Raw genomic sequence first — 248,966 nt, 5'->3', positions numbered from 1 at the left:
CTGCTGATTTATGTTTTTGCTAAAGGTACCTTTTGTATCTGCTGTGTATTATAGCAATAAAAGAATCATTTTGTTAGGAAAAGAATCAACTGGTATTCTTTCGTAATCCACCGATTCGATACAAACATCCTGTTTCTGAGTTCAGCATTGTATGTAAGAAGCCCTGCGCTTGGGTTAAACCTTTTCCATGTTCCCTGTTGGTAAAGGAAATGCCAGCTCCCTCTTGGAGTAGAGAAGGAAGGAGCTAACAGAAGTACTAGCTGTTAAAAACGTTTTTACTTTGCAACAGGCAGGATTTTCCGAAATGTCAGGTTGACCCGGGGAGCCAGAATCTTCTTTCGGACGGGGAGACTGTGGTACCAGTGAGTGTTGGTTGGGTGGTTCATCATAAGTAAGCTTCCGTGGGCCAGCTGGAGCCTGACCACCCCCAGCCTCCGGGAGGGGTGCTTCCCCCGGGAATCCTTATGCCGGAAGAAGAAGTCTCTGCAAGCCCCAAAGGAGACAGAGGCGATGGGGCTCCCAGGAGCCAGTTCTCTCTCATCATCTCTGTGCTCACCAATGTGGTCATGGCCGTCTTTGTACCTGCAGTGAGAAAACAAGCAGAGTTCACAGAACAGCCCTCTGTGGAAACATGCCCACACCCAGAGCCCTCAGTTTGCCTGCAGGGAAACAGTGCCACAAGCACAGGTTTCTGCAGGGGCTGGAGGGCTGTATCTGGTCCACAGATGAGGCAAGCCTTTCAGTTTGTTATCAGCCGTCTTTGATCACACGCTTTAAAACCAATAGGGAGGGGCTTCCCTGGTGGCGCAGTGGTTAAGAATCCGCCTGCCAATGCAGGGGACACGGGTTTGACCCCTGGTCCGGGAAGATCCCACATGCCACGGAGCAACTAAGCCCATGCGCCACAACTACTGAGCCTGCGCTCTAGAGCCCGCGAGCCACAACTACTGAGCCCGCATGCCACAACAATTGAAGCCCACATGCCTAGAGCCCGTGCTCCACAACAAGAGAAGCCACTGCAATGAGAAGTCTGCACACTACAACCAAGAGTAACCCCTGCTCCCCGCAACTAGAGAAAGCCCGTGCGCAGCAACAGACACAACACAGCCAAAAATAAAAACAAATTAAAAAACAAAACAAAACAAAAAAAACCAATAGGGAATTTCCTGGCAGTCCAATGGTTAGGACTCTGCGCTTCCACTGCAGGGGGCCCAGGTTTGATCCCTGGTCAGGAAACTAAGATCCCACAAGCCATGTGGCATGGCCAGGAAAAGACAAACAAACAAAAAAACCTCACCAATAGAGGCCAAACACGAGTCTTAGAGTTCTCCTGTAGGGTTTGTATGTGTAAACCTTCATTGCGTAAGACGGTTTCTTCCTACACTTAGAAGAAAAGCCGTATTCCTCGCCCAGTCTGGCCCCTGCCAGCCTCTGAGCTCATCCCATACCCCTCTTTCCCTCATTCACTGCCTTCCAGCGGGATTTCCACTCGAGACACCCCAAGCTCCCTCTGCTCTCCCTCCAGGTGCCTGTGTGGCTCACGCTCTCTCTCGGTTTAGTCACCAGCTCAAACGTCACCCCTCCGTGAACCCTCCTCTAACCATCTCCCCTTAAACCCAGAGCTCTCAACCAGGGTGACTCTGCCCCCCAGCGGGCACGAGGCGATGTCTGGAGACATTCTGGTTGCTCTGACCAAAGGGACCCCTGAAAAAAATGCACAGTCTAAAAGCTGAGAATTATGTTTCATTCCGTGGACAAAACTGAGGACTTAAGCCCAGGAGGCAGCCTCTCAGCTAGCTCTGGGGGACTGCTCCGAAGAGGTAAGGGAGGAACCGACAAAACATGGTTGTTAGAACATCAAAAGATTACTGATAATCAAAAGAAAACCAGACATCTCGAGCTAATGAATTTAGTGCTTTTCTGTGTATGGGACAGTCTGGGCTCACTGAAATCATTCCTTTGATATGCACCTCAGCTCTCTGGGGCCGGTATCCTGTTCTTTCCCATCCTGAGTCCCCTCAGGGGGCACCACTGGGGGTGGCTGCAGGGGCTGAGGGCTTGGCGATGGCTATGTCTCCATCCTGAGTTCCCTCAGGGCTACAGTGGCTTGATGGCCCAGCGTCCTTTGTTGGATGATCTGGCAGGCAACATTTTTCATTCACAGGGTGGCACTGGCATCTGGTGGGTGGAGGCTAGGGATGCCACCCAACGTCCTGCAGTGCACAGGTCGGCCCCAGAAAGAGGATTATCTGGCCCAAAGCGTCAAGAGTGCTGCTGCTGAGAAACCCAGACTCCTTCCTCCCAGCCGTTCTTAGATCAGCCTGTTTAATGTTCTACGAGACACTTATCAACGTCTGAAGTTATCCTGTTCACCTGTTCATCAGTTTGCAGCCTCTCACTCCCGCCATGGTGAGAGCTCCATAAAGACTAATTGCTTGTGTTCCACTACTACTCCCCTAACTACACTGAAGAATTATTTGTTGTACAAATGAGTAAAGTACGGTGGAATCCTAAACTCTTCTTTTTGGAAGAGACAGGAGATTTATAAAATTCAGTCCACTGTCCTCAAAAGCAAAAGGTAAAAACAGTTAGGGTGTCACCTGTTGACAAGCACGAAGTTGAAGGTCTGTCCAGTCACTAAAGAAACGCGATCCCGGATGCGCTCTAGGACAGGGACCCAGGGCTTTGGAGACAGAGTAAGGCCTGAAAAGGTGTAGGTCAGCCCAGCGTCACCGTATGTCGCCTGCTTCCTTGGGACATTGTGCCACTTCCCAAACACCTGGATCCTGGCCAGCGAACCTGTGCAGGGGAAACATGGCAGCGCCTCAGACCATCCACACTCACTCCCTGAGTATTCAGAAAAGGAAGTAAAACAGGAACAACATCTAATACCCCGACCGGGGACCCCCTCCTCAACAATCATTGTGGCTCGCCCAAAACGTTCATGTGAGGACAGTGATCCTTGTCCGACACTTGGAGAAACACAGCCCTAGTCCAAGTTTTTTATAAAAACACCCTAACTTAATTGCTCAGTAGGACCGTAATACAGAGGCTGAAATTGGAGCAAAATGAAGTTAGGCTACACGCTAACACGGTGATTTTGCCAACTGTGGGGACAAAGGGCGTGGGCATCGATGGAAGATGGTGCTAATGCAGCTCAGGATGGAGGCTGGGTCTCCCGTGGGCATTTCCACGTCTCCCCGTCCTCGTGCTCTGCCACCTTGCAGCGGTTCTCAGTGTGTGGTCCCCAGGTCAGCAGCATCAGTAGCACCCGGAAACTCTAGACACTAGACTGCAGGGGCAGGGCTAGCAATGGTGTTCTCACAAGCAACAAAGTCCTCCAGGTGACGCTGAGAACCTCGTGCGTAGGAATTACCTGGTAATTTACCATCTCTCCGCTCTCAGCGGACAGGAGATCCCTGTTACTAATTAAGTCTGTATCCCAAGCACCCAGCAGGTTGCTTGGCCCAGAGGTGCCCGGAATATGTGTTGAGTCAATTAACAAACTCATCCGTAATTAATGGCTCCTGGGTTCAGATTTCCCTAAACACGGACCACTAGTTTTATTATCCAACAAGCCTTCCACACACACCCCACCGTCCCCTGCTTACCTGTAAAATATTCCACTTCTTTCTCCAACTCTTGGAAAATCTCATCTGCTTCGGCTTTGCCAAACAGGACTGTGTAATCGCAGTCCAGGCCCTCGGCTACAATGTGCCTCCAGCTGAGGCCTGCCGAGTGGACTCCACTCCCCGGGGCTGCTCTCCTGGGCTTTTTCCCGCTGGTCCCCTCCTCTTCGGCCAACCCTGCTGGGCCTCCTCCGGTCTGCTCTTGCTCCCTCTTTCCCATAAGGCCCCTGACAGCCCCCTTCACCAGGAATCTGTCCATCTAGTCTCCACAAAGCAAACACCTGGTAGCCAGTGGCCAGCCCAAGAGAGAGAGATTGCCCAGGCTCTGTCCCAAATGCCAAAATCCACTCTGCAAAGTGGTCTCACAGTGGCATTCCTCCAGGTTTTAAGTTTCCATTTTAAAGTTTAACACCATGTCCTATAAAGGAAGTAAGAGGTTAAAGCTGGAAGGATCCCTCCCACACCTGAGTAGGTATTAGAATCAGCTGCCTAGCTTGCAAAACCCACGTGTGCCTGCCCTCCACCCGCAAACATCAGAATTTTTAAAGAAACATCCACCCCCCGGAATTCGCATGCCAATGGCAAACTTGGAAACTGCAACCCAAACCCTCACTTTACATATGGGGAAACTGACACACTGAGAGGGGGAGAGGTTTGCTCAAAGTCACCAAGAAAAGTATGTCTCTCTCTCCCTTCCACCCTGCAAAGGACAGGCTGGGGGGTGGGGGGTAGATAACTGGCCGGCCTCCCACCAAGTATTAAAACAGGCAAGTATTGCGATCCTTACAAGGGCATGATTCTGAATCTAAATGTAACAACGGTTAAACGTGGTCATACACCAGCACGCCGAATTCTGATAGAAAATAAGAATTGTAACACGTGCGGGGGCTGGGCGGTGCCGAGGGTTCTCTTTAAATTCTCAGCTCCCGCGAAGCTCCGCTTCTCCCAGACACTCTAGAAAGGGCCTACGGGAAGGAGGAAACACTTACCCCTCCACAGAACTGCTTCCGGGTAGATTTCAGCCGCGAAAATCCAGGCAAATCTGCAAAACAAAGCGGTGGGCGGCCTCCGGGCGCCACCTGTTGGCCCTCCGGGCGCGTTGCAAGCACCGCTGTATTTCTGGATAACGTTCTTTGTTCCGCAGCGGTGCAGGGTCCCCGGTGGTTTGGGAGCTGTTGTTCGGTATCATCTCTCCCTGGGGATTAATTTCGTTTCCTGACAGGGAGTTGGGCCAACCAGCATATTGTCGCAGATAGGAGCACGAATTCTGCAATCAGACCCTGTAACTTCCATTTCTGTCTCCTCAACTGTAGCTGTGTGGCTCCTACAGGTCACTTAACCCCTCTGGGCTTGAACTGCCTTCTCTGAACAGTGGGGACTACAAAACCTATGCCATGAGAACCATGAAGAGTAAATGAGAGGATGTGTGAGAAGGGCTTCTGTGCTTCAAACAAATGTCAGCTTTTATTATCACCAATTTTTTTTTTTTAAAGGAATTCCTTTATTTTTATTTTTTATTTATTTATTTATTTATTTACTTTTGGCTGTGTTGGGTCTTCGTTTCTGTGCGAGGGCTTTCTCTAGTTGCGGCAAGCGGGGGCCACTCTTCATCGCGGTGCGCGGGCCTCTCACTATCGTGGCCTCTCTTGTCGCGGAGCACAGGCTCCAGACGCGCAGGCTCAGTAGTTGTGGCTCACGGGCCTAGTTGCTCTGCGGCACGATCCTCCCAGACCAGGGCTCGAACCCGTGTCCCCTGCATTGGCAGGCAGACTCTCAACCACTGCGCCACCAGGGAAGCCCTATTATCACCAATTTTTATTTACTCTCTCTCGGCCAATGGAAGGAAAAGAGGTTGGGGGCTTTGTTTTGAATATTCTTAGCATCCAGCTCTGCAAATTTTGACAAAGGTAAACAGTTGTGTGACCACACCACAATCAAGATCTAGAATTCCATCATCACGTAAAATTCCCCCAAGTCTCCTAGTTATCAACTCGCCCCTTACCCCACCCCTGGCAACCACTGATGTGTTTTCTGTCCCTAGAGTTTTACCTTTTCCAGAATTTCTTGTAAATGAAATGATACAATATATAGGCTTTGTGTCTGGCTTCTTTCACTTAGCCTAACGCTTTTAAGATGTATCCATATTGTTCGTATCAGTTTATTCCTTTTTATTGCTGAGTAAGCTGCCCTTGTACTCATGCCCTACAATTTGTCCACCTCCTTGCCACTTGAGGGGCATTTGGGTTGTTTCCAGTTTGGGGAAAATACAAATAAGGTCACTATATCTATTCATGTACAAGCTCTCATGTGAATATAGATTCCAATTTCACTTGGGTAAATACGTAGGAGTGGGATCGCAGGGGCACATGGTAAGAGTATGTGTCACTTCATACAAAGCTGCCAAACTGTTTTTCAAAGTGGCTTTTATTTTCTTATTTTAAAAATAATTTTAAATTATGAGCATCTCTTCTTCTTACACATCAAGCTCCTTGTCCTAGGCGCTGGAACACAGCAGTAACAAGGATCAAGTCCCTGCCCTCACCTAGGTTACATGTTGGAGATGGAGACAGAAATAAACAAGGAGAGAATAAATAAGATTATTTTATTTTATTTTGGCCACACCAGAAGGCATGCGGGATCTTAATTCCCCGACCAGGGATCAAACCCGCTTGCCCTGCAGTGGAAGCGCAGAGTCTTAACCACTGGACCTCCAGGGAAGTCCCAATAAGATCATCTTAGATAGTACAGAAGCTATAAATAGAGTGACCTGCTAGAAAGTGGGGCAGGAGGAGAAGGCCCTTCAGAGGAAGGGTCTCGAGCTGAGACCTGAGGTTTTCCAGGCAGGGGGACAGTGCGTGCAAGGTGTAAAGACCACACAAGGGACAGCCGGGTATGCCTGGTGACTGTGCTGAGAACCAGGTTCATCATGTCACAGCAGCTGGGCTTCCGTGAGAGGGCGAAGCAGCCTTCCCAACTGGTAAGAAGCAGGGATTTTTTTTTTAAACCATTTTTAAAAGTTGAAGTATAGTTAATTTACAATGTTGTGTTAGTTTCAGGTGCACTGCAAAGTGATTCAGTTATACATATATACATATATTCTTTTTTCAGATTATTTTCCATCATAGGTTCCATTGAATATAGTTCCCTGTGCTATACAGTAGATCCTTGCTGTTTATCTATTTCATATATAGTACTGTGTATATGTTAATCCCAAACTCCTAATTTATCTCTGCCCCATCCTCTCTGGTAACCATAAATTTGTTTTCTATGTCTGTGAGTCTATTTCTGTTTTGTAACTACGTTTATTAGTATCATGTTTTTAGATTCCACATATAAGTGATATCATGATATTTGTCTTTCTCTGACTTGCTTCACTCAGTATGATAATCTCTAGGTCCATCCATGTTGCTGCAAATGGCATTATTTCGTTCTTTGTTACGGCTAATATTCCATTGTGTGTATATACCACATCTTCTTTATCCATTTATCTGTCAATGGACGTTTAGGTTGCTTCCATGTCTTGGCTATTGTAAATAGCGCTGCTATGAACATTGGGGTGCATATACCTTTTCGAATTAGAGTTTTTTCCCTATATATGCCCAGGAGTGGGATTGTTGGATCATATGATAACTCTATTTTTAGTTTGTTTAGGGAACCGCCATACTGTTCTCCATAGTGGCTGCGCCAATTTACATTCCCACCAACAGTGTAGGAGGGGTCCTTTTTCTCCACACCATCTCCAGCATTTACTACTTGTAGACACTTTAATGATGGCCATTCTGACTGGTGTGAGGTGATACCTCATTGTAGTTTTAATTTGCATTTCTCTAATAATTAGAGATGTTGAGCATCTTTTCATGTGCCTGTTGACCATCTGTATGTATGTAGAAGCAAGGATTTTATTCCAAACATATTTGGAAACTATAGGATTTTAACCTGGGGATTATTATGGTGTAATTTACATTTCAAAAAGATGATTAGGTAGGAAAAGAGAAGACCTGCTGGGATTGTAGTTAGTAGACAAGAGACTGAGAGCAGCATTTGAATTTGGGTTTTATTATGGAGATAGACCCAAGAGGACCTGTCCAAGGTTTGGATGTGGGGAGGGAGGGAGAGGAGAAGAATCCAGGTGTATGGGGATGTCTTTCAGAGGATGACTAGTTTGGAGTTTAACCTTTATGACCTCTGTTAAAGTCTCCCCCAAACCTTACAGGTTAGGCCTCTAGGCCTTAGTTTGTCGTCAGTAAAACAGCTTGTGAAAATTGGACAACTAAAAGCAAAACAATTACTATTTTAAAGCTAATTTCACTCCCACAAAAAACCCTACGGGGCGGGTACTTTTAAGTTCTTTCACCGGCTGAGAGGTGGAGGGACTTGCCCAAGGCAGAGGTATGATGGGTGAGAATAATGAATGAAAGAGTAAACCTCTGAGTGAACCGACCTAAGGAACCCGGCTCTCTCTCAAGACCTTTCTGAGCCCCACTTCGCCCCAGGGACCTTGCCCAGCGGCCCCTCCCACACATGCGCACTAGGCCCTCCGCTGCCCCCTCGCCCACACCCCCCCCCCCCGGTCGGAGCATGCGCGGGTTGCTTGGCGCCAATTACTGACCGCCGCAGCTGGCGCCAAAGTCGCGGGTCCCCAGGCAGCGCGCGTTCGTTCCCTCCTCGGCTCCAGGATGATTGGCCAGAAGACCCTCTACTCCTTCTTCACCCCGAGCCCCGCCAGGAAGCGACGTGCCTGCAGCTCCGAGCCGGCCGAGCAGTGGAACGGCGTGGCGGCGGTAGCTGAGAGCGGGGATGCGGCGGTAAGGCGCGGCGGGGACCGCTCATGGGGCCGGGGGTCAGGGGGAAGGGAGGGTGAGGAGGGCGAAGAGGGCGAAGAGGGCGCGGAGGGCGGCGGACCCCGCGCGACCGAGGGGTTGCAGGAACATGCGGCTGACTGGGTAAACTGGGGCCTCCACGTGTTCAAAACACCCGCCGTGGCGCCCCATCGGCGGCCATGCTGAGGGGTCAGCCAATGGAGGCGAACCTCGGGACCCACGGCGCCAATCAGAGGCGAGGGGGCCAGCCTACCCTCCAATCAGAGGAGGGAGGGGGTGGGTCCTGGAGGGGAGGGTTTTTGCCGCGAAAAGACCACGTGGGGACGCTAGTGGCGGGACCCGCGGGGCGGGGCCCTGGGTGCTGGGCCCCTTCTCCGCGAACCCCTAGCGAGACGCTGCGGGCCTTGCTCACAGACCTTTTTCCTGCCCTGTTTTGGTACCAAACTCGAAATTTGGGGCAGCGGCCTGTTAGTGCCGGACTGGGATCAGCCCTGGGTTTCCAGAGTCCGGTTTTGTACGGACCTGCCGAGCGGGGCTGAAACCCCAAGAATGGGTGTCCTCTACCCTGGGCTGTTGGGTTGGGGACGGAAGCTGCGGGCTCCCGGGAGAGGCCCGCTGCAGCTCGTGACCCGTTTCTGCGGGGACCACTTGCAGGCCAGCTCCGCCAAGAAGATCCGGGCCGGGCAGGAGGAGCCCGGCACGCCGCCCTCGTCGCCACTGAGCCCCGAGCAGTTGGTCCGTATCCAGAGGAACAAGGCCGCCGCGCTGCTCAGACTCGCAGCGCGCAATGTGCCTGTAGGTTTTGGTGAGAGTTGGAAGAAGCACCTCAGCGGGGAGTTCGGGAAACCATATTTTATTAAGGTAAAGTTGGAGACTGCGGGCACTTGTAAATATAGCAGGCCAAGCCCACGTTTATAGGATATTGCTTTCGTGAGCTCCTACTTTTCCCTCCTTCAACATACAGCCATGATGTTTTGAATCTGCCCAGTTTAAGGTTTTTAAAAGACTATGAGGTGATATCATAGCTTCTTTTAACCCGTTTGTTTAGTCTGCTCTCTAGGAAAGAGAGGCCTGGTAAAACCACAAACCCGACTGAATGAAACCTGCCCTTTAAAAAAAAGAGGGAGGGGTTGGCACCCGCAGGAAGTCAAGGCTGCCAGGCCAATCAACTTTGACCCAGCCCAAAGAAAGGGGAAGGGAATTAAAATGTCGGGAGGGGAACTGTTTTGATTTTTACGCAGAATTTGGATATAAAACTTGGCAAAGAGCTAGCTAAGAGCTCTTCCAGTAGCTTGCATTAGAAGCTTTCTCATTGAATTCGTATGCTTTCCAGTGAGAATCTGATTGTAAATCTAGTTTATCTTTCCATCAGCTTATGGGATTTGTTGCAGAAGAAAGAAAACATTACACTGTTTACCCACCCCCGCAGCAAGTCTTCACATGGACCCAAATGTGTGACATAAGAGATGTAAGTACAAGCTGTGGATGAATTTTACTAAAAGGGGAGTAGGACTCAAATGGTATTTTTAAATTAGGGACACTGGAGTTAAGCCACTGTCCATAATTCAGTAATAAATAAAATACTGAAACTGTGAGGTTTGGCGGGCTGTATTTTAGCCTATATGTACCCTGTTTAACTTTTACTGTGTGCCGTTCATATAGCAAAAGAAGAAAAGTACGTACGTAAACCGTGGGTCTGTATGCTCTCACTTGTATTTTATTTTATCCTTAAACCGACCCTATGCCCGTGAGAGGTAAAGTGTGGTGAGGAAACTGAGGCACGAAGCAGTTAAGTCTTTTTCAAGTGGTTGTCGGTGGTCCCACCTTGACTTGCAGCTCAGTGTTCTTTCTGTCTGACCACACCATCCTTTACGGTTGATGCTTTCAAACTCTTGACTTCTGGCCTGAACACATCTCCTGTTAACACATTCCTTTGCTTTGGTTCAATGTATACAATGGCTGCTCTCTGTCAGAAGCTTGTTTGTGGCGCCACGGTGCAAACTATGGAAGCTGAGGGTGAATACGGCCACCTCCTGCTTCCCAGCCTCACCTCCACCTTCCATTCTCCTCCTTTGGAGCTGGACAGGGCGGTGACCCTCTCCTCACTTCTGTCTTTTGAAAACCAACTAGGTGCATCTCTGGCACCTCCCGGAAGGAGGCCTGTCCCCCACTATATTTGTGATGTGGGTTTCCTTTGTGATGTGGGTTTTTAGTATCTGCTTGCATTGGAGGTGTTCCATTTTTTTGTTCTCCTTTTGCCTTACTGATTTTGTAAGCTGAGTGCAGGAATCCCGTGATTTAGTAAGTACCTGTTAAATCAAAGAGAAGTGAAATTGTTGAAGAAGCCATCGTGATAAGGCTGACACTCCTAATACTTAGCAGACTTCACAATTTTCATTTTAGAGCAAGCACTTCGAACGTACCTCCTTGTTTATAAAGTTAAAAAAAAACAAGTCCTATTAAATTCAGTACTAGTTTGCCCCTTGTTTGAAGTATGTCCTGTTTTGAGTACCAATGAGCAAAACTGTAAAGAAAGACTAAGAAAAGTGCATGAAACTTCTGAAGATCAGTTGGCCTGGTGGGGCTTCTTTGCCGATGAGCATGTGGAGGGTCGGGGATGTTACCTGGCTCCTCTGAGGTCCTTATCCAGGACCAGAACCGGAAAGCTTCCCCTCTCGGACAGGTTGCTTCATGATGGGGAATATGCCAGGGGCAGTGTGAATACCAACTGGAGGAATGGAGTGGCCCATGAAAGCTGCCTGATTTTGGGAACGTCTGAAGCTGGATTTTGAAGGATAAAGTGTATGTTGGCTACGGAAGGAGAGTCTTAAGAAGGAACACGGCACAAGTGTGGGAATGAAGAGAGGTGGGTGGGCGGGCACCCGATCAAAAGGCCTAGTAGTATTTTAACACCACTGACTGTGACAGTGACCTCATTCTCCTCTGGTTCCATCCCTTAAGAGGACACAGGCAGACCTTGTTTTACTGCGCTTTGCAGATCCTGCGATTTTTTCAAATTGAAGTTTTGTGGCAACCTTTCATTGTCAAATGATGGTTAGCATTTTTTAGCAATAAAGTACTTTCTAATTAAGATAATGTACTTTTTTTTGACATGCAATTGCACACTTAATAGATTACCATATCGTGTATGCACTAGAAAACCAAAAAATTGACGTCACTTTGTTTTATTGCGATGTTCGCTTAATGAGACAGTCTGGAGCTAAACCCACAGTATCTCCGCAGTGTACCGGTCCAGGGGAACAGGCTCCTTCATATGCTGCTGGTGGGACACTGGAGTTTCTTCAACTCGTGGAAAAGCAATTTGGCATATGTCGATGAAAATTTTAAATACACTTACACTGTGACCAACAACTCCACTCTTCTGAATCTATTCCATAGAAATGAAAGCAGCAGTATGTAAAGATACATGTAGTAGGATGTTTACTGCGTTATTTTTTTAAGAGAAAAAACTGGGAAACCAGCTGACTGCCCATCAACAACTGAGCTCTGTTGACTTAAAGGAGGCCCACAGTGTATGATGTGAGAAACACAAAAATGTAGGGTGATGAGTACAATGACCCTAATTATATATCAATAGGTGATTATAAATGGTTGAATCAGGACGGGGTAGGGATGACCCGGAGATCTTGATATGTTTCTGGATGGTCGTACTTGTGACAAGGGCGTATTTCCTTTTGTAATTTGAAAAATGAAGGGGATGAAAGCAAAGTTGACCCCCACCTTGTTTCAAACACATGGGTCAGAGAAGGGAGGGGGCACTGCGGCAGGTGACTGAGGGAAGGATAACTGGGTAATGCAAAGTGATGGTGCCAAGTCACCTGCTCCCTTCTGGGGGCTCTTAGTTGGGCCGGGAGGGGGTCCTGCCCTTGTCCTCGTAGTGCCCCTTTGTATAAGTTATCAGCCAGCCAGGTGTCCGTTCAGACTGCCTGTACTATAGTGTTTGATCCTCGCCATCTGGTGTTCACAGGTGAAGGTTGTCATCCTGGGACAGGATCCATATCACGGACCCAATCAAGCTCATGGGCTCTGCTTTAGTGTTCAAAGGCCCGTGCCACCCCCACCCAGGTACGCAGGCTTTACAGGTGGCTCAGCTCCAATCGTGATTACTTTCAAATTACAGGTGCACCTGTTTGTGGGACCGTCACTAGCCTTTGGAGCAGGATTTCTCAGTTTCTGCGCTACTGACATGTGGGGCTGGGTCTTTGTGGTCGGGGGGCTGCCGTGTGCGTGGTAGCATGTTTAGCAGCACCCCTGGCCTCGAGATGCCAGCAGCACGCCCCACCCCCATTTATGACAATGAAAAATGTCTTCAGACGTTTCCAGCAGTCCCTTGTGGGGCCCCATCACCCCTGGTTAAGAACCCCTGCTTTAGAGGATTTTACATATCATTTACAAATATAATGAATATTAAAGGTATAAACTAAATCCATCACTTGGGAGTGGGGTGGTAACTCCTGGGCTAATTTGCTTAGGTTTTCCAAAGTTCTCTTCCTTAAACCCAAGCACTGACCGAAGTAAAGGCGTTTGGCAGGTGTGCCTGTCTAAAGGAAGGGCAGTGTTTCCCATGAATCAGTGCAGTGCGTCCTGTTGTCCGCCCTGAGGGCTGGCTTTGCAGACTGTAACTTGCGTGTGCGCTGGAGGGTCCTGAACTTTCCGAATTGTGCTTAAGATTCTGTTTTTTTTGTTTGTTTTTCTTCTGGCTTGCTTTCAGTTTGGAAAACATTTATAAAGAACTGTCTACAGACATAGATGGTTTTGTTCATCCTGGTCATGGAGATTTATCCGGATGGGCCAGGCAAGGTAAACCAGCCACTGCTAGATGTGTTTTGGATGGATTTCAACTGTCTTTTCTGTCTGGCTTGCTTATATTTTTAAAAGATACCCGTGAAGAACCAGAGAGCTCTAATAAAATGGCTAAGTTTATGTAAGTCAAAGAATGTATCTCACCACCCCCTGATATCCAGGGAGAGGAGGTGGGCTGGAAGTTGAATCCATTGCCAGTGGCCAGTGATTTAATCAATCATGCTTATGTAATGAAGCCTCCATAAAACCCCCAAAGGATGACATTTGGAGAGCTTCTGGGTGGGTGCACGCATGGAGATTGGAGAGAGAGGCAAGCTGAGAGAGGGCATGGAAGCCACGTGCCCTTTCCCTCTATCTTGCCCTTTGCAACTCTTCATCTGACTTGACTGCATCCTTTAATATCCTTTGTAATAAACCAGTAATCTAGTGGGAAAAAAATGTATCTCGCTTTTATCCTGCAGCCAGTGTTTTTCATGTTTTAATCATAGCATGAAAGGGAAAAGTTGGTTCCTCGTCATTCATATTTTACGTTGAGCCACTCAACTTCGACCATTCAGAAGGTGGCCTCAAGTTTTCTCATTTCGACACACGGGTTATGTTGTGTGTGTTTAATACCTATCTGTGTGACTTCTTTCTCCTTTTTTAACAAACTACAATCAGGATAAGGAAAGAATATTTACTCTTTTCTTGCAGTGAGATTTTTGTTTCAGTGAAACGTCTTGGCCTCCTTGTGTTACTTTCCAGGGTTATTTCATATCAGTTAGGGTATATATATATATTTTTTTAGGGTATATTTTTTTAAACAATTCTTTCTGATGATGGATATAATGCACGGTCACTGTTGCAAACTCAGAAGTTCGGTCTTGAAAGTGCAGAGGTGAAAATGAATCTCGCACAGAGGCACCAGCTGGTCATGTCCTAATGCTTTCTCCACCACCTGATTTCAGGTGGCTGCACCAGCTTCCATCTTGGGGTGGTTTCGTCATGCTTTGAGCCCATTATTGGGTGTTTAGGCCAACTCGTTTCAGCCTCCCCCTTATTTTTTTTTTTTTAATTTTATTGAAGTATAGTTGATTTACAATGTTAATTTCTGCTGTGCAGCAAAGTGATTCTGTTATACGTATACATATTCGTTTTCATTATGGTTTATCACAGGATATTGAAGGGTTCCCTGTGCTGTACATCCTGTATGTAATAGTTTGCATCTGTTAACCCCAAACTTCCAGTCCATCCCTCCCTCATCCCCCCCGTGACAAGCACAAGTCCGTTCTCTGTTATCTGTGAGTCTGTTTCTGTTTCGTAGATATGTTCACTTGTGTCGAATTTTAGATTCCATGTTTCAGCCTCCCTTGAACCTGCTTCTTCGCTGTGTGCTCGCAGGTGTTCTCCTGCTCAACGCCGTCCTCACCGTCCGGGCGCATCAGGCCAATTCTCATAAAGAGAGAGGTTGGGAGCAGTTCACCGATGCTGTCGTGTCCTGGCTCAATCAGAACTCGAACGGCCTTGTCTTCCTGCTCTGGGGCTCTTACGCTCAGAAGAAAGGCAGTGCCATTGATAGGGTATGTTTTGGGGTTGGTTTTTTTTTTTTTTTTTTTTAACAGTTTTTTTTTAAACAGGTTAGAGAATTCTAGGAATCTCTTTATGTGGTCCTAGAAAATCCATGTCATAAAATGAAGCTTATTTTCCCTTAAAACTGTGATAATTAGGATTAGGTTTCCCATCGAAAATTGAACAGAATTCAGGGACTTCCCTGGCGGTCCAGGGGTTAAGACTCCGTGCTCCCAACACAGGGGCACAGGTTCCATCCCTGGTCAGGGAACTAAGATCCTGCATGCCACACAGCACAGCCAAAAAAAAAAGGAAACAAAATTGAACAGAACTCAGACGAAATGATTAGTTGTGTATGAGGAGAACAGCTGGCCAGCTTCTGCTTAGATGCAGTTGGTAACACTGGCATAAACTTGCTGCATACACAGAAAGATACACAGGTCCCCAGGTTCCATTCATGTTAACAACCGATGCAGTAAATGATGAGCGAGGTAAGTCTCTTGCTTTCAACAAGTTCGAGGGTATATGGAAAACATGAAGAGTTCCACTTAATCGCAAATTTAACCTCCCCCCATGAAAACACCATCAGCGATGATTATTAAACCTGGGCCCTGGTTGCTGGTCCCCGACACCAACCCAGCTCTTCAGTTTCTGCCCGCCCCACCGCATCCTTCCCCGACCCACCTGTGTATACTTGGTTGCTGAGATTAAAAACCGGAAGTCATCCTTGAATGCCCTCCCTCATCCCCTTAAACCCAGTCCTAAAACCATCCTAATTCTGCCTCCCCTCTGTGCTGAGCACTGGCATTTCCCTTTGGGGTGCCTGGGACCGCACTGGAGGTGATGCTGGTGTGAAGGAGACCGGCAAGGGGAGGAGGGGGCGTGGGGCTGGGAGGGAGGGAGGGGGACGGCAAGGAGGAGTACTTAGCTTGGGCCACTGGGAGGCACTGAATTGGGCGGTGAGGGTGGGGGGAGAAATCATAGCATACACACGTCATAAGTGAGGTAAAGGGATGAACCGAGGCGACATGGCACTAGTTTATGGTGTATCAGAGATGTGCAAACGGGTGTCAGGAGCAAGTCCAGCACTTTTCCCACAGCATCTCTCCTGACCTCTGCAAAGGCTGTTGGGGGTGGGAGGGATACGCTGTCCCCGCTTTGTACTGGGGCTCAGGGAGGCGAGGTCACCTGTCCACTTGCGGTGAATGGAGCTTCGGCGTCTGATCCGAGCAGCCCGCTCACCTGGGTGGGCCTGTGGGGAGGCCTGCCCAGCCCACGGGCGAGGGTGGCAGGGTTCCAGGCCAGCCATCAGCTCTAGAGACTTGACTCACATGTCAGTTATCGCCTCCATTTTCTCTCTAGTGGAGTTCTACCTTTATTTCGTAATTTAGGCCTTTTTTCCTTTTTTAAGGTAGTAGATTCACATGGTTAGAAAATAAAGGATATTAAGGTCTCCCCTCCTAGTCCCCATCCGTTCGATTCTTCTTGGCCTGGGGTAAGCACTGGGTTTTACCGTCTGACGTCTCCTTCCAGTGTCTTTATACACATGGCTGCAAACGGCAAGGGGGCGTGTAGGTCAGATGGAAGAGCTGCTTTCTCTATAAAGGTTCTGTGTGAATGAACAGGATGTTTTCAGGTGTTTTTCTTTTCGGGAAGGGAATAGTAGGAATAAAACCTGGCATGAATGAACTAACTGCTAAGATCTGATTATCTCGGTAGTGAAGTGTGTATGGGAGTGATTTCCAGTCTGTGTCTTAGGGAGGTTTGTGGTCAGAAGCGCCCTTACTCAGTATATCTGTAATCTTAATAATGGTTCAGTTTGAAAGTAAACAGTTGTTAAAGTAGCTTGACCATTAAAAACCAGACTTCCCTGGCGGTCCAGCGGTTGGGACTCCGCGCTTCCATTGCAGAGGGCCTGGGTTCGATCCCTGGTTGGGGAACTAGGATCCTGCATGCTGCATGGCGCAGCCAAAAAAAAAAAAACTGGTAGATTGACCATTAAAAACCGAGTTGCACATCTCTAACCCGGGGTGTCTCCTAAGCACTAGATCTATATATTCAGCTGCTTCCTTACTAGGGACCTGGAAGCACATCAAATGCAACATTTTCCAATTCTCCTTTCCTCATCCATCCCTCACTAAACTTGGGCCTCTGGATGCCCAAGGATAAAAAGGACCGCTGTCTACCCAGTTGCCCAACCAGAAATCACATATCATTCTTGACCCCTCCCTTTCTTTCCCTCCTCCACCCTTTGTATCTATCCCCACCTCCTGCAACCAGTCATACACAGCCTTTCTTCTCTCAGCACCCCCCCCACCTGCCCAACTTAGCCTCAGGTCAGCCCCATCTCATCTTGCCCAGAGCAGAGGGTTCAGATGCCTTCTCCTTGGAAGGCCTTGACCTGGGCTTATGAGCTGGGGTCTGGGCACGGCCCCGGCCTGCCTCTCACCCTCTGTGAACTCCAGGCCCCCTGAACCACCTGGACTTCTCCCCGCCCCCCACTCCCCTGCCTGCCTTTGAACATCCTTCCTCCATCCAGCATGTAGAGGTCTTTTCCTTCCCTGGAGGCTGGCTGACTGGTCCTTTATAATGCACACAGCTCACGTGTTCAGGGGCCTGCCCCACATGCTGTACCCTGTGCTGAGCACCCAGCCTGCATCCCTTCCCAGGATGCTCTGCGCGCATGACCCATCTTTTGTTCTTCACGGGATCTTCCTGAGCAGGCGCTGCTGTTAACTTCCAGTCCACAGGTGAAAAGTGATCTGCGGCCTAGGGAGGGTCAGCGACTTCTCTGGGGCTGCGCCACTGCTGAGTGGCAGGGCCAGGACCTGAAGGAACCCAGGTTCCATGCCCTGACCCATACTGCGCTGCCCGGCTTCACTGATGGCCCCTCCTCAGCCCAGCTCCTTGAAGGCAGGGGTATCTTGGAAGACAATTATTTGTTGGGTGATTTTTTTTTTTTTTTTTTTTTTTATTTATTTTTGGCTGCATTGGGTCTTCATTGCTGCGCGCGGGTTTTCTCTAGTTGTGGCTTGCGGGCTCTAGAGCACAGGCTCAATAGTTGTGGCGCTCGGGCTTAGCTGCTCCATGGCATGTGGGATCTTCCTGGACCAGGGCTCGAACCTGTGTCCTTTGCATTGGCAGGTAGATTCTTAACCACTGCGCCACCAGGGAAGCCCTGTTGGGTGATTTTTATTTAAATACAGGAAAGAATGAAGAAAACAAAAATGGTCCAGAATCTTCCTGCTAAGTTAACTACAGTTGACATTTTAAAAAATTTTAAGTATTCTATTTTGGTGGTGAGATAATGCAAACAGCATAGAAAGGTACAATCTTTCACCTAAAGGAACTACTATAAATAGTGTCTTGGGTCTTATCCCCCCTACCAAAGAATTTTTTTTTTATTTAATGCATTTATCACTTTTTCTTGCTTTTTTTTTTTCCACTTGACATATTTTAGAGGTCTCCCTGTGTCAGCATATGTAGCTTGATCTTGTTCTTCTAGTAGCTATGTGGTGTTGCGTTGCCAGAACTTTAGAAAAATATTTGTAATCTGTTGCATAACACTGGATTTATGGTAGGTTTTACCTGATAGGAGCCGTGCACCTCCTCATGCCTGCATCTTTATGGAGATGTGTGCATCGTGGCATCCTTTACCAAATACAGTCTCAGCAGTGGGAGACCTAGCAGTCCCACTCAGCAGTGGGACTGCTGGGTCATAGGACAAGGGCACCTACGAGTCCTATCGAGAGTGCCCAGTGGAGGGCAGAGACGGGTGCTCTGCATCCTTAGAGCCTAGCCCAGGTAGCGGCTCTACCAACCAGTGGAGGATGAACGCACGGACCTGTGTGGACGCTGCAAGTAAACCAACACCATGAGGAAAGCAGGCGAATTTAGAGCGGTCACAGGGGAGCGCCAGAGCTGACAGAAAGCGCCACAGCCAGAGTGGTTCTTTTTAGAAGTCCTGAGAGTGTCCCCACAATCTCACTCCCCGTCTCCTCCTCTTTCAGAAGCGGCACCACGTGCTGCAGACCGCTCATCCCTCGCCGTTTTCGGTGTACAGGGGGTTCTTCGGATGCAGGCATTTCTCTAAAACCAACGAGCTGCTGCAGAAGTCTGGCAAAGAGCCCATCAACTGGAAGGATCTGTGACCTTGGCCCTTGGGGGTCAGGGGTCTTTGAGTGGTTTTCTGGAAGCTGTGATTGAAGTATCTGTCATTTACGAAGTCAAAGTCAAAAAACAATTTCCCTCCTAATTCTTCAGCACCCTGCACGAGGGCACACATTTTCCGCGGAGCAGCAGTGAGCCAGGCAGCCTGGCAGCAGCTTTCCCCGGCCAGAAACCCCAAAATCACCCTGGGACCTCTGGCCTGGAATATGCTGTCTGTGGGTCAAGGTTCTTGGAAGGGAGATGAGGTCAAATAGTCTGGACTGTGTTCCCCTTTGTTATTACTTTCATGGTCAAAGCAGGGAGATAAGCACCTTTTTGGTACAGCCAGCTGCTACTTGTTTTTACCTGGTAGGTTAGACTTTAGGTTTTGTGGTGTTGGGTGTTTTTTATTTGGAAAGGCCCTCTTTCTTTACCCAGCCTGGCATTCCAGTCTTGGTCAGGTACACTGGCCCGTGATCTTTCACGGAGCCCTCAGGAAGCCTGAGGACGTTTTGTAAGTTCCCAGAAATTAGGGATCGAGTTCCTGACTGCAGTACTGGCGAAAATTGCTAAGGAACCATCCTTGGTGTGAACTTTCACGTCTGGAGGCTGGGGAAAGTGAACTGGGTCTACTCTAATGCAATTAGTTATGTAATTCTTTGGGTGTTTCTAGGAATAAGCTGTGGAGGTTGAACAGGAAGGAGGAGAAAGGTTTTTGTTGTTTTTTTTTAAGAGGAAAGAAATGCTTTTTTCCTAGCTGCACCCCGCGTTGGGTTTGAGCCAGCATATACTGCCAATGTTGTTTTTTCGTGTGGGGGTGGGGTAGGGGGTGGGGTTAGATTGAAATCACTTTGGGATTTTTTTTTTGCAACACTGGAGAATTTTGCTTTTTTTAAAAAGATACTTAACGCAGATGTGTATATATACATTTTTTTAAATCCTTTTTTTAAGAGGCAATCTTTATTAGGTGTGCACCTCCATTCCAGATCCCGTTAGAGCGCTGTTTTGCTGTTAGCTGGGTTAAAGGGTTAACCCTGCGAGAGTTTGGTAATAAAAGATTGTTGAAGTTTCGCTCGGTGCCTGGTCCTTCTGGGCCCTGGGCGGACGCCCTTTAGGCTACTCTTGGCTTGGGGCGGCCCGCGGTCGCCATGACAACCATTGTGGGCCGGAAGGGCCGCCTCCGTGCCGCCCTTCCTCCTTTCCCCCTCCCCCCGCCGCTCCGATGGAGCCGCCCACCCCTGCGCCCGGCCTCGGTAAGCCCTGGGCCGGGTTCACGGGAGGGGCGCGGGCAGGAGTCAGCGAGGGTGGGGCTCCGAGCTCGGCCCCAGCCGAGCCTGGCGCAGCACCCCGGGCGCTGTGGAGGGGGGAGGGGGGATGGGGGCTGAACGGGGTCGGGGTCTGCTGGGACCCTAAAGGAGCCACTTCGGACTGGAAAAAGCATTTCTCCACGGACCTTGGCATGCTCACCATGGCTGCGTGTCCTGCCAAGCCCTGCGACAGTGCGAGGGCAGCTTCCCCCACCCCTCCCTCAGCTAGTTTTCCAGACTCTTCTCTGGGCTTGAGGTGTGAGGCCAAGGCACTGGGAAGACCCCCTGATGGTGGCCCACTGACCTGGCAGCACTTGGCTCCAGTAGCTGGGGCGGAACATCCAGAGAAAAGGTCGGCGTCCCCTGCTGTCTGATGAAGGGAGCAAAAAGAATAAAGAAGTCTTGGGAACGCGGGTGCTTGGGTTTAAGTGGGCGAGAAGGACTGCATCCAGTGAGAACATCCAGTCTAAAGCGTTTCTTAGGAGGGCAGGGATTTGGAAACTTGCTTGAGAAGATTGCTTCCCCTCTGGGCCTGAGTTTTCTCACGTCTGAAAAGAAGTGTTTATGATCCCACATTGTGCAAAATCAGCACGAAGATGCATTTGCAGTTTTCCCTCTGGTAACTTTGGGGTCCTCCCCTAAGCGTTCCAACGGATTCCCTTCATCCAAAGAAGAAGTGAGAGCATAATGTTGATCAGTGAGGTTTTAACACCGATCTCCTAATGCAGTGCTGTGAGTAGGGAGGAAGCAGAAAGCTCTGAGGTACCACAAATAATTAAAAAGCAAACTAATTTTTTAAGAAATTATATTGAACCTTGGAAGTGTAGTGACACTTTAAACAGAACACAGAGCAGCATCTTAAATGGTCTATGACCACCCCTGCCCCCGAAAAAGAAATACAAATTCGGTCACTGATTTTTTAGAAACAAGGTTAATTTTGAGGAACTTTTACCTGTGTAGTTGTAACTTTTTTTCACATGTTTTCAGATTTGCTATGATTATAGCACTGGGTCACTGGGTATGCAAAGATGTTGTAAAAGGTGTTAAGTTCAGCTGAGTAAATGAAGATCTAATTGGCATCATTACAAGATTCATGAGTCAAGCAGCATCTCATCTAGCAGAGACATACTCTGAGGGGTTGTACAAAATGGAAGGCATTTGTAGAAAGGAGGGTGGGACAAGGAAATCATCGAAAAAATGAAAGTTCATTGGAGGAAAGTCAGTTCAAGTGACAGTGGCTTCTCATTGGGGTTTGTGATTGACACTTTGGGGTAATTGACCAGAGTCAGTTACCAGAGGGCATAAGAGCTCCCTCTCCAGGCCCTCCCAACTCCAGTTTTAGTTGAGGTTTCCTTTTATTAATTTTCAGTTACTGCCTTTTGATCAAGATATTTCTCCAAAAGCATCGCTGATCCAGAGACAGGCTTTCCAAATTCAGCCTTCGCTCCTCGGTGCCAGGAAAGACCTTTTCTGGGTGTCATGTCCCACACTGGAGGGAAAGTGCACGGACCAGAAACTGCCTGAGGCCACATTTGAGTAACAAGAGACAGTAGTAGGGAGAACTCGCAGGCATTTCTTATCCCAAATCTGTATTTTGTCAAGGTTGTAAGCGTTGGAAATCATCTCAAAGTGCTGAGCTAGCATCACCTCATTAAGCACATCATTTTCACTAAGGTTCAACAATCAGGAGGTAGAAAACTTAACAAGTATGCAGAACAGAATTTAAAACAACATAACAAAACCATCTTTACACAGAACCATAAAGATGGTTCTAAACCAAAACTTTCACATACAAAGATGTAGCCAGGAGGTGTGCATAAGGCTCCTGCATAAGTGACAGTATCTGTGGACCCGTTCATTGTTACAGAGGCATTAGCATCATTCAACCAAGGCTCATATACTGTATTATTATATATTGAAAGGCTGTCTAAATACATGGGTATGTCGGTAAGCCTACAAATGGCCTGATTACATTGGCTGCCCCACAGAGTTTCTTATATAGATACTCGAGAGACCTCATTTTCCCATCCCAGGGTTGGGTTAGATTGAAGCAAAGAACAAGGTTAGGTGGGCTTAGTACCCTCACTTTATAAAACAGGCCCTTGGAACACTTTAAACACACAGTGGCATTTGGGATTTCATTGAAATTACTTCTAGGGTGGAGCCAGGCCAGGTGGCAGTTGAATGAAGTCCAGCTGCAGGTGTTCAAGGGTCTCAGGGCTCCAGGAGCAAGAATAATTTTTCCAGGATTATGGACCTGGCAGATCAGAATTGTTGGTAGTCTGTTTTTGCAGTTTTGTAGACGTCTCCCCACCAATGGTGATTCATAATTTGAGTCATCTTAAATGTACTATGGTGGGTGAAGGAATGTAAACACAAAAAACAAAGGGATTTGCCAGGGTTCCAGGAAGAACCAGGCAGCCGTCTTGGGTTTCCAAGAGCCCTGACCATTTAGTTTACAGCCATTGTTTACCCACCTTAATTTCTCTGATTCAGGAGCAGACTGTTGCCATGTTACAAGGACATCAGGATGGCAGAAGTCTGGCAGTGAGGGATGATGTTTTGCGGAAGCAGAACGGATTGCATCCACACGTGTTACGATCTTTATAGATTCCGTCGCTGTTGCCTTTGCACGAGAGCCATCCAGGACATTTCCCTGATGCTCAGGTTCAGTCCTTTTAGTGTGAGTCTTAATTTTGATGACAGCAGTTTCAGAAAGTAAGAGAATAGCAGTAAGAAGATCGTTTACTTGTTGCCCATTTTCTATTGGGGTCCCAGAGGATGTCATACAACATTTTAAGATAATAACTAGAATTACAAGTGATAATCACTGTACCAGGTCCTATCAGATTTCTAGGAATTTCACACAATTTCTGGAACACTTACATACCTGTACAAACACAACATAAAAAAAGCTTAGTGGGGACTTCCCTGGTGGTCCAGCAGTTAAGACTCTGCACTCCCAATGCAGGGGGCACGGGTTTGATCCCTGGTCAGGGAACTAGATCCCACATGCCGCACCTAAGAGCCTGCATGCCACGACTAAGAGCCTGCATGCCGCAACTAAAGATCCCGCACGCCATGACGAAGATCCCACACACGGCAATGAAGATCCCGAATGCCGCAACTAAGAACTGGCCCAGCCAAATAAATAAATATTTTTTTAAAAAAAGGTTTAGTACTATTTCTTGTTTGACAATGCTTCTCATGTAATTTAACATATCAAATAAGCCTAATTAGTTTAACAAATATTTTGGTAAGTTCCAGGGGTCCTGTGGGAAAATCCCGAAGTTTCTTCCAGGTCAAAAAGACTTCATTTAGAATTTGATTTGGGGAAGCTTGTTAAAAATATGAAAAAAAAAAAAAAAAGGTTTAAAAACACTGCCTAGATAGGATCACAGGTCACTGTGAAACATTACTTAGTTATCTATTTAACCAAAGTGACAAAAATAATTTTAACAGGCAAATATAGAAGGTTATACAGCTGTTAGCAAAACTTTAGCTCTTTTAATATGAAGAAGACTCAGTTTTCCTAAGTAACCAAGGACCTGATGACAAAGAGCACAGGAGATGACTGTGATAAAACACAAAATCTTTGCTTTCTAGGCAGATTACTTTTAAAGAAAAAGCTTTTACAATCTTTTATCAGGAGCAGATCAACAATCCCAGAAAACTTGTTCTGTCAGCAGATGAAAGAAAATTAAGCTTTAGTTTTACATAATAAGCCTATTTCCAGAACCATTCTGGTAGCAATCCAAATTTTAACCCACTTGACTACAGAAGGTAAATTTGTCCTTCATAAGCAGAAGTTCTAGTTTCGACAAAATTACTCTCACTTCCCTTAACAGAAATGCATCTTCATTCTTCATGCCTTTTCTTACCCAAAACACATCCTTCTTTCCTTGCATACAGAGTTGTTTCCCTTATTATTTCTAGTAGTTTCAATAACATGTTAGAATTTTTAGCCCTGAGAAATCTTTAATTTCTAGTGAAAACTAAGAAGCAAGTAATCATGAACTGTCTTTAATATTAGCATTCTGTGGCTTGGCAAATTTATAAATACTTTTAATAGTTTATAGAAACATGCTTTTTGGTGTGGCTTAAAACATGTTTACTAATAGATCCACTTCGTTTCTCTGCAGTGGGAATTCAAAAGCAGATAAACCTATGATCAGTAATTAATATTCAATATTTTATCTTACTAGGGAATGATCCATATATTCAATAAGTTTCTATCATTTAATTTAACTTAGCAAAATTCTAAAGTTTCAGGTTGCCGGAAAGATCTGGGAAACTTATTTGAAAAGTTCACCTAAAAAACCTTTTATCTTACATTTATTTAATTTACTTGCCCTTAGCAGTTATGTTTAGATTACTTATGAAAATTTCATCATACCGAGTTATTTTTCTTGTTGACAAATTTGTAAGCCTAGGTAGAATAAAAGTATTATATTTAATGCTAAAAACTCTAAAGACATGCCTGTTTTATTTAAGCCAACAAATTTAAACTAGCTTTTATTTACTGAAGATTATCCCAGATCACATGAGGCATTTGGGTTAGTTTCTATTTTTCTGAGAATTTAGAATGCCCAATCTTTAAAAGTGCCTGACCTTCAAACCAACTAAATAGAGCTCTTTTACAAAATAATTTTAGCAATACCATCCAGAAGTAGAAAAATATCTCACATTTAATATCTATATCTATCTACCTATTTATCTCTCTATATATCTATCTAGATACCTTTATATACATGTATACAAATATATAAACATGCAAACAGATTTTATAAGTTTTCCTTCTTTTGTGCAGGACAGTTCTATATCTAATGTCCTGATCTATTACAATAGGGGAGGTTTGGGGATTGGCAAAAAGGATTGACAGACCCCTCCACTTATTGTTGGACTGTTTCTTTCTCTCTGGGTACACAGTTCATTTTGACTTAGGGGAGGAGCCTAAAAAAATTACATCAAGCTCTGAATATCAGCTTCCAATTTTCTGATCATAAAGTTATTGAATCCTTTCAAACATCTTGTCAAGTTTTAGCCAGGGCAAACAGTAAATACTACTGGCAGTGTGAACAACCCCATGAATTGTATTTGTAGTTTCCCCTTGGCTGTTAAAGGGAATAACACAGCAGTTTACCAGAAAATCCCTCAGCGTCCCGTCAACTTTGAGAGGGGCCCATATGGGGGTATTTAAGTTGATGTTGAAGAATTTGCATAAAGTTTTAAGGACAACCACTTTCCCACTGTCCCAGGTGATTACAATTGAGACATCAAGTTCTCTGCCAGTGTTTTTTCTTTTTAATATTTATTTATTTATATATTTATTTATTTATTTGGCTGCCTCGGATCTTAGTTGGGGTACTCGGGATCTTTGTTGCGCCATGCGGGATCTAGTTCCTGACCAGGGAAGTGAACCTGGGCCCCCTGCATTGGGAGCTCGGAGTCTTAACCACTGGACCACCAGGGAAGTTCCTGGGCCAGTGTTTTGATAATGAACTGCTAATAGGGTGAAAAGGGGGAGGCCTAGGTGTTGTTTTAGATACCTTTTGCATCTTTAATTTTTAAGATTATCCTTTTGCAATGAATCTTCCAATGAAACTATTTTGGAATCCTGAAGCATTTTGGTAGCTTCCGCATACCATTTAAAATAGGTATCCCATCTGTCTGTTCAACTTGGGATCCCTTTCTCTCTAGCGTATTTCTTTTCTTTTCTTTTCTTTTTTTTTTTTTAATCTAGCGTATTTCTTAAATGAACAATCTTGTCTGACTGGAACGTTCCCCAGGATGGCCATTGTAATTCTATGTAGTCTTTATTAAGACTTTGCCATTTTTGTAGATATCTACAGCGTCTGGGACCACAGTTCTTAGACAAAATAAGCAGGTGTGTGGGAAGGTGGTGAGCTCACCTCTTTGGATATAAAGGATCTGTTTCTTTTAGCTAAGTTTTTGGGTTTCTTGGAGCCTCACTAATAATCTGGGGAGTGGGGAAAGGGTTTAACCTCCAGGCCCCAAAGAATGAGGACTGTGGGTTGATTCCAAACAAATGAGTTGCAGCTGCTACCAGGAGTTCCCAAGGTGGAATCTGGGGGAGGATTGCAAATAAATGGGGAATTGTAGACTAAGCTGTTAGCAGTTCCCAAAGTGGAATCCAGAACGGAGTTTAAGGGCTGGGATTTTTCCATCTGGGAAATTGTAGTCTTAAAGGCTAGGGACTTAGCTTCAGGTAGAACTATCTGCCAGCTCAAGCTGACCTGCCCTGTAAAGGAAAGCCAATTGGGTTGGGAGCTTGGACGCAAAGAGGGTGGAGCCCAAACAGAGGGGAACTTGCCAATGGCCCTCGCAAACGGCAAGAAAGACTGAACTCAAACCATTTCTCATTGTCCCCGAATGTCATCAGGAATTTGCTTTGGATCCCCTCACTGCCACCAATCTGTTAGACAACAAATTTCAACTGAGTAAATTTGAAGATCTAATTGGCTTTATTAAATGATTCACAAATCTGGCAGCATCTCATCTAGCAAGCAGAGAGATACTTCAGTTGTACAAAACGGCAGGTTTTTATAGAAAGGAGGGTGGGACAAGGAAATCGTCAACAAGAGAAAAGTGAAAGTTCATTGGAGGAAAGTAAGAGTTCAGGTGATAACAGCTTCTCATTGGCTGAGCTGTGGCCATTTCCATTGGCTGGGCTTGTTACTGGGCCGGAAGAAAATCTTCCTCCTGCTGGAGTAGTAAAGTAGTTGTATTTGGGAGCGCTAGGTATGTCTCTTCTGGTTGGGATCTGTAATTGATGGCTTCCTGTTTGGGGTAATTGATGAGGAATGGGAGGGTGTGAGAGCTCCCTCTACAGGCCTTCCAATTTCAGTTGAGGTTTCCTCTTACTAATTTTCACAAAGACAGTCTTGGCTTTGTAGGGCAGGGATCAGCATACATTTTCTATAAAGGGTCAGATAGTAAATATTTTAGGCTTTGCAGTCATCCCGTCTCTGGGAAATACTCAACTCTTCATTGACACGTACAAATGTAAATGAATGGTGTGGCTGTGTTCCAATAAAACTTTATGGACACTGAAATTGGCATTTAATATGATTTGTGAGTGTCACAATCTTTTGATTTTTTTAATAAAGCATCTAACAAATGTAAAAACCACTCTTAGCCCGGGAGCCATAGGAAAACAGGCAACACGGGCCCAGATTTTGGCTCCCTGTACTCGTGCTTCCACTCAGATGGCAGCAGTGATGGGGCCCATCTGTTGCGTCCTCCCACTGCCTGGCCAGTTCCTCGTGGCTTGCTGTGGGAGCCCGTGAGAGCCCAGCCAACAAATGATTCCCTTCTCAGGCAAGGAGAGCAGTGTCTATCTGCTGAGGGCTTTTGGAAACACGAGACACTCAGTTATGCAAAATGTTGTTCCGGGAACCCCAAGTTATAAATTAATCGTGTGAAAGCTACTATCTTGTTTGTGACTTAAGTCCAGCGGGGCAAGGTCAGGGAATGTGAGTTTTTTTTTTAAACTTTAGCGTGTTGTGGGTATGTTTTCATTATTAGACAATACATTCTTTCCCTCTTAAAATTCCTCTTCGGCTTCAGTTTGCTCCTGGTATAAAAAGTCTTAAGAGTTTTGGATTGGAGAAGCAAACTTTTTGGTGTCTGTGTGTGTGACAGTGGCTTTTCATCCTTGTCAAAGCTTCAAGGCGTACAAGAAAGAACTGGTGGGGGCTCTGGGCTACTTGAAGGAGGGTCCTGGTAAATGACCTTGTTTGATCTCAGTGGGAACCAGTTTTTAAGTTTCTGCAGTATGTTTGGAAATGCAAATATTCATGAGAGGGGCATCCCGAGAGATCAATACATTGCTCCTCAATTGTGTACTTCCTGTGTCCTTGTGTCCCTCTCAGTTAGTGGTATTTGGGGTGATGAAGGGGGGATCTGGCTTCTAGAAAATGCTATGCCATAAACAGAGTGTCCAGGGAGAACAGAGCCACAGAAAGAGTTCTTTATCTGTGTGTGTGGAGCAGGAGGGGGAAATGTTTCTAGTCTTTTGAGAAAAAGGAATTTCATTAAAAAAATATATTAAGTGCCTGTTATGAGCAAGCCACCACGCTAGAGGTTCAGTGCACACCATTTCATTTAATTTTCTCAACCATATGGTGAAGTAATTAGATGAAGAAACAGGCTTGGCCATTTGCCCAAAGCCACAGGTAACAGAGCAAGGATTCAAACTCAAGTCAACCTGATTTCAAAGCCCAATAGCCTTACCACTCCTGACACTCTGCCCAGATCACAATTATTTGGAGTCATCGAGGAGGGATTTTCAATGGGGTGTTACAAAATTTCCCTGAGTCACAGATGGCTCTCCCCGGAGACATAGGAGACCATGTCTATATTTTGAGAGATGCTTCTTCCAAAGGATTGTATGAGCTACTCTAGAGTGAAGTAGGCTTGATAAATAATCTAAGCACCATCATCGGCTGAGTCCTCGAGCTGCATTATTTCATCCCCAGCTCCTATAAAACACGTGTGCTGCTCTCCCAGGCTCCTGCTGTGATACCCAGGCTCCAAGAGGACACGGCAGCAGGTGAGAAATATGCTTCCTGCTTACAAGTCCAATGAAGAAAATTCCGAGAAGTCCACTATTTGATAACTCTTCCTTCTTGGAAAACAAGCCCAGAAATGAAGTTGCTCTGGCATGGTGAAGGCTGCGCCTGCACAGTCACCACTGAAATCATTTTTGCATCAGTTCAGGGCCCTTACGGATTTTTCCACTTGCGAAGCAACTGAACTGCGGTCCCCTTAGCTTTTCTTGGAGCACAATGCAATGCCACCCCCCCCTTTAAAAAAAATTTTTATTGGAGTTTGGTTGCTTTACAATGTTGTAAAGCACAACCACTGCACAACAAAATGAATCCGCCATACACGTACAGATATCCCCTCCTTTTTGGGCTTCCCTACCATTTAGGTTACCACAGTGCATTAGGTAGAGTTCCCTGCTCTATACAGTATGTTCCCATCGGTTGTTGCAATGCCCTTTTGTGTGGCCTCTGCTTTCCCCGCTCTGGCTTGGACCTGGACGTGACCTTTATCCTACATGCCTCTGGCTCTCCCCGATCTGTAGAACGCTCTGTCACTGTGGCATAGGCTGGATTTCTGTCTTCCCCGCCAGCCCGAGCGAGAGCCAGCTGACCCTGGCTGGGAACGGAGCTGTTTTGTTTCTGTCTTTTCCCCCCACAAGTCCGGAAAAATAGGAAGCATTTCATCGAGTGGCGTCTTCCTTGAGAGGGTTTTACAAAATCTCTTCCGGGGAGAGAAGCCAGAAGAGTTTTTGATAATGATCACCTTAACCCATTCGAGCCTTCTCTGTGGGCTTGTTCCAGAAGCCATTTCTCAAACACTCAACAACCTGCACGGGGTTAATTTTCAGCATGTCACAGGAGGGCCAGAATGACTTTGTATTGCTGACGACAGCTTGGACTTTAGCTGCGCCGTGGCTTAGGTATCTAGGGATTTTGAAATAAAGCAAGTGATGGGACTAAAAGGAGGGAGGCAGAACTGCTCCCACTTCACCTGGGTTATGCCTCCTCTTCAGAGTCTTGAAAGTTAAGCGCTCTGGGGATATTTTTAAATGGCAGGGGCCAGTTAATCTAAAAGTGACATTTACAGTCACGGCAGTGAGCAGCTAGCTGGCTGAGATTCAGGTCCTCGGCTAACAGGGAACCCGGAAAACCTCAGCCTGAACGCACAATTGAGAGGACATGGGGAAAGAAAAGGTGAAGAGATAGTGGTAAGTGAGTTCCCCCCCCCTCCCTGGGGTCACTGACCATACAGCCAGCATCCATGTGAATAGGAATTTAACACATAGTGAGGGCAGCCCCTGGACAGAGGCTTGCATGCGGGCACAGAGGCGCGGCTGTTTGAGGGAAGCTGATGTAAAGGGCTCGAAATGTAATGTAGATGAAGGACCTTTTCTTTGCTTCTATAAATGGTTATGTTGCTGGGGATCCCAGTGCAAACTTTCATCAGCTTCACACACCAAAATAGTTTAGGCTTTAGTTTTACCTACAAGGCAACTCTGGGAGATTTTGGCCCCCAAAGCTTCTGTCTTCAAGAAGAGAATTCTGTTTCTTATAGATGTCCAATCTCTCAGACTGTTGCTCGTTTTTTTTAAAAACAGCAGACTCTGAGAGTAAAGCATTTCTGGTGGTCCTCTGTTGCTAGAAAGACACAATTTTCTTTCATTTTTAAAAAGCCTAGTACGAAGTAAAAGTCTTGAAACAGCACAAAGTAAAATGAGGCGTCTTCTTGAACCATCCTCTGTCTGTCCCTCCTCCGGGGAGGCACTATCCCCTTACCTTTTACAAGGCACAGTTTGGTATAAAGCTTCCCAGAACTTGTTTCCTTCAGACCTTTTGTTCTGGGCATTCACTGTGTGCATAATCATATCTCTCACGTCAATCATTACTGTTATTTTAACATAAACAGGCAGGACTGAGGGGGAGTTCCCGGGAAGCAGGTCTTTTAGTTTAAAAGCTGAAAGGTATAGACATTGTTTTAAATAATTTTTCCTTCTAACAGTGTCTTGGGGGATCTTTACAAGATGTGATTTCTTTGCTGACTTCTCCAGATTTTAAATGGAAAGACCCAGCCAATCCTAAGTCAGGTGATCAGAGGTGCAAACATCCCCAAATCGTGACGTTATTTGAAGAGCTCTTTTGAAGGCATTTTATATTAATGCAAAAGAGTTTTATTTGCTCCTGCTCTGGTGTCATGTAAACTCCCTCAGACTCTAATCACCTTCAGATCTGAGACAGAATTTAGAGTATGATGTTATATGAGATACCTGATCTTTTTTTAAAAAATAAATTTATTTATTTATTTATTTATGGCTGTGTTGGGTCTTTGTTGCTGCGCACAGGCCTTCTCTAGTTGCAGCAAGCGGGGGCTACTCTTCGTTGCGGTGCGCGGGCTTCTCATGGTGGTGGCTTCTCTTCTTGTGGAGCACGGGCTCTAGGCACACAGGCTTCAGTAGTTGTGGCACGTGGGCTCAGTAGTTGTGGCTCACAGGCTCTAGAGCGCAGGCTCAGTAGTTGTGGCACACGAGCTTAGTTGCTCCGCGGCATGTGGGATCTTCCCGAACCAGGGCTTGAACCTGTGGCTCCTGCATTGGCAGGTGGATTCTCAACCACTGCGCCACCAGGGAATTCTGAGATACTTGATCTTTATGGGGAAATAAACATTTTAATCTTTTGAAATGGAGTTTCCTCAAAGTCTTATCCCCGTAGAAACATTGGGATACCTTATTCTAAAGCTTCCTCCGCATTTTGACTCAGGGATCTTACTTCGGAGGAGTGTATCTGTTCCTTGGGGAAGCCTGGAAGCATGGTCAGAAATCTTGCATTTTATCTGAAAACTTCATGTACAGTTCACATTCTGTTCTAATAGATCTCTTTGTTATTATAACAGTAAGCTTATTACCATAGAGTAAGATGATTCTCCAGGAAGATAGTCTATGTTCCATTATTCTAGGGATCCAGGGCTGCTGGGTACAGCAAGGAAACTGAGGTATGGATTACTGAGTGGTTGGCATGTGCCAGGTGTTTACCCACAAGGACACTCCTGGTAAGGAGATATTATTTACTCCTTTTCACAGAGCAGGAAACCAAGGTTTGGAGAATTTGGGTGACAGGCTCAGGTCAGTCAGGTGACAAATGTCAGAGCCTCCACCCAGGTCACTCCCACATCAGAAGTCCCGCTGTCTGCCCCTCTGGGGTACCCAGCACACATTAGCCACCCCGACCTGTGCTGGGGCCCCAGGAAAACAAGCACACTCTTCGGGGGTTTTGTGCCAGTCCTTTTGGACTCACTAAAGCGCCACCTCTTCAAATCAAATTAAATCATGAGTGACAGTGATATTAGAGGGAAACCTTGAACACACCCTCCTTTCTATTTACAAGTAAATCAGTCACAGGCTCCAGTACTAACTAGAATAATCGGTTGTCGGAAACGCCTCTCTTAGCAGGCTTCCTCCACTCTGTTATAAGGAAAGCTGTGCTCTCTTATTTCCACACTCCCAATAAAGTGGGGCTTTCGGAGCCCTCCTGCTGTGGAATAACCGGTGCAACGTGGAAAAACTCCTCTGGTTCCAAGCAGTTCAGGAAACATTGGGCTGCCTGTGAGGAATCCAGACCCTTTCCAGCAGGACTTGTCAGAGCCTTTCCTGTGCTCACATGCAGTGGGACTCTCCAGGATGTGACTTTGGGATTTGGCAAGGATGGGGACTGTCTTTTGTACCGCACAGCCACCTCTTGAGAAGCATGGAACAATTTAATGCCTTCCTCCCTTCCTTTCAAGAATCCTGGGAGGCAGGATCGTGGAAGGATAAGATTCCAGCCTTGAACTCCTGAGCAGGGTTCAAAGGCTGTGTGTGTGCGTGTGTGTGTGTGTGTGTGTGTGTGTGAGTATACGGAGCTCAGGCTCCCAGGGCTCTGGATGGATTGGAACAAGGAGATCTGCTAACAGACGATTGCACTAACTCAGCTTTGGGTGGAGCTGGGTATAGGAGAAGGGATGGAGAAAACACACGTGCGCGTGCACACACACACAGACACGCACACACAGCAGCTGGACAGCCCAACTCAGGTCTCCGACCTGCCACTTGACGATGTGACCTTGGGCAACAGACTGCCCCCCTGCACCTCATCTCCATTTGCGAGGCAGGAGTACATCCTTCATAGAGTTTTTGCAGACCTTTAAAGGGATGATAAATGTAAACTATGCAGCATAATGCCTGGTAGGTAGTAAGTGTGCAACAAATATTAGCCTTTATTATTATTCAGCAATTTCATTGGTTTCTTGAGGAACTGCTATGTTCTTCCCCCTGTGTCTACACCGGATCTACCGAAGAGCCCTATTTCCAGAGTCATTTTTTCAGATGCCTGCTTGCTAGGAAAGGGGTGGGGAAAGATTAAATCTGGGTAGACTTGGGTTTCAGGCCCCGGCTACCCTCCCAGAATTGACTTTCAAGGCGGGGAGACAGGTATGCACGTTACAGTGACCTCACACACGACTGCACGCCGTGATGAGTGCCAGGAGGGCGAGGACCGGGAGCCGTGAGGGCGCAGAGCAGATGCTGGGCGTTCTGGGTGCGCTGTCTCCTGCAGTCCCTTATGTCACAGGGAGGGGGAGCAGGGTGCCCGTCCGGGTGGTTGCCCCGCGCCTCAACTTGACACTCACACCCTTGGGGCAGGAGGACTGTCCCGGGAGGCAGGAGGGCTGGGCCATCAGACACACTTGAGCCAGGTGCGGGCATCCATGCATCCAAGAGGTACTTACCGACCCTTCCGTGTGTGAGGCACTGCACTGGGGAGTGGAGAGCAAGACAAAGCCGGTCCTAGTCCTCAGGAAGCTTACATGCCACTGGGGCAGATGGATGAGAGTATGAGTGAAAATATGGTGTAATTTCAGCAGGTGATAATTGACATAAGAGAAGGGATGTGTCATAGAGAATAAGACAGACCCATAGGGGGTCAGGGCAAGTTTTGGGGAGTGGGGGGGGAACACTGGAGCCAAAGACAAAAAAAAAGGAGCAAGAGATAACCATGCCAGGAGGCGGAAGGAGGCAGGGAAGGGAAGAGCATTCTAGAACATGGGCCAATGCCTGCGGGACTGAAGGGGACCAGTGTGGCCAGATCACCAGGGCCACGTGGACCATGGGAAGCAGTGCAAATTCAGTTCAGCTGCTCACTGCCAGCATGACCTTGGGCGAGTTTTTTTTGTTTTTTGGCTTGGGTCTTCGTTGCTGTGCACAAGCTTTCTCTAGTTGCAGTGAGCGGGGGCTACTCTTCGTTGTGGTGTGCGGGCTTCTCATTGTGGTGGCTCCTCTTGTTGCAGAGCATGGGCTTCAGTAGCTGTGGTACACGGGCTCAGAAGTTGTGGCATGCAGGCTCAGTAGTTGTGGCATGCAGGCTCAGTAGTTGTGGCGCACGGGCTTAGTTGCTCCGCGGCATGTGGGATCTTCCTGGACCAGGGCTCGAACCTGTGGCTCCTGCATTGGCAGGCAGGTTCTTAACCACTGCGCTACTGAGGATGTCCCCTTGGGCGAGTTTAACTTCTCAAACCCTGGGTTTCTTCCTCAATAAAATCTGGCTTCTGGTGACACTGATCTCACAAGGCAGAGTGAGGTCATGATTAGAAAATGCTCAATACAAGGCATATATCCAGAAAAGATGAAAACTCTAATTCAAAAAGATCCGTGCACCCCAATGTTCAAAGCAGCACTATTTACAATAGCTAAGACATGGAAGCAACCTAAATGTTCACTGACAAAGGAATGGATAAAGATGTGGTACATTTAGGTTGGTTCCATGTCCTGGCTATTGTAAATAGTTAGCTAGTGGGAAGCAGCAGCATAGCACAGGGAGATCAGCTCCGTGCTTTGCGATGACCTAGAGGGATGGGATAGGGAGGGTGGGAGGGAGACGCAAGAGGGAGGAGATATGGGGACATGTGTATGCATATGGCTGATTCACTTTGGTGTACAACAGAAACTAACACAGTATTGTGAAGCAGTTATACTCCAATAAAGATCTATTAAAAAAAGATGTGGTACATATAAAAAGAATGAAATAATGCCATTTGCAGCAACACGGATGGACCTAGAGATTTTAAAACTAAGTGAAGTAAGTCAGACAAAGACAAATATCATATGATATCACTTATATGTGGAATCTAAAAGAATGATACAAATGAACTTATTTACAAAACAAATAGGCTCACAGACACAGAAAACATGGTTACCAAAGGGGAAGGGTGGGGGAGGGATAAATTAAGAGTTTGGGATATGTACTATATAGAGAATAAATAAAGAACAAGGACCTACTGTATAGCACAGGGAAATATATTCAATATCTTGTAATAACCTTTAATAGAAAAGAATCTGAAAAAGAATATATGTATAACTGATTATATAATTGACATCCTTATATAATTATATAATATATAATTGACATCCCTTCCCTTATGTCTGTATATATATATATAAACTGATTATATATAATCAGTTTATATATATATATATAACTGATTCACTTTGCTGTACACCGGAAACTAACATAACATTGTAAATCAACTACACTTCAATTACAAAAAAGAAAAGAAAAAAAAAAGAAAGAAAATGCTCAGTACAGAGCCTGACACATAGTTAGTATTAGTAAGTATTAACTACTGGTATTCAGGTTCTAACCAGCAGGCTGGGTGCCTTACATCTTGCTTTATGTGTTTTTAAACTTTTTAGTATAGAAAATTAACTTTTTTGAAAAACACATTCAGAGGTAGAGTGAATAGCACAACAAGCTGCTGCATATTCACCACCCACCTTCAATAACTATCGACTTTCTGCTCTTCTAGTTTCTCCTACTCACACATACACCTTTTCCCCTGTATTTTCCTCCCAAAGTTTTATTATGAACATTTTCAGACATACAACAACGTTGAAAGAATTTTACAGCAAGCACCCATAAACCCACCACTTAGATTCTGCCATTAACAATTTACTCAGGACTTCCCTGGTGGCGCAGTGGCTAAGAATCCGCCTGCCAGTGCAGGGGACACGGATTCGAGCCCTGGTCTGGGAAGATCCCACATGACGTGGAGCAACTAAGCCCGTGCGCCACAACTACTGAGCCTGCACTCTAGAGCCCGCGAGCCACAACTACTGAAGCCCACACACCTAGAGCCCGTGCTCCGCAACAAGAGGAGCCGCTGCAAAGAGAAGCCCGAGCACTGCAATGAAGAGTAGCCCCTGCTTGCGGCAACTAGAGAAAGCCCACGCACAGCAACGGAGATCCAACGCAGCCAAAAATAAAATAAATTAATTTTAAAATAATTTTTAAAAAACCCAATTTACCCTGTTTGCTTGGTCACATGTCTTTTTCCCTACATACACTTTTTACACATTTCTTTTTTTTTTCTTTTTGGCCGTACCATGCAGCATGCAGGATCTTAGTTCCCTGACCAGGGATCGAACCCGTGCCCCCTGCAGTGGAAGTGTGGAGTCTTAACCACTGGACCACCAGGGGAGTCCCTTACACATTTCTTATAAATTGCAAACATCAGTACCTTTCCCCCTGAATACTCATATCAGTAGCTCAAGTTCTGTTTTCTGGAGTATTTTCAAACAAATCTCAGAGCCAGATAAATACTTTATTACATATCTCTAAAAGAGATGAGGAGTTTTAAAATTTATTTATTTATTTATTTTTGGCTGCATTGGGTCTTCGTTGCTGTGCACGGGCTTTCTCTAGTTGTGGCGAGCGGGGACTACTCTTCGTTGTGGTGCGTGGGCTTCTCATTGTGGTGGCTTCTCTTGTTGCGGAGCTTGGGCTCTAGGCACGCGGGCTTCAGTAGTTGTGGCACGTGGGCTCTAGAGCGCAGGCTCAGTAGTTGTGGCGCACAGGCTTAGTTGCTCCATGGCATGTGGGATCTTTCCGGACCAGGACTTGAACTTGTGTCCCCTTCATTGGCAGGCGGATTCTTAACCACCGTGCCACCAGGGAAGCCCTATGAGGACTTTTTTAAAAAAGCCGTTGCCATGATTATCTACCTCCAGCACAATTATTTATTTATTTATTTAGGCTGCACTGGGTCTTAGCTGCAGCACACAGGATCTTTTTAGTTGTGGCATGAGGGATCTTTCAGTTGCAGCATGCGGGCTTCTTAGTTAGGGCATACGGACTCTTAGTTGCAGCATGCAAGTGGGATCTAGTTCCCTGACCAGGGATCAAAACCAGGCCCCCTGCATTGGGAGCGCGGAGTCTTACCCACTGGACCACCAGGGAAGGCCCATACCTCCAGCACAATTAATACTATTTCCTTAACCTAGTATCCAGCTCATGCTTAGTGTCCTCCAGTTGTCTCAAAGGTGTCTTTGAGGTTGTTCTGTTCAAATCGGGACCCACAAAACGTCCTGTTGTCTCTTTTAATCTATAATAATCACCAGCATTATTAAATGCCAGTTACTTATTGAAGAAATGGAGTCATTTGTCCTGTAGAATTCTCCCCATCCTGGATTTGGCTGATTAAGCATCCTCCAAGTGTCTTTTAGCACGTTCCTCTGTGCCTCCTTTTTTTTTTTTTTGGCCGCACTGTGCGGCTTGCAGGATTTCAGTTCCCCGACCAGGGACTGAGCCCAGGCCATGGTAGTGAAAGCCCAGAATCCAACCACTAGGCCACCAGGGAACTCATCCTCTGTCCCTCTTAATAAGTATTAAGTCTAGAGGTTTGAATCAACTCAGGTCCAAATCCAGTGCATTGTGTCATGTCACATGACTAGAACAGAATGTCTAGTCATCTCACTTTTTAAAAAAAATTTTTATTTTATTTATTTTTTCATACAGCAGGTTCTTATTAGTTATCTATTTTATACATATTAGTGTATATATATCAGTCTCAGTCTCCCAATTCATCCCCCCCCAGCTTTCCCCCCTTGGTGTCCATACGTTTGTTCTCTACATCTGCGTCTCTATTTCTGCCTTGCAAACCAGTTCATCTGTACCATTTTTCTAGATTCCACATATATGTGTTAATATACGATATTTGTTTTTCTCTTTCTGGCTTACTCCACTGTATATGATAGTCCCTAGGTCCATCCATGTCTCTACAAATGACCCAATTTCGTTCCTTTTTATGACTGAGTAATATTCCATTGTATAGATACACCACATCTTCTTTATCCATTCGTCTCTCGATGGGCATTTAGGTTGCTTCCATGACCTGGCTATTGTAAATAGTGCTGCAATGAACATTGGGGTGCATGTGTCTTTTTGAATTATGGTTTTCTCTGGGTATATGCCCAGTAGTGGGATTGCTGGGTCATATGGTAATTCTATTTTTAGTTTTTTAAGGAACCTCCATACTGTTCTCCATAGTAGCTGTATCAGTTTACATTCCCACCAACAGTGCAAGAGGATTCCCTTTTCTCCACACCCTCTCCATAGTCATCCCACTTTTAGTGATGTTGACTCATCAGAGAGTTTGGGGATGGCAGCCTGATCTCCATTGTGAATTCCCCATCAACCTTTCACCAGATGGTTTTACAAGCCACTGATGGTCAGAGCCTAAAACATTTTATTTCGTTGCTGATTGTGGATGGTGGTTTTCTACCTCTACCAATCCTTCTGCGTTTATTAGCTATAACTTACAACTTTCACCCACCGTTTGGTAACCTTGAAATATACAGGGTCTTTTCCTATAGGAAAGGCAGGATAAATGCTTGATTACACCCCTTCTTTTGTAAGTCAATTTCCAAAGTAATAAGTGGTGCCATGGCAACCTTCCAATATGTCAATGAGTTGGTTTTTGTGTTTGTTTTGAGTAACATTATGACCTCATGATTTTTGAAAATATATTTGATGTATTTCAATCCACTGCAGTTGTCATCTTTTTATGGCCCCAAATATCTTTTCTTTGGCAGGGAAGCCCATTCAGGTGGTGCCTTCTGTGTTTACATTTCTGCCCCAGCCCTGGAGTCAGCCATTTCTCCAAGGGGTCCTGGTTCCTTTTAGTAGGAAATATACTTAGAAATCATAATCTGGACACTGGGGAAGCCTGTGAACACTTTACATGCTCCCTGTGGTTTCTCTGTGCACAGTGGACTGGAGGGGCAGCCAGACGGGTTAGGAGGCTGGTGCAATGGTCCACATGAGAGGTAGCAGTGGCTTGAACTTGATCTTAGGTAAAGCACTTAGCACAAGGCTTGATACGTCATGGAAAGTGCAACCGATGTTAAATGCATAAATGAAACGTTCTTTCATGATTTGCCTTGTTTATGTATTAGTGAATTGAAACCTCACCAAAACTCTATGAGGAAGGTATTCTTACCATCCCCACTGAATCCGCAAGAAAACCAAGGCTCGGAGAGGTGAGGAAAGTTGCTCAAGGTCACACAGGAAAGTAAAGAATCTAGCACCTCCAGATCCTGTACTCCAACCAATACACTGTGCTGCCCATAGGGGTCTTAGTTTCAAACTCAGAAATGACCTAGATTAATTGTTGGCACAAAACCTGATCCATCAGTGAGGCCGACCTGCTTACACTTCATGAGATTGTAAACAGATTCCGGAGTGGGGGGGCGTCCCAAGGGCTGGGCCATCCCTCAGACCCTCTCCCTGCCCCTTGACATTTCTGTGTCGCTGTACCTTAGCAGGAAGTGGCCCTCGAGACTGCTACTGCTACTACTCTCCACACAACCTACAAGCTCTTCCAAGCGTTCTCATTATTCAGTCTTTGCAGGAGCCCTATGAGGTTGGCATGTTTCAAAACTGGGAAGTTGAGGTCCCAAGAGTCAAATACAAACCATTAAAGATTTTCCTGGTGATGGCACCAGGGCTTGAACCCCCAGATTCTCTGATTCTGTATCTACAGCCATTTTTGCTTTTTGGTCTGGACAGAGGAGAGGTTGCTTCTTTTTAGGGAGCAAATCATCCTTGGGACTCAGTCGATTCTGCTCCAACATTTGCAACCAGATTTCCAAAGCTGGCAGGAAGCTCTGGGGCAGCCTTGGAGGGGAGCCGCTATCCCCAGGGTGGTGTATGGCTCAAATGGGGAGGAGGAGGTCTCCTCCTGAGTTACACCACTGCCTTTCAGGCTGGATGCTGCAATGGCCCTGCCCTGGACTAGCCCGGGTGGAGACCCTCAGCCAACAGAGCCAGGGCAACAGGTGGAAGAGGTGCCCATCACATAACAGCTCGACATCAGGGGAAAGTGTTGCGTAAGATCCCTGGTCTCCAAGGCAGGGACCATCAGCACTGCTGCTACAGCAATCGCGGCAGCTCCTCCTGGTTGCCTGCTTCATTCATGCCAGCCTAAACAATCTACCTGTGTGAGTGCATTTAATCGCCCGGATGGGCTGCTTAGGCTGCGGAAACTAAGGCTCAGGTTAACCGCTCTGCTTGTAGGTGGCAGAGCCAAGATCCTACCCCAGGCGGCCAGACTGTAGCATGTGCTCTCGGCTCCCACGCTGTAGCTATCCCTCCATAGCTCCAAGAAGGAGCTTTGACTCCCTTAAGCATCTCATGGCCCTGCCTCAGTCTCCATCCCCGTCTGCTGCCCCACACCCACCTCACTGTTCTCTCAGCGCCAGGCCGACTGTGGGGTTCTTGGAGAGGTTCTGTCTCCTCCCGATTCCGGGCGTCTGTATCTCCTGCTCCATCTGTCTCCAACACTATTCCTCCTCCCTCCTGCCCTGGCACCTTCGCCTGGTGAAATCACACTCCCTCCGTCTCAGCAGAGATATTCCTGAGAAAGCTTTCCCTTGCAGACCCAGGCCGGGGCCTCTGTTACTGGCTCTTCAAGCACTTCTCCTTTGTGGCGATTCTCCTGGTTGTGCCCTTACATTCCTCCGTGATCTTACTTGCTTCCCCGTGAGACTGTAAACCCTGCGTGGGCAGGACCATTCCTGCGCTGTTTGGCCCGTATCTATGGCAGCCAGCACCATGCCTGGCAGGTACCCAGGAATTACCCGCCGGTGAATGAGTGATGGTTGAAGAACGCAAATTCCCGGCACAGAAAGAATAGAGGGGAAGGAGGGTAGAATTCCATCTGCGAAGGTGGCAGGGGACCAGGACCTCAGGCGTGTGGGACAGTTGACTTCGGCAGTTTCTACAGGGATGACTCAAGTGAGACAGGCTCGGAACATATGAGCCCTATAGGCCTTTGAGACAGCAGAGTAAGTTTTCCATTGGAGGTGGGGGACCCACTCCTCTTACATTTCTTCGAGGCAGGGGCCAATCTGGAACCGTTTGGGCTGGGTTTGACTGGGCCCCCGCACAGGTCAACCCCATCAAAAGCTTGGCTTGGGGCTTCCCTGGTGGCGCAGTGGTTGAGAATCTGCCTGCTAATGCAGGGGACACGGGTTCGAGCCCTGGTTTGGGAAGATCCCACATGCCGCGGAGCAACTAGGCCCGTGAGCCACAACTACTGAGCCTGTGCGTCTGGAGCCTGTGCTCCGCAACAAGAGAGGCCGCGATAGTGAGAGGCCCGCGCACCGCAATGAAGAGTGGCCCCCTCTTGCCACAACTAGAGAAAGCCCTAGCACAGAAACGAAGACCCAACATAGCAATCAATCAATCAATAAAATAAATAAATCTTAAAAAAAAAAAAAAAAAAAAGCTTGGTTTGGCTCCCCAGGTGTTAATCAAGCACCTGCAATGCGACAGGCACCGAGGAAGTGCCCCTTTCTAGGTCAACAGTCCTAGAGGACCCTGGGACTTGTGGTATCTGAGCCTTTTCCGAACTGGGGGAGAACTGAAATTCACAGACTTTTCTCAAATGTGTTTTCCTACTGGAAGCTGTTCTCAAATCGGTGGCCCCTGAGGCTGCATGCCTGCTCGATTCTAGGATCAAGTGGTTGTAGATATTTTAGGCTTACTCTAAAGGCTTCTATTTTAGGCTTACTTTAGGCTTTTCAGTATTTGCTGAAATTTTCCAGAGACCTAGATGTTCTGACAGGTGATAAGTCTCAGAACTGTTGACCCTCCCTGGGTCTCTTCCAGGCTTCTGATTCCCCCCATCCAGGAGGGTAGCCAGTTAATCAATTGAATCAATAGTCTGCTCACCTCCACCTCTTAGGAATCTAGGCTTTGGAGTCAGGCAGAGCAGGGCTGGATTCTATCTACCTCCAAAGCTGTGTGACTTTGGGAAATTCACTTCCCCTCTCTGGGCATTGGATTCTCACGCCTGGTTGGATTCTCATGCCTGGTCTGTGAAACAGGATAAGAATAGTACTTCCCTTGTAGGGATGCTGTGAGGAGTAAATGAGATCCTGAATGCAAGGTGCTCGTTATGATGGGAGGTGTAGTTGTTGTTATTTATTAGTTAATGTTTGTAGTTAAAGAACAACAGAGAACAGACTCTGTTCTTAGAGGTGAGGGTTGCAGTTCTCTTGCTGTCTCTGAGCATTGATTGGTTCCTCTGGGGTAAGGAAACATGACCTTGTACTAATGCCCTCAGCCATAATTGCAGGGGAAGGTGACGTTTTTAGATTACACAGGGTGTGTGACTTCTCAAGTCTCTCAGTTTGTACGGAGCTACACCTCCCTCTCCTGTCACCGGAAATGTTGTCACATTTCTTCTTCAGATGCCAAAATACTAAAGAAAACAAATGACTATCCTTCACAATAGAACCAATTTGCTAATCGCTGCTCCTGGTTTAGTAACTTTGGCCGAATCCCTATCTTTATTTTATTTATTTATTTATGGCTGTGTTGAGTCTTTGTTGCTGCGCGTGGGATTTCTCTAGTTGCGGCGAGCATGGGCCACTCTTCGTCGCAGTGTGTGGGCTTCTCACTGCGGTGGCTTCTCTTGTTGCGGAGCACGGGCTCTAGGCGCGCGCGCTTCAGTAGTTGCAGCACGTGGGCTCAGTAGTTGTGGCTCGCGGGCTCTAGTAGCAGGCTCAGCAGTTGTGCCTCACGGGCTTAGTTGCTCTGCAGCATGTGGGATTTTCCCAGTCCACGACTCGAACCTGTGTCCCCTGAATTGGCAGGCGGGTTCTTAACCACTGCATGGTGGCTAAATCTTGATTTGAAAAGCTTTTTTTTTTTTTCCTTTGGGTTGAACTCTCCTGTCTCCCCCAAAGCCTTTCCCAGGAGAAAAACCCCAAGGCTAGAGAAGTAGTTTTGTTACTTATTTCTTGGTTGCATTTTAGTTCCTTAGGGGAGTGGACTCAGAGATTTAAAAACAAACCCGTGGCTCTAAGAAACCAAGCAGTACCCCCTGACACTCACTTCTCAGGTCCGCTGATTTAGGACCTTTCTCAGGGTTTATAGAAGGAAATTCTGCACAGAGAGCGGAGGGCATGAAGATCAGGAGCGTGGGCTATGAAGGGAGGTGACCTGGGTCCTAAAAGTGTGAACTTGGGGAGTGATGGAGAGGAGGAAGCAGCGGGACCTCTTGCAGGGGCTGCAGGGACTTGATGAGATCATATGTGTGAAGCTCTTAGCAGCAGAAAATGCTGGTGGCAGGAAAACACTCCCTCTGATTTATTAGGGATAACCTACTTCCCCTACCACCCTCCTCTCCTTAACTTATCCTTTCTTCCCTTTTTTTTTTTTTTTGCTAAACTCATTTATTAGTTTTATGTTTTCTTATAGATTCTATTCCTTTCTTCCTTTTTAAAAAATTTTTAAAATTTATTTATTTATTTGGCTGCATTGAGTCTTCGTTGCTGCATGTGGGTTTTCTGTAGTTGTGGTGCACAGGGGCTACTCTTTGATGCGGTGCACGGGCTTCTCATTGCGGTGGCTTCTCTTGTCATGGAGCACGGGCTCTAGGCGCGCGGGCTTCAGTAGTTGTGGCTTGCGGGCTCTAGAGCACAGGCTCGGTAGTTGTGGCGCACGGGCTTAGTTGCTCCGCGGCATGCGGGATCTTCCCGGACCAGGGCTCGAACCCGTGTCCCCTGCGTTGGTAGGCGGATTCTTAACCACTGCACCACCAGGGAAGTCCCCTTTCTTCCATTTTTTAACCCCTGTATTGGCATTTAAGAATATCCTCTCTCTGAATAACATAAAAAGTCACACACACACACGCACACACACACACACACACACACACACAGTTCTCAGGACCATCTCCACTGATCAGGGAACAGACAAAATTTAATTTACAGAATTTAATTCAGCCTGACGCAGGCTGCTGAAGCCCCAGAGATGCCTCCCCTTTGGGAAAGCACCTGCCCTGCGGGGCTGAAAAGCTGAAGGGAGTCCAGGGACTGTTTCTGATGTGAGTATCTGCCTGTCCCATCCAGGCACCTGACCAGTGTCGGACGGGTGCCCCCACCCACGTGAGTCCATTTCTGTCCCTTGGTGGAAGAGGATCCTTACTCACCATCACCAGCCGTGTTCTTTCCGTTTTAGCTCACCAAGAAGGGGAAGGTGGTGTTTAGCGACCAAACAGATCTTGGTTGATCCTGCCAATAATCCTATGAGGTGGGTGAGGCTGGGGATTTTCCCTCCTTTTCTAACATCTTACGGAAAAACCTGAACGAACTTTTTGGCCAACCCAGTAGATGGGGAAACGGAGGTTCAGAGAGGGGACATGATTTAGCCGAGGCAACACTCTGTGGGTAGCAGAGTGTCACCGTGCAGTGACTTATCCTGCCCGAGGCTCTCAGCTCAGATCGCTAATGATGATCGCTAAGATGAACTGCGCCTGGCCCTGCGCTCAGCGCCCTGCGTGGGTGACCACTTTGGACTGTCGAGAACTCCGTCTTGGAGCTGCGTTCTTATGCTGCTTTGCGGTTGAGCAAGCTGAGGCTCCCTTGCCCAAGGCTCACCCCACATACAGGCAGCAGAGCCAAGATGAGAACCCAGATCAGTGTCCAGGGCACCCAACAAGGTACCCAAGGGCAGCGGCTCTTTACTGTGACTATCACCCCACACAGGCCTGGAGCGGGGGACCTTGCTGCTAGTCATGGCTGTGTCGTTAACTTCACATGTGACCTCTGGCCTCTGCTCACCTACAAAGCAAGAACACTGGACATGCCAAGTGTCCCCCTCTTAGGCTGCAGGTTGGAGGCTAAGTGGGTTTTTGGGAAACGCAGGGTGACCTGTGATGCCCCCCGCTCTGTGGGCTGGAGTGCAGGTTGAAGTATCCACCTGGCAGCTTTGACCACACTGGCGGCCCGGGATAGCTTCCTCTATCACTTTAATGATCTCTAAATTTGCAAAATGTTGTTGCACCATCGCCTGCCAGCCAGAGGGTCCTGGAACTTCGTCCTGATGCTTTTGCTTCTCTTTCCATCAATATCACCTTGGCCAAACCCAGGTTCTGCTGGGACTCATGCTCCCCTTCTAGCAGGTGTCTTACAGATGAACACATGGGAACAGGAGGCTGGCGTGATTATGGGAGTGTTTACAACTCTATGCATAGCACAGGGAGATCAGCTCAGTGCCTTGTGACCACGTAGAGGGGTGGGATAGGGAGGGTGGGAGGGAGACGCAAGAGGGAGGGGATATGGGGACATATGTATGCATATGGCTGATTCACTTTGTTATACAGTAGAGACTAACACAACACTGTAAAGCAATTACACTCCAATAAAGATGTTTAGAAACAAACAAACTCTAGAGGCTCAGAGTTGGGCAAGGGGATGGCTGACCACACGAGCAGCTAAGTAGGCTCTAAGTCCAGGAGTGTGGCAAGCCAGAGGGAGGTGGCCCTGTGGGCCAGAGAGTGTGCACAGCCTCTTAAGTACTTGAGCTTGAAGCTGGGGGAGGGGGAAGGGCGAGGACCTTGGCAAATGGCTTATATTTGTGGATGACAGATAAGGGCGCCTGACTTGGGGGAAAACTCACTCGTGTCCAGCATGAGCTGGTCCAAGCTCCTCCCCATGGACTGATGCATGACACCAGCCTCCTGCTGAAAGGTGACACTCCACGGCCCCAGTTCCCTCAGGCACCCTGTGGGAGCCTGTCAGACCCACATGAGAATGGAGCCGGTGGCCGTGGCCACGGTGGCGGTAAGTGGCAGCAAGCGATCGGGAGTTCATCTTGGTGGGAGGAAACATCCGAGTGGGGAACAGGGTGGCTGGTTTAATGCTGACATTCTGCCCTCCTCTGTCCCTCAAAGGCCAGGCCAGGTATGGGTGGGTGTGTTGGAGGCGGGTGGCTGGAGAACAAACTCCCGACCCCCCTCCCTCTCCAGCCCTTGCTTGGCTGCCAGCCAGCACCTGTTGGAAGCGAGCAGTTTCCTGCATTCGTTATGGTCAGGGCCACGATTGCTCTGGCACCAGGCAGCTGTTGCTTGAGTTTGGTTTGCAACAAATAAAAATAGCTTCGGCCCTCGCTGGGTTTTCTGGTCAGCAAAGCGCAGCAGCTCAGCATGGCATGTCCACGAGGGTTCACTGGAAGGACTTCTCTGGCCTTGACTGCCCGTGGATTTGAACCACATGTACAGTGCTCCTTCTAGACCGCTGTGCACATCTGGCTCCACCCTCCAGGTACACAGCCAGGTATCTGATTTTAGGATCGTATCCAGGTGCTTGTGGGAACACCCTCCACGTGATGGAATTTATTTATATCCAGTTTCAATGGTGAAGCAGTGGGAAAGGTATGAGCGTTGGGCCTGGATGTGAGCAAAGTCAAGGAACCGAACTTCTCTGAGCCACAGTTTACCGAACTGTAAAATGGGACTGTAATAAAGACCATAGCAATCGTAAGATCCACCAAGTTGTTCTGAGGATTGGAAGCTTGAAGGCACTGTACATGCTTGGTGGCTTTTTGATGCTTCTGATAGCATTGACACAAATGCTATATAGGTTATTCGAAGAGCAACTGTGAGACAGGTAAAGGGGGCAAGACTCAGCATCCCCATTTTACAGACGAGGAAACTGAGGCTCAGAGGGTTTCTTTGGGAGCTTTCTCAGAGAGTTCCCCATTTGTCTCTATGTACTTACTTGGGAAAAGTTCTCATGTGGTGGCCTGTGGGTCCCCCATCATCACACTGCCAAGAAAAGGGACAGACCCTGAGGTTTTTTGTGCGGGTAACCTCTGCAAGGTAGGTTTGGGATGTTTGACCCACTGGCTCCTATCAGAATAACAGCAGATCATAAAGGATTTGCCGAGTGAGGGAGGGGGCTGAACTGGGGAGAATTGCCGGTCCCTCCATTCATTAGAACTTCCAATTTAGAGCTTGGCAACTTCACCCACCAGCCCTCAATTGCTTACCATGCATGTGTCTCGCCATCTTGCCCAGCTGGCCATCCACTCAACCCCTCTCCACGCACCACCTATCCATCCTTCCACCACAGTCCGCACCAGCCATCCAGTCATCCAGCCAGCAAGTTCCCAAAGTGCTTGTGTTATGCAAAACTGCATAGTGTGATTGGTTTTCCAATGGAAATCAATGTAAAGTATTCATTCTCAGGGTTCCTAAACTCCGAACCATTGTAGCATATTTTTGCTCTTTTATTTCCTCAGCAATAACTCAAGTATTGTTCTATTTGGGGTAGGGGGAAGCTCAGCATTTCAATGTAATGCACTTACTATTTCTTATTTCTCAGAATTTCCAATGTGTACATTTAAAGTGTACCTAAAATTGGCCACATTTGTGTGAGGTCTTCTGCTTGGCACTCTACTTCAGAACTGCCATGGAGACACCCAGCGTGTTCCCCTGGTGTTCCTGAATGCAGCTTCAAAAATGAGATCCTGAAACCAAAATTCCTGCCTGCCTCAAGCCATCTGTTGGTGCTCAGTGGGTGTGCATGGATTTATCATTCATTCGGTACATACTTTTTGAGCACCTACTATGCACCAAGCACTAGCCTGGGCACAAGGATCCAGAAGTGAGTGACAGTTGGTCTGTGTTTCCAAAGGTCTCTGAGTTGGCCAGGGAAGACCAGTGAACAGGCTGTTTCCATGGTGGAGGTCTGTACCCACTGGCTGACTTGGAGGGGGTGGGCAGTGGAGCTGTGAAAACACTTGGCCCATGTGGCCAGCAGAGGGTGTGAGGGGGGAGTGGCCAGTTGGCACAGTCTTGAATGACCTTTATGCACTGCCATAACCCCCTGCTTGGGGAGGATGTAGGGCTTTAAGCTGTCGAGCCTCCAATAAAGCCAAGATAGCCTTTGCACCATTTTTGGCAATGCCATCTGCCAATTACCAGAGAACACGTGTGAGTCAGTAATTTCAGGACTCTGACCTTTCTTGCTGGTGCTTTTTAAACTTTTCTTGAGAACTTACTGTATGCAAGAGATGAGTAAGAAATACACCTTTTCCCCAGAAGCTCCCGTCTCACAATCCAGAAGCAGGGTGGAAGGAGTGCATAGGTGTAGGAGTTAAGAACAGTGGTTCTCACGTGAGGGCAATTTTACCCCCCAGGGACATTTGTCAATGTCTGGAGATAGTTTTGGTTGTCACAACTGAGAGGGAGGAGGGTGCTACTGGCATCAAGTGGGTAGAGGCCAGGGATGCTGCTCGATATCCAACAGTGCACAGGACAGTCCCCACCACAAAGAGGTATCCAGCCCCAGATGTCAGTAGTGCATGGACTCAGAAACCCAGGAGTAGGAGCAAGGCTTGAGCATCAGAAAGTTGGGGTGCCGCTGTGAACATGTGCGTTTATGTATTTGTTTGTCCTTGTTTTCAATTCTTTTGGGATATGCCTAGGAGTAAAATCCCCGGGTTGTATAGTAATTCTATGTTCAACTTTTTGAGGAACCACCAAACCATTTTCCATAGCAGTTGAATTATTTTACATTCCCCCTAGTAACTTACAATTTCTCCACATCCTCACCAACACTTGATATTGTCTTTCCTCCTTTCTTTCTCCCTTCTTCCCTCCCTCCCTCTTTCTTTTTCTTCCTTCCTTCTTTCCTTCCTTCCTCCCTCCCTCCCTCCCTTCCTTCCTTCTTTCATCCTAGTGGGTGTGAAGTGGTACATTGTAGTTTTGATTTGCATTTCCATAATTACTAAGGATGCATGTTTTCATGAGCTCTTTGTATATCTTCTTTGGAGAAATTTCAATTCAAGTTCTTTGCTCGTTTTAAAATCAGGTTGTCTGTCTTGTTTGCTGAATTGTAAGAGTTCTTTATGTGTTCTGAATACTAGGCCCTTACCAGATATATGGTTTGTAAAAATCTTCTCCCATTCTGTACATTGTTTTTTTACTTTCTTGATAATGCCCTTTGGTGCACAGAAGTTTTTAATTTTGATGAGTCTGATTTATCTATTTTTAATTTTGCTGCTCATGCTTTTGGTGTCATATCTAAGAATCCATTGCCAACTCCAAGGTCATGAAGATTTACCCCTATTTACCCTTAGTTTTCTTCTAAGAGTTTATGGTTTTAGCTCTTGTATTTAGGTCGTTGATCCATTTTGAGTTAATTTTGGTGTATGGTATGAGTTAGGAGTCCATCTTCATTTTTTTTTTTTTTTTCATCTTCATTTTTTTGTATGTGGAAATCAGTTGTCCCAGACCCATATGTTGAAGAGACTATTCTTTCCCCATTGAATGGTCTTAATACCTTTGTCAAAAATCAATTGGTCATAGATGTATGGGTTTACTTTTGGACTCTCAATTCTATTCCATTTGTCTATATGTCTGTCTTTATTCTAATACCACACTGACTATAGTTTTGTAGTAAATTTTGAAATTGGAAAGCGTGAGTCCTCTAATTTGTTTTGCTTTTTTAACATTGCTTTGGCTATTTGGGGCCCCTTGCAGTTCCATATGAATCTGTAGATTGCTTTGGGTAGCGTGGCCATCTTAACAATAGTAAGTCTTCCAATCCATGAGGATGGGATGTCTTGCCATTTATTTAGGTCTTCTTTAATTTCTTTCAGCAATGTTTCATAGTTTTCAGTCTATAGGTCTTTCACCTTCTTGATTAAATTTATTCCTAGATATTTTATTCTTCTGGATGTGATTGTAAATGGAGTTATTTTCTTAATTTCCTTTTCAGATTGTTCATTGTTGGTGTATAGAAACACAACTGATTTTTGCATATTGATCTTGTAGCCACCAACTGCTTAATTTATTACCTCTATTAGTGTTTTGTGGTGGTCCGTTAGGATTTTCTATATATAGGATCATGTCACCTGTGCATAGAAATGATTTTATGTCTTCCTTTTCAATTTGGATGCGTTTTATTTCTTTTTCTTGTTTAATTGCTCTGGCTAGGACTTTCAGTATGATGTTGAATAGCAGTGGTGAAAGTGGGCATCCTTGTCTTGTTCCAGATCTTAGGGGAAAGCTTCCCATCTTTCAACATTGAGTATATATTTTCTGCGTTTTTTTTTCATTAATGTGCCTTATTCTGTTGAAGTTCTTTCCTATTCCTACTTTTCTAAATGTTGTTATTAATGGGTGTTGGATTTTTTTTTTTTTTTTGGCTGTGCCGTGCGGCTTGTGGGATCTTAGTTCCCCAACCAGGGATTGAACCCGGGACCTTGGCTGTGAAACTGCAGAGTCCTAACCACTGGTCCACCAGGGAATTCCCAAGGGTGTTGGATATTTGTCAAATGCTTTTTCTGTGTTCATTGAGACGATCATGTGTTTTTTCCCTTTGTTCTATTAATGTGGCTTGTTCATTGATATTGAACAACCCCTTGACTGACTTTTTTTTAAAAGGAAACTTGATGATCTTAAAAGAAAAAAATCTCCTGACCCTTTGTTCTATTAATGTGGTTTGTTCATTGATATTGAACAACCCCTTGACTGACTTTTTTTTTAAAGGAAACTTGATGATCTTAAAAGAAAAAAATCTCCTGACCCTGTGTATTACCTAGAAAATACCCCTGACAACATTTCAGCAAATTCTGTTGCCCAAACTGTGCAAGAAGTACTTGGATCATTTAGTTCTGGGAAATCTTGAGAACTTTTCCACTTCCCTTAAGAGTGTTGTGTTGAAATTTAAAAAGAAAATGCAGGACTTCCCTGGTGGCACAGTGGTTAAGACTCTGTGTTCCCAATACAGGGGGCCTGCGTTCGATCCCTGGTCAGGGAACTAGATCCCACGTGCATGCCTCAACTAAGAGTTCACATGCTGGAACTAAGAGTTTGCATGCCACAACTAAGGAGCCCGCCTGCCGTAACTAAGACCCAGTGCATCTAAATAAATAAATAAAAAGAAAATGCCTTTTAGATACTAAAGTGATAAGCTTGAGTTTTGTGGTCCTCCTTTTTTTTTTTAAATTTATTTAATTTATTTATTTTTGGCTGCATTGGGTCTTTGTTGCTGCACGCGGGCTTTCTCTAGTTGTGGTGAGTGGGGGCTACTCTTCGTTGCAGTGTGCAGGCTTCTCATTGCGGTGGCTTCTCTTGTTGTGGAGCATGGGCTCTGGAGCGCGCGGGCTTCAGTAGTTGTGGCACGTGGGCTCAGTAGTTGTGGCTCGTGGGCTCAGTAGTTGTGGCACGCGGGCTCAGTAGTTGTGGCTTGTGGGCTCTAGAGCGCAGGCTCAGTAGTTGTGGCGCACGGGCTTAGTTGCTCCACGGCATGTGGGATCTTCCCGGACCAAGGCTCAAACCTGTGTCCCCTGCATTGGCAGGTGGATTCTTAACCACTGCGCCACCAGGGAAGCCCTGGTCCCGCTTTTTTCATGCTTCTACTGGATAATTATGGCAAAATTGGGTCAGAAATCTCAATACGTTCAGGTTGCGTTTTTGTTTGTTTGCTTTTTAAACTATTTCCTGCAAATAATAATTATCTATTCATTAATAGGGTAGAGTTAGTGTGGTGGTCAGAGGCATGGGTTAGAAATCGGAATATCTGAATTCATGTATTCAACAAAATGAATTTTTGTCCATTGTTAAGCTCTCACTCTGTACCAGGCGCTGTTCTAGACCCTGGAACAGAACAGACCCTCCTTGGTCTTGCTGAACTTTCATTCTAGCTATGAGCATGCCTGCATCAGGTGTACTAGCGCTACAAAGAAAATACGACAAGATGCCCATTCCTCTTTCCAAGACCATGATGATGATTGTGATAATAATACAGTGATGCTGATGATCCTGGTAGTGAGGAAGGTGATGATCATAGAAGCCAACAATCCTTTTCATCTACAAACTGGAATATAATGAAGTCTTTTTTTAAGATAAGCTTTATTGAGATATAACTCATATACTGTTTGACTCACGTAAAGCGCAAAATTCAATGGTTTTTATTCTATTCAGAGAGTTGTACAACCATCACCACCATCAGTTTTGGAACATTTTCATCACTCCAAACAGAAACCTTGTACCCTTTAGCCTTCACCCCCATCCCATTAGCCCCAGGCAACCACTGATCTTTCCATCTCGATGAATTTGCCTAATTTGGGCATATTATCTAAATACATGGAATCATACAATATGTGGTCTTTGGGGACTGGCTTCTTTCACTTAGCATGGTGTTTTCAAATTCATCCATGTTGTAGCACGTACCAGTGGTTCACTCCTTTTTGTGGCTGAACAATATTCCAGTGTACGGATAGACCCCATCTTGTCTATCCATTCATCAGTTATTGGGCATTTAGATTGTTTCTGCTCTGGGGATATTACGATTAATGATGCTGTAACAGAGTCTTTTAATGTACCTGATCTCATTTAGTTCTCTCTCACACGCATGTTTATGATTTGTGGTGAGTGTGTGTTAGTTTATCTAAATTAGAGGTGGGAAACTGAGATCCAGAGAGGTTAAGAAACATGTCCCAGGGACTTCCCTGGCAGTCCAGTGGTTAAGACTTTGCCTTCCAATGAAGGGGGCGCAGGTTTGATCCCTGGTCGGGGAGCTGAGGTCCCACATGCCTCATGGCCATAAAACCAAAACATGAAACAGAAGCAATATAGTAACAAATTCAATAAAGACTTTGAAAATGGTCCACATCAAAAAAAAAAAAAAAAATCTTAAAAAAAAAAAAAAGAAACATGCCGCAGACCACAGAGCATGTAAGCCGGGAGGAGCTCCCCTTCTCTGCTCCCTGTCTAGTGCTTTTCCCCTCCAGCTCTCTCAGCTGAATACACAGAACCTTAACTGGCTCTCACCACCACCTCCTTTAAGAGCTAGATAACATGATTACATAAATCCTAAAACGTCTCTCTTGTTCCCTTACAGATTTTCTGAATGATCCTTCTTCTTTTTCTATCTTTTCTGATTTTCTCCTGCCTGACCTTTTCCTGGTTAAAAAGCTGGGGGAAAATGACGGACTGCAAGCAAGTCATCAAGAGTAAATTGAAGGTGAGCTTCATCACAAGTCAGGAGCCTCTTCCAGCCTCAGACAGCTCCAGGGAGCCACTGCAGGAAAATTGCAGCAGCAGCTCTCTGCCAGAGACCCCTAACCAGGCTGAGCCAGCCTCCCACAAAGGTCCCAAAGACGCCTGCCAGCAAAGAACCTCCCAGCCACCCCTGCAGCAGAATCCCCAAGGAAACCCCCTTTCCTCCGATGACGCCTTCCCAGCACGCCACGCCAACGGGACAGGGACCGAAGGCCTGGAGACCCCAAATACCAGTGGCCTGTCCGTGCTAGCCAGACCCCAGGGCCAGCGAGCCAGAACCCTCTCCAAAGAAGACAGGAAGCAGGCGCACATCAAGAGGCAACTGATGACCAACTTTATCCTGGGCTCTTTTGATGACAACTCTTCCGATGAGGACTCTGGCACTGGCTTGTTCAGAGAATCTTCCCGGAAGGGCAGCCGAGCCAGCCTGGGGACCCTGTCCCTGGAGGCTGCTCAGACCGCAGGCGAGACTGAGACCCCCGTCCCCGCTATAAGGTAACGTACCCTCTGTCCTCGTAACCAGGAGGCGCAGAGTTAGGGTGGGGTCCACACCCTTCCCTGCTCAGCCAAGCTACCCACTGATGCCAATGCTTTGAGGGTAGCTATGTGACAAGCAGAAGACATGAGCCTCCCTGCTTCCTTCCTTCCCTCCTATCAAAATCATTTATTGAGCATCTACTGCGTGTACAGGGCCCCAGGCCAGGAAACTGGCTTTCTAGAAGATCGAAGTCTGGTTGGGGAGGATGACCTTGTATGCAACAACTAGTTGTAATTTAAGCAGGATGAGCTCAGGTTGGCAAGAGCCAAAGCAATGATGGGAACCCAAAGGGAGGGATGGTTTCCCTGACTCCTGATGAGACATTCATTTACTTGTTCGTTCATTTGTTCATTCATCCAATAGGTAATTAACAACTGTAAAACATGCCTTCCCCCAGTGATGCCTTAAAAGCAGAAATTCAAGGGAATTCCCTGGCTATCCAGTGGTTAAGACTCTGCACTCTCACTGCCAAGGGCCTGGGTTCAATCCCTGGTCAAGGAACTAAGATCCCACAAGCCATGCGGCACGGCCAAAAAAAAAAAAAAAGGGCAGAAATTCAAATACTATAACACATCCATCAAACCGATTGTTGGAAACAAATACCTACAGGTCCATCACAGGTGGGACTGTCCCGGGAGTGTAGTCAGTGGCTTCATTTCTGTTGTTCTTGTTATCAGACTTTGCCACCCCCCACTCCCAAATTACAAATGGAATACGGTAATTCCAGGTAGAAAACGTGGAAAATATGGGAGAGCAGAGAGTACAAAAGAGCCACCAACCATGACTTTGCCAGCCCGAAAGAACCTCTGCTGTGTTCTAGTGTTTCTTCCTGCTTCCAGTCTGTTCTTCTGCCCTGGGAGTGGAATCTTGTTGGCTCTTCTTTTAAGCAGCTCTTGCACGCTCTCTGCTAAAATGAGGAAAACCTGGACGAGGAGATGGGCTCTTACATAGGCACCATGTTCCCGGTGAGAATGGTTACTGGAACATTTTTAACCCTGGTTACTGGAAATTGGAGATAGAGGAAAGACAAAAATGCAAATATTCCCTATACTGATGATCTTTAGGGGAAGACTGTCTTGAGTTTCTGGAAGGGTTAAAGGGACAGTCAGACTTCAGAGTTGAGTTCCACGCTGGCTCTGCCACCCCGCACTGTGTGACCTTGGGCGTGGCACATCGCCTCTCCTGGCCCTGGTCCCTCATCTGTAAAATTTTGAAGGATTAAATCGGATAATGTTTATAAAGTATGCACAGAGTTTGGTATACAGTAGGTGCTCAATAAGCAGTAAATTCCTCCCCAGCTCCTTTCCCACCAGCACCCACTTCACCCAGCACTCGAATTCACCCAGAGTTTCCCCACTTCTACCTACCCCTCTTCTACCTACAGTTTATATAAATTACCCATTTATCCTTTATAACAATGGTACAAGGCTGGTGGTGGATCCCTATTTTACAGATGAGAAAACTGAGGCTCCGAGAGGTGAAATAAATACTACTCAGCTTTAAAAAATAATGAGATAATGCCATTTGCAGCAACATGGATGGACCTAGAGATTATCATATTAAGTGAAGTAAGTCAGGCAGAAAAAGACAAATATCATATGATATCACTTACATGTGGAATCTAAAAAAATGATACAAATGAACTTATTTACAAAAGAGAAACAGACTCACAGACATAGAAAACAAACTTATGGCTGCCAAAGGGGATAGCGGGGGGCGGGGGGGATATAAATTAGGAGTTTGAGATTAACATACACACACTACTATATATAAAACAGATAGACAGCAAGGACCTACTGTATAGCACAGGGAATGATACTCGGTGTATTGTAATAACCTATAATGGAAAAGAATCTGAAAAATAATATATATATATGTGTGTGTGTGTATATATATACATATATATATATATGTATATATATATATGTATATATATATATATATATATATATAACTGAATCACTTTGCTGTACACCTGAAACTAACACAACACTGTAAGTCTACTGTACTTCAATTTTAAAAAATGGTTAAAAAAAAAGAAGCAAAGTACCTTTTCCAAGATCATGCAGCTAGGAAGTGGCAGAGCCAAGTTTCAAGGCCAGATCTGTTGGACAGCAGGATTCATTTCACTGTGTCACAGTGTTGTTCTCCAGTAATCTCCAACATTCTCTCCCTTCCAGACCCCATTCTTTCCCTCATTATGACGGTTTCAGCAGGGATTAGGGAAAAACAGTTTATTAAACCAATTCACCCAAATGAAAAAGCATCAGAGATTATGTTAGACGTGGATGTCCAATGAGGGGTTGCTAAGTGGCATCTAAGGAGGACAAATGGTGAGATACATTTACCACACTGGCTCCAGCAGGAAACAAGATGGAGAGTCCTAGCAGGGAGATAGGAAATGTACAAATAAACAGGTAAACTGATCAGATAGTTTCCAAGTATGTTCAATGCCAGGAAGGAAACAGGCTACAGAAGAAATACCTGTGGGGATCTGTTTTAGAAAGATGTGGTCAGGTCAGGGAAGAGCTCTTGGAAGAGGCAACTTTCAAGCCAGAACAGAGCAGTCCAACAGAACTTTCTGCCACATTGGGATGTTCCAGAATGGAATGTTCTAGAACTCTGCTGTTCAATATGGCAGCCACTCATCATATGCAACTATTGAGCACTTGAAATGTGACTAGTGTGACTAAAGAGCTGAATTTTATTTATTTATTTATTTTTTTGTTTTTGGCTGCACTGCATAGCTTGTGGGATCTTAGTTCCCTGACCAGGGATCGAACCCGTGTCCTCAGCAATGAAAGTGCAGAGTCCTAACCACTGGACTGCCAGGGAATTCCCAGAACTGAATTTTAAATTGACGTTTCAGTTAATTTAAATTTAAATAGCCTCATGTGGCTGGTGGCTGTTGTCTTGGATGGCACAGACCCAGCCCTAATGGATAAAAAGGGAACAACTGTGTGAATTCTTCCTACTGGTGCTAATTAAGAACTTATCAAGCAAATAGGCTTGCCAAAATAATAAATGATTATATTATTATTTTCTCCTGAGTCTTGGATTCCGAGAAAGTTCTGAAGATTAAATCAACTTATATTTCTAAGGTGCTTAGCAAGAGAATAAAGCACTTAATAAATGGTAGATTAAAATGGTAGGGCAGGGGGAAGACTCCCAAGTTTCTACTCCCTGTCTTCTACTACTATTTTGAGGGATCTTTGCTGGTTGGTTCTTAAAAAAACAGCTTTTCTGGACTGGCAAATTTATAAAGGTAAACGATACTTAACCGAGGGCTTATCTTTGCATGGCTGTGGGCCAAAACAGGAAGTGAATTTTCTGCCCTTATATCTTCATTGCATAAAACTTAGCATTGTAGGTGAATCATTTTTCCTGCCTTGTCCCAGCAAAGGACTGGGGGAGGGGCAGAAGGATCTTGGTTTTTATAAACCAGAGGCACCAAAACATAGAGATGAAGGTGCATTGTGGGGTGATGGGGCACAGGGAGGACCAATGTGCTGTGTGACCTTGGGTAGGCCTCTTCCCCTCTCTGAGCCTCCAATGCCTCATCTGCAGCATGAGAAGGCTGGACCAGACTCCTGAAAGCTCACAGGGCACACAGTTCTTTTGCCCCCAATACATGTGCTTTTCAAAGTTGAGAATTTTGAATTTTAGTACCAGGGGCAACTCAGGTAGTTCTGCTGGTGCTTCCCAAGATCCTGGTATTTCCGTTAGAACATTTCCAGCCCCAGCCAAGTCCCTGAATCAGGGGCCTCTGATGGAGGAGACCCGCACGTGTTCATTGTTTCTAATGACCTGGCATGAGAATCCCATGTGGAAGTATCTTCAGGGAGTCGAGGCCCACCTTTACAGCATTCCCCACGTGCCCCTAGTTTCTTGATCGGTCACCCTGATGTGTCGTGAAAACTTAATCACTCCTTGAGATCATGTCTTTAGTTTCTTTATTTGTTTACTTGGTTGTTACCTGTCTCCTGCATTGGACCACAAGCTCCATGAAAACAGGGCCATATTTTTGGGGTCTCCGCTTTTCCCCACTGCCTAGCCTAGTGTGGGTTCGTGGTAGACTTTGAAGAATTACTCACCAAATGCATGAATGAAACAAGCAACCCAGACCTGCCAAAGACAGAATTCTGAATTTCTGGGGCAAGCAAGACACTTTGTGAATGAGTCTGGGGATGAATGAATGAATGAATGAATGAATGAATAAATGGATGGATGTGTTGGTGGATGGATGGATGGATGAACAGACGACTAGGCGTTTTGTTGTCCCTCTTTAGCAGCAGTAGAATTTCTGTTTTCATAAAATCCTTTTTGCATAAATCTTGTGGTTTGTAGACTAGTTCTGAGGTTAAACTCCAATTTCAAATGTTTCTTCTGCCTTTAATACAGTTATGCAACCTCACACTTCCCTTCCATTTTCCGACTGGACAAGGGCTGGCTACGATTATAGATTGATTACAGATCCAGTGACTGTGCTATCTGCTCAGGGCTTCCCTCCTGTCTCTTTCTTTTTGGGTTCATCTCAAGCCAGGAGTTGGAACTTGGTCTTTCCTTGGACTTAGAAACAGTCCCCCAGGGTTGGAATTTCCATTCAACCCTTCAAAACAGAGCTGATGAGAACATTACATGATGTATAATAGCAAAATAGTTGCTCACATATTGTGAAATGAAGGTTACATGTGTTATCCCACATGTTTAACAAGCAGCAAAGTGGTTAGTACACGATGGACCTGGGCTAAGACACCAGGTTCAAAGCCGCCTCTTACTATCGTATAACCCTAATAATCCTACCCTATGGGGTGCATATGTGGATTGAGTGGGATGGGACACATTCAGGATCACGCAATTGCAGTCCTGAAATTTAGAGTTCTGAAACTTAAGTTTATAAGTTGGCAGTGAACTCACCAGCAAAACCTGCCTTGATGCAAAGTTATTTATAGTCTTGTCCCATTTTGTGTGAATATTTATGCCTTCTGCTGGTGAAATATTAACACCATAATGTGTCACATAAGGCTTTACCTTCCTAGAAAAATTTCGAAATTCTAAAATACATTGGGCCCTGGGAATTTCTGGTAAGGGATTGTGGGCACGTGTATGTCATGTGCTGAGAATATTCCCTGGTGCATAATAAGCACGAAAATATCCTTAATAAATGTGTGTGTGTGTGTGTGGTGTGTGTGTGTGTGTGGCTGGAGAGACTGTAAGGAATGTCTCCAAATAGTAATCATTGTCTAACTATAGTAAAAATTGTCTAATTATGTGGTATACTTATGAGTCATCTAAATTTTCTTCTGCATTTTCTAACTTTCTGCTGTAAATATCATTGTTATAAGAAGTTTTAACAATGTTTAATAATACAACAATATAAAAATTACGGGGAGGAAAAAGTGAATCAGTCATCTCACTTCCTAGATAAGAAGCTGAAACCCAGAGAGGTGCAGGGGTCTGTCTGAGGCGTCCCAGCAAGATATCATAGGCCCTGAAGCCATTCAAACCCAGACCCTCAGCAGATACAGATCAGAAAGTGGTCTTCGAACTCCCAGTGTTGATGCTGCCGCCTAACCTGGGCCCCAGAAAAAGTACCTCCACCCTTCTCCTAACTTGTTCTTTCTATAAATGGGAAGCGTGAGGAGATGAGGCAATTTATCAGGCAGCCTTCAGCTGTGTATCCTTGGGGATGTCACCTACCCTCTCCATGGCTGGACTGGATGCTCTAAGTCCTTTGTGGCTCTCATAGTCTTTGCTTTTGTGTGGAGGGTTAGACAGGTCTGGGTTCGGATCTCAGACCAGTCCCATGCCCTCTCCGCTGCAATTTCCTCCTCTGTTGAAGGGGGATAACATCAGTGTCTACCTCAGAAGGGTGCAGAGATCATGAGAGCGGAAGTGCTGGCAGTGGACAGCCCAGAGGCTGCCTCGGTTGCCATCATTTGCTTTTTTTTTTTAAATTGAAGTATACTTGATTTACAATGTTGTGTTAATTTCTGCTGTACAGCAAAGTGACTCATACATATATTTATACATTCTTTTTCATTATTGTTTATCTCAGGATATTGAATAGTTTCCTGCGCTATACAGTAGGACCTAGTTGTTTATCCATTCAATGTATAATAGTTTGCATCTACTAATCCCAAACTCCCAGCCCATCCCTCAGTTGCCATCATTTGAATGGGCATCTCCCAAAGTTCTTATCTGTGGCCACGGCTATTTCCAAGCCCCACCGGGCATACACCTTTAAGGTATAGCAACCTGTGTCCACAGAGGAAGACGGACTGAAGAGGCAGGTGAAGCTCTCTGATAAAAGGATACAATGCAAAGCAGAGAAGTTGAAATATCCACACGGTGTCAATGAGTATTGGGGTTTGTCAATAGAGAATAAATATCTAGAAAAACGGGAGTAAACTGGAGATCCTAACTGACTTTGGGTAGGGTAGGGTGTTTTGAAATACCTTCATTTCCTGATTTTAATTGTTTTTCCTATTTTGAGGTGGTTACATGGAAGTGTGGGCCATTTGGGTCATGAGTACTTTTGGGTTTTTATTTGAAACTTAAAAAAAAAAAATCAGCCTACGGCAGGTTTCTTTTTTGGAAGGACTAAAGATAAAGCCATGAAGAAGCTTCCGGAAACTCTGAAGAACTGAGAATTTTGTTCACCTGTTTTATTTTATGGAAAAAATTTTTTGTTGTTGTTGAAGTATAGTTGATTTACAATATTGTGTTAGTTTCAGGTGTACAGCAAAGTGATTCAGTTATACATATACATATATATATTCTTTTCCATATTTTTTCCATTATAGATTATTACAAGATATTGAATATATATATTTTAAAATTACTGTTGAAATGTTGTTGAATGTATAGTTAGAGGACTAACCAGCTAACCAGTGCCCTCAGGCAAGGCTGCTTACACAACTCCAGGGAAAGGTCACTGTTCACTTTGTGGCCGCCTGGATGGCGCCCCCTGGAGGTGTGGCCCTAGCTGTACCTTTAGAGGAGAATTCCTGTGCATTTATTTTATTTCTAATTTTTGGGCTTGCTATCCACATAAGCTACATTTACTACTGTTGCAATACTTGCTAGGCAGTGTGTCGGATCCTTTTTATTTATTATAACTACTTGGAGAAGCATTCATTCATTCATTCTAACTGGAATCAGATTGCCTGGGTTCAAGTCGCCAGCTCTGGCACCTTGGGCGATAGACATCTCTGCGTCTTCTTTCCTTATCTGTATTACAGAAATAAAACAGTAAGATTGCTGCGACGATTAAATGAGACAGAGGCACCAAAGAACACTCTGTAAATACCTTATCAGAAGGAAACTTACTTAGGGTCACAGGGCAGCTGCGTCTTTCCTGTTTTGGAGGCCCTCATTTTAGCTGGGGACCCAGGTGGTTCCAAGTGTGTGCTAGAAGCTCACTGGGGGGAGGGGAGGCATGGAGCAGACACGTCCCTGGAAGTATAGGTGAAAGAATAAGCAAAAACCGGAACTTGGAAGCCAAAAGTTGATTTGACTGCGGGGGCTTTTACCAGGCACCGTGGTGACATCTGACTCACATTTTAAATAACCCATATTTTCCACCACTTCCCTATTGTGTGCGTATTCCAGCACATGAATTGCTTGCAAGTTTTTCCCAGCTGCCAGTTCGTAGGGGGGGATGCCATCCTGGAATTGTTCTACTCCAGTCCGGGGAGCTGGGGAGCCAAGAGGTTTTTTAAAGTCTCGGGCCACACTCTCCCGGCGCCCAAGGTCAGCGGTAGCTGCGCTACTGGCTGGTCCGGGGCGGGGTGGGGGGGGAGGCGGGACCCGGTGTGGGAGATGGCAGGGTCTGTATCCTGTCCTGGGACAGGAGGCGGGGCCCGGTCAGGGGGCGGGACCTCCCGGGAGGCGGGGTCCGCTTGGTCGGGGCGGGCGCGTGTGCCCCGGACACAGGAGTGCAGGTCGCATTTCGGGATGGAGGAAGTCCCGCGCCGAGTTGGGCTGCTGCAGGGTGGTGCGCCGCCTGGCCCGAGGCGCTCCAGGACCGCGCCTCCGCCTCCCTGTCGCTGCCTGGCTGGTCCCCGGGACAGGGGTCTGCTTCACGGGGGTAGGGGGTGCATGGTGTGCATCCCAGCAGGAGCCTGGTGGGCGGCGGGAGGGTCAACATGAGTCCCGCCAAGTGCAAGGTCTGTTTCCCTGATCGCAAAGTAAAGTAAGTAAGGCTTCGACTTTAATGACCGTTATCTTTTTTTAAAAAAAATTTATTGGGGTATAATTGACTTACAATGTTGTGTTAGTTTCAGTTCTACAGCAAGTTATCATTTTATAATCTCGTGCAGAGTCCCTCCCACCCCCCACTCCCCGCCCCCATCCCCTAGTAAAGACAGGCTGCGCCACCCCCTCCTTCCCTGCCCCAGCCGAAGAAAGGCCGGCTTCAGTTTGGCAGCTGGGGAGATGGAGCCTGCCTCGCGAACTCTAGCTGGTCTTGGCGGTTCAGGTGGATGCCAGATTTGGCAGTGATGTTGATTGAAGAAGGGCTCTCGGGAGCACACAGGTGCCTCAAGGTTGGCTGGTTGGCGGGGCCCGCGCTTTCCCCCTCCTCCTCCCCTTAGCCTTGATAAAGGTGATGGTTGCCCGCTGGCAGGTCGTTTTGAAGCCTGGTGATCGTGAAGCCCGGGGCGAATCCACGTACCCTTGGGCAGGCATCCCACTTAAGGTTATTTTCTGAGCAGGTTAACCTACACAGAAATGTAGGCATCTCTGTGCCTGAGCCCTTCGTAGCACCACCTGCTTCATTTCATTTCTTTTTTTTTTTTTTGTCTTCATTTTATTGCATTTTTTTAAGGTTACCAAAGTGATGCCGTGTTCGTTGTTGAAAATTCAGAAAATTATAGATAAGCAAAAAGGAAGAACAAACTCACCCATACTCCTCCTCTCCATTTGATCTTTATTAACAGCTGCTGTATAGTCTTTCAGCCTTTTTAAATTTTTGGTGCAGGTATGCTTTAATTTATGAATTCGAATCATACAGAACATACTATATTGTAACTTGCTTTTTCACTGGGCATTAAGTAGTCTACCACAGGGCTCAGCACACTGTGGCCCACAGCCTGTTTTTGTGTGGCCTGCGAGCAAAGAATAGTTTTTAACTTATTTATTTATTTATATGTTTTTTGGCTGCGCTGGGTCTTTGTTGCTTCGCGCTGGCTTTTCTCTCTAGTTGCGGCGAGCGGGGCTACTCTTCATTGTGGTGCGCAGACTTCGCATTGTGGCGGCTTCTCTTTGTTGCGGAGCAAGGGCTCTAGGCGCGCAGGCTCAGTAGTTGTGGCTCGCGAGCTCTAGAACGCAGGCTCGGTAATTGGGCGCAGGGGATTAGCTGCTCCACGGCATGGGGGATCTTCCCGGACTAGGGATTGAACCCGTGTCCGCTGCATTGGCAAGTGGATTCTTAACCACTGCGCCACCAGGGAAGTCCCAGTTTTTAACTTTTAAATGGTTGAAAAAAAATCAGGGAATTCCCTGGCAGTCCAGCGGTTAGGACTCTTTCACTGTGGCGGCCTGGGTTCAATTCCTGGTCAGGGAACTAAGATCCTGCAAGCAGCGTGGCACGGCCAAAAAAAAAAAAAACAGTTGAAAAAAATCAAAAGAAGGCTACTATTTAGTGAGATGTGAAAATTACATGAAGTTCAGATTTCAATGTCTACAAATAAGGTTTTATTGAAACATAGCCACGTTATGTGTCATCTACGGCTGCTTTTGTGCTTCAGGGGCCGTATTTAGTAGAGGAGTAGAAACTGAATGGACTCTAAAACCTTAATTATTTACTGTCCGGTCCTTTACAGAAAGCATTTGCCAACGCTTGTTCCGCATGGTGCATTCTAGGGGTCCATAGTGTTCCTTTAAATGGATACACTTTAAAATTTATAAACAATCTCCTACAGAGAGTGGTTATTTGGGCTCTTTCTCCCTTTTTGTTATTATAACTAACACAGTGAAGAACAACTTTGTAGCTAAGTCTCTCTCTATCCTTTGTTCTTTTCCCAGGAGTTATCCATCTGGTCCATAAACATTACCTGACTATCTCCTGAGTGTAAGGCCTGCATCTGGAAGCAGGAAGGGACACAAAAATGTTTGGGAAACATGACCTCTGCCTCCTAGGAACTCTTTTTTTTTTTTTTTTTTAATTTATTTATTTTGGCTGTGCTTGGTCTTTGTTGCAGCTCGTGGGCTCTTTTTTTGTGGCTTGTGGGCTCGTTTTGGCAGCGCACGGGCCTCTCTAGTTGTGGCATGTGGGATCTTAGTTCCCCGACCAGGGATCAAACCCGGGCCCCCTGCATTGGGAGCATGGAGTCTTAACCACTGGACCACCAGGGAAGTCCCTAGGAACTCTTGATCTAATGGGGGAAGCAGGTGTTTTCTTAGTAATTCAAATTCAAGGCCCACAGGAGCAACAGTAATTAACTGCTACCCTTCGTGGGGTGCTTTCAGGATGCCAGGCTGAACACTTTGTACGTGTGATCTCATGCCAGGTTTACAACAGCACCATGGGACACTCAGTGGGTGCTGTCATCTCCATTTTACAGATGAGGAACCTGAGGCTGTCAGTGCTGGTGATAGCGTAACGGGGATTCCGCTCAGGCTGTTGCCCAAAGGGCTCTTCATGGGCAGCCAGGTTTTAATGCATAATGTGCTTGAATAGACTCTTTCAAAATATAAGCCCTTCCTGATGTTGGACTAATCAGAAGACTAAAGGACTCAACTGGTAACTAGTTACTGTGGCTGGTGAGCGTGCCAGGGAAGTGAAGACTCTTAGAGCCAGAAGGGCCTCAGTGGTTGTTTAGTTTCTCGGATGCAGGGTTCAGAGAGGGCAAGAGACCCAGATGTGTGGCCAGCCCACCAGGAGGGAGGCTGACCCTCCAGTTTTTTGGTCTTTCCGCAGAGGAGACTGACAGAACCTTCAGGGGCACCCTCGTTGGAGTGCTCAGAGCATGTCTGAGCAAAGGGCCCGCAGAAGCATAGGGGCCCCAGATTTGAATCACAGTCATTCTTGTGCACTAAGTTTTTTGTGGGGCATGGTAGTCACATTCCTCCCACATTTGGAGCCCTGATCTAACCCATCTGGCTAAAACCCTCAAGTCTTACAGGAGCGAAAACAGGCCACGTGGTCTACAAAGGATACATTTTTTTCTGATCTATAAAACTATTAACACAAAAAGTTTAACCTATAACTCTTGAATCACATTTAATTGTACACTTTAATCCAAAAGAATAGCTTTCACAAACCACTTTATTTTTTATTTTTTTAAATTTATTTTTATTTATTTATTTTTGGCTGCATTGGGTCTTTGTTGTCACACGCGGGCATTTCTCTAGTTGCGGTGAGCGGGGGCTACTCTTAGTTGTGGTGCGCGGGCTTCTCATTGCGGTGGCTTCTCTTGTTGCAGAGCACAGTCTCTAGGTGCATGGGCTTCAGTAGTTGTGGAGCATGGGCTCAGTAGTTGTGGCTCACGGGCTTAGTTGCTCTGCGGCATGTGGGGTCTTCCCGGGCCGGGCTTGAACTCATGTCCCCTGCGTGGGTAGGCGGATTCTTAACTGTTGCGCCACCAGGGAAGCCCCAACACAAACCACTGTAATCCAAAAGAATGAACTTGCACGAAATTGGAATTGTCCTGGCAAGTTCAGACCATGTGATCACTGTATGTATAATAATATGAAGGGCTTCCCTGGTGGCGCAGTGGTTGAGAATCTGCCTGCCAATGCAGGGGATGCGGGTTCGAGCCCTGGTCTGGGAGGATCCCACATGCCGCGGAGCAACTGGGCCCGTGAGCCACAACTACTGAGCCTGCGCGTCTGGAGCCTGTGCTCCGCAACAAGAGAGGCCGCGATAGTGAGAGGCCCGCGCACCGCGATGAACAGTGGCCCCCGCTCGCCACAACTAGAGAAACCCCTCGCACAGAAACGAAGACCCAACACAGCCAAAAATAAATTAATTAATTAATTAATTTCAAAAAAAAATAATAATATGAAGACGCTTTATTGGGTCACTGTATGGTTCCTCTCTTAGCTTAAAGTCGCTAAAAAGATGGAGATAGACAGCCACACTCTGCCGCCGAGCTCTGTAGCCTTGAAAAGTGCCATCAACCCTTTGAACCCCGGTTTCCTCATCTCTCAATGGGGCTGATCCTAATTGGCCTTTCCAGGGTTCTTATGCCCAGCACTCAGGGCCGTGGGTGCTGTCCTGAGTCAGCACAAACATTTGCACAGCTCATAACAGTGATGACAGAATTCTGTTGCAAAAGAGGCCTATGTAGTCAAGAGGCATTTGGGATCCTGTCCTGAAGTCCTGGACCATCTACTAAGGAGCCAGAAATAATGGGAAGGCAAGGTCCCAAATGCCGGCCAGCATTCCTTGGTGTGCAAACAGGGCCAGAGTTCAGAGAACAGAGAAGTGAATGTGGGTCGGAGTGGTTGGAGGACATCTCAAGAAGAGATTTGAGTCTCTGTTGGGATGAAATAAAGTTGAGGACCGGAAGGCAGAAGAGTCTGGTCTTCAGTGAGCCCCACAGTATCCCGTTATGATGTCACTGCCGAGGGAATCCTGCTCAGGACCAAGGCCCGCTGCCCATGTTGAAATGTTGGTTGTTGATCTGTGGGTGGTCTCACTCCTATGTTGTGCACATTAGAATTTCCTGAGGGGCTTTTGAAAAACCAAAGTCTGCAAACTTTTCATAAAGGGCCAAATAATAAATATTTTCGACATTGTGACAGTATGGTCTCTGTCACAGCTACTCAGCCCTGCCTTTTACTGCTCCAGCTCCCACAGACAATATGTAGTTGAATGGGCCTGAGTGTATTCCAGTCATGATTTACAGACACTGAAATTTGAATGTCATATAATTTGCACGTGTCACAAGGTACGATTCTTTTTCAACCATTCAAAAATGTAAAAACCTTTATTAGTTTGTGGGAGGTACAGAAACAGGTGGCAGACTGGATTTGGCCCTTGGGCCCTAGTTTGCTGACCCCTGGCCCAGCCAAAGTGGCCATCTCTAGAGGCACTGAGGGGGCAGTTGGCCTGAGAAATTTCCAAGCGTCCACTTATCTGGGGGTCCAAAGATGAGTTCAAAGCTATCGACCTTTCCTGGGCTATGCAATGTCCTTTCTTGCTTACTTGCTGGGTGATAATAGTAAGGCCTTTACTTCCATCAGGGCATCAGCTCAGAGCAGTGACCATCCCTGTTTTACGAAAGAAATGGTAGGGTAAGGGATTTAAGAGCTGGTTAATGCCAGGGCCCTAGCCTGATGGCCTCACACTGGGGCTTTTATACTGGCTCCCGTGCAGAGAGGCACCTCAGCTAAAGCTCTTTCCTGCAGGCCAGGCCCAGTGGTGAACCCTGGACACATGCTCTAGGCGGCAGATCCTATTAATATTATGAATATTCACATCCTATCAGGGAGGCAAGGCACAGAATGTTGAAGCAACTTTCCCAAGATTACACAGGTCATAAGTAGTAGATTTTGGATTCAAAGCCTGGGAGGATGGTTCTAGTCTACTGGGCTTTCTCACTTGTGGCACTGTTCACATTTGGGGCCCTGTAATTCTTTGTTGAGGGCTGTCCTGGGCTTTGCAGGATGTTGAGTGGCATCCGGGCTTTTTATCCACTAGATGCCAGGAGTACACTCCACGCTGTGATGACCAAAAATGTCTGCACAGTGCCGTGCGTCCCCAAGGGAGCAAAGTTGCACCCAGTTGAGAACCCCGGATTACCATATTGTCTCTCAAATGTAAGTGCTTGTTTTTGAAAGTCCAGACCATAGAGTTACTTCCATTTATCTCAGATAGCTTTGTGCCTTGAAATTCGATCCCGGGGGTCAGATAGAATTGGATTGGAAGCCCAGCTCTGCCACTTGCCAACTGTGTGACTTGAGGTCAGTGGGCCTCTCTGAGCCTCGGTTTCTTCATCGTGAGCAGGAGATGATGGTCTCCCCTGCATAAGGCTGTGGGGATTCAGGGAGGAGCCCCCTGTGCCCAATCTATGGTGACATTTGAGGATGTTTATTCCTTCCTTCCCAGTGCAGTCCTGCCTGGTCTCGTGCCTGGGCAGCTGATGGTGTTTGGTGTTTGGCTGACAGCTCTGTTGTGTAGTTGACCGCACCTGAAGCCACTTCCAAAGTCACCGTGGAATATTTCAGCCTCCACACTTGCCTTGGAACGAATGACAGCCAAAGGTCAGTCCCCCAGAGCCAACGTTGACTGGCCTCCAACTTCATCAAAAACAGATAAAAATAGCCACTAGCCTCAGGCTGGCCCCACTGAAGCAAAGCCACACCAGCAGCATTGTGTGTTCACCCGTGTACTTTGCTGTGATGGGTTTGGGACCCTTCTGGTGGAGGGGCTGTGTCACCAGTTTTGAAGTCAAAATGGCTCCGTGAATGTTTTTTCCCAGGCCACAGAATGGTGTTTGTCTAATGGTTGAGTCTTTCTTTGTTGCTCTTTAGGTCAAATTGCTGAGTTTTAATGTTGTGTGTATAAAAATGGGATGTCTCAGACTTTCTGAAGCCACAGGATCAAGCCAGCCAGTTGGGGAAGATCATGGACAGAATGGGGAGGGTGGATGGTTGGGGAGGAGGCCATGGGCAGAGGAGTGGCCTGATGCCTTTCTTGGTTAGATTGGGAGATCAGTAGCCCCTGATCCTCTTGGCATCACTGCATTGAAATAATATAGAGTTTACCGTGTGCCAGATGCCATCTTTTTTAATTTTTTAAAAAATTTATTTATTTATTTATTTATGGCTGTGTTGGGTCTTCGTTTCTGTGCGAGGGCTTTCTCTAGTTGTGGCGAGCGGGGGCCACTCTTCATCGCGGTGCGCGGGCCTCTCACTATCGCGGCCTCTCTTGTTGCGGAGCACAGGCTCCAGACGCGCAGGCTCAGTAGTTGTGGCTCACGGGCCTAGTTGCTCCGCAGCATGTGGGATCTTCCCAGACCAGGGCTCGAACCCGCATCCCCTGCCTTGGCAGGCAGATTCTCAACCACTGCGCCACCAGGGAAGCCCTGCCAGATGCCATCTTTTACTTTCTGTGTATTGATATGAGCTTATTTAATCCTCACAATCCAATGAGGTACATGTTATTATCCTCATTTTACAGTGGAGTATACTGAGTGCCTTACCCAATGGATACCAAAATGACCATGGCTTTCAGCATCCCTATTACAAAGTTAATAGCTTTTTCTTCTTACTGAAAATAATATATCATGGCAGAAGATTTAACAAATATAGGCAAAGAGGAGAAAATAGAAACCACCCATAATTCAACCACTTTGAGAAAGCTGCTCTTAACATTTTGGTATCTATTTCCCTAGATCAGGGGTCCGCAAACGATGGCCCTCAGGCCGAATCTGCCTGTTTTCTAAAGAAATAAAGTTCTTAAAAACAAACTGAACTGCTTGTTGGTTAATGGAATGTAATTATGATGAAAGCACCGTTCATATTTGTAAGATGATATTGACCTTCAGAGTCCTTTTCTAAGTCCTGTTTCGTTTCAGCAGTTCAGTCCTAGGAGGTTTTAGAAGAAAAGCTGCTTGCAGTTTGTGGGAGGCAGGAAGGCCAGTTCAGGGGCCGGAAATCATTTGTTCATTTGTTTGTTCTTTCGGACAACATGCATAAGCCTTGTTGAACGGAGATCGTCTTAACTGAAAATACAAATCCTGTGGTGGCATAGCATCATTATGGGTTTCTGTCATTCATTTCTGATTTTGTTTCCTGGCCAAGAAGTCCGTTTTTTCATTTCTGATAGGCAGAGCTTGGGTTGGGGCGGGGGTGAGGGGGGACAGACTGCAGGTTTGTAGAAGGCTTTTCCCACGGGGAACAGTCCTGGATGCAGAGACTTTATACAACAGAAAATGCCCACACCCAACATTTCCTGGTGTGATGGAAAGAGCCCCAGTCCCGCTGACTTGCTGGGTGATTCCCTTTGCCTGACAGGACCTCAGTTTGCCCATCTGTAAACTGGGCTTTCTCTCCCCACAGTGGCTTATTGGCTTCCAGCTTTGCACTCCCCAGTGACGTGCTGGCAGTGTTCCTTAGGGTCTATCAGTTCTTTTTTTTTCCCAAATATTTATTTATTTATTTGGCTGCGCCGGGTCTTAGTTGCGGCACGTGGGATCTCCATTGCCGCATGTGGGATCTTTTGTTGCAGCATGCGAACTCCTAGTTGCAGCATGTGGGATCTAGTTCCCTGACCAGGGATCGAACCCGGGCCCCCTGCATTGGGAGCACGGAGTCTTAGCCACTGGACCACCAGGGAAGTCCCAGGTCTATCAGTTCTTCACCAAAACTTTTGGCCTCCCGAACCCACTCAGCCCCAGCCTCCCAAAATGCCTGGTGACACAGTTGCTGGATGCACCCCTGGGTGGCGAACCTCTAACTTAAAGCCTGGCAGGTGGCTATCTCCCTGCTTGAATAGCCCATTTCCAGGTTGAGAGAGTGGGCTGAATGCCTGATTCTGCACCTGTCAGAACCCCACCAAATGATAGCAGAGAGATTTTTCTTAAAGAGCTGGAAACCCATCAGGCCCTGGAAGAACAGGAGGGGAAGTTAGCAGCAACATTTTGGAAGCCAGAAAGCAGAAGAACAAGCAGTCACTGGCTGAGCAGAACCAAGAGGGCTGAGCCGTAAGGCAGCAGTGAGGGAAGCTGAGAACCTGTACCCCAAAAGGCGCAGGGATTAGCAACATTGGGTGCCTCTGTGCCTGGGAGCATCTACACGAGAAGGATTGGGTGAAAGAATCCCAGATCCCCTCATCTGCTCCAGGTGGCTGGGGGCTGCCCACTTCCACCCCAGTAGCAGGCAGGCGGTTTGATCTCTGGAGAGGGAAAAGCAGAGGGTCTTTGGACTGGAGACTGATGGGCACTGCGGAGCATGTGGAGCCTGTGTCCCGAACCGGAGGATGGGTGCTGTGTACGTGCTGAATCCTGAAAGCTGCCCTGTCCCCCAGACCTGTCCCAACAGTTCTCCCACTTCCCCCTGGTCCCTAGGCTCATGGCCAACCTTTATCCTACAGGCAGAAGACCCCAAAACTTGTCCTCACTGGGGGAATTGGACCAGCCAGGGAGGATGACTCTAAAAATACTTGGGGTTCCCCAACACACAGTCCTCCCGGATCACCCTGCATTGAGGTCAGGGTCCAGTGACCCCAGCACATGCTCAGTACTTCTCATCAGCCCTCTAGTTCCTGCTCTTGGTCATGAGGAAGCAACCATAGCTTATCAAACATTTGGGTGCAGTTTCTAAGATGGAAGGCAGGCCCCAAACATACAAACAAAGGGGACACAGGAAACGTGGGAGAAACAGAAACCAAATCAGGAGAAGAGAACTTGGAGAAGCTATCATAAATACCCTCATCAGGGGCAGGGAGGATATTATACACATAGGAACAGGATGTATAGAAAAGGGGATATTGACAGACCAAAACCAAGCTCTTAGATGTTAAAAACACGATATTAGAAGTCAAAAACTCCACTGAACTGTTAGGAGATAAGGCTGAGGGAATCGCCCAGAAGGTAGAAGAAAAGAGAGAGAAAATAGGAGAGGGGAAAAATACATAAACTAGTGGGCAGTCCAGGAATTTCAACATCCAGGTAATAGGAGAGAATGGAGAAAAAAGAGGCAGGGAAGTCACCAAGGAAATATTTGAAGATAAATTCCCAGACCTCAGTTTCCAGATTGAAGGAGCCTGACAGCTTCCCAGCCTTACTGATGGAAGTAGGCACCTACCTCAGCACATCACTAAAATCATTCCCTAAAATTGTAGAATACTGGGGCAAAGAGAAGATCCTATAAGCTTCTGGATATGAAAAAAACAGGTCACCTACAAAAGGATCAAGGATCATCATGGCTCTGGTTCTAGCATTCTTGGAAGCCACAACAACAGTGACATAAGGCTTCCAAAATTCTAAAGGAGAAGGTTTTCCCTCTTAGAATTCCATGCACAGCCAAATGATCGGGTCCAATGTGAGGGCAGAAGGAAGACAGTTTTAGAATATGCAAGGCCACAAAACGTTTACTCCCCTGAAGACCTTTTCTTAGAAAGCTACTGAAGGATGTCTTCCACTGAAACAAGAGAGTAAACCAAAGAGGAGCAAGACATGGAGGACAGAAAAAAGGGATCCGAGAGAACCAAAAAGAGTCTCCGAGGTGATAGTGGCAAGGGAACCCTATGCAGCCAGGATCAAGACAAGCATGTTGGGGCATTATTGTCATGTGTCCTGCCATTGTACCATCTTTTTAACTGGATGAAACTACAGGCGGATATGCCCCAGTAAAACACGGGAGTCCATCAAGAAAGAGGGAGCCATGTGGTCCCTCAAATTCAGGGAAATAAGGGAAGTCCCAGTTGACGGTTGCATAGGGGTTTAGAGAACAGCGTCTGGATGAAAGGAGAGTTGAGGCCTTCAGGAATGATGTGGCCAATGGAAAATAATGGAACCGATCAATTATCTTACGTGTACTAAGAGGCTGAGGAGTGAGGTGAATTAGTGACAGATGCAAGGAAAACCAAATCAATGAAAAAAAATCACTAACTCCAGGAAAAAAAAAAAAAAAAAAGGAACATCTGGTATACCACAGCCCCTCACCTGTGAATAATGATCCCAGACTCATAAAACACTGAATACTGAATTTACCAAATTGCAGTATACCTGTATTGAGAGGTTGGGGAAAGGGGAGCAGATGGGAAGGCTGCTTAAGAGCACTAATTCCGCATCTGTCAAGATAAGAAGTTCATAGATGGATGGTGTCTTAAATGGATGACTCACGAGATAATGTACACGTATTGTTCAGAACCATGGAGATGTGTAAATGCCAGAAAGAGTCAAATGTGATTTCCTGTGGGGTGGGGTTCTAGAGGGGGGATGGGGCAAGGACCCTCTATTTGTTATACATTTTTTTGTTTTCAGTTTTTTCAAAAAATTTGATACCCACGTACAGAAAAGCACATGAAAGGTACAAACTGTTTAACAAGTGTAAAGTATTAGAATGTGGGAACTTCCCTGATCATAAACTTGCACCCCTGTTCTAAGCTTTTTTGTATTATTTGAGCTCCTAAATTATGGGCATATAAAGTAAGAATGACTCTAAGATGAAAAATCTCATCATACAGCTTGGGGCAGATCAGGGGGTTGCTGCTACTTCATTTGTGAGCTGACCTCTCGAGTCTCCTCGTATAGTGTTTCAAGTTCCCCAGAGAGGGACTGCAAAGCAGCAGGGGTCTGATGGGCTTTGGCTTCTCTGTGGTTGTGCATTTCATAGCTGCCGGGTGGCCGACCCCCTCCCCGAGCGTCCCAGGCCTGCTTGCTCACGGGTCTGTCCTATTCCCTGGCAGGCCCAGCATGTCCGGGCTCCACCTGGCGAGAAGAGGCCGAGAACAGAAGAAGCTGGACCTGCACAGAGACTTTACTGTGGCTTCCCCGGCCGAGTTCGTCGTGCGCTTTGCGGGGGATCGGGTCATCGAGAAGGTACAGAGGGCGTCCCGGCACTCGGTGTGGGGTGAGGTGGGCCAGCCAGCCTCAGGCTGCAGAGAAAAAGTCCTGCCCCTTTGTGAGCGCTTGCGAAGGGCTGGGCGCTGGGCTTCATCAGCTTTTCACCCTCACGACAGCCTAAGTGACAGGTGCGCGACCCCATGTCACAGAGGAGGAGACTGGGGCCTCTGAGAAGGGTGGGGAGGCAAAGACCCTTCGTGCAGGGGGCTGCTTTCTGGGTTTCTAGGAGGGGAAAACCCAGCCTAAAACCCAGCCCTGCCCTCTCGAGGGGTATAGCTCCTTACAGGAGAGCAGACCCAGATACTAGAATGACAGTGACGGAAGGAAACAGCTAAAATTGGTGGTTTGTGAAGGCTTTTCACATTGTTTCCTGTTCCAGCCGGTAAAGGCCCTGACCTCGTGCCGTTTGATCATTCCCGTCGTGTTCACGGAGAAGCTAGAACTCAGGGATTTGACATTGGTTGTCCAAAGTCACATAGGTAGTAAGTGCCGAAGTCAGGATTTGAACCCAGGTCAGTTTGACTGAAAGGCCTTTTTCTTTTCCATTTTATTTGAGGGTGGTAATAATAATAATAACAACAACAACAACAACAACAACAATGGCGGCAGCTACCATTTATTGAGGGTCTCCTCTGGGCCAGGCATCCTGTTAACTGCTTTACATTGTTGTGTCTCATTTAACCATCCCCACAGCATTGTCAGTGGGTATTATTTTACAGATGAGGAAACTGAGGCCCAGACAGGGGAAGTGGCTTGCCCGGGTCTCACAGCTAATCAGCGGCGGAGCTGGAATTGGAAACCAGAGCCCATGCCCTCACCCCAGCATCCTAAGTACAGCATTGAGCCACAGAGACTCATATAGGTTCCCCAACCCAGCTGCCACCAGTCTCCCTGGCTGAAAATGCACACGCCCACGCGCCCCCCCAAGCCTTGCTCTGATAATTAGGTTGAGGAAGCCATAGCCCAGCTGTTCTATCATCACTCATGGGAGGCATTTTTGAAAGGGGAAAAGGAACGCAGAAACTACGGTGGCCACTCGCGGGATGTGATGTCTGGGCTCGCATTCCCTTCTGTAAAATAGAGGCGATCACATCCCAAATCTCCAATGAGACTTGTCCTTCAGGGCCATCATGAAGATTAGTCAGCGATGGAAGGACCTTAAAATTATGGACTTGGTACAGAAGTTGGAGCTTTGAACCTATACACCTAATTTTTTTTTTTTTTTTTTTTTTTAAACAAGAAAACTAGAGCTTGGTTTTATAGAGACCAAACCAGGAGGTTTACCAGTCTGAGCTCCTCATATGAAGATGAAGCACAGAGTGCGAAGGGATCTGCCTAATGCCACACAGCAAGTTCACAACACAGTGAGAACTGAAACTAGGACCCCTCTGTTGCTGGGGACAGCCAGCCTCACTGCCTTTCTTCCTTCCCAAATCTGGGACCTTTAACCTTCTGGATACAGAAGCAGCCACCGGGGACAGTTCAGAGCATAGGTCATACTGTGGAGGGCTCACGAGTCCCAGCTCTGCCACTTACTAGCTGTTTGATCTTGGGCAAGTACCTTAACTCCTCTGGGTTTTAATGTCTTTAACCCCAAATAGTGATAAAAATACAACCTCTTTCAAAGGGCTGTTGTGAGGTTGAAATGAAATGGTGCTGGTAAAATACACTATACTGTAGCTTGGTACATACTAAATGCTCAAAAAATGTTACATGATCATGATGGCGCCAAACAGAGGAATCAAAAATCATTCATCCATCCATCTGATCATCCATCCTCCCATCATCCATTCAACCATCCATCCATTGGATCATCCATTCATGCATCCAGCAGACTTTAAGTACCTGCTCTGTGCTGGGCTGAGTGCCGTAGAGCTACAAAGAGGTGCCATGGGAGGCTCACAGAGGTGAGATGAGCCCTGGGGTAGCACTCAGCCTCCAGCACAGGTAGATGTGCAGCTCTGGCCCCTTCCTCATTTCCCCTGTCCAGGTGCTCATCGCCAACAATGGTATCGCCGCCGTGAAATGTATGCGCTCCATCCGCAGGTGGGCCTATGAGATGTTCCGAAATGAGCGGGCCATCCGGTTTGTAGTCTTGGTAACCCCCGAGGACCTCAAAGCCAACGCAGGTATTGACACTTGGGCCCTGACTTTCTTCCCCTCTGCCACGTCCCCCCGTCCTTACCTGCCCTCACCTCCTTCACCCCACCTGGGCCAAGTCCATCCTGGACCCCAAACAGCATCGCAGGGTACCTCTCCTGAGCTCGTATTTATTTCCCCTTTCTTTATTTAATTAAAATTTCTGCTGACAGCAAGAGTGACCCATATGTCTTATAAAAATGCAAATGGTTAACATGCCAAGCGGAAATCTCACCTTTGAGAAACGTTACAGTAGATTGGTGTTTCTTCCTCCGTATGTTTTCTTCTTGCACTTGTATGTACTGTTTTTCAATCATTCCTTCATTTTTCTATTTCTTTACCTCTCCATGTCTATTACCATTGATCATTCTGTTAATAACTATTGGACAATTTGCTTTTTTCCCTGAACAATTGTATCCCTTTACAGACCCTGCACACAGCAGCCAAACAGATCTTTTAAAAATACAGCTCAGGTCCCATCAGCCCCCTCCTGTGTCCAGCACCAGCTACCTCACCCCGCCGAGCCTCCCCAGAGTTCAGGCCCTCGGCTCTGCTCTGCACAGACGTGGCCTCCTTTTTGCTCACTACAGTGAGGACAGGTTTCCGTGTTAGCCCCATTTTACAGATGAGATAATCGAGGCATGAGGGTGCAACTCCCTTGCCCGGGGTCATGCCACCAGTATGTGATGCAGGCGGGATTGAAACCCGGGGCTGAGTCCACAGCTTTAGGCTGTCGGGTCTCCCATCGTGCTCAGGCTAAAATTCCAGAACCTCACTCAGGCCAATTAAGGCCTCACATGACTTGGCCCCTGCTGGCCTCCTGAACCCCCATCTCCCACCTCTAGACATCCATCCCTGGGCCCCAGTCACACTGGCCTCATCAGTTTTGGCCTCGCTCTTTCCTGTTGCAGAGGCTTGGAATGTTCTGGATGTTCTGCTGACAGTGTACAGCAGGTCTCCACCCCTCCGCGCACGACTTGGGTCTCATAGTCCTCCTGGGCATCCCTCTCAGAGAGCCCTGGCGCTGCTCACCGTCTGTAGTTATCATGTTTGTCTCTTGTTTATCTTCTCCAACGTGATAGTAAAATTCAGCGAGGAGAGGGTCATGGTCTGACTTCTCGCTTTATCATCTCTGGGACCTCTCTAGTCACCAACACGTGTTGGATAAACTATCAGAGGCAGGCGGGCCGGAAGGAGGCATGGCTCTCGAGTTTCTTTCCAAGTCTGCACATAAAGTTCGACATCATTCCTCTTCAGGGTCTTCGAGAATTTCATAGTACAGATGTACCAACTCCTGACTTTTGATTGAGTCTAGCTTTTCACAGTTCACAACACTGCCACATGAACACCCTCTTACATCAGTCTTTGGCCTCGTCGATGAGTGTTTTCTTAGAACATATTTCTAGAAGTGGGATTCTGGTTTTAAAGAACATGAATATTTTTAAATCTAAACATTGTATTGTATTCAGCTTTGAAAAGGAAGGGAATCCTGTCTCATGTTACAGCAGGGATGAACCTTGAGGACATTATGCTCAGTGAAGTAAGCCAGTCAAATACTCTATGATTCCACTTACATGGGGCACCTAGAGTTGTCAAATTCTTAGAGACAGAAAGTAGAATGGTGGTTGCCAGGGGCTTCGGGGAGGGGAAGGGGGAGTTGTCATTTTATGGGTATCGAGTTTGAGATGCGTGAGATTAAAAAGTTCTGGAGATCTGTTTCACAACAATGTGAATACTTGAGAGTATGGTGCTGTACACTTCAAAAGTGATTAAGATGGTAAATTTTGTTATGTGTTGTTTTTTTTTTTACCATGATTAAAAACAAACATTGTATTGTTTAATGGCTAAACAATATTAAGATAAACCTTAAATAAGAATTTTTAGGGAGTTCCCTGGTTGCCTACTGGTTAGAATTCCAGGCTTTCACTACCGTGGCCTGGGTTCAGTCCCTGGTCGGGGAACTGAGATCCCGCAAGCCACGTGGCAAGGCCAAAAATTAAAAAAAAAAAGAATTTTTAAAACCCACCTCTAATCCGACTATCTTGATAGCTTGTTTCCTTCTTTTTTGTTGCTTTCCAGGCCTTGTCCAGACACCCATGTGTTTTCTTTTTTTTTTTTTTTTTTGATGTGGACCACTTTTGAAGTCTTTATTGTTTATGTTTTGGTTTTTTTTGGCCATGAGGCATGTGGGATCTTAGCTCCCCAACCAGGGATCGAACCCACACCCCCTGCATTGGAAGCACAGAGTCTTAACCACTGGACCTCCAGGGAACTCCCCAGATACACATATATTTTCACATGATTAAAGTCATACTCAGTTTCCTTGGAACTATCATATACATTTGTCCATCGTTGCCCTAGAATCTTCACGGTTATCCTTTTAGTGGCGGTGCATGGTGGCATCCTGCAGATGTCCTGTCCTCGACTTCAGTCTCTCAGCCCTTCTTTTCTTTTCTCTCCTGTTTAATCCCAGAGTATATCAAGATGGCAGATCAGTATGTCCCCGTCCCAGGAGGGCCCAACAACAACAATTATGCCAACGTGGAGCTGATTGTGGACATTGCCAAGAGGATCCCCGTGCAGGTAAGTCAGACGGGACACCCCAGTCTACCCACGGCGTGGGTGACGCCCTGAGCGCTGGAGCAACCTGATTCCGCAGTTTGGAAGGGATGGAGGAGCTGGGTCCTAGGAGACTCTGAAATCCAGGGCTGATGTGACCCAGCAAAGAGCTTCTGGGGTGTGATGGGAGGCGAGTTCTTGAAGAAAGACCTTTGTTCATGCCTCTCTGTGTTTGCAGGCGGTGTGGGCTGGCTGGGGCCATGCTTCTGAAAACCCCAAACTTCCGGAGCTCCTGCACAAGCACGAGATTGCTTTCTTAGGTAGAGTGTGCCTCCATCGGATGTGTGGGAATTGGGGTGTTGATGGGATGCTTGGTGGGTCAGATTCTCTTTAATACAGCCCTGTAAGGAGGGGACCAGTTTGATATTCCCAAATCACACTTTCATGGTCAGGAGCAAATGAATCCAGGGGTGGGAGGTCATGTGGATAGGTCGGCCAGCCCAGGGAAATAGGAGCCATTACCATGGTTACCACAGCAGAATAATGCCGGGCAAGCAGAACCCTCTGCTGGTGTTCCTGTTGGTACTGAGATACCAGTCATGTTCAGATTTCTAACTAGGATTGGAAACCTTTCTGATAAGGCCACACCTTTTCTTGGGCTGTTCTCAGACCTTTGAAATGCCCTCAGCCCCTGGGACCAGAGCCCCTCATCTCTACTATTTATTAGGTAAAATGATACTTATTGTCTATGGCATCTGTTTGTTTCAGGATTTGGATTTGAAATTTGTAAACTTTGCTCAGTTACACTCTCTGTTACGTGTGATGGGAATCATTTACCATCCCCAATAAATCCCTATTGCTGCTTCTTATCTCTGGGCCCACAACCCAGACTCGCATATAAAGCAGCTTGGTGCTAAGTCAATACCTGATATTCACCTAAGGGTCTGCCTGGTGACCTGTGCTCGCTGATGTGTTCTTTGTCCATGACCTCTGATTGGCTGTCACATGGGACTCTCATTATCTCTCATGTTTAATTCTGGAGATTGATGGTCCAGCCCCAGAGCCAGCCAACTACAGCCCAGGCCAAATCTGGCCTGCTGCCTCTTTTGTAAATAAAGTTTTGTTTTTTGTTTTTTTTAAATAAATTTATTTTATTTTATTTATTTATTTTTGGCTGCATTGGGTCTTCGTTGCTGCGCGCGGGCTTTCTATAGTTACGACAAGAGGGGGCTACTCTTCGTTGCGGTGCGCGGGCTTCTCATTGCCGTAGCTTCTCTTGTTGCGGAGCACGGGCTCTAGGCACGTGGGCTTCAGTAGTTGTGGCACGTGGGCTCAGTAGTTGTGGCTCGTGGGCTCCAGAGCGCACCTCAGTAGTTGTAGCGCACGGGCTTAGTTGCTCCGTGGCATGTGGGATCTTCCCGGCCCAGGGCTCGAACCCGTGTCCCCTGCATTGGCAGGCAGATTCTTAACCACTGCACCACCAGGGAAATCCCGTAAATAAAGTTTTATTGAAACATGGCCCTGCCCATTCATTTATGTATTGCTTATGGCTCGTTATAGAAAAAGTTTGCATGGTCTAGTGTTTTGAGGTGCTGGCTTGCCCCCTTGGTCTAGCTTTTTGCTAGTGAACTTTGTATAGGCCACAGAGCTTTGGTTGTAAATCACGTTTACAATCCACATGTATTGAAAGTAGACTGGTAAAGTAGCAGACTAATAGATTTTTTTCTTCCCCAACTTGATGTTAAATCCTTGGAAGCTGGGACTTGGGGACTTTTCTTTGGGTACCTGGTTGGCACCCGGCTTCCAGGGCCTTGTGGCTGACTTGAGTCTGCCTTCCCCTTTGCCCCAATCCCTCAGGCCCTCCCAGCGAGGCCATGTGGGCACTGGGAGACAAGATCGCCTCCACCATCGTGGCCCAGACGCTGCAGATCCCAACGCTGCCCTGGAGCGGAAGCGGTAAGCGACCCTGAACCTCACTTCGGGGGAACTCCTGGGCCCAATCTTGCTAATGTGAGCAGAGGGGGTGACAGGAGTATACTTTTTTAATTCTTTCATTAAAAATTTTTTCAATGATCATGAAAGTGGTCCTATTTCATTGTAGACAACTTAGAAAATAGGAGAAGTACAGAAAAAGAAATAGAAATCCTTTATAATCGACTGACCCGGTTTTTATCATTTGTTATATTGTTCCAGCCTTTTTTCTAGGCACATCCTTTAAAAAACCAGAGCTCTTACATTTAATAGTTTGTGACTTGTTTTTTCTCACTAATCTTTCTATGTCAGTAAATACATTTTACAGCATTTAAAAATGCCTGCATAAGACTATATTATACAGACATACCGTAATTGACTTAACAATCCTCTATAGTTATACATTTAGGTTGTTTCCGATGAATTTTTTTCTAATTTTGAAAATATTGAAAGCTTTGATAGTCCTGTACCTAACTTTCTATGTCCATTTTAATCACTTCCTTAGGATAAATTCCTAAAAGTGGAATTTCTAGGATAAATTAAAAAAATAAACAGGAAAAACGTCTCAAGAGTTTCTTATTCAGTTTGATTTTTTTCCTCCAAAGATTGAATTTTAAATTTAGAATGAAAAGTTTGTTTCTGTTTTTGTTTTTTTTTTAAATCTTCACAGGGTTTTGGAAAGTAATGAGTCGCATACGAATGACTCCATAAGGTAGAGTTGGAGTTGGGAATTTTTTGGATTCAGGTTAATATGGCTGTTCTTGGTAGACTCAAGTCTGAATTTTCTTAAGCTTGGTTTCCCATTCAGGGTTGAATCAGTCCTTAAGGAAATTAAAATCCACTGCAGGAAGCTGAAGGGCTGTGTCTGAATTCTGCTGGTCTAGAGGCCAGGTCTAGAGTGGCTTTGGTGGGAAGAGGCCCTGTGTTTCTGTGTCATGTCTATGCTCTTTTGGGGAAGATTCAGTTTTCTTTGTGACCCTCCAGGTCTGACGGTGGAGTGGGCAGAAGATAGTCTGCAGCCGGGGCAAAGGATCAGCGTCCCAGAGTACATTTACAACGATGGTTGCGTGAAAGATGTCGATGAGGGCTTGGAGGTAAACGCTCCTGGGGGGTCAGGTGCCAGAACCCTCTCAACATCCTGGTAGCAGCGGAAACCTCTAAAGTGGTCTGTTTGTCCTTTGCCCCCAGGCAGCAGAAAAAATTGGTTTTCCCTTGATGATCAAAGCTTCTGAAGGCGGTGGAGGGAAAGGCATCCGGAAGGCAGAGACTGCTGAGGACTTCCCAATACTTTTCAGACAAGTGAGCAGTTCGCGCTGCATATTTTTCCATGTGTCTTTGGGAATTGTGTTTATTCAGTTGGTGGCCACCAGATTCTTTCCACTAACATTGTTGTGTCACAATCAAGAGGACACTTGCGGGAGCTGCAATATTGCTGTGTTGTGTTGCAAAACAAATGCATACATTTTTACTCGCAGAAGTCCAAGATTTTTGTTGATCTGTACACTATTTCCTTAAGATGTTTGATTCTATGAATCAGTGTGTCTCTAAAGGATTTCAGAGGTATCTGCTTGTGTCTATATTTGTCTATCGAGAGATGGGATATTTTGTACATTTTAGCAGTTTCAATATTTTTAACATTTCTAGACAATTGATTTTTATTGTCCGAACGAATTGTATATTTACTTATTTGTAGCTGGTTTTCCACTTTTAAAACATTATGCCCAGGGGGTAGGGGAAGGGATAAATTAGGAGCCTGCGATTAACATACACACACTACTACGTATAAAATAGATAACAAACAAGGGCCTACTGTATAGCATGGGAACTATACTTAATATTATGTAATAACCTATAAGGGAAAAGAATCTGAAAGAAAAAAATATATATATAAAACTGAATTGGGCTTCTCTGGTGGCACAGTGGTTAAGAATCCACCTGCCAATGCAGGGGACACGGGTTCAAGCCCTGGTCCGGGGGAAGATCCCACATGCCGCGGAGCAACTAAGCCTGTGCGCCACAACTACTGAGCCTGCGCTCTAGAGCCCGTGCTCTGCAACAAGAGAAGCCACCACAATGAGAAGCCCACACACCGCAACAACGAGTAACCCCCGCTCACCGCAGCTAGAGAAAGCCTGTATGCAGCAACGAAGACCCAACGCAGCCAAAAATAAAATAAAAAAAACAAAAAACACTGAATTGCTGTGCCGTACAGTTGAAACGTACATAATATAGTAAATCAACTATACGTCAATTAAAAATTTTTTTAAAACGTCACCTAACTGTAGATTAAAGAAAAACCCGTTATGCCCATTGTTGGCAATGTTTATAAAAATTCATACTGGTAATCTTCCTGTTCTTAACCCAACTATTTTAATATTTCTAGGTTTTCTTGTAGACCTTGCTCACATATATATTTAATTTATTTTATTTTTTAAATTTTTATTTTTTTATTGAAGTATAGTGATTTACGATGTTTCAGGTGTACAGCGAAGTGATTCAGTTATACATATATACCTCTTCTTTTTCACATTCTTTCCTATTATAGGTTATTACAAAATATTTACATGTATATTTTAAGGAGTTGTATTTGGCCTACACAATATTTTGTTCTACGTTTAAAAAATTTCAAATTGTGGATCATAAACAGTTTTACCCTGTCCAGTCCTTATGGTTATTTTGATGATTGCACAGTATTCCCTATGTGGCCATTGTCTTATTTATCAAACCTTTGCTTTTTTGTGAAATGTTAAGCTTGCTTCCATTTTCATTATTATACACAGTGCCACTATAATATAATATGGTATTTAATACTATAAATAATATTTAGCTTTTTTTTCCTCTTCTGAATTATTTTCTTGGGTAAAGACCGTGGGGAAAGAGGGATTTAGTTAAATAGCATGTACTTTACACGCACTGACAAATACATACCAGTAAATTGCGTTCTCAAAAGGTTTACCGATTATACAGCTGTGGGCCATGTGTGAGTATTATATAAAGTAGTGGTTTCACTACCACATGCCCCTATTGGGATGTACTGGTTTGGGAGTATTTTGGGGGGAAGAATTTATATTTTTGGGAAAGTTGCAACAGCAGTACAGAGTCCCCATCTACCTTTCACCTCCTTTCCCCTATTGTTAACATCTTTTGTAACAGTACCATGACTGTCACAACTAAGAGATTAATTTCATTAATCCATGTCTATTAAGTGAACACCAGACTTGATTTGGATCACCCCACTTCTCCCCACTAATATCCCCTTTCTGTTTCAGGATCCAGTCCTGGATCCTACCTTGCATTTAGGGGTTGTACAGATTTTAAAGCTTTTTTCTTTCTTTTTTAAAAAACAGGCTTTACTCTTTAGGGTAGTTTTTAATTCACAGCAAAATTAAGTGGAAAGGACAGAGTTCCCATATACCCCCTGTTCCCCAACCACATGCAGAGCCTCCCCCAAGCTTGCTTTTTTTAGTTACATGAGTGCAATATGAAAATGTTCTCAGTGTCAACACTCAGGCAATTCAGTCATACGTTACGAATAAAAAAGGAAAGGTCCCTTTCGCAACAACACCTCTCAACCCCTCACCCCTTCTCAGATGTAACCCCTGTTAGCCACTGGGTTTCTTTCCAGTACTTTTACTGTAGTATAGACTTTTACATAGACCTTCATATAATTCTGTTTTATTATTTTTCACATAGGTGGGATCATCCCATGTGTTATTGCAACTTGCTTTTACAAAGAATTTGTCTTAGAAATAATTCCATGTGAACACTTATTTTTACTTCATTTTTAAGGGTCTCTGGACAACATGCCTATGAGACAATGCCTTTCAGACATTAAAAGTATGGAGTAAGTCGGTCTGTAGGTTCCACTGAGGAGAGCTGGCTGAGAGAGTGAATTAAGTGGGAGGAAGAGAAGCCTACAGAGTAGTGTGTTTTGGTTCTATTTTTGTTTCAAGAAACATTTTCTCTGTACGCATAGAAGAAAACCAATTTGTACCCAACTCTTAACAGCATATTATCCTTAGGAGATGGTGTTGCAGGAGAATTTCAGTTTCTGCATTATGTATTTTTATCATATTTGACTTAAAAACCACGAGAATGTAATGTCTTTGAGAGAGGTAAAACTAAAAGATCGGCAAAACCAAGGGCATCCCTGCCATCGTTTCGCGCCCTCTTTGGAGAACTTCCTGCTCCAGCCCTGCTTCCCCAGGGAAGAGCCAGCCACCCTGCCGTCCCCCCAGGTGCAGAGCGAGATCCCCGGCTCCCCAGTCTTTCTCATGAAGCTGGCCCAGCACGCCCATCACCTGGAGGTCCAGCTCCTCGCTGACCAGTATGGGAACGCCGTGTCCCTGTTTGGGCGCGACTGTTCCATCCAGCGGAGGCATCAGAAGATCATAGAGGAGGCGCCGGCCACCATTGCCGCGCCAGCCGTGTTCGAGATCATGGAGCAGGTGGGCTCTGGGGAGTTCGGGGGGAGGTATCTCAGCTCAGAACCATCAAGAGCTCTCAACAGTCCAAGTTGCCAAAGTGGGGTGGGTGTCCAAGAAGAGACCAAGTGGCGGTGGGGGACCCATCGTGGAGATGATTTCAGCCTCACACGGGGTTACTGGAGTACAGTCTCGGAGGTCCCAAGGTAGCTTACACACAGCAGGTCCTCAGCCTGCCTTTGGTGAGGGAGCTAGTACGTTTTCCCCGAGACAACCACTGGAAGCCCCTCGCCCACCTCCGTCTCTCTGCAGTGTGCCGTGCGCCTGGCCAAGACCGTGGGCTACGTGAGCGCGGGGACCGTTGAATACCTCTACAGCCAGGATGGCAGCTTCCACTTCTTGGAGCTGAATCCCCGCCTGCAGGTGGAACATCCCTGCACGGAAATGATCGCCGATGTCAACCTGCCGGCCGCCCAGCTACAGGCAAGGAAACGGGCTCCGAGCCCTGGGGCTTCTTCTGCCCAGAGTGGGGGTCCCCTGTCCTGCTCAGATTAGACCTCCCTGCTCGTCTCTTGGCTGGTGTCCTGGGGAGTGACTGTTTTAATGTGTGGGTAGCACGGAGAGCCATGCAGTGGTTTGTCACCTTCATCTGGCCATATAGCCCCTGGAGAAACTGGCAAAAGCCATGGACCTTCACCCTGGAAAAATCTATTTTATACAATTTGGGGGCATTTGTAGACCTCCCCAGTACCCGTTCATAGACCTTTTTTTCATTACAGCCTCCTCATGCAGCCCTTTTAGACATTTCCACCCCTAATTTCTCCCCTATGAAATGTTAATATCACAGGTATACTGTATATCAGTTTGGATACTGTAGATATAGCTGTACGTTATACAGGCATACCTTGTTTTATTGCACTTCGCTTTATTGCATTTTTTTGTTTGTTTTTTTTGTTTTTTACAAATTGAAGGTTTGTGACAACCTGTGTTGAGCAAGTTATAATGGTGCCATTTTTCCAACAGCATTTGCTTGTTTCGTGTCTGTGTCACATTTTGCTAATTCTTGCAATATTTCAAACCCTCCACTATCAAAAAGATTAAGACTTTCTGAAGGCTCAGGTGATGATTAGCATTTTTTAGCAATAAAGTATTTTTTATTTAAGGTACGCACATTGTTCTTTCAGACATACTGCTATTGCACGCTTAATAGACTACAGTATAGTGTAAATGGAACTTTTATATGTGCTGGGAATCCAAAAAATTTGTGTGACTTGCTTTATTGCAATATTTGCTTTATTGTGGTGGTCGGAATTGAACCCCCAATATCGCCAAGGTCTGCCTGTACATAGAAAGAGTAAGATTATTTTCACCCCCAAGAACAAATGTTTGCCCTCTTGGGCTCACCCCTGCTAAGAACATGTCACCCAGAGTTAGGAACTCTTGCATTAATAGAAACTCTTTAAATTTTTTATTAATATCTCCTTCCTTCCTCCCTTTCTTTCTTTCTTGAAAATTTCTTTTAAATTTTTAAAAAATTTTGATTAAATTTAATTAACTGAAAATTTAATTTAATTAGTTTTTACTTTGATTTAATTAGAACTTAACTTTAATGTCTTAAAAATCCTCCCAGAGTTTTTATTCCGTTTTTTATTTTGCTTATTTTTTTCAGTTTGAAAAATTTCAGAAAAGTTGCAAAAATAATACAATTAACACCCATACCCTGCACCTCGGTCCACCACTTGTTAGCATCTGACCACATTTGCTTCCTCTCTCTCTATTTGTGTTTTTGTATAATTTTTTGTTTTTTCTTGGCTCAACCTTTTGAGAGATGTTTTGGCTTGAACTTATGCCACTTTGCCTCTAAATCTTTCGGATAAGAACCTCCCGGGAATAATACCGCGGTAGAATCGCCCCACTCCAGAAACAGAGCTTTGACACCCTCCAGTTACCTATCTGTTACTTACTGTCCACAGGAAAGTTTTCCCTGTTGTCCCAATAATTTGTTGCTGTCCTTTGTTTTTCAAGTCCAGGATCCAGTCCAGGCCCCATACATCCCTTTCCATTTTCATGTCTCCTAATCTCTTTAATCTGGAACCATTCCCCCGTCTTATTTTTTTGTCCTGGATGTTGACATTTGTGAAGTGTTCAGGCAGAATGTCCCTCCATTTGGATTTGCCTGGTCATTTCTTCCTGCTGGAAGTCACTTAAACACTTTGGCAGGATATTACACAGGTACCACTGGGTCCCTGTTAGTGTGTCACATCCAAAGACCCAGCAGATTCAGTTTGATCTTTTGGTTCACCTGGTGTCCGTCACTGTCTGTTTTTCACTCGGTCCTCCAGCCCAGCTTTCCCTGTGTCCTTCACAAAACCTTCTTTGACTCTGCAGCTGGACACCATTCCCCCACCCCTTCCACAGCACTAAGGATCTGTAGCTTTTATTTGATGCTCGCGATGTTGTTCTGTGACTGTCGCTTCTTTTCCCAGAGACACAGTTCACTCCTTGGGGGCAGGATCAAGCCATCTGTCTTTCTCTCTCTGTGCCTCTCCTGCCACCGTGTCGCCCGGTCTGGTGGGCACAGGAGGAGCTCAGTATATCCGAAATCATTCACCACCCCCCCCCAACCTCCATCGCCTCTAGCACTGGCCTCCGCATTTGGGCACTGACCCTCTTTTGAGATGGATTTCTTGATTTCAGATCGCCATGGGTGTGCCTCTGCACCGGCTGAAGGATATCCGGCTTCTGTATGGAGAGTCCCCATGGGGGGTGACGCCCATTTCTTTTGAGACCCCTTCCAACCCTCCCATCGCCCGAGGCCACGTCATTGCGGCCAGAATCACCAGTGAAAACCCAGACGAGGCAAGTCTGAGGGCCCTGAGTTTCCACCATCTCCGACCTCCCAGCGTGTGGCAGACCCCGAACCTTAGCCTGTTGAGACACCCAGGTTCACAGTTTACAGGCGAGGACGCTGGGATGCGGGAAGGGACATGTCACGGTTTATCCACATGTTATGTGTCCCAGGTACCGGGCAGATGCCTTCATGTGTCAGTTACGTGACAGCCCTGCCACTGGGCATTGTGACCCCACATTACAGCTCGAGAGGTTGGGGTGACCACCTTCACGCCCGGGACTTGCTGAGGCCATGGCCAAGCCCCACTGGTGGACTTTACAGACCACGTCCATCTTTGGGACAGCCAGGTTTTAGAGCACAGGTCCTTGGATTTCTGGCCCCATGAACTTTTTGCTGCAACATACAATCTGGTTCATTCTAAGGAGTCCCTATGTGACTTGTTCTTACTTGTGCCTTAAGATACCAACCAGCTGGCATCTGTCAAGTTTACATGCTTACTGACAGTTGATTGTCACATAATCTCCATAATCTACCACAATTTTGTTGTTTAATAACTACATTTAAGAAATTTGGGAGAAGAGAGGTTTAGGTTTTTTTTTACCTCTCACCTTTTCTTTTTGTAAATAAATTTATTTATTTATTTATTTATTTTTGGCTGCATTGGGTCTTCGTTGCTGTGCCCGGGCTTCCTCTAGTTGTGGAGAGCAGGGGCTACTCTTCATTGCGGTGCGCGGGCTTCTCACTGCGGTGGCTTCTCTTGTTGCAGAGCACGGGCTCTAGGTTCGCGGGCTTCAGTAGTTGTGGCATGTGGGCTCTAGAGCGCAGGCTCAGTAGTTGTGGTGCACGGGCTTAGTTGCTGTGCGGCATGTGGGATCTTCCAGACCAGGGCTCAAACCCACGTCCCCTGCATTGGCAGGCGAATTCTTAACCACTGTGCCACCAGGGAAGTCCTCCCACCCCACCCCCACCTTTTTAATGGAAGAATTTTAAACTATGGTGACTGTATTAGTTTGGGATCTTTGGCTACAGGCGAACAGTCAGTTCTGATGGTGGACAAGCAAAACGGGAAATTTTCAGAGGGTTGATGCCTTGTTCACAGGTGCCTGGGAGGATGGAGGATCACGTGTAGAAATAGCCCAGGCACCTGGAACTTTCCATCTCTTGCCTCCAGGCATGTCTGCCAAAACGAATGCCTCCATCACAAGCTTCAAGAGTTCTAATCCCAGCAAGAGGATCCAACCCACCCCCCTTTACCACAATTATACTCAGAAGGGGTTGTGCCATCCCCGCAAAGGGAATTATGTGTGTGTTAGCATCAGCAAGGGCTAACACTGGATTTCCTTACCTGCTGAAATTTTCATAATCTGGAATTGGAAATCCAGCTCCTCTTTTTTTTTTTTTTTTGGCTGCGCTGCACAGCATGTGGGATCTTAGCTCCCTGACCAGGGATTGAACCCGTGGCCCCTGCAGTGGAAGCGCGGAGTCTTAACCACTGGACCACCAGGGAAATCCCGCCAACTCCTCTTTTATTTACAGTTTTTATTGTCAACAATGGCAAACATTTAAAATCAGTATGTACCTTCACTCAGCTCCATCAGTGATCACCGGTCCCAACTTGGTGGTGGTTTTTTGACTTTTTTTTTTTTTTAAGTAAAAATGACACACATTGACGTGCTCACCTGGAAACACCTGCACCCCTAGTGAGAAGTATCAGTGTTTTATTCATCACGCTAAGCTCTTGGGTGTGTGGGGGTGGGGGCTCTTGGGTTTTCCTAGGATTTAATTCTGATGAAAATATATCTGGAGTAACGATTTCTTCCATTTTGCTTTTTCTGTCTGGGCTCCAGGGGTTTAAGCCGAGCTCTGGAACGGTCCAGGAGTTGAATTTCCGCAGCAGCAAGAACGTGTGGGGTTATTTCAGCGTGGCTGCCACTGGAGGCTTACATGAATTTGCCGATTCCCAGTTTGGGCACTGCTTCTCCTGGGGAGAGAACCGGGAAGAGGCCATTTCGTCAGTATCTCCCTCCCTCCCTTCCTTCCCTCCCTCTCTTTGAGAAACTAAAAATTAGCCTGCTGCTTCAGATGCAGCAGCACTTTAGGAGACGAAGAGCAGACCCTATTTTAAATACCCTATGCTGAAGTCCGAGAACCCAGTCTGTCCTCTTCCCGTGCTTGAGATCCATGACATACGTGAAATCAGTTCACCAAGGTCATTGGTCTTGAGCTTATTACAGGTCGATCTTGAAGGAGATCCAAAGAATGTTCAAGGTGATTCTAAAAGTTTAAAAGGTGCTGAGTACTATAGCCTTTTTTAAAAAGGTGGTGCTGGTTGGGATGGGGCTGGGGATTCTTTTAAATTTAAACCTCATAAGTGGTTCCTGGAGGAACCTACATTGACAAAGAAGCTTACAAATTCCAAAACCTCCACATCTTTTTTTTAATTGTTGAAGTATAGTTGATTTATAATGTCGTGTTAATTACTGCGGTATAGCAAAGTGATTCAGTTATACCTATACATACATTCTTTTTTTTAACATTCTTTTCCATTATGGTTTATCATAGGACATTGAATATAGTTCTCTGTGCTATACACTAGGACCTCGGTGTGTATCCATTCTATATTTAAAAGCTTACATCTGCTAATCCCAACCTCCCACTCCATCCTCCCCCAACTCCCTCCCCCTTGGGAACCACCAGTTTGTTCTCTATGTCTGTGATCCTGTTTCTGTTTCATAGATAGGTTCATTTGTGTCATATTTTAGATTCCACATATAACTGATACCATATGGTATTTGTCTTTCTCTTTCTGATTTACTTCACTTAGTATGATAATCTCTAGTTGCATGCATGTTGCTGCAGATGGCATTGTTTCATTCTTTTTTATGGCTGAGTACTGTTCCATTGTGTATATTTACCTCATCTTCTTTATCCATTCATCCGTCAATGGACATTTAGGTTGTTTTCATGTCTTGGCTACTGTGATAGTGCTGCTATGAACATAGTGGTGCATGTATCTTTTTAAATTAGAGTATTGTCCAGATATATGCCCGGGAGTGGGATTGCTAGATCATATGGTAATTTTTTTTTTTTTTTTTTTTTTTTTTTAAATTTATTGGCTATTATCTGTGCTCTACGCACTCTCCTCAGGGGTCTACAGTGTCTTATCTCTTTTTTATTTATTTATTTATTTATTTATTTATTTATTGCTGTGTTGGGTCTTCGCTTCTGTGCGAGGGCTTTCTCTAGTTGTGGCAAGTGGGGGCCACTCTTCATCGCGGTGCGCGGGCCTCTCATTATCGCGGCCTCTCTTGTTGCGGAGCACAGGCTCCAGACGCGCAGGCTCAGTAATTGTGGCTCACGGGCCTAGTTGCTCCGTGGCATGTGGGATCTTCCCAGACCGGGGCTCGAACCCGTGTCCCCTGCATTGGCAGGCAGATTCTCAACCACTGCGCCACCAGGGAAGCCCTCATATGGTAATTTTATTTTTAGTTTTCTGAGGAACCTCCATACTGTTTTCCACAGTGGCTGTACCAACTTACATTCCCACCAACAGTGTAGGAGGGTTTCCCTTTTCTCCACACCCTCTCTAGCATTTGTTATTTGTAGACTTTTTAATGATGGCCATTCTGACCAGTGTGAGGTGGTACCTCACTGTAGTTTTGATTTTCATTTCCCTAAAAATTAGCAGTCAAAACCCCCGCATCTTAATATTTCTCCTGCCTTGACCTGGGAACAAAAAGGTAAACACCAGTTCAGTTTGTAAAATTAAACATTCTTGTGGAGGTGTCTTTTAGAGTGAAAAATCCCTAAGACATTTCATTTGAAAAGCATTTAAATCTGTCTGGCCTGGGGCGCTTAGCCATGAATTAAATGGAGTTTGGTGCTTTTGAGGGAGAGAGTTTCTTTGCCAGCTTTGAGTAATTCATCTTAATCAGTGAAAAGTTGAGACGCTTGGAGCAAATAAGGATTAATAAAAGGTGGGATGGTGGTCAGCCAGCCCAGCTGTCTCTCAGTGAAGTGACCTGTGGCTTGTCCCACACTGTGAGTGGCCAGTAATCACTTCAGCAGAATAGGAAGGAAAAATTCCAGCTCTTATTGCTGTCAGTGTGCAAGAGGGGGATCAACTGTCCCTGTCTTCCCAGGACTGAGTGTTTCCTGGGATGTGGGATTTCTCAGTGCTAAAACTGGGAAAGTCCTGAGCCACACGGGACAAGTTGGTCACCTTTGAATCCAGTGGCTCAGCCTGTAGATGCAGGTTCGGGTCCCACACCCAACTTGCAGTAGCCTATTTGACACCCTCATTTAACCTCACTGCGTCTTCATTTTCTTACCCTCCCGCTGGGGTCTCGTGGCCCCTTTGTCACACCTGCTGACAGAACGCAGGAGCATCGTAACTGGTGTGAAAGCTCTCCTCTCCCACGAAGTGTTCTTATGCCCCCTCTTCCTCTGGTGCCTTTCCCCAAAACACTCTCCCTATGATTTCATGGAGAGTGGAGGTTTCTGCCCTTTGGACTGGACACCCTGTTTGGGGGGAGGCAGCCCCTCTGGGAAACGGGAGGTGGTTACAGCCAAGCACGTGTGGGCTGGTGACCGCCATGCCCAGAGTGGGGCACTGGTGTTGGCCACCTACTCGTGCACCCCAGGCACACCGGACAGCTGTGTGGACAGGTAAAGAGCGGCTCGTTCTTGGGACACTGGGGGATTTTGATAGGTCCAGCGGGGGAGGGAGTCAGAGCAACTGGCATGGTTAATAACAATTATAATCACTGTAATAAATCATAGCAGCTAAGGTTTATTGATCAGTGACCATGTGCTTTATACAGACTGTCTCATTTTAATCCCCAAGCATCTGTGTGAAGGCAAGGTTATTCCCCCATCTTCCAGATGAGGAAACTGAGGCCCAGGCAGTTAAGTCACTGGCCCAAGATTTGCTGTACCAGTCAATGCTGGAGCTGACATTGCCCCAAGCCGTCTGACTCAGGGCCCTCCCTAAACTTCTGTGCGGTTCTGACTCACTGGAAACCACTCCAGAACTCTGATGACGCATACGTTAATTGGGAAAACAATCCGTGTGCCTTCCCCTCAAGGAACATGGTGGTGGCTTTGAAGGAACTGTCCATCCGGGGCGACTTCAGGACCACCGTGGAATATCTCACCAACCTCCTGGAGACCGAGAGCTTCCAGAACAACGACATTGACACCAGCTGGTTGGATAATCTCATCGCCGAGAAAGTGCAGGTGGGGAGCTGCACGTGTCTCCCCTGGGGGTCCTGGAGCCCTCCTGGCTCCCCGTGGCTTTGGTCGCTGTGGATACTGACATGCAGAGTCTCTCCCAGGCCGAGAAGCCGGATATCATGCTCGGGGTGGTGTGCGGAGCCTTGAACGTGGCTGACTCGATGTTCAGGACCTGCATGACGGATTTCTTACACTCGCTGGAAAGGTGGGGCCCATGGGTACTTCCTTTCCCCTCTTGGGATACGTGTTGGTGGCAAGTAAGGCAGAAACATGCTTTATTTGGGTGTAAATCCATCACCAAGCAATTAGTGAACCTCTCCTACATGCCTGCCTCTGTAGAATTCCTTGGATAAACCTGGACTGCCCTAGAAGAGGCTGGGGTAGGGGGCGGGAGGGGAGGGATACTCAAGGCCAAGGCGGCCATCATCCTATAGACAGCAGTGCGCTTATTCGTGCTGACCTGTGCAAGGTACGTCGTAACACTCAGGAGTTCAGTAGAGGAGGAGGTGGATTTGAGAAGCAAAGCAGGTTATAGGTCACCTCTACAAATGGTTCTTTCCCATACCCTCACCTGAATCAGGTGACCAGTGAAATGGACCCTGTGGAAGTGGCCAGGAGCTCCCTCTTAGGATGGACCAGGGTTTCCCACCCTCAGCACCGCTGACATTTTGGGCTGGGTCATCTTTTGTGGTGAGGGCTGTCCTGTGGGACAGGGTAGGAAGTTAGCAGCGTCCCTGGTCCCATCCATTGCATCCCCTCTCCCCCTGGAAGTCAGGACCATCAAGTATGTCTCCAGATATTGCCAGATGTCCTCGGGGTAGAGGCAAACCCTACCCTCCCACCCCACATTGAAAACCACTGTGGTAGGCAAAGGAAACTACTGAAAGGGAACTAGAAGGGCGAAAGTTCTTAGTGCTTGGATAATACGCTTTTGAATGGTAATAGAATCACAATCCGTGCATTCGTTTCCTTCATAAGCAGGCGGCAGAATTCCCACGTAAGGAATTTTTTCAAGAAGAAGCAATATGGTTATTGCTTCTTAGAGAGCCTTTTTGAAATGTCACATCCCGTAGCAAGAGCAGTTTCCTTAAGTTCTAAGGGAGGTCAGGTTCCTTGGGACTCTCCATTCCTTGCCTTTTATCAGTCAGGTGTGTTGATAGTTAGAAGAGGCAAAGAGTGGATGGGTTTTCATATCCAGGGGATGGATGGCTGCAGAGTTCTTGGTCACTCCCAAACTGACCACAGGTCTGTCTTCTCTCTCAGGGGCCAGGTCCTCCCCGCAGACTCTCTGCTGAACATTGTGGATGTAGAATTAATCTACGGAGGCGTTAAGTACATCCTCAAGGTAAAGGTCTCTGTTAGATGTCTCCCACACTCTGGTGGCTCAAGGGAGTTTTATTTCTGCGATGGGCCATCCCTGCAGTGGATTTTCTCATGCTTGGTCCCAGGACTCCCCGTGCAGTCCTGTGACCTTGAAATCTAAGGTCTTTGGATTCCAGAACCCATAGGCTTGAGCCACGCACACAAGGCACGATAGAGCGTGTATTGGTTTCCCGTGTCTGCCGTAATGAAGTCCCATAAACTGGTGTCACTTCAAACAACAGAAATTTATAGTCTCTCAGTTCTGGAGGCCAGAAGTCCAAAATCAAGGTGTTGGCTGGGCCATGGTCTCTTTGAAGGCTCCCAGGGAGCATGCATTCCTAGCTTCTGGTAGTTGTGGGCAGTCCGTGGTGGTCCTTAGCTTGTAGGTTGTCACTCCAGTCTCTACCAGTCTCTGGCTTTGTACGGCCACCTTCTCTGAGTGTGTCTGTGTCTGTCTGTCTGTCTTCACATCCTTATCCTTCTGTGCCTGTCTCTCTGGGTCTCTTCTCTTACAAGAACACCAGTCAGACTGGATTTAGGGTTCAGCCTAATCCAGCACAACCCCTCCTTAACTAACTACATCTGCAAAGACCCTATTTCCATTAAGGTCACAAGCTGAGGTTCCAGGGAGGACATGAATTTGGGGGGGACATAATTCAACCCCTTACAAAGTGTGAGCCGGACCATTGCTCAAGAGCAGAGCGTGTGGGTGCATTTCCCAGGGCTGTGAGACTGGCTTTGTCCAGCGTCTCTGCACCGAGAATGAATGTGTGGATTTCCGACTGCTTCCGGGTCTATCACCGGCATCCCTAGAGCTTGTCAGGGTTGCTCTCCTCTGTTGGAAGTATCTAGTTACCCGTCCTGAGCCATCCCTGGCCAATTCAGCAGAGTATCAAAGAATATTTGAGATGTGCGAGCACAGGATGAGCCCCCCGGGTCCAAGTCGGGGTGACCTTCGGGAGCGATGTGTCTCCGGGAAGCCAGGGCCTCCCCAGCACTTCCCAGCCTCACATTCCATGGAAAAGGCAACAGAATTTTTATTTTCTCTTACCTGATTTTTAACATTGCTGAGCACACATTGAACTTTCAACTCTGGAGATTTTTCAGGCTTCGTTCAGCCAAACGAGCGTGTTATCCACGTAACGTGTGTAAAATCGCTTCCCTTTTGGCCCTGATGCTTCCTGGCTACCTTTGGGGGCCTGGGTCCCCTCACCTTGATTTTAAATATGACACATGCTCGTTGTAGAAAATGTCAAAACAGCAAACAAGCGTGAAGCGTCAGAAAAACAGTCCACCATGGGGGAGTTCCCTGGTGGTCTAGTGGTTAGGATTCTGCGCTTTCACTGCTGTGGCCCGGGTTCAGACGTTTTAGAAGACCTCTTTTCAGTTATTTTTTTCCTTATGCATTGATTTTATAAAGTTAAGATCATAGTGCAAATGTTTTTACTGCTTTGATATTATCATGGCCTATAGTTTCCCCCTGTCATTAGCAAGTTTTCCTTAACATCAGTTTAGAGTCTGCAGCACGGTCCAACAGAACTTTCCGCAGGTATGGAAATGTTCTAAATCTGCTCTGTCCAGTATGGGCCACCTGGGGCTATGGAGCACTTGAAATGTGGCGAGTGTAACTGAGGAGCTGAATTTTACCTTTCATTTAATTTTAATTAACTTACATTTGAACATCTGGCTAGGGGCTACCATATTTGACAGTGCAGGTCTAGAACATTCCATGGCAGCACCCACTGTTGGAGAGCTCGTTTGATTCTAGGTTTTCCCGTTACCATAAATAATGTGGCAATAAATATACCTCTATTTCTTGCCATCTTTTGTCACTATATATATATTTTAGAGGTTGAGGGCTCTTTAGGGTGTTAGTTTTCTGAGAGCACATACTTTGAACTGAGGGCCAGGTGGGGCTGGTATTTCAGATTGAAATGCAGAGCCGAGGCCAGGACCTGGCTGTATATGTCTCCTTCCAGCGTCCCAGATCCACTGTGTGTCCCTGGGCAGGGCCAGGTCTAGTGGGCAAAGCCCTAGTCCATGTCTAGGCCACTGATGGAGGCCCCAGGTCTGCCTCACCCAGAGCAAGGCCCCCATCTCCCTGGCTCCCAGGGCAGCCCTGCTTGGAGACAGGACCGGAAGAAAGCCCCCAGCCCTCCAGGGCACACAGTGGACAGTGATGCCCGGCCTGGGTCTACACCTGCGGCCGGCAGCCTCTAGCCCACCCACGGGGCAGGTGTGGCTCGCTGACCCCGGGCTCCCTCCCCGTCGCCGCTCCCTTGGGGTGAGTGAGGGCTGGCCCTCGAGAGGTGAGGTGTCCACCCCAGCACTCCCGCCGTGGACACTAGCCTTTGCTTGTGGTCAGGGGGGCCAGGCGGTGCTCTGGGGGCACAGGGCCAAGCAGGCATCCTCATTTCCGGTGGGGACATTGAACTGTCCCCACAGGTGGCCCGGCAGTCTCCAACCACGTTCGTCCTCATCATGAACAGCAGTCACATCGAGATCGACGCCCACCGGCTGAACGACGGGGGGCTGCTGCTGTCCTACAGTGGCAGCAGCTACACCACGTACCTGAAGGAGGAGGTCGACAGGTGTGTGGTCGTGGAGGGCACACAGAGCCAGCTCTCCCCTGCGGGTCTGAGGGTCTTCGCTAAGGCACCTTCTCTGGAACATTCTGGGGCTCCTGGAGAGGTTAATCTCTCGGCTGGAATTCCATGCAGCTGGCAGGCATATATGGGAGGCTCCCAGGAGGCCCTTTTCTAGTGTTGGGAGGATTCAGAGCCGAATGGGACGTGACTCCCAGCTCCACGGCCTGCGAGGTGTGTGCTGAGTGCCAGCGGCTCCGGGTCTGAGCTGCAGTGTCCGTACCCATCAGATCAAGGCTTGGAGAAGATGAGGCCGTCCGATTAGGGAAGGGGCTATTTATTGAGCATCTGCTTACACCAGATGCCGGGCTACGTGTTAGGATGCAGCCGTGGTCATGACTCATGGAGTCTGTCGGGGAAGAGACACGTGGAACAAGCAGGTGGCGGCGGGAAAGCTTGCTCTGTGTCTGGCTGGGTGGAGGATGGGATGATCCGGAAGCACTTTGCACAGGAGCATCGCGTGTCCTCCTGCTCCAGCGCGTCTGACCACCCTGAGCTCACACGATGAATCACAGACTCGCCCATCCCCATGGACAGGCAGCAAAGACCCTCCCGACCAAGAGAATAAGATGGGGAGGAGTAGGGTTCCAGAGGCCCCATGCCTGAAAAAGCTCCAGTTAGGTTCCCTTCCGAGTCCTCGATGGAAGAAGGTGGACTAGATTCATCCCAGATCGGTGGTTTTTAACCTCTTTTTAACCCGTGTTCCATCTGCCAAGAATATTCAAGATGATTATAAGCTCCATCCATGGGGCATGCTCTTCCCAGTGCTAAGGCGAAGGCTTTCAGTGGGTCAGTATTTACTGAATAATAGTGATTGACTGCTTTCTCTACGCCAGGGCCTGTTGGAATTATGTCAGGAAAAGGAACTAGTTTTCAGCCAGTAAAGGGTCCCACCCAGCTCACTCCCAAAGTCTCTGCGGTAACTGTCAAATGCTACCATTTGGGAAAAATGGAGTGAGTCCCTCAAACCACACGCAGGGTGATGCTCACGGCTGCCTTTAGGAAGGGAGGATGCCGTCGAAACCCTGGCGCGGGCACCTGGGTCGATGGTCCGCCCCAGTCTCCCCACCACCTCCCCGCTCCTTCTCTCTCCAGTTACCGAATCACCATCGGCAACAAGACGTGTGTGTTTGAGAAGGAGAATGATCCCACGGTCCTGAGAGCCCCTTCGGCGGGGAAGCTGATACAGTACATGGTGGAGGACGGGGGCCACATCGAGGCTGGGGGCAGCTATGCTGAGATAGAGGTGACCGCAGACCTGGCCCCCTGGGAGGGGGGTAGGGCGGCAGCCAGGTCTCCCTTACACCCCCTCCCCCAGGGAGGGCCATCTGCCAACGCTGCTTCACCTAAGCCAACAGACCTCCCCTCTCACCTGGGCTGTCATCTGCAGATTCCTAAGAGAGCCATGTGTGTGGGGTTCAGCCCCAATTCCCTGCAATATCCAAAGGGAAAAAAAATCTCAAAAATGTATACCCCCCCCAAGGAGTGAGTAAGGACGGATGAATCATGATGCGGACAATTAAAAAGTGGTAAGCCAACAGAAGCAAAGCACTTCCCACGTGGCAAGCACTGTTCTAAGCATTTCATCTGTCTTTAATTACCTTCTTTAATCTTCCCAGCAATCATATAAGTTGGACACAAATGGGACCCCCATTTTGTACATGAAGACGCGGGGCCCAGGCAGGCTAAGGAACTCACTCAAGGTCACACTAAGCCAGGATTCAAACCCTGCCTCCATTCTCTGCTGCCCAGGGAAATAGTGATTTTTGTAATGAAAATATAACAACGGTAGTAGCTGATGCTTGTCGGCCTCCTACTATGTGCCATCCTGTTTCATCCTTATCAGCGCCCTGTGAGGCAAGACTGTCATTTCTTCCCATTTTACTGTTGGGGAAACTGAGGCTCAGAGAGGGGAAGGCATGTGCTGGAGATCACAGAGTGATGGGTGGAAGCAGGGGTTCCAACCCAGGCCTGGCTGACTTGGGTGCCCAAGCTGTGAACTTCTGAGCAAAGGGTGGGACAGTCCTGTCAGTCTGCAGCCCACACGTGATAACAAAACTCATCACATCCACACGGCCAGACTCTCAGACCAGTTCAAGGGGCTGACGACTGTACTGCAGTCATGTTCTTCATTCCCCAGAGGGTTTTCTCACTGCCTTTAAAAAACGGAGCTGGTGACAAAATGCACCGCATTTTAGGAATGTGTGTGTCAGTCACCCTACATCATATGATTCATCTGTATTTCTAAGAGAGAGGCCTTCCTTTGGAAATAAAGATCAGTTTCCATGTCTGTAAAATGGGCACAATGAACACCTGCCTCCCTGGCTGGCTTTGCAGATGGAAAAAATTTATGCCCGGCGCTGTGCCTGGTACACAACAGATTGTGTAAATGCTGGTTCCCTCTCTACCCTCCGCTTGAACTCTGCCCACAGAGTCATTCAATGTAAATGACACGGTCCCTGCTCCAGAGTTACTAGTTTGGGGTGACACAGGCCAGTCCTAGTGGGCTCCATCTAATTTCTTCTTTCTGCAAAACAGGTGATGAAGATGATCATGACCCTGAATGTGCAGGAAAGTGGCCGGGTGAAGTATGTCAAGCGCCCAGGGGCTGTGTTGGAAGCAGGCTGTGTGGTGGCCAGGCTGGAGCTCGATGACCCTTCTAAAGTGCACCCGGTATGTGGCACCCGGCACAGCTACCCCGTGAGCCAGACAGGCTTGTGGCCCCGGCTCTCCTGCCACCACCCGCCCCCAGCAGCCAGCATGACGGGCGTAGGAGTGTGCCTGCCTGTGCCCACATCCTTCTCAGCAGCTTCCCATCCCACTTAGAATAAAAGCCATGTGTTTCCGATGATCTCCAAGACCCCCCATGAGCTGTGCCCCGCTTTCTTCCCTGGCTTCATCTTTTCTCCCACTACCCCTCCCTTAATCGAATGCTCCAGACCCATCCCCCTGGGGCCAGCTCCCTCTGCCTGGAAGAACCTTCTCCCAGACGCCCACAGGGGAAGGGTTCCTTCTGTGAACTTTGACGCAGACGTCATCCCCCCAGTGCGTTATATAGAGCTGTCGTGTCTCCGTGACATGACATGACTTACCCTCCTAGAGTAAGCCAGGCCTGCGGGGAGGTGGCTCACCATTTATGCATGTAATTTTGTTTTCTCTACAATAATTAGTGTATATGCCCAGGAAAAAAGAAAAGCTAGAAAAGCATTTTTAAAAAAAATCAAATCGACTCTTTTCTTCATACTATTCTATTAGTTTCATTTGTTTTCTTCTTCTTTTCATTATTCTTTTTAGAGGGTTCCCAAAGCTAGAAATAGACTGAGCTTTGTTAGATCACCAGGAAGGTCTGTGCCTGTGTTGTGATTCCTTTTAGCAAATGTTTCCCGGGCTAGATTCTTTTTTTTTTTTTTTTTTTTTTTTTTTTAAATTTTATAGCTACTTTATTTATTTATTTATTATTTATTTTTGGCTGTGTTGGGTCTTCGGTTCGTGCGAGGGCTTTCTCTAGTTGCGGCAAGCGGGGGCCACTCTTCATCGCGGTGCGGGGACCGCTCTTCATCGCGGTGCGCGGGCCTTTCACTATCGCGGCCCCTCCCGTTGCGGGGCACAGGCTCCAGACGCGCAGGCTCAGTAGTTGTGGCTCACGGGCCCAGCTGCTCCGTGGCATGTGGGATCTTCCCAGACCAGAGCTCGAACCCGTGTCCCCTGCATTAGCAGGCAGATTCTCAACCACTGCGCCACCAGGGAAGCCCCCGGGCTAGATTCTTGAGACAGCGCCCAGCCACAGGTCAGGAGGCTCACAGATGCCAGTGAGAAAGACGGGCAGATAAGCCTTTGTAATTCAGCTCGGTGAGTGCAGTCAGAGGGACTGCCCTTGGCCGCTGGCTGTGAGGGCCCAGGTGGAGAAGCCAGCAGCAGATTGTGGAGAAAGGAAACCCTCTGGTTAATCTTCAAGGGTGATCTTCAAGGAGGCTGCAGGGTTGGGAGTGGAGTCGAGGGCCGGGAAGCTGAGGGTTCTGGGCCAGCAGAATAGCATGCCCCAGCTCCTGGGTCCCAGTGCCTCACACAGTTGGTGTTGAGTGGATATTTGTAGAATAAATTAACAGACGAATGGATACATTAAGTCAGTGTTGCCCCTTTGGGGACTTTTTATCTGGGGATCGTTTAAGGCTAAATGTTTATGATTTACAAAAAGCACGTACACTTGCATGAGAGTTTCCTAAATTTTCACCCTGCTAGGCATTCATCTTTAGGGTTCAAGTGAGACTGAAATAAATAGAAAAAAACAGGAAGATGATCTTGGTTAGAAAGCAAAGCAAAACAAAAACATCTGTCGACAAAAATAATAAACAGTCTTTAATAGGAATAGAGAAGAGTTTTATTTGAACCAAACTGAGGACCATAGCCCGAAAGACAACCTTTCAGATAACTCTGAGGAACTGCTCCCAAGGAGCATTTTTTTCAGCACAGTTTTATGTCTTGTCAGAACAAAGAACATAAAACAAGTCAGGGATACATTCCTTCAAGGTTTCAAAACATACACACACACACACACACACACACACACACACACACACACACAAACACAAACACAAACAGAACAGATCAGCACGTACACGGCGAGTCCATATGGCCTTGACAGCTGGGAAGGGAATCTTATCATCAAAGGAGAACCAGCATTGGCATCCGAGGAAGGGAGGCATTTCATCTTTATTTTTAACATGGACATTCTTTACTTCTGGTCAGTGCGCCCTTTTCTTTAATAATTAAAGCAGATGTACAATGTATGTTTGATTGGCTACAAACTGGCTGCTCTAGTTAGCATGAAATTCAAATTAACTCATGTAGAAGCCAGAATGACTTCCCCAGATCTCAACATGTGAACTTTTTTTTTTATCACATCTAACGCCCTCCAAAATTATTTGGGGTACATAACTGACTCTGACATTTGTAAAGGGGAAGATTTGGAAACCTCACACAGGGGTGTGAATGTAGCAATTTTAACTTTCCAATACAATGTTTTCTTCTGTTCCCCCCTCCCCAACAGGCTTCATGATAACTACATTATGTGTATTGTGTATATTGTGTGTTGGTAGCTCTGCCTCGGCCCTTGGCTTGTATGTCTCATTCAGAGGCCACAGTGGCCTTGACCTCTGACTCCTGTTGTGTCTCATCAGGCTGAGCCATTCACGGGAGAGCTCCCCTCCCAACCAACGCTGCCCATCCTCGGAGAGAAACTGCACCAGGTTTTTCACAGTGTCCTGGAAAATCTGACAAACATCATGAAGGGCTACTGTCTGCCAGAGCCTATTTTTAGCATCAAGGTGGGTCACGTGTGCAGGGTAGGTGTGTATCACACACACGTGCATAGGTCTGTATGAAGAGCCAGAAGATCCCAGAGATCTTTATTGAGGTAAGAAATGAGAAAATGATTCATCTTCTGTTGTTTCTATCAAGGACCCATTCTCAGGAAATTCCTCAGTTTCACTGTAAACATCAGTGTATGCTTCTGCCTGATTATAAACTGTTGTAAAGGTGACATTGCTTTTTGGGGTTGGGTTCAGCTCAACACTGAGAATGTTCACATAGTAAGTTAAGAAAGGAGTCGATGTGGGTCACCCTCTTAAAGAGACAGCAAGGAAAAAAAAAAAAAAAGAGACAGCAAGGAAGGGACTTTGTCCAGAAATACAACTCTGTTCATCATCCCAGGGTCCCATTGTCTGTAGAGAAACAAGTCCTCAAATTTGCAGACCTCCATGAAAGACCCATGCTGCTAAACCCAACGTCAGTAACTATAAAACTGTGCTACATCACATTCCATCCCAGAAAAGCCAATCACGGTGACGGTGGTCATGGTGATAACTCAGTGCTTGTCCTGTACATGCTATGTGCCGTCTACTACTCTAAGTACTTAAACCTTATTAAGTCATTTCACCGTCCCAACAACCTAGGAGGTAAGAACTGTTATTATTTCCATTTTACAGGTGAGGAAACTGAGGCACAGAGAGGCTACAAAATTTGCCTGGTTTCACCCATGAAGAGGCAAAGAGGGGACTTGAACCCTGGCCCTCTAGCTTCAGAGTCCATGCACTTAGCCCCTAGGTTATGCTGCCTAATTGCTAGAATTACATTTTTTTTAGTCTTTTCACTTGCCTGTGTGTGCATGGTTTCATTTTTAAACCTTACAACCACGTTATGGGGTTGGCGCCATTATCCTCCCCATTCAGAGACCATCGACAGTTCTGCTTCCGGGTGAGCCGGAAGCAGTGCAATGCAGCTGTTAAGAGTCTCTGAGTCTGCCTGAGTTTACATCCTGGCTTTGCTTCCTATTAGCTGGGTGACTTTGGGTAACTTAATTAACCTCTCTGTGTTTCAGTTTCCTCAACTGGAAAATGCGAATAATGATTATTCCTACTTCGTAGGGTTGTCTCTGAGGATCAAATGAGAACATGCAAATCCAGGTCCTAGAACAGTGTCTGGCACAAAGCCAGTGTCCCACAAATGTTCGCTTTTCCCAGGGCCTGGTGTTCTGTCCCCACACCAGGCTGGCTGTTTGGATGCATGGAGAGGGGAGTGGGGCCTTCCTGGGTCGGGAAACTGGGTGTTCATTCTCCCTGTGGTCAGGGGGCCATTCTACTCTGGACTGTTCCACAGGCCAGTGGGTCTAGATCTTTGGCCACTCAAGTGCACGGGGCCTGGATGGGCTGAGTGTGTCAGCCGCCCCGTGGTGGGTGCCCGTGCTCATGCCCCCAGCACAGCCTTGGGCCGACTCTGTGCTCCCCGCTGCAGCTGAAGGAATGGGTGCAGAAGCTCCTGATGACCCTCCGGCACCCAACGCTGCCACTGCTGGATCTGCAGGAGATCATGACCAGCGTGTCGGGCCGCATCCCCGCCCCCGTGGAGAAGGCTGTCCGCAGGGTGATGGCCCAGTACGCCAGCAACATCACCTCGGTGCTGTGCCAGTTCCCCAGCCAGCAGGTGGGTGCCCCCCCACCCCCACTCCAGCCCCGCTGGGAACTCGTCTCCCCATCAGTGCGGACGTCCGGTCTCTGATCAAATCGGGCCTCACGAGACCCACTTACAGCCGAGATGCTGGGGACTGAGAGTTTTCTTTCACGCCTTCTCTGCAGAATCGCAGCATTTCCCCCAAAGCAACAGTTGTTTAGAGGAACATAAACAGTTATTAGGCCTCACTCTGTATAACTTGGCTTCGGAACAGGAGTAAGTAGTTGGTGCAAACAGAGTGAGCGTTTTCCAAATATACGCTGGCTGACACAGTAGAGGATATTGTGAGTTCTTCTTGCCAGTGTGTAGCACTGATTCTCCCCCTCTGCTTTGTGTAAGGTGATAATCTTGGGGCTATACGTGTATGTAATATTTTTTAAGAATGGAAACCATTCCCGGGTAGTATCAGAAATCTCTAATAATTCTACAATGGCCTCGTTTTGTTCTTTTTTGGGGGTGCTTTTATCAGGCATTTTAAAGGAAATCTGCATTTGGAAGAGGCACCTCTTTTTTACCTTCGTTCTCTCTGCCTGGTTATAAGGGCTGCCTCCCACCATCACCCCACCCACATGTCAGCAATTTGGGGCGCTCGAGGTCAGTGTAAGTCAGTTTATTCCCAGAGGTCAACCTCTAGGTTGGAGTATCATTCGGCCATAAAAAGGAATGAAATACTGATTCATGCTACCCCAGGGATGAACCTTGAAAACATGATTCTCAGTGAAAGAAGCCAATCATTAAAGACCGCATGTTGCCTGATTCCATTTATATGAAACATCCAGAACTGGCAAATCCATGGAGAAGAGGAAGTAGATTAGTGGTTGCCAGGGGCTGGGGGCAGGGGGGTTGGCGAGTAGCTGCTAAGGGTTATAGGATTTCTTTTGGGGGAGAAGAAAATGCTCTGAAATTAGATAGCGGTGATGGTTGCACAACTCTGAATATACTACAAAGCACTGAATTAATTGTACACTTTAAAAGAGGGGGGGGGGCGGAATATGATGGTATATGAATTCTATCTCAACTAAAAAATAATGAAAACAAAGCTCTCAAGGACCCCAGTTGAGAAAAATACACGTTGGAACCTTCTAGGAATTTGTTATTGATGCAGGTTTTTCATTACATGTTTTTTTTGTCGCCACAAACAATATGCCGATCGCATTAAATCTAACTGTAAAAATAGGACCCCCATACCCAACACCCTCATGCTCCCTGGGGTTGGAAATTCCTTTCTCCTCTTTCCCCAGAGCATTTGTATTTGTGGAGAGGGATGATACAGTGGTGCGTGTCCTTATGTGATTGTTGTCATTCTGAGCTCTTGAGTCCTCAAGCCACATGTTGAGTGGGGTGTGCAGAGCTGTTTCTGGGTGGCCAGAGGGCTTTGGGGCTGGAATTTTAAATTGTTGAATGGGATCTCAATGGGAGCCTGTGGTGGGTCCTTCTGGTGACTTCTGCGTGGCAACCAGATTGTGTGGTTTGAGTGGCCAGACCTGTCCTCTTTTCCCATGCAGATAGCCACCATCCTGGACTGCCACGCGGCCACCCTGCAGCGGAAGGCCGATCGGGAGGTCTTCTTCATGAACACCCAGAGCATTGTGCAGCTGGTCCAGAAGTGAGTCCTGGGCCCTCCTTGGGGTGTGGTTATCACGCTCAGTTATCCATGTATTGCCCCAGGGTGGTGCTATCTTAAGGGCAGGCTCAAACTGAGAGACAGTGCCTGGGGTCTGATACCCCAGTTACAGCCCCAGCACAGCCCTTCCTAACAGCAGAACAAAGCAACACCCTTTACTTCCGTGAATCTCAGTTTGCCAGTCTGTAAAATGGGAATAAAAACACTTCACACACCATAAGTCATTTTGAGCTTTGAGCAGATTGATTTTTATAAAGTGCTGACACATAGTGAGTCCTTGTGGTAGCTTTGATTATGAGACAGTGGGATGAGATGGCTTTATAGGCTGTAAAGGATTATACAGATTATCCTTGCGGTTTTGGGGGATCCTTGCAAAGGAGGAGTTGGCGAAGAATTTGTATTTTATCTTAAGTAGTTCTTGAGCAGGGAGAACTATTCTGATGATAAAAAGAACTGCCCTTTTGCATGAAAACTCTACCCAGCAAGAAAGCTTTGCCTATAAGGACAGAATCCAAACATTCTCAGACTTCAGCGAATTAATTCAGCACATATTCGCCACGTGCCAGAAACTATCAGAGGTACAGAGGATATAGGACTATAGGAAAATGCCCTCCTTTTCAGGGCGCTCCCTGGCTCATGGGGACTCATACTAACAATATAGGATTGCAGCTGAGGAAGGAGATTTGAGTTCGGATTCCCCACAAAGTGAGAGTCACAGCTGAGGGCTAGGAGGGGAATCCCTTCCCCGGAACACTTTGACCGCTAACGCTAACCCATCCTTCAGCAATGGAAATGCCTAGAAGAAATGAACAAATGATAAACGAATCAAATTCCGTAGCAGGTTTTTTTATGTGTTAAATATAAATCTCAAAGCTCTGTCTTACGTTGTGTTCGTGTGTGTTTTTAAAATCACATCTGAATAAAAGAGTACTTTAGGTTCTTACGCTCTTTTGTTGCCATTTGGTGATGCTGGGGTGAAGCTGCTTTCAGCTTCCCTAAAACTCAGCATCACATTCTCTTAAAAACTCAATTCCCTGTGTTCTGAAACAGTTTAGAAGAGGAAATGGTTTAAGGAACATCCAGGTTACCATTTGGTTTTAAAAGGGAAGTGAAATTTTACACAGGGATCTTTTGGTAAATGTCCTTCAGGTTTCGTTTTGTTTTGTTTTCCAGTCGTTTTGTTCTCCAATCTGTCTTTCTACATTGAGTGGTTAATTGAAAATTTTTGCTTTTCAACCATGCATGCAAGACTGACCCCTTTCAGCATCCCAACTCTGTGTTTTTCCTTCTCTCTGGGGACGGGCAGGCATCATCCAAAGGCTCAGGCTTGGCCTCTCGTTGGATGTGTGACCTTGGGCAAGTCATTGCTCTCTCTGGCCTGCGGAGTTATTAGCACAAATGAACTAACTCACACATCCCTCCCAGGCCTAAAGATTAGAGGGAGCAGCCTCCAGTTTCTTTATTAGTGTTTTCTCCTTTTTCAAATCATAAAAGTCCTGGCTGTGGATAACTCCGGCACCCCAGGAAGTAGAGTTGGATCACTAAGGCAGCCTTCCCTTCCTCCCCAGATACCGCAGTGGGACCCGGGGCTACATGAAGGCGGTGGTGTTGGATCTCCTGCGAAGATATTTACTGGTTGAGCACCATTTCCAGCAAGGCAAGAGTCGCCACCGCAGGCATTGGTGACAAGCCCACGGGGGCAGGAGGGGCCCCGAGCCTTACCCCACGTGGCCTTTTGTCTCCCTGCAGCCCACTACGACAAGTGTGTGATAAACCTCAGGGAGCAGCTGAAACCAGACATGTCCCAGGTGTTGGACTGCATCTTCTCCCATGCGCAGGTGGCCAAGAAGAACCAGCTGGTGATCATGTTGATCGTAAGCAAGAAAAGTCACCCTTTACCCAGAGTGGGGGTAGCTCAGGGCTCCACCGACTTTTTCTGGAAAGGGCCAGAGAGTAAATATATTAGATTTAGCCCAGCATATGGTCTCTGTCCTGACCTCTCAATGCTGCTGTGGCACAATGTAAGCAAATGGGCATGGCTGTGTCCCAATAAAACTTTGCTTATAAAACTAGGCAGTAGGTAGGATTTGTTGACCCCTGGGGAAGATCATGACTAACCCACAAAGCACCTACTGTGTGTCAGGCACTCCTGACATGCTTTACAAATATTAACTTGTTTAATTCCCACAGCAGCCCTAGGAGGTCGGTACCGTTCTCATCCTCCTTTGACAGAGCACAGAGAGGTGAAATCACTTTCCCAAGGGTACCCAGCTTATAAGTGCAGAGCTGGGATTTGAACCCACAGCGTGGCACCAGAGTCATGAGCTATGATTAGTCAAGGGATATTGGATTCCGAGTCTTCTGGTAGGGCTTTCATTTTGCCTTCTTGGTGAAGCATGGAATGTTTTTGTTCTTATTTCTCCTCCTACCGGGTAATAATTAGCAATCCTTTATAGCTAAAGATTTTCTTCCCTGACGTGACTTGGAAAATGCAGGATCAGCAGATAGTAGCAGAGACTTGGGCTTGGCTTATAGCAAGAAGGGGTCGGCAGATTTTTTTTCTGTAAGGGGCCAGAGAGTAAATATTTCAGGCTTTGGCCATGCAGCCTATGTTGAAACTACTCAGCCCTGCCACTGTAGCATGAAAGTGGCCATAGACAATATGTGAATAAATGAGTGTGGCTGTGTGCCAATAAAACTTTATTTACAAAACTGGGCAGTGGGCCAGATTTGGGCCTGGGCTTATAGGGCAGTTAACACCCTAACAAGATGGATTCATAAATATTGATATTTTTGTAAAGAATCATTTAAAAATCTCCTAGTGAAGCATGAGATTCTCTTAATCCTGGCTGTACTTGAGAACCACCTGGGGTGGGGGTGGGGGAGCTTTTAAAAAATACAGATGCCCAGGCCCCACCCTTGGTCCATTAACTCAGGGTTTCTGTGGGTGAGGCCCAGGCATTAGTACTTTCTGAAAGCTTCTCCAATGGGAAGTTTAAACGGGGACTGTATATTAGATAATAATATTGGTTTAGTGTTCAATTTTTGGGGTGTTTTAACACTTCTACAGTTAGCTGGGGAAAGATCTTTTTTCTCAAGGAGGTACATTCTGAAGTAGTAGGAAGGATCATGGTGTCTGCAACTGAAAGAGAGAGAGAGAAAAGAGTGAGAGAGTGTGTTTGTGGGTACAGGCATGCATGTATGCTTGCTAGAAAAGCAGATGTGAAAGTTTAGCAATTGCTGAATCTGGATAAGTTGCGATGTACTGATCTCCTGTAGTTTTGAAGTTCTTCAAAATTAAATTTGGGGGCTTCCCTGGTGGCGCAGGGTTTAAGAATCCTCCTGCCAATGCAGGGGACACAGGTTCATTCCCTGGTCCAGGAAGATCCCAACATGCCACGGAGCAACTAAGCCCATGCGCCACAACTACTGAAGCCTGCGAGCCACGACTACTGAGCCCGCATGCCATAACTACTGAAGCCTGCGCGCCTAGAGCCCGTGCTCCACGACAAGAGAAGCCACCGCAGTGAGAAGCCCATGCACCGCAACAAAGAGTAGCCCCCACTCGCTGCAACTAGAGAAAGCCTGCGCGCAGCAACGAAGACCCAATGCAGCCAAAAATAAATAAAATTAAAAAAAAAAATTAAATTTGGGAGGAAGGCTCCCCAAGTGATTGCAACATGCAGCCAGGCTTGGGAACTTATGACCGAGGACATATGTAGTCTTGGGGGGGAATTTCATTGCTGAAATAATATAACCCTTTTCTCAAAGTACCTCCTTTGGATGGAGTCTTTTTAAGTGTGAGCGTCTGTAAAACAAAGGATGCCTATAATTTATTACAGTCCACTCACCATTTGTTCATAGGCCAGGGCTTGGGTCTGTGGGTTATTCTGCTGTTTGTTCTTCTTTGTGTACATAATAACTCTCTTTTGGGAGCGAAGTTCTTAAAAATAATTTCACCAGAGGATGGCCTGGGGAAGAGGATGGCCTGGTGGAATGGCCCCCAGATCAGAGAACTAGGGCACTGCCAGGGGCTTCTTGGTGAAGGAGGCTAAAAATGTTGTAGCAGGTGTGGTTTGGGGGTTATATGTGAGATTCATTGTTCTTCTGGCTCTCTTGTTTCCATTTGCTAGAAAATGGTGAGTTCTTTGCATTTGACGGTATTTGATGCTTTGGAGATTTTGAGCAAAGACTTGTTAATTGAGTGATTACTTGGAAATGAAATTTTTTTGAGTCTTTACAGGGAACCTCATTTCTGAATGTCAATTCAGTGGTCATAGGACTTTGCTAGTGACAAAACAAAAAAAACAAAACATGATGCTGTGAACTAAAATATACGCCATGGGACCACTTCACAAAAGTTAACAAGAAAGAGAGAGAGTATTTTAGACTTTTGTGTGTAGAGTGTGGTGGCCAGATTTAAAAATTTTTCATATAGAACTTGTCTTGAGTCTTTCCTCTCTTATTTATTTTTTATTTCTATCTTTGGCCATGCCACACGGCTTGCAGGATTTTTCCCAACCAGGGATTGAACCCAGGCCACGGCAGTGAAAGCCCAGAATCCTAACCACTAGGCCACAGGGAACTCCTGAGTCTTTCCTCTCTTAGAAAACCACTAGCCTGGTTGTTGGACAGCGCCTGTGTTCTGTGCTGTCCTTGGAGCCACAGGCTGGTGGAATGATGGAGACTAATGCCACTGCCACTTGATAAAGCAAATCAGAATTTGGGAGGGAGGGAAAGTTTAGAATAATTTCCCACGAGATTTCTTCACCACTGACATGCTATGTGTTTGTGTACAAGTGTGAAATATTAATATGTTAAAAAAATTTTTTTTCTGATTGTGAAAACAGTGTGGGCTCATTCTAATTAGGAAAATGCAGAAGCAGATGTGGAAAAGAATGACCCCTGGCCCCACCATCTGGTGGCCACTTGGAGAACAGCCTGGTGCAAGGAAGGGGGGTGTGATGCCCAGGCATTCAGATTCCCAGCATTCATTGTTCTGCCTTTGTGGGTATTGAGGGAGTATAAGCTCTGAGCCGTTACCAAGCCCTTCTTGCATTTAGGGCATAAGAGGAGTTGCAGAGACCAGTCGCATGCGGCCCTGGTCTCCAGCAGAAAGGTCCCTTGTTCAGAAGCAGAGAGGAGGGATGCACATAGGAACCCTCATCCCTCCCTCTTCTGCAAGTTCCACCTCTAGATCTTCTCTCTTGCAGGAAGCCTCCCTTGACCTCTCCAGGCCCTAGATGCTCCCCTCACACCAGGGCTCCTGGAGGGTAGCTTACACACCCTCACCAAAGCCTCCCATGTGGCCCTTACTCTTTGTTCATACCTGCCTCTATTTCCCCTCATCCCTCTTCTCTGAAACTGAGCTCCATAAGTCAGGCAACAATGTTTAGAGGAAAGAGGGAGAGGCCATAGGGACAGGAGAGCCCTGGGTTCAAATCTGGCTCTGCCTTGCATGTGCTTGGTAGCTTTGGGGCAAGGCACGTTGCCTCTCCGAGCCTCAGTTTCCTCATCTGTAAAATGGGAATCATATAGTAACTTGTCAGTGGGTTGGGGGCATTTGAGGAAATGAGTGGAAAGGGTCTAGCTGCTTGCCTGGCCATAGTAAGTACCTGATAAGTGCTGGCCATTAATAGTGATGCAGGCAGAGACTTTGTTGTCTTTTTCTTCATGCCAGGAATTTAGGGCATGTTTTGGGGTGGATGAATGGGAGAGTGAATGAATAGGGAGGTCCTTGGTGGAGAGTGGCTAAGGGTATGTGTATCACGCTGTGCAGGTTTGTGGGGGCAGCCACACCCCCACCCCCCTGGCCAAGGGTGAGTGCTGGCCTGTTTCCTTCTGGTAGAACAGAGAGCCATTTGGATTTTGTTTCTCTCCCCCAAAGGATGAGCTCTGTGGCCCAGACCCTTCCCTGTCAGATGAGCTGACCTCCATCCTCAGCGAGCTCACTCAGCTGAGCAAAAGCAAGCACTGCAAGGTGGCCCTCAGAGCCAGGCAGGTAGGGTCGCCAGCCGTGGTCCCCACTGTGCATGAGATCATAGGGTGCCGTCCTTCCCCACTCGCGGCCCCCACCGTGCATGTCCCCTCTGCTGCAGGACCCGCCCCTTGGCTCCTCCCCATGAGGATGGCTCACCCCAGCCCCTCTGTCCCCTCCCCCTGCAGGTCCTGATTGCCTCCCACCTCCCCTCCTATGAGCTGAGGCACAACCAGGTGGAGTCCATTTTCCTGTCTGCCATTGACATGTATGGCCACCAGTTCTGCCCGGAAAACCTCAAGGTGAGGCCATCTCCATCCATCCACTTGGCACAGAGCACACGCCGTGACCCAGGTGGGGCCTGGGGGTGGGGAAGTGGGCTCTCCCTTCCCTCGATGGGCTGGCACTCGGGTGCAGGGCACAGTTGCCAACTCTAGTGGTTTAGTCCAGTGTGGCCAGGGCTGCCCAGGGGAGGCTCTGGGAGAGGTTGAGTCCTGCAGGATGGACAGAGCCTCAGGCAGCAAGGCTCTCCCAGGAGGTGTGATGTTAAAAATTCATGTGTGATGGAACTTATAGGAAGCTGGGAGCACTCACATGGTTGGGTCATGGCTTCATCTTCCCAGGGCTCCCCCACCCCCTAAACCTGCCTCATTCACAGGCTTCCAGGCACCCCCTCCACATCTGGAGCTGGGAGCCCTGGGAGCAGTCACCCCAGAGCTGCCTCCACGTTCGGATCTCGTGGGCCTGGGAAATGGGCAACGTTCCGTGGTAACAACACGACCAGCCTCCTTCCCTGCCCCCATCCCTCCTTCTTACCTGACTGCTGGTTAGAACTTGTTAACATTCCCTTTTCCTTCTTTTTCCCCTTTCCATTTCCTGTAGAAATTAATACTCTCAGAAACGACCATATTTGATGTCCTGCCCACTTTCTTCTATCATGCTAACAAAGTCGTCTGCATGGCATCCTTGGAGGTAAGTAGGAGAGAGGCCCCCCTAACAGCACCAGTACTGACCATGCCGGTCCTAACATCCACTGCCCGCCTGCCACACGCCTGACCCTGGGCCACGTGCCTGGCAAACGTGATCTTATCATTCTCTCTACAAGGTAGGTCCTGTTACTTACACCTGTCTCACGGAGAAGGGAACGGAGGCTCAGAGAGGTGAAGCAACTTGCTCAACGTCACACAGCTAGGAAGTAGCAAAACCAGGATTCACATTAGGTCTGTCTTAGTCCAGAGTCCTTGCTGGTAACCCCTGCTATCTTGTGTGCCATTCCAGCCTCCTCCGGACCAGGCACAGTTAAACATGAACCCCCAAGGGCCAAGTCTGAGGCACTTCATCCAAACTTTCCGACTCACCTGCCTTAGATGCCTTTGAAAGACTTTTCCACTTGGAACTATGAGAGCCGGAAGGAGCCTAGGTGACAGCTTAAGGTGACCTCCCTGTGTGTCAGGCAGGGACGAACATGAGCAGTGGCGAAACCTGCATTAGAGCCAGATTGTCTGTTCCCGCTCTGGTCGTCCTGAATTCAGGGGCTGAGAGGTGTTCGGTTAATTTCAGGACATCACGACATTTCATCTGCTCTTTCAGAATCCTTTCAAGGAGTTATGAGATGATGGGTATTTTCAACTTGACTGTCTTCCCCTGGTGATTTCTCCTCATTTCTTTATCCTCTGAACTTGGAGTCTCAGTCCCCTGTGGTCCCCACTCTTCTGCCATCTTTTAGACCCCATGGGTCACCCATCCTGATGCCAGAAGGTTGACTGGGTCTCCATGGAGACCATTTTGGGCTTGTAAGCATGTTACAGCCACTGTCTCTGGGCCTGCAGTTTTTACCCCTCCCCTGGTTTCAACTCCAAGAACCCCTCCAGGCCCCACTCTTTGTTCGCAGCAGTGAGACCTAATACAACTCCTAAGTAGCTACCAAGTGTTTTCCCCCTGTCTTCAATTTTCACCAGTAATTATTGAGACCTACTGTATTCCAGTTGCTGGGGATACATTGGAGAATAACCATAGTCTCTGCCTTAGTGGAGCTTCTCTGGCTGGGGAGAGACACACACTCAGTATTTCTTTAATTATACATCTGATAGGGCCACAAAGGGAAAAGGCAGGCCGTGATGAGAATTGCACAGCAGTACTTAACCTTACCAGGAGGTTCGACTCAGACTTTGATGAGAAAGTGACATGAAAGCGTCTGAAGAGCAAGTAGGACTTGGCGGGAGGGAGAAGCAGAGAGATTCCAGTCAGCGGCGTATGCAGAGGTCCAAGCTGTGTGACCTCTGGCAAGTTGCTTTCCTTCTCTGGACTCTTAGATTCTTGCACTTTAGATAGGGATAGTAATGCTGACCTCACAGGATGAGTAAGCATCAGATGTGAGTATTGATCACCATTGTCACCCATCATCCAAACACCTGTCCTATTTAGGGGGTCCTAAGTCTAGGGATCCTAAGTCAGATGGAAAGCAGCAGCCCACCTTCCCCACTTAATAAAGTGCTGAATCCCATTTATTTCTGTTAGTGATTTTTCTAGGATGCTTTCTTTACACGTTCCATCACTTTGTTGGGCAGTTTTATTGAATAGAATCCAACCTTTTCTTCATGACTCGAGATGAGCATTGTAAACATAAGGTTTTCACTTGGCCTCTTGAGTTGTGTAGAGTTTTGTCCCTGCTTAAAATGTGTCTGGTGCTCCCAGACCACGCCCAGGGTCACTGATTCTCTAGGAAGACTCCCAGGACTCAGCATATAGATGTGCTCACAGTTGTGATTTATTACAGCAAAAGGATACAAAGCACAGTCAGCAGAGGGAAAGGGCTCATGGGGTGAAGGCCAGAGGACACCACACACAAGCTTCCAGTGGTCCTCCAGGCACTTTTAATTCCTTGACAAACAAATTATGGCAACACATGTAAAAGTTGTCTAACACAGAAGCTCATTAGAGACTTCGCACCCACAGTTTTATTGGGGGCTGGTCACATAGGCACTCTCTGCCTGACACATACCAAAATTCTAAACTCCCAGGAAGAAAACACATGTTCAACATAAATCATACTGTTTGCGTAGTTTAGGCAACATCAACCTTTCTTATCTGGGAATGGTGGGAATCCTCCCTAAATCTGAGTTCTTAGGTGCTAGCAAAAGGCCAGCCTTGCAAGCAGGCCTTTCAAAGGATAGCAATTAGGCCTGCTGTGTTAACTTTTGCTGCACAGTCCCTGGCTTCCCTATTCAATTAAAAAAATTCCCAATGCTTAGACTCTAGAACTGTGTGGTCCAATATGGCAGCCACTGGCCACGCATGGCTTTTGAGCACTTGCAGTGTGGCCAGTCTGATTGAGCTGTGCTTGAAGTGTAAGATACACACTGGCTTCCAGAGACTCAGTATGGAGAAAGAATTTAAAATATCTTAATTTTTTTTAATTGATTACATGTTGAAATGATAATGTTTTAGGTATTGGGGATGACATGAAATATATTATTAAAATTATATTTAACCTGTTGCCTTTTTTTAAGTATCAACTGGAAAATCTGAAATTGATTTAAAATTGCCTACGTGGCCTGTGTTATATTTCTGTTGGACAGTGTTACTCTAGAGCAGGAGTCAGCAAACTATAGTCCGTGGGCCACATCTGGCCCACTGCCTGGTTTTGTAAATAAAGTTTTATTGGAACACAGCCACGCCCACTCATTTACGTATTGTCAGTGGCACGAACGTGTGCCCCCTGTAGTGGAAGCATGGAGTCTTGACCACTGGACCACCAGGGAAGTCCCTACAACAGCAGAATTGAGTAGTTGTGATAAAAATATATTCCACAAAAGCTTGAAATATTTACTATCTGGTCCTTTGCAGAGAAAGTAGCATCCTGAAGAGTGAGCAAATTTGCTGTTAGCTACCACTTTAGGGATCATATTTCAAGATCGTTTCTGGGACCCTTCAGCCTGAGTTTTCTCAGGTGTTGAGGGCACTCCGTCAGCTGTGCTTCTGTTTCGTTAGGTTTATGTGCGGAGGGGCTACATCGCCTATGAGTTAACCAGCCTGCAGCACCGGCAGCTCCCGGACAGCACCTGCGTGGTGGAATTCCAGTTCATGCTGCCCTCCTCCCACCCAAACCGGTACAGAGTGGTACCCACCTGGGGGGCCAGCTTGTGCTTCTTTTCTCCCTGACCACTGTAGCCGTGTTTCTGGAGGGACCCAGCAAGGATGTCTGGGAACTGCTGGGAAGACGTCAGGCTCACCACTTCCCCACCCTGGCATCTCCCCCCATCTTTGTTCTCTCGTCTGTAAAATGGAGATAGCCCAGTGCTAACCTCCGGTAGCCACTGCCCACCTGTGAGATATCGAAGTTAAAATGCATTAAAATTAAATTAAAAATTCAGTTCCTCAGTCATACCAGCTGCATTTAAAGTGTGCACTAGCCACAAGCTCACATGTGGCTTGTGGCTGCCATGTTGGACGTTGTGATGTTCTAGAACATTCCGTCACTGCAGAATGTTCTAGAACATTCCGGTACTGCAGAAAGTTCTATGGGACAGAGTTGTCCAAGACCATGATGAAAAGTAAATGAAATAAGGCAAAGACAGCATTTAGGACTGTGCCTGGCATGCAGAAAGTTGATGAATATTAAGGGTCCCTTTGAAGATCATGACCGATACTGTTATTACTGTCCGATGGCATGACGTGGGTCAGGCCCTATGCTGAGTGCTTCCACACTCTATTTCATTCAGACTTATTTCCCCCCCCACCAAAAAAAAAAAACTGTGACATTTGCCCAATTGAGAGAAAAGGAGACTGACTCTTCGGGGGCCTGGAATCATTTTGGGGGTCTGTGGGAGGGGTGGTGTAAGAACTTTTGAACTTGTACGCACCTGAGGAGGAATTCTTTCCCTTTGGATTTCATTGTCACAGCAGTTCAACCCCGTTAGGAAAGGGGGGCCGCCCATCTGAAGGCCGGGGGTCACTCACGCCTTGTTTCTTGGAAGAACCTACACGGGTGTCCAGGTTATTGGTTGTGACCCTCAGTATAGACACAGGGTGTTATTATCAGCCAGGGAGACGTTGAGGACCCTAGAGGGCTTCCCTGACTGTCTCAGGCCCTTGCCATTGCTGTCGGCTGGGAGGGCCAGGAGCTTACTTGGGACCTGTGGCCTCAACTGCCAACACAGCTCTGCTCTTGCAGGCCTCTGGGAAGGTCATGAGGGGTGAGGTCTCACCGCCCAGCAGGGCCTGGCTGGACCCTCCACACCTGTGTCTGTAGAGCGAGGCACGTTGTGAATTGGGTCGTGAGGCCAGAGGGGAGGTCAGGCGAGAGGCCAGCAGGACTTAGGTCCAGGCCCAAGGGGCGCTGAGCATGGCCAGAGCCGGGGAACTCAAGAACACAGCCGTGCCTGAGGGGCTGTTGTCCTAGTTCCAGAAAAGTAACTGGTGTCCAGAAGGAAAGCTCAGCATAAACCACACTGTACAAACAACGTGGGCACAGTGAGCTTCCCGCATCATTTAGGGAATGGGGGCAACCCCGAGTTCCTGGACGCCAGCCAAGGGCCAGCCTTGCAAGTAGGTCTCTTTTTCAGGAGAGCAACCTCAGGCCTGCTCTGTTGACTCTTTTCTGCCCCCATCTGATGAGCAGCCCCTCCTTTGCTTGATTCCAGGGCCCCATCCTAACTACCCGGGGACCCGTTTGGATTTGCTCCTGGTGTGCAGACAGTCCTGGGGGCAGTGGCCACCTAAACTCCAGTGGGCTGCTGGCTTGGGGGTAACTTTTGGTTTCTGGCCCTGTCCGTAGGGCGTGTTTGATGGAGGGGAGGGGTTAGGGGAGCAGAGGCCTGGAATGTCTTTCAGAACCAAGGCTGGCCCTTCACCAGCCGCCGGGGGCTGGGGCTCTCCAGGAGAAATCGGCGCTGACTGCATTCTTACTCTGTGGCTGAGTCACTACTATGGATTTATCAGGCGACCATGTTGGAACTGGACTTGCATGCATGCACGTACCATTCAGTCATTTATTCATTCACGTGTGGAGCTCTTGCTCTATACCAGGTCCTGAGGAATCAGATGAGACTCCCCAACCCCTGTCGCTCTACCCCGTCCCTTCCACCCTGATTCTAAGCCCCCCTCTTTCAGAAGGCTCTAATGTGGCGCTGGCTCACTGAAGCTTCCAGGGCAGGAACAGCTCTTGGGGCTAGATCCACGGATGGCTGCCTCACCCCGTACTTCCCACCCCTCTGCAGGATGGCCGTGCCCATCAGCATCACCAACCCGGAGCTGCTGAGGCACAGCAAGGAGCTCTTCATGGACAGCGGCTTCTCCCCCAAGTCCCAGCGGATGGGGGCCATGGTTGCCTTCCAGAGATTCGAGGATTTCACCAGGTACCCAGTGTGGCTCAGTCTCCCCAGAACACCCCATGCACAGGGGTTGAGTGAGCTTCCCCTGACCCCCACCCATTCATTGCACACACAGGTGGGGGTGGCCCAGACACATGGCACAGGGAGCTAATAATAACAGAATAATAATATCATCAAAAGTGTGGGCTTTTGTGTCAGCACCTTCTGCTTTTGAATTCTGGCTCTGCACTGCTTTCTGACTATAAGACTCTGAACAAATTGATTTCTCTCTGTACCTTCGTTTTCTCATCTGTATAATGGGCATAAGAGAAGGGCTTACTTCGTAGGGTCACAAGGAAAATTAAATGAGATAATACATATAAAATATTGTATTTAAACTATAGTTAATATGTAAATAACATGCTCAAAAATGTCAGCATTGTTGCCCTTTTTTCAACTTGGTCCTGTATATTATGCATCATGCTTGGATTATCTTATATGTTCACAACAGCCTTGGGGGGTGTAGTGGTTACTTTTGTTATCCTCAGTTGACTCGGAGGGGTGAGATGAGGTTGCAGGGGTCTACCAGCCAGTAAAAGGGGGACCCCAGCCGTGGCCCCAAAAGTGTTGGGAATCATTTCTTTTATTCACCATCTCAAATCACATAGGTTCATTCTTCCCTTTTGGGAAGGACCCCATCGATGGTGCCTTGGACCTATCAGGAGCCACAGGAATTCTGCACAGATTCGGATGTGCTGGCAGAGTGGTGGTTGGGAAAGAGTGAGGGTCGGGCCTGACCTATCACCTTGTGGGGCAGCGGCCCCTCAGCCCTCCCTCTCTGCCCCGTGCCCCCAGGAACTTTGATGAGGTCATTTCCTGCTTTGCCAACGTGCCCAAGGACATCCCTCTCTTCAGCAAGGCCCGTACTTCCCTGTACTCCGAGGATGACAGCAAGGTGAGTGTCTGAGCAGGGAGCAAGCCGAGGAGGGGGCGGGCTGGGGCCCTGGGCCCTTCTACTGCCTACCCTTGGTTTTCTCTCCCAGAGCCTCCGAGAAGAGCCGATCCACATCCTGAACGTGGCCATCCAGGGTGCAGACTACCCGGAGGATGAGCAGCTGGTGCCCGTTTTCCGGACATTCGTTCAGTCCAAGGTGCGCCGGGCAGCCTCTGCTTCTGGGCCCCTGGAGAAGGAGGAGGGGCTGTCTTGGTGAGGCGTCCATGTGCCCAAGTCACTTACGTAAACAACCATGTATGCATATAACTGTGGGTTGGTTTTATAAACAGGTGGTGGCCATTGCCGGCATGGATTCTTACCCAGCAGTAGGGACAGCTGTTACATATGCTTAATGACCCCAGCTGCAAACAGATGTGGAGCAGCTTGGCAAGTGTAGGTAGTAGAACTATGGGGCAGGTGCTGTGTGACCTCCAGCAGGTTACTTTATCTCTCTGATCCTTCAGTTTTCCCATCTGTAAGATGGGATACTTAAGCTCATAAATTAATCAAATCTGCCAGGCACACTATAGCTGTTAGCTCTTTACCCTCCTGACTTGGTCTCAACTTTAAGAACACTTGGAAATTTTTGGCTGTTGCTTTTTAGTGTATTTATCTGTATATGTGTTGTATCCCCCATGTTATTCTGGTGGGAGGGACACCTCTTACCTCCTCTGACTGGGCGTCCCTCAGAGGACCTGGCCTGGTGCTTCCTAGGCAGGAGGTGTTGGGTGAATAATGCACGGATGATGCCATGAAAGCTTAGGGACATTATTGTTAGTGATGTACTTAGCCTTATGTGATTGATTAATCAACAGTGTAATGATGTACATTGTAGAAAATTTTTAAGGGGCAGACAGATCTGAAAAGCTTGCCCCACCATCCAGGGCAGTGACTGTGAGAATCCTGGTATATTTCCCTCTAGCCTGTTTCTTAACATAGTTGATGTCCTTACTGGACTTTGAGCTTGGCATCCATGGCTTAGATAAGGCAACGTTTGAGCTGTTGGCAGTTTGCCTGCCCCCTAACCAAATCAGACGATGCTCAAGATACTTGGTGGTTCTTCCCCCGAGGGGGCAGTGAAGGGGTGTCAGAATCACCTGGGAACAGCCGTGCTATGGGGGGCAACGTGGCTGTGTGTGGGAAGGAGACAGTTCTCTACATATCGACCCAGGAGGATATGCATGAGCTAGAAAAGATTAAATGTATGTGTCTCTGTACAAATAAGTGTTTATATACAGCATACCAAAGAGAGGAAAGTTAGCAGAATATACACCTACCAGGGGAGTGGGAGACATTTTAATGTTACGTATTTCTATATTATTTAAAAATTTTTGCACTAAGCAGATAGATACGTGCACATTCGCAGACACATACACACACCTGTACGTTCAAGCACACCTTTAATTGAGAACAGTAATCAGGCTCCCAGTAGAATCCTCTTCATTTTCCAATTTATCCTGTTTTCTTTGCAACCTGCATTCTGTTAAGTGTTTTTTTGATTATGTCTCCTTGCCTCTTTCTGAAATGGGCTAAGACTATTCATTTCTCCTAATAATTTCCCTTTTCACATGGAGAAATTAAAAAATATCCTTATTTTCTGGTCTTCTGGGTTTTTTTCCTTTCCCCAGAGAACTATACATAATAGTATTTATTTCATTTAGGGAACAACTAAAAACAGTTTAGTACTTTTCTTGGGTAATTTTTGACTGAAGTCGAATGTACACAGAAGTGCCCAAATCATTAATGTACAGCCTGATGAATTTTCACAGGGAATTCCCAAGTGTGACCAACATTCAGATCAAGAAATGAATGTTCTGGCCCCTTCTTGAGCCTCTTCCCATCACTACATCTCCCCCGCCAGACATAACCAACCAGTATCCTGACTTCTAACAGTAGAGATTAGTTTTGTCTATTTTAGAGTTTTGTATAAACTAAAGCATATGGTTTGTACTTTTTGTGTCAGGCTTTTTTATTCAGCTTGTCGTCTTTTTTTTAAAAAAAATACAGCAGTGCCCCATCCCACCAATTTCATTAAAGAGTTCATGAAATGTTAAGATATATATATATATGTAATATATATGTGTATATATATATATATATATATATATAAATAGCTTTACTGAATATAATTCACTTAGCACACCATTCCCCCATTTAAAGTGTACAATTCAGTGCTTATTAGTACAGTAGTCCCCTTTTCTGCAGTTTTGTTTTCTGCAATCTCAGTTTCCCACAGTCCACTGCAGTCTGAAAATATTAAATGGAAAATTCCAGAAATTTTTAAGTTTAAGCAATTTGTAAGTTTTAAGTTGTGTGCCATTCTGCGTAGTGTGATGAAATTTCATGCCGTCCTGCTCCGTCTTGCCCGGATGTGAATCATCCCTCTGTCCAAGCGTAGCCGCCCGTTAGTCACTTAGTAGTCAGCTCGGTTATCCCATCAACTGTCATGGTATTGCAGTACTCATGTTAAGTCACCCTTATTTTCCTTAATTATGCCCCCAAAGCACAAGTGATGCTGGCAACTCGGACAGGCCGAAGAGAAGCTGTCAAGTGCTCCCTTTAAGTGAAAAGGTGAAAATTCTTGACTTAATAAGGAAGGAAAAAAAAATGTATGCTGAGTTGCTAAGATCTATGGTGAAACCAAGTCTTCTATCCATGAAACTGTGAAGGAGGAAAAAAGAAATGCGTGCTAGTTTTGCTGTCACACCCTAAATTGCAGACATTACGGCCACAATGAGTGATAAGTGCCTAGTTAAGACGGAAAAGGCATTAAATTTGTACAGGAAAATATCTTGAGAGCCCACATTCACATAACTTTTATTACAGTATATGGCTATAATTGTTCTGTTTTGTTATAATTATTGTTAATCTCTTACTGTGCCTTATCTATAAATTAAACTTTATCATAAGTATGTATATATAGGAAAAAACATAGTATGTATAGGGTTTGGTACTATCCGTGGTTCCAGGCATCCACTGGGGATTTCGGAACGTATCGCTCATGGATAAGGAGGGACTACTATGTATTCATAGAGTTGTGTAGCCATCATTATGATCATTATGTTTTAGAACATTTTCACCACTCCCACCAAAATACCCATTAGCAGTCACCCCATTTTCCCTCAACCCAAAACCCTTTCCCCTGCCCTAGGCAACCACTAATCTACTTTCTGTCTCTATGGATTGGCCTATTCTGGGTATTTCCTATAAATGGGATAAATGGAATTTCATACACTATGAGGTCTTTGGGGACTGGCCTCTTTGACTTGGCATGCTTTCAAGGTTGATCCGGGTGGTAACATACATCATTCCTTTTTGTGGCCAAATATGATCCCACTGTGTTTTTGGTTTTTAATACAGAAAAACATCCTTGTGGAGTATGGACTCCGAAGAATTACATTCCTGATTGCCCAAGAGGTCAGTCCGATTCTCAACACATCTGAGGTTTTTGCATTCTTCAAGACTTGGTGCCATTTATTTGATGCTTACTCTGTAGATTGGGGTGGAAAAAAATCAGTCCCTAGAGAAGAGATGGCTTTCCAAATGATTCATTCTAGAAGTGGACTGGGTTAGGGTTAAAAATCACAAAACAGGTCTATAAATATTTAAATGAGTCTTGCTTGATTTGTCTTTCATATGGATTTCTTTTTGCAGAAAGAATTTCCCAAGTTTTTCACATTCAGAGCAAGAGACGAGGTATGGTGAAGAGCAATGACTGGTTCTCGCTTCCCTGGGATATTTGATATTCAGCAAGAATATAGTCCTTAGTCCTTGTGGTATCCCCATATTCTAGAACATGCAGCTTTTGTGCAGATTCCAGCCTTCCTCTGGGCTGGTATTTCCAGTGAGAGCCCCGTGTTGCTGTGTGGAGCTCAGACCTCACGTTTCCCGCCCTTTCAGCCTTCACTACAGGTTTCTGTCTCACCTGGGTACTTTTTGTACTTACTGGTGTAGCTCTGTAAGACGGTTCTCCCAACCTCTTTTTCTTTTTTTTTTTAAATATCTTTATTGGAGTATAATTGTTTACAATGTTGTGTTAGTTTCTGCTGTACAACAAAGTGAATCAGTTATATGTATACATATATCCCCATATGCCCTCCCTCTTGAGGCTCCCTCCCACCGTCCCTATCCCACCCCTTTAGGTGGTCACAGAGCATCGAGCTGATCTCCCTGTGCTATGCGGCTGCTTCCCACTAGCTATCTATTTTACATTTGGTGGTGTATATATGTCAGTGCTACTCTCTCACTTCGTCCCAGCTTCCCCTTCCCCCTCCCCATGTCCTCAAGTCCATTCTCTATGTCTGCATCTTTATTCCTGCCTTGCCACTATGTTCATCAGTACCGTTTTTTTAGATTCCATATATATGTGTTAGCATATGGTATTTGTTTTTCTCTTTCTGACTTACTTCACTCTGTATGACAGACTCTAGGTCCATCCACCTCACTACAGATAACTCAATTTCGTTCCTTTTTATGGCTGAGTAATATTCCATTGTATATATGTGCCACACCTTCTTTATTCATTCATCTGTTGATGGACATTTGGCCAACCTCTTTTTCTTATGTTCTTCCAGAACAGTGGTCGGCAAACTATGGCTTGCAGACCAGCCCCCTGTTTTTATAACCAAAGTTTGATTGGGACAGAGGCCACACCCATTAATCACTTACTGTCTCCTGTGGCTTTCTTGCTCCAGTGGCTGAACCGAGTACAGTTGGCCCTCCGTGTTCACGGATTCCACATTCGTGGATTCACCCAACCATGGATGGAATCTCCACAGTTGGTTGTGTCCGCGGATGCGGGACCCGCGATTTCGGAAGGTGGACTGTGGTTGGGACCGACTGTATACTCCGTCAGTCCCCTGGCCTTTTAAGAAAGAGTTTGCTCATCCTTATTCTAGAACAGGTGGGCTTGTTCCCAGCACAGATCCAGTCTCCACTAAACAGTATTTTAATTTATCCAAAGCCTTACTTTCCTAGTTAAGACGCATCCTTTCTTTAGCTTCTTCATTTTCTCTTCAGTCTCCAGCACCGTCAGTCGCTTCCTTCTGGGGACCAATTTCCACAAGGAAACTAGGGCTTAGTGACTTCTTGAGAAATACTCTGTGTGGTGGCAGATAGAGAACAACCTGGTGGTGCCAGCAGGTGCTGGGGACTAGCTAGGCTCCCTTGGGGCCAAGAGGCTTATGCCAGCACAAGATTCCATGCTCGTGGCTCTCCTCTGGACCATCGCAAAATCCCAAATCTCTTGAGCTCACAATTAGAGGACATCATGAATGCTTCATTCCTGAGTGCTAAACCCGCAAACACCAGGGATCTGCGGGACAGGGCGTGGATCAAGCAGGCACGCAGCCCCAGTGTCCAACTCCACCTGTGTCTGTGTGTCCATCTGTTTTCTCTCTCTGGTCGGCCCACAGTTTGCAGAAGATCGCATTTACCGTCACTTGGAGCCGGCCCTGGCCTTCCAGCTGGAGCTCAGCCGGTTGCGTAACTTTGACATAACTGCCATGCCCTGTGCCAACCACAAGATGCATCTGTACCTGGGCGCTGCCAAAGTGAAAGAGGGCACAGAGGTCACGGACCACAGGTTCTTCATCCGCGCCATCATCAGGCATTCGGACCTGATCACCAAGGTAGGATGTCACGGGGTGTTTCTTTCTCCCCCTGAACTTGTCACTCATGTGCTGGCCTTGCCTTCTTTGAATTCCTGCTCTGGGTCAGGCCCTGGGCTGCCCTCTGGGGATGTCAGGGTGCACAGGGCACACACAGCCCTGCCCTTGTGACTGACACTCCAGTCTGGGGACAGAGTGGGAGGTGGATAATGAAGTGGTCTGTTTTCATGGGCTGGCATGTGGATTCTTTCTTCTGTCGCGGAGATCTCTCTGCATGAGGAGAGAAGTGGGAGGATAGAAAAGAAAGATCCTGGTTTGTTAAGGGAATTTTTTTTGTACTTGCTCACTGCGTGAGTGGTCATGTCCCATTGTTTCTTGCCTTCAGAAAAGTAATTCATGATTATATTGTGAAGATTGCAAAAAATACTGAAAATATTTTTAAAAATCAAGGAAAAGGACCAGAATCCTGCCACTCAGGGGTCAGCCCTGTTGGTGACCCTTTCTAGGCCTAATTCCATATATGTATTGGGATTGGGTTGTAGGTGTAATGTTACAGATAGGAGCTCAGGCTGGACAAATCATTTAAAGACTTTTTTTTTTTTTTTTTTTTTACTGTAGACCTCTTTCCATGTTAATGAAGATGATTTCCTTCATGCAATTCCCTTGCATGGATGTACATCTTGTGTGTGTAATGTTTTTTAACAAATCCCCTAGTGATGGATGTTAAGCTAATCTCAGTATTTTGCTGCCTCTGTCACCTAGATATTTTAATAACTTTCATGATTATCCAGGTATGGTAAGGCCAACAGATCAGGAGACAGTTGTGATCGAAAAGATGGTTTATTTGTTATCACAGATTCCAAGAGGAGGGGACATGCTGAGCTAGGGGGGCCACATGGGGAAGCACCAGGGCTGCTCAGGAGGCAGAGGGAGGGGGGATACATGGACAGGGGCCTTTATTGTGGATTCCGCAGGAAGGAATGGGTGAGGCAGGGTGAGCAGGCTTGGGATTGGCTGGCTTGAGTAATTTCAGCAGGCTGTGAGCATAGGGACTGTCTCTACTTGTCTGATACCTGGCCCTGGGGTGATTAGGGCCAGTGGATAGTGGCCTGGAGGGTGAGAGCCTGACAAGGAGGTAGTTGGGGTGTGGGGTCTGGATTGGTTGGTTTGCCTGAAAAGCATGCTCATGGGTGAGTTGTTTACAGGCTCTAGGAATCGGCTAACCCTGGGAGGGGCAGTCCCTCCAGGGTCAGCAAGGCCCAGCTGTCAAAGCATCAGAATACAGAAAATAAAAGAGGTGCTGAGTACACGAGACAGCCTTGGACATCCCTTTACCTCTGGAGGCAGGGCTCTGCTGTCTGACCTGGCATGCCTTTTGGAGGAGGGGGATGTTCTCCTTTCCCTTCGACTCTCTGGGCCCTGCACCCCTGGCCTAGCGGCTGCCCCTCCCCCCCTTCGACAGGAAGCCTCCTTCGAGTACCTGCAGAACGAAGGCGAGCGGCTGCTCCTGGAGGCCATGGACGAGCTGGAGGTGGCGTTCAACAACACCAGCGTGCGCACCGACTGCAACCACATCTTCCTCAACTTCGTGCCCACCGTCATCATGGACCCCTTTAAGGTCTCACCTCTGGGGGTGGGGCTCTCACCAGGCTCTAGGTTCACCTTCACTGGGACCTTCCTGCTCCAGGGTGTTGTCTCCTGGTGCTCGAGACCTGAGTTCCAGGGTGCATATGTGCATGTCTGAGCCTCACTTGCTGCAGGTGGAGAACAAACCTTCCATCGATTAATTCTAGAGCCGTTTCTCAGCCACCACCCCTAGGACCGTCCCTAAGGATGTTCCCCCTCCGTGGGCACGCTTCACGTTTCGGAAGACACAGATGCCCAAAATGTCTTTTGCAAAACAAAATTTTGTCCTCTCCCTAGTTCCAGGCTCTGTTGGGGGCTGCATGTGGGTGGGGGAAGGGAGGTGAGAACCTGAGGTCTGTGGCTCAGCCGTTCTCCATTGGCTGGTTCTTCACGAGCAGGCAGAGTTTGTGGTGGTGATTCTGGATGAAAGACGTTCTAGTCCATCAGCTTGGCATGTGTGGGGTGCAGAGGCCCATGCTGATTGCCCAACTCCACCAGTTCACATGGTTCCTAGAAGAGAAAATGCATAGGCTTGGGATGCATGATGGAGAGAAAGACAGGGTAACATAGGGGCGCTAGCTCTTACCAGCCTCAGTTTCCTCATCTGTCAGTGGGGGACAAAAATGCCAGCCTCTCTGAATAATTATGGGGACAGAGTGAGATAATGAGTTTAAATGCTTAGCAGGGTACCTTTGATTATTATCAGCTTATAGTTAATGGATACATGCCACATATTGCTCTGCTATATACGTGCAGTGCATTTTGCATTCAGTATATCTCATCTTTCTGTTATAATCAGAGCTAGAACTATTATGAGTGTGCGCGGAATGGGTCCTGAAATTGAATTGCTGTGGTTTGCGGCAGATTGAGGAGTCAGTGCGGTCCATGGTGATGCGCTACGGCAGCCGGTTGTGGAAACTCCGTGTGCTCCAGGCTGAGGTCAAGATCAACATCCGCCAGACCACCACCGACCACGCTGTTCCCATCCGCCTGTTCATCACCAACGAGTCAGGCTATTACCTGGACATCAGCCTGTACAAAGAAGTGACCGACCCCAGATCTGGAAACGTAAGGCCGGGCTGGGTCACAGAAGTCAAGTCAAAGTGGAGGCAGGCTGCCCGGAGAGCAAGATGTAGATTAAAATGGCACTTGGAAGCTTTGCTGTGTCAGATTGGGGCTGCTTCTCTGAGTTTTATGATAAACATGTTAGCTTCTGAATCCCAGTTGTTCATTCCTCTGGGAAGGAGAATGAATCCAAAGTTTAATCCAGTCTAGAACCATGTTTGGGATAAGATGTGGAGTATTATGGATGATTATAACACAGTTCCCAGGTTAGTTCAGTTAGGGAAATGGTATTTTCCCCAACTGTGTTTTGGAATAGACTTTTGTAAAATGAATCAAGTTTCCTATTGACTACTATATATACAGGTAGTAGATTACATGTATATATATAATCGTTTTATTCTGAAACACTTAAAGACTCTCAAAAAGGTGCAAAAATAGCACAGAGGAGAAAATTTAGTACAGAGAATACTCATGTACCCTTCACCCAACTTTCCCCAATGATAGCATCTTTTTTAACCAGAGACCTTGTCAAGACAGGAAGTTGACACTGGTCCAGTCTATTAACTCAAATGCAGACCTTATTTGGCTTTCACCAATTTTTACATACACTCTGCTTTGTTTGCAGTGTGTGTGTGTGTGTGTGTGTGTGTGTGTGTGTTAGTAGTATGATAATTACGGTTTTGGAGCTGTGTCTCCACATCTGTTTCCCACCGTGGCAGAGAAGAGAAGATTATTCTCCCGGGCACTCACTTTGTTATGTGATACATGCTATGCTTCCCCTCATTGCATTTTTTATTGAAATATAGTTGATTTACAATGTTGTGTTAATTTCTGCTATACAGCAGAGTGATTCAGTTATACATATATATATACACATTATTTTTTTAATATTCTATTTCATTATGGTTTATCACAGAATACTGAATATAGTTCCCTGTGCTAGACAGTAGGACGTTGTAGTTTATCCATCCTATATTTAATAGTTTGCATCTACTAACCCCAAACTCCCAGTCCATCCCTCTCCCACACACCCTCCCCCTTCACAACCACCAGTCTATTCTCTATGTCTGTGGGTCTGTTTCTGTTTCATAAAAGTTCCTTTGTGTCATATGTTAGATTCCACATATAAGTGATATCATATGGTATTTGTCTTTCTCTTTCTGACTTCCTTCGCTTAGCATGATAATCTCTGGGTCCATCCATATTGCTGCAAATGGCATTATTTCATTCTTTTTTCTGGCTGAGTAGTATTCCCTCATTGCATTTTCACTGAGGACTGGGAAGAAATAAATTGGGCAGGAGTGTGGTTCTCTGAGACTTGCCCTCCTCACTCTCTGTTTTTCTTTCTTTCTGGTCCAGATCATGTTTCACTCCTTCGGCAACAAACAAGGGCCCCAGCACGGGATGCTGATCAATACTCCCTACGTCACCAAGGATCTGCTTCAGGCTAAGCGATTCCAGGCCCAGTCCCTGGGTACCACCTATGTGTATGACTTCCCGGAAATGTTCAGGCAGGCAAGTCCTGAGGCTGAGACTCAGCACTGCCCAGGGTCCCCTTAGAGACTCCACTGGCATCCACACCCCCCCATCCTTAGTTACTCTTTTTTTTTTTTTTTTTGACCACACCGTGCGGCTTGTGGGATCTTAGTTCCCTGACCAGGGATTGAACCTGGGCCTACGGCAGTGAAAGCACCAAGTCTGAACCACTGGGCCACCAGGGAATTCCCCTTAGTTACTCTTCTGAAGACCCCACTCTAAAGAACACAGTATTCGTGAAGGAAAAGAAACTAATATTGAGAATGACTTCATAGTATATTTTTCTAAAACAAACCTAATTTCATCCCAGTGATAAAAAGGAATATAATATAGAAACTTTAGAAAGTAAAGGAGAGTGGAAAGAAGGAAAAAGTGACTCCTTGTTCCACGTACTAAAGACAAATTGCTTACCATTTCCTTCTGGTCTTTTTAGTGCTTATATTAAGTGCTGGCTACATGCCAGGAACCATTCTAAGGGTAGACAGACCATGAGGAAGAGGATGGGGCCACTGCCTTTGAGGACTTTTTGGTCTACTTAAAAAAAATAATGATTTATGTTTTTATGATTTTTAAATATACACTGGATACAGAAAAATAGGAATAAGCAAATAAAATTTCACTCATAGGTAATCACTTGTCTACCACTGAGGACTGCAATAACATTTTAGTGTATTTCCTTCAAGTATGCTTTCTATGCCTTTATTTTTTTTACGTAGAAGGGCCTTTCAAGGAGACTGAGCACACTGGCATTGGTGATGTGGGTGCCTGTGTACATCTTTTCCATTGCCTTGTGAATGACATTCATGAAACTGAGGTCGTGGACTTCTACTGTCCGCAGGAAAGCATCAGTGTACTTTAGGCATAGGAGATGCAGGATAGTAGGAAAAGCTGCCATTTAGGGTCAGTAAGGCCTGGGCCTGAGTTCCAAATCTGTCCTTTGCTTCCTGTGTGTCCCTGGGCAAGTTCCTTCACCTCTCTGGGCCTCACTTTCCTCCTCTGTAAAATGAGGCTAATAATATTACCTACTTCCCCAGGTTGTGGTAAGAAATATATATAAAGTATTCAGTAGATGCTTAATAAATGGAAACTTTTATAATTAAGAATGTTATTGTCTGTATCCTTTTGCCTCAGAAGTCACAGGCCATAAGAATAAGAAACAGACAAATCAGCAATAAATCCATCCACTTTCTTATAGATAAAGAAACAGAGTATGGTGGACAACCCATAAATTTGAAAACAGATGAAAATTTCTAAGAAAAATATATCTTATCAAAACTGACTCAAGAAGAAGTAGAAAATATAGATTATAAGCATTAATGAAATTGAATTAATAGTTCAAAAACATCCGTCTACTAAAATTGGGCCCAGACAGGGACTTCCCTGGCGGCACAGTGGTTAAGAATCCGTCTGCCAATGCAGGGGGCATGGGTTCGAGTCCTGGTCCGGGAAGATCCCACATGCCGTGGAGCAACTAAACCCGTGCGCCACAACTACTGAGCCTGCGCTCCAGAGCCCGCAAGCCACAACTACTGAAGCCCGCGTGCCTAGAGCCCATGCTCCGCAATGAGAGAAGCCACAACAATGAGAAGCCTGTGCACAGCAACAAAGAGTAGCCCCCGCTCGCTGCAACTAGAGAAAGCCCACGCGCAATGAAGACCCAAAGCAGCCATAAATAAATAAATAAATAATTTGAAAAAAAAGCATTAATGAAATTGAATTCATAGGTCAAAAACACCCATCTACTAAAATTGGTCCTAGACAATTTTACAACAATTGTTGTCAAACCTTCAAGGGACAGATAATTCCCTTTGTATACAAACTGTTTAGAGAATAGAAAAAACAAAGGGAATGCTTCTTAACTCATTTTAACAGGTTATTATTACTTTAATATTAATCCAATATAAGAACATTAGGAGAAAGGAAATTTATTATCTCATTTATGAACATGGACACAAAAATCATAATTAAAATATTAGCAAATGAAATCCAGTAATGATTTTTTTTTTTAAATTTAGACTTAATAGTATTTATCTTGTGACAGCTTGTATGGTATTAGGAAGTCTATAGTTTACCATGTTAATAGATTAAGAAAGAACTTAAGTTTCTCAATAGGTGCAAAAAATGTGTTTGAAAAGATAGTATCTATTTATAATAAAAGCTCTTAATAAACTAGGACTAGAAGGGAATTTTTTTTTAAATTTATTTCTGGCTGCATTGGGTCTTCGTTGCTGCGAGCGGGCTTTCTCTAGTTGCGGTGAGCAGGGGCTACTCTTTGTTGTGGTGCACAGGCTTCTCCTTGCGGTGGCTTCTCTTGTTGCGGAGCATGGGCTGTAGGCACACGGGCTTCAGTAGTTGTGGCACGTGGGCTCAGTAGTTGTGGCTCATGGGCTCTAGAGCACACCCTCAGTAGTTATGATGCACAGGCTTAGTTGCTCCGCGGCATGTGGGATCTTCCCGGACCAGGGCTCGAACCCGTGTTCCTTGCATTGGCAGGGGGATTCTTAACCACTGTGCCACCAGGGAAGCCCCAAATTTGTTTATTTTGATAAAAGACATCCACCTAAAATTAATAGAACCTAATGGTGAAATGTTAGAAGTATTCGCTTCAAAGATAGGTACAGATAGAAATATCCATTAACACCCCTTCTGTTCAACTTTTTTTACTAGAGTTCTTGGCCAATGCAGAAAGATGAGAAAAAGAAATAAAAGGCATAAAGACTAGAAAGAAGGAAGCAAAGTTATGTTTTTCATAAATGATATAAATGCCTATACAAGAAATCCAAGAGAATTTATGGAACCAATTAGCTAATACAGCAAGATTGCTAGATACAAGAGCAATATACAAAAATTAATTGTACTCTCATAGACCAGCAATTATTGTAAAATCTAATTGGAAAAAATGCCATTTACAATATTAAGATCAGCTCCAAGTTTAGGGATAAATCAAACAAAAAACATACAAGACCTTTATGGAGGAAATTTGGAAACTTTACAGAAATACTTTAAGCCTAAATAGAGAGATACATCATGCTTATGTATGATGGGAAGCTTCAGTATTATAAAGATAATAGTTCCCCCCAAATTAATACATTCAGTATAATTCTGGAGTTTTGGTGCAACTGAAGAATTCATAGGGATAGCAAAAGTTCGTGAATAGCAAAAACACTTTTGAAAAAGAACAAAATCAGGAGGACTTGTCTTAGCCATCCTTTAAAATAAGTCATTATTTACTTTCAAGCAGCAGTACATACTACAATGTGTAATATTATTCTAACAGAGCTAAACAAATAGGCCAATGAAACAGAATAGAGTCTAGAGTCAGACCCACTTACAACAGAACCTTGATTGAATGCAGAGGTGGGACTCTGAATCAAGGGAATAAATTTCACTAAAGGGTACAAAGAAATTTCTTATCTAATTGGGAAAAACAATTTTCGATTTCTACCTCATCTGGTGTACAAAAATAAATTTCAAGAGGATTAAAACCACTTGGAGTGAGTTGAAAGCATAAGCATAGGAAAACTCCATAAATTTGACTATGTTAAAATTTAAAAGTTATTTACGTAAAAGAGAAAAGACAAACCCCAGATTGGGAGAATATGTTTAAATATCTGTTTCCAGCAAGGGATTAGAGCAATATTATCTACAGAGCATTTATAAATCAATTGGAAAAAAAAGAACAAGCAAAACTATAAAAAATATGGGCAAGAGTTATACTTAGGACATTGACAAAAAAAAGGAGAAACTTACAAGATCAATCAATATATCCTAAGGTGCTCACCTCACTGATAATCAGTGAAGTACCGATCAATATCACAGTACAAAAAAAAAATCACAGTACAGTTTCACACCCAGCAGATGGGTAAACATTAAAATATTTGACAAAACCAAGTGTGGCCAAGTATATGGAGCAAAGGAGCTCTCACACCTTCTTACTAGGACTGTAAAACAATCTGATAATATCCAGTAAATCTGAATTTTCACATACCCTATGACCCAGCAATTTCATTCCTAGGTATACACCCATTGAAACACTCATCCGTGTTTATTTTAAAAAAAAAAGACCATAAAAATGTTGATTACAGCATTGTTGGTGTAGAATTGGAAAACTAAATGTTCCTCAAAAGGGTTATGAATAAATAAATTGTGATATATTCATATCATGGAAAACTGAACAGCAGGGAAAATGAATAAACCAGAGCTAAATTTATCAATATGGATAAATCTCTCAAATATATTGGAGAGTTGGAAAAATAAGTTGTGGAAGGACGTGTCCAGTGCAATACCATTATTTAAAGTATAAGTCATGCAAAATAATGCTATGTTTTAAATGTCTGCACGTATGATGAAATAAAAATGTAAAAGCATACAGAGGACTGATGGACAGTAATTCAGGATAATAGTTACCTGAGGGGAGCAGGGAGGAGGAGGGATGAGAATGGGATGGGGAGGGGTACACCAGGGACTTTAACTGCATTTTTCTTATTTCTTTAAAAAAAATCTTAAGCTACTATGGAAAAATTATGATTTGACAAAGCCATGAGATAGGTGCTTGGGTATTTATTTTTCTGCATGTATGCTTTAAATAGTTCATGATTGAAAAAGAGAGAAAGCAGTAGAAAATGTACTTCCTTACTGATGACTTCAGGTTTTTCTCTTTCCTGTCCTCTCTGTAGGCTCTTTTTAAAATGTGGGGCTCCCCGGACAAGTACCCCAAAGACATCCTGACATACACCGAACTAGTGCTGGACCCGCAGGGCCAGCTGGTGGAGATGAACCGACTTCCTGGAGGAAATGAGGTAAAGAACTGAGTCGCTTTGCTGTACAGAAGAAATGAACACAACATTGTAAATCAACTATACTTCAATAAAATTAAAAAAAAAAAACTCACAGAGCCCAGCCCCTGGCCGGAATCACCCTTTAAAAAAATTTCCTCCTGGGGGACTTCCCTGGCGGTCCAGTGGTTAAGACCCTGCACTTCCACTGCAGGGGGCGTGGGTTCCATCCCTGGTCGGGGAACTAAGATCCTGCATGCTGTGTGGTGCAGCCAAAAATAAATAAATAAAATCCTCCTGAAGAAACAAGCCCGTTTTCTTGTGCATTCATGTCCTCGCCAGGTGGGCATGGTGGCCTTCAAAATGAGGTTTAAGACCCTTGAGTACCCAGACGGGCGTGACGTTATCCTCATCAGCAATGACATCACCTTCCGGATAGGATCCTTTGGCCTTGGAGAAGACCTACTGTACCTGCGGGCATCCGAGATGGCCCGGGCAGAGGGCATCCCCAAAATCTACCTCGCTGCCAACAGTGGGGCCCGTATCGGCCTTGCGGAGGAGATCAAACACATGTTCCAGGTGGCTTGGGTGGACCAGGAAGACCCCCACAAGGTACGTGATAAAGCCGGGGTGGCAGTGTGACTGCACTAAGCTCCTGTTGTATTTTCTGTGGGGGTGACAGCACCTCCAAGGGGGCGGGAAAAAATCTTCTTGCTCTTTGTGTAGACAGCATAGATATCCATAAAGTACATAAACAGGCATTAAAATTTCATGGGAGGGGGTGACGATTAGGAAAAAAGGTGTAAATAGGATCCTTAGGGGGACAATAATGAAAAAAAAGTTATTTTTTATGTAAACACAGAGTTAATACGTACTGAGCATCTCTTGAACGCAGTGCACACCAAGGATGCAAATGTGAATGATAACATAATCCCTGGCCTCAGGAAGTTCTTAAAAATCATCCAGGAGACCTAGAGACACCAGCTACCATAAAAGGCAAAATGAATAGAGAAAAGCATACATCTTGTAATGTGAAAATGCAGGGGACAGAGTCATTCTTTGCAACCAGAGCATGAGTTCTCAAGGGGGTGGTATTGCCCCCCCCAAGGGGGCAAAAATTATTCTTTTCATGTAAAAAGCATACACGTACATATATATGTATACATACATACACACATTACATAAACAATATATCTATAATAAAATTTTATTGGGGGGGGTTGGCATTAAGGAAGAAAAAGCTCCGTAGGGGAAAGAGAATGAAAAGATGATTAAAAAACATTAAATCAGAGAGCCCAGGAAGAAAGTGAGGTTGTGTTGTAAGGACGAGTGGAAAGCACAGAGCAGACCTTCAGTTTATTGCTGTTATTAACACAGTATTAACATCAGACAGGTGACTGTGTTATTAACATGGTGTTATTAACACCCCCGCACGCCCCCCCCATCACAGTGTTGACATTAAAACAAAACAAAACAGTGGCTGTTGAGTGCACGAAGCTGGACTCATAGCCTTACTGAAGTATGTATTTTTAAGGGAATTAAGTACCTGTACCTGACTCCCCAAGACTACACCACAGTCAGCTCCCTGAACTCCGTCCATTGTAAACACATCGAGGAAGAAGGAGAATCCAGGTAAATAACTTACCAGGCAGCTCCTTCATTTTGCCTGTGGTTAATTTCAGCTACTCCCAGGGAATCTGCCTCTTCGCCTCTGGGCTTCTGACAGTATATCAAGCAGGTGGTAGTGTTTGTACAATGGGACCCCCGAGCTCCACTGGGGGCACTGATAGCTCAGACACCTGGGGCATCCTTTAGGGTGAGCCCATCCTTGTCATCCCAAAATGAGGCACGCCCTTCACAAAAATAACACATCGTGCAAGGAGAATTAGGTTGGATTCCCACAGTGTCCCCAGAGCTGCAGGTTCACATTTTGTGACCAAATTAGCCAAACTGACTCAGCGGTGATTTGGTGAGCTGGGAAGATGCGGGGAGGGCCTGCTCCATGAGAACGTCAAGGGCAATACCGACTGTCTTTTCCAGGGAAGGTTGTGGGTTTTTTATATCAGATTCTGATTTAAATCAGAATTTCCCAGGCTGAGTTTCCTGGAATGTTAGTTGGTGATTTGGGAGGATGGGAGGGAGTGAAAATTTTCCATAGTCAAGTAAGTTTGGGAAACACTGGGTTAAATGAGATCCAACAAGCATCTTTATTGCAGGCTTTCTCAGAACATTTAATGCACTGAAATGCCTTGTGAATCCCTAATGGGTTAGGCTATAGAGTGTACTTATGTGGCCATGGAATCTTGATTGACTGATTGATTGATGATGAACCAAGTGGCTTCTCCTTGTATACCCCCATGTCTCTGTAGACCAAAGGCTATTCTAGATTGCTTCTGGAGGAGTGCAGGGTGGGGTGACATTTCATTAGGACAGCCTCTGAATAGGCAAACTTTATCTTTGGTTGGAGGGATGATGATTATTGATGCTGTACTTGCCCTTCTAGAAACCTTAGGGCCAATCATCAGGGGCCTAGACCCCTGCCTTCATCTCACCTCTGGCTGCTTTATCACTTTCCAATCCCTCACCTTGCTTAGCCTTCCTTCCTCGGGTCCTTGGGAAACGCATCAGCCTTGGATTTTTCTGGGCTAGAGCTCAGTGTTTAACTCGCATTTGGTTCTTGAAGGTATGTCATCACGGATATCATTGGGAAGGAGGATGGCCTGGGCGTAGAGAATCTGAGGGGCTCAGGCATGATTGCTGGGGAGACCTCCCTGGATTATGATGAGATTGTCACCATCAGCTTGGTGAGTCCCCTCCTATTTTCTTTTCCGTCTCAAGTTTGTATTATAGAAACTTTAAAATAGTCAAGAAAGTAAAGAGAATTGCTAATGAGCCCTATGTACTCATCACCAGCTCCAACAATAATCAGTGTGTAACCATTCCTATGTCCCCAGTCCCTCTGCCCCCCTGTTCTGGAATATTTTAAAGCAAACTCCACTTATATCTTTCCATCTGTAAGTACCCCAATGTGGATCTTTACTAGATTAATGCTCCCCCCCTGATTTTTTTAAAACATAACCACAGTACTGTTACACCCAACAGTATCAATGGCAGTTCTTTAATATCATCAGAACACAGTTTGGGTTCAGTTTGAATAGTTATCTCAAAAATATCTTGTTACAGTTGGTTGGTTTGAATCAGGGGCCAATCACCTCTTATTTAAAAGGTACTGAGTATTTAGAAGAACTTCTGTCCAATTTTAACTAGTACCAAATGACTCTCTTCCCACTCCCCAGTTTGGCCTTTTCAAAAATATTTTCTGTTTCTGGTAGAGTCGTAGTAATAGTACTTTTCAATGGTAAACTGTCACTCAGGATATGATTTTTACCTTCAGTGTTGTATCTTCAGTTTCCAAGGTGAAAGATGTTGGCCATGAGTGTCTTCCTTAGGCTTGTTTTCTAGATGTCATTTAAATATGTTTCATATATATTTCAAAATAAAAAGATTTATGCATATATTTACATATTCCAAAATATTTTTATTTTGAAGGATATAAAAAGATATGTATATTTTTATATATTCCAAAAATATATAAATATATATGTATCTTTTATTTATATATATACAGACAGGCACACCTCAGAGATGTTGCAGGTTTGGTTCCAGACCTCTACCATAAAGCAAATGTTGCAATAAAGTGGATATTGCAATAAACGTCACACGGATTTTTTGGTTTCTCAGTCCATGTAAAAATTATGTTTACACTATACTGTAGTCTATTAAGTGTGCAATAGCATTAATGTCTTTTTAAAATGTACACACCTTAATTAAAAAATCCTTTATTGCTAGAAAATGCTAACCATCATCTGACACGCAGGGTTGCCAGAAACCTTAAGTTTGTTATAAAAAAAAAAAAAGCAATATCCATGAAGTGCAATAAAACGAGATCTGCCTGTATGTCTTTTTATTTTGAAATAGTTTAGGACACACCAGATACGAGATAGCATAGGCAGGTCCTATGTACCCATCACCCAGCTTCCCCCAAGACAGTATAACCATCGGACATGATCAGAACTGGGACATTGACGTTGACACAATACTGTTAACTCGGTACAGACCTCGCTCGGATTTTTCCAGTTTCACACGCCCTCCTAGGCCTCCTTTGGTTGTGTGAACGGCTGCAATGACTCAGGAGTGACCAAGCTCAGAAGAGCCACAGACATGCCTCTTGAAGCAAGAACCAGAACATTCCACTTCTGCTGTCTTTACAACACTCTTCTTTGCTAACCCCATTCTTTCTGGTTAGGAGGCCGAGGTCAGGCACCCTGAAGGAAGGCTTGTGTCACGCTGTTTGGCCTCCAATCAGGTTGCCAGTGGCCAAGCTTAGCTTCCGTTGGTGCCCAGCGGGTCCCTGGGCTGTCCTCACTGTGGTAGGTGGGGCACGTGGCCCTGGGGAATGCAGGAGGGATCCTGTCTCCACAGGTGACCTGCCGAGCCCTTGGGATCGGGGCCTATCTGGTGAGGCTGGGCCAGCGAGTGATCCAGGTGGAGAATTCCCACATCATCCTGACAGGGGCAATGGCTCTCAACAAGGTGACCTTGAAGGGGCCACTGGGGAGTGGATATGTAGGGGCGGGGCGGGGGAGGGGTCATTTTAACTTTCCCAGTGTCCCCGATGGGGGATTTTTCTCAACATGAAACCAGTTTCATCCCTACTGATGTCAGAGCTGTTTTTCCATTTTGCAGTTATATGGGCCTCTTATGAGCCCCCAAAAATATGTATATATATTAGGCTCTTCTGGTGGAACTAACTCTGTATTACTGTAATTTAAATTTTTAAATATTATTGAAATTTTAAAAATTATTAAAATGGCGTTACACATTGCAGAAAATTGGAAAAAGAGCCCCCAAAAAGTAATTTTGCTCCTACTATAATTTTGGTGTATTTTCCTCTAGTCTTGTATCTTAACATGGTGAGACTCCTAGTGAGTGCAGTTTCATTCGACTTTTTTCACTGTATTAAAACGCTTTCCACATTGCTGTAAAGCCTGCATAACATAGTATCTGCTAAAATCCCACTGAGGGTCTCAAAGTCCGGCCCCTGAACCGGCAGCATCACCTGGGGTCACATAAAAATGCAAATTCTCAGGCCACACTGCAGACCTGCTGCATCAGAAATGTTAGGTAGGGTTTTGCTTTGGAGTTGACTAGAGTAATCAGCTGGATCACTGGTTCTCAAATTGGGCTACATATTGGAATTTTCTGGAAGTTAAAAAAAATACCAAAGATTCTGATGTAATCAGTCTGGGTAGAGCCAGGGCATCGGGACTTTTGAAAGCTCCCAGATGGTTCTAACATGCAGCCAGGGTTGAGGACCACTGAGGGAGATGACTTCCGAACAGGTGGAAGGGCCCCGGGCCGGGCAGAACCTTGCTAACCCTGCCATGTCAAAGCAGGTCCTGGGCAGAGAGGTTTACACGTCCAACAACCAGCTGGGCGGCGTGCAGATCATGCATTACAATGGCGTCTCCCATGTCACCGTGCCGGATGACTTCGAGGGTGTTTGTACCATCCTGGAGTGGCTGTCCTATATGCCAAAGGTGCAGTATTCCCCCCGCTGCAGCTTAGAGCCTGGAAGACTCTGTTGTCAAGTTCATTTGCCAGGTGGTGTGGGGAACAGGGAGCACTGAAGATGTGGCTGGGTTTAATTTTTCTTCACTCCTCCCTCCTTCCCTCTCTGATACCAAGCCCTGTACTTGCTGTTCTTTGCATTCTTTTTTTTTTTTTTAATACCATTGTAATGATGCTCTCTGTCAATCCTTTAGAAAGAGGTGGCAGTTTCAACGTGGATGGACATGTGTTAAATGTGGAATGATGTATTTAATGAAATGTTTAAAAACAAAATAGAGTTCTTACAACTCCTACACCAAGGCCAAGATTTAAGAGTCATCACTAATATTTACTGAGCACTTACTAAAGTCATTATGTGAAGCCCTTTATCTTCATAATGTTGTTAAATCCTCACAACAGCCCTATCGGAGAGCTGCTATTATTCTTACCACTTTACAGATAAGGAAATTGAGATTTAAAGAAATGCAGTACCTTGTCCAAGGTAATATGGCCAGTAAGTGAGTGGAAACAAGCCTCTAAAATGCACATGCCATCCTGTATGACAATTACTAGCAAACTAATTACCCTGAGATAATACAGCTAGAATTTTACACACAAGGTGCTTTGAATTTTAATGTCAAACATCAGCAACTTTAATATTTATTTTTAAATCTTTGTTTATTAATCCCACAGCTCAGAAAGTTAATTGCTAAATATCCTCTTTATACCCAGGGAAATAGTTTATACTTAATTTACCAAAAAAATCACCTCTGTACTATTTCTGTGTCATTGTAAATTCTCTAAGGGAATAGTGGATGGTTGGTGCCTGAACAAACAGAATAAAAGGCTGTTCTCTAACAACAACAACAAAAAGGTGGCATTTCCTCTCATCAGAAGAGGTAACATTGGACAACAGAGAATCCTCAAGCTTTGCAGTCAGGCTCGATTTGATTCTTGGCTTCCTCCTCAGTAGTAATGAGACCTCAGGACCATCTCTTAATCTTTCTGAGCCTCGGTTTCCTCATCTGTGAAATGGGAATAACAATAGCACCCACCCCAGGGTGTTATCATGATGGTTAAGTGACATGATGTGTAAGGCCTGGCGCTTACTAGGCCCTCACCAAATGCTACTCATAAATGTGACGATGAGCTATTTGGGGTTGGGCTTCTGTCACGTGACCAGGCATCACCACCAGAGGAGGAGAGGAGGGCAAAGAGCAGACTGCAGACGTTATTGACAAGCACAGAGGACTGAGCTGGAGACCTGGCTTTCTTTTCTAGGATAATTGCAGTCCAGTCCCAATCATCACACCCACTGACCCCATTGACAGAGAGATTGAATTCCAACCATCCCGCTCACCCTATGACCCCCGGTGGTTGCTTGCAGGAAGACCTCACCCAAGTAAGTCCTAAAAGGCTTTGCCTGAGACCTGGGTCTTGGGGTTTCTTTTCTGCGCCTGGGATAAAGGAACGTGTCGGTAGAAGCACTGTTACTTGGTCAGATGTCCCAGAGGGATACACCTGAGATCGAATGCAAAGGGGGTGGAGGAATGGAGATTTTTCTCTAAGCTTTTCCTGAGCTATTGACCAAGAAGGGGTGGAAACAGCCTCCGGTTTCTGGAGCTGATGGATGGAGGTGAAGGGTAGCAGAGGTCATGGCCTCCCTCCCCAAATTTCCCCAAATGCAGTTACATAGGTGGAAACTCTGGTGCTGTAACATCAGGATTTCAAAGAGAAGAATGCTTCTCTCTCTCCCTCTCTCTTTCTTTTTCTATTTGGCTAAACCTAATAAGGTAAGTCTCCAGGAGTTTACTCAGGACGAGCAACTTAGCCTCTTCTATACCCACGTTTGCAGATTCACATGGATAGATGTGCACACACATGTTCAAACACACCCGTGTGCACCCACATGCTTTCACACACACAATTCTCTCTCTCTCTCTCTCTCTGAAAGGGACAGGTAGGCCTCTTGGAAGTATTTGATTACATTCGGAGCAACCAGAACAGGAAAGCTGAGCCTCCCCGTTACCACAATCCCGAGTCTAGAATTTCACACGCTGTCCCCTTTAGAACTTGGCCTCCCCATCCAGCTGTGTGGGGCAGGGGACGTGCTGCCAGGAGCGTGCCAGGCCCTGCCAGCAAAAGAAGCCCCATGCCCTACTTCTCCCTCTGCCATTTCTCTTGGGCTTTCTCGCCTGCGAGCACTGGCTTTATCTTGATTTAAAAAACGCTTGAGGGGCTTCCCTGGTGGCGCAGTGGTTGAGAATCTGCCTGCCAATGCAGGGGACATGGGTTCAAGCCCTGGTGTGGGAAGATCCCACATGCTGCGGAGCAGCTGGGCCCGTGAGCCACAATTGCTGAGCCTGTGTGTCTGGAGCCTGTGCTCCGCAACAAGAGAGGCCGCGATAGTGAGAGGCCCGCACACCGCGATGAAGAGTGGCCCCCGCTTGCGGCAACTAGAGAAAGCCCTCGCACAGAAACGAAGACCCAACACAGCCATGAATAGATTAAAAAAAAAAAAAATGCCTGATATATTACTGACAGTTTTCTCCAGCTAGTCGGGCCAGCCCCCAGGCAGATACTGAGGTTGGGCTGCTTTGTTCCCAGAAGCCCAACCTCCCACTCCTGCAACTTGAGATCTCTCATCCTACCTGGCACCTCGTGTCCAAACTGCTGTCATTTACACCGTGGTGTAGATTCCTGGCACCACGTCCTCTCCAGGGATGGCTGCAATTGACATCATCATATTCATTGTCTCTCTCTCTCTCTCTCTCTGTCTCTAAAATTGAACACTTTCTTCCCAGTTAAATGGTTTTGAAGCTGCAGCCACCAAGTTAAGGATGAGTTTTTTGGGGCAGGTGGTCCCTTCTTGAAATCCTACCTTCGGAAGGCATCCATCAGCTCTCTGCCTCTTGGGAAGAAAAGGCAGAGATTGTGATTAGGGTCTCCTTGTGTTTGGCCTTGACAGGAGTTGATGTATATAGTTGGATGTTCTATATGGACTGAATTCCTGACTTGCTGTATTTTTTGCAGCCCTGGTTTTGTGTGTTGGGGTGTGGGGGAAGGGTCGGTATCTGTGTAGTTTTCCAGGAAAAAAGGTATTTGGGCTGTCAAGGTCAGGCTGTCCTTAGGGAGACGGGAGAGAAGTCTGCCCCTCCAGGCGGATGCTGGGGGGCCCTTATCAACCCAGCCCCTGGCCTGGGCTTCTGCCCTTCTGCCCACAGCCCTGAAGGGATCCTGGCAGAGTGGATTCTTCGACCAGGGCAGTTTCAAGGAAATCATGGTGCCCTGGGCCCAGACCGTGGTGACGGGACGAGCAAGGTAACCCTGAGGATGGGGCAGGCAGCACGCACCTGGCCTCCCCAGGTATTGGGACTCCCAGGTACAAAGCCAGGGATTCTTTCCTCCTAGGTGGCCCCTAGGGACACTTTCTTCCTGGCCCCAGGATTTTCTGAAAGGAAAAGCAGTGGGGGGCAGGGGGGATGGTTTTCTGGATGATAAACTTCTTCATAAAGCCTGGATTTGTCTGTGGCTTTAGAAGGCATCTCAGCCAACCTCTTGCTGGGGCCCAGCACCCTTGCCCCTCGTGTCTGTCCCTGGGGCAGGGCTCCCTAGCCAGGGGGGCCATGGACCCCTTTGGGAATCAGAAGGTGGCCCTGGTACTCTCCCCGGAAACTGCACAGACGGTCAGAACTGTGAATTCCCATTTCAGGAGGGCCACAGGCAGGAACCCCTGTTGTAGACCATAGCTGGCAGAAGGCTTAAATGCTTGAATGCTTTGAACGCTGAACCTCTCATTCCTCAGTGGTGTAGCCCTTATCTTTTTGGATCACTCCAGCTGCCCAAAATTTCCCCTTCATATGGAGCCCAAAGCAGCATCCTCATAATTTACCACTCAGATTCCTGACACGATGTAGTTGCTTCAAGTCCAGGTTCTGGAGTTGGACCTGAGCTCTGTCATTCACCCTCTCTGGGCCTTTACATCCTCATCTGTAAAATGGGGGTAATAATTCGACACCTCCCCCACCACAAAGTTGTGATGATTAGAAGAGACAACATATGTTAGGCACTTAAAATATAAACAGGGAGTTCCCTGGCGGTCGAGTGGTTAAGACTCCACGCTTCCACTGCAGGAGGCGCAGGTTTGCTCCCTGGTCAGGGAACTAAGATCCCGCATGCCACACAACGCGGCCAAAAAATTAAAAAATAAATAAAAAGCTTTAAAAAAAACCATAACCACTCCACAGGTGGTAGCAGCTACCACCACTGTCATTATTGTTGTTATTATTTACCTCCCTGCAATAACTACGAAAATACTAAGCCTAGTATTGGAACTTAGCTGCTTCTCCGTAAGTGTTTTATTTTTTTTTTTAATATGTTTTTTAAACATGAGAGGAAATCTACCCCTCCCTCCATAAGGAAGCTCTCTATTTGAAGACTGCTCTCCCCAAACCTGCCTCCTACAACTGTTGGGAGTGTAAATGAGAGTAATTAAGTGCCGCATGTGGCTGGGGGCAGCCAGTGGTCAGCGGTGATAGATACCGATGCCACGGACTCCCCATGACTGAAGCTCCTTCAGGCTCAGCATCCCTCAGCCCTTTTCCAGATGTGACGTGGTGTCCGGACCCACGCTGTCCACCGTGGTAGCTGCTGGCCACACGTGACAGTTCAAATTCAGATGAGTTACAGTGAAAGAGCATGACACATATTCAGTTCCTCTGCTGTCCCTGCCGCATTCCAAATGCTCAGTGGTCACGTGCAGCTCGCGGCTGCCACACTGGTCAGGCAGATAGAGAACGTGGCCATCATCACGGAAAGTTCTAGTGGACGGTGCTGCTCCTGTCCTTGCACTGGCCTGACCCTCCCCCCAACCATGGCCGCTGTTGCCCCAACAAAGGCACCCAAAGGACCTTGCCAGCCTGCTAGTTTGTGAGGCTTTTCATTGCTTTGGGGCTGCTGCTTGGCTTCCGGTAGAATAGCCTGCCAGACTGAAAACAGCACAATGCTCTGTATGCCCTCATCCCGGCCACCCAGGACCCAGCCCATATGCCTGTAGAATATCAGCGCGGGCTGGCTGGACTCGCCGGTCCCCGAATCTGCCTGGGACGCTGCCCAGCGCCCCAGTTCCCTTGTGCTCCACCTTGCAGGCTGGGAGGGATCCCCGTCGGAGTGATCGCTGCAGAGACACGGACAGTGGAGTTGGCTGTGCCCGCAGACCCTGCCAACCTGGATTCCGAGGCCAAGGTTAGGGGCCAGGGAGCTGGGGCTGCTATTTTCGTGTTTTGTTTTTTTTTTTTTAATTGAAGTGTAGTTTACTTACATTATCATATTCATTTCAGGTGTACAGCACAGTGATTCAGCATTTTTACAGATTATGCTCTATTAAAAGTTATCACAAGATAATGGCTATAGTTCCCTGTGCTATACAGTAGATCCTTGTTGCTTATCTAGTTTATACATTGCAGTTTGTATCTCTTAATCCCATCTCCCTAATATGCCCCTCCTGCCTTCCCTTTCACCTTTGGTAACCACTAGTTTGTTTTCTATCGGTTTCTGTTTTGCGTATATGTTCATCTGTATTATATTTTAGATTCTACATATAAGTGATATCATCCTGTGTTTGTCTTTCTCTTTCTGACTTATTTCACTAAATATAATATTCTCTAGGTCCATCCACATTGCTGCAAATGTCAAAATTTCATTCTTTTTAATGGTTGAGTAGTATTCCATTGTATATATATACCACATCTTCTTTATCCATTCATCTGTTGATGGGCATTTGGGTTCCTTCCATGTCTTGGCTATTGTAAATAGTGCTGCAATGAACATTGGGGTGCGTGTATCTTTTCAAATTAGTGTTTTTGTTTTCTTTGGATATATACCCAGGAGTAGAAGTGCCAGATTGTATGGTAGTTCTATTTTTAGCTTTTTGAGAAACCTCCTTACTGTTTTCCAGAGTAGCTGCACTAATTAACATTCCCACCAGCATTGTACGAGGGTTCCCTTTCGTCCACATCCTCACCAACATTTGTCATTGTAGACTTCTTGATGATAGCCATTCTGACAGGTGTGAGGTGCCATCTCATGGTAGTTTTGCTGGGGCTGCTGTTTTGGCTGGCTCAGCTGACAAGAGTGGGTCCTAGGTGGTCACAGGTCTGTCTTTCCAGCTCAGAGACTCAGAGGAGTCCTTGGCCCTGGGGGGGCTTCAGCACTCTCTGTGGGATGCCTAGTGCTCTGCACTGTCTTCCTCAGAGGATGACGGGTCCCTAGGAATCCCTCCCACCTCCAGCCCCCATCGCTGTTGCTATTTCTAGGGTGGGCCACACCGCATACTGGGAGGAGTTCAGAAGTCGGAGGGCGGGTCCTCGGACCCCATTCAGAGTGGCCTCTACTAGCTTGGCGCCTGTCGGTGGGCAACGGGAACCTCCCTGGGCTGCAGCGTGAGGGTCACGTATCTGAGGGTTACAGACGAGCTTTGGGCCTTCCCCATGAGCCCTGGCTCCGGCCTTGGTGCCAACTCGGATCAGACTGCCTGTCTTCCGGGGTGAAGTGTGGGCGGCCGTCCCGTGTTCCGGGGCTGCCCTTGCACAGAGGAATCGGACCCAGGCCACTCTGTGTTCCAGATAATCCAGCAGGCAGGCCAGGTGTGGTTCCCAGACTCGGCCTACAAGACAGCCCAGGCCATCCAGGATTTCAACCGGGAGAAGTTGCCCCTCATGATCTTTGCCAACTGGAGGGGGTTCTCCGGTGGCATGAAAGGTAAAGTGGCCTTCTTGTGGGTGCCCTGAAGCCTTGGGGTCAGCACTCAGGACAGCCCCCTCGGGGTCCCATCATCATTTTAGCTCAGCTCCCCCCAACCCTGAGCCATTCAGGTAACGCCGCCCGTTTTACAGTTGAGGAACTGAGGGTGCCTGGTGCGACTTGCTGGAGGTCACAATCACACCAGGAGTGGCAGGGGAGGCAGGGGCGGCCCCGGGAAGCTGCCCAGTGACCTGGGCTGTCACCTCCCCACTTGGTAAGATGGGGAGAAGACGCCTGCCCTCCTCAGGGGGCTGCTGTGAGCATCAGTGACCTGACAGTCACGCAAGTGCTTTTTAAGCCACCAAGCGCATTTCAAGATACAGTGACTGTCAGTGGGCTGTTGAGGAAAGAGCCGGACGGGGGCCGGCGGACCTGGTCTGAATCCTTGCTGGGTGGGTGACTGCTCCGAGCCGAGGTTTCCCTCCTCTACAAGGGGAGTAAGAGTAGGACCAACTCAAGGGCCAAGGTGAGGACTCGCTGAGCCCATCACTGGCACGCGGTGTTTACTCTCAGTGTGATTATGGTGGATTTTGTTATGGTGCTGTTGTTACCATGTAGGGTGCCTGGTACTGGATGGACGCCTCTTGGTAGAAAATAAGGACCATCTGCCTGTGGACAGGAGGGGAGGGCCTGTGTTACTGTTGGGGAGGGTTCTGTTCTGGGAATAGTGGGACAGGCTGGGTGCATCTCAGAGTCAGAGCTGGAAGGAATCTTAGAAATCGTTCTGTGCCTCCTTTTCCAGGTGCGGACACTGAGGCCCAGGAAGGGAGGGGGACCTGTCCAAGGTCCCATGGGCACTTAGGGAGCAATCTGTGCCTGGGCCGGTTCCTGCCTCTCGGCCCAGTGAGAGTCTTTCCGTAGCGCTGTACAGCCTCCCAGCTGACCACGCTCTCCCAGACCCCCCAGGACAGCGAAGACTGGGACCTGCAGTCACCTCACCGGGTGGCTGCCTTGCTTTTCAGACATGTACGACCAGGTGCTGAAGTTTGGAGCCTACATCGTGGATGGCCTCCGGAAGTACAAACAACCTGTCCTGATCTACGTCCCACCATGCGCAGAGCTCCGGGGAGGCTCCTGGGCGGTCATGGACACCTCCATCAACCCACTGTGCATAGAAATATACGCGGACAAAGAGAGCAGGTGGATGCGCCACCCCTAACCCACCTTAGCCTTTTCTTGTTCTCACTCCCAGTCCTCAGGCCCCATCACCTTTGAGCCACTGGCTTGAGGATCGCAGGGGTGTTCTGAGTTTCTGAAGGGACAGAGAGCCTCCAGTTTTACCAATCTGAAACTAGCATCCAGTGTGCGACTGGATTTTCTCAGTAGAATTAGTGGCTGGAGCCCAGAAGTGGTGGAGGAATTGTTGTCTCTTCTTTCATCACTTATACTCACCTGCTTCCCAAGGAGGTTTGCAATCAAATTAAGAAAGACCCAAAGCATCTGAGCTTCCTGGCAGCCAGGATGAAAAGGGAAATATGACCAGTCATCTAGTTCTTACTAGACTCTGAGTCTCTCCCAAAGCTCTCCTGTAGAGTTTTTTTCAGTTTTATAACCCAGGGCCCAGTACAGTGCCTGACTCCTAGTGGGTGCTTGGGAAATACTGGCCAAACAAATGACTGAATGAATACTTGCATGAGAGGATACCAGTTCTTCAGGGGAGAGAAACCTTCTTGGCACTTTTTTTTTTTTTTTTTTTTAGATCAGGAATTCATCCCAGGAACTCTTACAGAAAGGATAATGACAATAATATTTGCAACTCAGTGTTTGAGTGCCTTCAAAATGAAGACTATGCCAAATGCTGTGTAGACTCTAAAGGCTTCAAGAGTAGTTCTGCCCAAAATATAGATAGGCACCTTCTTCCTGTGTCTATTCCCTTATTCATTCCTTAATCCAATGAATATTTATTGGGTACCTCCTATGTCTCAGGCGGTGGGTTAGGCATTGTGATATGGTGCAAATGAGCCAAACCTGCCCTTCCTTCAGTGGCCCTAGACCTTCATGGAAGGCTGCTGAGGTCACCCTCCAGGAAGACTCAGGACGAGAACAGCCTTGAATGGGGTCATCATTAACTTTTCACTCTGGCCACCAGGAAGCTCAGAGCTACATATAGTATTGCTCAGGGTTTCCAAGCTATCAAAAGAAAAGGGGGCAGGGGGAGACTGAGGGGTGAGTGAGAGAGTTGGGAATGAGAGGGTCACTCATACCTTGGATCCCTCAGTTTGCCTTTGTGGGCTTTAAGGAGATCAGAAACAGTACCCTGGCCCTAGGATAGCAGAGATTAGGAAGGCCAGAAAGGACTGTGGCTGAAGAGCTTGAGGCTTATGTTGTTCTGGAGAAAGTCATACACTCTTGGAGCTGAAAGGGCCTTCCAGAGTTCAGAATAGTCCATTCCATTCCATCCCATTTTTTACTTTTTGGCCTCACCATGAGGCATGTGAGATCTTAGTTCCCCGACCAGGAATCAAACCCGTGCCCCCTGCAGTGGAAGCACGGAGTGTGAACCGCTGGACCGCCAGGGAAGTCCCAGAACACTTTATTTTAAAAGCTGGTTTAGTTCTTCATTCTATGGATATAGAAGCAGATGACCAGAGAGGGGAAGTGACTTGCCCAAGGTCACACAGTGAGTCACTGAAAGAGCAGAGGACTGACACCAGATTTCCTGGCTGTCTTGCCTCCCCCTGCCGTGTCCTCCGGCTGTCGCTTGCTGGGGGACACCTCATACACCACCCCCCTGCTGCTGTTTTTTTCAGAGCGAGTGTTCTGGAGCCAGAGGGAACAGTGGAGATTAAGTACCGGAAGAAAGATCTGGTAAAGACCATGAGAAGAATCGACCCAATTTACAAGAAGCTCGTGGAACAGCTAGGTGAGTGGGTCTGAAATGAATCACTTCTCAGAGGTCAAGAGAGGCTCAGCCCGCTCATTGCTGGAGGTTCCTGGTATGTTAAAAATAGTGAAGGCATACCAAAACACAGCAACAAAAATTATGAGATATTTTAAATGTTCACATACGGTGTATCAACTCCTTTAACATTAAAAAATATACACTATGCCTTAGTGAATGTATTTCTCGGCACACACAAGATATAATAATTGAAGTATTTCGAGCCAATAAGAAACATTAGAATTTTGGTAGCAAAATTACCCTTTAGAATTTTTCCATCAGACATATTTTTGTTTGAGTGATAGCCTTGTTTCACTTGTAACTTTAGGTGTATTTCTCTTTAAAAGTCCACGTTAGGTGTCAAATGTCTTTATAACTGATCTGTGTCATCATAAATTCACAAGATTTATGATGATGGTGATGATGGGTGTATAATTTCTTTGATTTGGTATCAGGGTAATGCTGATATCACAGGGCGAGTTGAGAAGTGTTTCCTCCTATTTTCTGAATTTGAATTGGCACTATGTCTTTAAATCTTTGATAGCAGGTTTCTAACTACAAATTGAACTTCTTTATTATATATAGGAATGTTCAGTTTAATCTGTTTCCTCTTAGGTGAGCTTTCATAGTTTGTATATTTCAAGGAATTTGTCTATTTCATCTAAATTACCGAATTGGCATAGACTTGTTTATAATATTCCCTTATTAGATTTTATCATATATATTAAAAATGGTGCCTGATAGTGTCCTGTAAGCACAGTGGGCCTGATAAAAGGGGATAAATTTGAAGTTGCGTGTTGAATGCTGTCTTGCAACTCTGGGTGCATTTTTGAGACTGCACAAGCGACTTGACTTCTGGGCATTATCAGAGTTAAAGCTGAGGCCCGTCTTGCACACCCTGGTTCTTGCCCTTACCTGCAGGAATGCCTGAGCTCTCCAACAAGGACCGCAAGGAGCTGGAGGGCCAGCTGAAGGCCCGGGAGGACCTGCTGCTGCCCATCTACCACCAGGTGGCGGTGCAGTTCGCCGACCTCCACGACAAGCCCAGCAGGATGTTGGAGAAGGGTGCCATCTCTGTAAGAGCCTGCAGCTCTAGGGACGGCGTGCATGGCCCATCCTAAGGTCACCTGGTTTCCAACACACAGAGGATATTTGGGCTCAGGGCTTTGGGATGAGTCAAATGCCACACGTCAGAATCCCCTAGGGAGCTTAAAAAAAAAAAAATCCTAGTGCCTAGGTGGCTCTCCAGACCAATTAAATCAGAATATGGGTGGTGGGAGTGGGGAGATGCCAGGCATCAGTATTTTTTTTTTCAGATCCCCAAGAGATTCCAATAGGTAGCCAAGTTTGGGAACCACCAGTCTAACCTCTGTGTGTTTAGAACTGCTGGTCCAGGTTTGGGAACCATTGTTCCCAGCCTGCATTCACCCACCACTGACCGTCACAACCCCGCCCTATTGCCCTGTCCCCACGAGGACATCCCCAGTCCTGCTACCCCTGCGTCCCGTGCTCCTTCCTACCTCGCCTAAGCCCTCTGTACCTCTGGTGAGCCCGTGTTCTGTGTCTGGAGGTGGAGGTGGGCGCCAGGTTTGTTCCCCAGGAGAGGCAGCCTAGAGGCCTGGCAGCGTCCTGCCTCTGCCGCCTCCCCAAGCCTCAGTTTCCCGGCCTGTAAAATGGGAATGGTCCCAGAGCCTTCCCCAGCACAGGGCCGGGCCCCGGCAGCCTCCCGAGTCCCCCGCCCCACCGTTTCTGGGGGCTCAGGCCTGGGGCTTGTCCGCAGGACATCCTGGATTGGAAGACCGCCCGCAGCTTCCTGTACTGGCGCCTGCGCCGCCTGCTGCTGGAGGACCAAGTCAAGCAGGAGGTGCTGCGGGCCTGCAGCGAGCTCAGCCACGTGCACGTCCAGTCCATGCTGCGCCGCTGGTTCGTGGAGACGGAGGGGGCCGTCAAGGTGGGCCTGAGGCGGAGATAGGTGGGCTGGCGGTGGGGGCGGGGCGACCCACCCGGCAGGGTGTCCCGCCCTGACGCAGCCTCTGCCGCCTCCCCAGGCCTACCTATGGGACGACAACCGGACGGCGGTGCGGTGGCTGGAGCAGCACTGGCAGGCGGGGGAGGGGCCGCGCCCCACCGTCCGCGAGAACATCGCGTACTTGAAGCGAGACTCTGTCCTCAAGACCATCCGAGGGTGAGTGGCCGCCCCGCCTGCCCACCCACCTCTTGCACTTGTCAGTGAGCGCCAGAGCCGGGACTCGTGTGCAGCCGCCTGCCCACAGGGGGGCCGCTCGCATCCACCGCATCTCACGGTCCCCGGTCTCAGCCTTGGTGTCGGGGTCCACGGCCCAGCCCCCCCGGCAAAGAGGCCGCCGCTCCCCCAAGCCAGCTCTCCCAGCACAGAGTCCTAGGGATGCGATCAGGAGGTTGTGCGATGATCTCAGTTCATGGTCCTTGCTGGAACATACAGGGGGCCTGGCCCAAGGTCACAGCCAGAGCGTGTTTGGTTAGAGAACCCACATCCCGAACTCCTAGGCCTCAGGCTGCTGGCTCCCACTCTGTAGCAGCCTTTCTGGAGGGTTGGCTCCCTGCGTCCCCATGGGGTAGGTGGCAGAGCACATGGGACCCCATTTGGGGGATGAAGCCGAGGTTCAGGGGGAGTGTTGTGTCTTGGGTCGCACAGCTTATGACCAGGAGATTCCACTGTTGTTCCTTGAGGTGGTTCTGCTTCCCTCTTGCCCCAAAGGACCGTCACCCTGACAGTGACCACAGCAGGAGGAGTGTTGGGAGCTCCGGGTGGTTGGTTGCCCACCCCCGCCAGGAATGGGAAGGGGCCCTGCACAGGCATCTGGGGCTGCCGTAGGGCCCATTGAACTCAGTGGCAGGAATGACCTCGCCCTTCTCTCTCCTCCCATGCAGCCTGGTTCAAGAAAACCCCGAGGTGGCCGTGGACTCCCTGGTGTACATATGCCAGCACATCAGCCCGGCCGAGCGGGCCCAGATCATTCACCTCCTGTCCACCATGGACAGCCCGGCCTCCACCTGACCCCGGTCCTCCCGGTCACTTGCAGGTCCACGGGCAGGAAAAACCACACTGATCTGCTGACTGCAGGCCCTCGCCTGCACCTTGGGACTGCTTTTTAAAACTGCTGCAAGGCTGCTGACCCCCAAGTCACTCCTGTTTCAATAAAAGGCTCAGAAGAGCCCCCTTCCAAGCAGAAATCACCTCCTCTCCATTGTTGGGAAGTCTGTTTTATGTCTCTTAAGACATTTTGCTGCGTCACTGAATTGAATTGAACCCAAACACCCCAGTTTCCAGCCACTTTGCCTGCTTTGTGGGATCCAGGTGTTCTTTTTAGGCTCTATCAGAGCATGGAATCTTATTATTATTATTTTTACTCTGAGACCAGTTCATGATGTAAGCATCTCATAGCAGCATAATAAAGAAAGGAAAATAGAGACAAGACAAGAGAAAACCTATTTTTGTAATGACGCTTATTCGGATCCGGTTGAGTCACCCAGGAAAGGGTATGAATGATTTTTTATTAAGAGTGTGAAATGGTATTTTGTTCCCCACGTGGCCCCTAGTAGTGAATCACTAACAACGTCCCATTACCAGGCTTAGTTCTCTCATTAGCAGAGAATTGCATAGCCGTAGGTTCAAGGGCATTGGGAGACTTCTTTTATGTGGTTCACAGCCCTCTGCCTGCCCCTTCCCTCTGAGGAGGAGAGGACGAGCCCTCCCATGTCCTGCAGGGTGCACGAAGAGGCACGCATCCTCAGCCCAGGTTGGGAGGACAAAGAAGAGAAGGAAAGCCTTCTCCAAACTCGAAGCCCAGCTTGCCCCCAGGTGTCACCGCTGTGATTGCCATCACCTGCCTTGGAGGGCCCTTCGGGTCACCTTCACTCTTTCGCCTCTTGCCTCAATGTCCGTTGGTGGGATCTGGCCCTGACGGACAGAGCTGTTGATTCCCGAGGACTGGACCACAAGGACCACACTGATTCACTCAGGGAGGGCTTCTCAATGCATCCGCCAGTACCCAGCTCTGAAGGCCGCACAGCGTCAGGACCTGCGATCCTTCTGGCCCCGTCCATCTGTCCCTGGGTGCCAGTGATGGGAGGGAGTTGGCCACCCTCCACTGCTGTGATGGGCAGTTTGAGGACACCAAACGTTACACCTGTCCAACTTGGAGGACAGCGAGGTTGCCCGGGGAAGCCCCTACAAGCTGCAATGCTGGAGGATGTCTGAGGACATCGGCCAGTGACAGCTCTGGCCGATGAAGGTGGTGTGGGTGCAGTGAGGGGTGGGAGAAAGATAAATTGGCCATTGTCGCATCCTGAGACTGGAGGGGGCAGGGAAGAGTCCATACTGCTTTGGGAACCGAATGCTTTCTGTGGGGGGGAGGCCCTGCTGGTTTGGGAGGGATGGTAAGTCGATGACTAGCTGCTACCCAGGAACAGTGGGTGGAGGAACCTGCCAGGAAATATGTGGAATGAATAATTTTTTGAAGGAAGCACTTTGGCCTTGGCTTATTTGGACCAGAGAAAGCAGGCCGCCTCACTGGGGAATCGCTCTCCATCCTCCGACAACCACTGAGATCTTGTGCAAGCCCCCATCTCAGGAGGACAAAGCTCTGATTTGACTTCCCCTCCCGAAGGCCACTGGGGAGCGGGGGACCACTTCATCCTTGCAGCTCAGTTTCCAACATGGACACAAGCTGTTGTCTGCCGGCAGCTGAACAGACTTTCCCTGATGGGGTCGACTTTCTTCCCTCGAGAGACTTAGCACAGGCGCCTCCATGGAAGGGAGAAAGGATCAGACCACTGAGTGTGGACAGAGGCCTGGGTGGGCAGCCCGGGTCTAAACTGAATGCTCAGGGTGACGGCCACTGGCACCTGGCCTCGTCCCATGCAATCCCATGAGCTTTTGAGGTGGATGCCACAATTCTGTCTACTTTCTGTCTCTCTGAACTTAGCTATTCTAGGTACCTCATATAAGTAGAATCATACAGTATTTGTCTTTTTGTGACCAGCTTATTTCATTTAGTATAGTGTACTCAAGGTTCATTTATGCTGTCGCAGGTGTCAGCATTTCCTTCCTTTTTGAGGTTGAATAATAACCCCATCATATATATAGGTCACATTTTGTTTATCCATCATCCATCGATGGACACTTGAGCTGCTGTGAATAGTGCTGCTATGAACATGGATGGCAAATATCTGTTCGAGTCTCTACTTGCACTTCTTTTCTTTTGGGTATATTCCCAGAGGGGAATTGCTGGGTCATATGGCAAATCTGTATTGAAGTGTTTGAGGAACAGTCACCGTTTTCCTTGGGGCTACACCCTTTTACATTCCCACCATCACCGCGCGAGGGTTCTGATGTGTTCACATCCTCGTTAACACGTGTTGTTTTCTGTTTGTTGTTTTTTTATGGTAGCCATCCTATTGGGTGGAGCCTAGAAGTCATTTTAACTCAGAAGACATTGAACCTTTTTCCTTGCATCCCTCAAACATCATGGGCGGGATGTACAGACCCCACCAGCGAGCCTTTAAATTCCCAATTCCTCTGCCTCCCTTCCTTCCGCCAAGGAAGTTTCCCATGTTTCAGCTGCCAGTTTGGTCTTTGTCCTGCTACCCCTGGACTCAGGGGGCTGTGACTCTGGAGATGGAAGGTTCAGCATCTGTACCCAGAGGAAGAACGGCGTCGGTACAACCAGCATTGTCCAGAGGCACCACCTCATCTCCTACTTCTGACCTTTTATCCTTCCCCTAACCTCCACCAGCTGCCCTTCAGGAGCAAACACTACACCAGGCAGTATGGTGCCGTGGAAGGGGCCAGGAGATCTGCAGACCCAGGGTTAAATCCCAGCAGTGTAACCTCAGAGTTTTGGCTCCTTTTTAAACCAGCAAGTAGACAGTGTCCACTGAGCCCTCTGAGACTGACGACTGATTGTGGGGAAGCAGAGTGTCATCGGAATCCCATCTCTACCCCTTGCTAATCACAGGTAAGCTATTCGGCCTCTCTGAGCCTCCGTTTCCTCTTCTGTAAAATGGGGGTGTGTTTGTTTTCTACGGCTGCTGTAACAATTAGCACAAACTCAGTGGCTTAAAAACAGCACAAATTTATTCTCTTACAGTTCTGGAGGTCAGGAGTCCTAAGTAGGTCTTGCTGGGTTAAAATCAGGGTGCTGGCAAGGCTGCAGTCCTTCTAGAAGCTCTAAGGGAGAATCTGTTTTCTTGCCTTTTGAAGCTTCTAGAGGCCTCGTTCCATCTTCAGAGCTTGACATTGACTTCCCTCTTCTACTTTGAGCCTGTGATTACATTGGGCCCACCTGGATAATCCAGGATGCTCTCCCAGCTTAAGGGTAGCTGATGAGCAACATTAATTCCATCTGCTACCTTAATTCCCTTTGCCACGTAGCATAAAGTCACAGGTGCTGGGGGTTAGGATGTGGCTGCCTTTGGGGGCCATTATTCTGCCCACCACAGGGGATGACAGCTTTACACCATGGGGAGTAGGAGGGAAAAATAAGATACACTGTGTCATAGTGCACATTGTAGCATGGAGTAAGCCCCCTCTGCTCGTAAGCCGGTGTTATTTGTCTTTTTGTTGTTAGACTGTGGGTGATTTCTTGTGGAGGAGGAAGAAAAGCTGCATGATCATGATCTGAGACTCAGTTTTCTCATCTGGGAAATGGGACCATCCCACTGGCTGGGTGTCTGGTTGTGCTGTTTCAGGGAGATGCTGCCGGAGCAGCATTTAACTCCACGATGCACACGGCAGGCCCTCAAAGGGTGGCAATGAGTATGTTTCTCCCATTAGTTGGCCAAATGCAGAGAAACCCTCAACTAAGCCTCATTCCTCCGTCTCTCCTCTATGCTTTCTTCTGGCGTCAGCGTGGTCCCTGCACAGGTGGGGTTCTGGCTGTGACTGGGGCTCTTGCCCAGAGCCCGTGACCCTGTGGCCTTGGCATTTTTGCCCTGACTCTGTACATACCTGGCCCCACTTGCCTGTGGTAAGGAATGGATGTGACTCAAGAAAGGGCTCCCCAGCCCTCTCCACATGGTGATCCAGCCACTCAGGCTCCATCCTCCCAGCTCAGCACCCCAGGAGGAGGGCACCCCTGTGTCTCAGAGCTTCCACAAAGCCCCCAGGTGATGCTTATTGGCTGTGACCAATGTGGCCTGAGTCACTTGCCCCCCAGTCAGTCACCGGGGATGCCCGGGGGTTGTGATGCTCTTACTGGTCAGGCCTGAGTCACAGGGCCACCCTGGAGCCAAGCTGAGGAAGAGGGGTGCTGGGGAGAGAAAGGCACCCCCTCCCTGCCGCCTGCCTGTTCTCCACTGAGGTGGGGTCCCATTCAGCACTTCCCGATACCACCCACAGCCCCATCATCCCCTACCTTCCCTACTTGCTAATCGTTGCATGTGTGTGAATCTGGTCTCCCCAGTGAGGCTGCAAGCCCCTTCCTGGGTGGGCTTAAGAGTTCAACCAACTCCTAATTAATATGCCCTTTTGCTGTTATCTTGGGTGGCAAGTCACCTCCGTTAGTCCTCTGAGCCTCAGTTTCTCCGTCTGCAAAATGGGTGTAATAACTAGTAAGACACACCTCTTAGGGTCATAGCGAGGATGGAATGAGCTAATTTACAGCAGTGACTGGCGCAGGGCCTGGTGCTGAAAAGGGTGCCCCCTCCTCCCACCTTGCTGCCTTCTCTGACCCCAGGCGGGCACCAAGGGCCAGCTCTGGGGAGTGCTGCTGAGCTCGGGCTCTGGACCTGGCACACACGGACTCAGTCCTGCCTCTTCCCTGGACCCCGAGTCCTACCCAACCTCTCTGAGCCTCGCCTTCTGAACAGTAAGCGGGGTTCACATCACTGCCTGAGCGAATGCCATCCGGCGGCCAGGCTAATTTTACCGATAATGACAAAGTCCTCCCAGTGTCTGGCACAATGGGAACCTGGCATCAGAAGACCTGGGTTCAGTATTCCCTCTCTGGGCCTCGGTTTTCCCATCTGTAAGGGGGATGTCTCCGCTGTGAGGGGCGAGGGGCGCTGTTGTGCTTTACCCCTCCCTCCCCCGTCAACCCCACCCACCCACCTACCCACCCAAGCCACAGAGCTGCATTCAGCCTTTATTGACAGAAGACGGTTCTCCACCACTGTGGTACACAGTCCTGGCATCACCCGAACACGCGTCTTCCTTAATGACTCAGACATCTTATCGGCGGGGGGCGGGTCACGTCACACAAAGCAGCTGAGCAGTGCCAGTCAGACGGGCAGCACTGAGCTGTGTGTAATGATGGTGATGCTTGGTGGAAAGTTCCAGAATTAGGAAGAAGTTAGAGATGGTCCTTTGAGACAGGCCTGAACACCAAGCCTTCCAGGTGGCTGTGGATTAATCAGAAAATTCTGGCTCTAGGGTTCAGGAACTCCCAGATGTAGGAACCCAACATCCAGTTGGTCAGAAGAGGACAGTGGTATAAGCTGCTGCCGTAGGCCGATCCCTGGTTACCTCCTCTTGTCCCAGCCCACTCACCTGGGTCCCCTCTAACCCGACTGTCTGCAGAACCTGCCACTTGGAAAGTCAGTAACTGGCAACAAGAGGGGGGAAAAAAACATAAAAAAGGTCACGGGGCAGTGAGACAGGCCAAAAAGTGCCCATAAATACTCTGCATTGTGGCTTCGACAGCCCCACTCGCTACAGCCCCACTCGCTATTACCTGGTTCACAGTTTACTTTCTTTCCATCAGGGGTGTCTTCAATTCCAGTACAAAAAGCCCCCTGCCATTCGTCCCATTCCCATCCTGACTTGAAGCCCCCAGAGCTCAAAACTAGGGTGTCTCTCTTTTTAGGTACACATGGCAAGAGATTCGAATCATGACTGAACAGTTAGAAAAATATCTGGTCTCTAATTTTAAAAAATAGGATGTTTCACAGTATCAAAAGTGCTTGCTTGTTCTAAAAAGCAACCCAAGGCTGCAAAGAGCTTAAGAGCCGGTTGGAGACGTGATGCGCGGATAATTTAGGCGTTAGGATCGCTGGGCTGCAGGGAGGGACCACAGAGTCTCGTTCCAGGGGCCACGGGCTGGGTTTGAAGAAGTGGCGTGGACGTGCTCCAATAAATATAAATAAATGTACGTAGGGTCACAGTGCCCGGCATGGCCCAGGGATTCGCTCTGTGAAACCCTAACGGACTAAGGGAGAAGGGGGCCCGGAGGCCAGCGGGGTAGGCGCCTGGTTCAGAGTTCAAGTTGCTCCGGTCCAAGGGAAGTTGTTCGGTCTGCCAGCCCCGCTCCCAGCCTCAGGGCCTGTCCGCCGGAGGCTAAGGCAGGTGTTTCATCCTAGGAGAATAATAAATTAAAGGCCTTCCCCCTGGGGTGTTTCCATGGCACACCAATGCGTCCCAAAATGGGCTGCAGGTTGTTTGGGAGCCAGACTGGGGAAGCAGTCTAGAGAGTCCTTGTTCTCAGCTCGGCTAGGCCGCGCACCTCAAGCCTCGGAGGAGCATCTAGAGTGGGGGAGGCGGGGATGCTTGTCCGCTCTCCTCTGTCCCCCTGGCTTGGGGAGGCCCCAGAAACTTCCCGTGGAGTTCAGGGAGGAGAGCAACTACTGCCCTGTCGGCCAGCAGCCCCAGCGACGGTTCAGAGGCCTGTGGGAGGGTGAGGGGCCTTTCTCGCAGGAACGCCCGGCTCGGTGAGCATCCTTCCTGGGCCCAGGTTCTGGGGCAGGCGAGGCCGTGGGCTCAGAGCAGGGCTATAGGCTTGTTCCCCGGGGCACCCAGGTACTGAGAGGAGGAGCTGGCGGCTGACGTGGCCGCACTGTCCGGGGTCGAGTAGGTGGTGTAGAGGCCGGTCACCTGCAGGTCCGGGAAGGACTGGTCACTGCCGCCGGAGACGGGGGTCAGGCCCGAGGCCCCCAGCTCACAGCCCAGTGGGGAGTCTCCGAAGGCGCCCAGTGTGTCCAGGCTGAAGCCTTCATCCTTGATCTCCTCCCAGAGGTTCCCTTTCAAAGACAAGAGCGTTCATGTCAAACGGACCCGAGTTCGAAGGCCGTCTTAGGGCTGAGGCAAAGACCACGTGTGGTGTTTAAAGTCACGCGTCGCAGGACAGCATGGAGGAGTCAGCGATCCCGGCCCTTCCCTCTCCACTGGGAGTCCTTGGGAACGTTACTACCATCTCGGAGCCTTGGGCTCCTCGGGAGGAAATGAGATGATCAGAGAACCCACCGCCTAGGATTGAGAGGCTGAAACTAGGGGGTGAGTGGGAAATGCTCGGCCCTCGTTAAGTGGTACCATCATGGTCAAAGCCAGGGGACAAAACCATGATTTTCCCAGCACGTTTTAACTGCACGATAATCCAGGCGGAGAAGCAGGGCAGTTCACACATACCCATTTCACAGCTATAACTGACTAACTTGCTAACTAACCTGATACCTTGTCCGTTTCCCTCACTAGACACGCAACTCCTTGAGGGCAGGGGATTTCTTGGCCATTGGCTGGCACACAGTAGGCGCACCAGTGTTAGTGAATGGATGACTTATGAGCCTCCACTGAAGTCTGAACTCCCCTTGCTCATTCATTCATTCGTTCCCTGTGTATTGAGGATGACCATGTGGGTCAGAGTGTGACCTGGCACGAGGTTGGCACATGCAGGTTGAAGCAGTTACTGGTTGAAAGTTTGGGGTCAGAGAGGCCCGGGTTGAAATCCCAGCTCTGCCACTTACTAGCCGGGCGACCTCAGGCCAGTGACTTCACTTCTCTTGGCCTCAGTTTCCTCATCGGCAGAATGGGAATATGAAATGGCAGTGGCCTCCCAGGACTGTCGCAGGATGACGCCTCTGAAGTGCTTGGCACGAGGCCTGGTATACCGTAAGTGCTAACTAAATGCTTGCTGTAATTTGCTAGGATTAGGTGGCTGGGAAGTGTTTTTTGAAGGGACGAGCTGCGGGGTAAATGCAGACCGCCCTCCTCTCCCTTGCCCTCCCTGACCTTTCGGGCTGCTCCTCCCCCAGCCTGCCCCTCCCCACTCTGTTCCCCTCACCCCCTTCCTCCAGCCTCACCCTGCAGAGCGAAGTCCATGATGCTGGGGTCCAGGGCGTCCACCTCGGTGTTCATGTCAGCGCTGATGTTGATGAAGTCCACAGGTGCCCTTCCCATGGTGGGCTGGGGGAGGGGGCTGGGGCTCAGGTCCGGCAAGGCATGCAGGGGTGGGGTCTGGGCCGGGGCAGGAGAGTCTGGGGTGAGATGTGCCTGGGGCTGGACCTGGTGGTGCAGGGGAACCGACTGCAGGGACAGGGTCATCAGCGGCTGGGGTGGGAGCTGGGAGACGGCCAGGCAGCTGTGGGCCACGGCCACCGTGGTGGCATGGGTCAGCACAGGGGCCTCGGGCTCCCCTGGCTTGCGGGGGCGTCGGCAGCTTTCTGGCCTGTCCGAGATCAGCTTGTCCAGCTCCTCTGCAGGCAAGTGGGAGAGGTCACTCATCAGAAGCCACCCTACAGTTTCTGGGCCCCAGCCCAGGCCTGGATTCAAATCCCAGTGATTTTAGCAAGCCTCTTGGACTCTGACCTCAGTCTCTTCATCTATGAGATGGCATCACACACTGTGCACAGGGTTGTGGAAGTGGAATGAAATCAGATTACATAGGGACTTTGAGGAATGAGGGGCGTCTCAGATAGCAGAGCTCCTCTCATGGGGACAGTGTTTTATGGGACAATCCTGTAACTCTAGGACTTCACTTAAACCTCGTAACAGCCCTACGAGAGGGAGGTAAGGCAGAGATTACAAATCCCACGAGATTGGGACAACATGTATTAACATACAAGGGGCCCTAGCCACTCCCTGCTGATAAAGAGACACGAAGCGTTGCTGTGGATTGAAAATTGGATCCTCCTTAATGCTCTTGGATAGAAACAAGATGCAAATTACTCTTGAATTATTTTTGGTGGTTGGCTTGTATCTCATTGGCTACAACACAGTTCTGAGACTGATCACTAGGGTCCCAGGATCTATTTGGGTTGCACCCATTTTAGAAACGAGGACACTTTGAATTTAGAAGGTGAAATGGCCTGCCCTAGCTCACACCAAATATGTGTCCGGACGGGTCCTGGATCTCGAACCAGACCCCGGAGCTCTCAGCTGAGGGCCTACTGGACCCTGCTCTGGTCTTTCTCCCCATCTTATCGAATTGTTCATCTCTGAGCTAGACGCCCATCCCCCTTGATACTCAAACCTCAAACACCATGACACTCACGGGGCCAGGCCAGATATTCCCAAGGCTGGGTGGCATTAGCCTCCCATGTCACTCTTTCCACTCATATGTCACTTGTATGTCCCCAGCTTCCATCTCTTAAGTAAAAAAAAAAAGCGGGTACAATATTTTTTTCTAATCTAAAAGTAATTCATGAACAGGGTAGAAGATTTGGAAAATAGAGAAACATGTGAAGAATATAAAAATTATCAGTGGTCTCTCCATTCACAATAAAGATTTTGGTATATTTCTTCCAGTCCGTGTGTGTGCATGTGTGTGTGTATACGTGTATGTCTATAGATATATACATATGTGTGAGTGTATGTGTGTGTATGTATATATATATGTATACACACACACACACACACATATATACACAAATGGGTGTGGATATATACGCATTTTAGAATGTGACCATGCTGTGTATATTGATTCATAACCTGCCTCTTTTCACTTATTGTATTGGGAGCATTTCTTTATATTCCCAAAATATTTTTATCTCTAATACTTGCACGGTATAACATTATATCTATTTAAATAATCCGCTATTGCAGGTTGTCTAGATTGCTTTCAGTTTTTTACTATCAGAAATCACTTCATGATGGGTAACTTTGTTCATAAATCTTTTGGTCAAATCTTCGATTTCTTCAGCATAAACTGCCAGAGTAGAATAAGTGGACCAAATTGGAGGACCAAGTTTGCAGGTTTTCGCTACATTACTTTGCCCTGGAAAAGTTTCACAGCTTACGTTCCCACCAATTGTACATGATGCTGCTGATTTCTCCACATCCTAGCCCACACTGGGTGTTATTGTTTTATTACTTTGGGAATCTGTACTGATGTGGTAAGAAAGGTAAGGAAGCCATGCTTTCCCATGGTTGTTTCGTTCGACATGTCTGTGGGAGAAACTGGGGTTGTTAGCGAGATTCTACAGCTTTTCATGTTTCTGACCAGACCCTTCAATGGACCAGCCACCACGTAGGGATGGAGAGGAGAGGTGTATTCAGGGGAGGGGAGGGGGGACAGTCACCAGGCGCCCATGTCCCCGCCATGGTGAGTGGGCTCGTTGTGGGATGGGCAGGATGCCGGCATGTGTGTGTGTGTGTGTGTGTGTGTGTGTGTGTGTGTGAGTGAGGTGGGGTGTGTGTGTGTGTGTGTGTGTGTATGTGTGGCGGGGCACCCGGGCCTCACCGGGGTTGGCCATGCTCCGGTGTGTGTGTGTGTGTGTGTGTGTGTGTGTGTGTGAGAGTGAGGCGGGGTGTGTGTGTGTGCGTGTGTGTGAGGCGGGGCACCCAGGCCTCATCGGGGTTGGCCATGCAGGATGCCGGGCGGGTGTGTGTGCGTGTGCGTGTGTGTGTGTGAGGCGGGGCACCCGGGCCTCACCGGGGTTGGCCATGCTCCGGTGGATGGCGGCCAGGTCCTTCCTCTTCCACTTGTGCATCTCCTCCTCCATCTTGTCGATGCGGGCCAGGTTCAGGGCCCACAGGCAGCCCTTCCGCGAGGAGCCGCTCATCTTATTCTCTACCTTCTCAAAGCACTTGTTCAGGGACAGGTTGTGTCGCACTGAGTTCTTCCACCCGTCGGGAGCCGTCTGTGGGGAGAAATGGGCCCGTGGGAGACCCCTGCAGGGACGCCCCTCTGAACCCTCTCTCTCCCTGGGGATCTCAGACTCAGGGCTAGAGGGGCAGGGGGACGATGTCAGTGTCCAATGCTCAACCTCGAGTCGGGAAGACAAGAGAGAGCAGCGGGGCAAACTGTGGCAAACGGGAGGGTCCATGCCCTGATTAAAGGGGCAGCTGCACTTTAGCTCTGGGCAGTGGTTAAGACATGAGGACAAGGCCCAGGGCTGCCAGATCTCCCGCTCTTTCTCTCCCACTCAGGAAGCAAGCAAGATGATGCTAATATGTGGATAACTGGTCGAGTGCATTAAATGCCGATCATTTTTATAAATGCTCATACTTTATTGTTAGGTAACCAGATATTGCAATGCACCTCATACCCTATTCATTTTATTCTCTCTCTGTCTCTGTCTCTGTGTCTCTCTCTTACTAATGGTCAACCAGGTGTCAGGAGCTGCCAGTGCCTTTACATGCAGATCCTTACTAACCTTGCCAGCTGGGTATCATTCTCCCCATCTTACAGAGGGTGAAACTGAGGCACAGAGGGTGAAACTGAGGCTCAGAGAGGCAAAAGTTCTCACCAAGTCTGTGTTTAGCATCATTATGTTTTACTGAGTCTGTGCTGAATAACTAGGTTGGACCTCTACCCTTTGCCCTTTGGGATGCCTGGTGAAGTCCTCTTCATCCGTCAGAGCCCAGCTCAAATGCCCCCTTCTCTCTCGGGATTTCTTGGCCCATGTCTGTGTGAGTGCACATTATAGGGGTCTATGGACATAACTAGGGGACTAAAAGGGTGGTCCCGTTTGGCCCGGGGCCAATCCTGGGTTCTGGCAGTGCCAGGGAGAGGCCAGAGCTACTCCAACATCCCTACCCTGGCTGGGCCCCTCACCTTGAAGTAGGGGAAGTGCTCCTTCATGAAGCTGTAGATCTCGCTCACGGGCAGGCTGCCTGTCTTGCTGTTCTTCAGGGCCATGGCGATCAGACAGCTGGAGGCAAAATGTGGGGCAGGCCAGGCATGAAGTCATCTCAGGCTGACAGCCCAAGCCTCCTCTGCCAGGAAGCTGTCCCTGCTTAACCCTACTGGTACCAGCCCCTACACATAGTGTTAGCTCTTGATACCTTTTCCTGGCCCTGTCTTTCCCACCCCCTGACCTTGACCCTGAGCTCAGCCATTGGTACCGATTTGAGAAACCTTGTCCTTTCCTCCTTTCTATCCGTTTCCCATAACTAATGGGCCTTTAGACTTTCACTAGGCTGCTTACCCCCCTCCCCAAAATCTTGTGAGGTACATAATACTATTATTTGATGACTTTTTACATCAGAGGGAACTGAAGCTCAGAGAGGCCAAGCCACTTCCCCAAGACCACACAGCTTGTGAGTGACAGAGTGGAGTGCTGGGCTCTGTGTCTGGGGTGGGTTCTCAACCCTGGGGGTTGGCTGACCACATGACAGTCCTTCCTAAGAACAGGTCCCACCTGGGGGTTCCCCACTCCCCGAAGCCTCCCCCTTGGAAGCCTGGGCCACCACACCCAGCTGTCTGAGGTGCCCTCAAGGCAGCCCTCACCCCTCTCCTCCCTGAGGTCCCCACAGTCCCAGCCCCCCTGGACCTCACCTGTATGAATAGATGGGCTTGGGGTAGTGTTTGGGGTGCAGTTCCTGAGATGAATGCACAGCCATGCGGGGCTGGGGGTAGGGAGGCCGTGCCCCAAACGGGGAACCATACAGGCCCACAGGAGCGCACTTCCCACGGGTGGGGACGGGGAAGAGTGGCAGAGAGAGAGACGGTGAGAGAGAGCATCAGTCACTCACGATGACCCCACCCCACCCCGTCTCAAAGAGCCAGATGCAGGGTTTACAACCGCAGCAGACCATCTTGTCTCCGCCCACCGCAGGGTTTTCGGGGGAGCCGAATGAACAACCCCATGACATGGTGAAGGATGTTATTCCCATGTTCCAGGTAGGTGAACTGAGGCTCAGACAGTCCCTAGCCAGTCCAAGTCAGGAGTGTCTGCCTCTGAGTCCAGGGCCCCTCCAAGCCCCCGGTACCTGCTGGACACCCGGGGGTAGCGGGAACTGTGGTTGGGAGGTGGGAGAGTACAGCTGTGGTGGGTCCTGCAGGCTGGATGCGGGCTGGCCCCCCACAGGGAACTGGTTCATTTGCTGGGGCCAGGAGAGAAGGAGACAGAGGATCAAGGGGGGACTCCAGCCCTGTCGGACACCCCCCTCCCTCCCTGACCCCTGTGGTGGCACTTACGCTGGCTCCATGGTTGGTCAGGTGACCCAGACCCAGCATGCCTTGGGGGGCCATGCCAGCTGGGCCGTGGAGCAGGGGACCTGGGGCGGCTCCCACGTGCAGGTCAGCTGCCCTGGCCAAGGCACCTGGATAAAGGAAGCACAGAGATGCCCAGGCTGGGGGAATGGTGGCTGCGGGCAGGGACAGCCCAGTCCCTGGGCACCTCCAGAGAATGGAGCTATGCCCCACCCTTGGGGCCCGGCATATAATAGGTACTTGACAAATTACTTCTCTGGGTATAGTGGTGGAGAGTGGGTTCCTATCAGCTGTGGGCCCCTATCTGCTCTTCTGCCAAACACTAGCTCAGGGATAGCAGATGTACCCCCTTTCTCCTGTGCTGGGCCTGTGACAGACATTGCTAATCTATCACAGATTCTCACTGCACCAGCCTGATTTTAGGTAGCCACCTCCAATCAAGCAAAGCTGATGTACAAGATGATCCTGCTTTGGGGCCTTCAGCTCTCCTCTGAGTTCTGGCTGCCACCTGGGCTCATCCTTTGTGCTTTGGTCTGTCTGCCTTGTCCTTCTGTCTGACCAGATCCTTAGCTCCCAGAGAGCCAGGACCATATTTTATGTGACTCAGGGCTCCAAACCCCTGGCATAGTGACAGGCACGCAGGAGGTGTGCAGTGATGGAAGGGGCTTTCTTATTTCACAGTTTACATCTATGGAACACCTACTGTGTGCAAGGTACTTTCTGCATCGAGTCCTCACAACACCCCATGAGGGCAGTTTTATTATCTTTTCGTTGCAGATGAGGAAGGAGGTTCAGAGGGGAAGGCACCCGCCCAAGGTCACACAGCTGTCCCCTTGGGGTTCTAGATCAGGGATTGACAAACTATTGGCCACTAGGCCAAATTGGCCCACAGCATTTTTTTAAAAATAATTAATTTATTTCTGGCTGTGTTGGGTCTTCGTTGCTGCGCATGGGTTTTCTCTAGCTGTGGCGAGCGGGGGCTACTCTTCGTTGTGGTGCACGGGCTTCTCATTGTGGTGGCTTCTCTTGTTGCGGAGCATGGGCTCTAGGCACACGGACTTCAGTAGTTGTGGCACGCAGGCTCAGTAGTTGTGGCGCATGGGCTTAGTTGCTCCGTGGCATGTGGGATCTTCCTGGACCAGGGCTCGAACCAGTGTCCCTTGCATTGGCAGGCGGCTTCTTAACCACTGCACCACCAGGGAAGCCCTACAGCATGTTTTTTTAAATAAAGTTTTATTGGCACACTACACCCATTCACTTACATATTGTGTATGGCTGGTTTTGCACATCAGTGACAAAGTTGGAAAGTTTCAACAGAGACCATCTGGGTTACAGGGTCTAAAATATTTACTGGCCCTTTACAGAAAGTTTGCTGACCCCTGCTACTTGGCCAAGAACAATTTGTCCAATGAAAGACATACTACTGGGGACTTCCCTGGCAGTCTAGCGGTTAGGACTGTGCCTCCACTGCAGGGGGAGTGGGTTCGATCCCTGGTCGGGAACTAAGATTCCCACATGCCATGAGCAGCACAGAGAAAGGAAGGAAGGAAGGAAAGGAAGAAAGGAAGAAAGAAAGAAAGAAAGACTCCTAGGCATTAATTTTTCAACTACGGGTACTTTTAATGTACTGTGGTGATTTTTTTTTTCTAGCTTAAAATTACCACAGCATATTTATTTTTAAATACCAAAAGCCTCTCTCTGGTCCATTTTTTGAGTTTCTTTTGATCACTGACAGGCATTCAATTCAGATTTAACAAGTTGGTCTGCTGGAGAGAAAATTACACTTATCTAAAAATCTGATTCCATTAATTTTAGCACAGAAATACAGAAGTCTGTGAGAACAGTATATTCCTGCTTGTAGCATCTATATTTTATTTTAAGAATATAGCTTTATAAAATATAGGAACTTGAGAAACACTCATAAGAGGACAGAAGCAAACCCGGTGTTTGTGTACAGTTAATCCTCCGTCCTGGGGAAGGAAGGCCGCCTAGTTCATGTACTGCAGTGATTGTTTTTGTTGACTGTTTTTCTTTGACACTTTCTGTGTCCCTAAACATTTAATCCTCTTGCTTTGGCTGCAACTAGCTGCCATTTACTGAGCACCTACTGTGTGCCAGGTCCTGAGCTCAGCACTTTCTTTGAAGAAGTCAAAGTACTTTAAAAAAAATTTTTTTTATAATCATTTTTTAAAATTGCAGCGTAGGGACTACCCTGGTGGCACAGTGGATAAGACTCTGCGCTCCCAATGCAGGGGGCCCATGTTCAATCCCTGGTCAGGGAACTAGATCCCACATGCATGCCGCAACTAAGAGCTCACATGCCACAACTAAGGAGCCCGCCTGCCACCACTAGGACCCAGTGCCACCAAAAAAGAAAAAAAAAAAAAATTGCAGCGTAGTTAATTTACAATGTTGTGTCAGTTTCAGGTGTACAGCAAAGCGATTCATATATATATGTCCTTTTTCATATTCTTTTCCCTTATAGGTTATACAAAATATTGAGTATAGTTCCCTGTGCTATACAGTAGGTCCTTGTTGTTTATTTTATATATATCAATAGTAGTGTGTATACGTTAATCCCAAACTCCTAATTTATCTCTCCTCCCCTCCTCCCCCTCAAAGTACTTCTTTACTTTTTAGAGGTAAATGAAATCAACTTCTGTAAAGGGTCAGACAGCAAATATTTTAGGTTTTGCCAGCCATGTGATCTGTCTTCTTTGTTTTTTAATAACCCTTGAAAAATGTAAAAGCATTCTTAACACAAAGGCCACAGGCCACAGGCTGCATTTGGTTCCAGAGACCGTCGTTTGCTGACTGCTCTAGGTGTTCAAGATGTACAGGGGTAAGGGAAGGTCTGTCTTTATTTGCTGCTGAAAACTTAGCTCACACAGAGCCTGGCACACAGTGATGCGCATATGAACAAACCACATCCCCCTGGGGAAGGTAGAGTTAGTCCCATTTTACAGAGGCAGAAACAGAGGCCCAGAGAGAGAGAAGGTGACCTGGCCATGTCACACAGTGGTGGATGGCAGTGCTGGGCGTCGCCCCTCCCCCGCACCACCCTCACGCCACCCCACTTCGCCCCCGCGCCTACCTGGGTGCGCGTGTGGCGCACTGGGGCCACCCAGGTCCACGTGGCCACTCGCCCTCTGCTGCAGCCTCGGCACGTCCACGGCCGTGAGCCACGACAGTGATTGCAGGTCCCCGGGAAGGTCCTCATCGCCGGTGGTGGCCAGGAGCCTGCGGGGAGGGGCAGGAGCTCGGGCAGGGGTGGGGAGCTCAGGCCAGCTCTTGGGGGGCTCGCCTACCTCTGGAATCACCCCCTTTAGCCTCTCACCTCCCCCAAGCCACCCTAATCCTCCAATCTGCCCACCCCCAGAGATCCCCCTTTGGCAGCCAGATCGCACACCCTCAAATCTTCCCTTCCTTTATTCACTTAACACGTCTTACTTAGCCCCTACCCCCAAATAATAAACATTAATGTCTGTTGAGCACTTACTATGTGCCAGGTACTGAATCAAGTCCTTCACAGGTATTAACCCACGGAACACCCGTCACCTGACGAGGCAGGTGTTATTATTCTCATTTCACAGATGGGGAGACTGAGGCTCAGGGCACTGGGTCACCTGCCCGAGGCAACACGGAACAGGAAGGGGTGGGGCTGGGAGCCCAGCCTGAACTCTTCACCGTGGCCCCAGGCAGCCCCTGGAGGTTCCAGTTAGGACCCACACCCACCAACCCTCAACTGATTCACAAGCAAAAGCATAGCTTTCTGTGGAAAGAAAAAGTCTGCCCATCGAGGACAGCAGGCAGGTACCCCAGTTTGGGGTAACCATGGCTCCCCGGTGCCCTTGAAGTCACGCTCGCCCCACAGCTCCAGGGCCCCGGGCCTCACAGCATCCTGCCCGTGTTATAATGTGACTGCAAACCAGCCACGAGCCCACGCCTCACCCAGCACACCTGCGGCCCCGCAGGCCAGGCGCTTTGTGGCCTGTTGCCCAGAGGCCCACCGTCCAAATTCTAAACTCCAGGTTTCAAAACTAGGTGTCCTGGGGCCTCAGAGAGAGAGAGAGAGAGAGAGAGAGAGAGCGCTGCAGCCTGTGGTTTTCTCACGCACGTGACCGTGGACCCAGCTGGGGCATCAGCCTCCTCCCCCTCCTGCCATCCACATGGCTGCCTCAAGCCTGTGTTCTCTCTCCTTCCCTCACTCTGTCTCTCTTCCCCCCTCCTTCCCATCTCTCCTGCTCTCTCTTTCCTTGTGTTTTAGGGCCACAATTAGCGTTGCCATGGCACCCGCTGCTCGGTTGTAGCCGGGCCTGGGCCCTCAGCCCACCAAGCTGGCATCAGGTGACCACCCGGCTGCCCCGGTGATTGGCTGCCTCGTAGGAAAACAGGGCCTGGAAATGATTTGAAAACTCGGCTGGTCCGTGTCCGTAGCAGCAGTTGGCCCGGCTGCTGTCCCCTGGCGGCCCATTGTGTGACAAACGACTGTTGCCCCCATGGCACGTGGCTGCCATTGTACTGGGGTCTCCCTGCAATTGTTTTTACAGCCCCCCCGGCTGCCGCCCATTTGACCCACTCATAACTCATCTGGACAAGTGACAGCCACAGGCCAGGCCTGGGCGATGCCATCTGTCCCGTCGGGCCCGTGGAGACCGTGGGGTGAGGCTGAGGGGCAGGGCTTGATGTGCCGCCGGCTGTCGGGGGAGCCTGGCCAGGCCCCACCCAGGCCCCTCCTCACCCCACGGCCAGCCGACCTCCCAGCGTCTGGGGGTATGAGCTCCACTCCTGCTCAGTAACCTGCTGTGGCTCCCCAGTGCCCTTGCTGCTCTACCTGGCGCTGGGGCCTCAGGGAGGAGCGGAAATGAGGCCCTGGTGGCAGGTTTCTCAAGAGGGGGGCCCATCAGAGCCCCCTGAATCGTGGTGGGGGACTTGTAAACACACCAGGTTCCTGGGCATCAGCATGGAGCAGGATCTCTGGTGGCAGGGTGAATCTGTTAGATTATGTGTTGGTTAAGAGCTTGGACTCTAGGTTCTAATCCTGATCTTCACTTACCAGTGGCCCTTGGGGCCACTGACTTAACGTCTCTGAGCCTCAGTTTTTGATCTGTAAAGTGGGGCTAAATAATAGTTCCTATCACATAGGGTATGCTGAGGATTAAACGTATTGTTCCATGAAAAGACTTGGAACCATGCCTGACTTTGCCTTCATTAATGTCAATATTAATGTTAATGATAATATCAGCCAAGTCCTCAGGGGACTGGAAATACATCAGAGCTTTAGGCTCTGGGGTCACACAGACCTGCCCGTGCTGCAGCTACCACTAGCGGCTTCCATTTACTGAGCACTTCTTGTATGCCAGATGCTGGGCTCCATGACATGCCCATTTTACAGATGGAGAAACTGAGGCCCCGAGCTCTCAAATGCTCTGAGCTTATTTCCCCCAGAGTGAGAATCACATAATGTAACTGCTTAGCACACAGCTGCACATGTGGTAGGGGCTGAGTTAATGGTGCTCTTCTGATCGTTCTTTTCTTTTTTTCCTGCTGTTTGTAAGCCCTGTTGGGCCTCCCCTTCCCTCATAGCAGCAGCCCCAGCGTCTGTCCTGCCCCTGGCACACCATGGCCCCACCTCCATGCTAGGAAAGCCCTTTTGGTTCTTCCTCCCCCACCCAAACTGTGCTCATCCCTGGAGGCTCACTTCAAACTCTGTCTTCTGGCCTCTTAATGCCAAAGTCTCCTCAGACATCACCTGACCCCACCCCTCATTTTACCAATGTGGAAACTGAGGCCGAGAGAAAGAAGGCAGTTTGCTTCCAATGTCATACTCCAGGAAAGGAACAGGGCAGGGGCTCCTGGCTCCCCATGTGGCCCCTCCCAGCCCAGGAGTACCTTCTCCTCCAGCAAGTCTTTGCCACCCAGACCCCAAGCTCAGGGACCCCCTCTGCATCCTGACTGCTCCCTGGGCCGGTGAGTCCTGCCTCGCCATCCCTCTGCCCACATCCTGGCTCTCGGCTCGCTGAGGGCTGGCTTTGAGCCCCCCATCACCCTGTGGCCCAGCACACAGTGGTACTACTTAAATGCCTGCTTGGCCGGTTGAAACAGGCTGACCCCAGGCCACCAACCCAGAGAACTGCTTGACAGTGACTGTCACATCCAGCACTTTTAGCCGTCCTCTGCCCCCTTGAGTCCTTGAGACAGCCTCAGGACAGGGACAGGGAAGAGATAGCCTCAGGACAAGGACAGGGAACAGACATCCCCACTTTACAGATGGGGAAACTGAGGCCAGACTGGTGAAAGCAAAATTGCAACCAGGACTCGAATTTGGGTCTGTCTGCTGCCATCTTGGGCTGTACCTGCGGCACCACAGGCAGAGAACCGGATGTCCTCTCAGGCAGATGCCCCACCCTGAGTCCTGGGCTCTCAGCTAGGGCTGTGTGAACGACCATCACCCAGGGGCTGGTTCAAATGCAGAGTCTAAGGTCCAGCCCAGACCCTGGAATCGCACCCTGGGGCTGTGGGGCCTGGGAAGCTGTGTTTTAGTGCCCCCCTAAGCTCTGGGGGGAGGGCAGCCCTGGGGGGTGTGGCAGGGGCTTTGGCTGGATGGATCTGGGTTCAAGTCCTTGTGACCCCCCGTCTGTGAGACCTCGAACAAGTTACTTCCGGTCCCTGAGCCTCCATTTTCTCATCTGGAAAATGGGAGAGGAACAGACCACATCTCCCTGGGTTGTTGCAGGGATCAGATGAGCCAGTGTGTTCAACTTTTGGCACAGGCCTGGCCCCCGTTCTTCCTTCTTGGGGGTTTGCTTGCTCATTCTGGGGGTGGGCAGCCAGGTCCTGTTCCCCTGCTGCCTCAGGGATCCCAGGGTGGTCTGGTCCCCCCTCCAGTTCAGGCCAGAATGCCTGCTTCCACATGACTGGCACATGGCCCGGCTGGCCCCGCTGGTCTCCTGAGATGGCTGTGGATGTCCCGGAGCTCTGTGATGGAGCCTGCGGGCCCCGAAGCCTGGCTTATGTCCCGCTGCCCCCTAGGCTCACCTGGCATCCAGGCACCTCTCCACTGTGTGTCACAGGAACCAGGAGGTGATGCTCTAGGGCCTAAATGGGAGTGTCCCATCCCCACTGCCTGGCCCGGGGCCTTGACCATCTCTGTCCCCTTCTCTCCCACCCTCCCCTGCCCCTGCAAAGAGGCATACAGCCCCCTCTCCACGGTGGCATGTAAAGGTCCCCCAAACCTCTCCCTTACCAGTGCCTAGAATTCCCTCATTCAAGGTGTCCCCATGTGCCCCATTCCTGCTCTCTCCTAGCACTTCATTTTAAGTGGCATAAACCATGGGATCCTTGGCAGTTGTGACAAGAGAAAGACTTCTTGGTTCAGGAGCCACCATGGCTTCTGAGCTATAGCCCTTGGAAAGGCACTTAATCCCTAGCCTCAGTTTTCCCACCTATAAAATGGGCACAAATGATAATAAGAGCTGTAATATCTTATACCCTGCCTGGGACTGGCTTGCTGGTGTGGAGGCGAAGTGCCTTGTGAACCATCCTGCCATCTGCGAGGGTTTGGGATTATTCCCTGGAGTGTGTGTGTGTGTGTGTGTGTGTGTGTGTGTGTGTATGTGAGAGAGAGAGAGAGACACCCTGTGTCAGTCTCCTGAGTGGGTTCCTTGTCTGCTGGAAAATGATGGGATATTTGCAATGCAAAGGAAGAGGCAAACCCAGCCCCATCGCCCTGGGATCTCCCAAGACCTGTCCTACTCACTCTCTGCATCTCTGGGTGAGGAGGAGAGCCAGCCCCAGGTCACCATGTCGCTGATGCCTCCCCACCCAGGGTCACCTCCAGAGGAAGCTACAAGGAGAATGAAACTATGAAACTTCAGAGACACAGCTCCTTCCTTCCATCTGCTCCCTCCACTCTCCCCACCGCGCCCCACCTCCTATCTCACCCCTGTCCCTCTGTTCTGACTCTCTCCCACTCTTTCCTTACTGGTATCTCTGTGTTTGTCTCTGTGTATGTCTCTCTGTCTCTCTGTCTCTGTCATTGTGTCAGTGGCGCCCTGTGATGAAGTCCTGGCCCCACTTGTCCTGCCTGGTGACATCAGATGTGCTTCCAAACCTTCCTGAGCCTCAGTTTCCTCCCCTGCAGAGTGGGATAACAATGACAGAGGCAAAGCGCTCACAAGAGGCTCTTAGTAAATGTCCATCCTCTTCTCCTGTCCCATCTCTCCCTGATGTGGCATCCAGGGCCCCCAGATCTCTCGCAGACCTGTCTCCGTCCCACACATTCACTCACCCATCATTCCTGTGTCCCCAGTGCCAGCACTATTTAAAGACACTGAGCCAGGCTTTCAGGGGATGAAAGCAGTTAACCCATGCGCCCGCGCCCAGGTAATTCCCACACGCCCAGTGCTGGGGCGCCATGGCCCCCGCCACACCCTTCTGCCGGCTCAGGTGACCCCGTGGCTCTGACACGGATGTAGTGTGTGACGGGCCCTGGGCCCCAGGGTACCAAATGTTCCCACCTCCTCCAGCACCTTCCATTGCGCCTGTGTATCTTCTCTTCTTTCACAAAGTATGCCTTCCCTTCTCCGTCTCTGGACCTGTCATCATCCTCCCTCTTGAGCTCCTGTTTCTCTGAGCTCCAGGGAGCCCCTTAGTGGGCCACAAGCCTCCACCTTCTGAACCTGGCTGATGTCCCCAGGTCTGGCAGGGAGGAGGCCAGGACAGGGGCTGAGTTCGCTGCTGGGTGCTGATGCTAAAGCAGAACCCTTGCACCCTGGGAGGAGCCATATACCCAGAGCCCATCACAGGGCCGGGCATACAGTGGGTGCTTAATAATTACTCAGAGATTGGACAAGTGAGGAAACAGATCCAGCCGTCTAGATGCCCCACCCCCACTGCCCCGGGGCCCAGGCAGGGGTGAAAGGCTCAGTGTAATTTTATTTAATTTTATAGTTAAATAAAATGGAATCTTATTACAGCCTGTGGACACAGGTTGGGGTGAGTGAGCCCCTGGGGTGCACCTTGTCCCTAATGGAAGTGGGTTACACAGCTGATCTCGTGTCATCCTCACGAGAGCCTAATCAGGGAGGTATGTTAACATTACTACCTTCCCATTTGCCAGGTAGGGACACTGAGGCCCAGGAGAAACAGGCCTGTTTAGGGTCCCCCAGCCAGAGCCTGGGTTGACTACAGCCCCACTGTCCTCTCTCCCTGCCCTACAAGGAACAGTTGAAGAAATGTGCTCTGTGAGTTCTAGAAAATCCAGGCACTGTGCTGCCCGATAGGAAGCCACAGGTGGCTATTTAAATTTAAACTCACTAAAATTAAATAAAATGATAGATTCAGTTTCTTCGTCACGCCAGTCACATTTTGAGTGCTTGGTGCCCACACGTGGCCAATGGCTGCCATAGTGGACCGTGCAGATGTGGAACATTCCCATTATCGCAAAGCATCCTACTAGGCGGCAGCCTTCTGGAACATTCTTCAATCTTGATGGAACAATCTGTGGTGTTTCTACCTTGCCTTAAGACAACTGGGCATTTGATTTGGATTTGGACATTTAAGGAGCTGATTTCATGGAAGTTTGAGTTTTATTAGATTTGGGTGTAAAAGAGTTCTCCACCCCACCCTCCCACCAGTGAGGAAGTTATGGGGAAGGGCTCTGTAAAAATTGGAGCTGCACATAAGGCAACTCATGAAGTAGTGAGCTCTCCATCCTGGGAGCATGCAAGTAGGAGCCAAGGGATGACCTGTCAGGCCCCTGTTGGATGAAAGATGAGGCTTAAGCAACCTCCAAGGTTCCTTTTGATACAAAGACCCTGTAACTCAGGGGAGCAGTCTGCAGGTAAATCCCTGGTTGCATTTCCAAAGTTCTAACATCTTGGGCAAGCCCCTTTCCCTCTCCAGGCCTCAGTTTCCCCATCTATAAAGCATTACTGGCAGAGTAGAAGTTCCCTCAGGGTCCCACTGGCACTAGGGCTCTAGGAAGGCAGAGTAGCACCCCAAGGTTAGGAGCAGGTGTGAACCCCAAGACAGGCGGGCCCGGGCCTGACCTCTTCCTGGCTGTATGACCATCACCTGCCCTGGGCCTCAGTTTCCCTGCATATAAAATGGGAATAATAATAATAATAGCACCTACCCTAAGGGGGCTGTTGAGAACACATTAACAGTTCATTTAAGCATCATGTCAGATGAAGCATCTGATTTCAGTTTAACCTGAAAAAGCAGGTTAAACTATTACCTCAAGGGTTCCAAAGGAGACCCCTGGCAATACATCCTTCTCAAACCAAGTGGGGGATTTGTCACCAGCAGGGGATCCTCATTAGTGAATAGAAAGCTCTGGGGGCAAAAAGAAAAGAAAAAGACCTAGGTAGCACTCCAGAGTCCCTTTCTGAATAAAAGGGTTCACTCGCGGCTCCCCGCCCATACAGGAGGCACTTCTTTTCAAAGCTCAGCCACATCCATCTTCTTCTTATTAAAATGCGCGTGCGCGCGTGCACGCGTGTGCACACACACACACACACACACCCTTAAGGGGCATCATCATCCCCTTTCACAGATAGGAAAGGTGAGGCCAAGCCAGGTGAACTCACCTCAGCAGCCTCTTGGCAGTGGCCCCAGGTACTGGCTCCAGCACCTCCAGCCTGACCCTCCCCAGGCCTCAGTTTCCCCATCTGGAACACAAGGGGGCTGAGCCCCTTCCATCTCCATGGGGCGGCCCCTGGGACACACCACCTGGGGTGGAGGACTGTAGAGGTGGGCAGCCCACCTCTGCCGGGGAGAGGGATGCTGAAGGGTACAGTCCCATTCTGAGGGGGTTGCAGCATGGAGTGTCTGAGAGGTGGCAGACCCTGGTTAGGAGCCAGGTGGTACCCTGGGAAAATCGACATCAGAGTAATAACCCTTTCTTGTCAGTGCAATAATGGGGCTGCCATTTCTCAAGTGCTTCCTCCATGCTTATCACTTTACCTGTGTTTCCTGTAATGAGTTTTGCTCTGAAGGTTCTGGGTTTATCAGAAGGCCCAGGCCCGCCCTCCGTAATGCTACATTCTGAGCCCATCTCAGCTAGAAAACCTGGGTCCTGGCTCCCGTGTTTCTGTTTTTGCAGCATTTCAGTGTACTTGGTTACAAGTGTAGGCTCTGGGGTCCACCAGGCCTGGCTTTGAATCCCACTCAGTCACTTAGTAGTTGTTAGATTTGTGTGCAGTCATCTGCCTCTCTGAGCCTCAGTTTGCTCATCTGTAAAATGGGAGTGCTAACGCCTGTACACATCTCATAGGGGGCTGTAAGGACTGAATGAGATAGTTCAGGTAGGGCGCCCAGCACATCAATGTGTATTGCATGCCAGTGGTTCAGATTAGTGTCAACATCCTCCAAAGAGTATGGATTCAGCGTGAAGTGGGCTCCATGGGGAGGGCAACCTGCAGAGTACCCGACACTCAGGAAGCACCAGCTTCATTCCACAAATTTTTCCTGAACTCCTACCTGCCAGGCCCTGTTCTGGCAGGCAGACAAAGTTCCCTCTGTCCAAGGAGAGAACTTTCTAATTGACCTAGGGATTCAAAGAAGAGGAAGTCTGCCCCATGGCATGCCCACCTTCCTGCCAGCCCTCTTAGGTCTGCATCTCCCTCGTCTCCTGACGACCTGTGGGATGGCTATTTATCATACCCATTTCACAGATTGGATGGCTGAGGCCCAGAGAGAGGAAGGGATACCCCTCAGCCACACAGCATGTCAGCAAAGGAGCTGGGATTTAAACCACCCACCCTGGAGCCTCTTCACTTGGATGATCTGCCAGTATGGCTGAAATAAATCAAGTTGTAAGCAGGAAGGGCAAACGATTATCACGTCATTTTTAGAAGGATCAGGCTGCAAGGTGCCTCCATGGTGATGGGGCCACTGGTCAGGGGACTCTGTGGTAGCCCTGGGCAAAGTGAGATACAACTGGAGTCCATGGCTGCCATTCTGCACTGGCCAGGGGACCAAGCTGATAACATTAATTAACAATATCCTTAATTGATCAGCCGTGTTAATTAATCCCATGGAGGGATGGAAGATGAGCCAGGAGAGTAGGGCACTGGATGGGGTGAGCCCAGGGGGACCTGGATTCCAGTCCTGGCTCCACTCCTAATGGGGGTCCTTGTGCAAGTGACTCAATGCCTTTGAACCTCAGTTTTCTCACGTGTAGAATAGAGGTGAGAAAAGGGCCTGGCCTGCTTCCTGGTTCAGGGTAGGTAAATCACTGCAGGGCGTGGTACAGTATGTGGCTCGAGTGCTAGGCAAGTGTTTGTGGAATGGATGGATTTCATACCCAGAATTCAGAGCAACCTTTCAAAAGGGACATCAGAACTTGTCACTGTCCTTAAAATCCATCAGGGTAGTAAGAGTAGAGCTCCTTGCCATGATCTGGCCCTTGGCCATTTCCTTCCTTCTCCCCTTTGCTCTAGCAAACCTGTCCATCTTTCAGTTCCCCAAACATTCTATGTTCTCTTTGCACATGCTGTTCCCTCTGCCTGGAATGCTGTTACATGCACTCATTCACAGCTGGCTCTTTCTCATGTTTCTGGCCACAGCCTAAAATTTCCCTCCTCTGAGAGGTCCTCCCGGGTCACCCCCACCCCTGGTGGTCCTTCCTGTGTTGTGTCTGCAGAACATTTAGCATTTTGCCATGAGGTAGATTCATTTATACATGTTTCCAGTCTTTCCACTCTAGGAGGGCAAGGATGGAGAGGCCCTCTATTTTGTTCAGCACCCACCAAAGGGCCAGGCACCCTGTGGGCATTTATTCCATACGTGCTGGAATAGGAAAGGGAAGAGGGATCCCCCCAGTCCAGCCCAGTTCAGCTCCAACACATCTTGCGTTCCCCAATCTCTATCCATTTCCCGCCCAGCTTAGACACCACCTCCCCCAGGAAGCCCTCCCAGACCAGTCCAACATCTCCCAGTCTTTCCATCCCCGGGAATGACTACTGCCATTAGTATCTACCCATGGCATAGATTCCTGAGATCACTCATTAATTTTAACTCTCTTGTCTACTCCTGCCTTCTCAGTGCAGAGCCCACATTTAACCCTTTATTTCCTATCTTGGGAGTTCTCAGGGTTGAGACAGCAATTGTGCAGTAGAAGGAACATCTGTTTGGGGTTCGAATCCTATCTCAACGCCTTTGTAGCTGTGTGACCTTGGGCAAGTCACTTCACATCTCTGTGCCTCAGTTTTCCCATCTGTAAAATGGAATAAGAATTCCCACCACAGAGGGAAATTGTGAGGATAAGATCAGATAACCTGTAAGAAAGGGCACCAGGCAGGTACTCAAACCACATTTCTTTCTTTTCTCCTCTGGCCTTTCATGGCTACTAGGAGGGGTTTGCCAAGAAAATATTGTCTTTGCGGGGAGTGGGGTGTCAGATCAGCATCCCTGCAGTACAGAGAGACACGTCCGCTATGATTATAACCAGGAGGTTTTACCTGCCTTCTGGAGATATGGTTAGTAAGAAATTGTTACATCGTTACCAACTGTTCTTGTTTATGATCCAACCTTTACACAAAAGGGATTAAACATTTCATGGAGCTGTTTATTTAGCGAACATATCATTTGTAATATCTTTCCTAACCGTTTACAGGAAAAAGAAAATCTAATGTCATTTTAGCAAGCTTAGAAATTCCCAACTGGGCCAAGAGTGAGCATAATGTGAAATGATTTGATTAGGAATTTGGAAAAGAGACTCTCCCTTTTAGAACTTGGCTCAGGACTTGGTGTGTGTGGGCATGCTGTGTGCATGTTTCTAGGGGTGGAAACACAAGACCCCAAAGGAGGACTGCACCCCAGGAAGGCTACCTCTCTTTCTTTGTCCGAGGGTAGGCTGAGGAGCTATTCTGGCCACCTGAACACCCTGAAGGCTGCAGGGTTGTAAAGATGCTCACTTGATCACTGCCCCTGCCATATGGAGCCCTTCACCCAAGGAGATTACAACCGATGGGTGGAGCCACTCTGGAATGGGGGTAAACCATCCACCACACTCAATGCAGTGGGAGGCTTAAGAGGAAAGGCAGGTGGTGTCCGCCTGCCCTGCTCCACAGGACAGGATTTTGTCATCACTTGAGAGTGAAACTTCCCTGAGTTTCCATGAATGTGCTATTTCTCATGTGATATTTATCCATCCATCTCTCCATCCGATGCATATTTATTAAGTATCTACTGTGTGCCTGGCACTGTGGTTCACTGATGAGAAAACCACTGTCCAGAGAGGGAAAGGGTTTTGCCCAAAGTCACCTCCTTTATTAGAGGAGGGACTGAGGGTTTGGGGAATAAACACCTGGCACAAGGCTCTGTAATGATAACCACTGAGCCGCATGGCCCTGGGAGAAGCTGAAGTTCCAAGGAGCTAGCAGCCTGCCTCCTTTTGCAGCTCTGGGCCTCAGTTTTCCAATCTGTAAAAGGAGGTTGTTGGATCTGACCTCTAAAATAAGGAGTTAGCCCACAGTAAGTGCTTAATAGCTCTCATTATTTCCTAGTACCCCTAAGAGTGGATTCCCTCCTAGTTTTGAGCCAAGGGGAAAGCAGCTAACCCACGCTGAGCACGAGCTGTTGTTAGCTGTTGCTCAGGAGATCCTCAGCCCCAGGCAGGCCGGGATGCTCCTGCCCGTTTGCTGTCTAGGGCTGGCCACTGACTCTCGACAGCTCCCTGGGGACAGGGCAGCCGCCTCCAGCTGCTACGCCCACCCCCCCCCCAGCCCCCCGCCCCCAGCCTCCCTGCACACAGCCATTGAGACTTAACGGCCAAACTCAGCCCCTGGGGATGGAGGGGCAGGCAGCTGCATGGAGGGCTGCAAGGGGGCTGGAACCAGGCTGCACTAGCAGCCTGAGTGGTCCTCAGAGTCATTCTCTGGAGATGTGGGAGCGGCAATGAGAAGCCCATAAACCTCTCCTGGGCTATTATTCAGGGAGAAAAATGGGAGTGGTTGGAAGGGGTGGGGGAGTCTCTGTATAATCATAAAATCTCCCCTCCATGAGAAAGCACTCTACCCCAGTCCTGGCTGAACACCATTTCTAGAGGGAAGCACAGGATCCTCCCAATGACCCGCAAATTGGGCTCTTTCATTGCTCCATTTCCCAGATGAAGAAACTGAGGCACAGAGAGGGGCAGTGACTTGTCCAGGGTCACACAGCTGTAAGGTGGTGGAGAAACTTGCTCTGTTCCAACCCCATGTGCTCTTCACCAGTGGGGCATGGGGGTGGTGGCCATGGTACCCTCTGGGTGGGACAGCCTAGAGTTCGAGTCCCCACTGTTCCCATAACTACCTGCATCATCTTGTAAGGTCACTTAATCTGGCTGAGCCTTGGTTTCCTCAGCTGCCAAATGGGCACAAGAGTGCTACTCTCATAGGGTGGTTGTGGCACAGGGCAGGCAGGTACTAAAGGGTTAAGAAACCACCAGCTATTATTATTGTTGTTGTTGTTATTTTGTTATTCTGCCTTCTGTTTATGCTGTTTAACATAAGAAAACAGCCCTGAATCCATGTGAAAAGGAACGGCTGGACCCCCAGGATTTTTCCAAGATCATATAGTTGGCAAGTGATAGAGTTAAAATTGTTATTTAATCTTTCTAACAACTCTATGCAGTGGGTACTATTTCTGTCCCCATTTCATGGATGAGGAAACCGAGGCTCAGAGGTCCACACAACCAGAGAAGCTGGGATTCTAACTGACTCCAGAGCCAAGCTCCTAACCCTTAGGCTGTCCCCAGCCCACTTCCCATAATTTAAACCCTTTCTGCGCAGAAAGGAAGCCCATAGGTCTTTGGTTGTGCGATCTTGGGAAAACCATTTCACTTTTCTGAGCCTCGGTTTCCTCACCTGTACAATGGGGGCTCATCTGAGCAGCCTCCCAAGCTGGGCATACAGTAGGTGCCCACACACTGCTGTGTGCCTGGCCCACATCTGGGGTCCCAGCCCCACCCACAGCAGTCTCTCAGCAAATATTTGTTTGAATGTGTGGCCTCATTCGGGTCTCAGAAGGCAGACTTCAGGCCCACAGCCCTTGGGAAGCAGCCGCCCTCTAATTGGGGGCTTCGGTTTTCCCCAAAGGCACCGCTGGTGAGTTGCAGCGGCCCCGGGAGGTCAGACAGCTCCTGGGTAAACAGGGCTGATCTGACGTGACAGCCTGCTCTTCCCAGGCCAGCCCCTGTCCTGTCTCCACTCCACAATCTGGGCTGTGCCCCCTCTACCCATGGACACGGTACTTGCCTTGTGGGTGGGGCACTGGGAACCAGGGCAGCCCTTCAGTGGCTCAAGGGAGAGAGGCTGGGATACTTCCTTTTTCTCCTCCTCGCTCCCTTTGCTGGTGACCTTGGACAAGCCCTTTCTCCTTTCTTGGGGGGCATTTCCTGGATCACTGTTAACACCACTGGAGAAGCAATAACTGCTATTGTCATCTTAACATCTACCCAGTTGCCCAGTCTCTCACCCAGGAGGGGACAAAAAACTGCAGGCTTTCAGTGGTCCCATTGCCCCACGCCACAAGTCACACACCCTCAGAGAGACCACCTTCGAAACCAAAATCTTCTTGCTCTCCTGCAAAATCACAGAATTTAATGTAACCATAGTTCTTGGTCAATTTCAGAAAACATAACCAGCACATAAACACTTTAAACAATTCAAAAAGATATCATTTGTTATTGTTGAAGCCCTCACCTGTATTCCTGTGGAGAGGGGTGGTGATTTTGCCCTGAGTTTCGAATAATTCCTGACATCATGGATGAGATGTCACTTTCTATCATCTCCTTGGGGAAAAGACAAGCAGAAAACAAAGCTCCCATCAGCAACGATGTGGACAGGGCAGAAAACTCATAGTTTTCCCACAATTCAGAAGGATGGAGCTCAAACAACTAACAGAACACTTTAAAAAAAAATTGTAGAGCAATTGTACTCCAATAAAGATAAACAAAAAAAAAGTACTAGAGGATTCCTGGGTGTCACAGGTCACTTTCCCAGGGCAATTCTACGGGGTTTTAGAAGCAAATGAAGAGAATGGAATGAAATTCCAGGTTCTTTCAAATTAATGGGGGAAGGGCAGAGGAAGACTCTAGAATCCAAATGTCAAGTCTTGGATAATGTGGACTTGCAAAATAGGAATCAGAAAAACCTGATTCCCTTCCAAGCCTAGTATTTTCAATCACAACTCGATTTGACCACTTTGGAAAAAATAAACAAAAAAGGACAACTTGACGTGTCATGTATGTTTCTCTGGGGGAGCCAAATTCCCACTTGCAAAGGGAATAATCTCCGCAGGGCTCCCGCCCTGGAAATGCCTTCAAAAATGCCACATGCCCCTGCTGGAAACCCAATCCAACTCCCCACTCCACCTCCTAACCCCCCGCTGCACACAAACTTAACCTTTAAAAGAAATATTCCCTAAGTTTCTCAAACTCTGAGGCTGAAACGAACACAGAAACCCACTAGACTCTCAGATCCGCCCCCAAAGTCATCAAGGACCCCTGGAAAGGAGAAAAGGGGAGCAAAGAGAGGCAACCTCCCGCAGCCCCTGCCCCGGGTCTCCCCCCCAGGAAACGCAATGCAGGGCACTGCCCGGGAGGAGGGAGCAAAGCCGACCCTGCAAGGCGGTACCTGGAGCCGATTCTCGCTGGGCCGCCGCCGCAGGCGCTCCTGGGGCGGGATGGGGTTTCTGAGGGGGACTCCCTCGCGCTCGCCCCTCGCGTTCTGCAATTTGGCCGCCGTCGCAGCTCGAACCGTTTTTAAATTTCCCTCTCTGGAGCTGTCCAGCTCAGAGCATGCGCAGTAGCTGTGCGGGGGGCTTTTCCCCAAGGGTCAGTTACAGGGCAGGGTCAAGGGGATTGCAACGGGCGTTTCCCAGCAGCAGCGAGCCTTGCACGCCCCGTGGCTCCGGGTGGGGTGTGGCGCAGGGGTAGGGACACCCCTCTTCAAACTTTGCCAGCAGTGGCCCCAGCTGCACGCCTGCGAGCATGCGTTGAGGAGCAGTGGGAGGGTGATTTAGGCCAAAAGAATTAAGTTGCAAAAGGATGCTGGGTGCATGAAAATTTGCAATCCGTCACTGCCCAGGGGAAAAGGAGGTGGGTGGTGTGGAGATCTGTTGCAGCCCCCTCTCTTCCCCAAAGGGGGGACGGGCCAGGAGGTCGAGTCGGGGCCCCAGGTAGACGCGGATTCCGGCCACCTGTCTCTTTAAGAAAGTTGCGCCCGCGCGGATGGGCGCGGCGCGTGGCCGGAGGGAGCCCGCGGAGCCGGGAGCGCTCGCGCCGGGTGCCTCCACCTGCCGGGACCGCTGGGGGTTGGTGGGGGCCGGGCCGGGCGCGGGGCGTCCCGGGTCTGCGCGCCGCGCCCCCCTGTCCCGCGTGGAGAGTGAGTCGGCCCGGAGCGAGCGCGGCTGGGCCAGCGGTGGTGGTGGAGGCTGCGATGCTCGGGGTCTCGCGCGGCCAGCGGAGCGCAGCCGAGCCGTTGGGAGCCGCGGCCCGCCGGTGCGCCCGCGCTCCCGCCTTCCCCGCCGCCCGGCCCGCGCCGCCGGCTGCCCCGCCCCGCGCCCGCCGCGGGAAAGGTGGCGCGGACCGCGGGCGGCGGCGGGGTCGAGCGCGGACAAAGGTCTCCCCAGACGCCTTAGAAGTGGGGCTTGAGTTAGTTTGATCCTCCGAGAAAGTTTGCATTTTCGACTCCCTCCCTCTTGAGCCTATATTGGAATAGTTTGAAATGATAACAACAGCAATAATAGTCACAGTCATCCTTTATTTGCTTAGTTCTGCCGCCTCGTTTATCCTTCACACCAGCCCCTTAGGGGAGAGGATGCTCCGCTTTTGGCACAGAGGGAAACTGAAGCTCTGGGCGGTAATGCGTGGACAAGGGCGCACGGGCAGAGTGGGGATTCAGACTAGGCCACGGCGACTCCACAGCCTCTGCCCCTGCACGTGGATATTCGGCTCAAATCTGCGCCTCTGGCCGAGTCAGGCCGGGCATCCAGTGCTTCTTGGGTTTCTCCAGGCTGTCCTCACGTTGTTTATTTATCCCGTAGCGGGCAGGGGAACCGCGTCTCCGCACCTGTGGTTGGGAAGCCTTTCCGACCCACTGTTTACTTTCAAGAAGGAGCCGGGACTGCCTAGGCTGGGTGTACAGTACCTGGATTTCATTTTTCATTCAGGTGGGCTGTGACCTTGGCGCTGCTCCTTGTCCCGAATGGTTTTCTTGTAGCACTTGGGCGCCCTTGCTCCTTTCTTCTCTTCCAGAAGTAAATAGATCAGCTTGCATTCTCTAGCGGGGAGAATGTTATTTACAGATGTTAGTTAAGGTCATGGTCATGAACTGTCTCAGTTTTCATCTCTCTGCGACCTGCATATATTGAAAATGTGTATTTTGATCAGTTCTAGTTTACATTGTAGTAATGTAGTTTACTACGTTACTAATGTAGCAATGTAGTTTACATTGCTTTGAATGTCCCCGAATGACCTCCAGTTAATTCAGAGGTTAAGTTGTAAGCATTGAAAGCATTTGGGTTTATTTCTGTTAATCCTTAATGGAGTTGTCAGTAAATAGTGTGGGAGGGGTGGGGGGTTGATGTGACAACCTCCTTTTGAAGTAACAGTCCTTTTCCTCCAGGTATAATTTTATATCTTTAGAGTGGTTTGGAAAGTCTCCCTTCTGAAACCTGGTGGAGTCAGTAAAGCTTTTAAAATAAAAGGTAGACAATCTGAGTTCTGTAGACTCATGCACTATGGAGAAAAAAGAGCAAAAGACCTTTCACTAAAATAAAACATTTTTTAAAAATAGAGGTTCAGTTTGTTCTGGGCAGTCCTCAAAATCCCCCTTTTTTCCTTAGGAACTTGGCCTCTCTGCAGGGATTTTTGGTTAGCAACTGTATCATTTCCCTAAAGAGTTGAGCTTTTGAGTTCTTTGCTTCAGGCTTGGTTGGTGACAATATTGCCACTCAAACGCCTACTGTTAGAGTTATTCAGAAAACCCAGGTAACTTAGCAGAAATCCTTCTTTTGTTAGGTTAATGTATTTTCCCTTTTATAAATGTATGGTATTTCTCAAGCCTGCTGAATTATAAGAGTCACCTGGGGTGAAATTAGAACCATAAAAGGGAAGAGCTGGGGAATTCTTGTTTTGTAACAAGAGTCTCGGGTGATTCTCTGATTGAATAAATATGGGTACCTGTACCAGGTGATCTTACTGAATTACATATAGATGGCCAATACTACCCTTTTTTCTTTTTTAAATGAAAGAATGTGAAATTCACCTGTTTCCATGGCTATATAGCACCTTATCATTTGCTTCTGGCTACGGAGAGCCTCAGATCGATTCTGATTTTGCAAATGGATCTGCTTCCCTGCTAGCAAGCTTTCCAAAAGGCTCAACAGTTCATCAGTCCTCTGATTATAAAGGAAAGGCAGAAGGGAGCAAAAACAATAGGTATATGGCTTTTCTGCTTACTCTCTGGTTTGACGTAACAGAGAATGTTCCAACTTGGGCTGGTATTTCTGAAGTTTTGGGAGTTAAGCAGTAGATTATTTGCCCGGTCTGTTCAGAGCTAGGGTGCCCAAGGCTACGTAAGAAATGTTTGTCTGAGATGTTGTTGATGAGCTTAAAACCAACTCAGTCATAACTGGGAAGACCAGTTCCTCATAGGCAGCGTGTAGGAACAGTGCTGCTATTGAAGGATTAAAAACTACTCACTCACTTAGCAAGTTTAAAGCAGGCTTTGTTTGACCAAAAAGCAGCTTGATATTATTACAGGCTATGACTATTTCTTCTTTTTCCTAAGTTCTTGACTTTTGCTTTGCTTATTGTTCTGATTTTCCGGTAGTGAGGGGGCAAAGGGCGTATGGTCAGGAATATATGATTTGTAGCAATAAATAATCACTTCTCTTTCTCCCACCCTGATTCACTGGCTGGTGTAGTGAACCACAGGGCATATCTTTGAAGCAGAAATGTCAAGGTGCTTTTTCACGAATGATTATACTAGAACAACCCGTCTAGGCCACAGCACCCTGGACTGTGGCTGGCAAGCAGGAGACTTACAGGCTTAAAAAAAATTTTTTTTCTTGCTTTGTCAATTGCAAAATCTAGTCAGGTGGCATTTTCTCATAAGAAAGTTCTCAACAGAAAGCTTACCCTGTATTCACTCCCCAAGGTTGATGCTGCCTCTAAAAGTAACTTCTGATTCTGATTTCCTAAGATGTCGGTTCCACGGCGCTGTGAAGCCCCTGTTTGATGTCTAAACACAGCTTCTGCAGATGGGAGGACAGAATGGGTTTTTTCTGTGGGAGATCATGAAAGTACGCTGGCCGTTGATCTCTTTTGCTCTTGTTAGCATGACTGATATGTGTATTATGGTTCTTTGGGAGTGCGCTTGTAGAGGATAATACCACTTATAATTGTTGGCATACGTCTTATTTAATAAAAGGATGCTAAACCCTTGGAGGTTTCCAGGAAGGGAGTACTCTAAGGTTTTTATATCTTGATGGTACCCTATTGCTTCCGCCAGTTCAATCACTGCCCTGTCCTACTCCTCAGAAAGGTGCTTGGTAGCTAATAAATTCAGCCTTTTATTGAGTGGGACCCTTGAATGTGCTCCAAGCAGGTTGTTGGAGCTTTCCTCCTCCCCTTTATAACAACCTAATTTAGTTGTTGTTTTGGCAATGTCTAGGCATTCCTTTTATGAATTTTTTTTCTTTTGAGAATTTGAGTGTTGAAAGAATAAAACCCAGAGGCTTTTTTGGTCTGCGACTTCCCCAAAGCCAAGTTGAGATCACTGGGTTGTAGGTTCCAGGGCTTATTTTAACCGGGATAAGGAAAAACTTGCTAACACTAAGAGCAGTCCCAGGCTGGCCTGTCTCCTCTGATGGTAGAAAATGCCCTTGACCCAGCTGCTGATGCAGAGGTTAAGAAGAGGTGAAGGGGGATTCACAAACCAGAGGCAAGTCAGATTAGAGCTCTGAGGCTCACCCAGTGCCGAAATTCCATGGAGTTCTACACCTCATCCTAGGATGTCAGTGCCAAGTCCATGTACACAAGTAGCAATTTTTCTGTTGAACATGAACAAGCAAGTTTCTGTTGTTTTAACAAACTTAATTACAGCTAATCGTGATAATTCAGAGTACGAAAATAAAATAAATGCTTTGAAAAAAAACAACTTAAAATCCGGTATCAATTTCAATGTATGTATCTTGGCAGTGACCACATTGAAACTATTGGCCAGTTGTCTTTCTATTTGGCTTCAGTTTAAAAACACAAAGACTTTAGAGACTAAAACGGGCTCCTAGAATACAAATATTTTAAAAAGCTGGGTTATCTCTTGGCTGGTATGGCTATCTACATTATCATAATGCTCATTGATGTAATGCTCATTTATCCGGCCCTGAAAAACTCTGAGATACTTTCTGAATAAAAAAAGACATATCTAATTGTTTGGCATAATCTTGACCTTAAGCATATTTTATTTTTGGAAAGTAAATAATCACAGGCATTTTAACATAGCAATTCCATATGAATTAGAATATTTAGAATCACCCATTCCCTGCAGACTCTAAATGTGATGACAGCACTCTAGGAGGGGGTCTTTGTAATGGCTCAGCTGTGAGGCCAGCCAGGGTTCAAGTCTCAGTGCTGCCCCTCCCTTTTGAGTAGTTTTGGGGTGAGTTATTCCCGTAATTTTGTTTCCCTATTTCGAAAAAACAAACAACACCCATCTGTCAGGGCTGTGTGAGGCTTGGAAATAGCACTTAATGTATAGAAGATGCTCAACCAACGACGGGCTGTATTTCCAGGTGAGTTTGTGTTCCTAAAGGTTCTTAATTGTTCTGTAGCTAGATTCTGCTGAAGCAAATAAGGAATCAACTGAGTTACTCTGGGAAGCTCTCTCAACCATCAGTAGTCTGGATTTACTACAGTTCTCTCGTAATCTGAAAGGTTGGACAGCCTTTTTCTGGCATCCAGGGAGAATTTAGTTTAGGCTCCCTCAAGATAATGCTGTTTTAGGTACGAAAAAAATATCCAAGATCGTTATCTTCCGCCCCAATCCATACTTTTACCCAATCTAAGCCCTTTGTTTCATTTATCCACCAGGAAATCCCATTCAGCAATCACCATGTGGGGAAAGCTCTGGCCCCTGAATTCTATAATTGATTTAATCTGGCCACTTTGCATACTTTGTCGTGTGTGTATATGTATATTCTCATTGTACAGGGTATATTGCTGCAGCCTCTAGATCTATATTATGGGTGCAATTAATGTACCATTCCACATCTGAGTCTGCATTATTAGACAGAACTGTGACGATCACTCTATTCTATATTCTGTTTTCTTTGTATGTCTTTTTCTATTGGTTTCTAGCAGGCATCCTTAACCAGGGGTCTGCAGGCCACACGCAGCCACAGACAGGCTTTGTTTGGCTCATGGGCTTTCTTTTTTAAAACTTGAATTAGAAGCCAGCATTTCAAAATCCTTCAAGCTGTGATTTCCAGCTTTTCTTGAAAAATCTGAAAAGTTGGCCGTGCTAGGCCCACAATCCCAGGAGGGAGCCCTCAGCTCGGACTGAATGTCGCTGCCCACCCCCCACCCCCGTTAGAGGGAGGATCATGTGCTTTCCAGTTTGCCACAGGCTCCACCATTCCTTATCGCCCAACCCCAAGGCCAAGGTCTTTGCCATTGGTCTCTGACCATGTTTTTCTTGGCTCTTTGTTTTCTTATAATAATGAAGACAAAAGTAAAATGGTTTTTGTGCCCGTGATGCTGTCAGAACCTCAGAAAGATTGTCAGTAGCTAATAAAAAATAATAAGGTATCCTTTTTGGAAAACTTATTCTGCTGGATGATGTGCTAAGTGCTTTGTACATCTTTCTTGGTCCTTACAATGGTGCGGCGGGGGGGGGGTGGGGGTGGGCTGTGATTGCACCCATATGAGACAGGAGGAAATAACGCTGATTTGGCTCACTTTAGCTATTGTACCTGACGGTGTCAGGGGATGGGGAAGAAGTGGTAGCAGGACCCCACCCTCCTACACTTCTGCACTGAGTGGTTTCTAATAGGCAGGCCCTTTTAGGCATCTTTTTAAATGATGCATGGCTTGGGACAAGGCACATCCCACTGAGAAGGATGTAGCTACATCCCAGGGAATTGCTGGTCGCCGCACAGGTCCCATAGGTGTCATACATTTAGTTTATGGGGTAGATTATAATAAAAATGAAGTTGAGCAAACTTTGTAACTGGAACTGGTTCCAACATCTCCACCATCTGATCCATAAAAGGGAACATTTGAACCCACCCTAAAAAGTTCGGGAAAATAAAATTGCTGTATGTGTTTCAGTCTAGTGGAAAGGCTTCATTCTTAGTAAAGTAGGCAAAAATGTCTCAATATTTGGTATCCTGGCTGTGGTTAGACTTTATCTCATAATATGCTCTTTTGGACAATATATTTTGAAATTCGTAGCGTTAACTTTTGATTGGAGTAACACCTTTTTTGTAACAAACCAAGACGTGAAAAAGAATATTCTCTGCACACTTCAAGCCAGCTCTTTTTAATATCACAGACTGATTTTGGAGGCTCCTCATTTGTCTACAAAAAGCTTTTAACAGTTCTTTGCTCAATAGAGGATCCAAACTTGGATTTTTTACTGTAAGTTTCTTTTTGCTGCAAACACCAGACAACCCTGAGTGATTTTTAAAGACTGCTCAGAGAACTCTCTTACTTTTATCACTACTGCACGTTCAGATCCTGTTCACCAGGAATAAAAAAGCAGTGTGTTCCCTTACTTAAAACCCCTTCCCAAGGTTCTGGGCTGGGTTTTTTTTGTTTGTTTTTTTTCCCATACCTCTATTTGTGTCTAAAGAGAAGTGAATGTAAAACAGTAGCACACAAACTTTTTGCTTTTTATTGCAAGGTAACAATCCTGGCTGTTTGTTTTAGAAATGGTAATGTTGTATCATTGTAACAAATTATACTTAAAAATCATTTAGTGTGAAATTTGAGATTAATCCCATAGGGACAGGATATTAACAATCACCCAGCCCTTTGGAACATACAGATGGTGAATCTGGGATTTACAATAGGAACAATCACTGATTACATGCATGGGTGTAACGGACAAAAAGACCTCCACAACTTCAGCCTGGAGAAATGCGGTGGAGGTCCTAGCGCCTGACTTGTTTGAGATGCTCAGTCCCTAAGGATGCCTGCGTCTCATCACCTAGCCTGTGCCATGATCTGCAGTGCCTTCTGTGTGCTCTGAAACCTACCAAGTGCCTATGCAGAAGCATCCTCTCAGTGTGCTTAGCTTTAACTCTTGTAAATTCCACTAGAATTCCTGTAAAGAGCAACTTCATAGTGGGACATGCAGTGGGAATTTGGCAGATGTGCCCAGCCCAGAGAGCTGGTTATCAAAACCAATACCTGCTATTCACTAATTGCCGGGAAGAAAGTCATCCTGTGCTGCATGGACTGGGGGGTAGGGAGGGTTCTCTGCTTCAGAAATTAATCTGCACCAGAAATGAAAAGGACTCCTAACGATCGATACAATGCCCCTGATTTTGAAACTGTCAGTCCGCAGAGCCACAGACTGAAAACCCCTTGACATACTTAATGTTGAGAGTGAAAACGGCACCCTCGTACACACAGTCTTGAATCCAGACCACGTTACAGTAAGTGACCAGCCAGTGTGTCCTTGGGACTCTGAACTAGGTAAGTAAGCCTGTTTTCTTTTTAAACTATTTGTATTCTTAAAATAACTGTTCACAAAATTTTAAAATCAGAGCATAGCCATTTCAGTGGTAATTAAGATTCATAGGCAATGTCTATATACAACCACATAAGTTCTCCCTCCAAATCTCTGGTTTGATTTCAGAGGTAAAGGTGAGAAATAACTTTCCAATCAGGAGAATACGTTGTCTCAGAAGAAAACCCAAAAGCCTGAATGCCTACAAGAGTTTAAGGCAATTCTCTTGGCTGTTTAGGATTTGTTCCTCAAAAACAAAGCAAAACCTTATATCCAAATGAACTGTTTATCCTAAGTATTGTTTCCAAACGCCGTTTTGTTACAGAGCTCAAAACAAAAGTACGAGTGAACACTGTATGTCTGACTCCAGAAACTGTCTTGCTTTTAGGCACGTGCACCCCACACGGGTTTTATTGCTTTTCCTGAACCCAGGGATTTGTGACAGAGATGGGCCGGCTGAGTGATAACGACCATGTCCTCTATTGGACCAATTAATTACCCTCCCAGAAGGCTTTGGCAACCCCATCTTGAGGGGACGCTTGTAAGCGTCTCAGGATTATTCTAGAGGTGCTTTGGCAACTGGCTCTTAGTTCAGCTCTGTTTCTCAGGCGCTGGGGTGGATAGGAGCTTGTTCAGAATGATCAATGTGGCCTTTATTGTCATAAATATCAATGATATTAGTAACATTGAGGTAAGACTCATTCCTTGGAAAAAGCCTATCAGGTTTGAAACATGTTAAAGTATCAAGTGCAAGATACATAGTTGTTGATATACTGTTTAGAAAAGCAAGGGATGGCCAAAACAAACAAAAAAATTGGAGTCTAACCTAAAGTGTAAAATAAATATCCATGAGTATGTACCGACATAAATGATTGAAAAAAAAAAAAAGATAAATGGGGGAGAAACGAGAAATATTCTTAACGGAAGATCCCAAATGTATTTACATACTCTCTCCTCCAGGAGGCGGATATTAGTTCTCTCCCCTTTTCTCCCCCTTCCCCACTGGGCTGGTCTTAACGACTCACCTCCGAATAACAGTGTATAGAGAGGGAAAAATAGTAACGTTACAGGGAAGCAGCCTGGCCCATACAACCTTAACCAAGTGATGAAGGTTAATGTCAGTGATGTCATGTGGATCCCATGTGTCCCTGATGGAATGGGATAGGATGCGATGAGATGCACTTCACCTCTATGGTATTCCTTCTAAATCTCTAACTTTGCTCTACTGATGAGAAGAACAGACAAACCCAAATTGAGGCACATTCTACAAAATACCTGACCCGTGCCCTTTAAAACCATCGTGGTCATGAAAAACAAAGAACGAGAAACTGTCCCAGCCCAGAGGGAACTGGGTGGGGATGACGACTAAAGGCAGTGTGGTGTCCTGGGTTGGATCCTGGAAGAAGAAGAGGGCATTAGTGGAAAAAAACTGGTAAAATCTGAATTAAGTCTGGAGTGCAGTTAATAGAAATGTCCCACCTTTGGTTTCTTAGTTGTGACAACGTACCATGGTAATATGAAATAATAATGGAGGAAACTAGATGAGGGACAGATGAGAGCTCTCTGTATAATCTTTGCAACTTTTCTGTAAGTTTAAAATCATTCCCAGTTTATTTTAAATCAAGTAAATGACACATCCATGTTCACAGCGTTATGGAAAAGAGTCAAGAGGTAGAAGCAACCCACGTGTCCACCAGTGGATGAACGGATAAACAGAACTTAATAGTATTCAGCCTTAAAAAGGAAGGAAATTCTGACACATGCTACAACATGGATGAACCTTGAAGACATTATACTAAGTGAAATAAACCATCACAAAAAGACAAACAGTGCATCTTTCCACTTATATGAGGTGCCTAGAAACAGTCAAATTCACAGAGACAGAGAGTAGAATGGTAGTTGCCATTTTATGTGTTTTACCCCCACACATTTTATGTGTTTTACCATAATTTAATACATTTTTTGAAAAATCAAGAAAATGAATATAGCAGTTGTACAAATTATGAAAAGCTTTGCTTACCATAAACAAGGCTAGAGAAGGATTCTCAGCCTTGATGTTGTTAACATTTGGGCTTGTTGATTCTCTGTTTGGGGGTGTGGAGCTGTCCTGTGCTTTGTAGGATGTTTAGCAGCACCCCTGGTATCTACCCACTGGATGCCAGTGACACCCCACCCCCCATGATGAAACCAAAAATACCTCCAATGGTAAATGACTCCTGGGTTTCAGGGGCAAAGTTGCCCCTGGCTGAGAACCATTGGACTATTGTAAGACTGGGGAGGAAAGGAACAGATTTAAAAAACGAAACCTTCACTGTCTCATATAGTAGTCAATAGCCACATGGGGCTATTTAAATTTAAAATGAATTAAAATTTAAATTTGTTGCTTGTTCATTAGCCACATCTCAAGTGCTTGATGGCTACCATATTGCACAATGCAGATCCAGATCATTACCATCGTTATAGGAAGTTCTACTGGCAGCACTGATCTAGATGTTGAGCTTATTCACTGTGTTGATTTTCATCTATTTGGTGTGTGTAACTTTTAAGGCCTTTACAGGCTCTCCATGTGTACGATGTTGATGGTGAACGAGAGAGCAGATTCACCATTAGCCACGCTGATGGCTGTTAACCAAGATGCCCCTCATGACCTGCTCACAACTGTCCTAGTCAGGAGAAAGCTAAGGGGGACAGAAAGCAAAATAACTTGAGTTGAGCTTACCCACCTGTCAATGATCATAGGACACATCATGGTCTAAGAGCTCCTCATTGCCTCTCAAATTAGAACAGAGCCCCCCATCAGCTGAAAACAATCCTAGTTAGCAGTCTCTCCCAATTCTGGCCATCTTGGTATCTTTCCCACCCAGCTGGGTCTAAGGAGCAGACAAGCAGATGGAAGCCAAGGTCTGTTGGTCCCAAGGGCAGAGGGTAGAAGGAATGTGCATGTAGTTGGATGTTGCTGATTACATCCTGTAAGCACATAGAAAGCATTCCTGGATTATCTACTGTATGTCTACTCTCCTCTCTTAGACAAATAAAAACTAGCTGTTACTATTCAAACACACCTTTAGGTCTCAGAATGGGGAAATGCAGACTTCCTCCTTCTTTTTTCCAAGACCTACAGACAGGGTCTTCTGGTGAAAGGGTAGCTCCCTAGGATCTGGCACTTGGCAAGATCCTGGGTACAAGAGCAGTCCAGTTAGTTGCCTGTTTTTCTTTCCAAATAATCTGCCTTCCGGTTGTCCAGGGTGGTGTGAAGCCATTCTTTTATGCTTTTATCTCATTCCTTGTTGGTGTTTTAAAATTCAGTTGTTAAATCACCAAAACCTTGTTTATCCACCTGATTTCCTCTGGTCTGGAAAATAACGAGAAAGAATTGGGCTCCTTGTGGGAGAGGGGCCTGGAAAGGTGTAGGATGCGGTAAGGTGTCTGTAGAACACTGTGCCAGTAAAATACACTTAACAACACTGTGTTACACAGTTAAAAATTTAAGAGGGTAAAACTCATGCTAAATGTTCTTACCTCAATCAGTCAATCAACACATGTTATATGCCACTAAAAAGAATGAAATGAATCCAAAACTTTTTTTAGTTTTATTGAGGTATAATTGACAATTGGAAGATTTAAAGTATACAATGTGATGATTTGATAAACATAGACGTTGTGAAAGGATTCCCCCCCCATCAAGTTAATTAACAAATCACCTCACATACTTACCTTTTTTGTGTGTGAAAACATTTAAGATCTACTTTCAGCAAATTTTAATTATATAAGACAGTGTTATCAACTATAGTCACCATGTTTTTCATTAGATCTTCAGACTATTCATTTTGTAGCTGAAAATGTGTACCCTTTACCAACCTCGCCCTATTAACCCCAGTCCCCAACCCCGGCAACCACTTTTCACTCTGTTTCTTTGAGTTTGTCTTTTTATGTTTTTTTAAGATTTCACATGTAAGTGATACTATGCAGTATTTGTCTTTCTCTGTCTGGCATACTTCACTTCACATAATGTCCTCTAGCTTTATCCATGATGTCGAAAATGGCAGGATTTCCTTCTGAGGCTGAATAATATTCCATTGTGTGTATATAGCACACTGAGTTTATCCATTCATCTGTCAACAGACATTTGGGTTGTTTCTATACCTTGGCTATGGTGAATAATGCTTCAATAAACAAGGGGGTGCAGATATCTCAACAAGAGAGTGATTTCGTTTCCTTCAGATATATAACCAGAAGTGGGATTGCTGGGTCATACAGTTCTATTTTTAATTTCTTGAGGAATTTCCATACTGTTTTCCCTAGTGACTGTATCAGTTTACATTCCCACAAACAGTGCACAAGGGTTCCCTTTTCCACACATTCTTGCTAGCATTTGTTATCTTTTGTCTTTTTGATGAGAGCTATTCTAACAAGTGTGAGATGATACCTCATCGTGGTTTTGATTTGCATTTCCCTGATGATTAATGATGTTGAGCATCTTTTCATGTACCTGTTGGCCATCTGTACGTCTTTCTTGGAAAAATGTCTATTCAGGTCTTTTGCCCACTTTTTAATTGGGTTTTTTGTTTTTTGCTATGAGTTGTATGAGTTCCTTGTATATTTTAGATATTAAACTCTTATCAGATAGGAGGTTTGCAAATATTTTCTCCCATTCTGTAAGTTGCCTTTTCATTTTCTTGCTAGTTTTCTTTGCTGTGCAGATTTTTAGTTTGTTTTACTCCCACTTTATTTATTTTTGCTTTTGCTGCTTTGCTTTTGGTATCAAATCTAAAACATCATTGCCAAGACCAGTGTCAAGGAGTTTATCCCCTATGTTTTCTTTGAAGAGTTTTACAGTTTTAGGTCTTATGTTTAAGTTAATCCATACTGAGTTGATTTTTTTTTTTTTTTTTTGGTACAGTGTAAGATAGGAGTCCAGTTTCATTCTTTTGCACATGGCTGTCCAGTTTTCCCAACACCATTTATTGAAGAGATTGTCATTTCCCCACTGTATATTCCTGGTGCCTTTGTTATAAATTAATTGACCATATATGTATGGGTTTATTTGTGGGCTCTCTATTTGTTCCATTGATCTATGTGTCTGTTTTAATGCTGATACCACACGTTTTGACTACTGTGGCTTTGTAATATAGTTTGAAATCAGGAAGCATAATGCCTCCAGTTTTGCTTGTCTTTCTCAATATTATTTTGGCTATGAGGGTCTTTTGTGGTTCTGTACAAATTTCAGGATTTTTTTTTTCTATCTCTAAAAAGAAAAAAAAAAGCCGTTGTAATTTTGATAGGAATTTTGCATTGCATCTGTAGTTTGCTTTGAGTAGTACAGACATTTTAACAATATTAATTCTTCCAATCCATGAACATGAAATATCTTTCCATTTATTTGTGTGTGTAATTTATTTCAATGTGTTGTAGTTTTCAATGTACAGATCTTTCACCTACTTGGTTACATTTATTCCTAAGCACTTTATTATTTTTGATGCTATTGTAAATGGGATCATTTTCCTAATTTCTCTATCTGATAGTTCATTGTTGCAAAACACTTTAATGGAGAATAGTTTTAAAACTTTGAAAGATCTAGAAACAAGATGAGAATAAATGGAGAGAGAGACAATTTTTCATGCATGAGATAATTTATTTATGGTGGTAAAATAAATAAAATTTACCTTCTTAACCATTTATAAGTGTACAGTTCTGTAGCATTAAGTACATTCACATTGTTGTATAACTATCACCACCATTCATCTCCAGAATTCTTTTCCTCTTCCCCAGCTGAAACTCTGTACCCATCAGACACTAACTGCCTCCAGTCTCTGGCAACAAGCATTCTACTCTCTCTCTCTATGAATCTGACTATTCTGTACCTCATTTGTGCTTTTGAATCTGGCTTATTTCACTTAGTGTAAAGTCTTTAAGTTTTAGCCATGTTGCAGCATGTGTCAGCATTTTCTTCCTTTTTAAGGCTGAGTAATCATCCTGTGTGTGTGTGTGTGTGTGTGTGTGTGTGTGTGTGTGTGTGTAGACACACCACATTTTTGTTTATCCATTCATTCATCAATGAACATTTAGATAGCTTCCACCTTTTGGCTGTTTTGAGTAATGCTGGTAGGATCATGGGTGTGCAAATATCTGTTTGAGTCCTTGCTTTGAATTCTTTGGGATATATACCCAGAATTGGAACTGCTGGATTGTATGCTAATTCTATTTTTAATATTTTGTGGAACTTCCATACCGTTTGCCATAGCAGTTGTACCATTTTACAGTCCTACCAGCAGTGTACAAGGGTTCCAATTTCTCCACATCTTCACCAACACTTGTTATTTTGTGTGGTTTTTTTTTTTTAAATAATAACCATCCTAATGGGTGTGAAGTGATATCTCATTGTATTTTGATTTGCATTTCCCTAATGACTTGGAGGTGATAATTTAGCATTGTAAATATGTCAGTTCTCCTTAATTAAACCATTTGATAAAATTCCAATCAATTATTAATCCACACTCTTAAGGCATAATGAAAGCACACATGAACAGTGAAGAAGAATAGAGACCCAGAAATGCACTCACGCATGTGAGAAAATTTCTCTGACTGGCTAATAAAGGTGAAACCGACTAGCTAATAAACATTTGTGGTTAATCATTCTCTCTAACTTCACAAATAATCAGTAATACAAAGTAAACTGCAATAGAATACCGCTTTATACCCATGAGACTGGCAAAGATTGTAAAGCCTGAAAGTACCAAGGAAAGGCAATGATACAGAGAAACAAGAGCCGTAATGCATTATTGAAGGAAGGACAAACTGACTTCTAAGATCATTCTAGAAAAGGGTTTTGCAGAATGCAATGAAATTATGTTCTTAGGTGCCTTATGACCCAGTAGTCTCACTCCTGGGCATACACTCCTGAGAGGACTTGAGTGTATGTTCAAAAGAGAACACATCTGAGATGTTAATCATGCTGGTGTTTGGGGAGTGGTGAGCTGGAAATGACCTAAGTATCTATCATTAGGGAAATGGATGGGTTGAACAAGGTGGATCTATACCTGGAATACTGTACAGCAATTAAAAGCAGAGAACCGGATATGTTTTAAAAATGTTTAGTGATGCGTTGAAAGACCTATACATAAATTGGATCTTCCTTCTTTAAAAGATTTCCTGAAAGCCTCTCCCAGGCACTCCCACTTGTAGCTCTTTGGCTAAATATGGGCCGTGTTGCCTCCCCTAGCTGCAAGGGAGCCTGGAAAACCCAGCATTTTACATTTCCATCCTGTCAGATAGGAGGCAACGGCGGAAGGAGCTCTGATTGGTCTCTGGTGCACAGTGTCTGCCATGCATTCTGAAATACTCAAACAGAATCCTGAGTATTTTATTTTAACCGGGGGATCTTATCAAAAAGCAGGTTCTGATTCAGTAAGTCTGGGATGGGGCCTGAGATGGTACAGGTCTAAGCCCTCCCAGATGGTGCTGAGGCTGCTGGTTCCTGGACCTTATGTAACAAGGTTCTAGAAGGTCTTCTGCTGCTTCTGAGAGTTCAGCAGGCCTGGGTGTCATCAAGGTGTCAACAGGGGATGGAAAGCAATGGCTAGTCTTGGGATTTGGTCCATGGAGGTCAGTCAAGAGAGTATATGCCTCATTGTTTTGGTTACTACTGGGGAATAAAAAAACCACCCCAAATTTTGTGGCACAAACAACCATGCTTTTATGATGCTCACTAATTCCGTGGGTGATGCATTCCAGTAGGGAACAGTGGGATGGGCTTGTCTTTGCTCCTTGATATCCGGGTCCTCATCTGGGAAGACTGGGAAGGCTGGGATGGGAGTGATTTGATAGCTGGGCTCAAGCTATCTGAAAGCTTGCTCACTCATGTCTGGCACCTGGCTGGGGAGACTGGAGGACGAGAGGTGCCAACCAGAAGGGCCGCAGGCGGCCTCTCCACATAACTGGGCTTCCACACAGCATGGCAGCCTCGGGGCAGCTGGGCCGCTCTGATGGCGGCTGTGTCTTTGAAGCCACACAGTGCCCTTTCTGCCACATTCTGTTGGTTACAAGTGAGTCACAAGCCCACCTAGATTCAAGGGAGGAATGAAACTCTACCTTTTGATGGAGGAATGGAAAGATCTAGAAGAGCAGGTGGAATGGGAGATACTCTTGTGACCATCTTTGGAAAAATTCCCTCTGCCAAACTTTTTTTTCCTCTTTATGATTAAGATATTTTTGCAAAACACAACACCTTTTCAATATGTCTCTTACATAGGTGTTAATGTTGTCATTTTGTTAGAGTTTAAAATCTTGCTCAGGGAACCAGGGGTGAAGACGATGGATTCACACTGAATCTTTCCAAATGCACCATCCTGAGAGTGCCTTAGTTCTCTCTCCTTTAAGGCTTACACAAGACATTTGCATCCTTGATGGCTATTTTTCATTACAGGGTAAACACTCTGCTAGAAAACATTTCTGTGCTGAGGTCCTGTCAGCTCGCAGCAACCTTTGCCAGAAGAGGGTAATCAGATACCTTGGGCACAACCTGCTTGCCTGTCTGTACCTGTGCAGGTGATCTCTTTCACCTGGTGAGTGGTCCCATTATTGTCCCGGTTGCCCAGGGCCCCAGCAGTTTGTATGTTTCTGCATTACATCCTGCTGCATCCCTGTCCCCTACTTCAATCCCATCACACCATCTTGGTCTCTCTTCTCCCAGTCCCAGACTAATAAGTGTAGTTGACAGAAATGGTAATTTCATTTCTTAGTTGTGATCAACGTGCCAGGTTATATAAGATGTTAACATTAAGGGAGACTAGGCGAAGGTTATATAAGAACTCCCTGTACTGTCTCTGCAACTTTTCTACAAGTCTACAATTATTCCAAATAAAAAGTGCAAATGTGTGTGCACATATACACGCATGCATAAACATACACACATACGTGAAGTCAGCCACACTTCCGTTCCACTATTTTTTTAAACAATCATTTAAATGTTACGGTCATTATTTTAAAGTTTTTAATATCAATAGTCACCCTGTTTGGCTAACAATGTAGATCTGAATGTGGTGGGGTGTAAGTGGCTGATGAATGAACGATTTGTGGTGTTATTCCTACTTCCTTATCTAATAACTGGATTCGTAAGGGCTTCTTAAGCCTGAGTGACCCATGTTTTGTTGCCAGGCCTATCCCAATGACCCCGACCAAGACCCCTGTCCCAATTCGTCTATCAGAGAAAAATGAATCTATTTCAGGAACTATATCACTCCTTATTATCTCTAATTGGGTCTGGCGGCTGGAGACAAGCCTCATTATTTTTAATTGGGACCCATCGTTCTAGAACAAAACGCCACCCAGTTGCATGCAGATCATGCCTGGATATTTGCTTGCAAGTTCAAAGTGAAATTGCATCGTGGGATTTCCAGGAAATCACACTATTTTTATCCCTTTGTTTCACCTAGCTTTATAGTTGTAGTCTTGGGTTGTTAAACCAAAAATAATCATTGGATTGGGACTGTCTCTGTTTATGTCAGGGCGTTGGTTTTTTGTTTGTTGGTTTTGTTGTTGTTGTTTTTGAATGTGGGTAGCAGTAGAAGTTTTTCTTTCAAAATTAATGAATATTATAATACTGGACATAATTTGACAGACTGCTCACTTAAGTATCATTTAAATGCTGCTTTGGGGCATGGCATTATGCCATGGATAAATTTTCCTGGTTGGAAGGGATTCATTTTTTGTTAATTATTCTAATTTACTGTAAAATAATCCTTCACGTATCATACACTTTAGTGTTTCTTCATTATTATCCTGTTACTAAACTGTCCGTCAGTGTCTGAAGTAGGAAATCCATTTTAGAAAGTTTGCAGGACTATGTCTCCAGTTGATTTTTAGAGCTTTTGGTTGTCCCACCTTTCATATTTTAACAATCCAAGATGGCAAATAATTCCTTCTTGAGCTCAATTGACTTCAGAAGGCCTTTTGAGGAATGGTTTCCACAGGAGGTAGAAGTTCTGAGATCCAGCCTGGGTCATCTCTCTTGAGAGAGCTCATGCCCACACAGGGTGGGGGGGTCTCTGAAGTCCCCAGATGCCTGGCCAAACATTCAGACACAAAGTCTGGGCCCTCCTCAGAGCCAAGAGCTTCTTGGGAAGAAGGCAGACCACCCTGGAAGGAAAATTGTTAGGAGCAGCTTTTATGTGCTTTGCCTCCTCAGGAGAACTTTTTAGACCTTTCAGAAAAGAGAAAAGGGTCGGGACAGGTCTTCCATGTGATGGGAAATGATGGATATGGCAGGGGTCAATTCCTTCAGTCCCCCTGCAATGATTTGTCCCTCCCGCTCTCAGTTGTATAGTGTAACTCCTTTTTCAAAGCTGGAGATTTGTTGCTTTTGTTTAATAGTGTAGTTCTGTAGCAGACACACAACCTAACCTGATAAGGATTTTCTGCCACCCTCTCGTGTTTGAGATTCCTTCTGAAATCTCTTTTTGTCTCCAGTAGACACGTCAGAATTGGTGCTGTGTCTTTTGATGGCAGATTCACCATATAAGGTAGAGGGATTTGTCACAGATCTTCCTGTTTTTGTTCTGTGGACACTCAGTGAATATTTACTGATGAAGAAGAAAATGAAGAAACAGCAGATTGGCAGTCGTTAACTTCTACAAGCATAGGCACTGTTTTCCCCCAATGCACGTAGAACACGTTTATGGATCTGAAAATTAGCACCACATGCCTCTTGACTGGGGAAATTTGCCCCCTTGCAGAAAGGCAAAATATAACCCTGTGGTCTCTAATTTATGGGAAAACACTTTGCTCAAATTGTGATAAAACTGTTCATTGAGAACATTGTCTAGACCTTACATCTGCTGGGTTTGTTCCCAACACCTCTCAATTCACTCTTTAGAAGATTGGGTGTGAGGTGTTTGGCCATATTTCTCCCTGAGACGGGGACCCGTTCACCAATTCCCCAAAAAGCTTGGTGGGAGGGATGCCAGGCTCGCCACCCCCATATGAGAGCCCCAGGGTCTAATTCCCTGACAAGGCTCACTCCCCAGGCTAGTGTGTGTTTTACATCTTTTCAACTTCATTTTCATAGCACATTTGAAAAACCAGTTACAATAATTGCGTGGCTCTTAAAAGATCATTTCAAGCTATTACTAACCCAAGTTGCTATGACATTTTGGTTTTATCACACTTCATAAAGCAAACATTTTGAAGGTACAATAGAGAAAATATGGAATATAGAAGAACCAGGTACTATAGCTGACTTTCTGGCTTTGTGACTTTGGGTAAGTTATTTATCTCCTCTGTGCTTTGTTTCCTCAACTTGAGAACAGGAACAATAACAGGATCTATCTTGTAGGTTATTGTAGGGAGTAAATGATTAAAAATGTATAAAACACTTAGAACAATACTGGCCACAGAATAAGTACTGTGTTAGGATTTGCTACTATTACCAAAGAGCTGCAAGATTTTCATGGACCTTAGTCCTTTTTAAGCCAACTCCCAAGTTTAGGTGGTACCTAAATGCCTTAGCTACTCTACGTTTATCCTGCCATCTCTAATGACCCACTTGCCCATTTGCTTATCCATCACCTTCTCTTTCTTATTTATTCATTTCCTAGTTTTCTCTCCCTCTCTGTAGGCAGCAGTCCCCTCTGATGTTCTTTCTCTTATAACCTTTGCCTATTCAGCCTAGTCACTGCTGACTTATTCTTTTTCTCGAGATGAACTGAGACAGCAACCAGAAGCACAGAGATATACATGATTGTGGCTGACATGAGCTGCAATCCTACTGTGGGTGAAGGCCACCCTCATACCAACCCTGGGAAATAGATACCATTATCCACATTTTCACAGATGAGAAAATAAGGCTCAGGAAAATTAAGCAGTTAGGAAAGCTAAGATTAGATCTGCTGAAAATGCCAGCTGAAGCTACTACATTTTTTACCACCTCAAGCTGCCTCCTGCTTTTTAGCAGGATATTTTCTTGGCCATGTATCTAGAAGCCTCTGTTTCATTTTATAGACATTTCCCCCCTCTTCTTATATTTAGCATTCTTATTCTGTGGTTAATTTTTCTTCCCTGTTTGTGGTTGTTGTTTTAATAACATCTTTATTATCATTTGAAAACCATAAAATTTACCTGTTTAAAGCATACGGTTCAGTGAGCTTTAGTATATTCACAAAGTTGTGCAATCATCACCACGATTTCAGAACATTTTTGTCACCTCACAAAGAAACTCCATACCCATTAGTAGTTGCTCCTCTTTTCCTTCTCCCCTTAGTGCCTAGCAAACACGAATCTACTTTCTGTCTATGGATTTGCCTATTCTGGACACTTCATATAAATAGAATCATACAATATATGGCCTTTTGTGTCTGACGTATTTCATTTAACAATGTGTCAAAAATTTATCCATCTTACAGTATCAGAACTTCATTCTTTTTATTTTTTTTGGCCATGCAGCATGGCTTGTGGAATCTTAGTTCCTGGACCAGGGATTGAACCCAGGCCATGGCAGTGAAAGTGCCAAGTCATAGAGTCCTAACCACTGGACTGCCAGGGAACTCCCTCATTCTTCTTTAAAGCTGAATAATATGACATTGTATGGATATACCACATTTGTTTATCCATTTATCAGTCAATGGACATTTTGTTATTTTTTTTCATGCTATATAACTTAGTCCACAATTTCTTTTGAAGAAAGAAAAGAAGTGGTCTTTTTGAGGTTGACTGGATTAGGAGACTTTGTGGCAAATGAAAGTATTTCTTATAGAATGATGTATACATTTCATCCCCTTTTCAACAGTATTGTACAGAATTGCTCTTTTCATAGTGTAAAAGGAGTCAAAGAGAAATAAACCTAACAGATACATAATCTCACCAGTATTCTGCAATATTTTTTTCTGTTCACGTCTGATCTTTTTTTTTTTTTTTTAATCAATGAACTTTGAATCTCAGCAGGTCTGAAACTAGGATGAGGCAAGGGTGTAAAATTTAAATGGTTGCCAAAAAAACTCAATAGTCAAGATAAACAATGTTTTTAAAAAATCAAAATAAATGTAAAAAAATCCATGATGAATAAAATATCAAAAATGTAAATAAAGACAGGATCAGTATCTCTGACATACCATACTTCTCACACAGTATGGCTAAGTTCTTTTTGGTAATATCCTACTTCCAGATATTAATCATACCTTAGATTTAGAGAATTTTGAGTCTATAAAGTACTATCTTGAGACTACTTCTGTGCCTGGTACTGCACTGGTTACTGTGAAGGCCAGGATGCAAGCAAGAACATTTGGATAAGAAGTAAGTTTCAGATATAATTTTGCATGTTGGGATTGGGTGGGAAGGAGGAGGAGTGTTTTGGGTTTTTTGTTTTGTTTTTTGTTTTGCCAACAAAGAAAAGTACAAAGAAAGTTAAATAGTTTAAATAATTTGGACGTGATGTTGTGATTTATAAGAAATATATATTTGGTCTTTGTCCACAGTTGCTGGCTCACAGCTCCCCAAACCCTTGGAACTTTCTAAGTGTTACAAGTGATAAAAAGTGTCTTTTGTTATGTTAATGAGGTGGCTTTTGGGATGCACCGGAGGATGGGGGCTGGTTGCCAGGAGACCAGGGCTCACCCCCCACCCCAAAACCTCTTCCTTCTCTGGGGAGGGAAGAGGGGCTGGAAGTTGAATCAGTCTCCAATGGCCAATGATTTAATCAATTGTTGACTTGGTGGGGGGGGAAAGGCACAACGTAAAAGCTGTGGGTTGAGTTTATTCAGTATCTTACTGAGGACTATAGCCTGGGTGAGAGCCTCTCAGCTCTTAGAAACTGTTCCAAAGAGGTAAGGGGGGAGGACAGTATATGTGTGATTTTGGTGAAAGGTACTGAAACCAAGCACACATCTCAGTAGAACTTTTCTGCTGGTCACAAGGAATTGATATCTTGGTTAATGGTTTTAGTGCTTTTCTAAGTATGGGAAGGTATAAGAATCCAGGATCATAAAAGTTTCTCCTGAAAATAACTATCTGAAGGTCTATTTTGCCAGTTTTCCCAGTGTGCAGAGTGCCTCATTCCTGATCTCTGACCTGAATTCCTTTCAGGGTGTGTTGAAGGTCATCGACTACATGGGCTCATGACTTAATTCTTGTAGAACTGGGAGGCGAGCAACCTTCCTTAGCTGGCACAACCATGCCAGTGTAATGAAGCCTCCATAGAAACCCCAAAAGGACAGGAGTCAGAGATCTTCCGGGTTGGTGAGCACGTGGAGATTCTGGGAGAGTGGTGAGCATAGGACATGGGAATTCCATGCCCCTTCCCACATACCTTGCCCCATGCATCACTTCCGTCTGGCTGTCCCTGAGTTACATTCTTTTATAATAAATGAGTGATCTAGTAAGTAATAGGTTTCTCTGAGTTCTGTGAGCCACTCTAGCAAGTTAACTGAACCTCAGGAGGGGTATATGGGAACCTCTGGTTTATAGCCAGTTGGCCAGAAGTCCAGGTAACAACCTGGACTTGGGGTTGGCATCAGAAGTGGGGGGGGGGGGAATGAACCCTTAACCTGTGGGATTTGGGTATAGTGTCAGCATCAACGAATTGTAGGACACACAGGGGGTGTCCTGAGAATTGCTTGTCGTACAATATGTGTGGGGGTGTGGGGAACCCCACCCCCCAAAATTGGAATTCAGTAACCAGAATACTAAAAGGGTCTTGAGGAATTTCTTTAGGAATATGACCAATATAATCAGCCTTGTAATTATCAGAAACATACTGAAACTGGGACTTCCCTGGTGGCCCAGTGGTTAAGACTCTGAGCTTCCACTCCAGGGGGCATGAGTTCAATCCCTGGACAGGAAGATCCCACATGCTGCCCGTGAGCCATGCAGCCAAAAAAAAAAAAAAAGAAAAGAAAAGAAATATATTGAAACCAAACCTGGAGTCAAAAGGAAGAATGGTTTTATATATTTTTTCTTAATGTTTAAGTTTACATACAAGAATGAGGATAGTGCAAAGAAGACCCATGTACCCTTTACCCAGATTCCCCTATTGTGAGCAGTTTATCCCATTTGCTTTATCATTCATGCTCCCTTTGCCCTGAAATCATCTTCTTTCTAGCATCTTTTCTCCTCCAGTGCAGGATTTCATCAAGGTTCAGGTTTTGTGTTTAGTTGTCACAACTCTTTAGCCTCTTTAACCTGGAACTTTTTCACAGCCTTCCCTGGTCTTTTTGTTTGTTTGTTTGTTTGTTTATACTGCAGGTTCTTATTAGTCATCAATTTTATACACATCAGTGTATACATGTCAATCCCAATCGCCCAATTCAGCACACCACCATCCCCACCCCACCACGGTTTTCCCCCCTTGGTGTCCATACGTTTGTTCTCTACGTCTGTGTCTCAACTTCTGCCCTGCAAACCAGTTCATCTGTACCGTTTTTCTAGGTTCCACATACATGCGTTAATATACGATATTAGTTTTTTTCTTTCTGACTTACTTCACTCTGTATGACAGTCTCTAGATCCATCCACGTCTCAACAAATGACTCAATTTCGTTCTTTTTTATGGCTGAGTAATATTCCATTGTATATTTGTACCACAGCTTCTTTATCCATTCGTCTGTCGATGGGCATTTGGGTTGCTTCCATGACCTGGCTATTGTAAATAGTGCTGCAATGAACATTCGGGTGCATGTGTCTTTTTGAATTATGGTTTTCTCTGGGTATGTGCCCAGTAGTGGGATTGCTGGATGATATGGTAATTCTATTTTTAGTTTTTTAAGGAACCTCCATACTGCTCTCCATAGTGGCTGTATCAATTTACATTCCCACCAACAGTGCAAGAGGGTTCCCTTTTCTCCACACCCTCTCCAGCATTTGTTGTTTGTAGATTTTCTGGTGATGCCCATTCGAACTGGTGTGAGGTGATACCTCATTGTAGTTTTGATTTGCATTTCTCTAACAATTAGTGATGTTGAGCAGCTTTTCATGTGCCTCTTGTCCATCTGTATGTCTTCTTTGGAGAAATGTCTATTTAGGTCTTCTGCCCATTTTTTGGATTGGGTTGTTTGTTTCTTTAATATTGAGCTGCATGAGCTGTTTATATATTTTGGAGATTAATCCTTTGTTGATTCGTCTGCGAATATTTTCTCCCATTCTGAGGGTTGTCTTTTCGTCTTGTTTATGGTTTCCTTTGCTGTGCAAAATCTTTGAAGTTTCATCACGTCCCATTTGTTTATTTTTGTTTTTATTTCCATTACTCTAGGAGGTGGATCAAAAAAGATCTTGCTGTGATTGATGTCAAAGAGTGTTCTTCCTATGTTTTCCTCTAAGAGTTTTATAGTGTCCGGTCTTATATTTAGGTCTTGAATCCATTTTGAGTTTATTTTTGTGTATAGTGTTAGGGAGTGTTCTAATTTCATTCTTTTACATGTAGCTGTCCAGTTTCCCAGCACCACTTATTGAAGAGACTGTCTTTTCTCCATTGTATATCTTTGCCTACTTTGTCATAGATTAGTTGACCATAGGTGCGTGGGTTTATCTCTGGGCTTTCTATCTTGTTCCATTGATCTATGTTTCTGTTTTTGTGCCAGTATCATATTGTCTTGATTACTGTAGCTTTGTAATATAGTCTGAAGTCAGGGAGTCTGATTCCTCCAGCTCCATTTTTTTCCCTCAAGACTGCTTTGGCTATTCGGGGTCTTTTGTGTCTCCATATAAATTTTAAGATGATTTGTTCTAGTTCCATAAAAAATGCCATTGGTAATTTGATAGGGATTGCATTGAATCTGTAGATTGCTTTGGGTACTATAGTCATTTTCACAATATTGATTCTTCCAATCCAAGAACATGGTATGTCTCTCCATCTGTTGGTATCATCTTTAATTTCTTTCATCAGTGTCTTATAGTTTTCTGCATACATGTCTTTTGTTTCCCTAGGTAGGTTTATTCCTAGGTATTTTATTTTTTTTGTTGCAATGGTAAATGGGAGTGTTTCCATAATTTCTCTTTCAGATTTTTCATCATTAGTGTATAGGAATGCAAGAAATTTCTGTGCATTAATTTTGTATCCTGCAGCTTTACCAAATTCACTGATTAGCTCTAGTAGTTTTCTGGTGGTATTTTTAGGATTCTCTATGTATAGTATCATGTCATCTGCAAACAGTGACAGTTTTACTTCTTCTTTTCCAATTTGTATTCCTTTTATTTCTTTTTCTTCTCTGATTGCCATGGCTATGACTTCCAAAACTATGTTGAATAACAGTGGTGAGAGTGGACATCCTTGTCTCGTTCCTGATCTTAGAGGAAATGCTTTCAGTTTTTCACCATTGAGAATGATGTTTGCTGTGGGTTTGTTGTACATGGTCTTTATTGTATTGAGGTAGGTTCCCTCTATGCCCACTTTCTGGAGAGTTTTTATCAGAAATGGGTGTTGAATTTTGTCAAAAGGTTTTTCTGCATATATTGAGATGATCATATGATTTTTATTCTTCAATTTGTTAATATGGTGTATCACATTGATTGATTTGCGTATATTGAAGAATCCTTGCATCCCTGGGATAAATCCCACTTGATCGTGGTGTATGATCCTTTTAATGTGCTGTTGGATTCTGTTTGCTAGTATTTTGTTGAGGATTTTTGCATCTATATTCATCAGTGATATTGCTCTGTAATTTTCTTTTTTAGTAGTATCTTTGTCTGGTTTTGGTATCAGGGTGATGGTGGCCTCATAGAATGAGTTTGGGAGTGTTCCTTCCTCTGCAGTTTTTTGGAAGAGTTTGAGAAGGATGGGTGTTAGCTCTTCTCTAAATGTTTGATAGAATTCACCTGTGAAGCCATCTGGTCCTGGACTTTTGTTTGTTGGAAGATTCTTATTCACAGTTTCAATTTCATTACTTGTGATTGGTCTGTTCACATTTTCTGTTTCTTCCTGGTTCAGTCTTGGAAGGTTATACCTTTCTAAGAATTTGTCCATTTCTTCCAGGTTGTCCATTTTAATGGCATAGAGTTGCTTGTAGTAGTCTCTTAGGATGCTTTGTATTTCTGCAGTGTCTGTTGTAACTTCTCCTTTTTCAGTTCTAATTTTATTGATTTGAGTCCTCTCCCTCTTTTTCTTGATGAGTCTGGCTAATGGTTTATCAATTTTGTTTGTCTTCTCAAAGAACCAGCTTTTAGTTTTATTGATCTTTGCTATTGTTTTCTTTGTTTCTATTTCATTTATTTCTGCTCTGATCTTTATGATTTCTTTCCTTCTGCTAACTTTGGGTTTTGTTTGTTCTTCTTTCTCTAGTTCCTTTAAGTGTAAGTTTAGATTGTTTACTTGAGATTTTTCTTGTTTCTTGAGGTAGGCTTGTATAGCTATAAACTTCCCTCTTAGAACTGCTTTTGCTGCATCCCATAGGTTTTGGATCATCTTGTTTTCATTGTCATTTGTCTCTAGGTATTTTTTGATTTCCTCTTTGATTTCTTCAGTGATCTCTTGGTTATTTAGTAACATATTGTTTAGCCTCCATGTGTTTGTGTTTTTTTACAGTTTTTTCTCTGTAATTCATTTCTAATCTCATAGTGTTGTGGTCAGAAAAGATGCTTGATATGATTTCAATTTTCTTAAATTTACTGAGGCTTGATTTGTGACCCAAGATGTGATCTATCCTGGAGAATGTTCCGTGCGCACTTGAGAAGAACGTGTAATCTGCTGTTTCTGGATGGAATGTCCTATAAATATCGATTAAATCTATCTGGTCTATTGTGTCATTTAAAGCTTCTGTTTCCTTACTTATTTTCATTTTGGATGATCTGTCCATTGGTGGAAGTGAGGTGTTAAAGTCCCCCACTATTATTATGTTACTGTCAATTTCCTCTTTTATAGCTGTTAGCAGTTGCCTTATGTATTGAGGTGCTCCTATGTTGGGTGCATATATATTTATAATTGTTATATCTTCTTCTTGGATTGATCCCTTGATCATTATGTAGTGTCCTTCCTTGTCTCTTGTAACATTCTTTATTTTAAAGTCTATTTTATCTGACATGAGTATAGCTATTCCAGCTTTCTTTTGATTTCCATTTGCATGGAATATCTTTTTCCATCCCCTAACTTTCAGTCTGTATGTGTCCCTAGGTCTGAAATGGGTCTCTTGTAGACAGCATATAGATGGGTCTTGCTTTTGTATCCATTCAGCAAGCCTGTGTCTTTTGGTTGGAGCATTTAATCCATTCACGTTTAAGGTAATTATCGATATGTATGTTCCTATGACCATTTTCTTAATTGTTTTGGGTTTGTTTTTGTAGATCCTTTTCTTCTCTTGTGTTTCCCACTTAGAGAAGTTCTTTTAGCATTTGTTGTAGAGCTGGTTTGGTGGTGCTGAATTCTCTTAGCTTTTGCTTGTCTGTAAAGCTTTTGATTTCTCCATCGAATTTGCATGAGATCCTTGCTGAGTAGAGTAATCTTGGTTATAGGTTCTTCCCTTTCATCACTTTAAGTATATCATGCCACTTCCTTCTGTCTTGTAGAGTTTCTGCTGAGAAATCAGCTGTTAACCTTATGGGAGTTCCCTTGTATGTTATTTGTCGTTTTTCCCTTGCTGCTTTCAATAATTTTTCTTTGTCTTTATTTTTTGCCAATTTGATTACTATGTGTCTTGGCGTGTTTCTCCTTGGGTTTATCCTGTATGGGACTTGCTGCACTTCCTGGACTTGGGTGGCTATTTCCTTTCCCATGTTAGGGAAGTCTTCGACTATAATCTCTTCAAATATTTTCTCTGGTCCTTTCTCTCTCTCTTCTCCTTCTGGGACTCCTATTATGTGAATGTTGTTACGTTTAATGTTGTCCCAGAGGTCTCTTAGGCTGTCTTCATTTCTTTTCATTCTTTTTTCTTTATTCTGTTCTGCAGCAGTGAATTCCACCATTCTGTGTTCCAGGTCACTTATCCGTTCTTCTGCCTCAGTTATTCTGCTATTGATTCCTTCTAGTGTAGTTTTCATTTCAGTTACTATATTGTTCATCTCTGTTTGTTTGTTCTTTAATTCTTCTAGGTCTTTGTTAAACATTTCTTGCATCTTCTTGATCTTTGCCTCCATTGTTTTTCCAAGGTCCTGGATCATCTTCACTATCATTATTCTGAATTCTTTTTCTGGAAGGTTGCCTATCTCCACTTCATTTAGTTGTTTTTCTGGGGTTTTTTCTTGTTCCTTCATCTGGTACATAGCCCTCTGCCTTTTCGTCTTGTCTATCTTTCTGTGAATGTGGTTTTTGTTCCACAGGCTGCAGGATTGTAGTTCTTCTTGCTCCTGCTCTTTGCCCTCTGGTGGATGAGGCTATCTAAGAGGCTTGATGGGAGGGACTGGTGGTGGGTAGAGCTGACTGTTTCTCTGGTGGGCAGAACTCAGTAAAACTTTAATCCACTTGACTGCTGTTGGGTGGGGTTGGGTTCCCTCCCTGTTGGTTGTTTGGCTTGAGGCAACCCAACACTGGAGCCTACCTGGGCTCTTTGGTGGGGCTAATGACAGACTCTGGGAGGGCTCACGCCAAGGAGTACTTCCCAGAACTTCTGCTGCCAATGTCCTTGTCCCAACGGTGAAACAGAGCCACCCCCCGCCTCTGCAGGAGACTCTCCAACACTAGCAGGTAGGTCTGGTTCAGTCTCCCCTGGGTTCACTGCTCCTTCCCCTCGGTCCCGATGTGCACACTACTTTGTGTGTGCCCTCCAAGAGTGGAGTCTCTGTTTGTGCCAGTCCTGTCGAAGTCCTGCAATCAATTCCCACTAGGCTTCAGAGTCTGATTCTCTAGGAATTCCTCCTCCTGTTGCTGGGCCCCCAGGTTGGGAAGCCTGACGTGGGGCTCAGAACCTTCACTCCAGTGGGTGGACTTCTGTGGTATAAGTGTTCTCCAGTCTGTGAGTCACCCAACCAGCAGTTATGGGATTTGATTTTACTGTGATTGTGCCCCTCCTACCATCTCATTGTGGCTTCTCCTTTGTCTTTGGATGTGGGGTATCTTTTTTGGTGAGTTCCAGTATCTTCCTGTCGATGACTGTCCAGCAGCTAGTTGTGATTCTGGTGTTCTCACAAGAGGGAGTGAGAGCACATCCTTCTACTCCACCATCTTGGTTCCTCTCCCTGGTCTTTATAACATTGACATTTGGGAAGAATACTGTCATTCTCACCCAATTTGATTAATAGAACTTGTCCATCTTGTGTTTGTCTGATGTTTCCTGGCAATTCGATTCCAGTTATGCATTCTTGTCACAATACTGCAGAGGTGATGTTGCTTCCTTCTCAAGGAATCAAATCTGGACTCTCACCATGTCTGTTTGCCCCTCGTTGGTGATGCTGACTTTCGCCACCCAGTGGAGGTGTTGGTCTGATTTCTCCAGTGTAGAATTACTATTTTCCTCCTTTCTGTTAATGTGTAGTCTGCTGGAAGATATTCTGTACCTTATCAAAATGTCCCCCTGGGTTCAGTATCCATTGAGAATTCTAGCCTGATTCAGTGTTTACTAAGATGGTTGTAAAATGCTGGTTTAACCTCTTAAATGTAGCCCAAAGACAACAAAATAGAAAAGAAAAAAATATGAGAGGTTTTTGTTCTCATTATACCAGAACCTGATAAATGAGAACTGGGTACATTTTCGCAGCATCTGGCACAGTGGTTAAGAATACTGGCTTGCATGTCTACCTGATATCACCAGTTACTAGCTGTGTGACCTTGACCTTGGGCAAGTTACTTGGTTTCTCAAATCTATATCTTGCTCCTCTGCAAAATGAGGTTATTCATATTTGACTCAGAAGATTTTTTTGTTAACATCTTTATTGGAGTACAATTGCTTTACAATGGTGTGTTAGTTTCTGCTTTATATCAAAGTGAATCAGCTATACCTATACATATATCCCCATATCTCCTCCTTCTTGCGTCTCCCTCCCACCCTCCCTATCCCACCCCTCTAGGTGGTCACAAAGCACCGAGCTGATCTCCCTGTGCTATGTGGCTGCTTCCCAGTAGCTATCTATTTTACGTTTGGTAGTGTATATATGTCCATGCCACTCTCTCACTTTGACTCAGAAGATTCTTATAAGGCATGATGGTTAATTTTATGTGTCAACTTGACAGGGCTAAGGGATGCCCAGGTAGCTGGTAAATGTCATTTCTGGGTATGTCTGTAAGGATGTTTCCAGAAGAGATTAGTATTTGAATTGGTAGACTGAGTAAAGATCACCCTCATTAATGTGGGTGGGCGTCATTCAATTGTTTGAGGATCTGAATAGAATAAAAATGTGGAGGATGGGGATACATGTATACATATAGCTGATTCACTTTGTTATACAGCAGAGACTAACACACCATTGCAAAGCAATTATACTCCAATAAAGATGTTTAAAAAAAAAACAAAAAACAAAGGTGGAGGAAGGATGAGTTTGAATTTCTGTTGTTTAAGCCACAAGGTCTCTGGTATTTTGTTATAACAGCCCAGGCTAAGATAATGACTGAGTTTTTGTTTTTGTTTTTGTTTTTTTAATGAATTTATTTGGATTCCCAGCATCTTTTTTTTTTAAATATTTATTTATTTATTTTTGGCTGTGTTGGGTCTTCGATGCTGTGTGCAGACTTTCTCTAGTTGCGGCAAGCGGGGGCTACTCTTTGTTGCGGTGCGCGGGCTTCTCATTGCGGTGGCTTCTCTTGTTGCAGAGCACAGGCTCTAGGCACGCGGGCTTCAGTAGTTGTGGCACGTGGGCTCGGTAGTTGTGGCTCACGGGCTCTAGAGCACAGGCTCAGTAGTTATGGCACACGGGCTTAGTTGCTCCGCGGCACGTGGGATCTTCCTGGACCAGAGATTGAACCTGTATCCCCTGCATTGGCAGGCAGATTCTTATCCACTGCTCCACCAGGGAAGCCCAATTACTGAGTTTTTTGACACCCTCTTAAGTTTTGCACCCGTGAGACACTTACCTTACCCTAGTCCTGGCCCTGCTGCACTGTGAGCATCCTGAGGTCATATCTCATCTGTCTTGTTCACTGCTGAATTCCTAGTATGTGGCACCCAGTAGGCCCTCCACAAGTATTTGTTGAAGGGTACATGAATGATTGCATTTGGGCATCCCACCTGGGCTCTCTGGCCTTGCTGACCTCATGGTGATTATTTACACCATTCACACAAGAAAGGACATGCAGCCTGCCTTGCCCTGGAGTAGGATTCATTGTCAGCCATCAGCCTCTTGTTAGTTGCAGTCAGCATCCAATTCACATACCACACAACTCACCACTTTAAATCGCACAATTCAATGATTTTTAAAATATATTCAGAATTATACAACCATATGTGTTCAGAGTCATAGAGCCACGTACATACACATATTATAGAACTATTATAGCTCTACAGTGTTTTACTATCTCAGCAGGACAAACACCCCTAAATTGCCATCCTTTTTCTTAGCTATTATCATCTGTTTATTCTTTTTCAAAACACTGACAATATTTTGTCAGTTTTCAAACATGGATTGATCTGTAGATTGGAATTACATTCAATCTATATAAATATTAATGGAGGATAACTGACATCTTTAAGTGTTGTCTTTCTAGCAGGAATATTCAAGCCATCTTTATCTCTTAGTAAGCTTAAAACTTTTCCTTTAGGAGGCTCCTGTGCATGTCTTTTTAATGTTAGCGCTAGAGATCTTATGCCCCTGTAGATGAGGTTTTCTTCCCATTGTATTTTCTGTTAGAAAATCAATAGGCAGGGAATTCCCTGGCGGTCCAGTGGTTGGGACTCTGTGCTTTCACTTCTGAGGGCGCAGGTTCAATCCCTGGTCCAGGAACTAAGATCCCACAAGCCATGTGGCGTGGCCAAAAGAAAGAAAGAAAAGAAAATCAATAGGCAAGTGTTGTGTCTTGTATTTATCCTGTATTCAGCCACTTTACTGAGTGCCCTTTTTAACTCTAGGGGTTTTTACATTATTTCTCCTAAGTTTTCTAGGTATGTCATCATTTCATTTGCATTCCTCTTAATTTTTGAAATCTCTACATGAAACAGCACTCTAGTTAATGTTTCCCTGACTCCGCTTATGCAAATCCATTTGGTTCTTCCTTGATGCTGTCTGTTAGGTCTCCTACTTCTACTTCTCTTTTTCCTTCCTAAGCCCCAAAGGACCCTCATCCAGTGACCTAGACCCTTCCTAATTTAGCCCATTCCTTTGCCCTCAGTTCCCAATCCATCTTGCCAACTTCCCTCCCTCCCAACTCCTCTTACTACATCCTTCAGAACTACATCTGTATTCATTAAGACTGTCAGTTTCAAGTGGCAAAAATCCAACTCAGACTGGGTTGAGTATTGGATCACACTTCTGAAAAACTTGACTGGATCCAAGGGTTTTATGCTGATATCAAGACTTGCTCTCCAGCTCTATTTTCTTCCAAGATGAGTTAATCCTCAGACAGATTTTCTTCTTGAGATCGCTTCTAGGTACTACAGGCTAACTTCCTACAGTTTATCAATGTCAGTGGAATAAGAGGGCTTTTCTCTCCCAAGGATTCTTTTAAGTTCCAGAATGAACTATTGTCAGACTGGCTTGGGTAAAACGTACAGCATCTGTGCTAATAATAACCTGCTCCCTTTTCTTAGTGTTCCTGCCATAGTACTTATGTTTATAGGAGGCTTTCAAAATCTTGTATATTTTTCTGTAAAAGAGTGGTTTGTTCATATATAAACTTTTAGGGGGAAAGAAGTGCTTCCCATTAATAAGTTAACATTTCCACCTGGAGCCATTGCTGTCCCTTTAAAGACTAGAGGGCTTAGAGCGGCAAAGGCCTTGATGAGCAAAATCCCAACCTAGAAACCATTAAGGAAATGACTTCCAATCAAATTTAACTATATGCCAATTGAAAACAAAGTTTGAAAACTCCTAAAAAATGTCAAAAGGCAAGAAAGAAACTGAGATGATTATTTGCAACATGAGACAAAGGGCCAATTTCCTTAAGTTATAAAGAGCTCTTACAAATCAGTAAGAAAAAGATCCACAATCCAGAAAAGGGGAGGGAGGAGAGAGACAAGGATTAAAGATGAAGAAATTCAAGTGGCTTTTAAGCATAAGAAAAAAAAAGTCTCAACCTTCTTTACAACTAAAAGAAAATTGCAGCAATCAAGACTTTTGATAATACGCAGTGGTAACTGGCAGGCCATATTGTGATGGAATTAATAAGCATCTTTGGGCGCTGCTGGGAATGTAAATTTGTGCATCTTTGATGAAGGACGGCATGGCAATGTTGAGCAAATTATAAAATGCACATAAACCTTGACTTAGCAATTCCACTTAGGAATTTAGTATCCCACAGTTCTTCATATATGTGTGCCTCAAAGTCAAGTGTACGGCATTATTTATAGTAGCAAAAAACTTGAAACAACCTAAACACTAATCTCTGGGGTCTGGTTCAATATTTTATGGTGAATTCACACAACGGGAACCTACACGGCCATGAAAAAGACCATTAGCCAATACAGTTGTGTACCTGGAGCATCTGCCACCTGCCGAGGTCATTTTGAACACCTCTCTTCTATACAGTAAAACTATTTTCAGTAATAATCATGAAATTAGACAACAACAATAGTCAGAAAAAAAAGTGGAGAGAGTGAAATTTGTCTTATTTCACTTTTTATTGGGTTGGCCAAAAAGTTCGTTCGGTCTTAAGTAAAAGTAAAAGACGTTTTTCGTTTTCACCAAGAATTTTATTGAACAACATATTCACTAAACGAATGAACTTTTTGGCCAACCCAATATATGTAAAATCATGCCAGTGGAAAAAAAATTCAAAATTAAAATATTTCAGTACAAAATAGGAAAAGAAGTAATGGATCAGTACTTTTTAATTACATTAATGTGTTTTGTGACAAAAGGGGAAAAAAGTTATGCCTACATATTTTCTGTCACAGTGATGAACAGTAACATTACATTTTGAGTTTTCAAACCTTAACTTCTGCAAATTTTGCCAACGTCTTCATAGATACCGATCTTTTTTGCATATGCATGTTCAATAGATGTGAAGAAACAGGCCATGCAAACAGTTAGAAAAAGTCTTAAACATAAGGATAAACTTGGTAGATACTCATAAAAATTCGTTTTCACAATACATTCCAGAAAAATGCAATATCGTCCATGTCTATTTCTTCAGCTCAATTCTTGCAACTTTCCAGTGTCTCCAGAGATGAAAGTTTCCAGCACAACAATTTTATTAGAGAATTCACTATATTCATTGAAAATTTCTGACTTGTTTCTTCTGCAAAAATCAGTGAAAATGGCTGAATGACAGCAACTGTGGAAATAAATGAAGACCAACTGAATGAGAACAAACAAAGGCTATTTATTCAGAGCTTGGGACAACAAGGGAGTCAGCCACCATCATTTGTGTTTGGGCAGGGAATCAAAGGCCGGGAGAGGAGTGAGAAAACCTGCATAGTGGAGAAAAAGGGAAGGCATCAGGGATGCCTCAACTGGATGTTGTTGGCACAGGGAACTGGATGTGGGCTAACTAGAAGCGGGGCATCCTCTGTGATTATCTAAGGGTACATATTTGGCTTTCTCTAATTGGTCCTAAGTTGGAAGTGGGGACAAAAACTAGGGAAGCTGGCAGTTTTTAATCAAGTCCTGGCCATTTTGAGCCAACAGTTACGGAGTTATTGTTTGGCTTTCCTGGATTATTACTGGAGATGGATGGCAGGTTGGCTTCCTGGGCTGTGTGTTATAGGTATGGTGTTGGTTTCCTGAGCAGGTAGCTACAGGTTATGGGTCAGAGTTCTGATTTTATATGTGGTCTGGCCGTTGTCCATTTATATATTCTGTCTCTTGTGTACACTGATGTCATTTCATTCTTTGCTTTAGAACAAGCTTCCAATCATGGGTGGAAATAAAATGTCAGGGTTTAAATGCCTTGATTAATTTTTTTTTTTTTCCCAGTAAAACCATTCTCTTTTGTCTTTTCTCCTGTCACTCTTCTTTGAAATTTGGAGTTTGTCTGATGTTTTCTCATGATTATTTCAGGGTTATGGGTTATTGGGAAGAAGACCACAGAGGTAGAGTGTCATTTTCATCACATCACATTGAGGGTATGTCCTATAAACATAATTTATGACCGGGACTTCCCTGGTGGTCTAGTGGTTAAGAATCCACCTTCCAATGCAGGGGATGCAGGTTCGATCCCTGGTCGGGGAACTAAGATCACACATGCAGTGGGGCAAGTAAGCCCGCACACCGCAACTACTGAGCCAGCACACCACAACTAGAGAGAAGCCCACATGCACAAAAAAGAGCCTGTGCGCCGCAGCGTGCCACAACTAAGACCCAACGCAGCCCAAAATAGGATAAATATTAAAAAATAAACCAAAAAAACCACATAATTTATGACTGTTGATGTTGACCTTGACCTGATCTCTTTTTAAATTAAAAAAATATATATTATGACACCAAAAGAACTGTTTACACCTGAGGAGTTCAACAAATTTTCAAGATACAAGATCAATATACAAAAAAATCAATTGTATTTCTGTATATTAGCAATGAAGAGTCCAAAAATGAAATTAAGAAAATAATTCCATTTTCAAAAAGTATCAAAAAGAATAAAATAATTAGGAATTTTGTTAAATAGTAATTATTATTAAATAATTATTAAATAATTAGGAATTTTGTTAAAATTTTGTTAAATTTAACAAAAGTGTAAGACTTGTACACTGAAAACTATAAAATACCATTGAAAGAAACTGAAGAAGACCCAAATAAATGGAAAGACATGTTCATGGAAAGAACGATTTAATATTGTTAAGATGGCAATACCCCTAAACTGGTCTACAGATTCAATGCAATCCCTATCAAAATCCCATCTGGCTTTTTGCAGAAATTGACAGGTTGATCCTAACTCAGAATAGCCAAAATAATCTTGAAAAAGAAGAATGAAGTTGTATTACTTAAATTTCCCGATTTCAAAACTTACTACAAAGCTACTGTAATTAAGGCTGTGTAGGGACTTCCCTGGTGGCGCAGTGGTTAAGAATCTGCCTGTCAGTGCAGGGGACACGGGTTCGAGCCCTGGTCCAGGAAGATCCCACATACCGTGAAGTAACTAAGGCTGTGCGCCACAACTACTGAGCCTGCGCTGTGGAGCCCGCGAGCCACAACTACTGAAGCCCACGCACCTAGAGCCCGTGCTCCACAAGAGAAGCCACCACAATGAGAAGCCTGCACACCTCAACGAAGAGTAGCCCCCGCTCGCCGCAACTAGAGAAAGCCAGCGCTCAGCAACAAAGACCCAACACAGCCAATAAATAAATAAATATTAAAAAACAGACAAACAACAACAACAAAAAGACTGTGTAGAACTGGTATAAGGATAGGCATGTAGATTAGAGGAATAGAATTGAAAGTCCAGAAATAAACCCATACATGTATGGTCAACTGTTTTTACAAGGTTGCCAAGACAATTCAATGGGGGAAAGAAGAGCTTTTCAACAAATGGTGCTGGGACAACTGGATATCACATGCAAAATAATGAAGTTAGACCCTCATACTGTATTTAAAAATTAACTCAAAATAGGCCAACTATAAAATTCTTAGAAGAAACATAGGTGTAAATCTTTGTGACCTTGGGTTAGGCACTGGTTTCTTAGATAGGGCACCTAAAACACATGTAACCAAAGAACAAACAGATGAATTTGGCTTCACTGAAATTAAAAACTTCTGTGCTTCAAAGGACACTATCAAGAAAATAAGACAGGGACTTCCCTGATGGTCCAGTGGCTAAGACTCTGCACTCCCAGTGCAGGGGGCCCAGGTTTGATCCCTGGTCAGGGAACTAGAGCCCGTGCACTGCAGCTGAAGATCCTGCATGCCACAACTGAAGATCCTGCGTGCTGCAATGAATATCCTGCATGCTGCAATTAAGACTCAGCACAGCCGAATAAATAAATATTAAAAATAAAATGAGAAGACAACCTACAGAAAAGGAAGAAAATATTTGCAAATTATTTATCTATTAAGAGTCTAGTATCCAGAATATGCAAAGAACTTTTACAACACAACAATAAAAAGATGGATAGCCCAATTTAAAAATGAGCAAAGGATTTGAATAGACATTTCTCCAAAGAACATATACAAATGGCCAAAAACACATGAAAAGATGTTCAACGTCATTAGGCATTAGGGAAATGCAAACCCAGACCACAGTGGGATACTGCTTCACACACACTAGGATGGCTATAATCAAAAAGAAGAACAATAACAAGTGTTGGCCAGGGTATGGAGAAATTGGAAGTCTTGTACATTTCTGATGGGAATATAAAATGGTGCAGACACTTTGGAAAATTTGGCAGTTTCTCAAAAAGTTAAACATAGAGTTACACATAACTTACCAGCAATTCCACTCCTAAATATATGCCCAGGAGAAATGAAAACATATGTACACAAAAACTTTTACATGAATGTTCATAAAGTCATTGTTCACAATAGCCAGAAAGTGGAAACAACCCAAATGTCCATCAGTAGTGACTTAAGATTTTTTTTTTAATTAATTTATTTTATTTTATTTATTTTTGGCTGTGTTGGGCTTTCGTTGCTGTGCGAGGGTTTTCTCTAGTTGTGGTGAGTGGGGGCTACTCTTCATTGCGGTGCGCAGGCTTCTCTTTGTGGTGTCTTCTCTTGTTGCAGAGCATGGGCTCTAGGCATGCAGGCTCAGTAGTTGTGGCATGCAGGCTCAGTAGTTGTGGCTCGCGGGCTCTAGAGCGCAGGCTCAGTGGTTGTGGTGCACGGACTTAGTTGCTCCACGGCCTCTGGGATCTTCCCGGACCAGGGCTCTAACCCGTGTCCCTTGCATTGGCATGCGGATTCTTAACCACTGCACCACCTGGGAAGCCGCAAGTTAAGATTTTAAGCATGATCTAGTGAAAGCCTGCTGGGCACTGAAATGCCAAGAACTCCAAGCTGAATCACTGAGTAAAAATATCAAATTGCAGAACTTTATATACCATATGATACACTCGCATAAATGTGCACATGTGATCATACCCCTACACACACATCAACACCGTACTTGTTATGCGTACATATATAGGCACGTACATGCATAGAAAAAAGTCTGGAAAGAAACACAGCAAGAAAATAATGGTGGACCTCTGTGGGGAGGGGCCTGCAGAGGAGGTGGGCTTAAGGATGCCAATCTTAGCTATAATATTAGTACTAGCACTTAATGATGCCACTGGTGCCAGGCACCTTTCCAAATGCTTTACAGGTATTACAATCCTCGTAACAGCCTGGGGAGGTGGTACCATAATCCTGCCAAGTTTTATACAGCAGGAAACTGAGGCCCAAGAGGGGAGCCACTTACCCATGGTCCTCCTACATCCTATAGGGATCATGGTGGGGGTAACAACCCAGATACCTGCTCCACAGAAGTCTCTTAAATAGAATACAACTTGACAAACATAAAATTAGTTCCAGCGCTTCCCTGGTGGCTCAGTGGTTAAGAATCCTCCTGTCAATGCAGGGGACATGGGTTCAAGCCCTGGTCTGGGAAGATCCCACATGCCGCGGAGCAACTAAGCCCGTGCACCACAACTACTGAGCCTGCGCGCCTAGAGCCCGTGCTCCACAACAAGAGAAGCCACCACAATGAGAAGCCCGCACACCGCAAGGAAGAGTAGCCCCCGCTCGCTGCAACTAGAGAAAGCCCGTGCGCAACGAAGACCCAATGCAGCCAAAAATAAAAATAAATAAAATAAATAAAGTTATTTTAAAAAAAATTCGTTCCAAGCCTGGAAGGGACCAGCTCTGAGTTTCACAACAAAGCCACCTGCAGTTCCACTGCCTCCAAAAACCTGAACGTTGTAATTCTTTTTAATTTCGCAAAATTTTCTTTAAAAAAAAATTTTATTGAAGCATAGTTGATTTATAATGTATTAATTTCTGCTGTACAGCAAAGTGATTCAGTTATACACCTATATATCCTTTTTCATATTCTTTTCCATGGTGGTTTATCACAGGATGTTGAATCTAGTTCCCTGTGCTGTACAGGAGGTCCTTGTTGTTTCTCCATCCCTATATCATATTTAAAAATTAACTCAAAATAGGCCAACTATAAAATTGCATCTGCTAACCCTGCATCTGCATCTGCTAACCCCACCCTCCCAATCCTTCCCTCCCCCACACACCCTCCCCCTTGGCAAACACCAGTCTGTCCTCTCTGTCTCTGAGTCTGTTTCTGTTTTGTAGATATCTGAACATTGTAATTTTTTAATGAGGCACACATGCATGATATTTGCTTCTGAAAATGAATAAAATGAAAATAAGAGAAATCTCTGGGGAGAGCCAGAGTCTCCATATTCTGGATCTTGAAGTTGCCCTGTCAACTTGCTTCCTTGAAGTTGGAGGATGTAAAGTTTTCCAAACAGAATCAAGAGAGGGTTCCAAGAGGATTTCTGCTAAGCTGGATCTAGGCTGGGAGGTCGGGAGAATTTTTACTCTTTTAGCATAGCTCACTGAAGGACCTGATGGCGACCTGTCAGGAACGTAAGTGACTAATCAAAGATCAGCAGTAGCTGTAACATAATCTCGAGGGAGGTCCAGTTTCCAGTTCTTATCACTCTCCAGCAGCCCCGTGTGCACACAGGGGGGTGGCCATAGGACGCAGTCACTGCCTCCCGTGATAAATTATGAATACTGCTCCGCCCAGCAAGGTAGAGTCACCTCATACTTTGCTACTGAGCGTCAGGCGTCGCAGGAGCATAAGCCAGTGGGAAGCAAGCTTTGAATGGCTTAAGCGGAATCATTGCTAACAACCTGGTCTCTTCTGTGCAGGATGGCATCCAAGGTAATGGGACTCAAAGGTGGCCTCGCTGTGACACTCTCTCTTCTACTTGGAGACACCTAGACACAGTAATACCTGGGCTTCCAGTAGGCATGGGGAGAGAACAGGACTCATGGATAAGATTCTGAAATTGGTGAAAATTTTATTTAAGGCAGTCTTTGGATGCCTCCCTTTTGTTGCTTGAGGGAGGTGTGATCACTGAGAACTGAAATGTGGTGTGTTACAGATTCATTTCAAATTGGTCTAGAGGAAAGCCTTCAATCAAACATTCTGTGGTGATGGAAGTGGTCTGTATTCTTGATGTCCACTGTAGTAGCCCCGGGCCATGTGTGACCTTTGAGTGCTTGTGATCTGGCTGCTGTGACTGGAGAACTAAATTAAAAATTTTTCTTTATCCTAATAGCCACATGTGGCCAGTTGCTACTGTGTTGAGCAGCCCAGCTAGAACCTTAAATAATAGATGGTGACCTAATAGTGAAGAAAATCGTAGGTAATTTTTGCCCTTAGATGTAAGACTACCTGTAAATTTTCTTTTTTATCCCAGATATATTGTGTTTATTCTTAGACGTGGTAACTGCAAATTATCCCAGGTAAAAATCACCTTAAAAAGCGAAAACATATTTTCACTAGCCTGTAGACAATGAGAAAATTCTCTTGAGGTGACGGAAGACAGAATTTGAGTGTCAGACCTATTGCCTTTTTCCAGGAATTAACTAAAAGGCATAAGATCTAGAAGGACAATTTTTTCTGGTTTCCCCCCCCCCTTTTTTTGGCATAACCGTCTCATACATTGTCTATTCAGAAAAAATTATTTGTTGAAGGATTATTTCTCCTTCTCTAGACAGTCAAAAAGGTTACAGAAGCATTTATATATATAGTTAGAATAATTTAGTAGCTGGCCACAGAACCCTCCTGCACAATGAAGAAACTCTAGATACAGTCTGTCATCGAGCCGTTCAGTCAATGATTCATTTCTATAGCACCTAATACTGTCAGCTTGGCAACCGGTAACTCCAAAAGGCACTGTCCTTGACCGAAAATGTATTTGAATGCCCAGAGGTCCTGGTTTTACTTGCCATTCCTGCATTATATCTTTTTTTTTTGTCTGCGTTGGGTCTTCTTTGCTGCGTGCAGACTTTCTCTAGTTGCGGTGAGCGGGGGCTACTCTTCGTTGGGGTGCGCGGGCTTCTCATTGCGGTGGCTTGTTGTGGAGCACGGGCTCTAGGCGCATGGGCTTCAGTAGTTGTGGCTCGCAGGCTCAGTAGTTGTGGCGCAGGGGCTTAGTTGCTCCACGGCATGTGGGATCTTCCTGGACCAGGGCTCGAACCCGTGTCCCCTGCATTGGCAGGCGGATTCTTAACTGTTGCGCCACCAGGGAAGCCCCCTGCATCATATCTTAAAATAGGAACTCTGGGAAGCCTGATTCACTGGGAGAAATAATTTGGTTGCTTGGTGGAGAGGAGTATTCACTGTGGATGGGGTCTTCAGAGGAAATGGCACAGGTAGACCTGTCCTCAAGCAAGGTCATGTGTGGTATTTTCTATTGTCATGGCTATATGAAATTCATGTAGAAATTCATGCAGATGTATCTATATGTAGTTATACTTTTTTTTTAAATGAAGGAAGTTATCCTTCCTTAATTGGTGAATTAATTCCCAGACTCACTTGGTAAACCATTATTGGAATGGAATACTACTCCATAATAAAAAAGAACAAACTATTGATCCATCCAAGTTGTTGGGTGGATCTCAAAGTCATTATGCTGAGCGAAGAAACCTGTCAAAGGTTTGTATACTGGATGTCTTCATGTAATTTTTGAAATGATATTGATTATAGAGATGGAAAACAGATTCCTGGTTGCCAGGAGTTAGAGAGAGGATGGTTGGTATGACTGTACAGGGTATCATATCTTTAGGGATAATGGAGCAATTCTGTATCTTGATTGTCATGGTGGTTACATGAATCCTTACATGTGATGAAATTACGTAGAACTACACACACACACACACACACACACACACACACACACACACGAGTGCATGTAAAAACTAGTGAAATCCGAATAAAACCTGAAAATTGTCCCAATGTCAATTTCCTAGTACTAAAGTTATATTACCTTTGGGGGACTTGGGTAAAGGTTACATGGGATATCTCTGTATTATTTTTGCAACTTCTTATGGGTCTATAATTATTTCAAAATAAAAAGTTAAAACTTATTTGGAAATATTAGAGATGAAGCCATTTAGAAATGCCCTCAGAGGGAGCTGGGTTTGATGAGAGGAGCAAAATGAAGAACTTAAAGCCACATGAATAATGATGCTGATAATAACTGAGTACTTCGTTCCTGCCACTTGATTGGCCATCATCCATGTTTGGCTATTTCCATATGCTCCTCACGTTATGCAAATCATGTGGTCAATTGCCTCTTTCCTTCAATTAACTGGATTGTAGGGACTTGGTCAGAAATCGGAAAACTCTCCTATCAGGTAATAAGGAAGAGACTCATGGTTTACACCCATGTTCAATATCTATAGAGGATGGCTTTCATCATGTTTCAAATAAGTACTTTGCCATGGTTCAAATATATTTTGTGACTTTATATATTTTGTGCCTTTATGACACATCAAAGAGTCAAAATGCAATAAGCAATTTTTAAACTTTTTATTTTTAAAATATAGACTTATAAAAAGTTTCAGAAATTGTACAGAGAAGATCCCATGTACACTTAACCCAGTGTGCCTCTATGGCTACATCTTACGGAGGTATAGTCAGTATTTAAACCAGGACAGATGACATTGGTACGAAGTTCATGTGTGGTTCCATGCCATTTTTTATCACATCTGTAGATCCATGGAACAATCACCACAATGTATTTATTTTTATGCTGGTGTCTTAAGTGCTAATTAATTAAGCTCATTAAGCCTCTAATAAACTTATTCTCCTGTTCGGTTAAGAGGTGGTTTCACTAGAATGTAGGTGAAGTGGTGTCCAAGTAATATTATGGGTTCAGAGAATAACTGGGCTGGATGAGCTGCCCCTTGGGTTTCATTTCCAATAACTTCATTTTTAGTTTTGCCACTAATTTTGGTATGGCTTATTTTTAAAGCAAAGCTGCATTTAAACCAGGCTGCATGTTTTTGTTATTACTACTATGAAAACTCTTATGAACGCTTTCCTCCAGTCAACTTCCACTATCTTACCTTATTTTTTGACTAACAAAATAAATATTTTATACTAAAGTCTTGAAGAAAAGCAAAATCACACAGAATTTTACAGCAGGAACTTATGACACTATTTTAAGTAACTTTGTAGTTAACCACTTTTTACTAGAATCAGATAAAAGCCATTTAAAAGGTTAGTCACTGAGTCCAGGCTTGCCGTCTTGTTCACTGTTCCTATAATTGTATTTTATTTCTAAAGAGATTGTAAATTCCTGATAAAGACCAGGTACCTACCACAATGCCTTGCACACAGTAGATGCTCAGAAAATATTTGCTGACTGGTTGATCAGGTGCTGTGTTCATTTGAAAAATAAGAAGAAAGCCCCCATAATTATGATGATTTTGATTGTGTTCATTGTCGTGGTCCGAATGCGGGTTGGAAAAGAATTTCCAGATACAAGGCAGAATGTAAAGAAGATAGAATTTATTAGAGGCAAGACTCACTGCCAGAACAGCGGGCCGACTTCCTAGTAGTCTGGGAGAGTTGAGCCGAACATGTGCTATTGATCAGTTTTTATAGCCAGAAAACAAGGAATGGTCCGAGGTGAAAATTTCATTTACTGATTGGTCGAGGCACATATACCTTCCTTCTACAGGGTGGAAGTGGGACAGGGCATATGCCTTTCCTTATTTGGGAAAGGTCCCATTACCCAGGTGGGCGTTGCCCAGGTGGGCTCAGGAATTTCTTAACCATTGGTAGGGAGGGCGATTAAGAGTCTGGTAGGTGGTGTGTCGCTGAAACTTTTTCAGGCAGGGTCGTCCTTTGTCCTTGAAGCACCATTGTCCTTGGGGCACCACATCATGTCCCTATTTAATTGGATCACTCAAATTTCCAAAGTGATCGTTGGCTTCTTAAGTGGACAGTACAGATTCTAGGGTCAACATTTCCAGTAGTAGTTTTAGCAGGTTCTGTAAAATTTTCTCTGCTTGAATCTAATGTAAATGATTCCATGGTAGTCGGAGAAGCTGGTTCCAATTATGCTTTTTTACCCCCATCACTTTCATTTAAAGAAAATGAAACTCTATTTACTCTCCCCTTTGATTTTCTAGATGTTCAGGATTCTGTCAGATGAGCTTTACTCTCTTTCTTTGCTTCAGAATTTGTTTTACTAGTGGAACAAGAGGATGCCCTCAATATGGTTCAGAAGATGAAGGGTTTTTGCCTCTTTTCAAGGCTAGATCCTTTGTTGTCACAGAAGCCTGGCTCTGCTCATAATTTCACTTTTAATGAAGTCTTTAAAAGATGACATGTAATGATGAAAATAATTCTAGTTCTTAATACTTTAATATCAGGGGTACTTGGCCATAAGACTTAAACAATACCACTGTGGCCCAGAGAACTTATTGGGAAATTAACTGTTGCCTGAATTTTGATATCTAACCTTGTAATTCTGCAGGTTTCAATTCCAGATGATCTTATACCATGTGATATTTTATAGTGTCATTCTTTTTTTTTTTTTTTTAAAGTACATTGGTCTTTTTTTTTAAATTTATTTTATTTATTTTTAGCTGTGTTGCGTCTTTGTTGCTGCGTGCGGGCTTTCTCTAGGTACAGCGAGCGAAGGCTACTCTTCATTGTGGTGCACGGGCTTCTCATTGTGGTGGCTTCTCTTGTTTCAGGGCATGGGCTCTAGGCGCGCGGGCTTCAGTAGTTGTGGCACGCGGGCTCAGTAGTTGTGGCTCGCAAGCTCTAGAGCGCAGGCTCAGTAGTTGTGGCACACGGGCTTAGTTGCTCCATGGCATGTGGGATCTTCCCGGACAAGAGCTCGAACCCATGTCCTCTGCGTTGATAGGCGGATTCTTAACCACTGCGCCACCAGGGAAGCCCTATAGTGTCATTCTTAATTTATGAGAATTAATCATGTCATTTTAGAAAAATGACATAAAATCACATATAAAACAGTATCCCAGTATTTTTACATACACACATACACATGGGTGGGGAAGACTAAAAGGAATATTCCAAAAGGAAAACAGTGGTGATTTCTGAGTGGTGGGATTATGGATACTTTTTATTCTCCTCATCACGTTTTCCCAAAATGTCTGAAATGAACGTATAATTCTTTTATAATCAGACAGGAAAAGAAAAGATAGCATTTTAAAAGAGCTATATTTATGGGGGGCTTTTAATAGTTGCCTCTTTAATAAGTATACTTTTCATCCTCATCTCCCCACTTTCTCTCATCAGAAACCATTCAGTGTTTTTTTTTTTTTTTTAATTTATTTATTTATTTATTTATGGCTGTGTTGGGTCTTCGTTTCTGTGCGAGGGCTTTCTCTAGTTGCGGCGAGCGGGGGCCACTCTTCATCGCGGTGCACGGGCCTCTCACTGTCGCGGCCTCTCTTGTTGCGGAGCACAGGCTCCAGATGCGCAGGCTCAGTAGTTGTGGCTCACGGGCCTAGTTGCTCCGCGGCATGTGGGATCTTCCCAGACCAGGGCTCGAACCCGTGTCCCCTGCATTGGCAGGCAGATTCTCAACCACTGCGCCACCAGGGAAGCCCCATTCAGTGTTCTTTGTTTTTGTTTTTTTTGCTTTTGGCTGAGCCGCGTGGCTTGCGGGATCTTAGTTCTCAGATCAGGGGTTGAACGGGGCCCCTGCAGTGAAAGTGCAGAGGCCTAACCACTGGGCCAGGAACGTCCCAGAAACCATTCAGTGTTAATAGCAAAATCCAGAAAAGTAAATTTAAAAAAAATGGTACACATTGATCTTTATGTGTTGCATATTTGTCCCCAAGGGATACGTGTGTGGTCTCCCTCTCTCCCCCTCCCCTTCAGTGAGCCCTTTTCTCAACACTAATTCTTTCTCCATTTTCTCATTCATTCTGCCTCAGGGGAATTAGTTTCCTTTTACTTTCAATCTTCCTTAACTTTAAAATTTTCCCTAGATCACTGGGTCTTAACATAGGTTTTATTCAAACAGTAAGGTGCATACCAATCACAGAGGGCTATTGTTAAAATGCAGATTCTGACTCACTAGTTCTGGGGCAGAGCCTGAGACTCTGTAATTCTAACAAGCACCTAGGTGATGCTGATACCTTGCACCACAGTTTGAGGAGCAGAGTTATAATTATGGTCCTGGGCTACCCTCATTGGAATGGGCTGGGGTACCCGTTAAACATGCAGATTCCTGGGCCCACCCTCTGCACTGTCCCAGGCTTCACCCGGAGATTCTCCTGCGTGTTGAAGTTTGAGAACCACTGCCTTAGGTTTAAGTGATTGCTAACTGTGCTGGACGTCACAGCCATTTTTCCCTGAGTGTTAGGAAAGCACCCCTTTGGGGATGGGGAATAGTTTAAAAAGCTATGTTGAAAGTTGTCTATTCTGTGATGTCTATTAATTTCCTCATTGTTCCACAGGGATGTGGACTGGGTAGGGGGGTACCCTGGGAAAATTCCAGGCCACACATTAGCATTTGTTGTTCCAGATAGGTTTTAGTATAATCCGTGGCCAATGTCCAGTTTCTGTTGAGTGTTCGCAAGGCTCCCAGACCATGAACCATCTTTCTTTCCAGGGAAAGATAGCTGAGGATACCAGGAAGATTCTCCTTAAGGCAAGAAAATGCTTCTTTTATAAATTCATCTATAAACTCAGGGAAATGGGACTTCAAGAACTTCCATGGACTTGAGCAAAAGCTAAAAGTAATTAGGATAGATATCCTCCATTCAAAACCGCTAGGTTGGGCTTCCCTGGTGGCGCAGTGGTTAAGAATCTGCCTGCCAATGCAGCGGACACGGGTTCAAGCCCTGGTCTGGGAAGATCCCACATGCCACGGAGGAACTAAGCCCGTGAGCCACAACTACTGAGCTTGCGCGTCTGGAGCCTGTGCTCCGCAACGGGAGAGGCTGCGACAGTGAGTGGCCCGCGCACCGCGATGAAGAGTGGCCCCCACTTGCCGCAACTGGATAAAGCCCTCTCACAGAAACGAACACCTAACACAGCCAAAAATAAATAAATAAATAAATAAATAAATTAATTAAAAAAAAAAACCCGCTAGGTTGTACCACCATATTCATTGCAGCATCATTTATAATAGCTAAGACATGGAAGCAACCTAAGTATCCATAGATAGATGAATGGATAAAGAAAATATGGTGTAAATAGACAATGGACTATTACTCAGCCATAAACAAAGAAGGAAATCTTGCCACTTGTGACAACATGGATGGACCTTGAGGGCATTATGCTAAGTGAAATAAGTCAGGCAGAGAAAGACAAATACTGTATGGTATTACTTATATGTTGAATCTTTCTTTTATTAAACTATTGTTGATTTACAATATTGTGTTACTTTCAGGTGTACAGCAAAGTGATTCAATTATATATATATAATTACATATTATATATACTTTTTCTGATTCTTTTCCATTATAGGTTATTACAAAATATTGAATATAGTTCCCTATGCTATAGAGTAAATCCTTATTGTTTATCTATTTTATATATAGTGGTCTATACCTGTTAATCCCATGCTCCTAATTTATCCCTCCCCTCCCCCTTCCATGTTGAATCTCAAAAACAAAATAAAACAAAAACACAAGCTCATAGATACAGAGAACAGATTGGTGGTTGCCAGAGTTGGGGGTTGGGCAAAATGGATGAAGGTGGTCAAAAGATAAAAACTTCCAGTTATAAAATAAATAAGTCATGGGGTTGTAGCGTACAGTATGGTGACTACAGTTAATAATATTGTAGTTATATTTGAAAGTTGCTAAAAGAGACCTTGAAAGTCTCATCAAAGGAAAAAAGTTGTGTAACTATGTAAGCTAATGGCTGTTAACTAGACTTTGTGGTGATCCTTTCCTAATGTATACAAAAATCAAATCATGTACACCTGAAACTAATATAATGTTATATGTCAGTTACACCTCAATTTTTAAAAAAGAATGTATATGGAGGAAAAAAATGCTGTAAACATCCAAAGATCTTTTTTCTAATATTTACTGATCTAATTTATTTACTTATTGTTGGGAAGTAGTGAGAGAAGTCTAGCCCTTGCATTTGATATTGTTTAGTCCTTGACTTTATGCTGAAAAGTATGTGCAGTTAATGGCCATTTCTTTCTCCACCTGCAACTCCCATGGGGCAATTAAGTCTCCATGAACTGTTCTAATTCTTACTAGGAGACCATCTAATCCCTAAAGTAATTTAGAAGCATTATTGTGTTTACTGATATTCATAATTATATGCATTCAGTAGTGATTAAGAGGCCACAGTTGGATAATCAAAAGCTGACGGTTTTCTTGTCGTTACATGAAAAGATAGTCCCTCATTTCAGCCGTTAAGCCATCAGTGTTGAGCAAATTGGATACATAAAAACTTGCAATATTATAATGCTCTTATCACTCAAGTATGAGCCTTGTCATTTCCACAGCTGAGACCCCTTCAATCAAAATACCAGGCCATGCTTTCTTTCTGGAGGTCTGTTTGGTTTAAATTTTAGCTGCCACAGAGTACTGTCATTCAGACTTGGGGACGGTGCCTTCAGAAGGGTTTTCTTGAGAGCTAGAAGTGTTGTCTGTTTATGGAGCAAACACTAAGTTCTACTCGAGAAACTGCTACCTGCTGTTTGCACAGTTAATTTTTGGTTTCTGTTTGGTGAGCAAAGAAGCAGCCGTGGGTCTGGAAAAGTAACATCTCACCTCGAGTTCTCAACGACCTTATTTTTCAACGTCTAACAATGCTAACTGTAAAAATCTTAACTAAGAAGAATCCTAGCCACAGTTGGAGGGATGTAGCATAAACCATCAAACGTTTGTTTGGAAAGGGTTATATTTGAAATTCCACTTTGCTTCTCTTGGTGCGTGCAGCTTTTAAATACCATGGATTCGGAAGTCTGGTTCCTAAGGAATAGAGAAATTTTTTTATAAAGGGCCAAATAGTAAATATTTTAGGTTTTGTGGACCATCAGCCTCTGTTGCAACTACTCAAATCTGTCATAGCAGGAAAGCAGCCACAGACAGACATACACAATATCGTGACTGTGAATTTCATATGACTTTCTCGTGTCTTTTAAAAAAATTATTATTATTATTATTTGTTTTTGGCAAAAACATGCAGTTGTCTGGATTTGGCCCGTGGGCCATGGTTTGTTATTCTCTGACACGGAGCATCAAAACTGTTTTGTTTTTAGAATTTCATTGACCACTGACCGAGCTTCTATAACTAGCTTCATTATGAATTTTGCTTTCTCCTTAAGTACCCACTGATTTTCTCCAGCATCTTTTCGCTGTTTGACTCTGTGACCAGAGGCAGTTTCCTATGACACATCAAGATGATAATAAGAAGCAAGTGTAACATGCAAACCTCAGGATTGCTATAAAAATAACCATACAGTGACCATGAGTCATTTTTGAGAATCTATGACAGCCAAGCCCGTTGGTACTCAATGGTTTCTAATCAGCATCACTAGGTGGTATGTAATCTTCATACAGTTGCAAAGTAGAAACAGCACCAGAGGTGTTTTAGATTTGTACATATTCCCGTATGATTAGCTACATCTTAATCTGGACAGACTTTGAAGATGGGATTTTTCCCACCATTTTAGGGAAGGATCCTCTGGTGTTAAAACTATTTTATTCCTTTGAGTACCTTTTAAAAATTGGCTCTAAGATAAATGTTTCCCAACTTTTCCTATGAATCGGCTTCTAGGTCTTTGGGTCTGAGTTTTCAGTTAAATTTTTTAATGGAGGCATGAAAGGAATATAGATACAGCCCATCGGGAGTTGGCATGTAGTCTTTCGCTGATGGAGCAAATGTTTCAAACTGTTGTTATTCAAGATGGTTTTCGGTGTCTGCGCCCCCGGGAGATGGCCCTTAGCTACGGGAGGGTGGGAGGTGACCAGGAGCCGCCTCACTAACTAACAGAACTGCGGGCCGGATTTCTGGCCTGAACCCAGACGTTTCAGCGCCTCGTAGCTCCTAGGGAACCTGACAGGCAATTGTATTATGAAAGCTGACATGCTGAATGGGCCGCTTTTAACGATATTCTTTACCTGTCTCTTTGTGTTAAAGTGGGAACGAGCAAAGTAGCAGAGGAGAGAGTCAAGGAGGGTGGGAGGGAGCTGGCAGGTGGACTAAAATATCGGGCGGGTTTCATGTGCGGAGCCCACTGTAGACTGCGTAACAAGAAAGGGTTGCACAGAACAAATCTCTTTTGTTCCCTGTCATCTTTAAATGAGTGTCAAAGTAGGCAGGGGGGCTTTGACCGTTAACCGCACAATTTAGCCGGCCTGTTGTGTCCTGTGGGCCCCACCTCCTTGGAGTTTCTCAGATTAGAAAAGAAGACCCCAGCCCCTTATAAATGGGCCATCTCTTGTTCTTTGTGTCCAGACTGCCCAGTGTGAAATCCACAGTGACGTTAAATGTTTTCTAATGAATAATTACTGAAAGGAAATGGAGGACTATATGTGTAATGGATTGTAGCGCATTAAAATGTTTTATTTTGCGCACAAAAATGTTGTCCTTCACAAGCACCGTGATTGTTGCAAAAAGGCCTTTGTGCCGGACCTGTTTCAATGGATTATCTGCAAGCGTTTCCATCCCAAATGGGAATCAAAGGCCGCTTTTGGCAAACTAATGTTTTTCAAGATGGCAGCCATGAAACACATTTAGTATTTAAAGTTGCGGGGTTTAAAGGAATGTTTGAACTCGGGAGATTTTCTCACTTACTTTCCCCCCTTTTGATTTGGGAAAGGGTAGCAGCTCCCCCCCCCTCGCCCCCGACCTCTGTCCTGTTCCGGCAGCCGGACGGACGGTCCTCCTTTAGCGACTCTTGGAGACTATTTCTTAGAGACAAGCAAAGATGTCCCAGGCGTGGGTGGTTGGCACTTTCTCTTGGCTAAATTTCATTTTATTTTTTTCCTGGATGCATGTGGATGAATATGTGACTGCAGAGTATTTCAAATGTCACCTTGTGGTGAACTTATTAAGAATTTCCCAGTGGGTTTTACGGGGCAAACTATTGGGATTTGAGTGGCTATTCAGCGTCTAAGCATTGAGATCCTTGGGTTTGTGTGCCAGCTCTAATCGGTTTATGACAAAACTAATGGGAGTTTCTGTGCTGCTTGAATTGGTGCAGGGATATCTACTTCAGAGTTTCAGCACTGTTTTGTTGCCAGTGAGACAACTGCCATAGCAAGGGTCTTCTCTCTCTTTCCCTGGAATTTTACTAATACTAACGTGAGGGTGCTGAGGACAAGAATAGCTGTGTCCGATGCTTGGCAAAATTTTTCTGGAAGGTAATGTTCCAAACTCTTTGGTCATCTGCCTTCATGGGGTTGAGGGTAAATGTGTTCGTTCCCTGGAAGAAGTCTCTTTGGTCCTTATGGATGTAGCCAAAGACATCCACAGTCTTGCTTTTTTCCGTGGGATTAATCATATTGAAATATTGTACTAAGAAAAAAAGACCAGATACGCATTTCTCATCTGCGAATTAAAGATGTCGACAGAAGTGGGTCTTTTTTTTTTTTTTTAATAGTTACTTTATTTATTTATTTTATTTTATTATTTATTTATTTATTTTTTGACTGTGTTGGGTCTTTGGTTCGTGCGAGGGCTTTCTCTAGTTGCGGCAAGTGGGGGCCACCCTTCATCGCGGTGCGGGGACCGCTCTTCATCGCGGTGCGCGGGCCTTTCACCGCCGCGGCCCCTCCCGCTGCGGGGCACAGGCTCCAGACGCGCAGGCTCAGCAGTTGTGGCTCACGGGCCCAGTTGCTCCGCGGCATGTGGGATCTTCCCAGACCAGGGCTCGAACCCGTGTCCCCCGCATTGGCAGGCAGATTCTCAACCACTGCGCCACCAGGGAAGCCCCAGAAGTGGGTCTTGCTTGCAAGATGCTGCCTGAAATCCTCGTTGGTTCTTAAGCTTTAGATAAGAGACACAGCCACAGGATTCTGTGTTAGAAATAGATACAAAAATCAACAGTTTTAACAGGTACAACAGAGTATTGATCTCCTTTCCGATAATGTGAACATAATTTCCATCCCCCGAGTCTTTCTCTGTTGGTTTATCCTGGTTACCTGCTGTCTTCACAAGTCTAACTAATTTTCCAGGTGAAACAAGGCTTCTCAGTGACTTAGCTTTCCCAGCTAAGGTTTTATAGAGAATAAATGAAAAATAAAAGTGTGCACTTCCTCACAGTCACTGCTGTCCTACATTCTTTATCTTGAGAGGAATCATGACGATTAAGATGTGATTTTTTTTTGGTCTTGTTTTTAAATTTATTTATTTTTGGCCGCATTGGGTCTTCATTGCTGTACACAGGCGTTCTCTAGTGGCAGTGAGCGGGGGCTACTCTTCGTTGTGGTGTGTGGGCTTCTCATTGCGGTGGCTTCTCTTGTTGCGGAGCACGGGCTCTAGATGCGCTAGCTTCAGTAGTTGTGGCACACATGCTCAGTAGTTGCGGCTCACGGGCTCTAGAGCGCAGGCTCAGTAGTTGTGGTGCACGGGCTTAGTTGCTCTGCAACATGTTGGATCTTCCTGGACCAGGGCTCGAACCCGTGTCCCCTGCATTGGCAGGCAGATTCTTAACCACTGTGCCACCAGGGAAGCCCCAAGATGTGATGTTTTTTAAAAGGCTTTTTATTGTGGGGTATAACCCACACACTGAAAAGAGTATAAATAAATGTGCAGTTTGATTAATTATTATAAAGCTCACACCCATATAACCACCATCCTGGTTACCCCAGAAACCCCTCATGTGCCTCTTTCATTCAACTCCTTTCATAGCCACTAAAGATAATCACTATTTGGATTTTCATGACTTTTTTTTTTTAATCATTTGTTGAGCATTTGCAAACAAAAATTACAGTTTTTAAAAAAATCAGACTAGTTTCACAAAGTGGAAGCATCTAGATGATTTTAACTGGTGCAGAGATGGCATAGTTGTGTGTTCATGTGTATTGGGGGAAAGAACTAGCAAACCGAATGCATCACTGTGCAGATACTATTACTTAGAACAAAATGAAAGTAGGCCTTGTTACTGATCTTGCATCAGTACAAAGAAAAACAACTGAGTCAATAATAGAAAAAGGTCAGACTTGGACCCAGCAAAAGTCACAACTGAAACGTGCAGTGACTGGATTCATTAATGATTGTCTTTTGGATGGAGCAGATTGCTTCCAGTTTAAGTTTGGAGAGAAAGCAGACATCCAATAGCCGTTATTGTTCAGCCACCAAAGGCTTTGTAACACTGTCAGCAAAAGTGAGAGCTTTTACTCACATGCTACAAGTCACCAAATAACTGTTGAGGAACATCAAGGTGTGTCCTTGTTATTCCGTTGATGGAGGGCAGGGCGCCACTGATCGAGAGATTTATTGAAAGGGCATATCCCTGTATTGAACCTCATGGTTTAAAATTTGAGCTCTAGCTTGAGCCCAAAGATCATCCTTTTTCTACTGAATTTATTAAAAAAATTCTATCCATTATGTTATCGTTACCAAACGCAAATTCATGTGCCTGATGCATAGTGAGGCCAAACAAACCAAAACCTTGGAGTTTGGAGCAGAGAAGGGTTTATTGCAGGGCCATGCAAGGAGACGGGGGCTTGTGCCCAAAAAACCCCAAAGTCCTTGAAGGGTTTCAGCAAAGCACTTTTAAAGGCAAGGTGAGGGAGGGCCATGGTTACTTGTTGCAAACTTCTTGGTGTGGGAATCCTTTGTTTTTGCAGCTGTCCACATAGGTCAGGTCACCATGTTCCTGTAAACCTCCAACAAGACAAATTCTCTGTTCTGCAACTTTTTATCTCTGTGTGAATGGACTCTTAAAGGTCAGAGCCCTGAGAATAGGCTACCCTGTATATTTCAGGCTATAGGCAAAATTCTTTTACAAAAGATGCAGAGCCAGCATGACTAAGCACAGGAAAAGGAACAGATCTAATATGGAGTCAGATTTGTTCTTCCCTATTACATTATGTCTTATTTCACTGGTTACAAGCATAGAAATAACCCTAATTAGGCCAAAAAGGAATTACTTTTTTCTTTTCTTTTGACCTTAGATGCAGGTGACAAAGATGGAGAGTCCCCAGTTCATATCACACATTGTGGTCTTTGTGAAGTCTCCCTCCTGATTTGTTTTCCTCCTTCTTCTCCCCTCCATTCACCTTCCCAATTAGAGATTCCCTCCCCCTCAGGGCATGTGGAACACATCCTTAAATATGGCTATGTCCACGTGCAACATGTAGCTTTGTTTTGCATGTTGCTTAAAGGGTAAAGTTGTTTCTTTGTCCGTCATAATGCATGTAATATCTTTCCACGATACTGTGACTTCCCAGGTGGTCCAGTGGTTAAGACTCCTCGCTTCCACTGCTGGGGGAATGGGTTCTGTCCCTGGTCAGGGAAGCTCCACATGCCTGCAGTGCGGCCGGGGGAGGAAAAAAAAAAAAAAAAGATTCCCTGGGGTGCATCTCCCATGCTATTCAGTCCCTAGTGGTAGACACTGAGGTGACCTCCAAACTGAGCTGTCAGTAATGACCATTTCCCTTCTTTATATTCCTGCAATCAAGGTCTAAGTCCCTGGAGAGAGAAATCTGGAAGTCTGAGCTGTGTCTTCCACCCTCTTCTTGGCTAAAGGAGGTGGGACCATCTTACTGGACTGGACCATGTGACACCTTCCAGTGGGAGAGAGGACACACCTGTGGTAGGAGTGTAGTCAGAGGAGGAGGTACAGGGGCTGTGAGACCAAAAACAGACATTTAGTACCACAATAGGAAAACGAAATAACAATACTCTTGGACTCAGTGTCTGACCAGGCAGTGGGAAAAGTAGACAGACACAAGAAGTGGGAACAGTGTGGACAACCGAGTACCTGTACCTGTCACCTCATGTAACCCTGTCTGGCCCACATCCCAGTCCAGTCTGGGACTATTAGCATATATTTGCATATATATTTTGCAGTCACAGTACACATATACATTTGTACTCTGCTGCTCTCCCTTAAAAGGGAGAAAACATCAGCTGCATAATCTCATAAATATTACTTTAATCTCTATACATACTCTCTCCAGTTGGTGTAATATACTTGACTCTTTACTGTTGAAAATTTAATGTAGATTTTAGAGAACACCACAGAAACATAGAAACATCAGTTGTTCAAAATATTTCCTTAGCAGAAATTCTCAGGCACAGCATTACTGGACCAAAGGTATAATAATTATTCTAATGATTTTTTTTTTTTTTACATATGACATTACCTTTCTAGAGAGAATCAAAACTTACTATGCTACTTGCAGTGTATTTGGTTTTAATCTCACCTCAACCTTGCAAGTATTGTGTATTATTCTGTCCCTTACTTGATATTTTCTGGTAAAAGCATGATGCTGTTATTTTCATTTGTATGAATTTAAATATTACTGATGTTGAGCACCAATAGGTAATCTTTGGCCCAGATGTCAGATACTGCACAGGCAACAGTAGTAATGGCAGTAACGTAGCTCAATCCGGGGCATGTTCCTTATTACAATTTTGTTGCAAAACTGAAAATGCTTCCCAGGCAAGTGGCAGTATGTAGGCAAAACCAAAGGAGATCAAGCTTCTATTTAAAGAATGGCTTTGGGATTTTTCTTCCCATCCTTTTCTTCCATCTCATACTTTTCCCCTCTGGCACTTGGAGCCCCGTGGGGGCGGGTGGTAAGCTTGGAGTTGGGTGCAAGAGCTCTGGAGTCAAGCCTCCCTCACTTACCATCCGTGGGCCTTAGATAGTTCTTTCCTCTTTTGAAAAATCAAGATAGGTGCTATTATCTTTGTAATGGGGCTTTGTAAGGAATAAATGAGATGATGAGATGGTTGACATAAGGCTAAGGACCCAGCACCAGCACCCAGGGTGCATTTGTGGCCCATTCTCCATCACAGAAGGAGGGTGAGATGCCTCTCTGAGACCCACTACCACCCAGACCACGGAGATGTGCCTTCCCCGGAACTTCGTGTGCTTTTTCTTTTCAGTTCACTTCTTTTTGCCAAAACTTCTCAAACCTGTGTCCCATCAACTTTAGGCACTACAATCGAACCCAAAGCAAAGGGGTCCAGTGGTGAGTTTTTAGCCAAAGCTACAATCTATCCAAGATAGGGGGGCTTGGAGAAGTTTGGGGGTCCCCATCTGTACCCCTCAAGTCTAACCACATAAGGATCCTTGAAACAGCCCTAGAACTGGCTTTGAGGCCATTGTATCTGGTGGTTTTATTTTGTGGTTTAAGTAGGATGAGCAAATCTATTCAAGGTTCCAGAACAATCTCCTTGCCACAGAACCAGAAGCTCTAAATGCAGGACACATCTGTGGTTCTCACTCAGATGCAGATAAACCTGTTATATGAAAGGGATGAAGTACTATGTTGGAGCATTGAAACAGACATAGAAAAACACTTGCATTTGCTACATAAAAGGCCAAATTGAGTAGAGAAAGAAGAATGAGTTGGGAGTGACAGTTGTGTGTTGAATCCCAGCTCAGCCCTTTACTGGCTGTAGAAACTTAGTCAATTCTCACTATTATTACTACATCCATTGTTATTTTATTATTTACTACTTCTGGGGGAGGGAATACTTTTTATTTGGTGCTACCTCATATCATTACAACAAATCTATTAAAGAAATATTGCGACCTCACGTTATATGGTAGCAACCTATTTGCGAGATTCTGTACCTTTATAGAGTTCCAGTCTATCTCATGTACCATAATTTAATTTACCTATTTCCCTATTGATGAATATTTGGATTTTATCTTTGTGAGATCATATATAATAGGATAAATATAAATAAAATTACTGCATCAAAGAATGTGTACTTAATTTTTAAAATATAATAACAAATTACATTTCATTGCCATACTCTCACAAAGTATGTTCTCAAACTTTACCTATCAAATTGCTAAAAATGAGAAATGGTATTTCAATAGTATTTCGATATATCTTAAATAGCATTTCTCTTTGGAGAGAAGTTAAGTATTTTTTCCTTGTGTTTAAAAGACAAATTTTCATGTTCTTTTCTGTGAATTATTGTTTATTTCCTTTGTCCACTTTTGGGGTGTATGCATGTGGAAGGGTGTTCGACTTTTTCTTATTGATTTATGGAAGCTCTTATATGAAGGAAATGAGTCATTTGTCTGAGCTGTGAGTTGCAAATATTCTTTTCCAAAATTGTTTTTATCTTTTGACTCTGCTTATGATGTTTTTTCCTAGGCTGAAATTTTTCTATGTAGTTGATCAGTCTTTTCTTCTGTGGCTTCTGAATTTTGTTTCATACTTAGAAAGGCATTCCTCCCCTCACCTGTATTTTCTTCTAATATTTTATTTTATAATTTTCTTTTTTAATGTTTCAATCTGTGATCCTGTGGAATTTGTTTTGGTTTCTACATTTATCAAAAACAATAATTATCAAGAATGAAATGAAACTTTATCAAATGCCTTTTCGGAATCTATGAGATGCATAGTTTTTCCACTCTTGATCAATTGATATGGGAAATCTATTATTAATAGATTTTCTAATATTGAATTCCTGGAATAAATCCCACTTGATCACGTTTTACTATTCCTTTATTGTTATATTGAATTCTGTTTACTAATCACTCATTGAGGAATTTAGTATTGATATACCTAAATGAGGTTAGCTTAGTTTTTAAAAATATTTTTATTGCAAAATACCATACACAGAAAAGAATATGTATGTGTGTGACTTAAAGAATAATAACTATATGCTTCCACCCAGTGTAAGATACTAAGTACAATCCTTGATTTTCCTGGTAGTTGGATAACCTGTGAATGTATCCTTAAGCAACATATTGCTTAATTTTGCTTGTTTGGGACCTTGGTTAAAACAGAATGAAACTACACATGTATGTGTATATTCTTATGTGACTTGCTTTCTTTGAACGATGCTGCTTTTTTTTTTTTTTAAATCGAACCATGTTGATGAGCCTAATTGTGATTCATTCACTTTCACAGCTGTGCATAACATAATAGTTGAATTAAACCTCTTTGTTGAATCTCCTTATCCAGGATCTGGCATGTATTTCCATTTCTTGAAGTCTTGTTTTGTGTGCTTCTGGAGTGTGTTAAAAAGAGCATGGACTCTGGAATCAGACTGTTGAGGTTTGAATCTCTGTCAACTATACTATCTGTGTGGCAAGTTATTTAACCTCTCTGAGCCTCAGTTTTCACACCTGAAAAATGGGAGTAAATTACCTATTACCTCATAGGGTTGTTGAAAGGTTTCAAATGAATTCATATAGGAAAAGTACTTGAGGTAGTGCATGGTGCTCTGTATAACTGTTTGGTATGACTATAGCATTATGTGATAATGATAGCCATGTATTTTATTACTTTTAGAACTTGAGGTTGTTCCCTGTTTTAGCTTGTTACAAATAATGCTGCTGAGTGCTTCTTGTATTTGTCCCTCACTGCACATAAACAAGAGGAATGAAGTTGCTTGGTCATAGGGTGTGTGTCCTCAACTTTTACTAGGCTGTGCTAAATTGTTTTCCAAAGTAGTTGTACCAATTTACACTCCTATCCACAGAGTTTGAGAATTTCTGTTGCTGGACATTTTTGCTATCCTGTCCTATCAGGTTTTTAAATTTTTACCAATTTGTTAAGTATGCAATTGTATTCCACTGGGGTAAAAATTTGCCTATTTTGTATTTTTATTGGCCATTTTATTCTTCAACAAAATGCATTTGTCATTGAGCCGGTTGGTTTTTCTTATTCATCCCTAAATTCTCTTTATGTGTTAGAAATAGTTTTTCTTTCACCCTGTACCTTTTCTTTTCACTTTTTAACTATCTTTCAATAAACAAAAGCTCTTGATTTTCATACAGTCAAGATTGCATGTCATTCCCTTTATGGTTGATATATTTTTGTATGAATTATGAAGAAATCCTACCCCATGGTCATGAAGATAACTTTTGCATTCTCTTCTAAAGATTTACAGTTTTGCCTTTCACATTTAGATCTTGATTTTTGTCACATCTTTGAGATATAATTCACATACCATTCAGGCAATTCACCCTCTAAAATATACAACTCAAGTTTGTTATTATCAGTATATTCAGTTGTACAACCATCACCAAAATCAATTTTAGAACATTTTCACCACCTTAAAAAGAAAACTTTTATACTATAGCAGTCACTTCTCATTTCCTCCCAAACCCACTAACACTTGGCAACCACTAATTAACTTTCCATCTCTATATATTTGCCTGTTCTGGACATTTCATATAAATGGAATCATGTGACCTTTTGTGACTAGATTCTTTCACTTAGCATAGTGTTTTCAAAGTTTATCCATGTTATGTATCAGTATTTCATTCCTTTTTATTGCCAACTAACATTCCATTGTATGGATACACTACATTTTGTTTTTGCATTCATCAGTTGATGGACATTTGGGTTGTTCCCACTTTGGGGCCATTATGAATAATGCTGCTGTGAGCATGTCTATATGAGTTTTTGTGTGGACACATGTTTCCATTTCTCTTGGGTATACACCTGAGAGGAGAACTGCTGGGTCATATGGGAAGTCTATATTTAACATTTTGAGGAACTACTAGGCTGTTTTCCAAAGTGGCTGCACCATTTTATATTCCATCAACAGTGTGTGAGGGTTCCAATTTTTCCACTTCCTTGCCAACACTTGCTGTTGTCTGACATTTTGACTGTAGCCATACTAGTGGGTATGAAGTAAGTGATGGCTTATTGTGATTTTGATTTGCATTTTCCTATTTCAACTCTTCTAATATATAGACTATCTTTCAGTGTTCTTCCACAAATGATGAAGAAACTTAGATAGTTTGTTCCATAGAGTTTCCCAGTCTGGATTTAGGTGATTGTGGTGGAAGTGTTTTTTTTAAAGTGTTTCTCATTCTTTGTTTTCCTTTGAATTGGAAATTAGATTCCAGACCTGTGCAGCCTAAACACTAGTCACTAGCCACCTTTGGCTACTTAAATCTAAATTAATTAAAATTAAATTAACATTTCAGTTCCTCGGCCTCATCATATTGCAAATGATCAGAGGCCACGTATGGCTCGTGCCTGCTGCATTGGACAGTGAAGCTGCAGAATATTTTCGTCATCTCAGAAAGTTCTATTCTTTTGAAGTGTTGGCCTGATCAGGTTCAGTGAGGCTTAATCAAGATTAAGCTGTGCATGATTTGAATCCATTGAAATCTGAGATTTGCTTTATGACCCACGTGGTGGTCAGTTTTTGTCAGTGCTCTATGTGCTAAATGTATACTGTGCGATTGTTGGGTGTAGTGTTATACTTGTGTCAGCTAATTGTGCTGTTTAGATTTTCTCTGTCCTACCGATTTTTTGGCCATTGTTTTCTGTCAGTTGCTGACAGAGGTTAGTTAAGGTCTTCCACTATTAGACTGTCTGAATAAACTATAGTGCAGTTGACCCCTGAACAACATGGGGGTTAGGGGCGCCGACCCTCTGTGTAGTCGAAAATCCACTTATAGTTGATCCTCCGCAGATTCAACCAACCACAGGTCCTGTAGTACTGCTGAAAAGCAGTTTACTCTTGAAAAAAATCTGCATTTAAGTGGACCCACAAAATTCAAACCCATGTTTGTTCAAGGGTCAACTGTATAGTATGAACATACAGTGGAGTACTTTGCATCTAAAAAGGAATGAGGAATGTCATTATAAACAACTCTGAAGGGATCTCCGGGATAGATTTCCCAATGAAAAGACAGGTGGAAACATAGCATGTAGAGTTTCCAAGCATATACCTAAGAAAGGGGGGAAACAAATCTACGTGTGTATTTGCTTCCATTTAAGAAAAGAAACAATTTTAGCATTTTAAAGCTTTTGAAATGGTTATTTACTGTGGGAAGAAGGGAAAAGGGTGGAAGGGACAGGCGTGGGAGCTAGCTCTTTGAATATGCCTTATTTTGTTTTTGGCACCATTAAATATATTTTACATAATGATAAAACAAAATTTTAAAATTAGTCTCCCCAAATAAGGAATAAAACAACAGGAATGAACCTAAATATGTATCTGGTTGCTGGTGTAGATGGCCACATGGAAATCAACTATTTCAAGGGAGCTTAAAAACACAGTAATGTGCCTATACAAACCCAGTGAAGTACATTCTGAAGACGAATAATTTTAAAAATTTCAAACTCTCTTCAGTAATCATGTTGATGATGGTGTTCGTACTGCTATTTTGAGACTGTTGTGTGTATTGTGGAATAAAGCCAATGAGTAATTGACTGTGTCACTTAACTGGAATTTTAGATAGGAGAAAGAAGAAGAGATATAGGTAAAATAAGGTTGAAGAGATATAGGTAAAATAAGGTTAAGCACAAGCCCCTTAGTTGTGTATATGAATTGGTAGAATCAGAATAAACTCATGATGTATTTTATTTTAAGAATACTTCCTTGCTCTTTAGTGAAAAGCCTTAGAAACAATGATCAACCCAGTGGCAATGAGCGCCACTAGTGTCTCATTATGGTATCTACCACCTCCCCACTGAAAGAAACCAGAGCTCCTTGGGTAGATTCAAGGTCTGGGTTGAAAATATATAAAATAAACCTAAAAACAGCTTGGCATTTTGATAAGCATGGGAAGCTATCAAAGGCTATTAAGACCATGTCAAAAGGACTCAAGAGCCCACTTAAAAGCTTCCCACTGGCCAAAAATCAGATAATTTTAGCATCAGTAAGGAAAAATAATTGCCACAGAATGAAATATATCAAATACATTTAAACCTACTAGCTCATAATATTAAAAACTCATTGTCCCCTTTGAAGGATGCTACAGAACCAACTCATTATTCTGAAAATGGGAAATCAAGCATTTATCCTGCCTTTTTTTTTTTCAAACTGTACCTCAGGGTAACCAAGTAATTGATAAGGTTTCTCTTTATAGAAAGATCCCAGCTAATAAATGAAGAAGTGGTAGAACTGGAACATTACCATTTTTTTTGCAGTCTTCTAAGAAAATGTGGATTTAGGCAATGTGTATAAGAGCACTGACATCTCAAATGACAGTGAGACCTTATGTGCCTTCCGCTGGAAGTACACTTCACTGCCTATAAAGTCTTTTTGCCAGAATAACTCAAGCCTGTATTTGATAAGTCCTCTAGGTCAAACTACCAGTTTTTAGGAAATGCAGGGCAAAGAAAAACATGTTAAATGACCCCATAAGTATGCAATCAACAAAAATCCGAAGGTGGGAAATTCTACAGGACAAATTGTCCAATTTCTTCAACAAATACACTGCAAGAAAAAAGGAGAGGGAGCCCATAGAACAAGAGAGACTTGAAAGACCCATTGACTAAATTCAATGTGTAGACCTTGTTTGGATCCTAATTTGAGCAAACCAACTATACCAAAATCATATAAGATAGAGAAATTTGAACACTGATTGTGTATGATAATTAACATTAAGGAATTATTGTGAAGGTCTTTATATATGATAATGGTGTTGTGTACATATAATTTAAGAGCTTTTTACCTTTTAGAGATACCTACTGAAATATTTATAGATAGTGACATGGTATCTGTGACTTACCTTGAACGAATCCCTCCAGTGTCGGGAGGAGTGGCGAGGCATAGCTGAAGTAAGAGGGGCCGTCAGTTGGTATTTGTTGAGGCTGAGTAATGGGTACATTGGGTTTGGGATGCGTTTGATACTTTTGTGTGAACATTTTTTCATAATAAAACTTTAACTGTATATATTTACAGGAAAAAAGCTCTTTAAGGAAACATTTGAGGTAAAAAATAGTACTGGTGGTATACTGATATGACTGTAAATGTAAAGGAAGTCATCAAATAATGAAGCTTGGGGAACATGATACAGGGGACATGCAGGGGTTTGCAAACTCTCCTTTGCCCTCAGGGTTCCTCAGACTCTCTCCCAAGGAGATTTTCCCTTCCACCTTAATCAGAAAGGCTCCGCTTTTTAATTTTTGTATATTGAGGTTTCTTATGACTTACCTTGAACAAAGTGTTCTGAAGTATAAAATAAAATTCAAAAGCTACAACTCTAGGGCTTATTTTCTCCCTTAAAAAAATGCCTCCTTCTCATTTTCCAAGCTTAAGGATAGTAGCCAAACCTGTTGGCTGAGTTTAACATGCAAGAGCTGTGGTTCACATTCAGACTGCTATTCTACCAATGGAGAAGCCTTTTGGCATCTGTATTAGTCAGGTTAAGCAGCCTTAGGCTACAGTAACAAACAGGCCCCCAACTCTCAGAAGTTTACCATAACAGAAGTTTATTTCTTGTGTTCACAAAGTCTACTAGGGTCTGGATGATTCTTTAGAACTTCTCCATGTGATGACTCAGGAATCTAGGCTGTTTTGGTTTTGTGGCTCATCCATTCAATGAGAGAAATTCTCAATCATTGCAGCACTGAAGGAGTCCTAATAACCCACTAAAGGGTCTGGCACAAATGTCACTTCTATTCACAACCTGTTGTCTAGAAGTAGTTATGTGACACCACCTAACTGCAAGGGGAAATGTGGGGACAGCCCATGGAATATCTGGCAGGCATTTCTGTCGCTGCCAAAGCATCTCACCATCTTTATTCACATTGTGCCCACCTCCCCCACTGCCCTCCAACCCCCGGACACACTGGGTCAAGCACTAGATTGTGTAGAAGGTGATATGATCAGATCACCATTGACAACATGATGCTTCCAAAACAATGGTCCCGTTGGGAGCATCTCATTGAATCCCTTGCCTTCAGATGAGTGAAATACCTAAACGATCCAAGACAAAGGGTGGCCTGCTTTATTTTGCAGTGTCTGCTGCAGAGCTTGCAAACTAGTGTCCCACGAGGCTAAATACATGCTATAGGACTTTACATAAAATTCTACGTTTTAAACTTTTCTTGAGGAATTGGAAGGTTTGGCAGCACAAGCCGTATATCCGTCAACCAGCCAAAACCGAGCAGTGGCTGCACACAGATGGCCATTCACTCCCTAGTCTGAAGTGAGTCCCGGCCACCTGCAGCTTGATTGAATCCCAGTACCTGCTCTTTAGGTAGCAGAGTTTGTGATCCCTGCTGTGTGTGTTTGCGTGGTGGTATCTACTACAGTTTTATCACCCCAAAGATGGAGTTCTTTCATAGGTATAGTAAAGACCTCTCACTCTTTAATTTCCCTCTTATCTGGTCATTTATGGTGTTAATGTTCTCTTTCTTGATAAAGTCTCTTAATCGTCTTCTTTTTGGTCAAAGCTGAAACCCTTCAATTTCTTTATTACTGTTCCCTCTTCTGCTCCAATATTCATCCCTCTGACCGTTCTTGTCAATATCATTAGGATCCTCTAGCTTGTTCACACCCTTCTAAAGGTATTTTGAAATGAACTAGATAAAAGAAATCCAGATATTAGAATTGAAATACTGCAACAAACAAAACTCCAGGCTGACATGGATAGACTGTGCTTTGGCCCTTGCAAGTTAAAATTATTGTCACATTCCTTAATCTAAGAGGTTTTGTCAAATCTCTTTGGGCTGCAAGTCGCATAAGGCGCTGGGGCTGACTGCAGGACTCACTCCTGTAAGCATGCTGCGGCTCCCATCTCTAGGACTGGAATAAGAAAGAAGCTTTGTTACAATCTCTGCACCCTCCACCCGCAGAGATCCAACTGCAGTAATATTTGTGGGTACAGCTCCAGAGATTACTTCAGACTCCAGCCCACTACTAATTTAATATGGGGCTTGTTGACTACTTACCAGCGGATTTCTTTTTTGCTTTATTATGGTCTTGTTTCTAATAATCTAATTATTAGTATTAATGAGGACAGAAGCCAGTACTCACAGAGCTGATATTGTATCTGGCACTGTTCCAAGAGCTTTCCATGGTTCTGTTCAAACCAATAACCCTATGAAGTAGGTACAATTATATTCCATTTTACAGACATGAAACAGACTGGGGCTTGGAGAGATTAAGAGACTTTCCCAAGGATTTGAAACTGGACAGACTCATGTTCCAAAGTCCTGTGCTTCATCACTATACTATACTGCCTCCCTTATAAAAAATATTTAAAACGGGAATATTTGTAATCACTAATATAGTTTGATCTAAATGCATCGTTTTCATTCTTAGAGAGCAGGTGATTGCGCCTTCTAGCTCCATTTAGCTAGTGAAGGGAGACACCTGGTGGTGATCTTGTTTTTTAAAACTTTTCATTATGGAAAATTTCAAGCAAATACAAAGTAAACAGAAGAGTATAATCCCTCCTGTACCCATCACCTGGCTTCGACAATTATGAACATTCTGCCACCCTGTTATCATTTTTACCTCCACCTACTCTCCATCCTCTCCCCACTTGATTATTTTTTATGGTTCTTTTTAAAACAAAATTTACACGTATCATAATGTACATCATTGTAACCATTTATCTTAACAAATAGATACACCCATGTAACTCAGAGTCCTCTCAAGTTAGAGTATATTTCCATCACTCCAAAAATGTCCTTGGCCAGGCAGTCCCCCTATAACCAGGCAACAATTGTTGTGATTTTCACTGTCGATTAGTTTTGCTTGTCCTAGAATGTCATATAAATGGAATCATACAGCATGCAGTCTTTTGTGTCTGAGTTCTTTCACTCAGCATAATGTCTGTGTCATTGTGCATACCCGTCATTTCTCTTTTATTTCTGTACCCATTCTATTGTATAGATGTTCCACAACCATTCTCCAGTTGATAGGAATTTGGATTGTTTCCAGTTTGGGGCCATCATGAATAAACTTAATGTAAACCTTCATGTTCCAGTCTTTTTGTGGACATATGTCTACATTGCTCTTGTGTAAATACTTAGGAATGGAATTGCTGGACGAAAGGGCAGAGGTTTGGTTAACTTCATTAGAAACTGCCAGACTTTTCCCCAGTGATTCTGTCGCGTTACCTTCCTGCCAGCAACATATGAGAGTTCTGTCTGCTCCACATCCTCGCGAATGTTCGATGTCGTCAGTCTTTTTCATTTGAACTCTTCTGGTGGCATCTCATTGCGGTTCTGATGTGCATTTCTCTGATTACTAATGATGTTGAGCACTTATCTATGTGCTTATTGACCATCTATCTTCCTTTGTGAAGCATCCATTCAAGTCTTTTGCCCAATTTCTTTGTTTTTTTTTTTAACTGAGCTGTTGGAGTCTTTTATTCTAGATACAAATTCTTTGCAGGTATATGGTTCATGAACATTTTTTGGCCAGTCTGTGGCTTGCTGATTCATTTCTTAACAGTATCTTCTAATGAGAAGGTTTATATTTGATGAAGTTCTAATTTCTTTTTTTTGTCTCTTACAGTTATTTGTGTCCTAAGAAAATTTTGCCTTTCTCTGGATGCAAAGATATTCCCCTCTATTTTCTCCTAGTAGCTTTACAGATCTTGCATTTATATCTAGATCTAAAATCCATCTCAAATTAATATATATTAACTCTATATACTTATATATACATATATAAATGTATATAATATATTGTACAATATATTTTATTGTATAATATACATATGTATGTAGTCTGATGTAGGGGTTGAAATGCAATCTTTCCTTATAGATATCCGGTTGTTTGTACACCATTGGTTGAAAAGATGTTCCTTTTCCGCACCAAGTTGTTTTGGTACCTTTGACAAAAATCAGTTGACACACAGTCTTGATTATTTAAAGTAATGTGAGTCCTCTAGCTTTGTTTTTCTTTTTCAAGATGGTTGCAGCTATTCTAGGACCTTTGCACAGCCATATGTGCCAGATGTCCATGTATTGTCTCTCAGATCCAAATTCACCATTCCGTACCTGCTCTGGGATAATGAAGTGGACTCCTTAAGCATTTCTCCTTGAAGAGGGCATAATGTCAATCTTTGTCACTAGAAGGTGCTGGGAGGACATTGCAATAGCAGAAGGGTTCTCCTCACGGCTCCTTTTGCGATGTTTTGCTTTTCCTTGCCTTTCAGCTGCTGTCAGCTGCACAGTGGGATGTGGCGGGGCGGACATACACGGACTGTGTACCTAGAGCACGGAGTCCCTTGTGACTTTGCAGCCCTGGCCTGGTGACCACCTTGCTACAGTCCTCCCAGTA

The 248,966-nt window shown here is 45.7% G+C and overlaps 4 protein-coding genes across 23 annotated transcripts in view; 2 read left to right on the top strand and 2 right to left on the bottom strand.

The window, feature by feature from the left end:
- The window catches only part of USP30 (ubiquitin specific peptidase 30), a 28,257-nt gene extending 28,195 nt beyond the window's left edge, over nt 1-62 (top strand). The window contains exon 13 of the mRNA XM_059893889.1: nt 1-62. This exon is cut by the window's left edge and continues 932 nt beyond it. The gene's annotated coding sequence lies outside the window, so the exon portion shown is untranslated.
- ALKBH2 (alkB homolog 2, alpha-ketoglutarate dependent dioxygenase) overlaps nt 1-4,635 on the bottom strand; it is a 5,435-nt gene extending 800 nt beyond the window's left edge. The window contains exons 1-4 of one of the 3 annotated variants that reach the window (XM_059893891.1): nt 4,619-4,635; nt 3,612-4,047; nt 2,601-2,799; nt 1-582 (exon numbers count right to left, since the gene is read on the bottom strand). The exon at nt 1-582 is cut by the window's left edge and continues 800 nt beyond it. In XM_059893891.1, coding sequence (XP_059749874.1) covers nt 276-582; nt 2,601-2,799; nt 3,612-3,888 — 783 coding nt within the window. In that variant the 5' untranslated portion in view covers nt 3,889-4,047; nt 4,619-4,635 and the 3' untranslated portion in view covers nt 1-275. The other 2 variants (XM_059893890.1, XM_059893892.1) reach the window with 2 other exon arrangements.
- A 4,139-nt stretch (nt 4,636-8,774) lies between these two features.
- LOC132347410 (acetyl-CoA carboxylase 2) lies at nt 8,775-151,290 on the top strand. Of its 18 annotated transcripts, XM_059893850.1 has the most exons (57): nt 8,778-9,310; nt 9,822-9,917; nt 14,654-14,832; nt 52,927-53,508; nt 72,918-73,050; nt 75,065-75,203; nt 77,687-77,796; nt 78,011-78,092; nt 79,630-79,728; nt 80,728-80,837; nt 80,932-81,042; nt 83,982-84,191; nt 84,480-84,650; nt 86,865-87,026; nt 88,866-89,029; nt 92,106-92,256; nt 92,355-92,458; nt 93,517-93,598; nt 96,061-96,206; nt 97,356-97,506; nt 98,799-98,933; nt 101,438-101,584; nt 103,050-103,238; nt 104,771-104,871; nt 106,458-106,546; nt 106,639-106,763; nt 110,777-110,890; nt 111,055-111,168; nt 111,749-111,838; nt 114,857-114,975; nt 117,085-117,222; nt 118,033-118,132; nt 118,221-118,384; nt 120,676-120,742; nt 121,532-121,588; nt 121,826-121,867; nt 123,586-123,801; nt 124,399-124,464; nt 125,243-125,398; nt 126,271-126,474; nt 127,831-127,986; nt 132,684-132,806; nt 133,125-133,394; nt 134,317-134,414; nt 135,466-135,586; nt 137,265-137,375; nt 138,239-138,382; nt 139,674-139,794; nt 141,617-141,713; nt 143,540-143,636; nt 145,016-145,151; nt 146,156-146,333; nt 147,944-148,056; nt 148,996-149,150; nt 149,855-150,025; nt 150,123-150,259; nt 150,985-151,290. In XM_059893850.1, the coding sequence occupies exons 1-57, from the start codon at nt 8,999-9,001 to the stop codon at nt 151,109-151,111; spliced, it is 8,082 nt and encodes a 2,693-aa protein (XP_059749833.1). In that variant the 5' UTR covers nt 8,778-8,998; the 3' UTR covers nt 151,112-151,290. The 18 variants fall into 18 exon arrangements, 17 of the variants coding, with proteins under 17 accessions (XP_059749847.1, XP_059749848.1, XP_059749849.1 ...); XM_059893852.1 differs by lacking the exon at nt 120,676-120,742 and having other exon boundaries at nt 8,779-9,310; nt 118,221-118,328; XM_059893851.1 differs by lacking the exon at nt 124,399-124,464 and having other exon boundaries at nt 8,779-9,310.
- A 6,520-nt stretch (nt 151,291-157,810) lies between these two features.
- On the bottom strand, nt 157,811-181,831 carry FOXN4 (forkhead box N4). The gene is made up of 10 exons (XM_059894739.1): nt 181,826-181,831; nt 180,893-180,981; nt 167,296-167,441; nt 164,187-164,311; nt 163,979-164,092; nt 163,545-163,672; nt 162,822-162,918; nt 161,697-161,904; nt 159,127-159,519; nt 157,811-158,070 (listed from the first exon to the last, which is right to left on the bottom strand). The coding sequence occupies exons 2-10, from the start codon at nt 180,976-180,978 to the stop codon at nt 157,811-157,813; spliced, it is 1,557 nt and encodes a 518-aa protein (XP_059750722.1). The 5' UTR covers nt 180,979-180,981; nt 181,826-181,831.
- Nucleotides 181,832-248,966: the final 67,135 nt, after the last annotated feature.

The sequence above is a fragment of the Balaenoptera ricei genome, chromosome 14 (genome assembly GCF_028023285.1).
Source record: "Balaenoptera ricei isolate mBalRic1 chromosome 14, mBalRic1.hap2, whole genome shotgun sequence".
Lineage (NCBI taxonomy): Eukaryota > Metazoa > Chordata > Mammalia > Artiodactyla > Balaenopteridae > Balaenoptera > Balaenoptera ricei.
Note: the sequence above shows the minus strand (reverse complement) of the source record. Positions and strands in the feature narration are given on the sequence as shown.

Bases quoted from the DNA above. Each gene is read 5' to 3' on its own strand.
- LOC132347410 (XM_059893850.1), top strand. From the start codon at position 8,999: ATGGGTGTCCTCTACCCTGGGCTGTTGGGTTGGGGACGGAAGCTGCGG. The intron at 118,133-118,220 runs GTGAGTGTCTGA...TTTCTCTCCCAG, and splicing joins ACTCCGAGGATGACAGCAAG to AGCCTCCGAGAAGAGCCGAT. The intron at 118,385-120,675 runs GTGAGGCGTCCA...ATGCCCCCAAAG, and splicing joins AAGGAGGAGGGGCTGTCTTG to CACAAGTGATGCTGGCAACT.
- FOXN4 (XM_059894739.1), bottom strand. From the start codon at position 180,978: ATGATAGAAAGTGACATCTCATCCATGATGTCAGGAATTATTCGAAAC. The intron at 167,442-180,892 runs GTGAGGGCTTCA...CCCTCCCCGCAG, and splicing joins CCCTCTCCACAGGAATACAG to GCTCCTGGCCACCACCGGCG. The intron at 164,093-164,186 runs GTAAGTGCCACC...TCCTGGCCCCAG, and splicing joins TGACCAACCATGGAGCCAGC to CAAATGAACCAGTTCCCTGT.